The sequence below is a fragment of the Gymnogyps californianus genome, chromosome 5 (assembly GCF_018139145.2).
Source record: "Gymnogyps californianus isolate 813 chromosome 5, ASM1813914v2, whole genome shotgun sequence".
In the NCBI taxonomy this organism is placed as follows: domain Eukaryota; kingdom Metazoa; phylum Chordata; class Aves; order Accipitriformes; family Cathartidae; genus Gymnogyps; species Gymnogyps californianus.
Genome location: NC_059475.1, coordinates 52,970,679 through 53,259,036, shown reverse-complemented (window position 1 = coordinate 53,259,036; position 288,358 = coordinate 52,970,679). Strand labels below are relative to the sequence as shown.

General features: G+C 39.8%; 4 protein-coding genes across 6 annotated transcripts; 3 read left to right on the top strand and 1 right to left on the bottom strand.

Annotated features, from left to right (window-relative positions):
* Positions 1 to 8,802: 8,802 nt before the first annotated feature.
* On the top strand, positions 8,803 to 110,046 carry CCDC88C (coiled-coil domain containing 88C). The gene is made up of 30 exons (XM_050898460.1): positions 8,803 to 8,947; positions 9,075 to 9,175; positions 17,644 to 17,752; positions 49,473 to 49,542; positions 60,345 to 60,403; positions 62,044 to 62,127; positions 63,487 to 63,627; positions 64,377 to 64,561; positions 65,152 to 65,233; positions 65,689 to 65,847; positions 71,977 to 72,123; positions 73,576 to 73,720; positions 76,542 to 76,723; positions 80,234 to 80,371; positions 81,812 to 82,882; positions 85,249 to 85,376; positions 86,288 to 86,429; positions 87,026 to 87,214; positions 87,590 to 87,751; positions 88,882 to 89,159; positions 93,936 to 94,079; positions 95,596 to 95,782; positions 96,008 to 96,153; positions 97,580 to 97,669; positions 98,496 to 98,737; positions 102,682 to 102,864; positions 103,271 to 103,339; positions 104,135 to 104,203; positions 104,973 to 105,274; positions 107,720 to 110,046. Exons 1-30 carry the CDS (start codon positions 8,888 to 8,890, stop codon positions 108,731 to 108,733), a joined length of 6,078 nt encoding a protein of 2,025 aa, XP_050754417.1. The 5' UTR covers positions 8,803 to 8,887; the 3' UTR covers positions 108,734 to 110,046.
* Positions 110,047 to 145,662: 35,616 nt separating this feature from the next.
* GPR68 (G protein-coupled receptor 68) lies at positions 145,663 to 146,748 on the top strand. Its single transcript, XM_050898463.1, has one exon. The coding sequence runs from the start codon at positions 145,681 to 145,683 to the stop codon at positions 146,746 to 146,748; it is 1,068 nt and encodes a 355-aa protein (XP_050754420.1). The 5' UTR covers positions 145,663 to 145,680.
* A 4,229-nt stretch (positions 146,749 to 150,977) lies between these two features.
* DGLUCY (D-glutamate cyclase) lies at positions 150,978 to 199,689 on the bottom strand. Of its 2 annotated transcripts, none has more exons than XM_050898461.1 (13): positions 199,642 to 199,689; positions 177,719 to 177,830; positions 174,655 to 174,808; positions 173,761 to 173,959; positions 171,935 to 172,085; positions 170,267 to 170,389; positions 167,706 to 167,903; positions 165,365 to 165,625; positions 164,777 to 164,876; positions 162,842 to 162,990; positions 157,837 to 157,956; positions 156,023 to 156,174; positions 150,978 to 151,374 (listed from the first exon to the last, which is right to left on the bottom strand). In XM_050898461.1, the coding sequence occupies exons 2-13, from the start codon at positions 177,819 to 177,821 to the stop codon at positions 151,231 to 151,233; spliced, it is 1,854 nt and encodes a 617-aa protein (XP_050754418.1). In that variant the 5' UTR covers positions 177,822 to 177,830; positions 199,642 to 199,689; the 3' UTR covers positions 150,978 to 151,230. The 2 variants fall into 2 exon arrangements, with proteins under 2 accessions (XP_050754418.1, XP_050754419.1); XM_050898462.1 differs by lacking the exon at positions 150,978 to 151,374 and adding an exon at positions 151,446 to 151,952.
* Positions 199,690 to 200,599: 910 nt separating this feature from the next.
* Positions 200,600 to 287,137, top strand: RPS6KA5 (ribosomal protein S6 kinase A5). 2 transcript variants are annotated; one of them, XM_050896972.1, is made up of 17 exons: positions 200,600 to 200,845; positions 212,947 to 213,018; positions 225,284 to 225,502; positions 230,258 to 230,373; positions 231,181 to 231,288; positions 250,766 to 250,849; positions 255,166 to 255,269; positions 265,915 to 266,065; positions 267,458 to 267,619; positions 268,876 to 269,001; positions 269,731 to 269,864; positions 273,036 to 273,129; positions 275,420 to 275,590; positions 279,053 to 279,244; positions 279,852 to 280,011; positions 281,002 to 281,165; positions 282,102 to 287,137. In XM_050896972.1, the coding sequence occupies exons 1-17, from the start codon at positions 200,773 to 200,775 to the stop codon at positions 282,339 to 282,341; spliced, it is 2,370 nt and encodes a 789-aa protein (XP_050752929.1). In that variant the 5' UTR covers positions 200,600 to 200,772; the 3' UTR covers positions 282,342 to 287,137. The 2 variants fall into 2 exon arrangements, with proteins under 2 accessions (XP_050752929.1, XP_050752930.1); XM_050896973.1 differs by lacking the exons at positions 200,600 to 200,845; positions 212,947 to 213,018; positions 225,284 to 225,502; ... (2 more) ...; positions 250,766 to 250,849; positions 255,166 to 255,269 and adding an exon at positions 263,558 to 263,604.
* Positions 287,138 to 288,358: the final 1,221 nt, after the last annotated feature.

Genomic DNA, 288,358 nt, shown 5'->3' with positions numbered 1-288,358 from the left:
AAGCTAGACTCAAGCCTCTAGGATCTGAACTCCACACATTTAATATGTTTAATTTTCCTGATTGAATGGTATCTAATTCGTGTTAATTTTGTAGTAAGGAAGAGCTACATTTGCATGACATGTTTGCATGCAAATCTATCTTGACAACTCTTTAGCTGAGAGATATGTGACTGTGGCTACATCACGTGATGTGATACCTGAAGGAAATGGCTGTGGTAGTTGTGTAGTTTGTTTGGAGCTATGAGCTGTCTTTTGCAGCCTGTTGGTAATGTAAGGATGCTTGATTGTAACCCCAGGGAAAAACATGTGCCTACCTCATAAGCTGGCAGCCCTAGGTGCCGGATGAAGTGCCTGATGGCTTCACAGGGAACACACTTCAGCCACTCGTCCCTGAGCACAACTTGGGTCAGGTTTTACCCAAGTATCCTTATTTTTGACACCTAATAACTGTATTGCTCTTCTACCTTTTGAGACAGACTTAAAGAGGTCAAGATGGGAGGGAGACCACTTGCATGGCAGTAGCGGAAGGGAGAAGCAAGGTGCCAGTCTTTGGCTATCCAGCTGCAAGAGGTGAGTCATTTTGATACCTGCAGCCATATCTTCTTTTGATATCCAAGAATAGGACAGACCTTCTGTCGCTATCGAAGTTAGGAATAACCAGAGCATCAAGTTTGTATGCTAGCCCTGAGAACAGCAGGCTGGTTACAGCATCTCCATCAAAAGACAAATCACCTTTGTATCATCGGGCAATTATGCTAGCCCCTGTGCCATGTGCTGACAATTTTGTAATGGACTGTAAGATCTCTTGGTTCTTATCATAAACATCAGAACAGCAGCGGAAATTCTACAGAGATTTGTTGTGTGTTTATTTTGATTACATCATCCCTAATGAGATTACCAGAATTACTCCCATTTTCAGTGTGCCACAAGACTCAATGGATTCTTACAAATCTCATTCATCTTGCAACTTACCTTCACAGTGAAGCGATATTACTCAAACTCAGGATTGCTGTTAATTACATCATTTTAAGGAAAAATAAATTAAATACATGCCTAAATATATGGATCCTTGTAAAGGGATCAATTATTTCAGGAATGAAGGCTATCTACTTACAGTACTACAAGTGTAGTGACAAATTTCCATAGGCTGTGGAAAATGAACTCCTTTTTCTGTACGGAAAGGATCAGCAGGCTACTGGTGATGAAGAAAAACTAGCCAAAGAAAGCCGGGTGGTTGCCAGAGTGCTCTTGGGAAGCCTGTTGTAGAGCTCTGAAAACAGCCAGCTACAGACGGCTGTGATGGCTATTAAAATCCAGAATACCAAAAGACACCCAAGATAGGAGATGTCACATTCAGCGTAATATAACTGAGGGCATAAAACTGCTCACCAGAACAGCAAAGCATTCACTCCACAAGACCTGAATTTGTAGTTCACTGACATCTTTGGGCAGTCCTTGCAGTTACCTGCTCCAAATGTAAAAGCAAGCTTCAGCTTGCCTGTCCTTCTCCAGAGCCATACCTGGCAGTTAGAGAAACTTTGCAAGCTAGATGTGTGATGTCGATAGCTAAACCATTCACATCACCACCTAATCTATTTCTAGCCATTATCCAGATATTTGAAAGGTAGTCTACCATATCACAACATAGCCCACCTCGACTGGTTGGTCGATAGACCTTTCCCACTGAGCATCAAGGCTTCCTCCACTGCAGTAAGAATACGCTATGGCTCTTTTAGGGTGCTGCTAATATCAAAATGTGTCTGGCAGCCTGCAGTATCCTACCAGCCTTTGTAAAATATTAGCGAAGTATGGCTAGATGGCTGATGTAGATCAGATATGACAGTGTGTACAGTGTAGTGAATACAATCACTACAACATGTGTCTGATCATCTCTCTGTGCTTTTTGGACAGCCCAGGTACTACTACATCAAATAGTGAGAGAACTGAGTTATGCTGGTTGATAACCTGCCTACAGGTCTTGCATCAGAGTACGAGAACAGGCAGGATGTGTGTATAGCCAAGGAAGAAAATGGCTTTTGAACAGTAGCCTCACCAAAGTAGAGTCCTTGTATGCTCTACAGTGAGTTTACAGTCACTACAGCATCTGTGAAACACCAGTGTTATAATGCAAATAGCAATTCTCTCAAGCATCTGTAATTGAAAAATAATCTCACTTCTAAGAGAGTGAACCAAGCCCATGTGATCCGAAGTCAGTTTCTGTTCACATTGACCACCTCTAAATAAGATTAAACTTTTAAATAATTCAACTAGAATCAAAGCCACCTTCTTTGTTTCAGCACATGAAGTCAGTGCACATGATACATAAACCACTGATCACCAATTTTTACCATATTCTTGTAAAACAGCTATCTCTAACCCTTTCTTTGGGGTTATCACTGGACAACCTTAGTTTCGTGCCTTCTGTCACAACCCCTCAAAACTGAAGTCTTTAATTTCATTTAGTTCCTCAAATTCTTAAAATTCTTCCTGCATCTGTCTGACTCCTGCACACAGAAGTGAATTTGTAGGTGGTGGTCCCAGCCCTACGGTCATCTACCTCCCTGCTGAGGCTTTGTTAACTTCTCCTCCTTGGACTGTTTTCCTTGTACGTGAATTTACACTTTTCTTCAATGCTAGCCACCCTAAGTACTTTCCGGAGCCGCTTATAAAATCTTTGGTTGTGCTGGCCTGTTATTTTTACCTAGCCCCCAATGTCATCAATATGGATATTCATACACTCTTGTATAACTAAAACACCAAAACAGCAGTCTGAAGAATGAACAATTCCCTAAAGCGTTGGATCTTCAAAATCATGGTCTGTTTTTATAAGGACATTTGCTAATGATGAATGACAGGAATTGAATGATAATTTGGAAATATTTTCAAATCATCAGTATTAAATCTTTAACGTAATCAAAAGATGTTCCATTTGATACCTTTTAGTTCTTTCTATACTTCCCTTTTTCCCTTTAGAGTGGCCAGTAAGAGTCCCTAGTGTGGTCCTTTTGGTTCTTCTACTCATCTCGTGATTCGCAGTTAACGCTGCTGGTGTAGTTCTTTTACCTCCTGCCAAAGAGAGGGAAACTGAGGAACATAGATAGCAATCATCTGCCTCGGTTATGTTCTGTGCCTTGATGAGAACCCAAGCTTTTGGATAACGTCCCCAAGCCTTTAGAGAATCATTTTGGTCCTTGCCTCTTCAGTAATTACCTTCTCAACAGACCAGGCCCTATCGTGCCTTTAAAACCTACAAGACAGCTTCTCCTCTCTGCTGCTGCTTCAGATGACATCTTTCCTGATTTGCTGGACATGTAGTTCCCCCACTCCTGTACCTGAGCTCGCCACTTTAGATCACCATGACCACCCTTTGTTTCTAGCACCTCTTTAGCTTATGAGTCTAACTTAAATGAATTTATTCTCTTTTCTTTCAGGCTCATGAGCATTCCTCCACTGCTGTGGCACTCGTTGCTTCTCTGAAGGGTTCAAGTCAAGGAGGTTATGCCATCAGTCCTGTGTTTGCCTGGGATGCGAGTACTCCTCACTTGCTTTCAAGTTCGTGCAAAGAGCCATAAACCACTGCTGCCCCTTCATCTTCTCCCCATATCTTTTGCTCAGTATTAACTTTATTGTTTGCCTCGTGTATTTGACTCTGTATTTATTTTCTATGGACTCAGACATTTATGAGATATTCTGCCCAAATTCTCTCTCCTTGTATTTTAGATTCTGTATTATGGTGATTTCGTCAGGAGGCTATGCAGCTGGCTTAAATTTCAGCACGGAATGAACATCCCGCCCTGTATCAAAGGTTAATGCTACGTTTTCTGGGAGTTTCTCTCTGAATGTTTTCTTTCAGATACCAACCACAGAGACTCTGTAAATCACCAGCATCCCCCCCGCATTCAGATTGATCGAAGGCACATAAGCAAATACTTCTGGGTTTTTGTTTGTGTTTTGGTAGCACATATAGTTTTGTTTCTTTTTATTTTCATTCAAATTTCTCTAACACAGTTTCTTTACCACCTTTGTCCAAACAAAATCAACAATATTGAAAACAGCGTTTCAGAATCGGATATTGCGAGGAGCAAAGCTATCTTCTGGCCACCTTCTTTTTTTCCTGGCACCCATTATTTACAGCTCCAGAGTCTATTTAAAGTAAACTTGCTTCATAGCTGAGAAGTTGGTTGATGAACAGTAGAGTCATATTTACAAGAAAGCTGCTTAACGACAGTCCTGAGCAAAGGAGGAGAAAAAGCCCTTTCCTGATTACCATGAGTTTAACTCTTGTATTGTAACCTCGCAAATTCTGTTACTCCCATCCCTCAGCAACTTACACTTCAGACAGCAGATGAATGGTGGAGCTTTGTTGATGGTTGTAATCGTTGCTAGGGGACAGTGTGAGGGAGGTGAATCATGCCATTTACAGTCAGCCTAAAGGAACATTTGGAAATGCTTGAGCTTAGAAATTTCCTTCTGTGGTCTGTGTTGCTGTGAGTCGAGCGCTTTGTGGCTGTGAGGAGTGCTTTAGAAATACACACGATGATAACGGAGGCATTAAACATCCTGGTGTCTTTAGTTGCTTGTAGCTTTGTATGTGTTTTAAATTGTTGTTCTGGTGCTCCTTGCTTTTTTGATAATTGTGTTTTTAGTTAAAAGCTGACCATGTGCAAATGGTATGAAAAGAAAGTTGTTGCAAATAACATTAAAATTAAATACTACAAATATTCATCATTTCTTTACTGTAAGAAGCATCATTTCCAGATGCAATTGCATGTGCATGTCTGGATCTGAACTTTCATGGACATACTCACAGGCATTTATTTTATTTTGTCTGCTGTGGGAAGGCGGCAACTTCAGGTACCACCAGAAATGAGAACTTGACCTGTAGTAGGTAGGTGAGGTTTTACAAGGTACGTCTTTGGTGAAACACAAGGTGGGTAAATAAGAGTGCTCATACTATAAATGCTAAGTCAGTTTGGAGAGAACATAGAGGAAGCAGTACATGCCTAGCTGGGGCTGACAGGTATGACACAGAATTACCGAGGAGAAAAAACCCAACGTATACGCAGTTTGGGGGTCTAATAGCCAGGGTATGTTTTTTGCCCGAGGCAGGCACTGACCTCCTCGAGTCCTGCACTGTGTACCCAAGACTGAACTTTGCAGGACTCCAGGGCAAGCCTGGTCTTGTTCCTCTTCGCGTCAGCAGGGTTTTACCAACATGCAGTGCTCTTGTGTGGCCAGCCTGAAGTCTGTGGCTCAAGAGAGCAGTTAGACTCGGGGACTTTAGAAGACTCACGGTTCAGCATTTCTCAGTGTCTCCCACAGTCTTTCAGCTCTTCGCTCTTCAGCTGAGGGCTGTAGACCCTCGCAGCACTTCGATTCCCCCTTGTCATGCGTGTTGGAGGAGTTTAACAGTACTTTACGTACTACGTCAGTGGTACCGCTTTGCAAAACAAGAAAAATGTTATTTCCTACTGTTGTTTTGCTTTCAGCACTAGAGGTGAGAACGCAGCCGCCCCCGGAGCCGGAGCACCTCCCTCCCGCCCTCGGCCGCCGCTCCGACGCCCCGGCCCGGGCGGGACGCGCCGCCTGCGCCACCGGCCGTGACCGGCAGAGGGCGCCCGGCCCCCGCCACCGAGGCCGCCCCGGCCCCCCGCCACCGGAGGCCGCCCCGGCCCCGGCCCCGGCCCCAGCCCTGCTGCTGCAGCCGCATCTCCAGCACCCGCTATGCTACTGCTAGCGGCCAAATATTTTCTGTAACGCGCAGGACCCTTGAATAACGTGTAAGCATTTGGCACCTAATAGCATCCCCAGGAAGATTTCCTGGGTGAAAAGTTTGGCTTTTATAATTGTGCTCCATGATGCGCCCTCCCTTTCAATTATCGCACTGCTGGCAACACCTAGATCGGACCATGCAACTGTTGCTCCATTTCATGAGTCTGTAGAGGTGTACTCCTACAAACTCCTTGGAGTTGCCATCCAAGCTGTGAAAAGTAGGAAAGCATTCTTGCATTTGTATTCTGTCTTCTCTGAAGCGGACTATATATTCTTCAAGTATTAAGTTCTTTCTCTTTTGACTCCATTGATTAACACACCTGTCCTCTGTTGTAAGTACTGCAGTAACAGCTTTAAAATTTTATTTAATGAAATCTGTTCACAAAACAGGAGATCGTAAGGCTTCAAGAAGTTAAAGTATAGCAGTCCATCTCTCTGAAGTGTTGAGAAATTATTAACCATTCTTCTTTTTCTCTCCACGCCTGAGCAGGAGCTGTTACGCTCAAAAGCATACCTGTTTCTCCTTCCAACTACAACAGATGGTTTCCTTGCAAACCTTCCTTCTTTCCAGGTTCAGAAACGCTTGGGCTACGTGACGCGCACAATAAAGGGTTATTCTAACTATTTGTACCCTCCTGGTACACCCTCCCAAGAAACTTAGAGCAAAACAGCTGTACTGGCTTGTAAACAAGTGGCAGTTCACATGGGCCAGGTCCGGCTAGCAACCAGGAGTTATCCTTCCTTGGTCTACAGGTTTGAGGATCAAAAATAAATCGCATGCCTTTATACAGCATGTTCACCAGCTAATTTAGGATCATTCCCGTCTAAGCTGGGATCCATCCAAATGTAAATCCGGAGCCTGAGGCTTGGGCTACTCTTGATTTCGTTAATGAGAACCCAGATACTTCCCCCGCGCGAACGGAGGGCACGGCGAGGCCGGGCGCTGCAAGCCGGGGGGTACCTCCCCGCAGGGACGGGTACCTCCCCGCGGCCGGCCGGGCTCGCAGGGACGGGTGAGGGAGGGCGATGGAGCCGGGGTTAGCGCAGCGCGCTCTCACGTGGTGGCAAATTTCCCTTTCTGCTCTGTTGAAGTCTGTCACAAGCAAACACAAAGTCTGACCTCGCTAATGTATCGGTGACTGATGCTACCAAAAAGTGCAGGGTCCCCGATACGTACAGGGCTGCCTAAAATAAGGATCCTCGTGAAGCAAATCATTGAAACCGATCTTTAGTGGGACAAACAGGCCACTGCAATGAACACCAGTGTCTATCATTTAGTAATTGATTGCTTGCAAACTGCTCGGGTCCCTCAGGCAAAACAACAGATGTCCCTCCCTCAGCCGATACACAAACACACGTATATTATTTGTACGACCAAACAAGAAATGGGCAAAATGCATTAACAAGTGGCTGATGCAAAGACTGATAAATACCAGAGATAAAAGGCTACATCTGTGAAAAAACAGAGCAAACTATCAAACGTGAATCCTAGCAAAACCAAACCTCACTATGTAACACCATGCACGTAATGGTTCAACGTTATGACTAAATTATATTTCCTCAAAATCAGAGACTGGGATAAATAAAGCAGTAATCATCCAGATTACCTGGGATTTTTTTTTTTTCCCCCCTAACTAAAGATAGAATAAATTCTGCCCCCGCAGGAAAATAATTCACACCCTCGGTGGCAAAACTGTTCGGTGATAGCTGGGTGTGCTCTGGCAGCACTGCGGGCGGCGGGTTACTAACCGCGCACCCGTTGTGCTTAGAGCTGCACTAGCCCAGAACAAACGGCGTCCCTCTACAAAGAGCTTACACCATAAATCTTGGCACCATTAGCCCACAACAAAATCTGTAATGCTGTTGCGCATTTGGAAAGCAGCGGTGAGGAACGCCATTTGCACCTCGTTGCATTTTATTTCAAACGCGCACGCAACAGGTTGTGCCCCTCGTTTTTCTCAATTTTTTTCCTTTTTAGGTTTTTGTGCTGCAATAAGTGGTTTATGCGCACGTTTTGAAGCATCTCTAAAAAAGCTGTTCTTGCCTGCTGAAGTACTTTATGGGTAGTTTCATGCTTTTTGACGCAGAAACTTTAAAACTGCGCCTTAGCGTTCTGCACTGGCGTTGTTGCCCAGCAAAGGAGGGCACAGCGCCTTGCAGGTCCGAGCAACGGGTGCAGCCGGGAGCGCAGGTATAACCGCCCACGCCACGGTCCTGAAGCCGCCCAAGTCGCGGGCTAACCTCGCTGCGGGGTTCCGCATCACCTCGGTTCAAACAGAGGAACAAGGCGCAGCCGCGGGGGGGGAACGGGGCCGCCCGTGCCGCCTTGCCTCCCGCCTCCGCAGCGTCGCGCCCCGCCGGGGCCGGCCACAGAGGGGCCGACAGATGCCGCCGGAGCCCCTCTCGCAAGCTTTCGGCCGAGAGATCTCGCCGGCGGGAGCGGCCGCTCCCGGAAGGCACAACGGGCGGGCGAAGCCGGGACGGGGAGCGCGCGCGCCAGGGAAACCGCCGGCAGCTCGCCCCGGCTTCGCACCGCGTCCCGCCCCCGGCCTCCCAGGGGCGCCGCCCATTGGCCGGCGCCGACCCACTCCGCGCCTCTCATTCGCGGCGGGCCGTGCCCGTCACGGCGCTGCCGCGGCCCGGGTCTAATTGCCGGGGCAAGGGCGCGCCCCGCCACAGGTAGCGCCGCGGCGGCGGCCAGAGCGGGGCAGCGGGGCTGCGCCGCCTCTCGGAGCTGCCCGGAGCCGCCCCGCCGGAGCTTCGCGCCTCTGCTCCCGGCCTCGGGGGAGTTCGCCGCGGGCGGCTGTCCCCCTTCGCCCCCCTCTCCCTGCGCGGCTCGCTCCAGCCCGGGCAGCCCCTCCTGCGGCTGCGGGGTGAGGTCGGCGGGGGAAGACCGGCCTGTTGCCGCCGGGAGGAGGGACCGCAGTGGCGGCGAGCTGCCCCGTGTCTCCCCCCGGCGCGGGGGCGGGGGAACGATGAGCCGCGCATTGTTTCCCCTGTAGGCAGCGCCCGGCGGGCAGCGGGGCGGCGGGCCATGGGCTCCACGCCTTTGTCTCCCGAGTGAGGCGGCCCCGCTCCCGCAGCCTCTCGCCGCCGCCAGCCGGGCCCCGGCGACATGGACGTGACCGTCTCCGAGCTCCTGGAGCTCTTCCTGCAGAGCCCCTTGGTGACCTGGGTGAGCAGAGCGGGGCGGCGGGGAGTGGGGAGGCTGCCGGCGGGGCGGCCCCGGCCCAGCGGGGGCGCGGGGGGCTGCCGGGCCCTCCCGCCATCCCCGCCAACTGCGCTGTCCTTTCTCCCGGCAGGTGAAAACCTTCGGGGCCCTGGGGAGCGGGGACGAGGACAACCTCGGCGTCTACATGGACCTGGTGGATGGCGTCGTCCTGAACAAAATTATGCTGCAAATGTGAGTGGGCTCCCGAGGGAGAGAGGGAGCGCGCAGAGCGCGGCAGGCGTGCCCGGTCGCGGCGAGCACGCCGCGGCTCCTTGCCCGCGGGTGGCATCGGGGCTGCTGAGGGAGAGGTCGCGTCTTCAGATGCAGCGTGTCGCTCTGTAATGAGGCAGCGTGTGTACGGCTTCGATCGGAAAGCTTTCGCAGCGGACAGGTTGGAAGGACTGGGTGTAGGGCGAAAGCACCGGTTTTGCATTTTTTCCTTTTGGTTGCTCTTTGAAATTAACAAAAACAAAGGGAAAAAAAAACCCCAACAGACTAATGCAGTTTTGTAAAATCTGCTTTAACGTTTTTCTAGGGTTTTTTGTTTTTTTCCAAACAGTTACTTTTTCTTAGTTGTTCATATATGCTTTAGGGGAAGGTATGTGGCAGTACAAATAAGGAAATGAAAGTACTTTATCGTATGACGCTTTACTGGGAAGATTTCATCTGAAGTGTGTCTACTCTTGTGTAAACTTCGATATTAAATACATAGAAAAAAATCCTCAACTTCAGTGATAGCTCTTTCGGGCAGCACTGTAAGGATGTGTCTTGAGGAAACATAAATAGGTTAAAAGAGCAAACACTGAAAATACTGTAACAGCGAAGTGAATTGTTGCTAGAACTTGTACATTTTTTAACCACATCCTTTCCTGTTGCTGGCCTGCTGCATGCAGATCCTGACTATTTTCTATCATCTCTGTATTTGCTTTCAAATATTCTGAAACGCGTCTGATAAAGAGTTTGTAGGGAGAAGTATTTGACTTTCAGGGGAGGAGACTTTGGAAATCACTGAGTTTTGGTACTGCACTCTTATAAGTGAATGAAATCAATTGAAGCTCGAACAGTGATTTGCAATGTTAGGCCAAGTCCAAGCACTTAAATGAAGAATTCATGTTAGAATCTTTAAGTGAAATTCTTGAAAAGTAACTTAAAAAAAAAAGTCTGACAACCCATGCCCCACCCACTCAAGTTGGCAAGTTTTGTTACCTTCTGGTACCTGGTTGCTCCATCTGAAAAGGTAATCAAACTTTCTTCTGGTTTGATGTTACTAAGAGTGGAAATTGTGAACTGGAACTTAGATAGTGAAGATCCGTGATTTGGAACAGAATCCAGATCAGTTAGCCTGTTTGGGGATAACAAACTAGGGGTGTAAAATGTTAGCTGGGATGGAAACCTGATGTAAAGAGAAGATGCAATTTCCAGCGTTTCTCAAGGAGTAATTACACTTTAAAAAGAGAACTTTCTGCAAATTAGAACCTTGAGTATGAGCGTTCAGATCCAGACTTGTAGTTTTCCAAGATGTGGGAAATTGGATTTTGATTTACGACCCCTGTGTGTGGCATGGAGATGACCAACCAAACTGTCAAGGAACAGCAGCAGTTGAGTCTGCTGCAGATTTAGCTAACTGAACTATCGCTGTTACCTAATATGTGAAAGAATCTTACTATTTCAAAACAAGAAAAATTAACTTAATACTTAGTCACTCTTGAATTTTGTTATTAAATAGCCTGAAGTTATGTGGCTTTTGAATGACCGTGGCATTTTTATGAGTGATGTATTTTAGAAGTGCTTTATCGGGTGGTGTATGCAAACCTAAATATTTTGTAGTTGGATGTTGAAATAAGTCTAAGGAGACATAAAATTGTTGAAGTCTGTGGAGGAACTTAATAGTGCTCTGGGGACAAGGAGCGAACGATAAGATCTCATTGAAATAAGGAAGATAAGCATATAGGCTGACTGAGTGCAGTGACACTAGTTGGCATTTTGTCGGATATCATGCGTTCGTGAGAAATGCCCTGGCATGTTTACTTGCCTTAAGCAGTCAGGAAAATAAGTTTGTTTTTTCCAAAAAACATCTCTGCCAGCAGTGTTGCAGAAAGTGTAAGTGGGGGAAGCACAAGCAGTGTGGAATAGGAAACTGTCCCATTATACACAATCAGGGCTTTTTTTCCCCTTTTTAGGCAGCTTTGGCAGTGCTTCTAGTGGTATCTAAGGAGCTTGAAACGAAGAGCTTTCTACTGAGAGCCCAAGACTGTTTAACTTAGGAAGGCTGTGGTTGTATTTATGTATCCCAACCCAGCAAGGTGCTCATTGTGACCTTCACTTTTTCCTGACTTAACCTTTAGAAATGGCAATGCAATTACTGCTTGCCTGTAAATCAGGAAAGCCTTACAAGGCATGTTTCTTCCCCACAAAGCTTTCAGAACAGAAAAATAAATGTGTTTTTTTAAAATGCTTGCTCAGTTTTTCAAGTCCTTGTCCCTGAAGATGACTTTCAGTGCTTGGCTTGAGATTTCTTCCTGCTGAAATTGTATTAATGAGGGCCTTTGATACATCTGCTAGAATTTGATACGCCGTGCCGTGATAGTGTGGATTGCCTGAAAGTACAGATGCATGCATGTACGCACATGCAGAGAGCAGGGGGTAGCAGAGTGAGAGAGCTGGGCTCCTGATGTGTATAGCTGCCTCCTCACTCGTGTTATTTCACTTTTAGTTTTTTAGGTTAAATATCCTGCTTGCCTGCTTACTGGAACACAAATAACACAGGCACATGATCTTGCATCTAGACGCCAGGTGTGATGCAGTACTTCACTGCAGATCAACAGGTTTCTTTCGGTGAAGATTTCAAAAGCCAAATTTTTGGGAATTTTATTATTAAAAATAAAATATTTTTGTCCTACAGCTAAGCAGATTTTAAGTTTAATCTATGGCCAAAAAGACAGGTGGATCTGTGAAGAAATCCAGATATACCTGTTGAGTGGAAATTGCTGAGTGAAAGTAAGGCTTTAGCTGTTTGAGGCGTGAGTGGGCTGTACGAGTTCAGTCAGCCTATAGTTTCTGTTGTAATAGGTTGGATTTTGCCCAGATGCTGTCTGGCAACTTAGAGTGGGTGAAGAAGATCCCAGCTGCTTGATGTTGTGGTGTCAACGTTTTTTAGGTGGTGGGTTCATATCAGCAAGGCAGCTGTGTCACCAGAGAGACACATGACATCTATCGCTTTTCCTGCCTGCCAGGTCCCTGCTGGCTGCGCGACAGGAGGTGAAAATAGGGCTGTGCCTTCGCTCCATCCTCTTCAGAAATGAACTGCCCCCAGGAATGCTAGCCCTGAATAAAATGTAGTTTGCTCAGGCACAACAAATGTTGCCACGGAGGAAGGGAACCTGGCCTGGGCTTAGGCAGATTCTGGCCACAATGTGGTTGGTAGGTAACCAGCTGTTGGGCTTTGCTTGTGATCCCTTTGCTTACTGGTGATCCCTAACAAAGCAAGACCCTGTTTAAAAGAGAGTTGGGGATTGCTTAGTTCTCAGTAGTGGTGCCTAGCTGCTTAACGAGTTAAATCTAATAGGAAGAGACAGACAGCAGCATTTGCTTTCCCCACTTACATTTTAAAACAAGACAAATGTTTTTTCAAGTCATTTTGCTGTAAATGAGTGGTTTCCTTTTCCTGTCCAAGTGTATATCCCAACCTGATCATGCATGAAGGACACGTTGATTTTTGCAGACTTGCAGTACTGGCTGAATACTCTGCATACAAAAATGTTTGTTAATCTTCAAAGTGGAACTGCCATGTCCTGAGCTTCTGTATTTCTGGTGGATTTATGTGTATCAGGTTAATGAGCTTCTCTGCGGACAAATTTTAAAGAACTTTTTTCAGATGGTTGTGTGTCACTTCCTGCTATGAAACTAGCATGTGGCGACACTGCATAGACTGCCTTCAGTGTTACAGTTGCAGCTCTGGCATAAGACCTACAAGCATAAGCAAATATTTGCCCTGTTTAACTTATAGAAAGTTTTATTTGGGAAATGGTATGGGGGTTTACACATGCAGGCATATAAGCATGTAAGTGTTTTCATATTGACTTGTTCTAACTCTTCTAATTGATAGTAGACTCTGCTTTTCTGTTGAAACGTTTAGCAAACAGGAATATGTATTAGCAATACAGCTGATAAAACTGCTTGTATTAAAACCGCATAATAAAAATGCACAATAATAGGTTTTTCCATTTCAATTGCAGCTGTCATGGTTTGTGGTACTGTCAATCTGTCTTCTTTAATTTAGATCATGTGACAGGAACAGCCATGTTGTGAGTGCCCACTTCTTGTGGTTTGTAGCAAATGGCATGAATACCGGAAGGTTAAAGATATGCATCCGTTTAATTTAAAATCTCATTTAGCGGTGCATTTTTCTGCCATTTTCCAGGCAATTTAGAAACCCTGCCAGCTTTAGTGGTGTCATCCCACTTGATGATAGAGGAAGAATTTGGATGATAGGAGAGTTAGACTGGTCCAAGAGTGGTGTATTTTCAGTTAGCGAGTTACCTGCAGAGTGAAGTGCCACGGGATGCTGGTCACGCTGGCCGCAGCCGGTTCCTTCTGGCATCTCATAACCCTTGGGCCTGGCTTGTGGGCTTCTCCCTAACTCATCAAAATTACTTGTCTGAAATTGCTTGAATGGGATTGTCATTTTGAATTTTAAAAATGAAATTTTTTTTTTGTTACTTCTATTAATTGGTGGCTTAAGGGATTGGATCTTCAAGCACTTGTGCTGCTGGCCCCACACCTGCTGAACTCGTCACTTGGCCTCTGTCTCCTGACCCTTCCTTTCCTCTGTGCTCCTGTAAAAGTCAGGAAGGTGTACAAACCAGATGACTTCTTTAAAATGTTTGGGTATATAGTAAGGTTTGAGACTTCCCTTCTGTTTATTTGACTTGGGTGATTTTTACTGGTTTGCGAAGTACCTCCCGTAGTCACACCTCAGTCATGCTGCCTCAGTCTTATTTAGATGACGACTTTGATCTTGAGGAGTAGGTGGTTTTTAAAAAAAGGGAATTGTAGTTTTCATTATATTTGTGTGTAAGGGAAAGACCAAACATCAAAGGACTAAAGAATCTCATTGAGGTTGTGTTCAGGGATTTTTCAGATACATTCAGGCAGGAATTTGTTTGGGTTACCTGGTTAGTGCTGCGAAAAATCTCTTTTTAATTTTCAATATGATCCTTGGAAAGAGTTTCTTTCTATGAAATTCTTCATAAACAAGTTTCACCAACCAAACAGGTGCTATAATGTGCAGAGTGTGGTACCAACAGCTCTGTTTTCTTCAGGGTAGAAACGTCTTTGAACACAGAATTTGCCTCTTAGAGTATAATTTCACTCAGGTGCTTTTTTCCTTGAGGATCCTGCTTCCCCTTCCTGCTTTTCCCTGCTGTAGATCAGGCTGTTCGGATTGTAGTGTTTTGAGTACCTTGATCTCTCTAGGTTTTTAGCCTTTTTCTTTCACTTCTCTTGAGATGGGTAAGCGCATGTGGCTGTGGGTTTTCTGGCAGCTCGCTCCTTCCCTCAGCGCAGGTAACCTCAGGGTGCTCAGTCCTGGGGTGTCCCCCCGTTCCCCTGCGGCAAGGCTGCCTCTGGGCTGCTCTCTGCTCCTCTTTGGGGAGGAGGCAGCAGGTGGGTCTGGGTCTGCTCCTGCAGCAGGAGGCCCGTTTGCTGCCTCTCCTGGCTCCTCGGTCTCACCCCTTCCACATCCCCTGAGATGTCTCAGGAGCCGGGTGAGTGACGTGAAGGAGGCAGCAGCAGCAGGAGGGATCCAGCTGACCTCGCATAACATGACACAGTTATTCTAGGCAGGAGGTCTGACGCAGAAAATGTTTGAAAAAATGCAACAAATATAGTCTTTCTGAATAAATACATGCCTCGAACTTTGGATTCTTATAAGTGTTCATCTCCGTGCTTATTAGGTCAAAAGATGTTTTGCCAACTGGATAAAACTGAGCTTACCTGGTAAATGAAAAAGAGTAAATCTGTCTTTTTTTTTTTTTTTGGGAACCTCCCGCTGTCTCCAAGAGCAACTTTCTGCGGCTCCTCCAAGTTCTCGGCTGTGGAGCTAGGACAGCTGTAGTCAGTAGTCCAGCTTATCTGATCCAGGATTAAGAAAAAAATATGGTAACAAATGAAGAAGAAATGGGATATTGTTTGTTGAGAAGGAATTTAGTTTTCCCTGTGGAGACAATAAGCCCTGTGGTAGTTCAAAGTGTAGGCTGGGCTGGCCTTTCACAGAGGGTCTTCTCTGAAGTGAGCTGAGGTGCTGGATGAAGTTGGTTATACAACGTATTCAGAAATCCAAACGGTCATTTTTTTCAAGCTACATTCTGTTTTCAGAAAAGCTTTTAACTTCTTTGTCCGTGAGGAGGAGGAGGCAGGACTGCCAGAGTGACACTGCGTGCTGTGGCTTGGCTCCAGGTTAAGAGAACCCTGAGGTCAGTGGCATTAAGGGCTCTTGGGGCAACCAATTACCCTTAATGAAGATGATAGGATAAAAGCTCCAGAATTGCTTCTGAGGGCCCAGTCCTGCCAATGCATATGTTCTTGAAACAGATGACTAGCTCCACTGTGCCAAAAGATGAGCAGGTCTTGTCTTGGAAGGAGGAGTTGTTCTGTGTCTTATGTGCTTTTCAAAACCTCATCCAGGTCCTGCAGTTACACTGCCTACAGCTGTTGAAGAAATTGCATCTCCTTTGCTGTGGCCGGTGGGTGCATTTTGTGGATTTTTGCCCCATTTTGTGCAGTTTTGGGAAGGGTTGTGGAGTATTGCTCCTCTATACAGTCAAAGCTTTCTCTTCCTGACCATAGACCTGGGTCGCTGCCAGACAGTGGCATGGCAGCGTGCTGCCTACATGAGCTTTTCACGTGGAAATGAGGACTGTAGGCTGACACTTCTGTTTGGCCAGCTTCTCTTTACTGTACGTTTCTTCCCTTTTAGCTTCCTGGTTTGTTGTCGTGACCTTGGCTAAAAAGGCTAAGCATCCAGCTTCCTTCAGGATCCAGCATCTGCTCAGAGAGTACTGAAGGCAAGGTGCTCTCTGAGTTCAAGCCCAGGTGCTATTTATGCTTCTCCAATGTGCTGTGTTGCTGAAGACCCATACCGTCAAACTGTGTATGGATATGGCTTCTGCACTCCTGTATCTGAGCATCAGTAAAATGGAATACTTACAGTTTTTACTTTAAAAGCTTGTTACAGTTGCCTCTCTTTGTTCTCTTTTTTTTTCATAATTTGTTAGAGTGCCAATCAGTATACAAAATCCTTTGCTGCTGTAAAGGCTGTGTAGGGTCTTGCTAGTTTATGCCAGTGGCAGTTTTGGTCATCTGTACTTCAGTTCGCTTGAACTGACGTACATAAATACTGTGTCTGATGTTATGTGCTGCCAAGGCAGTTTTCTCTCATCTCTGGAGTATCTGTGTATTCTGTCATATTTATACACGTACCACTGCTTTCACTAAAAAGGTGCTTTGGGATGGTTGTGCACTTAAAAAAAATAATAAAAGAAAGGAAAAGCTCTTTGACATACTTACGTAAACTTTGGCAGATATATTTTAAAAATAAATATTGGATCAGTTCCTCTTTTATTTCCTTGTCAATGCCTGAGTTCAATATTTGGCCCTGGAAGAGCTGTGAATGGCTTAATTAACAGCCAAAGCAGAGCTCTGGGAGGCAGGTGTTTGGATTGTGTAGGAGTTTGCTGATAAGAGTCTTTATTAGAGGGAAAACACAAGGCTTTGATCTATGCTACTGGCAGATAAAGGTTTTCAGGTTCCTTTTTTTGCAACACGTTAGGGCGTACACAGAGAATCTGAAAGTGCACATTCATATTAAATTATTTGCAGCTTTTTCCTGTGTGGTGTTTTTTTTTTAATTTTAGAACTAAAATTGCTTCGGGTACAATTTTGATTTGCTTCCTTTAAAATCAAACAAAAACTTTAGGCTTCTTTCTCTAAAATCTTTCCATCAACTTTTTTCCTGTCTTGCTTATATTTCTACCTATGTTTATATTTTGTTCATATCTTGAAGCCCAGTAGAATTAGAACCCAGTAGAGCTGTCTTTCGTGACACAGTGGGTATATAAGAGAGATCTGGTTAGATGACATGGATATAATAAAAGTGCAGTGCTCCTTTTTCCCTTCACTTCAATATATAATGCATCTGGGTTTTGCAGTTTGCGCAGTGATCACTGATGAAGTGTTAACACCCTCCTCTTGTCATAAAACTCCAAAGCTAAGGAAGGCATGGTAGTCTTTCCTAGGCTTCCCTTTATTTGAATAAGATAAACCCCTTATTATCAGAGACTGCTTTGATCTAGTGTGCACAAACTAAATATGCTCTTTTCTTCGGGGGAAATAAAAATGAGGGAAGCTGCCCTGAATTGCTGTGTGGGTTAACCTAAAGTAGGTTACTTTGTGGCACGCAGGAAGATTTCCAACTTATACATAGGTGCTAAGGTAATGAGCTTATTCTATCATGAATTAATGTATATGTATCCTGTATAATTATGTCAGCACACTTAATGGATAAATTTTTAAGGGCTTTCCTAATAGTGCATTATTGAGATGCTAAGTCTTAGCACCGAGTAAACTAGTAATACTTTATTTTCTTTTTCCTCTTTTGATAGAGATCCTCGACCAACCAACCAACGTGTCAACAAGCATGTAAATAATGACACCTATCTTCGGGTTCAAAACCTGACCATCTTAGTCAGAAACATTAAGACTTACTATCAGGTGAGATTTCTGCTGTCTGCTCATTGATCTGTGGTGATTGCTATTTTTCAGCTAGTGCAGGGGCTGGTGGCTCAAAAAGAAGCTTGCTACAGGAAATGGAGAGGAAATTGTGTTTGTGTAAAAGTACTTTCAGCCATGCTTTCCTTATGAAACAACAATACGGCTACCTTCTCTACCCCTCATGGCTAGAGGCTGCTTCCCTGCCCCCCTCTTTTTTTAAAGAAGAAATAGTGCTCAAAGGCTGTGATAGTACTTGCAGATACATGTAGTAAAAAGGCTCTTTTGTGGTGGGGTTGTGGGGTGTGTATGTGAAGGGGTTTGCTGAAACTGGAATAAAGTTCTTGGGTATAAAACTTGTTTAAGTAACCTTCTCTTAAAGGGGCTTCCAGCAAATAAATCGTTATGAAGAAATGTCTTTAATGCTAGAATATAAACCTCAAATTGATATACTATTAATTAGGAAAAATAAATTTGTGCTTATCTTGAAGGTAGACTTCTTATGCTGTGTACCTGTTCTTAGGTGTTAAAGCACTTGTTTGTTCTGAACTTCTCTAAGAGACTGAAGTGCAGGAATGACTGCAAATTCTCATAAATAGTACACTTCTTGGGCGACATCCTTGAACTGACAGTCAGTGTTCCTCTGCTGTAATAGTGCTCCCCTAAAACCAGGGTGGTGACAGCTGAGCACTTTTGCAGACTTAGATACATATTGGATGCTGCTGGAAAGCCATAGGAGTGAATTCAGTTACTCTAAATAGAATTTCTGTATACACACTGTTGTGTATATTTAGACTTCTTAGTGAGAGGGGTAACTGTTCTACTGTTTCCTTTTACACATCTTTTGCCAGATTTGAATTCTGTGCAGTATAAACCAGGCTTAAACCACTGAGGGCTGTTAAAATGCTCCTGCATATGTGTCTCAATCATATAATGGACAAAACAGCTAAACTGTAGGGGTTGATGTCAGTGTGCTCATCCTGGACACTTCATCTTTTCTGTACATACAGAAGAGACCGTGTATTAGCTTTGTCTTCAAAATACAGAAGAGATATAATGCTTAACTACAGTAGTGCCTTTTGATGCTGTTCTCCTCCAGAGCTTGCCTACTGCTATTCCATGTTGTTGCCACTACTCTGCTTCTGGACTTGCTTAGGGAAGCCTAAAAGAGAGAGGGACTTGTGAAAAAGTCAGATGGGGTGGATGACTCATCTGTGCAAGTTCCAGTGGCCTGCTAGAAAAATGAACTGTGTAACTTGGGTTTGAGATGATGTAGGAGAGTATCATGTATTTCTGAAGACAGCTGACCTGTGTCTTGATTGTTGAGAACTGGAGATGCTGATGCGATGTGATGTCATTCCTGAGACTTGTGATTTCTAAGGGGAAATTCCATTTGGTCATAACTAGAGGCTGAAGGGGGTTTTTTTGGTATCTCTGTTACCCACTGAACAGTGTAAATGTATATGGAGTCTACAAGCAAAAAGGACCATGTTTAAGGACAGGACTAGTCTTTCTCACTCTCTCCTCACCCCCACAAGATTTACAGTCTGAGAGTCTGGTCCTTCAGGTGTTGAAATGCTAAAGCTTTTTATTCATGTGAGTTCTTTGTCTTGGAGCTGATAATCTGACCTCTTTTAAGAGTACCTGAAGAGAGATGAGAGTCAAGAAAAAAGTGATTCAGAATCATGTGGTATGTTGCTTGGTGTCTTGTTGACCTAGCTGTTGAGCTGTGTAATCATAATCCAATAAAGCTAGCAACAACTAAAATAGGTTCAGATGCAGAGTTTTCAATGGGAAACAGTAGTTGAAGCTTGCAGTAGCAGGCATAACAGTGATGTTCATGTTGTAGTCCAGAAATTAAGTGCTATGAATCTTGCTGCCTAAAGACAATATATACTGTGTGTAAACATAGCAGTTGTGAGAGCTGATCATTCTTTGCATTTGGTCCTGAAAATGTGTAATTACAGCAAAGCTTAAAATAAAATCACAAATTTTGTGAGGATAACGTTATATAAGAAACTTATTTGTCCTTGTCACAATCACATCTTCAGGGCAAATCCAAGGTCTCGACGCTAATCTGAGATTCCCTTTCATGTGGTGGTGTGCAGCCTTCAACTCTCCATAGTCTGGGAGCAGTTAAGGCCATCTATGCTGTAACTGAGCTCTGTGCGTGATTGATGCCAAGTATAACATCACGTCTGTACTGTCTCTGTTAGATATTTGGGGGGTTTCTTGTGTTTTAGGATCTGATATAAGTAGCTTTTACTAGTTTTTTCAACATGCAACCAAATGGATGCTTTGGAGTATATTAAATATTGTTAAGCCTCTTCTCTCCTGAATGCTAGATTTTTTTAAATAGGTTCAAGTTGTGGGCGTTGTTTGATGAAGTGGTATATTAATACATTAGCTTAAGTTAAAATGAGGGTAGTGTCTTACTGACTGAAAACATGCAATCAAATTTGGTTGCAGACTGGAAGTATGTGTGGGAAGTTCCTGACAAACAATAGGAACATGAATTTGCTGCTTCCTCAAGAGAAACAAAAGCTCTAAAAATACAGTGTTGGCCTTGACATTTTACATTCCCTTTCACTTAATGGACCCAAGTCAAGTTTATGGCTTAGTTACTGAATTTGGTAGACCAGGTCTCCTAGAATGAGGAAGATGACACCTCATGCTTTATTGAAAGACATTGATAGGTATGAAAGAATACTTGCCGCTCTCTGCACTGCGCAGGAAGCGATCAAGATGTGAATTCATGGTACTGTAAACTGTATCTGAGGAAGGTGACCCAAGTGGCTACTAAAACTAACTCTGATATTCAGAAGCTAGTTGACATTTCAGATCATATAATTGTCTAGTATATCTGTATCTAGTATCTAGGTTTCTCATATATTTGTATAGCTAATCTCTTTGTTAAAGCAAAATTCTCATTAATACAGATAATATTACTTCGAAAAAGAAGGACAGGTCTAATCCAGAGGCGTGAATCCAGGTATTCTCCACAGTGTTGGGGCTTTCCTGATCTCTTAGGCTGAGGGACTATGCTGGGAATGACTATGAACAAACCACGTTTTTGGTGGAATTTGGCTTTGATTTGAGCCACAAAGATCAGTTCCTGTCTGTGCTTCAGCAGGCATAACTTGGGAGGGTTAAATGCAAGGGAGAAGCCTTTTTCCAGTTCAAATAACATCTCATTTTTGGAAGTTTGCTAACTGAACTTGTTCATTAACAACTTTCTGAAGAGTTGTCTTCTCACAACTTTCAGCTGCATAAAACTGGATTGCTGATGGCTGCTAGGAAGAACATTGTGTCAAGACTCTTCAAATGGAGGGCTTGTGTTTTGTTTTTTTTTTTTTTTTTAATTGGGTATGTAATATTTGTTACTGGTGGTAACAGGCAACATCTCTGCAGTTCCCAATCTCTGAGCAGTTGCACCTTTGCAAGTCTGTTACTGGCTTGAGAGGCCCCTCTTTTGAAACCAGGCAAATGACTCATTTTGCTGGGGAATGTCATGAGCATTCAAGAGAATCTGTCATTAATTGCATTTAATAACTGTTACAGCACTGGTTCACTGGAGAAACGTCTGGTCATAAAACTTGTGGAATTGGTGCCATATCTTGGAAAAGGGCTGAGCACAGCAGAATGTGTTCATTGCTCATAGTGTGAGTTTTATGTGTCTTTTCTTGCTCTGACTGAATTCAGACACTTGGCTGTCTTTAAACTGGAATTCAAAATGGTTTTGTAGAGAATAGTTTAGTATAGAGAATTACAGGTTACTGTCTGTAACTGCAGTGAGGATGTTGATTCAAGGGGTCAATAGAGAACTGAGTGTATTGGAGAAGAGATGCTCATTCACTTTTCACTGGTGCAGGTGTTGTGCATCCTGGTCAAAGGGTGAAGTCTTTACCCCATACTACAGCTAACCAGTGTATATGGAACAGATTGACCTCCAGCTGTCATCTGCTGCCTTGTGTTGATAACGTAGCTGGGAATGTTGGTCTTTAAGCCAACACTGGCTAGCCCAGTGCAACACAGATGAAATTATCTTGCTATTCCTGAGCTCTGCCTTCACTTTGAAATGCTTCTGTTGTGAGCTCTACTAAGGCTTATCTACTGGTCCAATTAAATTGGCTTGAATATAGTTGAGGTGTGAGTACTGCAAGACTGAATGATGTTTGGCTTCACTGAAGTAAGGACTCTTGACCCTTGCTGGCAGTGAGTTGTTATGGCCTTAATTCCCTGGGGCCTTGTCCTTCTTTTCCAAATGGTGATTAATCCCAGCTGTGGCAACTATCTTCACAGTGGTGTGGCACAGTGTCCCTGTTTCTGGCAGAGTTTGTTGGCAATGTTTAAAAAAGGACAACAAAAAAAAGGAACAAAAAACCCCTTAAGCTGCAACAACCTGTGCAAGAGCTATTATTGTTGCTGGTTCTGTCACTTCTGATGATGGAAGAAGAAAGCTAGAAAATCTGAGGGGTGTTGGCCTATCCCTTTGCTGTTCTGTAGGGAATATTTAAATCCTGTAGGTGCTGGTACTTGAAGTGTCCATGTAAGTGCAGCTGCCCTGATGTCTGCAACACTTGGAGAACATGCTCAGACCTGTAGAGTTTTGGAAGAGGCCTAAGGCAGGCTGGCACAGGAAGCTTGAAGTGGCTTTGCTGTCCTTCCTCTGCTCATGTGTCAACCCTTGGGTTTAGGGTTTTTCTAAGGAACTAAAAATGACTTTGATACCAGTTTATAAAGAACTAAATTTATGAAAGGATCTGTTTTGATGTCGGCTAGTTTACTAACCTTCGAAAATGCCAGTAATCACTCCAACAGTATATACTGCACTCTCAAGCAAAAATTCCTACCACTTACATGAAAAACTTGAGGTTGATAGAAAGAAGAAGAAAAAAGGTTGTGATCATCCCTTGGCTAGTCCCTGCATGGTTATTATGGCCCCATCTGGAGTATGTGAATGAGAAATGCTGTTGGAAGAAATGCTGCGATGTGGTCATGGCTGGTTTTTTGTTGCCTGTATTTCCTGCAGTTGTGGCAACTAAATACCTAGCAGATTGCTTCATGTTTCTAAATAGGTTGGAAGTATCTCTTCATTTAAGAACAAGTTGTACTGAGAGACGGTTCTGAAACCAGTTGTGACTGTGACTCGTGCAGCTTCAATAAGAAACTCATAACCCATAGCATTTACATTAAAGTGGGGGTGTGGGGGAGCAAAGATGAAACCATTCACTGAATTTTTAGAGACTTTATATCACCACAAATCCTACCCTCTCTCCCCACCCAAACTCACTTAGTTGGGCTCAGAGATAATGGTGAGCAAGAATGCCTTGCTTCTAAGGCATGTTTCTTCAGACCTGTGTCCTTCTTTTACTAGCTGCTCTATATTTGTGTAAAACAAGTACAGGCAGCAGGGTTTTTATCAGGCACATTAAAGGGAGTTAGCTGCCTGTGAGTTTGGCTGTTGCTGTGAGTGGTTTGGTGCTGGGGCTGCAGTAGTGCTGTGTTTTTAACCTCTGGAAAAGAGAGACTGTTTTGTCTTCAAGCTGGGGCAAAAGCTGGTTCTCCCGGTGGGTCAGCGAAGGTGTTGCAATACCAGTAGCTTCCAGATCAATAAACAACTCCTGCTTCTGTAGTTGAAGCATTGAGTCAGGTTTAGAGCTCTTGACTGGACTGCAAAAAGGAATTCAAACTTGGAGCTCCAGATTTGGGCACAAGTTATGAACTGGCAACTGTACTCAAGCTATAAATAAAGTTCTGGAAGTAGCAATGTCCTCTTCTGTGAGTTGAAGTCTTTCCCTACTAGGTAGGCTAATTCTAGTGGGCTAGTAATTCAGTCCTTAGCAAAGTAAACACCAAAATGCTAGAAATGCACGTACATATGCACACCCTAAAGTCAAAAAGCATTCCTCTGTTCTGAGGGAGAGGGTTCATACCCACAATGACCTACTGAATTAGGTGATAAAATACACTTTTTTTGCTAGCCTTGTCCATTTGGTGTGTTAAACTACAATACGCCGGGGTGACTGCTTTCCTTTAATTCCTGTTCCCTAGAAATCTTAATTTAGCAACTTTGTTTAAGGGGGACCTTCCCCTTTTTGAGCTTTAAATTCCAAGATTATTAACTGAGAATGTCAGCTTTCTTGAGCAAAATACCAGAAGCTTCAACAGATAAGCTCTTTCTGATTCAAATACTTTGCTGCTCTCATGCTCTCTGAGAGTATGTTCTATCTGTTTTCTGTACAGTTGAGCAGGCTGTATGCATGCAGTCTCCTGAATTGTTTCTGCATTGGGAATTGTGGTGTTGCACCTACCAAAAGGTAGGTTACAGGTTCTCATGGCCTTATGTTGCAGCTGCATGTAGAAACAAGTGAGCAGCTGCTGAAGCTCTCTGTATCTTAGTTTTTTTTCACAAGTGTACAATAAATAAGTTAGTATGACAAATAAGTTGGTTCTAAGGTACTATTGCAGAGATGCTGTGTGTTTCAGTAAGGCAGTGGGCTAGGACTGAGGAGATATTGCCACTCTGCCACAGGCACGACCTAGAGTAGGACCTTATTAGCTCTGTATTTGTTTCCACTCCTATTCTTCATTTGACTTCTCTAGTTTGAACTTGCTACAGGCACAGACTGTCTATATGTATTTATGCAGTGCTTAGCTTAACGAGGTGTCGTGGTTTAACCCCAGCCAGCAACTAAGCATCACAGCCGCTCACTCACTCCCACCCCAGTGGGATGGGGGAGAGAATCAGAAGAGTAAAAGTGAGAAAACTCATGGGTTGAGATAAAGACAGTTTAATAGGAAAAGCAAAAGCCACACACACAAGCAAAGCAAAACAAGGAATTCATTCACCACTTCCCATCGGCAGGCAGGTGTTCAGCCATCTCCAGGAAAGCAGGGCTCCGTCACCCGTAACGGTTACTTGGGAAGACAAATGCCATCACTCCGAACAGCCCACCTCCTCCTCCTTCTTCTTCCCCTAGCTTTATATGCTGAGCATGACATCATGTGGTATGGAATATCCCTTTGGTCATTGGGGTCAGCTGTCCCGGCTGTGTCCCCTCCCAACTTCTTGTGCACCCCCAGCCTGCTCGTTGGTGGGGTGGGGTGAGAAGCAGAAAAGGTCTTGACTCTGTGTAAGCACTGCTCAGCAATAATTAAAACATCTCTGTATTATCAACACTGTTTCCAGCACAAATCCAAAACGTAGCCCCGTACTAGCTACTATGAAGAAAATTAAGTCAACCCCAGCCAAAACCGGGGCACAAGGCCGTCTTGGTTCTGCAGTGACAAAAATGTTTTGAGTTAGGTTTTCTGTCCTGCAGTAGCATAATCATAAGACATGAAGGTTGCATGCAAGACTGGTATTGCGAAGACGTTCAGTTACTGCGGGGGTGGCTACAGGGCAAGGGAATGACTGACCTTGGAACAGACATTCTGGGAAATGCTGAACTGGTGACATTAGTCTCTGATTTAGTCCTTCACCTGAAAGTAGTGGTACCACTCTGCTGCAAGAGGGACGAACGTAAGAACAATCACAAAGATAAGGGTCTTTTTGTGTAGGTCCTGTTATCAAGAATTTCAGTGAGAAAGAGGTGGAGACAGGTGACTCATCACTACAGCCAGACTGTCTGATGCTTTTTTAGTGAGAACTGTCTTGCTCGTTTCCAGAAGAACTAGACAAAGCAAACATTTCTGCCCCAGAGTTGAAATAAGTTTCTGCAGAGGTCAGTTTGAAAAGTATTCCCAAGTTGGTGAGAGCTACCGTTTTAGGTGGCTAGTAGCATGCTGTCGAACACCTGATTGAGATTACTGGCTGTGATTCTAGGATGCATTTCAGCTGATATATTGAATTATGTCTGGAAGTTTAATGGAGGACTGAGCTTAAAGAGACATTTTTTTTTTTCCCCTGAGGCTCCACATGCATTTTAATACAGAATGAAATGGTGACCTCAAACAGATGGAAGAGAATAGGTTGGCTTTTAAACTACTTTATTGCCTGTAATTTCCTGGAGCTAGAATATGGGAAAGGGCAGAATAGGCTGGCATGTGTCTGTGTAGTCTTGTCTTTGTTTTGCTTAATAAGCTAGAGGGGTGTGAATTCATTGTGCAGACAAATGAAGAAACCGAGCCAAGAAAAGAGAGGAGCAGTGTCCTAAAATATGGAGACAAACGGAGGTGACCTGTGAAAATTTTACAGTATGGAATAGCTGTTTGGTTCCCATGCAGCAGTATTTACTTAACCTCTGACATGTTAATTGAAAACAATTCTTGGGATGTCTGAATTACAGAATGCCTCCACTGTGTCCTTTATATGGCTTAAAAAAAGGGTAATGTGAGAGTGTGTGTGGCTTTTCTTGATGGAAGCCAAGGCCTAACGTTAATCTTCTAGACTATTGCTGTGATTACCAGTGCTAAAGCCACAGGGTATTTCAGTCCTCTACTACACATACATTTTTGGATCTTAGGTTTAAGACGTAAGTCACTGTTCAGGCAGTCTCACCAGACAGCTGTGTTCAGTCCTGCTGCCTAGATTTCAGGCAAATGTCCTGTCTTTGTCAGCTGGAATTTTGCAAAGGGAGGAACTAAGTGTCATAGAGCCTACCAATTTTGAGTAAGCTAGAAAATAGCCTGCATGCCACTTGTAGCTGAAAATAGCTTTGAGATTTATTTTTGCTAAAAGATAACAACAAATGAAAGTTCAAGATTGCTTTATTGCTTGTGTTTCTGTAATGAATTCCATGTAATTTAGTCTTTTTCATTAAGAAGTGTTTAAAGAGACAAGAAGATGAATTCCGAAAATGTATGAAGTATGATTGCAAAACAAACCCCGTAATTACCTGCCAGTTCCCAAAGCAAATAATTTCTGCTTTTTAATGGCAGGTAGCAAATGAAAGTGATTTGTGTTCTTACTTTATTTGCATGTTCTGTCTGTGAAAGTGGTGTTTAACCCGGTGTGGCTTTTACTGAGGATATTGTCACATGCGGTATTGCGGCACACTGGATTCAGTCCACAGTCTTGCTCTTGCACAACTCTGACTCTGGATTAAGGTTTGGTGTCAAGGCTTGTTCCTGTCAGTTCCAGTGACACCGTGACCCTGTGGTGCGGAGTGAGCAAAGGTGTCTCTTTGTGGCTCTGACTCAGCTGGCCTAGGCTTTCTGCTCCAACAGCATTTTAATTAGCTTTTGTTATAAAGGTCTGTAACAAACTCTCACCTTTTTGTACACTGCTTTTTTTTAATGACTTATTAGACCTGTAAGCATTCTTCCACAGTGTGTTTTCATCTGAGACAGATATTTGAGATGACTTTTAAAGCAGTGCTTATCTGTTGTTTTGAAGGAGTAATTATCAATTTCAGAAATGTGTGAGAGATCTTGGATAGACCATTGTATCCAAATGCACAGTTGTATTTACTTCTGAAAACAAAATGTGGTTTGTACTGTAAAGGTCTGCTCGAGCTTATGTTGACCTCCAGTACTTCTGGCAAATGTGAATGCTCTTGGGCCAAGAAACAGATGTGAAGGTTGTAGAGTCACCTACTCTGGTTAAGAATGATGGGATTTACCCTTCCAAGTGGGTCTGTGGACCTGAGGAAGCAACAGACCTGGGGACAGGAGGAAGTTTTAGTGTGGTGGTTTCTTTGCTGAAGAAAAACCACAGGAAAGGGTGTATTTCTTACTTTACATGGTGTATGGACTTTACGCCAGCACAAATTAGGGAAGGCACCTGCTCATGAACACACAGAAATTGAAATGCTGCCACTTGCTGATGCATGCATATATCTCCCATTTGCAAATATGTTGGTTTTTAAAAGGAAGGATTTTTAAAAAAGCAACCTCTAAAGAGCAAATAAAGCAGCAAATTAATGTGTGTGTACACTGTACTTTAAGCAGAATGACTTTTTTTATAGCTGTTTAGATGGGCTGTTTGAATATAAGCTGTGTGTGAGCTGGTGCCTCTCCTGTTTCCCATTATGATTAAGAGATGGAGCTGAAGGGGAGTTAAGTGTTTAAATTCTGCTGGGTCCTCATATGGCCAGTAAAAGTGCCTAAATAAAAATCTGCTCAGCAGACTGAAATGGGCCCTGTGGAGCTGTCACTGTCAGTTCTCTTTCATAATTAGTGTTATTAAAAGTCTCTAGATGTTTATTTAATTTGGTTTTTAGACTTAGAATGACATCGTTAGTGCCTGTTAGGTGATCAAGATAACAGTGATAGACATCTGCTCCTTTGGGGGGTGGTAGGAAAGACTTGTGGTCTTTGCACAAAGGAAAAATACTGTATGAATTCCATTTAAATATATTCCTGTCCTGTGTAAACGATTATTTAGTGGGTTATTAATATTTTAAAACTACAATAGGTGGTGGTGTTTGTTCCTCTAGAAAAAGTGACCTTTATTTACCTAATGTTAAAAAACTGATTTCAAAAACATCTAAGTTGTTTGCTGTAAGGATGAGAAGCAAAAGAAGAAAGATATGTTCCTTGTGGCACTAAAGAGTTGGTTGTTTTGTTTTTTGGGTTTTGTTGGTTTTTTTGGGTTTTTGTTTTTTTAAATGGTGATCCCTTCTGTAACATATCTACTGGAAAGGTATTTGTAAGGGAGTGCAGCATAAAATTTGTGTTGCAGAAAGACCTGTTTGGTGCTCAGTGTGTGTTAAAAGAAAAGGGGAGGGTGGTACTGAGGTTAATGCCTGGTTTATTTTGGAGCAGCTGTGTTAGAGTAAAGCTAAGTGGCTGGAGTCCCATGGGAGGCATAAGCATTTACTGCTAGAAACTGGAAGGAGGTTAATTTCTTTTTAAGTTTTGATATTAAATGCAGAATTACTATGTACGTTAAAAGGCTCATGTGTCAGGATGCAAGTTCCAAAGAAACAGAATCAGTCCTGAGTAGTAGTTACCTTAAAAGTAAAGCATGCTTCACTTTTTTTTTTTTTTAAAAAAACAAATCCATCTAATTTGACTAGTTACCTGTTTGAGTTACTTGGAGTCGCTCAAGACTGTGTAGTTACTTCAAAGCAGAACTACAATTTAACTACAAGGAGTTGCCTTTTAATGTGATAAATGTCTTAAGGTCACTTCTTCGATTTTGATCTTTCAAAAAGTGGGAAAAAACCCCCAACAACCAAACCAAAAAGACCCACCCTGTGTGTTCTGTGTTTTCCTGAATATGAAAAAGCTGAGTGTCAGTATTGAAGGCATTGTCTTTGTTTTCAAGGTTTGTGGCAAATGCTTATCCAAACAGCATGTGGATACATCTTTACAGTTTTACATGGAGAAGGAATGAGTCTGTGGTAGAGGACCACAAAAGCTGCCATTATTAGAAGCCTTGCTTACACTTCAGTGCTCTGGCGCTTTAATCTAGCTCCCAGCTTCCAGTCATGCAGAAGAAACTAAACCAGAGTGCTCTGTTTTAATTCTCAAACTTGGTTGAGCTGTCCCACGTTTCTTCCAGTATGCATTTCCTTTGTAGCCTGAGCCAAAATCTTGATTGGAAGGGTAGTTTTGATCTCCCTTTTTCACTTAGCCCTTTCTCTTTATAAATTGCTGGGTCCAAATTCTGTGCAACTGAGAGATTCAAATTTCAAATAATTTGTTATTGCTTGAAGACTTGTCTCCTTAAGACGCAGCTGCAGTTTGGCCTCTTGTTTCTTAAAGCATCTCAGTTAACTTGCAATTGCACTTTCTTTGTATGGTATAGGACCTGATTTTAAGTGGCACTGACTTTCTTGGACTGGCTTGATATAACTTGAGATGCCAAGCATCTTGCATGGCGGGGTCTTTAAGCAGTTTTACTTTGATACCCTTGAATACTGTGAAACCAGAGCTGTCTGCCAGATCATGGTTTGTTTTGGCCCTTCTCCTTGACAGCATATTGCAGCCTTTACCAATGCCAAGGTATTTATCACACTTTATCAGTACTTAGATTTTGCAGTGTTTATGGCAACTGCTTGAATATCTGCAGAAGGACCCATCCTGATTTGCTTTCCTAGTCTTGAGCTTAGCAGGCCACCTAGTTTTGGAGGCTTACTTTTGAAGTCTTTGAGTGCTCTGTCAAACCTGCTGGTAAGAGAGATGCACTCAGATGAGAGCGCTGAGTTGGCGTGACAGAGTAAAAAGCAGTTGTTTTTATAACAATCTGAACTGAACTGCTCTGCTCTTCCAGCACACAGACTTTGCAGTCAGGCCTGTACTCTGTCACTGGTTTATAAAGGACAGATCATTTGATGTTTCTTTTCAGTTTGCTTATAAACAAGTAGAAATACACTTTGTGTATTAACCAGTGACTTAACCTCTTGAGACTCTAAAGGGATAATCTTAAGTATCAAATACACTAAAAACCCCCAAACAAACAAAAAAACCCCCAACAAAACAAAAAACAACCCACTTTGATCTTACCGATACAAGTCTCTTCCATCAGGTTGCATTAATCTTAGTTCCTCAAAGTCTTTTGTAAGCCAAGGAGGTTAATAGTGAAGAGTAATTTATTTTCAGTTGGCTAAATGCTGCAGAATGGTGCTTAAAACACAAACAAGTTCCTGATTTTTTTTGTTCTTTCTGTAACAGGTAGCATACAATTCCCAACTTAAAACTTTAGTATACACTGGAGTCTTCGCTGCTTCCACCAACCGTATTTAATATGCAAAGGAGGTGACAAGCAGATGCATTCAGCACAAGTGTTTTAAATAAGCTTTTTTATGGCAGTTTTTAATGTACCTGTGCAGTGTCACGAAACCAGAGGCTATAGCTTGCTGGTTGCGTGTATGATACTTTTGCATAGGTGAATCTGAGATTCTAAAGCAGCTGTCTGACCAGCGTGCCAAAGAAGGTTATCAGGTTAGCCGTAGATTTAAGTTGTTATAGTCTTTTTTTTGAGTATATAGTGTTGCACTTCTCTCAGTTTGTGTTTTTTGTATTTGTTTAACTGGTAGAGAGGAGCTGCCAAAAGATACATCTGTGTAAGCAGAGAAAAGACTGGGAAATACTCATTCCTTGTGTTTTTCATCCCAAAACAAAGCCATATTAAAAAAAAAAACCCAAACCAAACAAAAAACCCCAGCCCCCTGTATCAAAAATTTGCATCAGACTACTTTTTTGAACCGTAGGTTTCATTGTGTTTGGTTTTTTTTGTTTTGTTTTTGTGTGGTTGGTTGGTTGGGGATTTTTTTGTTGTTAAGTAAGAGTAAATGTACAGTGTGGGTATATGCTGTGACCTTACAGTTGCTTCCCTGTCTGTCTTCTCTGTCTGCTGGTGCCAGTGATGGGGAGTGGTTGACTACAACAGTATTCTTCTGCTGAGGTGTGTACAACCATTGTTTTTTCTTTGCTGGGATGATAAGGAATGGTTCCCACCTAATACGGTACCAACAAACTGTGAAATGCTTATCTGAACAGCATGTGGATACATCTTTACAGTTTTACATGGAGAAGGAATGTGTACAGGTCTGGAGATACCTGGAACTCCTTTCTCACCATGGAGATTTGTTGTACTGTCAAGTTAGTCTGAGAGTCATAATGAAGTGCACTTGAGGGTAAAGGAGGAGAGGTGAAACTGCAAAAAATACTGCTCAATATTTCATACTGGTCAGTTCAGATGTAAGATGTTTCTGAAGTGTTTAATGCAACAGTTTGAAATTTTAAACATCAGTTTGATTCTACAGTAACAAAAAAATGAATAAATAGTATGGATTTTTTAACTCTTTTTTCATGCACTGTGATAATTTTGTTTTAACTGTTGTCTTATTCCACTTTCAACTAGGACTGGGATTTTTTTTTTTTAAATCCTTCTTCCCTTTCCTACCTTCCCAGCCACCAGGTGAAATGTTTAACTTGGCCTGAAATGTTTTGTTTGGGGCACTTGTAAGAAAAGCAGAAGAAAAGAGCTAGTTTTACAAAACGAGAAAAAGCGATATCAAAGCACATCTGTGTGTCTTATATGAAATAGGTTAAGAATATGAAATAAATTAAATGGAACAGTTGTCAGAGGAAAAGACTGCGAATGCCCTGACCCCAGAATACCTGCACTCTAGATGATGATAGATTTACTTGGGAGAAGGGGAAAATCTGTGATATGATCTCATTTGCTGGGTTCACGGCAGTTATTGCACCAACAACTTTGAAATTTCTGCTTTATTGCCAGGTAGATTTGTTGATATTGACAGTGACTTTGACTTACCTAAAGCATGAATCCATATGAACTGAAACGTACAGCTTCCCAGATTTCCAAAACTTGCAGCATAAGCCTTCTGTCAGATGGGTGCTGGGTTCTAAGAACTGGTTCTCTCTATCTGTCAGATATGTGGTGGGCATAAAGCGTTTCCAAGTCAGTTCACGCTGTGTAAGGCATATGACGTAAGGCAACAGAGAATCCACCTTCAGGAGTGGTGACCCCCTCATCAGATACAGTAAACTCAGTTTGAACGTGTTCTCTTGTGAATGCTTACACCCATACTGCCTCAAGAGACCAGAGCTTTGCAGAGGGGTGCTTGCTGTCTTTTCTGGTGTCTTACTGTTTTGCAATACAAAAGGAAGCTCCCATTGAATAGACTTTCCTCTTGCACTTAATGGCTTGAATTTCTACAGTTAATAGGGCCGTCCACAGTGACAGAAGCTATTTTTTTCCCCAGGTATGGCATTGGGAACTGCAGTCACGGTCAGCTGCTTCAACAAGGCAGCTCCTCCCCACATAAACTCTGAGGCTTATTATGCTAGTGTATCTTAGTATGTACCATCAGTATCTAGCTGGCTAGCATAAGACATGTCATTTAATTACTCTGTAGATGCAAAGAAGCATTCAAATGCCATGCTGGAATTACAGTGCAGTGCTTTTTACTGGGTGCTCTGAAAAGTCTACTAGAAGGGTATTCTCAGCTCCTCTTGCTAGTCTTAAACTAGGAAAGGATGTGAAAGATTTTTGTACTCTGTGATGCAAATCTCAAGCCCTCAGGGAAGTTGTGTGTTTGTAAAAAGGCAGAATTTGGCTCTTACCATTAACTGAGATCTGCTTACTGCACTTAACCATTGTGAGGACGGGGAGAGAGGGAGGGTTTTGTGTCAGTTTAAGCACTCCCAGTTTCTTTAGTCATCATCCGCTCCGGACCCTTTTGAGTTCCACATCTTTGGCACACACTGCTGCTGTATCAAAGAGAAATTATGAATGGAGTGAACTGGTTTCCTGGCACTTGGGAAGCCATCGCAGTTTGTGCTTAACAGAATAACCAGGCTGACTAATGTAATACAATATTAAATATGCAGCAGCCTAAAATAATTTCTGTTGGCATGAACAAGCCTTTTTTTGTTTATTTTTTTAGCATATCGTCTAAACAATTATTAAACAGAAAAATAACATTTTTAAAAATTATTGTCCTTCTAAGGAACCAACTAGGAGAGGGTAGAGTTTGACTACTACCTCTCACCTTTTTTAATAAGTCATTAATTTTCCTTTGATATTCAGAGCAAGTCTGTTCCAGTTCCGAAGACATATGCTGTATGCCCTCGAGGGGAAAAGCAGTTAAGAATTACAAGGAGTATTATGCTTTGTAGAAATAAGCAACCTGCTGAAGTAATAGCCTGCTATATGCTCCTAAGTCTCTCTGTATGAATCAGGGCTTTAAAGTGGTGACTGATATACGAGGAATATGTCATCTTTGAGGTTAACAAGACAGCTGCACTTGAGAGGGGAGGAATACATTTATTTTCATGTTCTGTAACACTAACCTTCATGCAAGAAGATTCAGGCTTGAGTAACTGCTTAAACTATTGCTGCAATCCTTGAGGTAATATGGCTCTTCTGCTGAGACAGAGCAGGGTACAGATTTAGCTGAATATACTTTATTACGCTGTAGCTCTAATAGCGCAAAGTCTCATTTCCTGAGTGTATTAACTGCGTGAGATTTCTTTCTGAGACTTCTTCCATTGCAGAAACAGTCCCTTTAAACCAGTCTTGCTTTCTGAATATCTTAGATAACTGCTCTCAATAATTTCTCTAGCTTGCTCTCAGTTGGATAAGTAACCCTGGTGAAATGGTTCTTACGATGTTTTAATACCCTGTGGTATAGGAGCACCTCCTGCTATGAAGTAGTGTCTCATTCTTGGCCACTGGATTTCATGCAGACTGGTTTGGGAAGAGCTTGGGAACACAGTAATTCACTTTGAAGAACTGCTGTGGATCTGTGTTTCATGCCCGTCTGGACCCAGGAATTCAAACACTGTCTTCTGCATTAACCACTAGACTGCCCTCTTCCTCAGTTAATTGTATACATGTGAAGAACAGCACATTTGATGAGGCAGAGGCATTGAAAACACACATCAAAGTATATGTTTTAACATTTAATTACAAATTTACCTAGTGAAAAAAGTTAATGTTAATTAAAGAATCTGTGAGTATTAAGAGTTTGGAATTTAAAGTTCATGTTTGGCTGCTAAATCTTGGGGGGGGGGGGGAAATTCCATGAGATGTCCAAAGAGAAAGTATAGAGCTTACACATCTAGCTCTGTTTACACATCTAGCTCTGTATAACTGAGATATTTTTAATCCATAATGAGGAATGGTGTGTTTACAAAGCAGTGGAAACCACTTTGCATTGTGTGCATTCATAAAGAGGTGTTCATTAAAAATGCATTTTTAGTCACCACCTGTTATTTGTTTAATATGATGGGTGCTTTACTGCAGTGTTGTATTATTTTTGTCATCCTTCTTTTCCAAAGTGCATTATTCATCACTTTGAACCATATGGGCAGAAATATATTCTGAGCATCTGACTTCTGTACTGGCCATTCCCTGAGGAAAAACTCTAATGTCCATGTTTATGACCAACCAGCGAAGCCTTTCGTGTCATCTTTTCATGAAGATTTCTTGCCTTCTGCATACCAAAGATGCAATTAGGAGATTCACAGCTGTGATGCTACAACAAGACAAGGGGGCTGCACTTGATTAGGCAGTAAAGGCCTCTTTGCTCAAATTCATAAATATAAAGAACTTTGGGAACAGGGAGAGAGCTTTCTGCAGGTCCCATGTCCTCCACAAACCCTGCTTTTTTCCCATGGCTTGCACCTGACAGTATGCATGTGCTGAGGTGTGTGTGGAGTGAGGTTTATGCTGACCTGGCTGCTGCCTAGTATGGTGGTCCTTGCTCTTCCCTTGCTGGGAGAGATACCCAAGGGTCTCCCCTGTCAGAATTTCACAGAAACTTGTAAAAGTTTGATTCCTCTGGCCCCCTCTCATAAAAATCAGGATGAAAAAATGCCTGTTGGGTTGCTTTCATTCCCTTTCCTTGACTGTTCCAAATCTTCTCCAATGTGCAAGTGAGACTGCGAATAAAGAGTCTGATTAAATGTGCCGCAGCACTGCATTTCAGCACTCTGGCTTTTTTGACTGTGCATATCTCCTCTACTTTGGAAATACGATGTTTGTATTATGCTGTCTCTCATTTCTCTTTCATGCTAGTAGCATGTCCAGAAACACTTGCATGAGTTGTACACACTGAGCATAGTATGTGTATAGCATACTACAATGTATTTTCACTTTAACGGGGGGCAAGGGAATGAATAGATGGCAAAGTGTCCTTTTCTTTCAGTATGGTGTGAAATCTTTTATTTAACACGACCAGTGGGCAGGTTTCATTCTCATTCTTCTGCCCGGTGCACATATCAAAAACCTGCCATACAACCTGGTGTAATCAGCAGTCTGCTCACAAGGGCCCTGAGTTTGAAACAGCAGGAGTTTCGCAGCGTGGAGCTGAATAGTGTTGGCAGAGCTGTTGGAAGACGTTTGCTTAGTTCCTGCCCACATTGTGCTGAGCTGATTTCAAAGGGGCTGTTGCCTCTAGCTTGTGAGAATGACTTTCAGTCAAAATTCACAAGGAATCATGTATCTACTGATCTGAAACGCAGCAAATGCTCTTTTTATTTTCAGTTTCGATTGTGCGTGTTTCTGTATTGCTGCTTAGAAAGTGGCATCAGTGACTGCAGACTAGCTCGGGGGAAATTCTGTTTTTTACTACTGTTTGTTAATGTGCAGTAGTAAATTTTGGAGACCTAGCAGATCTTCTGCATATTTACACTGTGATTAGAAATTGCTTAGCTTGGAGATTCAAACTTAAATGCCTAATTTTAGCACTCTATATTTACCATATGTCTTAATGTTGTGGAGATACAAACGTTGGCTTATGCTGAGATTTAGAGGAATGGTAAATTCAGGTGGTGCTACTGAGGTGCCAGAGCATTTAGACTTGCATTTAGGTACTCTGTTATATCTGCTGGATTTTCTCTGACTATTTCCTCCAGAGAGTAAGCATCTGTTTCTCTCTTTAAAAGTAGTGGGAGCTGCATGTTTTCTGAGCACTGAGAAGTAAGACTATTAGTTCAGATGCCCAGCTTCAAAATGCAAACTATTACTGTAGGTTTGAAGCACAAATTGTTTTATTGCAGCATTTCTTTTGGTGAGTGAGTGTGCCGATTCCCATAGAGCTCCAGTTTCTGATCAGCCATTCATCACTCAACCAATTCATGATACTCTCAGCAAAAAACAGGTTTGTCGAAGTAACTCAATGCCTCCACCAATGTTTAAACAATGATGCAGAGCCATTTTAATAACTTATGTGAAAAGCTGCGTGTAAACCAGAACAAAAGAGTCCTTACTCCAGCACTTATCATCGTCAACATTTCAGAGTTTGCAGTGGACCTAGCATTGCTCCTTTTCCTGTTGTACAGCTGGATCTCCTTGCCAAGGTTTTGTGCTTCACTGAGGTGAAGGGTGTAAACACTCGGTCTGCTGATAAAATGTTGCTTGTGGTACCTTTCTCTGATTGTAGTGCCCCTTAAAATTTTGTCTGAGGCTGCTTCTAGGACTCAGACTTTTTCCAGACCACCAAGGAGGTTCAGCATGCTTTGAATGCTGTTAGGCTTAGATCTGCTGCTCAGTAGTTGCAACAATAATATAAACTTCTGGGTAACCTGTATCTCTTAAAATTCTAATAATCTATTTTTACAGAGCAACGTGGCCCAAATGTGCTAGACCAGAGGAGGTGTTGCTGCTCTCTGCAGCCTGAGGCTTGAATCGCTCTTGCCTGGAGCAATCTTTCTGGGGATTTACCCTCCCCTCCCCTGCTTTCAGCTAGCTGAGAGATCAGCCCATCACGGTTGCACTGCTGTTGTTTGGTTGTCTGGTTGATAGGGAGTGCAAGTCACTCGATATGTCATATTAAGTTTCCCTCGATTATGTTGCTTAAATAGTAAACCTGAGCTCTGCAGATGTAGGTAAGGGATAGGATCCACATGTGAGGCAGCTCGGAAATTGCTTGGAAACATACATGCCTGCCACCTTCATGCACCATTAAAGGACACTGAAGATTAAGAGGTATAATTGAAAAATGACACTAGTAATACAAAAGGTTTTTTGGTAGTGTGCATAGTTCTGCTTTTTCTGCCTGTAGCCAGAGCAGCTCCTTGTGTTTGCGGGCTCTTGCTGGTTTTGAAACTTTTGTGACCATTTTTAGGGTTTTCCTCAGTAAATAGAAGGTCTTGAAAGTTGCTTTTTCTTTCAGTTATAGGTGAGGCTTTTGTATGAGCACATGATAGATGAGATTCGCTTTCAGGAAAACATTAAACATCACAGCTTAAGAGGAAGTTGTATTTTGTTGACATAGAAAACCCAGTGGTCAGGAGCCCTAAAATTGGCATAGCAGGAGTATTAGAAGTTAATCTTTCCTGAATGTTAATAATAACATAGTGACACAGTTTACCTCTGTTTCTGTGACAGATGGCATAAAGAAAGGATCTTCTAGGATGCAACTGCACCCTTCACATTTTTTGTTATGATATCATGGGTATTCCCAGGGTGTTGTATGCGTTAAGTGTGCCACGAGTACTGATGAAGAAAAGTATAAAATGGGGAGAGAAAGTCTTTAAAAATGCACATCAATTATTTAACTGGGTTTTCTACATCAGAAGCTTGCTGTTGCTGCTTAACTCTGCCTAAGCTGTCTGTTAGGGCTGTCGTGAAAGAGAACTCTTAAATTGAGGTCTGCTGTATGAGTCTGGTGGGGGAGCAAGAAGGGTAAAGCTTTGCTGAGTTAATTAATGTTAACAGTTATGAGTTATCTGCAAGATTCACAGTAGATTACAGAGATTGTATTAAGCAGAGTTAATCAGTCGTTTCAGATACTTAAAGGAGCACTGTTAAGAACTGGCAAGACTGAAAATTCTTCTTGAGAGAGTGTTTGCATGTGCAAGTATGCATATGCGTGTGAATGCGTAGCCTGGATTACCATTGATAAGTAAATTTTGCCTAGCAGCTACCACACAGGGACATTGGCTATTTCCTGTTCTGTGTATAGGTGAAATTGTGGCAGCTGTTGGAAGTGACTTTTTCCTTTATCTTTTTTTTTTTTTTGCCATAACTCTTTCTTCTTGAATATGAAATATTTCCCCTGCTGTGCAGTTGCAATAGTAAGGAGATCTTTGTTATCCTGTGATATTGACTGCTACTTGAATTGTGGACTCATTGTGACTTGGTGGGGTTTCACCGTTAATTTTTAATGGTTTTCTCTTGCATGTGTGTGAAATAGAACGTGGAAGGTGACTGGGTTTTGTAAGGGTGTAGAGGATGAATGCATTATAAGGGAGGATTTAATGATTGCAGATTTAAAATCTTAATGTACCACAGCACCTTGTGTTGTGGTTTTCCATACTTGTTCAAAATGTTTGAGTTTCCACTTTCCTTTTTTTTTCTTTTAAAGGAAGTGTTGGAGCAACTCATTTTTTGTGTCATTTCTCAGACTCAAAATAACTTGAATAACTGAATTTTCCTGACCCTGAAAGACTAACCTTAAATTTTATTAAGTACACAGTGTCACACGTTTTCTTTATCACGTTTGCAGACTTTTCAGTGTTGTGTGTTTAAGAAGCCAGCTTGTTGCTGTGTGGGGTGGGGTAAAAATCCTAATGCTCTCGCTGCTGAGCCCTGGGACTCTAAATGCTTGAACATGGGACAGTCTTATGTATAGCAAATCTAATGGTGTTTCCAGAAGGATTTTGCTTCTCCCAGGTTTGAGCAGGTACGGTAATTCCAGAGTAGTAGTGGGGAGATGTACTGGAAACATATATATACACATAACTCTGTGTGTGTGTGCATATATATGTATATAGATACACATGTGTATGTCTGTTTCTTCTAGAGCATAGTATTTCTGTTACTATGTGATGCCCAAAAGGCAGGGGCAACGAGTGAACTTGGCTGAGATGGGGATGGCACAGGATGGGACCTGAGCCCCAGTGTCCTGGGGCTGAAGATGTACTGGGGCTGCCCCAGGTACCCTCTTGGACCCACTTGCCTTGAGTGGCTGCTGAGGGCTAAGCGTCGTGAAGCACCATCCCTTTTTGTCATAGTAGCTCCAGGCTGGCAGTTTACAAAGGGATCAGATACCGGTGAAAGGTCTCCTTGGGGTGGTACTGAGGAGGAGGCTCCTCTGTCACCTCGGTGGCAACAAGTTGGGAAAACCAGGCAAGCTGTTCCTGGCAGCCTGACCTGGTAATTGCCTGTGGGTTACACCTGACGGCTTTGCCGAGGTGCGAATTATTGGCAGTAAACTCTGTGAATAGCCAAGTGTCAACTGCAAATGACTGTGTCTGCTCCCTGGAGGTAACTGTTCCCTCCCCCAAGGGGGACGCAGTAACTCTGCAGATAGAAAGGTTGTACTATTGAAAACAAAAGAGCAGAGAAAATCCAGAAAGGGAACGATGAGAGGTCCAGAGGCTATTTTGAGGCATGGCCCCCATTTCCTCTCCCTGCCCTCTCCCATCTTATTCACTATTAGTTTTTACCGCTGCTAGTTTCTGTGGTCTCTTTTTTCTTTTTATTTTCTATTATAACTGCAGCACAATGCTAATGGTAAAACTGGTGATTGACACAGTAAATGCTGGGAGTGTTTTCTTTCACAAAGGTGCTTGGATTACTTTGGGAAAGCCACATGAAATTTCTTGCAGCTTCTCCACCTGTACAGCACAGGAAGCATTGACAGCCTTCGAAATCCCTTGCATGTTACCTGTCTGAGGCAGTCTACTGGCTATAAAGAGAAACACCGTTGTGCATTTGTGCGTGGAAGAACCACCTGATCTGACTTGAAGCTTCTCCCTTTACCCACCTTAAGAAAAAAATTGCAGATTGTTGCTACAGTGGCAAATCTCCTGGCTAGGGACTGTCTTGGGTGTTTGTTGAACTTGTTGATATTGGGTAAATTAGATGATACTGATAATGCAGTGATACGTTGAGGTAATGATGTGGGATATAAATTCTGCTTCAAAATAATTGGAAAGCTCATAACATTAACCTGCAATGATACCTCTTAAAGTTTTCTAGGAGTAGTTGACAGGGGCATGCCTGAACTGTGAGGACTCTCTCTCTGCATTACTGGTATTTGAGTTTTTAGTGCCCCTGGTAACTGGTTGGTGACAGGAGTTTGCCTGCAAGAGAGAGCTCTCAGTGACGAGAAGGTCAGGCTGTTGCAGGAGATGAATGAGAAAGTAGCTAATGTAATCAGATGAGTAGCATGTATGAGCTCCTTTGTTTTTGTTTTAACCTACAGACATTATCAATAAAACCTTTCCCTCCCTGTGCTTCCCCAGCCACCTCATTTGTCCCATAGCATCTTACTGTCTGGTCAGGCATCCTTGTAGGGTGGGATAGCTTGTCCCTGTACCCTCTGTCTTCCCTTCAGACCAGCTGAAAGCTTCCCTCTTCTGTAAATCCAATATGGATTTTTGCACGGTTGTCTGCAAATGCCACAAGGACCTCTCTTGCCCATGCTGCTGTCCTCTGTTGAAGTTAGATAATAAACCGATGGCATAGTGACTGTTTGCATGCTTTCTGAAACATTAAGTTGTTGTTCACTACTAGGTTGCCCGTAAGCTGCCCAAGCACAAGAAGGTTTAAGCGTGTTGGAAACTCGTAGTTAAAAATCTTTAAACAAGCTTTTGGAAATTAATCAGTTTACATTAAACTCAATTGATTTTTTTTTTTTTCCCCCTTCACATTTATATACATGTTAGGGGGGTGGGGGAGAGAGCAGGATGAGTGCTAATAGACCAGTTGCTCAGTTCTCTCTTTGGTATTTCTCAAGCACTGTCACAACCCTTTTCTTCATTGGGAGAAAAAATTGTCTTGGTATTACCATTTTTCCCAAGTTACAGACTGAGAGATTTTAATGCATTTCAAAGCGAGCAATGTTAACCAATAACCGACATGTTTTATCCCATAAAATCCCTGTTGGTCATCGCTGCCTGAATGCTGTCCATGTATTTACTGTTCCTCAGTTTCTAGAGGTCATTTTCTGCACTTCTGCATTTTCCTGGGTGTGCAAAGATAGTTCAAATTGTCTGTGATCAGATCAGTACCATCCATTCAAGTTTCTCAAAATGTTTACCGATGTCATGTGAATTAGATCTTGTTTATTCAGGGAATATTATCCTGGAAAGACCAAGCATGTCTATGCTTGTTTCTAGGCATTTAACTACCTTGTATTTGAGCAACTCCAAGGATGTTTGGATGTAGCAAAGGTGAGGCGTGGCACCTTTTGCTAGCAACGAGAAATACTTTTCTCTGTGAGCTGACCCCATGGCAGTCAAGAGGGCTACTGAGACAGTAGGATGTTACTCAGCATTAATAAGAGTGGCAGGGTAAAGCAGCTTGTTTCTTTTGGGGACTGAGGGGTAGATTGAAAATTACTAGTGAGTTCCTGCTTCAAACAGGAAGTAAGAGTATCAGATTAGTAACAGCCAACCTGGATGTTTGTTTTACTTCTATTGCCCTTAGTCACTGATGAAATTTGACTCATACATTCACATTAAACTTGATCGCATCTGTTTAGGCCTTCTGTTTGCTACTAAAATATTGTTCATAACAAGGAATTCATTAGAAATCCTGAAAGTATCCTATTCTTTTGTGTGTGCTTTATATTTTTTTTTCTAGTTTCACAGATTTATTTTGTTATTTAGACTTTGATGGCTTTGATTTGACACTTCAATATTGATACTAGAGAACCTCAAAATGGTTCTTGTCACACATGCCTCTGTGCCCTTCTGGGATTAACAGTTTGTTTTACAGAGTGTTCCCCAAGATGCATCATTCTCTTTCAAACAACATTTATACTAATAAATGACTTGATGATACTGGCAAAAGTGCAAAATGTGTGTACGTTTATACTATGTAGCTTCTGCTCATTATTAATCTTTAGAAAAGCAGTATTGCTATGATGTGTAACCGGTGTTCCTTCATCTTCCCGTCTCTAACTCCTTTGTAGTCCTGTACTTTTGGTTGTTGCTTTTTCAGGCATTGCATTATGATTGTCACTCCAGTGGCTGGCTGCTTCTTTGGAGTTCTTGGCGCTTTTTCAGAGCCTAGGACTCATATTGCAGTGTTGAAGTTGCGATGCAGATCTCTAGCTCTGAACCACTAAATAAGCCCCACAACTCACCATATGCTTGCCTTGGGTTAATTATTTTTGCACTTCTTCATGGCAGTATAGAAATTGTATTAACGAATTCAATGTATTTTATGTGACCTACTATCATGTACCCAGTTAGGTGTTTACTGTGTCTGTTCCATATAAACATATAAAAAACCAGGTTTTAGAAATACTTGTAATAAGAGAAATGGTAGAAAACACACCTTACACATAATCTTCCTAGAAATGCTTTTATTGGATTGGTGTTTGTTTCTTGATGGCAAGCTGTATTTTAATATTGTAAATTTTTTCACTCCAGTGAACAAGGGCAGTGGAGTAGAGTTTATCTCGGAGCTCTGCATGGCTAATGTACTTTGGTACCAAGCTTTGGTGTTAAAAGCTGAAATATACTTGCTCAGTTTTAGAGTTTGATGTGAAAACTTCTGGCTTTATTATCCCAGCAAAATATGCTCAAACTGTGCATGGGAAAACTGTCTTCCTTATAAAACAAGTGAGTGTGCTTGGTGCTGAGTTTCAGAGAATTCAAAAGTGCTTCAAGTCTGTTCTGATGGCCTGTGGTGTTTTTTTAATGTGTGTTAGGCTAAATTATTATGGTCCTTAGAGACCACCATAGATTAGCTGGAAGCGTGTTGAACAGATGGATTGCATTTTAGCTGGTTATACTTGTAATGTCAAGTGACAGGCCTTTAACACAGCACGTTTCGTATTCCCTGTTACTGCATAAACCACCCCAAGACAAATCTAAGGTGAAATAAAATAGAAGTCGAGAGTGATTTGTCTGGATACTGTTATAAACATGTGAAATCACTTGCACATGATTAGAAGAGAGAAGTTGAGGATGTATCAGTAGGCTTTTTATTTTCAGCAAAGTAGGTAAATTAGTCAAAGGTGCTGCTGGCAATAAACTCTAATGCAAATAAGAAAACCTGAGCCATAACAATGAATTGGGTGCATGATTGTGCCTGGGTCCTTTCTAGGGTTTTTTTTATATGATACTCTATTATGTGCCATCCAAATTGCATATGTGTGTGGTTTTTTTTTTTTCAATAAAGCCTGATCTTATATGGTATACCTTTACATTGAGTATATTTCTGTCATTTGGTGGGTTATCTGCACCCTGCACAGGCTGAGCGTGGCTAAGACTAGGTATGATTCCTTCACATCCCCTCCCAGTGAGATTCCAGGCTATGATTGTCAGAATTGATTATTTTCAGCAGATGAGGCAACAGTTATTTTAGTGGCTTTTGGGTTTCCACTTGAAGGGTCTTTAGAAGCATGCTTTGTAATTTCCTGGTTTTCAGAAAAAAAAAAAAATCCCTTTAAAGACAGCTAATCCTCTAGTCCATCACGTAACAAATACAATTGTTGCAGAGATGAGCAAAGTTTTTAATCAAATTTTGTCATGTATATAATGTGTTGGCAGGGAAACAGTGAGTACTGAGTCACACGCATAGTGTCATCAGGCGTGCTTGCATGGTAAGATGTACATGGAAAACATCTCAATAAAATATCTGTTTGTGTTTCACTTCCTTGTCATTCCCCTGCAACAACTTGTTTCATCTTGTCTCATCTTTTGTGGGACCCTGCTGTACAGTTTACAGAATCTTGCTATAAATTATTTCCCTGACACCATTAATAACTCCTCAGATAATTACAGCGAAATAAAAAAAAAACTTTAAAAAAATAGTTTATCTATATTGGAAGACAAATTTTTTTCTTTTAAAACATAACCTCCTTGTTGTAGGCTGCAGAATAACTTATTTTCATTATTATATTAGAACAAAACTGGAAACGTTGAAAAACCATATTTAAAAAACAACCCATGTGTCTCAATTTGCTGTTTAAAATATGTTTTAATGTTGAAACTTGTTCGTTAGCCTGAGCGTTCACTCTTCCTTAGAGTTCTGATTCCAGAAAAACTTGAGTTCAGTTGTCACTTGGACTTGGAGTGCACTTTCCCTGGGAAACGCAGCTCCCAGCCTGTCTTTGTAGTAGCACCCAAAGGGATGTTAAGATGTGTAGGGGCAAAGCTGCCACCCCATCCTACTGCTGGGAGGCTCTGAGCTGGTGCAGATGGCCACTGACTCCTGCTGAGACTTTATCTGAGCATGTAGTGTCTCCTTCAACAAATGTTTCCCACTCCAAGGATGTTTGTGGGATCAGATTGATACTGAGGTTACCGGACAAAGATGTTGGCTGTGCCGCACAGATAGGACTCTGCTGAACTTTCCTGCTCGGTTGGCCCGAGTTGTAGCTGAAATGGAAGCCAGATTCCCTGACTAGGTAGTCTTTGCTCTTGCTGGTATAAAAAAAGCTGGTGATGATTTTTCCTCATGGGTATTTTAAGTAGGAAAGCACCATTTGGCTCCCAGTCAGCTGGGCAATTAGCATTTTATAGCCAAGCAATATACTTAAATGGAATTGCTTGGCTTGAGCATTGAATTACAATGGCTGGTAGACTGCCGCTCTTCTTACATAATTTATTTAGTACTCGCTTCTTGTTTAGGATTCAGGCAGAGGTTAATTTAATTCTGCATGAGAAGCTAGTGGTTACTCTACATTAATGCTGTGCTGTACTGCAGTGCAGGGGAAAGTTTTTGTGTAAAGCTTATGTGCCTGGTCTCTCAGCCATGGAAAGGACAATTTTACCTACTCCTTTCCTAGCAATGCATTCTTTGCAAGAGCCATTGGTGTGCTTACATTGGCACTTAAAAATGCAGCCAAGAATAATACCTTAAGACCATTTTATTCCATGCTGTTGCATGTGTATTTTTAAGAAGCAAATGTGCATTGAAGTGTAGTATGGGCCAAGGAGACTTTGTTCCTACAAAATTACAAGGGGCCCACTTACCCTGTTCCAGGTAAATAAAACGTTAATATGTGACCATGGTGACTTGAGAGTGAGAGCTGCCACTGCATCTCTTCTGATGAGCTGAGGCAGAGAGGAAACATCCGGTGTGTGTGATCTTGGAAGGATAAAAAGAGTAGGTAAAATGTGCCTCAGCACTCCAGAAACAAATTAGAAACTTTTAGACGGAGGGAATGCATATGTTTGTTCATGCTGTTAATAAGCCTAAGCGCTTAACTCAGTGCTTAGAATTTTATCCTGAATCTCGTACGTGTCTTGATTTTTCCTAAAGCCCTGACTGCTACAATCAATGTGGGGGAATGTTGGCTTTTTTTTTTTAAGCTCCTTTCTTAGCAAAGTGATTGCAAAGAGCTTGCAAATGTGAAGCAAGGGCTTAGACGCCAGAAGGCTGCTAATGAAAAAGCAGCATTTATTTATTTATGTTTAACCTCATGATTTCTAGGTAACTTAATGTTTTTGAATCCTTGGGGTACCAGTCCTGGAATGCCTAGCTGCTTTCAGCAAAACTTACCTGTGGCTTAGGCAGTATTCTTCTTGTTGCTCAGATCTGCCAGTTGTCTCCACCTGCTTCATACCCCACATCTCTGTGGGCAAGCACAGCAGAGGGAGCGATCAAGGACTGAACACCCAGTTTGACCTTCACTTAGAAAGCCCTCCCTATCAATACGGGGTCACGTAACTCTGCATGCAGAAACCTTCGTGAGCTTTATCTACTGAGTTTGGGGGTCTGGCTCAAGCAGTGTAAGACTTGTCTGCCTATCTTTGTATTTTGCGATAGTGGTGTTGACCTGCTAACTAGAAGCATCCATTCTTGCAACTGTCACTGCTGTCAAAAGAGCTGAGATTTTGGACAAATCTCTTCAAGCTTAAAATATCCTTATCTTTGGCAGAGGAGCATTTCAGGCACCTACAGATGCTGTACTAAGGCCTGACAGGGATTTGTTTTGAATTGGATTCCTTAAATAACACTTCTGATACCAACATTATTTTTTCATGGAAATCTCATTAGCAACAATTTAAAAAAAAAAAAAGGCAAATAGTAGTCTGAGGGAGGTGATTCCTGACTTGCAGTAGCTGGCCTCTGAGTTGGTTAATGGTCTAGGTGTAAAGCTGGCAGCTCAGGCCCTGATTGTTCTAATAATCAGGGAAATTGTTACCATATGTTGTTGATGTAACCTTTACTGTTTTAACCAAGCTTTAGTTGTGCTGTAAAAATGATTAAAAGGTTTCTCACAGGAGGAATTAGATTTTTTTGTTTGTACAGTTGTTCTCTGGAGTACTGTGGGTTTTTGTGGGCTATGTAAAGTGTTTGAAAAGCCTGCTTTGCTCACCAGCAGCTCCTGCCTGGGCGTGCTGCCCCTAGCCATGCCGGTTGCCTGAGGCAGAAGGACACATACATGTCATCTCTTCCTCTGCTGCGGTGTCTCGCAGCTTTGTTTGATTTCAAGCATAACAGCATCCTTTTATATAATACAATAACTTGCTGCCCTTGTGGGGAAACGTTACTTTTTATCTACCATTTCTTTTGTTGGCTGTGCTTCAGTGGCGTGTCCAGGTTAACCCAATGTCCAGTGTAGCTGTACCCTGGGAGACGGTCGGGTCCGTGGAGCCCTTTGGTCCTTGGTGCCGGTACACAGGCTGTAACAGCACAGCGCCCTGCCTGAAGCCCAAGTTTGACTGTGCGGGGTCTTTGGGGTGGGATGGTAAGATGTGAGGGGAACAGAGAGGCCAGACTGAGGCACAGCATTTTATTTGTCAACCTGTGTTATTGCTGCTTCAGATAAGGAAGACAAGAAAATATTGGTAAGTGGACAGAAGTTTGCTGTTAGGGGAGGGGACTTTGTATTTCCAGATGTGGAATTTTAAGCAGTGGATCTGAGACATGGTCACATTATCCCAGCTACTGGGTCAGTCACTGGGTGTCAGCTGAGCCTTACTAACTTTCTGTGGTTTTAGCCTGGGCAAAATCTGAGCTAAATTGATCAGTGTCAGTGTAAGAGCTTTCAGTTAACACATTTTATCTCACACTTGTAACTGTGTGGGTGAATGGTTCATTGGTACATCTCTGTTAACAGAGGATAGTTTATTAAACTGAAGTAACTTTGTTTCTTTGACTCACTTCCCTCATCTTGAAAAAGGAGGGCAATGACATTGACCTTCCTTTATAAAGTGTTGAGATCTACTGGTGAGCTGCACTGCGTAACAGCTAGATATTATCATCACAAGCACTAATCTGAAGGTGAAGGCGTTTAGAACAATAAAGATAATTACCTGTTTAAATAATTTATTTTAAAAATAAACAGGTCAGAGTATCACCTCAAGCAACAATTGGAATCTTTCAATCTGAATTAAGAAATCACTCTTCACAGACTTGGGGCCGTTTCTGCTTGAATTCGGTGACTGTCAGATTCTTGCCAGAAAATACTAAGTTCAAACACCTATGAGGGCGTTCAGTCATGGTTATGTTGGATGGTATACTCAAATAATTTTACAGAAGGAGCTCATGGGAATGTTAACAGCATAAAGGTTAGCTGTAATGTCTTTTGTGTCTGCCAGTTAAATAGCTAGCGATCTGATGATTACACAAAGACGACGCAAATTCCTTATGCATTCCTGCCTCAGAGCCGCTCCACACGCTGGGTGACTGGAAGCACAAGTCTTTCTCTTTTTTGCCATGGAAATTGCTGGTTAAAGCTCAATACTTCGGTATATGCAAATTCTGATTTTTTGTTTAAAGCCTCAGTGGCATGCTGTATTGTCATAGCAGGTATTGCCGTCCAGCCATGTGCTGTTAAATCCAATAGGTTTTGCACCTGTTTTGGTAACAGGTGCAAACAAACTTTAACGTGTCTCAAATGCATGAACTATAAAATGCATTTGGCTAATGACTCAGCGAATGCTTGGTCTGCATTAGCCAAACTTCACATTGCATAAAGGTCTGTAGAGGCTTCTTTCTTAACAGCACCAAAAACCCCATCAGCTGTGACACTGAGATATTTCTATTTTATCCAAGAGAGAGACTGCTGAGGAGTATGTTTTGGATCAGAGGAAAAAAAAAATGAAATGTGTTATGTCCAAAACATTTTTTTAGAATATCCACTCTGATTACTTATCAAATGCTGCAGGCTCACTGAAATATTTCCTCTTTCAATCAGGCTTAATTTTCCTCCTATGGTAACTTTGAAAGCAGAGAAATAACAATGGCATAACTTGGAGGGGAAGCGTTCGGGTGAATGGGTGATTGTTTCAGGAAATATGTTTTTGTGCTCGGCTGCAGTGCTTTTTCCCCTGGCTCTGAATGCTCTGCAAGTATCAATGCATGTGCCCTCCTAGTGGCTAGGAAATGGAGACAAGCGGGGAAAAGGCACCTGCCAAACATTTGGTAGATTTGTATGTGCGAACCTTTGTTTCCTGAATCCCAGCACAGTGTTTTAATCACACAGCCATTCTCCTCCCAGGCTTTTTATGTGAAATACTTGCCTGCTAAATATTTTATTCAGATCATCACAAGTGAGTGCTGGTAACTGCAGGTTGAAGCTAACAACTGTACTCCTGTGCTCTGTATGTTACTGGGGTGCATGGCTGATCGTATTATTATGCAGAGTCCCCTTTGCAATGTATTTATTTGTCCACCTTTAAGCATTTTGCCTGCCCCAGGGCTTGTAGCTTTTCCATTCCCTTAAGCCCATTCTGTCATTTCAGAGTAGCTTCAGGCAGCTGACATTTAGATGTTGAACCTGACCAAGCAATGCGCTTACCTTCCCTCGTCTCCCCCAAAATAAAATGACCTTTAAATGAGATTCATGACATACTTAAATCTGTTTTTCTCCCCATTAAAAACAATGCAAACAAATCTAGAACTTTACATCCAGTTTCTCTGAGCAGTGCCAGATGCCTGTTCAGTAGCTTTCCCCCACACCCGCTTCCCCAGCCCATCATTAAAATCTCAGACCCATGAAATAATTTAACCAATTATTTGAATTACTCAAACTTCACAGAATGGCTTAGGTACCTTTGATGAACCAGCTGCATTTATACGCCCTGAAACATGACAGCAGCTGTATGTTGAACATCAAATGAATACAGGTCATGCCTGGGGTAAAGGCATGACTGATTGGTGTGCCTGGCATGGCTGTGCATTTATCCTGATTAGTGCCATGGGACCTTTTAAGTTCTATATTAGCCATTGTTAAAAGAGGCGATTAGTGTATGTTAGCTGTACAACCTGATGCTATCTTCAAATAGTGGTTTCTCTCTCAAGTGGGGCTTCCTCTTGTGACCTCTGACCTGCCAGTATGTTAAAAGCTTTGTAATCGATGGAGCTCTGTATTCTTTGTGGGGTGATTGATTGGGATTCCTTCATGCTGAACTTTGCCTGTTGTTCTCTTTTGTTTAGGAGGTCCTCCAGCAGCTGATTGTAATGAATTTACCAAATGTTTTAATGATTGGCAAAGATCCTCTTTCTGGTGAGTAGTTTGTTGGGTTCTTCACCCCCTCCTCTGAAATGCTAAATAAAATTTATATTTGTTTTATTTTCGTAAATTAGAATAGAATCATAGAATCGTTTAGGTTGGAAAAGACCTTTAAGATCATCAAGTCCAACCTTTAACCTAGCACTGCCAAGTCCACCACTAAACCATGTCCCTAAGTGTCACATCTACACATCCTCCAGGGATCGTGACTCAACCACTTCCCTGGGCAGCCTGTTCCAGTGCTTGACAACCCTTTCAGTGAAGAAATTTTTCCTAATATCCAATCTAAACCTCCCATGGTGCAACTTGAGGCCATTTCCTCTTGTCCTATTGCTTATTACTTGGGAAAAGAGACCAACACCCACCTGGCTACAGCCTCCTTTCAGGTGGTTGTAGAGAGTGATAAGGTCTCCCCTCAGCCTCCTTTTCTTCAGGCTGACCAATCCCAGTTCCCTCAGCTGCTCCTCATAGGACTTGTTCTCTAGACCCTTCACCAGCTTCATTGCCCTTCTTTGGACATGCTCCAGCACCTCAATGTCTTTCTTGTAGTGAGGGGCCCAAACCTGAACACAGTATTCGAGGTGCGGCCTCACCAGTGCCAAGTACGGGGGAACGATCACTCCCCTAGTCCTGCTGGCCACACTCTTTCTGATACAAGCCAGGATGCTCTTGGCCTCTTGGCCACCTGGGCACACTGCTGGCTCATATTCAGCCGGCTGTCGGCCAACACCCCCAGGTCCTTTTCCGCCAGGCAGCTTTCCAGCCACTCGTCCCCAAGCCTGTAGCATTGCGTGGGGTTGTTGTGACCCAAGTGCAGGACCCGGCCCTTAACCTTGTTGAACCTCATACCATTGGCCTCAGCCCATCGATCCAGCCTGCCCAGATCCCTCTGTAGAGCCCTCCTACCCTCAAGCAGATCAACACTCTTGCCCAGCTTGGTGTCATCTGCAAACTTACTGAGGGTGCACTCGATCCCCTGGTCCAGATCATTGATAAAGATACTAAACAGAACTGGCCCCAATCCTGAGCCCTGGGGAACACCACTTGTGACTGGCCGCCAACTAGATTTAACTGCATTCACCACCACTCTTTGGCCCTGGCCATCCAGCCAGTTTTTTACCCACCAAAGAGTACACCTGTCTAAGCCATGAGCAGCCAGTTTCTCCAGGAGAATGCTGTGGGAAACGGTGTCCAAGGCTTTACTAAAGTCTAGGTAGGCAACATCCACAGCCTTTCCCTCATCCACTAAGCGGGTCGCCTTGTCATAGAAGGAGGTCAGGTGAGTCAAGCAGGACCTGCCTTTCATAAACCCATGCTGACTGGGCCTGATCACCTGGTTGTCCTGTATGTGTGATGGCAGTCAAGATGATCTGCTCTATAACCTTTCCCGGCACCAAGGTCAGGCTGACAGGCCTGTAGTTCCCTGGATCCTCCTTCCAGCCCTTCTTGTAGATGGGCATCACATTTGCTAACCTCCAGTCAACTGGGACCTCCCCGGTTAGCCAGGGCTGCTGATAAATGATGGGAAGTGGCTTGGTGAGCACTTCCGCCAGCTCCCTCAGCACCCTTGGGTAGATCCCATCCGGCCCCAGAGACTTGTGTATGTCTAAGTGGTGTAGCAGGTCGCTAACCATTTCCCCTTGGTTTATGGGGGCTTCATTCTGCTCCCCTTCCCTGTCTTCCAGCTCAGGGGGCTGGGTACCCAGAGAACAATTGGTCTTACTATTAAAGACTGAGGCAAAGAAGGCATTAAGTACCTCAGCCTTTTCCTCACCTTTTGTCACTATGTTTCCTGCTGCATCCAATAAAAGATGGAGATTCTCCTTAGCCCTCCTTTTGTTGCTAATGTATTTATAGAAGCATTTTTAATTGTCTCCTACAGCAGTAGCCAGATAAATTTCTAGTTGGGCTTCAGCCCTTCTAATTTTCTCCCTGCATAACCTCACGACATCCTTGTAGTCCTCCTGAGTTGCCTGCCCCTTCTTCCAAAGGTCATAAACTTTCCTTTTTTTTTTTTTTTTTTTTTTTTGAGTTCCAGCCAAAGCTCTCTGTTCAGCCAGGCCAGTCTTTTTCCCCACCGGCTCATCTTTTGGCACATGGGGACGGCCTGCTCCTGCGCCTTTAAGATTTCCTTCTTGAAGAATGTCCAGCCTCCCTGGACTCCTTTGCTCTTCAGGACTGCCTCCCAAGGGACTCTGTCAACCAGTCTCTTAAACAGGCCAACTTACAAACACGCTTTTAAACAATCTGTACATATTTGTAGCCAAACTACAAATATTTGAGTACCTCTGAGTCTCACAGTTTAATGTATCTAATATGTAACACTATATTTACATGCCTGTGCATACAAATATATCTGATACATGTGTGTTTGCACATCATAGACATGTGAGTGAGTTAGTTCTTGCCAAAGCCAGAGCAGCAACTGTTTGCTTGAAAGTCATTTCACTTCACTCCTTGCTGCAAGTGACCCAGGATACAGTCTGCCATAGGAAAATGCTTGTCCTCCAGGTTTTCTGTCCTGTGTGCCTGTATACTCAGTTCGGTTGTGGCAATATGTACACACCAGAAGAGTTTTGCAGAATTGCCCTAAAGTGTGAAGGAACTGTTGCAAATAAAGTGTGGGAAGAAAAATATGTGAGGATGGAGAGAAAAATACATACATGACAAATTGGAAAAAGTGAGGAAGGGAATGGACAAGGAGAAAAACATCTGTCTGGCCATGTTGTCTAGGCAAGGATATCTGTCACATGAGGTATCACATCAAAAGTGACCTGGAAGCCAATGAGCTCGTATCCAGAGTCTAGTGTCTTTGGTGAGACAAAATGAAAGCTGTTTAGCCTGAAAATGAAGTTGACTTCTCCTTAGAACCACATTTCTGAAATGAAAGGTTTTGTTGCTGTGGTTTTTACTTCTTTTTGCATGTCCGTTCTATCTCTGCCTTAGCCCCATGCTGGTGCCAAGGGCAATGCATTTGTTTTTACCAAAGAAGGAAAACTGAATGAGCCCTGTCTACAGTGATGGGGAATGACACTGTAATCACCATCTCCAGAACAAACAAATGGCAGAAACCTTGGCAGAAGATTTTATTTTGCTGCTCTTAGCAGCAGTAGTGTGTGTATGTACAAAAAAGGGTTTATATCAGAAAAGAGTATTAATTTACAGATATTGGATCACTGAAACTCATAGTCCTGGCACTTCTGCAGTAAAGTCAAGCTGAGAGTAAAGCATCCACTTCTTCAGCAAGCAGATTAAAGTCTGCAATGCCAGTTTTAATTCTCCTGTACAGGCTACTGTTATGGGTAAAGAAGAAAATAGAAACCAAGAGCTGTTGCTTTTCTCTGTCATATGGGCAGTGGGCAGAGCCTGGGCTGCTAGCGTCAAGAATGCTACTGAATAGAGATGTCTGGGCCAAGAAGGCAGTGTCTCTGCTGGCTAAGTGTCAGTGGAAAAGGCTGACTAGTTTCTTGTCATGGCCTTTCCTGAGTGACAGCTGGCAGGAGACTCATAATGCAGTAACCACAGTGTTGGTTCCTGGGGAAGCTGCACACTTGAAAGCTGTCCTTTATTTAGCTATAATTTCCTATCATTGACCTGCTGGTTTTTGTCAGCACGTTAGATCTTTCTTTCTTTGAAGAAAGTACCTGATGTGTTTGTTTTAAGAAAGTTGCTGGTCATCCATGTGTTCCCATCTTCCAGCTCCTTTAATTACAACCAGAAATTTTGCTTCAGTTACTGACATCTTTTAAAATGTGGTGGTTTGTTTTTGTTTGTTTGGGTTTTTTAATGTGGTCTTTTAAATTTTATTTTATCCGTTGCTGACTTATCATTGGCATTATTCAGAAAGTGGGAAGAGAGGATAAAGAATGCAAAAATGTAACTTCTGGATATCTAAAATTGATGGGGTAAATGTGTACAAAAAATAGGAAGTTCTTGTTTAGCCATATTGTATAATGGTTTTGAGAACCAGTCCCCGCTTAGACACTACAGAGGAAGGTGCTGAACAAAAAGACTTGGGATGGTACTTGTTCCAAAGAATGTATTCAAGGAGGAGAGTGTCTGAGGGATAGGATTTCAAGAGGAGCTCATCTTAATCTTACCCTTAGGTAGATGATCACTGGTAAGATGTGCTGAAGAAATGGTTAGAGAAGTGGAGAAATAGAACTTCCTTCAGGAAGAGGAACCTGGCTGAGGGCTGACGGGAAGCTTGGAAAGAGGTAACAGGGAGGAGAAGGCTGAGTAGAAGTTAGTAAAACCCATACAAAAGCTGAATGAAGGAATAGGCTGTGGTGAGCAGCGTGAGTCAGCAATGACCAGGTGACTGTCAGGTTGATGTCTTTGTTACTGAGTGTCTTGCAGAGAGGAGTGAGAGGAAGGCAGGGGCACTTGGGAGGGGAAAAACAAGTGAAATGAGAGGTTCTCTCTGTCAGTGAGAGAGCTAAAGGAGAGCTGCAGATTGAATAGAGATGTGAGGACAAAGCAGTCATCAGCATGGGAAGCAGTGCTTCTAGCACGAATACAGAGAAGCCCCAGGGAAAGCTGACAGAGAAGCGAGGAGGCTGGGGATGACAGCAATATGGCGAGAAGAGATGATGGAGATGGTTATTTGAGGGAAGTGCTTAAAAGTGGCAAGAATGGTGGAGGAGAACCCTCTTTCTCGGTGTCAATGATCCAGTCCAGGACAGAGACTGAGAGGGAAGGAGGAGAGTCCTGGAGGGAGCATCTGCAGAGACAGTGCTGGGCGATGCGGGGAGCACTAGGAGCTGGAGACCGAGGTGCAGGCGGTCTGCAGGGCTGGGGTGGATCTGAGAGGCAGTGATGAAATCCCAGTTTTGCCTTTCCCATCCTGTGGGTAAGTTATCTAAATGAAAGGTCCCTCTTGACCAGAGGAAGAAAAATTGATCCCACGATCACATTCCTGGAACAAATAGTGTTGCTTTGTACTGTTTGAGCTGGGAAGGCTCCTAATGACTGCATTAACTCCATAGGTCCAAGACCAGAGAGCTGTTAGATCATTCAATATGATTCACTGTATAACAATTTCAGTGACTTATTCCTTGTAACAAGCCCACAATATGTTTTGCTATGCGTGTTTTTCAGAGCTGTCTGTTCACCAGTGCTATCTGCAAATTTTACTTTTTCCTTCTAAAACACAGCCAAAAGTGGTGCTACATGTATTAAATTATAAACTGAACAGCTCTAAAGCCGAGAATGCTGTTCTTGCTGTTTAGCTCCCATTTGGCACTCAACAGTTGGGACTATTGAGGGCTTCTGCAGCTCTGCTTTGAACATGAGACTATTGGAAAAACAGAGCTGCCACCACTAAAAATGCAGTAGTAGTTGAGCTTTTGCATAGGAGAAGGCACATGTCTGCTGGGTTTAGGAGCTTTACTTGCTTTCACATCCTCTAAATTGTTTTGTTCCAGGCCATGGCAATTTTGCCTACTTCATTTCATTTGGCCATGGGCATAAAAGTTACAAACATATTTGTATGAAGATGAAGGCTTTGAGAGTTTTCTAGAATATACGGAGCTGAAAAGAAGCTTGAAAGTTTAATTAAAGGATTTAGAAAATTTTCCCAGGAATCTGACTTGCAGAACGATGCAGCTGACATTACAGGATTATTCTCTTCACTGCACTGTACAGTAGACAGCTACTACCATTAAATTTCCTCTCTGTTTTTGTCTTCCTCTATGTTTTTTTTTTTCTTGCTGAACAGCTTTTTCAATTCATTACCGCACCACAAATCCCACTGTGCTCAATATGAGTATCATCAGTATATTTATCATCTATACACATCACTGTAATCACCTTTTATAATTACCTCTGGTTTTAGCATGCCTTATGAATGGCCACTCATTCATGTGCCCACACAAGGAATATCAGTTTACAGCACTGGTCCTGAACCTCCATTTAGAGGCGTTGTTTAATTTCTTAGTTTCTAGACATGCTTAGTTTAATACAGCTAGTGAGTGTACTTGGAAACTGATGGCAATTAATCCTTTGAAACAGTCATAGTTAATTGGGGGCGGATTTTAACTTTTTTCAGACCAAGAATGGAAATGAGGTTTTATTTGCCTGAAGTAGGCTCATTTCTGTCTCTTCAAAAAATTTTGCTATTTAGATCCCCTTTTCAAATTACACATTAAGTTTGTGAATGAGAGCGCCCAAAGTCCCTGCTAACAAGTGTCTATAGAAACTGTTTTTCATTAAAATAATCAAAGATGTCTACTCTCACTGGGGTATTTTTTCATGTCTGGTTTCCTTCCTCATTTTGTTTCACAATCCTCCAGAGGCACAAAAGTTCATAAAATATAAAGTTAATAACAAAACACTGCCTCAATAGTATAAATTTAGTATTCAGGCATTTCTTACTCAGGATGTTGCTACAGTTGGGAAAAAAGGCACTTGTGTGTTTCACCCCTTCCCACCTTCTCCACACATCCACCGGCCACCATGTGTAGCACTACACATGCTGGTGCTCCCTCTCCTCTGCTGGAGGAACGTCAGAATAGAAATGTGCAGAAAGAAGCGGCACAAGCTCGAGATTTCAATGCTTGGGCTCTCTCGTTCCTGTTTTCTCTGACATCTTTCCTACCCCCCTCATTTTTTTTCGTCGTCTGTATTCTCTCTGTACCTTGATCCTCATTTTTTTGTTGTTGTGTCTCCTAATCCCTCTGCCCGCCTTCTCGCTGAGTCCTGCCATCTGTTTCCTACCCTCCGTCCCCTGTGAGAGCAGAGGGGTCTCCTGGCTGTGGCACAGGGAGGCTCCCAGGATGCGCAGGTGGTGCTTGGGCTTTCCCTCCCTTTATTTTCCAGAACACCGTCTGGCCCTCTCTCACGGTTGGGAGCAGATGGTCTTTCTGCAAATCCCCCAGGTGGCTGGCTCCCTTGCAGGCACAAACATGTGGTCTGAGAGCAGCTGCCCTGGAATTTTCAAAAAGGTGTAAAAGAAAAGAGGATTTTTTTTTAATTAGTACCTTTCTGTTTAAGTGCTAGTTTGAATCCTGTCCATTCGTTTCAGCTTGTGGGTACCTGTCTGCCAGGAGCTGCCCCAGACCTAAGTGTTTGCATCCTAGGTCGTAGGACGACACTGTCTTGGTAAGGTCAGCTAATGAGGCTGGGTGGACTCAGCAGACTTTCTTCCCAGCCATCTAGGGAAGGACTTGTGTCATCGCAATGAGCCAGCATAGGGAAGCCTGCACATTCCTGCTTATGCAGTTGCACGAGGAACTTTACCACCTTATTAGATAAGCACAAATCAAGCCTTTTGAAAAACACCGCAGAATCATTTACTGTTCAGGAGGCATGACTGAACTGGGGGTAAAGATCGCTTGCTTTTGTTCAACATACATTACAGGATAAATGCACTGTCCTGAGTACAGAACTTAGCTGCTGTGCTGTGTAATAATCCTAGATGTGCTTCTGATTCACTTAGTAACCTTGGGCACTTCACTTAAGTGTGTGGTATCTCAGCTCTCCTGTGGGTGAGATGAAAGGGGGGAGGGGTAGTTAATCCCTTTCTGGCTCATTCTGAGGTTTAATTGAAAACTCTCTCTAAAGCACTTTAAGATTGGTAGAGAGGTTTTTTCATACTCATACCCTATTTCTTCTAAATACCTCCTGTAAATAAAGTTCTTCTACGAGGCTTTAAAATGTTACTCAAACCTAGCCTGAGTATGAGTGACCTCACCTTAATGCCAACAAACTGTCTCCGCCCCATGGGAAACAACATCTGAATGAAAGCTCAGGGAACTGAACTGTTTAAGTCACACACGATCTTCTGAAACACTTGTGTGGCTGGCAGAGTAGATCTGTTAAGTAGACCTTTCAACCTTAAAAGTGTTTCTAGTGGGTAGTACAATGTCATTTTCATTACATGCGCATAGCATGTCTGCAAGCACAAAATAATTTATTAAAAAAGAAATCTTAGAAAAATCCTGACAGCTGTGTTTTCTGTGAAAGCTGTCAGTGGGGAGAGCAGGCTGCCAAATGTTATCTTTAAAACGGTAGCAAACTAATAATCTCATGATTACCTTGAGTCTTTTAATTTCTCACTCCTTTCTATAAACTCTGGCTTGGCCTTCCCTGCCAAAGGGGCTTGCCACGACTGCCTCTGCTTCTCTTCCTGATGGGAGGGCCCGAGTGGGGACGAGGTCTCGGAGTGGTATTTCCAGGCAAGGTCAGTCCCTGGTGGGAGAACAGGGTTGACCTTGCTAAGTTACTCTGCAGTAATAGCTGAAGGTGTTTCACCTCACAGGGTCATGCAGCATCACCGATGCCCATCTGTTATCTCATGGAGAGAATAGCAAAGCCTGCTACCTTTGGTGCAGAGAGGTGGAGTGTGGTTTGAATGGCTTAAGTAGCTTGCATGTCTTTAGGATGGTATAGATGCTTTCACTGTTGGAAAGGAACCCTCATGTTTTCTGAAATGAGTCATTTCAAGCCACTAGGCTCACCCTGAGGATAGCTGTGATGCCATGGCACACGGATTGGAATTTATGGTCAACAGATGGAGGTGCTCAGAGCACACAAGGGTTAGAGCACTTGTCTGGTGTGATCTGGAGCAAGCAGCCTGGTGGCTACTCCTTCAAGTCTCTCATGAAGAAGATGTTCTGCCCTGAGTAAGTTTGGGAGAATGAGAGACATACTCGAGTCACTTGCTCTCCATAACTTAGCAACTTGCTCTCGTGTCGCACAGGCATGCTCTGCATTTAATCTCTGGTCTGGATCTGCTCTGAAGCTGATGCAGAATGAAACCCAATGCTGAAACTCTAATGAGAACTCAGTTTCATGAAAAAATGTCTTCTGACCAAACTAAGTATCTCCTTGGTCTAGTAGTGCCCTCAAAGGAACTGTTCATGAAGTAATGGATCTTTTTTTGTTGTTGCTGAGGTCTTTTTTTGTGACACTGTCTACATTTAAGGTTGTGTTATTCAGAATGATACAAAACAATCAGACTTTTGCAGACTGAAACGTTATTTGTATATTAAATTGTAATTTTTCAGAAAAGAGCAAGCCCTGTATGCTGCTAGGTATGGGGAGAAGAATAAGAATGATCGTACGTCTTTCAAAAACAGTTTTTAAATATTCTGCAGGGAAATAAACAGTATTGTATTTACACGGTGAAGCGTGAACTAGCACGTTTTAAATACGTCTGTCTCTGCAGAAGAGAAGAATTCCTGCTTGCAAAATCTTAATGGTTAATAATGTGGGACTTGGATATTGAGAATTCTAGTCTTGATTTGTACAGTATACTGATAATTTCTGTAGGGCATTCTTGAAACATTTTAAAGATCAACATTCCTAAAAGTTGCTGAAAAATTGTTTAACAAGTAAGGTACATTTAAAGACTGGTTTAGGATATTTGTGTGCCCTAAAATCAGGAAATCAGAAAACAAGTTATTTGCGAAGCTGCCTGCACGTGGCCACGCTGGCTTGCAAGGTTCTGAGAATGGGAGTAACCCCCTTGGTAATTTAGGTCAGTGTGCCTTTGTGCATCTGGGGGGCTGTGGCAGCTTAATTGATGAGTCAGTTTAACTCCAGTTCCCGCCCCGCCATGGGTCCTGCACATGCCTCTAACTTTCTGCCAGTGCAGCCTTACAAGGGTATGGTGTTGGTGGAGGAACACAGTTGCACTCAAATTATTATCTGTCTATTTAGTGATAGGAGCAATTGAACTCAAGTAAAGCAGGGTATAAAATGAAAGCGTTTATCCTACAGTTATACAGTCTGTGTCAGGAAGCATGCAAATGTATAGGGATGAGAGAAAACTATACGTGGCCTGTTTCTGTCTCCTTCTCTTCCCTCGGTGTGGATGAGGACAGGCTTTTCCTGAACCTAACTCCATAATGATTTTTTATTTCCTCGTTGAAGCTCCTTGCCTTCCATCTCCATTTGTCTAACTTTGATATACGTAATTTTCTTTACCACCCAACAATCCCTGCATTAATTTTGTTGAAACAAGATCGGGAGTTGGCTAAAAGCCACACCAGTTCCCCTGGCGCGGCTTTCTCTCTCCTAACCTTAGGAGGCGGCCGGCAGGGCTGTTGGTCGCAGCAGGATTCCCTGCAGTAACAACCTGCATGTGCCTCCTCCCCGCCACGGCTCCCCGAGCATATGGTTAGCTGCATATTCTCCCTTCTACATCACTCATTTTTTATCCCTCTTAGCACATGGGGTTTGCGCTTCAAAGTGCGAACAGGCTTTGATGCAGAACAGAGGCAGAATTTATTTGCTAAAACATCTCTTGGAGAGAATTTATGTGCACAGAATGGCATTCAGCTTGGGGAAGTCTGAGTGGCAACTATTTTAGAGACAGAGAATTTAGGATAAGTTCTTTCTTTGAGAGTAACCCTCCTTCGCTTCTGTCCCAGGGTGGTTTGGTTTGGTTTGGTTTGGTTTTGGTGGGGTTTTTTGGAGCAGGGGAAGAGGTGGTGGTGGTTTAGTGGGCTTTTTTGCACCCTTGTTAATTACAAAACAAGGGACAAGCATTGGGCATATGCGTTGAACTATTTAAAGGATTCCCCCCCCCCCCCCGCATTGATCAGAAGAGCCTCAGAAAATGTAGGTGAGGTAGCACATCGAGGGGAAAAAAGTCTTGCTGGATTTGGGACTTTAAACTAATCCATAAGAACTGTATTGTTACATGGAAAGTATGGTAACATTATAATGGACACATTGTTCAGGCACTTATTCAAAGGTCTTACTTCTCTTTTCAGGCAGATATTTTGAAGACGATCACTTGCAAGTACTTAATTTGTACATATGTATTGATTCCCTTTTTTCCTCTCTAGGTAAAAGTATGGATGAAATTAAGAAGCTGCTGTTGTTGGTTCTGGGATGTGCTGTGCAGGTGAACATTCATTAAAAACTTGAAAAATAAGATTTCTTTGAATCTGTTATTTTTTTCTGGACTGAGAAAATCCACATAAAGATCAGTGCTGTATGAACAAATCTCTAGCTCAAGACAGCTTGTGAGCTGAAATTGTGAGAATACACAATAGGTGAATGAAAGAAATGCAGGGGAAAGGAAGCACGCTTTGTGATAGCAGTAGCCCCAGTTTGTTGCCAGTGCTTAATCAGCCACAGGTTATGTATTCTTGCAACTAAGTAGTCCACTTTGATAACAAAGAGGGAAGAGATAAGCTTTGGACGGTGTTCTTGATATCAAGATTGTTGTTGGTTTATTTTCTTACTCTTTTAAAATACAGAGTGGAACAGTACATATTAATGCCAAACAAACAGATAAGCTAACGGTCTAAACATTTGTTTAATGAATCCTGATTTTATTTGCATAATCTTTTGATTGAATATTATGTGTAGAAAATCCAAAATGAATAGATACTTTGTATATTCATGTGGGGATTTTTATGTGGCATTTGTTAAAATAAATAGAAAGGCAATGTATATGGGAAACTCCCCAGAAATGCATGACAGTTCCCAGATAAAGAAATCAGTGTTCTGCCCACCAAACCTCTGTGGCGGTAAACAATAGATGCTTTGCAGGCTAGCCTTTGCTTATAATTGACCTTGTTTGTAGATCTGTCTAGTGTTTTTGTCATGCCTTAGGACACTTACCCTGCTCAGCTATGTCAAGTCAATTATGTCAGGGTAAAGCTGTCTACATATGGCTGCTCTGAACTATCTCAGTGTTGCATTGCAGCACAAAGAATAAAAGTCTGATTTGGCAAGCTGCTGTGCATCCTCAGTCCCCATTTACAGGTCTGAGGTTCTTCCCAGTGAAAGGAATGGCTGAGACGCAGAACCAGGCCCCAAAAGGACACTGTAAATTAGTTTAAAAAAACCTTTTAAGTAATGCTTAACTTCTCCACGATGCACAGTTGTTACAAGAAGGCAATAATGTTTAGTGTACAATCACAGATATACAGATAGCAGATGTCTGCCTCTTTTAAAGTCTTAAGTAAAAGATTTACTAAAATCTGTTTGCCTGAAATGTCACTCATTTTTATCCAGAATGTTTCCCAACCCCATTTTTTATCTAAAGCACATGTTGATTTAGTCCAACAAGCAACATTATGCATTGATGTGAATAGTATCTAAAGTGATGCATCTGTTTTCATTGCCAAAACCAAGCAAAATGCAAACAGCAAAGCAGACAGGTTAAATGATGCAATGTAAATGTAGGTTTATGTTTGTGCAGCCCCATTAATGAAGCTGTGATGATTTCATTGGCTGTTGCCCCACCTCTTGATCTCGTTGCATGTTGAACTTGTTTTTAAAGAGCAAAACCGGCCATTTAACTTAGCCTTAATTGTACTGACTGTAAAAAGTTTAAATAATTTAATGCATAATTCGGTTCAAGCTCCATATGGAGCAATGAAGTGTTATACCTTCTAGTGTGACAAAGTGTAGATCTTGAACATTTTGTCATTATCAATGTAGGGATTTTTTGGTTTTTTTATTTAAATGAAAAATGGTGGAGTAAGTTTTAGGATATGTAGCACTGTTTCAGGGTGTGTTTTCTTTTAACAGTGTGAAAGAAAAGAAGAGTTTATTGAAAGAATAAAACAACTGGATATTGAAACCCAAGCTGCTATTGTATCACACATTCAGGAGGTGGGACACTCAGCATTGTCTATTTTGACTTTTTATCTGTCCCTTCCTTGACTTAACAGGGGTTTTTTTGCTATGAAATATTAATGCTTGGAATTTCATAATGGATTAATGAACTTCACCAAAAAGAAGATTGAATATGTTACTGCAATCAAATTGTGAGATGAAAATGATAGGCTCTGGGAACATTACTTGGCTCAGTGGTCTTTTAAAGAGATGCAGTGGTAAATGCCTTGCTTGCCAGTTACAGGCTATGTAGAAGGAATTGTTGTAAGGATACATGTGTAATATTTCCGAAAAGCATGTATGGCTTAGGAGCTGCAGTGTCCCTTGCAGCAATGGTCTAGCCACTTAGTCCCTAAGTCCTGTGGTAGGTGAGACACAGGCTCCCCAGTGGCTTGCTTCAGACAGTGGCCTCCGAGCTCAGATGGTCTTGAAAAGTGTACTCTGCAGCTGACATTGGACGTCTACTCTGTTTTTAAAGAGAAGTTTGATCCAATTACGAGTATTCTTGGACTTCTAAAGTTTCTGTAGAAGGAAGGAATACAGGTGGGCGTTAGGATCCAGCTTGCTTTGGAGACCCAAAGGAGAGCCCTGTGGAAACGGCCCCTGCTGAGTGTGTCTCGCTGGGAGTGGGCACTGGCTGCGGCCGGGTGTCAGAGCGTGCAGGTGTATAAAGCCCGGTATGCTCAGATTTGAGGAAGAAATAGTGAAAGTCTAAGAAACTTTTTTCTTAACACTTAAAAAAATAGTTCTGCTTAAAAAAAAAATCGTGATGAACTAAGCATATGATTATGACAAAAGCAGGAACAGTCTTTAACTGAGCTTGAGAGACTTGCCTGACATTTCTGCTAAATGGTTCAGAGGAAATCAGTTTGGGTAAGATAGCAGTTGAAAGGTACACTGCTAGCAGCAAGCAGAGACATTTCTGCTAAAGGCAGCTCCTCCCAGCTGTATCAGCTGCAAATTGCAAATTCATTGAAAGCAGGGCGGCTTCTCAGTGAGACACCAACCTAACTGTTCAGTGTGGGATCAGTCCCTTCAAATCCCTGTGGTGACCACCTCAGTGCTTGCAGTAAGACAGCTGCATACTTCTAATATGCAAGCGCACGTGCTATTGATCATAATATATATCTGATCACTTTTCAAAATCAGCCTTAATTATAAAAAAATCTAAATACCAGAAATTGCTCGGTAGTGCTACAGTTAAGGTAGTTGTGTTTGTTATTTACAACCTGGTTTTGGTGAAATGTGATACGTTTTTTAAATGATCAGTAGAAGAACCTGGGGGATGCAGCATATACAGCAAACAAATTTACAAATCAACCAGTGAAAAGACATTTTTTTTGTTCCTGTTCCTAGGTGACTCACAACCAGGAGAATGTCTTTGATTTGCAGTGGCTGGAGCTCCCAGATATGGCCCCAGAAGAACTAGAGTCTCTCTCTAGGAATATGGTTTTCCACCTCAAGAGACTCATTGATGAGAGAGATGAATGCACAGAAGTACAATGACTTATCTCTCCCATATAGAGCTCATGTTGAAGCAGCAGATGCAGGCTCCATTCCTTCTCTTGTGTCTTGTTTGTGCACTGGGCTTCTATTTCTTCTGCACCTTTGTACTACACCTCTGAAAATCTGTAGAAAGATTTTGACTTTTACATTGATTCTTGTGTAAACACTAATGTGTGGTGAAATGATTGGTAAAGAGGAGTGGAGAGACGAAAATATTTAAAGTTGTGGCTTTGTCTTGAGATTTTTGTCTTTGCGTGTCTGCTCAGTCATTTGAGTGACTGCTTACCTGTCTCTCCATTGGTATCTACCATCATGGGTTCCATTGTCTTCTCTAGTTTTTTTCACTGTGAAGACGGCCCTGTCTGTTGCTCACTCATCAGTTCCTTTCCCTTCAGATCTCTGGAGGAGGCTTCTCCCCTTCTTTAACCTGTTAATTTTCTGTCATGCTTTTGACTGTGATTGTGTTAGTTAAAACTGTTAGTTGTTATAGGTTTTTGTGAATTCTCCAAGCAAAACAGACTGCTTATTTTGAGCATTGGAATGGGAATGTTTTAGTGGTCTGAGCATAGTGGAGATTCCTTTTCTCCTCTGTGTAACCTTCCCTCCTGGCTGTCGCTTGAATTCTGTATAATGCCAGGCTAATAATTTTCTACATTTATAAATAATTTTTAGATACTTGAAAAACAATATATGATTATACTGTTTATCTCTTGACACTACATACTTCTCTATATTTCCAGGTCATTGTAGATCTCACTCAAGAGAGAGATTATCTGCAGTCTCAGCAACCACCAAGTCCTCTGAAAGCACCAAGTCCAGATTCTTCACCAAACCCAGCCAACCCTCTTTCTAATGAAGACAAGCAGCACCTTGCTGTTGAGCTGGCAGACACAAAGGCTAAATTGAGAAGAATCCGGCAGGAGCTGTGAGTCACCAGTGATTTGTCCTTCTAAAGAGGCTGGTATATTAAGTCTTGTGCATCCTGGAAGTGCAGGTGCCTGTCGGCTTCATTATACTGGCCTCCGTGGGAGCTCTCAGAATCATGTCTTTCAAATTTTTTATTCATAGCAGTAGGAAGCTAGTATGAGTGTTCCATCTTTCTTCTTTCTTAACTGGTCTTTAAACACAGAGCGATGGCTACTTCCATGTCTCTTTTTGTGTCTCATCTCTCTCTTCCCTTCTTCAAAATGCCAACTGCTAGCTGCATTTTTCAATTATTAGTGGGAAGTCCAGAGGCCAGTGAAGCTAGCTATGACAGCAGTAGCACCAATGAGATTTAAACAGAGGTACTTAGTATAAAAATAGAGTTGCAAACTCAGATCCGTGATATGTGTATGATATCATGAGAAAAAACCTCTTGGTTTTATGAAGCTGTCGTGACAAAGAGGCTCTATGTTCGGAATATGCTAGGAGATTTCTGTCTTCCTTTCCAGATTCACAGCAGTGTCCATATAATCAATATTGTTTCAGGAAAAAGAAATAATTTCTTACTAAAATTTTTCTAATCCTTTTCAGGGAAGAGAAGTCTGAGCAGCTTGTAGATTCTAAACATGAAGTTGAGCAGCTTACCCTAGAGCTGCAAAAATTAAAACAAGAGGTAAGATGGGCTCATTTTACTGTGACAGTCTTCCCTGTTTAAAAAAGCCTCTTTCAGTGTGAGGCTAAAAATACTACTATGCCTATTTTTTAAAGAAGAAATCAAGTTACTCCAGCAAACTGTTTGATGATTATGGCTATGGCATACCAATGCTACGCTTTCCACTTAACTGGTGAGAGCAGTCTCATCTGTTCAGCTTGCAAATAGCCTAGTAATGCCTGAAGCTTATGCAGCGTCAGGCATTAGAAATGTCAGAGTCCCAACAGGCTGAAGAACCTCTGTGTCTTGTAGAGAATTTACTGGCTAGTAGGAGAATTCACTTACTCCTGAACCAGGGGAATGCTATTTGCCTACGCTTAAAATAAGTAAGTAAATAAATAAAAATAAAGTTTAAAGAACATGGTTTAAAGTATTAACTAAGATTTTTCTCCCTGCTTATTTCTCACTTCTCACAGAATATCCACCTGGCCTCAGATGCTCGCTCTGCTCGAGCATACAGAGATGAGCTCGACTCTCTGAGAGAGAGGGCAAACCGTGTAGAGAGACTTGAGATGGAACTTGTTCGGTGCAAAGAGAAACTTCACGATGTGGATTTTTACAAAGCTCGCATGGAGGCAAGTGAAAATTGGGAGAAAGATTTGCTGCGTAATCCTTGATGTTTGGCTTTTGTTGCATTACCAGTTCATGTATCATTTGTCATTGATCTGACTGTAGCAAAACATCAGAGCAAGTGGAAATTTCATAGTTATTGACTTAGCAACATTAAAACTTCTTTCAGTGGCAAGAAGGACTTGGTGCACACAAAAAATAAATACCCATTAGTTTTAATAAACTCTGCTTAGTTCAGCATTATGTGGCTAAACAGGACAGACCTTTTCTGGGTGCTTCTTCTAGAGAATCCAGACCTTTAGTCTAGCCTTGAAAATTTACTCTTAGGTAAAATGCTTCTGTTCCAGAGTTGTTCCTTTGACCAACGTTTTAAATGTCATGTATAAATTAGCTAAATGAATGACTGGGTGTTTTTCCTTATGGGTTTGTAGCAGATGCAACTGTTGTTAAAATGGCTGGGCATTTTTAAGCATGACCTCAGATGACAAATTCTAGCCACCCCTTTTTGCAACTGTTGCTTGTAGTAGAAAAGAGAGAAAATTTGGATCCTCCCTAGTGCCCTGAGTAGGGTATGTCAACGAGAAATGTATAGCTTTGTTCCAGTAGTACTGCCAGCTTAGTTACCTGCAACTATGCCCATCCTGGAATTACTAGTTAACTTTAGGTTGGAAAGGACCTTGGAGATCATCTAGACAAACTCATTGCTCACAACATGGCTGACCTTAAATTTAGGTCAGACTGCTCTTATTTTCTGTCCTTTCAGTTCTTCGAGCCATTCTCACCTAAACTCTCAGTAATCCACATAAGTAACACTTCAGCCGAAGTCAAATAAATATCCAGACTTGCTGAACGTATGGAGGTTGAGTAATTGACAACCTCACAATAATTAGATAAAATCCCAGGTCTGAGGTAGAAGAGTGATGTTGAAACTCACATTTGCCAGGCCTCTGGCTGAGAACACAGACCTTATTTCTGCTCTATAAACTCTACTTTGTAGGTGATTTTTTTTCCCCTCTCTAACCTAAGGGGCCAGCTAGCTGCTGCTTCTTATGAATAGGTTCACTAAAATGGATGGTTATTAAATGTAGTAATAGACTACAAAAGCCTGTCTTCCCTCTCAGTAATTCCCAGTTTACATTAGGAAGCGTGAAGCTCTGGCTCTGGTTTCCTCCCTCAAGCTGGCAAATCAGTCGTGCATTAACCTGGCACACTACCTATCAGTGTGGCATCCTGGCATTTCCCTTTTGGCTGTGCACTGAAGTTGCTTAGCTTCTACCTGCTGCTCAGATAATTTAGCTGGAGCTAGGAGAGGAGTTTTTGGTCTTGCCTTCATCTGAGATCAAGGGAGTAGCTATTTCTGTTCTTCAGTTATCAGCCTCCTTGCTTGTCCTAGAGCCAGCAGTTCGCTGCTCTGCTGTCTGCATGTTAATCTTGCTTAATATATCATTCAGTAAAGGGACCTCCACTTCAGTTTCAAATTTGTTCCAACTTTCCTTACTCCCTCTTACACCCTGTCAGTTTTTGGTGAAAGTATTGAACGTCAGAGATGAGTGCTGGCTCTCCAAGGATACCTCCCTGAAATACAGTAGTGGGACAAAGAAGATTTCCTATCGATATGGCACTTTTCTAATTCCAGGCCACAGTGTGGCCTCTAGCAAAAGTTGTCGCTGCTCTAGGGGCTGAGCTCTTCTAATATGCAGCAGCATTGCACAGCTGTCTGCAGGCTGCTCTGTGGTCTAGAATAGCCAGAGAGTTAAACATTCTCACCACTCCCTCTTCCATCATTGATCAAGTGTTGGCACAGCCATGGACTGCCAGTGTTGAGTAGTGGCAGCATCAGGCAAACTCCACTGGTTTCATGCTGATACATTCAGAGGATTCCACGGGGCACTATTCTGTCTTTTTTATGGTCACGGAGTAACACAGAAGCTGTGCATAGTAGCCAGTATCCAACTTTCCATGGTCCCTTGGCTTTCTCTTATCTGTCTCAGGTCCTCCGCCCCTCCAAGAGAAGAGGTAGTGGCTGGAGTCAGTTCAGTGTCTGCTCAGATTCCTCCCACTTCCTCGAAAACTGTTTGGCTTACAATTCCAAGTTGTAAGATATGTGCAGGGATGTAACATGGTAGAGATTTTTACCACTAGACAATACAGTGCTGATTCATCTCATGGCATTTACTGGTTGCGGCTGGCTTCCTAAGCTCTAAGTCTTAAAAGCTGAACAAATCTTACAGAGGCACAGCAATGAAAATGTAGGTGCATGAAGTACAGCGTAAGCCACTTTTCTATGGTAATGTGATACCTTAAGGCTCATAGGGTCTTGACAGGGTTGTTAATAAGCAGTGCCAAATTGGTAAGTGAGAAGAAAAAGTGGGTTTACCTTTGTGCATCAATGCAGAAAGCTATTAAATGAGCGCTTAAAAATCTTTTCCTTCTTGTAGTTCACATACACATTTGGTAGTTTGAGCAAAAAATATGGAATGTGTTCTGTGTATCATACCGTGACAAGCTTTAGGAATTGCGAGCAAGCTTACAAGTCGTTTCTGAAAGCACATAATACAAATCAGCAGTGGCAGCAGGAAGAGATTTAAGGAGCTATTGCAGGAGGAGTGCCAAAAGAGCAAGTCTTTCTCTATGTGAATGTAACACATTTAGGCATGTGTGGTGTTTTCCTTCTCTGTATGTCTTGACAAAGTTGTTCAGAAATGACATTTTAATTTGACCATCGTTCAAGGAACATGGAGATGAATATACTCTGGAGACCTTCCTGCTGGGGTGGCTTAATGGGGTCGTAACTGTGAATGTGGAGAAGCAGGCTTAATGCAAAGCTTCCTCCAAGGAGGTGCTTCTCTCCAATGTAAAGCTTTCCTCTGGCATTCCTCTCCAGTGAACCTTGTGCTGCTCCAGGATATCAGATTATTTTCTGAGGCCAGGAAGTCTGCCTTGCCCATTTTTCCTCCTTCTCACTGCAATCACGTTTCCATACAGGATGACAGGAGAAATTTCTGTGAATATTAAAAAAAGCAAAAGCATCTCTTCTATGTTTTCATATAGCTGTCCAAGGCAATGTTTCATTGTCACAAGATGTTAACTGTGTCATGGCTCAGTAGGGGCAGCTTCTGAACTGCCAGAAGGGAGGGGTTTGAACTCTGTTTAATAACTAGGTCTGGATGCGTGTGCAAATTCTCTAGTTTAAGATTTAAACAATCTGATTGCTACTTTAGTTTCTGAAAATGTTTTCCAGTAGCAACACACCCTGATTGTGCAACCACATATGAGTACACAATGCACATTCTTAAAGCTATTTCAAGGCACAGTGATGCAGGATCAAACCACAATATGTAATTTATTTTAGAAATTACAAAAGCAGAATTATATATGTTGGATATTAAACCATCACAATTTAAGTGATATAAAACAAAGGGCTTTTTTAATCCCTTGCCTAGTAAATTCAGTGTATTTAAAAAAAAATAAATCCATAACCAACTATTTTTGCTGTTGATTTAAAAATAAACTCATTGTTACAAAATAATGTTGGTGGGTTTGTTCATTAAAGAAAAAATAAACCTTCCAGTGGAAGCACCACCACCCCATGACCGCCACCTGCCGATTGTCTAACAAGTGCAATTTGTAGCCAGACACATTTTTAGGTCAACTCTGTTATCCCAGCAACTTCTGGGAGATGTTAGTGCTGACATGTTTTAGTTAGGACAGTTTTACCTTCCAGGCCTTGAGATGTAACTCTGCAAAGCTCCCATGGAGTAATTATTTAAATTATATGAACTTTTCAATATTAAGACAACCTCAGATCATGGGTACACCAGTGAGCAATGTTGACCTCGCCATAGCAGGCATTTCCACCAGGTTATTAATATAATATTTCGTCAGAACTGCTTTGAACTGACATGTCCGCCCCTCCTGGGCGCTCGATGGAAAGTCCTTCAGTCTTCCATATATTGCAGCTCCCGGTGATGTGTGGTTTGTACCAGAGCCTGGATATGTGTTTGTACTTGGCACGTAGCTTGACTCTTCATGAGACACTGAAATAACTAGTTCCTGCTTGGTAGGCAGTTTTGGGGATCGTTCTGAGGCCATGTTTTTGAGGCCAGACACCACCTTACTTCTTAGGGCTGTGGTCCAGATTGAGTGTGATGATCTAGCAAACTCAACTCTTGTCATGTTGCTGTTTCGTTACAGGTATTCTGGCAGCTTACATGACACCCAGCACATTTTGTGTTGTGTACTTCCTCTGGTCTGTCATCTGTTTAGTGTCAGCCTTTTTAGTTTGCCCACCCTGAAGTGACCCTGTTAGATCAGACTTGGCCCAAAATGCTGGTTCTATAAAATTAATGTTTCAGTATTATTATTATTTTAGTTACTTGCATACTCAGACATTTTAATTGCGGTGGTTGAACCACTTCACAAGCGCTAACATACTTGTCCTTTTAATGCTACTGTAGTAGGGAAATTTTTCCTCTCATATTTTGCAAGTTGGTAGCTGACCCACTGAGGGATCAAGGGCAATATGGTACTGCATAAGGTAGACTTTCCATATTATGCCATCTGCAGTCAAGATGCAGCAAACAACTAAGATTACTTGCTATATAAGGCTATTAAATCATCGTCCCCTGTAGTATCGGAAGGCAAGGGGAGTGGCTGTCATCAGACACTCTTAACTTGTGTTTTACAGCTGTCGTCTTATTTTCTTTTTTTTTTCTTTTTCTTTTTTCATTTTGTTTTTTAAATAACTGAGCCACATAAGGCTTCTTAAGGCTGATTCTCCCCCCAAAAATGAGAAGGTAGTTGCTGATTAAGCAGTGAAAGTGATTTGCTCATGCCTGGTGATCTTTCAGGAATCTGCTTGGTTTGGATGTTTGTGGTCTGAGAGAGCAGACATGAACAGTGATGTCAGCAGAGACTTCACGTTTTGAAGACAGTTGTCCAGGAATAAATTTGTCAAGCCATAAGCATTTCATCCTGCCTGTCTGCACATTTTCTGTTTTTGCATATTTCATTGGAGCAGGGGAAGGGATGGGGAAAGGATGGAGGAATGCAAAGAAAGACAAAAGGAAATTTCTTTAGAGAATCAAATAATCTGCTTCTTGCCTCATTGTAACTCTTCTGGGCAAAAATCCTTCCTGTATCCGTTTAATCTTTTAAATGCTGTTATGTTCCTGCTATAGAAGATTCTGTCACTTATTCAAGACTTATCTGAGGATCAACAAGAGTAAAAGCTAGCAGTGAGGTATTATAACTTGAAATAAGACATAATTTAATAAATGTGTTTAAAAAATGACCAAGAATACACGGCCAGATTTTATGCTTTGGACATTTCATGTCTCTGGAGATAAGATACTTGAATGCTTCGTTTGTTGCTTTGCAAGGAACATTCGGAGTGCAGTATAATTAACTTTTTTCTAATGCTGTTGCTACAGCAGAATAGGAAGTTACACTTTTACTCAGTAAAAACAGATCCAAAAGCTGTAATGGATAAGCAACATGGCTTGTGCAGTTAATGCTCATGTGTTTATTGGGGATGGGGGTGGGGTGTGTGTTAAGTGATAAGTATAAAACAACTTCTTATGTTTAAGTCAATTAAAGTTGTGTTCATGAGAGAGAGGGAAACTTTATTAAACAGACATTTACATGTAAGTGTACTGAAACAGGGATATGGACATAGTATATATTGATGGATAGTGCTCCCCAATGTGTTTTGAATACACTATAACATCCCTTGAAAGTAAATAATCTATTTGGACACTGGGGACTACAGTGAGTTGGCTAAGGAAATGGTATTATAACAGTGGAATTGGAATTGAACAGTTGCTCTTCTGTGTCTTGAGTCTCTTTGGTGCACCTGTTGATCTAGCCTCATATAAAGCAAAAGGAACTCCATTAAACTCCTAAAATTCAGGAAAAAACAATAAGAAATGTTAGATTTACTTGCATTAATGACTCTCAGATAATTAAACATAGTATCATCTCCCATTAGAATATCAGGTAAAAACTTTTTTGTGGAACAGAGAAACATGTCAAATTTCTTTCTTGTGTTTTGCAATGTCAGTTTATGAAAGTTACCTGATCTTTGAAAAGTCAGTTTATGTAAAGAGATTAACATTGTTACTTTTTCTCCCTAGGAGTTAAGAGAGGACAACATCATATTAATTGAAACAAAGGCCATGCTAGAAGAACAGCTAACAATGGCAAGAGCTCGTGGTGATAAACTGCATGAATTAGAGAAGGAAAATTTGCAGTTGAAATCCAAACTTCATGATGTAGAGCTGGTATGCCCTCTCTTTTTCATTATGCTAATTTTTTGAACTTCTGTTTTTACGCTAGGTCACAGATTCATGTCACAGAAGCCACTGGAGACAGGCAAATAAATCAACAGTACTTTTAAAGAGGTCTTTAGTTTGAACTTTGTGTACATTAATTCTTGAAATATTATAATGTTAATAGTGTAAATATTGCCAATGCTGCTTTGTGTGAGACTGATGAATTTAATTTTATGCAAGAAGGTATATCACAATTTTAAAATACAGATTGCTTTCATACATACTGATAACGGAGATGTTAAAATCTGTCAGTTAAGTAGAAACCTTTTAGATACTGGAAGTGAAATCTACTGTAGTAAATGATCTTTCTTGTTGGAAACAAAACCACCAGCCATTACAGTGACTTTAAGAATCCATTACTGCTGTAAAAGACACAAAATTCCAACATTTATTTCTGTGTAAATCAGAGACATGGCTTATTGCTTCATAGACAAGGAAACGTCGGAAGTGGCAGATTATTGTCTACAAACAAAAAGTAACGTGGATTTTATAATCCCACTAGAAATAACGTATACTCTTTCATCTCTTGTATTTTACTTAACAGTCCTCCTCTTATCCCACTGCGTTTTGAATTCTTGTGGGCTTAACTGTATAAGGTTTTAATTGCATAGGGTTTCCAACAGGGTCTGTTGGAAACAAAGATGTTGAGGGTGATGTGTGGAGTTATGTTTAATGACTGATTCAGGGCATTATAAGGGTCATATCATGCTCCAGCTCTTCCAAAGTGGCTGTTGATTTTGAATGATGCTTTTCTGGGTGACTTGATGAATTTTTGGGTAATGCTTTCTGAAAATTTGGGACCCTCTGAGGTACCACTTCAGCTCCCACAAATGCAAGCGGCCAAAATAGTCACAAGAAGCAACAATAGATTCATTCTCCAGATCTGTTTTCTGGATATTTTAAAACCCAAATTATGAGGCAGATGTTACTTGCCGATCCATATGACTGGATCCAAATTTGACGTGATGAGTTGAAGAAGCTCAGCAGAATTCAAGGTTATATCTGCAGAGTCTCCAATATGTCAGTGCATGATGCTACATGTTTCTGAAGAGCTTAGCTCTGGAGACAGCTTGAATCCAGCCTGCCTTACTAGCCCTGGCTTGTACTGGCCCTGTCATCACCCAGTATGTTCTCACTCCAGTCACCCTCCTTCCAAGTGTATCATGGACCTGAGCTGACTCTAAACAGGGCCAGCTGGGTGTCTCTGCACTGCATTCTGTGGCACATATGGTAGCCCACAGCAAACATTTAGTGCTGTACATGTATTTCAATATAAAAGCACACAGAGTTTAAGGAGATTCTTCTACCCTCAACATGTGTTGTGCTTATAGCAGTTCAACTGACAGAACAATCTTACGGATAAGCTGAATACGTATTTTCATTCATGCGTGTCTTGCACAGGACCGGGACACGGACAAGAAGAGAATTGAAGAGCTGCTGGAGGAGAACATGGTCTTGGAGATTGCACAGAAACAGAGCATGAATGAGTCTGCACACCTAGGCTGGGAACTAGAACAACTGTCTAAAAGCACAGATCTTGCAGATAGTGAGTACCAGCTGGGGTAGCTGTTGTGTTTGTGGTCTCTTTCAGAGTAGACAGGTAGGTTGATTGAAACAGGAACAGAAGTTGGGTCCAAGCTTGGAGAACTTCCCTCATTCCTCCACTTGACTTTGAACTTAGTTTTTTGGAACTTCTAAAATGTATTCATTCTAGTTTCTTTCACTTTCTTTTGAAAGCATTAAAATGTTTTCCTTTTATTCTGTTTGTCACTGAGAGAGTGACTTTTAAGTAAAATGATAAAAATTAAAAAAAAAAGAAAGCTTTGTAAATGACACAGCAGAAATGTCACACCGAACACTGGATATTTCTAACTGAATGGCTGGGAGGAGTCTGTGATCTTTAGTATTCTTTAGGACAATTAGTACAGACAATTAGCTGGTCTTTAAGTTCCAGGAAGTAGTGTATGCTGAAGTCATTTATTTTTACTGGATACTGAAAAATGTGTACTGTTAAAATAACTGGCTGGGCGTTTTTTTTTTTTTTTGAATGGTTGATTTGGTTTCCGTAACTATCACAAACATAACTAATGCTTCCTTCACTAGTCAGATTTTAGCACTGGTTTCTGTGTCTAACATTCATTCTGTCTATAGTACCAACCTAAATAACAATGCTAAATGGAACTTGGGAAACATAAGCTATTTCGTGCAGTTCAATGTGCAGCTTTTATTGATTACTCGCCTGATTCTGCTAAGACTTGCATGTTTGACTTTGTGTACCAGGAACAGTTTAACTTGAAGACAAAGGAATAAATTAGAGTAAGCAGATGTTCAGTTTTCAGTAAAGCTGTCTAGAAGAATAGCTTTATTTTGTAAAATAACTGAATGTGTGCCTGACACCAATTCTGAAATCTACTTGCTGTCTAGGATCTGAGTTCTCTTCACTAAGATTAACAGCTAATTAATTGCTACTTTTAATTAATAATCTTGCAAAGCAGGTTTACCTTAGCCTGAGAAGTGAATGGCACTCTATTCCTCCTTATGTATAATCAAAGATATTGCTTATTATATTAGTCAGTGGGGGAAAAAACACAGTTGTCTCAAAACTGGCAAATTTTGATGATGAGTATTTCAGGAAAATGTAAAACTATCTAATTTTCTGGCTTATTTCAAATAGCAAGTTTTGGCCCCTTCCTGATCTGGTTTCACTAGTGATGTAATAGAAGGAAGGATGCTAGTTTTATTTTGTTATCTCTTATTTATTCATTTCTGTGAAACATAACTTTGAAAATTTGCTCAACAGAGTAGTTTAAAAAAAAAAAAAAAAGAAAAAAGATGAGATTCCTTCACTGCACTGTTGCTTAGCATTTCAGCACTGGAGCTCCAGAACCTCTCTGATTAACCAAAGAAAAAAAGTAAGAGGAACTGAGAACATCAGTAATCTTTTGTACTCAGTATGAAAAAAAATTAGTGAAGGAAGCCAGATTTAAAAAAGACCTAAGAACATTAAACTTGAAACTTTAAATTATTTCACAGAAGTGCTGTCCTACTTTTACAGTAATTCTCTTTAAGAAGTTCCATTTCAATGCATGTTGCTGTTCTGAATGCAGCTTGTTTGTACAAGTGAGAGTCAGTCTGCAAAGCTCTTTTGAAAAACCTCCTGTTTCTGGATTTCAAGTTGAGTCTGCAAGTGTGGCAGATAGCAGAAGATTTTACCTGCTAGTTTGGAATATTTTATTCAAAATCATTTAAAAAATAAGCATGGGAAAAAGTCATTTAGATGGGCTTTGCTTCAGGACAGAACTCAACTGGAGTATTCAGTTAATGTTTACTATTTGAGTCTTCATTTGACCAAAACTCTCCAGGTGATGCTCCATAAAAGAGACAAATGGGATTTTACCATTCTCAGAAACTTGCCAGTTCAAAGTATTCAGTGTGCTTTATTATTTAGCAGGAGTGAATAATTTTCTGAGACTTAAAGACAAAGTCAATTTCTTATGAAATGTGGTTTTGAGGTGAAGGGTAGCAGTTATTCCATGTGAAACAGAGGGTTGCTCTTACAATTATTCAGGTGCTGAGCAGAGAAATGAACAGAACAATGAGGCTTTGGTGCTGGGAGTTAAGGCTGAGAGGTAGTGAGACTTTTGATCTAGAAGCATATAGAGTAAAATAACATCTCTGTTGTAAAACTTGCAGAAATTTTGTTAGTTCTGAGATTTCAACTTCAGACACTTCTCTGTGATCAACGTTCTGATGGATGTCCTGTGCCTGGGTACCTGGTAGTAAAATATCCTCCCTGTTTCAGCATGTTCTTGATGAAGTAGCTGTGAAGATAAGCATTGGAACTCACTTCTGCAAGAATTTTTTCTGTGACTAAATATGATCGAATACTTAAGTTTTCACTAGCTTTTGGAAGTACACCCTCTTGCTGTTTTAGCAAACAGTTTGCAGTGGTTTACTTTCTGCCTCAATTTATTTCCTCTGATGGAAGTACAAGAGAGTATCAAAGTATATTTTGCTTCATACTTTTATTTTTTCTTTATTTCTCTGATGGAAGTACAAGAGAGTATCAAAGTATATTTTGCTACTAACATTAAACACGCTACTAACATGGCTAAAGCAACTTCAAGAAGGGTTAGGAAAGTAAGTAACTTTTAAGATGGTTATCTGTTACTTCCCTATTTATTAAAGGTCTTAATTGTTATCTGTGAAAATGGGTTCTATTTTTAACAAAGTGTTTACTTAGCAGTCAAGCTGAAATGATAAGGATCTGACTGCAGTTATCTTCATACAAGTGACTCTTAAGGACCTGGGAAGAGAGATGTTTGTGAATTGGTTAGTGCCACCTTCTGATTCTCATGTTTCAACAGCCAGAAAGTCCTTTGTGTTTGAGTTGAATGAATGTGCTTCGAGTCGCATACTGAAGCTAGAGAAGGATAATCAGAGCTTGCAGAACACAATCCAAGAGCTGAGAGATGCCTCCTTGACCTCCAGAGAGAGCAGCCTAAAGTTTGTGGAACTGGAAAAGGAAAATCAACAGCTTAGCAAAAAGGTAATTTACTCACAGGAGCAAACAGAGCTCTTCCGTTTTTAAACGCAGTGCACACAGGGCTGTACGGCATTCCTGAATGATGAGGGATTACAGGGAATTCACCCATGTTCCCAGAAGACTGGGCAAGTTTTTGGGCCCATCTATTTAATTGCATTCTAACATTGGTGTATTCTGTTGCCTTCTACTTCACTGCCTACTTACGTGCATCATTGTAAGCAAAAGCGACTGTTCGTGTTTCCTAAAAGCTGTCTTTCAGTGCGTGTTTGCCCCTGCCAGATTGTACTGTTGATTGTGTCCCTTTTTGTCATCTTATGGCAATCACTACTAGGCAAGGAAGCCATGGCCACATTGAACTCTTTTGTTTGTTTGAAAGTTTTAATACTGTTTCCATGTAAGTCAAATAAATCACACAGGTGAATTCAGGTTAGTATATTTTTAAATAAGTCTTTTTTGCTGTCCGTAGTCCTGGATCAGCTTTCTCTTTGGCTATTTGAAGTTCTCTAGTGTCTCCCTCTCTGCAAAGATCTGGGTTCTTTTAATCATTGTAACAAACATGCAGGTCATCACTTTTTAATTTTATTTTTGTATACATGTGTGTTACACTCTATTATTAACTCTGATTACATTTAGCTCAAATGCCAGCTCAGTGCTTGTCCTTGTGAAACACAGTACTCAGTTCACCTCCAACCACAAGCTTTATTTTTGTCTGGCTAGTAACTTGCATCCTGACCTCTGATTAATTGAGCCAAATGCTGGTGGGGAAAGAGGATGCTTGCTAGTCTGAGTATAAAGAATTTCCATGTCAGTTTTTTCCACATTCTTACCTTTGCTAAATTATCCAGAATATAAGGCTCATTCCTCCTTTTCCCATTACTGCTGTAACCTGTGTGTATGTGAGACGTTGATACAAAAATTTCAGTCCTCTCTGGCCTGCCTATGGGCTAACTGAATGTTTTAAAGGACAAGGGGAGGAAGAATCTGGACATGAAATGCTGGTCATGGATTACCAGATTGTAACTAGCAGAGTGCCGGTTTCTCTGCCAAGGAGAACAGGTATCCATCACTGGATCATTCCATCTTCTGCAGAGATTCTTTTGCTAAGTTGAGAGACCAGTTCTGCTTCTTGGCTTTCTTCTGTGAACAAGGAAAACTGCAAAAATTCAGTTCACTGTACTCCTCCTTCCACACTCCCATTTATGATCTGTTGTGTATGAGTAATTCACTCCAGCTCTAATTTACATGCTTAAAATTTGAGATCAAGGCCTATAAAGCACTCAGCAGATACCTGTGGTATACAGCAATTTAAGTAACTTGAACAACTGTGGTCAACCTTTGGCTTTGCCCCAGGCAGATTCCTGTGGGCACCTCTTATTATGGCACTGTATTGGTGCCAACAGTTGTGACTCCAGAATTAGTCTGATGTTTTTGATGATGATTAATGCATTGACATGGTGGGGTCACATACAGGTCTGGTAGTTAAATAAGGCAAAACCCAGTAGTGGGGAATGCCTGTGCGGTGAAAGGGGGGTACCGTATGTATGTATCAGACTAATGAGGAAAAAATTGCGTGAACTCTTCACCAGAGAGACACAGAATATGATGGGAGCTGTTGACTGAATACCACAGGCCAGTCAAGTTGTTGATGGACTTCACCTCCCATTCAGGGAGATTTGGGAAAAAAAGGTAGTGGACAGTATTCTATAATCTGTGCGAGACATACAGTTTTCTCTCGCTGTACAGAGACCTGATATATGATATGTAAAATAATCTTGATTTGACATGTTTGAATTTGTTTTTTTTTAATCTTCTCTTTCTCTAACATGTTTTTGTATTTCTCTCACACGTGTATGCCCTTAATTAGAGGGTATGCCTGTCCACAGGGGGGTGTGCTAGGGGAAAGGGGGATAATAGGGGAAGTCTCTGATTCATTGCAGAACGGTTACTGCAGTAGGCCAAGGAGAGGGCAACAGTTCTTAAGGACTGGTAAAGACAAGCACGTATAAAGTCACAGGACAAGAGACAGAGAAGTGTTTTTTGCAAATGCTGTGCGCCTTTGTAAGTTTTTTTGTAACTTTCCTGACATACCCATAGTAAAATCTTGCCTCCGTAAAGTTGTTTAACTGGAGTCAGATTTCATTCACTGTCTGAGACTTTCAAAAACTGTTGTTTGAATATGCTTGGCTATCTACTGATCTGGTGCTTGGAAGGATCATGTAGCCAGAACAGGATTATTCAGGTAGTACAAGAGGAGATGATATGAAAGAAAAGTCACGTATATCTTTTTTTCCTTTCTTGCAAGGTTTTCAGAGGAGCTAATAATAGAAAACCCTCCTTTCAGGCACAGTGAAGTAGTAGCAGTCCAAGTCCCTATCTGTTTTCTCTGCATTCCTGAGTTCTTGGACTGAAGCAAGCTGTAAACAGTAGTTTCCTACTTGCCTCCAGTTTTCTGGGAGGTGCTAATGAAGACCAGCTATTGCTGAGTTACTGAGTTTGTTCCAGCTTTCTCTGAACAGCTCCTTTGAGACCAATGAACCTTAACATGGTTACATTTCTAACTGTTAAGCCCTTCTTATCTCCAATCTGGGCAGCCCCTGCTTGTTTAAACACTTCCTGTAATGAGGCACATGTTGACATAGGCGGAGCCCAGCCTCCAGCTATTTCCCACTTGTAAGAATTATTGTTAATACCTTTTTCATTGACATTTTCACTGTTGGCAAAGTTCATAATACCAACACAAAAAAATGAGCTGATACTTGTGCAGAGCTGTAGGTGCTCACAGTACTTCACAAGCATAAAAAGGATAACTTCCTGACGTGGGGAGCCTAGCTCTCTGAACCTCTTGCTTCTAAAGACTGAAGAGCTACTGCTTTTCAGTGCTTAGTGCATTATGAGTACAACTTTCAAAAGGAGGGAGTAAGAAGACATTGTTCATTGTAGGACTGGGACTGTATTCACAAATCTTTCAAAGCCAGTATTGTCACCTGCTGGGGAAAACAGAGGGCTAACAGGGCACAGGGAGAGGGAAGGTAAACTTGGAAACTCAGTGCTTTTTCCTCTGTTCCTGTTTTTTTTTTTTTTTTTTTTTTTTTTTTTTAATTCTGTTGCTCACTGAGTTGTCTTAATAACTTTCTCTGCATTCACTGGTAGATTAAGGCCATTAGTGATGGAGACACTAGGAGGAGGCAAGTCCCTCAGAAAGGTGAGCACCAGAAACTTAATCACTGACGACAGGAGCACAACAGGGCATTCAGGCAGGCAGGTAAAGCATTTCTTACTGCTGGGCCTTCTGTGCTCTGATCTTAATAGGCGTGAAGGAGATTCTTGGCACTGCGAGAAAAACAAAACAGTCCATTTCCTCCTCTGAGACTGGCAAGCTGCAGAAGGGAAGGATTACATCTTTCAGCCATAGTCCCCATCTCATTCCTCTCTGGTCTTCAAAATAGCTTGAAGTGCAAACAGTCATTGTGTCAAGCTGTGGCTGATGTATTTTAGTGTGTTCTCTCCACACAGATTGAGAAGTTGCAAAATCAAATTGAGAAGGAGAAGCAAAGTAATCAAGATCTGGAGACCTTGAGTGAGGAGCTGATAAAAGATAAAGAACAGCTACAAGTCGTCATGGAGACTCTAAAAGCTGACAAAGACAGACAGGTGCAAACTTTACATATGTAATATAAAAGCATATGCTCAGTAGTGGTAATTTAGTGATGCCATTTAGAGCATCTGGTTCTCTCAGGGAGATAGGGCAATTTGAGAGCTATTAAGTGCAGGTTGAACTTGTTCAAATGTAGGTAAAAGGCTTCTTCAAGCAAAAAAGCCCAGCGTGTTTTGCTAGCTACTGCTCCTGTTACCATAGGGGGATCTTCAGGCTGTTGTAAGGACAGGCCTTCCCTCTTTGGGGAAAAAAGCTCTGGATCTTACTAAATGGGATACCAACTGGTTTTCGGATGTGCAATAAAACCCCATTTTATTGCAGAGTGCCAGCTGTATGTCCTAATTGGTTTGGTTGGGGTTTTTTTAGCCACCCAACCTTTTTTGCTCTATTTTAAAAAGATGCTGAGAAAGCATTTATGTCTTCTGGATTGATACTTTAAATGCCCTTCGGCTTTTACTGCTGTGCTGCAGTTCATATGCAGTGCCTTGAGACTATCCTATTACAGGTTCGTGCAAGGTATCATCTGTATTTATTTGACTAGTGAAGAAAATACAGACACAGATCATTGGAGACTGGTCTGTATATTTTCAACCTGTATTAAAATTTACTCCAAGTTTTGTGGGGTGAAGATTAAATAACAAAATGTCTTACTTGTGTAGTGCTTTTCATCTTGAAGGATCCTTACCCAGACTTCTACCTGGGAAACTGCACTTTACCACCAAAGTCCTACATTTCAGTTAGAACACATACAGACTCTGTGGTAAGAATTAATGAATGCTTCACAGGTAGGGCAGGAAGTAAAACCAGAAGTATCCTCAATTGTCAGAAAATGGCAGATTACGATTTTTTCAGGTCTAAGTCCTTTTTGATTTCTGTGGATGTTGTCTAGATAAGAATCAAATGCAAATTGCAGTCTAAATCACAATTGCTTCAGCTGAAATTTGACCAGTGGGGTAAGTGTACTGTTCTTACAGAAAGTGTGTCCTTAATGAGATCTGTAACTGCTATAAATTTTCAAACGTTTTGGGGTTTCTGACACCTTATGAGAGCTAATTTGTGTCTTCAGATCCCAAAGATTAATGTAAACCTAGACAGAAAGATACCCTTTATTAGGAATGATTCCTAACAAAGCATCTTCTCCAAGGTGTTCTCTGAAGGTCCCCTGGCTACTTTCTCCCTCTGCCTCGACCTTCTTAGCTGGTAGCAGGAATATAGCACTATTTTTAATTTGTTAGAATCACAGTTTACCAGAGGTAACAATTTTTTTCGTTAGTTTGGGTTGTTGGTTTTAGTCAGGGAAAACTGTTGAGAAATTTGTCTTGCATTAAATGGACGTGGTTTTGTTAACAATCATCTGTCTGCTTCAGGACTAATTTATACTGCATTTTGTAAGGTAGATGAGTAACATTTGCATGACTTTTTTACTGTTTATGTAGATAAAGGACCTTAAACAAGAAAATGATCACCTTAATCAAGTGGTCTTATCCCTGAGACAAAGATCTCAAGTGAGCAGCGAGGCAAGAGTAAAAGATATTGAAAAAGAGAACAAGATCCTTCACGAAACAGTTACAGAGACTAGTAGCAAACTGAGCAAGCTGGAATTTGAGAAGAAACAATTGCAAAAGGATTTTGACCAGGTTAAAGAAAAAGTGGAAAGAGTAGAAGAAATGGAAAAAGAGCTCCATCGGCTGGAGAGGGAGAATGAACAGCTCACAAAGAAGGCAGCAGCAATGAAAATAGTGACAGAAAAAGTGGAAGTTCTTGAGCAGGAGAATGGGGATCTGGAAGTGGAAAACAGGAAGCTAAGAAAATCCCTGGACACATTGCAGAATATTTCCATCCGGCTTGGGGACCTAGAAAGGGACAACAAGCAATTGGATGAAGAAAATCTGGAGCTTAGGAGAGTGGTGGAGACCATGAGATTTACCAGCACAAAAATGGCACAAATAGAAGCAGAAAATAAAGATTTGGAGAGGGAGAAAGAGGACTTAAGAAAGAATGTGGAAATGTTAAAAGCAATGAGCAAGAAATCAGAGAGGCTGGAGCTAAGCTATCAGAGTGTCAACTCTGAAAACCAGAGACTTCAGCAAATCGTGGAGAACAGCAGCAAAAAGATCCAGGAGTTAGAAAAAGAAGTACAGGGAATGGAGAGTGAAAATCAGGTCCTCCAGAGAAACCTTGAGGAGCTTAAGATTTCTGCCAAACAGCTAGAGAGGTTAGAAAAGGAGAACAAAGCCCTAGAACAAGAAATGTCTCAGCTTGAGAAAGACAAAAAAATGCTAGAGAAAGAAACAAAACGGCTTTGGCAGCAAGTGGAGCTGAAAGATGCTATTTTGGATGATAGTACAGTAAAGCTGGCAGTTGCAGAGAAAGAAAACAAGACACTAGAAAAGGAAATTGCTCGATTCAGAGATTCATCTAATAAGCTGAAAGAATTTGAAAAGGACAATAAAGATCTCATAAAGCAAGTTACAATTGATAAAAGAACACTAGCTACATTGAGAGAGGTAAGCAAAATAATAGTACTGGTTTCAATACGATGCTGTTTTTTATTTCAGCTCTGTGAAGTACCAGAGGGAGACATCTGTCCCATGACTATTTAGTACATGAACTAGGAGATCTTCACAGCCTTAACAGCCATCACTGGATAGTGTTGCCTTGGAAAGTGGAACCTACCAAAAACTGCAATGTAGCACTTTGTGTCCACAAACACAATGTCTCCAAATGACATCTTTTTTCATGCAGAATAGGGTTTTGACACAGCTCCCACATGGTAGCTGTAAACCAAAGACTTTGATACTTTCTCAAACCCTATGACCGCAAAATTGTTTGCTAACATGAGAGCTCCAACAGGGGAGATTGACTCTTAAGCCAAGAAATTAGAGCACTTGTTGGGGACACATTAACATCCCTGTTCTAAAACAGACTTAGCTAAGACAAGAACCATTCCATATGACCAATAACGGCTGCACCAAATTTTTGCTCTACAACTACCTACAGCGTTTTTCCCCAAAAGCTTCCCTGCAGAGTGAGAGCATGCTAAGCAGCTCTGTTAAGCAGCAGCTATCTCTTCTAGCACCCCTCTCCACTGCGGAATGCAGTAATCGCACTTTTCACAGTAGTGATCTTTTAAAAATACACAATTAGCATTAGGACATTGGCAACTAATGATGTGTGTGCCAGAACCTGACACTCTTATAAGTGGCCAATGAGCAGATTCAGGTTATTGCAACTTGCTCTCATGCCTGTCCCAGCTGCTGTTGTCCTGCCAGACACAGGATTTCCTGTGAAAGAGCATTCAAAGGAAAACGGTCAATGCTGCGGTAGTTCAGTGAAATAAATAAGTTTAGCAAGACTAATGCAGTAAGCAATTACTTACTTGAAGATTTATTTTAGTTTTTGAAGCATTAGTGTAATTTTGAGGAGGAAAAAAAGTTTATCAGAAACATTCGAAACAGTCCCAAGTTGTGTTTCTATCCAACTTTCCTTAAAAATAAACAAAATAATAGCATTTCTGAGAAGGCTCCTTTTTAATCTTTCCCTTCTCAGACTTCTGCAAATTTCCAGTGGTGCAGACCCATACAGAAGCGTATCTTCTTTTCCTTAGTTACTTTCTATAGATTCTACAGAAGGAGTTCATGGATGTTGAAGGGACCTGTTTACAGACCACGGACTGGCACTGACCCTAACCTTACCTTTTTTCCCCTTGCCATGTGAATGAATATGTAGCTAAATTTGTGATATCAGAGGACTATTGAGTACCTACAGTTTATGTTTAACAAAGTATTTTTTTGAAATTTTATTCTTGCATCTGTTTGATATCCAGGATAATTTTTTTTCTTACTTGAAGTGCTTCAGTAACTTTGTTGTTCTTTCTTCATGCCTTGTTTAAGAAAACTTTTGAGCAAAAACATGAGCAATGTAGTTCTCTATGGTACATTTGCATTTCAGAGAATTTTGAATGGTAGGAATCTTTGAACTTGGCTATGCACCAAAAATGATTTGTCCTTTTTAAACGTGCAAGCTGGTATTATGTCTTCTCAGGCCATTTCCACACAGACCACTTTACTAGGCATAACAGCAAAGCATTGTCCCGATATATCTTCTGGTACAACTCCATCAAATCTCCTCCTATGACTTCCTTGTCTGGTTCTGCTTAAGTTTCTTCCAAAGAAAGCTAAATGAAACCAGAACGGGCCAGTAGATACCGGAATAAGTGGTATCTTAAGCTCTGGTACCAAGTGGTACCAAGCTCTCTAGTCTCCAGAGCTGTCCCGTCTCTTACACAACAATGCAATTATGCTTTTTTAATTTTGCCAGTAATTTACCATATATCAGAAGAGTCAATAGTGAAAATGCACTGTTACCAAGTCCCTTGGTAATAACATCTTAACCATATTACCTCAGGAAACTTTCATACTGAAGTCCTATCACTCCTCTGTGTGTGTACCAGTGTTGGCTGGGCTTTTCAGCAGGGCTTTTTGTCCTAGCTGAGAGGTGGGAACTCCCTCTGCTGGTGTCCCCTGACCTGCACACATCCCTTCTGTGGCACAAGGGCAGGATGTCTCCTGGCCTGCACACATTCCCTCTTTTGGCAGGTGGGCAGGATGCCAGTGTTGGCAGAAGTAATTCAATACAGTGAGCAAGACAAAGGCCAAAAGAAGCATTCTTCAGATTTATTCCAAGTAAACTATAAATAAAAGCAATCAGTTTAATTTTACGCTCAGCTGTCACTGGTGAAGAATTTTAGCTGACCTTCTTGGAACTAGGTTTTTATCCAATGACTTTTTCAGTACTTTTAAAAAAAATCTATAGTGCTGGATAATTATCACCACCCTTTGCACAGCAACTAATCACGTTAGTGCTGTTACAGGATTTGGTCCTGGAGAAGCTGAAGAGTCAACAGTTGTCTAGTGAGCTGGACAAACTGAGCCAGGAACTGGAGAAGATAGGATTGAACAAAGAGCTGCTGCTACAGGATGACAACGGCAATGACGACACGTGAGGAAACTGAGCTCTCTTAGTCATTCTTTTGACTCTGCAGGCTTTTCCTCAGCCTAACTCAAGCCCTTTGCCTTTCTTTTTGCTTCTCATCTGTCTCACTCCAATTACCCTTACCAATTCTGGACTTAAAGCATATTTTTCTGCATCAGGCTTGGCAGTATACTGCAAGTTTTGCAAAACTTTTTCTTGGATGGAAGGAAGAAATGCCATTTTCTCTCTCCATGCTAGCCAGTGTTACTACAGTCCCCCTCTACTCCCCAGTAGAGTAGCTGGGTTGCTATTTCAGTCTGTATTCCTCCTCGTATTCTCTTTGCAAGTAAGAATAGTGTCTATTAAACAGTGTCTGTTATTACTCCATGTAATTGGTGATCCAGCCACCTGTTAATGTAAACGTAGATGTTGCCTAAGAAATTCCTGATTGCAAGGAATTCCTTTGCAAGTCCTATAGTAATGAACAAAGAAACCCTAACAACCCATGTGTATATAGGCCTCTTGGTAAGACCTTATTAGAGAAACATACCCATCTCACAGGAGTGTTTAGAATCTACTGCGGATTTTTCTCCTTGTCAACAATGTACAAAAGAGCCATGAGAAGAAATTTCTGTAATGTAATTAGGGGAAAAAGAGAAAAAGTTATTTTCTTTTAAGTTATGTAGCTCTTAGATAGTTCTGTAGAACCATGCTGGCATTACCTCTATTAAAATAGATTGGATTTTCCAAAAGCTGGTTCCCCAGCTATAATATATCAGTAGCAATCTGCGGCAGTAAAGGAAATAATTTTCCTGAAGAAGCAAACAAATATAATGTAACACGGTGAGATTTGGAATGGGTTAAGGTGAAGTCTCCTATATAGATGGTGGCTCATATCCTAGTGGCAGACATTGGAAAACTACTCTCATATCTTTCAGAAAATACAAGATTCTGGAGAGCAAAACTGAATCGGCACTAAAAACAACACTAGCTGTGAAAGAGGAAAAGATTGCAATGCTGGAAGCTCAAGTGAAAGACTCTCTGAACTTGAACCAGCAGTTACAGAATGATCTAAATATGGTAAGAGGTTAATTGAATTTTAATTGTTCACGATGTGGTTCTGCACATTCACATGCATTTATTTATTTATTTATTTATTTTTAATCAGCAAGGACAAGTTATCTCTACTTCCCCCCACTCCCCAATACATGCACTTCCCAAAAACCTTTTTCTGCTTTCTCTTGTCCGTTTCTATATAATGGCACCAATTTCAGAAAAATTGTTGGGCTGGGGGCATGGCAGGAGGTTTTTTTACATAACCGCTATTTGCAGATCTCTGTTTTCCCATGTTTTTTTCATTGCCACGGTCTTGTTCTTCTGCCTTGTTTAATGAAAGCATAGGCTGAAGAAGACTGCAGTTGAAACATGTCACCTAAGAACAGCCTGTTTGTTAGGTGACAGTGAGCTTGAGTCAAAGGGTACCTGACTGGAGGCCAAGAGACATGGATTCCTCCACCTGTCTGTGTCTCAGCTTCCCCATCTGTGAAGCGAGGGTAATGGTTGTTGAATCCCTTAAAGCCCTACAGTGTAAGAGAGGAACTGCATATCCCATCATTATTAATATAAAATCCCACTGTTAAATCAGTGTTGAAGGTTGTTGCTTGTTGGCTTTGCAGGTAAGGAAGGACTTTGATGCACTTAAGCAGACTCAACGGGATGGGCAGTATGCTCAGAAGTCACTGAGGTATTCTGCAGAGAAACTCATTCCCAACCACCAAATGAATGAGAAATTGGAAACGGGGCACCGAGAAGCTACTATGGAGCTGCTGAAACTGAAGGACAGGGCAATTGAACTGGAAAGGAATGTAAGCCTTCTCCTATTTCCTGTTATCCCTCAGACTTCCCTTGCGATCATGAGTGGGTTGCTGGGAACTGGATTTTTGAGCTTATAGGAATCTGGTGGGTTTTCTGGAGCACAGAAGTCTACCAAATTCCTCAGGTATCTCTTAGGACTGTATGGGACTTTAATGCTATATATGTCTTGTGTAACATCATTGCAGGGATTAATCCTGTGTATAACATCTGTCCTACCTTCATTTAATGCTGGGAAGAGTTTGCTTTTGCACATTTGTTGCAGAATGATCATCACTAGTTGGTTCTCATCTTTCATAGGACTCCAAATGATCAGGACAGCTGTTTCATTTCTTCCTGTCACACCTTCAATGCCATCTCTCTTTCAGAATGCAGCCCTGCATACTGAGAAGCAGCTGCTTAAAGAACAGCTGAAGCATTTGGAAACACAGAACGTCTCCTTCAACAATCAGATCCTGACACTACAGAAGCAAAATGTCTTCCTTCAGGAGCACAACACTGCCCTGCAGACGCAGATGGCCAAACTCCAGGTCAGGACAACCTTGCACCTCTGTGCGAGGAGACTGGATTTGATTACAGTAGTGTGGAGAAGATGACAGCTAGTAAGAAAATGTTTGTATTGGTAGGCCAACGTAGTGATGTAAAGATGAGGCCTATAAGGTGGAGCTTAGTTTGAGGTCTGAATTTCTCCAAGCTAGGAGGGAGATTGGCTCTGTAGTTAATGCCTGGTAGCTGTCTTCATTAAGAAGGTAGTTAGAGAGAAATTTTTAAAATCAATACAGCAAAATCTGGATGTGTTGTTCCACAAGCTGCACTTCTGGAATAAAAGATCTTTGTTCTTTTTTTCTGTTAATGCTATGCCTGTGAAAGAGCTTGGAAGAAATGGGAAGAGGACACTAGTCAGCTCCCAAGAGGCATTGTAACAATGAGTTCCAATCACAATTTTCATACTTTCAGACAAAATGTCAAAGTTGCCAGTGGAAAACAGATACTCTTAAACATTAATTTTGAAAAAATAAACTTAGCTTGAGAAAGAGAACAGTTTTAAAGGACAACATTGGATTAGCTCTAATTTTTTTAATGTGAATTTCTCTTTTCAAGCTTTTCCTCTTGCATGTTCACAGATTTTTTTTTTTGTTCTCTTTAATTATTTCTCGCCTGTAATTGAAGTATATAAGCAACATGTACAATCAATGCACTACCCATCTACCGAAATCAGACTTGTTAGGAGTGCTGCCCCAACACATAGCGGTGCAGTTAATTTTGTTGAGTTTGGGTGAACTTAAGTTTTCATTACTTGTACACAAACGTGGGGTAACTTTTGGCTTTGTACATGATTGTCAGAGATGCAGTTGAGTTGCAAGTATTCCAGCTCATCTTGGTCTTCACGCTCAAGAGGTTCTGCTAGTAAAACAGTGTTTTTTCAGTTTGGAGGTTAACCTGCTACTTTTCGGACTGCTGATAGCATGGTTTTATATGGTGCATACTACCAGCAATAATACCAAAATGATGCCAAATTGTCCATAGATGTCTTAAGTCTACAAAGCAATGGATGCATTCTTGATTAACTCTATTCAGATACAAGCTGCTACTACATGTTTGTTGTATGTACCAGTAGGTGTAAATAAGTAATGCTTGCTTTTTATTTGAGAAACTTTAGGTAGAAAATTCAACCCTCAGCTCCCAGAGTGCTTCACTGATGGCCCAGAATGCTTTACTCCAAAATCAGCAGACAGCCAAGGAGAATGAGAATGAAAATCTAGTGAAACAGAAGGAGCAGCTGAAAGCTGAGTATGAGTCGTTGCTTCAGGACCATGAACACCTTGCTTCACTGCATGAACGGCAGTCTACAGAATATGAAATGCTAATAAACCAGCACAGCTGCCTGAAAACATTACACAAAAACCTGGATCTGGAGCACAAAGGTCTGAGTGAGAGGTACGCTCACTGGTCAGGGGTGTAGTGTAGCCAGGGTGTGCCCATGTTGCAATTATAGCCTTAAATGTTGGTCTCCAATTACAAATGGAAACTACTAAGTTGTTCCCCTGGAAAACTGTCTTCTCATTCTTGCTATCATTAGGAGATTAGCTGAAAATATTTCCAAAGCTGTAGGTTTTAGACCTCTAAAGGTGGCAGACCACAGATGACTCTGGTGATATTTAGCAACATGAGCTTGAGTCTTGGGGATGCTTTGTCAGAAGTAGCTTAAATGCCTTTACTACATTTAAGGATCTGTGCTATAATAATATGCGACCTTAAAAAGATTCTCCCAGTTCTACTGTGTGGGGCATCTTTTCTACTCATACAGTAAGGTCTGCAAGTCACCTAGATAATTACCTAGTGTGAGTAGTATGTATCTTGAGAAATTTAAATTATTGAAGATTGTGCGTGGCATCAACCTCATGACAAAGGAGGCTCTCTGAAGGAAGCCATATTGAGCTAGCTATGAGATAGTGATGTATTATTTATTTTCTTCTAGTTCTCACAGTCTAAGGCTTTTGCTTCTGGCCCTTCAATTGAATTGTGAAATCAGAGTAATCTGTTTATTGTTTAATCTCTAGTCACTGTCATTTTCTGACAATTGTGTGTGGATCAAACAATATATATAATGTACTACTACATAATGCCGCTCTGCCGACCCCTCAAAACTTTTCTTATACAATTCAGTGATTTTCCTCAAAATATCTGTATTTAGGTTCAATTTCTGTGCAAGAGCATGAGTTGGGTTCAGAGCAACTCAATGGTGAGCTTTGAGGGTGGATTAAAAACGGGTGCTAGACTTTTCTTTCCTAAAGGCTAAGGAGCTGGCAATACAATGTGCGGTAGATTTTGATAAAGTACAGAAATAAGCCTATTGTGTCCACCAGGGCTGTGTGACAGGACAGCTGCTTGGCTGTCAACTAAATGAGCTGTAAGTGATTACACAGACACTGTTCCTGCTTACCAAGTCTCGCTCAGACTGATTAATGGTTCTCATTGATTCAGGCTTTGCTTGAGATTATCACACTGTGGTGTGTTGGGGCAGTTTTCTGGGTTCTTTCTTTTCTTGATGAGTACCAATTATTAAACAGTTCTAGCCTAAGGAAAAAGTGGTTTTCTAAAAATACATTATCTCTAGTGATAAGTGCTCAGATCACCACTGTAAACATTAACAATTTGGACTGTCTGTTACAGAGATGTGACTGCCAGTGAGAGAGGGGAGCAGATGGTGGCGTTTTCTATACTCAAAGCAGGTTGATTTTGGCAGTTTTAAGAGTGCAGTGTCCTCCTCAGCAGATCAGTCTCAAAAGATGCTTAGCAAGGTGATTTGTCCAAGGACAGCCTGTGTCTCTATTTGGCTGTCAGAAAAAAGAGACAAGCCACTTTTTTTGTGTGTGTGTTTTGTTTTCCTTCCATCATGTGCTATGTGCAGTTCAGCTGGCTGAGGGAGCAGAGGGGAGAAAATCAGAAAAACAGCTGTAAGAAAACCATTTTCTTCTGCCACTCTGAGGCATTTAACTGCTAAGATGAAATATCTCACTTTCAACTTCAGCTAGAATGCACCACCTGCTAAATTTTCCCAGAGCAGCTCAGAGCAGCCAAGAAGTTTGCTTGTGCAGTGTCTAAGAGATGAGTTTTCCTTGTCCCAACTCCAAGGTAATTGATTTTTCTCAGTTGGTGAGAGCACTGTAATCATAGTTCCATTGCTTAAGACAGGATTGCACTCCTGCACAAACCTATGACTGCAGCTCATCTAGAAAAATCCACAGCAACTTTAGTTAGCTTGTGGACTCATAACACCGTGTACAGCCAAGGTCCCCAAGGTTTGTGTAGTTCACTCTGATGCATTCTAACCACAGAATATTTTCTGCACCTGAGCAAACTTCATTAAACCTCCCTCGGCTCTATCTGCACAGTATTAGCACTGCAGTGGGAATTTAATAATGGGTTGTGTGTAACTGCAGTGAAATGGCCTGTCATAGCTCAGCAAACCACAGACATGTGGGTTTGACTTAGCTAGAAAAGGAGACTATGTTAGGATCATTTGCCATTAATAGCAGTTTCTTGAGTTTGCAGTGTTTGGTTGACTGTCTCAGTGAACACAGAAAGGCTGGGCTCTTTTGCTGCATTTTTTAAATTGCTTTACATATTGCACATTACTAAGAGGAGGTAATAACTTACTAGCTACAATTGATTAGCACATCCTTCAGCATTTCTTTGTGGCTTACTCTGGAGAAGTCTAATCCTGCAGAGACACTGGAAAAACTCATCTCACTGGAAAAACAGAATCCGTGCTGTAGAGGATTACATATTGCAGGGACTTGTATTATTATGTTACCAATGCTGGCTGGTAATTATTTTTCTGGGTTCCTTTTGCTACATGCTTTTCATCATAGCTGAGCATTTTTAAAGTTCTCTCAGTCGCAAATACCTACCCACAGTATTTCTCCTAACAAAGCAGCAGATAGAGTGAAAGCCAAAAGGAGTAAAGAGGAATATGATTGTTCAATCCCAGGAACGGATTGCGTCAGAGCCAAAACGGATTTTATTTGCATGTATAAGAAAATCTTTTTAAAACCCCTCTGTCCAAGTGCCTGATGCTTAAAGAAGTGGAGTGAACATGAGTGTTGAATAGCGTACAGGATGGGTAACCTTGCCCCCCATGGTAGAGCTTGTCAGGTTGCACAAATCCTGCTCAAATGGTAGACTCCACGTGGAATCTGGACTACAAGAAAATTTTGCCTAGGGATTTCATTAGGGCTCCAGAAATGCAGAATCACTTGCATTTTTGCAGACAGTCTCTTCTTTCTTACCTTTCACCTAATATCTAGGGGAGCAGCTGTAGTCTGCCTGAGGGGTTCTTATGCTCAAAGGCAGCATGTGGAGCTGGGCCAAGCTGGTAAAGCTGGACCAGTATACTGCTTCCCTCTAAGCAGCACTCTTGAGAAAATAGAGGCCTTGGATAAAAATGAATGGAGTAGCCCTATAATACAGAAATGGCAAAAGAATTCATGTCACAGTTTCTGCAGAGGCAGCCATGGTAATCTCTGCCAAGGGACTGACTGTAGAGCTTGTCTTCTCAGACTCTGGATTCACATGCAGTCTGTCTTAAATCCTTCTTGGAGCTGGATGTGAAACCTTCCTCTGCTTTCAGGTTCTTCCATTTGTTGTATGGACATTGAATTTGAAATGTCCTGGAGCTGAATGGAGGAAGAAAACAAGTAAATAAGGTTAATTAAACTCCACTGCTGTTACTGGGGATGAATAGCAAAAAGCAGCTTTTGTCTGGGAGACAGGTACTTTTCTGTGTGGCCCTTCAATGGACTGGAATTTGGGACAGGCTGTAATTTGACCCTGGGATGAAGGGAGTACTAGCCTGAAAGAAAAACAAGTTGGCAGGAGTCAGTGTATTTGGTGCTGTCTGCTGCTTTTGTTTTTGTTTTGAAGTTTTTGTGACTGCAGAGTAACTGTGCTCTGCATTCATCTCCGCTGGGATGAGAGTCGCAGATAGATGATGCTTGCTCTCTCTAGCTTTTCCAAGCAACACTGCCTCTTCCACCTAGTTGCTGTTTTAAAATTGCTTAGAAGGATGTTTCTCCATGACTGGCACAGGTGTATCTGCCCAGGGATATTTCGGGGCAATATCCTTTTATCACAGTCACAGAAAAATGTGCTGATGACTTTTGACATTCACTACACCCGTTTCCTCAGTGGCTTCTGCTGGTGCGTGTGTATGGGCACAGATCCTGACAGAGGCCACCAGAGGAAAAAAAATCTTCTGAGAACAGCTTGCTGTTTTGTGAAGTGGTCTCAAGCCACCTCGTTCTTTGCAGTGTTTTCCGAATGCAGGCGGTGTAGCAGCTCAAGGAGGCTGAGCCTGCCTAATCAATGCCTGTGCCAAGTATTAGGGGAGTTGTTCCACACCTCTGTTATTTTAGCATTCCAGAGATTAAAATTAAAGACATAGTTGATGGCATCTGCCCTCTGTCTCTGCCTGTCTCCCTGCCCTGAATGATTTATGCACAAGTTGTGTAACCCAAGTAACAGTGGAGGCCTGGATGTGAACACCGGTGTTGCTCTTGGGTTTCTCACTAGTGAACAAGTAGAGCCACTCAAGCAGGTAGGTCAGCCTCTGCTTAAAGGTGTTTTGCTGTCAACTCACTGATACTAGCCTCATCATCTGTCTGGAATATGCAGGAGATTATTACCTATGCAGGATGCTATTACTTATGCATATAACCTAATGCATTAGGTTGTTACCTAATAAACTGTTGCTCATTCCACTGCTTTCTTGTTGCTTTTTGTCTGCTGCTTTCTGCTTTTTAGTCAGGTTTTTGAAACCTGCTGCTGACAATTATTTGTGAATGGGATTCCAGTTTAATGGTGCAGTTTCCACTCACCCTGGACACTCGCGTGCTTTTTACCAAATGGTCAGAATCTGGAAATGAAATAAGGTTCTGGCAACTGCATTCCAGTTTGCTTAAAAAAAATGCATTTTTTTTTTTTTCTTCTAAAAGCCTCCCTGGTGACTTATAGACTAAGCTGAATTTCCATGCATAGTGTGGAATTCTTCAGCCTTGGTAGATGCTTAACCACACAAATGTGTATGAAACTAAGCAGGCAGGAAAAAAAAATCCTTTCTGGTCTTTGTGGTGTTACCTATTAAATATCTTAAAATAGAGGAAGAAAAATGTTTAAATGAAAGCTGAGAGTATGCTACTCCTCTTTTTGCAGATACAACAGTTTAATGAAACACAAGGCAGAACTGGAAGAGTTGGAAATAGTTTTAAAAACTGAAAGAGAGGTTCTGCAACAAGAGAGGAGATCAAATGCAATAACCACTGGGGAAAATCAGAAGCTGAGGGAGGAACTGGACAGGTATGGTTCCCTTGCTAAATTCTTATATATAGCATTAAAAAGTCAATTATGCAAAACACACAGTTGTTTTGCTGTGTTAACTGTAGCTCCAGAATATCTTCATTAAAGTGTCTGTTAATTTTTCTCAATTTCTGTCTTGTTAATATGATCATTTTGTTTAACTCATTTAAGATTATCAGCTTCCTGGACACTCAACAACTAGTGTTATTCAGTGCTTCAAACATGGTCTGATCCTGGGACTTTTGCTCATTCAAAATAAGCCTCCACGTGTGGTTCTGAAATGAGTTGTTTCCAAGCACTTGTCTTTAAGTAGAATTACAAATATCCAAACCCCCCCAATAATATCTAGAGTTGTGTGAAATGGTTCCTACCCAGTTTTTTTCCCTTAAGAACTGTATTATGTATTTTACACAATATGATTTTATTCTAGGAGTTACCATTGCTGTTTATTTTCTGCTGCCCAGAGAAAGCTGCCATTCTGTTAATACTCGAAAGAGACTTGATTCTTGTTACTAAAAGTGGGCTTAGTGATTCATACGATCACTGGGTAACTGTTAACTCACGTCAAAAGCCCTTTTGTGAGCTAGCATCCGAACTTTATATAATGCAGCAGTAAAACGTACCCTCCCCCCCAACCTGTATCCCTACTGGGGCGCTCTCTGTTATAACCAGTTCAGTGCCACTGTTCATACTACAAAGGTGTTTTGAGAAATAGTTTGGTACAAATAAGGGGCCACGGTCATATCAAGTTAAAGCAATGTCAGACTGAATCATATTTAAAAATCACATGTTAAGTTCAGTCACGAAAGTTTCATATGCTGTCCCAATTGTAATGTACTTTAGAACACTGCAGAGCTCAGCTCTGCTAAGGAGATTTCCTCAAGTTTGCTGTTTTCAACTCAGTTTCTCTAGGGACAAAGGAAGATGTTGCAAAATGTTGATTGCAGTGTGAGCAGAGAGCCAGGCTTAGCTGATCTGTCAGCAGATACAGAACTTAATCTTTTTCATTTATCTATTTATTTAATTTTATGCCTTCATGATTTGTAGACATTTTTAGATATACCGAAAGCTATAAAAGAATGCCACAGTGTCATCTTACAACATTACAGCGTTTCACAGTTCAGGACACTAATGCTTATATTTCGTGCATCAGGAAAAAAATTCTGTGAGTGTTCTTTATTTGTGCCAAATAGAGGTGCCATTATATCCAAATGCTCGTAAATACATTGTGCCTCAGAAATCTGTGGTGTGTTTCTTACATGTTGAGGAAATAGCAGTTTTATGTTTCATCTATTTTCCTTTCAGTTCTTTTGTAGATTTGAAATATTTTATAATGCTATTACTACTTTCTTAATAGAATTTTATTATATGCTTAGAATAAAAATGTCTTTAGGAGTTGGTCTTTGGAACTTAATGTTTGATTTGGTGACAGCTGCACACTGATGGTGTGGTCTTTCAATGTGAGGTAATTTCTATGAAGTGTCCGTCATAAGCCTGCTGCCTTCTTCGTGTTTAGGGTGAATTTCTTGCACGACCAACTAAAGGCAGAATATGAAGGGCTGCATTCACACACTAAAGAGCTGAAAACTTCCTTGAACAACTCTCAGCTGGAGCTGAATCGTTGGCAGGCTCGCTACGATGAGCTGAAAGAACAGCACCAGTCCATGGATATCTCCCTGACCAAGCTGGATAACCACTGTGAGGTAGGTGTACTGCTGGATTCCTGTTAGAGAGCTAACATTCATTGTGTGAAGTTTTTGGCACACTGTATATAAAAGGTCAAGCTATGTGGCCGTAACAACACCCCCATATGCTGTGAAGTTTATCGATTCGTATCCTAGGTTGCTATGCTATTGTGTTAGCTTGATTATGGTGCGCTTCCAGGGAGGCCAGATGCAGAGGAGAGATTAATCTATCTTGTTTACTAGCTGCTGTCCCGTCTAAAGGGAAATCTGGAAGAAGAAAACCATCATCTCCTGAGTCAGATTCAGATGCTGAGCCAGCAGAATCAGATGTTACTGGAGCAGAACATGGAGAACAAGGAGCAGTATCATGAAGAACAGAAACAGTACATGTAAGAAACTAGAGATTTGAACTGTGAAACCTAACAAAGTCATCTAGACAAACATAGAATACAAATCATCTATCAGGAGTAGAAGGACAGGCAGGGGAATGATAGGTCTGCTTGATATCTGGCTAGAAAAGAGGGTGTTTAGGAGGAGATATATGTAATGGGGAGAAGCTACAAAATTTCTTCGCATTGCCTTACCACAAAGGGATGTTCAGTAGACACCTGGACAAGCACAGCTCTTTTCAAATAATATAGATGAACCCATGTGGAAAACTGAGTTATAAAAGATGGCATGCTAAACCCAGTGGTACTTCTCAAAGGTTTCTGAAGAGCTTGGGAAACAGCTGAGTTGCAACAAAAATTTAGTCTTATGAGAGTCATTTTATATTTAGATTCCTGAAGAACAGCAGATATTCATACTCCTCTAGTTTTTGTCATTTGCATTATAAGAAATACTTCCTTTGATGTTGTTTGTAAGGATACAGGTGTCAGCATACATAGCTGCATCCCCCATGCACAGTGACATGCTTAAGTGAGATACCATGTTTAAACATATTGTACATTTACAAAGAATCGTGTTCTCACTGCAGTGAATTTCTCTTATAGGTATGAAAGAAGGAAAAAAAAGTGTTCTTAATCCCAAGAATTTTAGTCTAAGCACCTCAGGATGATGTGGGAGTTACTGACCGAGTTTTATTTCAGTCCTGGATTATAGGGTTGAAATGTTAGAAATTGTTTGCTGAAGTTGGCTGAATACAGTTCAAATGTACTCTTAAGCATATTTATCCAGGTGTCTGACAGTTCTGTGATGAAGGTACATTAGACCTATCACTTGAATGAAAAAAGATTTGCTAACATCCACTGTGCAGGTTAATAAAATAAAGAGTAAAAAAATAGTAAGATTATGTGGCACTGCTGAAAGTGCTTTGACACTGCTCGCAGAGACCAAAGTAGTCTTAAAAAGATCAAACATTGTTTATTTCTCTAGTTACAACAGAGTAAGCAGAACAGGAATAAAATACCCAGTTATCACGTAGACAAGAAGTTCAAACTATGTAAGGATCTTAACCCTTGAGTAATTGTCAGTGATCTGTGAATAAGACTGAACAATAAGAAAACGAATTTTCAAAAAACAAAATAAGATTAATCTTAACACCTACAAAACAAACTCTGCCTGAGTTATTAGTGAGTAATCTAGCGCCAATCTACTGTTCTTTCACCTTTCATGCTTATTGCACAAAAATCACCCATCAGCAAGTTTGGTAGGCATTTGCATTTGCCCCCTCTAAACAGACAGTAGGATTCTGAAGGTTATGCGATAGGATGATATTTCAGTCTCTTTCCTCTCTTGGTGGCTTTTTGGTCTTCAATTTTTTTATTATGCTTAATTCGATACAGATGGTTCAGAATGTGCTTTTCTCCCTCACAGTGATAAATTGAATGCCTTAAGGAGACACAAGGAAAAACTTGAAGAGAAAATAATGGATCAGTACAAGTTTTATGATCCTACTCCAAAAAAGTAAGTCCCATATGGGTTCAGTTCTGCTATTGTTGTACCGATCTGTGAGGGTGAGAAAGGACTCTCCATAACTAGTGATAACAGACATTTCATCTGAACTAAGAACTCCACTTCATCTCCACTTCTCTCTTCTCTTCACTCGGCAAGCCATTCCCTGAAGCAGCAGGTTGTGTTAATATAGAGCACAGTACCTCACGTGGGGCCCTCTGTTTTAATACTGGAATCTGAAACAGTATTAATTGGAAAAGAGCCACTTTGCCCTGATGAATATCATCTTGTCCCTAGCAAGGGGGAGGGACCCCCAATATGGTGACTAAGCAGCAGTAGGAGCTTCCAGAGCTGCTCTTTCAAAGGGGATAAGCAGTCCTTTGGAGAGAAAGGACTTTAAACAATTATATTAAGAACAACAAAAAACAGCCAAGCTAATTCCACCACACATAGTTCTGACTGATAGCTTTAGCAATGAGCGGGATGCATCTTTAAAGCCGTTTTCATTTCTTTCCTTCTCAGTCTGTTCCTGTAGTAGAGGTTTTCACACTGTTAAAATGTCTTACGTGGGTCCATATGCGTAGTTTAGATTTCTAGCAGAGGGAACGGTTGTCTTTGTCACATTTCTCATGGTGAAGAAATATTTCTGTAAAATAATGTTGACTTTGGGAGAGAAGTGGATCTCAAGCTCTGTGAAACTCATGCTGCATCTTTCCAACTAATTAATGACAGTAAACAAATAATATAGGATGGCTTCATGGCTTTAGCACAGCTGTAAACTTCTTCGGGGAGTATTTCTTGTAGCATTTTATGAATCCCATTCACAAAACTTTATCAGGAAAAACCACTGGATTGGAGCCAGAGCCTTAGTCAAACTAATCAAGCCAAAGAAGGAGACTACAAGGGAGCGGTTGAAACCAGCAGCAGAAAGCCCTCCATGGCATTCTGAATCCTCAGAGATGGTAAACTCTCCATCTGCCCCCCAAAAACTGAAACATCAACAAGAGACTCAGGATAATAACTCTCAAGGGTCAAACTCTATGGAAGACAGAGAGAACCCTGGAGGTTCTTCAAACAAAGGTAAGAAATGCCCAGCCTAAATTTATGAGCTGAACATTATTTTTTGAAAAGATTTTAAAAAGATTTAAAAAATATTTAATATATAGCATATGTTAATACTCCATCACATTATGTTTTATATCTCTTTTTTTAATAAACTGAAAATTTTAGTAAGCAAAAAACCCCTAAACTAAAAAGCTGAGTAAACTAGAAGGTGGGGGGTTTGTGGTTTGGTTTGGTTTTAGTTTGGTTTATTCCTTTTATCTACTTCTTCTCCTTTCAGCTTTTCAGTATATAGTTTCTTGGTTTACCTGAATGTATTGAATGTTACTGAATAAGTTGGTGGAAATACTTCATTTACTGGGGTTTTGCAACAAAGCAGTTTAAAGTTGGACCATATAATATTATGGTTCATTAGCAACTATTCTTCAAATGGGCAATAGCTGATCTTACAGCCACTGCCAGGAGATGGCGCACATGCAAAAGAAATAACAGAAAATGCTAATTTATTGTAATCTAATTATGTTGGAGGATGATACCGTGTTTTGACTTTGAATCAAACTAAGAATTTCTTAATGTAAAATGATGAAATGATTTTTTTGAATACTCTAAGGCGAACGTAAGGAAGATGGAATGATTGCTTTTTCTGTTTAGTTAGTTCATACAGTAAATCAGGTGTTCCTAATTACAGGAAATTTAAAAGAAAGCTCCTCAAAATAGTCTGTGATCTTTATTAAATTTAATATATATCCCAAACTTTGCTTATTCTATTGAGATCACTTCTGTCAGGTTCTATAAGTAGATAGTTGTCCTCCAGGAATACTTTTCAAGGAGTTTTGAAATTAATCCTTAAATAATAATTCCTGTATTCCCACTGGGGAGTGTGGGAAACAGAAGGGGAGCAGCTGAGGAGGGTAGAACTGTTGTTATAAACTACTGCAAGTGTCTGTCTGGCTGAAGTTTTTGTTTTCATGGGGTTTTATCTTTCCCTTTTCTCCATTCTAATTCTTCGAGGTAGTTGATTCACTTAAAATAAAAATGCATGTGTCAGATCATCCATGTGATTCCAGGAAATGTTAAGTGTTTAACATGCATCCAAAGTTCATCCTGGGAATTTGGGCTTGGTTTTCCACAGAACAAGGCCATCATGGAGTGCCAGAGATAACAGAAAGTCTCTGGGGCTTTGTTCTTTTTGATGTTATATGAAACATGCTTATGTTGAGATGATGAGCTTCAGTATTAAAGCCTAGAAGACATCTAAGAAATTTGAGTATATTATCACCAAGTAACATGCACACCTATTTGGATTTACTTTATTAAGTAAAAACATTTTGGGTGATCTAACAGTAATTTCTTAATGGACTTGCTTGTATTTTATGTATATGCGTTAATCTATGCATTAACCTGAGTCAGATTAATTAAGATTAACTATGCGTTAATCAGTCCTCCAAATATGTGTGTTAGTCTTTGTTTAGCCTTTTTCATTTTTACTGGTTGTGTAGTCTTTAATCTGGTTTAAGACACTTTAAGTTTTATTTACAAGGGTTTTTTTTTACTTTTTTTTCTTCTTCTTTTTGGGATACCTGGGTGATAACAATTTAGCTGCGCGGCGCAAAAAGATTGCCTTTTCGAGAAGCAAAATCAAGGATAAAGAAAAGTCTCCTAAGTCTCCATCGAATCATCAGTCTCTCTCTAATCGGCTCCGGTTCTGGTCTTCTTCTGACATCCCGTCCTCTCCTAATGAACCTCTTTCTTTCCCGGAATTGGGAGATTTCTAACACCTTCTCTTTAGCATTTATCTTTATTTCTGACAAAAATTTTAAACAAAACAAAAAAGTCCCACGTGTCTTAAAAGAACACACACCTTGATAGAAACACGCAGCATGTCTTTACAATACTCTAAATACAAGCACAGATTAGTGAACATGGACTTAAGTTTTCCTGTAGAAGATGAATCACTATTGCACACTGTGGATCATTTCTTCAATGCAGCACATTTTTAGGGGACCTCATGGCATACAGTTTGCGTATGTATATTGGCTGTGGTGCATGTTTTAAGTAAGTGAAGTTGCTATGTGCTTCGATATTTTCTTGCAATCACATACTTGCATCGTGTCCAGTTAAAGTGTTGATCTGATTGCTGTTGCTACGCTTTCTACAATGTCGTAGTCCTGCTAAAATACAAATCTAATATATAAGCAGTCTCAAATCCTGGAGATTTTTCCAATATTCTGTGCCACTAAATGCTAAAAATGGCAGGTTTTTTAACGTCTTTGTCTACTTTTAAATAGTCTAGCTTTGACTATAGAGTGGAAGCTACTGGGAAAATCATTCTCCTCAAAATGTCTTGATGTTTGCATTCAAACATGCTGTTTAGCAAGGTTTTACACTTCCAGCTCTGAAAATTCATCTTGAATTGAGCTAAAGTTTTGGTTTCTGCTGCTTCAGTTTTGACAGATTTTTGTGGAAGAAGAAAATGGATTTGTTCTCTTAAGACTGGGAATAACCTTCATCATGGATCCATTGCCTAGAATTCTTATTGCCTAATAGTCACGACCTGGTGGCTTCTGAAATGAATGTGTGGGTCCAGTCCCCACTCTGTGTTAGAGAAACCTCTGCAGCACGGGCAGTGTGCTACAGGGAGCTCAGCAGAGAGGCCAAAAGATCTCATCTCCGTTCTCACTCTGAGAGTTGGCCCTCTGTGGCACAACCAGGGACACTGGCACAGCAGCCTGTTGCTGCCCGTTTTGGGATTTGTAGAGAATGTTTGTCTCCAGGGCAATTAATAATTCTGGCATCTATGGAAGGTGCTAAGTGCATCTACAAAGTCAATTAGAAATACAGATTTGCATGCCAAGCTTTAGCCAGTAATTGCCCCTACAGGCGTGCCATAAACTTCAATTCTGAGAGAAAGTGCCAGCCCTGTGCTATGGAGCCCACGCAGACTGTGGGAGAAAACATTGTTTCTGAAGTCAGCTTCCAGGAGTCATCTAAGATGACAGTAACTTGGTCCATTTCTCTCGTACAACTTTGCTGCTGCTCTGTGCTTTGAACTAACTGCCTGTCCATTGTCTCTGCAAGTTGTTTATTTTGACCACTACACTCTGCTGTGTTTTCAGCATGTAGTTACTATTAGTTAAGTGAGTACTCCATAGAAATATATAGAAAACTAGAATCTTGCATCTCATGAAGGGTGTTTCACATAGTAAATTCTTTAAATTTTGTTCTATTTTATGTGTGCCTTAAAGCGTTATGTTCACATTACAAGAAATGAATTAACCTACCTCATCACTAGGAAAGATATCTTCAGCTTTCTGAATCTAAATAATATTCTGTCAGGTAGTTTTTGTTGTTCTCATGCTAAGATCCTAGGAATTCCTCTTAAAAATCATTGCACCAGAGCATTGTAAGAACAGTAGAGTTTTAACCTTGTAGAGTCTGAGCTCTTACCCCACAGCAAAGGTCTAAACCTGAAAGCAATTAGCTTAGTGTGCAGATCATGCTAGACAATTTCCAAATCAGCATTATTTCTCTTTGATTAAGAGCGTGACTACTGTCACTCTTTCCTTATTCTATTTTATTACTGATGCAAGTGCTTATAAAATGTACCTGCAAGGAATAATGTTATGGGAATTTCACACCTCACTTATCTTTTCTGCATTCATGTCTTTGCTCCTTTTCTTCCTCCTTTCACAGTAATTGTTGCATGTATAATATCAACCCTCCCACTGGCACTAAGCAGCCCTTGTCACTCCCACACTTTACAGAGAGCACACATGATTGAAAAACTGGTGGCAGAAATTTCCTGTCCAATACTGAACTGTTTATGGAAAAGCTTGCCAAACTAGCGCCTCTGTTGTGCAGTTTCTTTGTGCCTGCTTGTCATGTTTGTATGGGCAGATAAATACAAATCTCCTAATGCTATTTTTCATTGACTCGTATTTATTTACCTCTCTCCCCCTCAGTGCTAATGGACCTAAAGCAAAAGAGGAATTCCCATCACGGAGGCAGCAATGATAATGTTGAAATCTCATCAGACTCTGCAACAAAACACTGCTGTGTGGAACTGGGTCCCAGGACTTACTCAACCTCAGCTATTCATCTGCACGCTTCCACCCCCATCTCCAGGCTCCAGAGCAGACCAAAAGGTGTGCGGTGCATTTGATATACCAGCTGTTAGTACAAGTCAGGCTACTTCGTAGTTCCTGCTTGGGTGAAACATAGCTTCTACTGGCATTCAAGTACAAAAACAGAGCACTAGTATTTTCACTCCTACTTTATCTGCTTAATGGTTTAATTGATCAGATACAGGGCTTCCTCATTCTCGTAATGTAGTCAACTTGACAGATCACATTTGGATGTCAGTTCCCCCTGTGGTTCCCTGCCCAGTGGTTCACAGCGGTGGTTAGAAGATGGCTGCTCTTCCAATGTGGGCTCTATAAAAGCCTCTTGATCGCCTCAGTCTTCTACGCTGCTAGAATGCATTGGAGACTGACCTGAAGGCTTAACCTTCCTGTGTTTAATATTGCCTTGTAAGTTTTGTGTTCTTTTCAGGCTATAATTCAGAAGATAATCTATGTGAACAGTCCCCTGAAGTAGAGTTTGCAAGCACCAGACAGCACGGTAAGCTTGTAGAATATGTGAATGCTCTAAACCTCTACATTAAGACTTGTTTCATTGCATCCACGTGAACTGTCCTGGAGCATTTTAGTTAAATTAACGTGATAGACTGAGATGTAGTAACGCAACACCATTTTGGGAATGTGGGTCTAAGTACTTCTGTTTTTCTGTTGAGAAGCTTTTAATGGACATTTTCGCAAAATAAATTCTCGAAAACAATGCTGACATTGAGACGTGTTGCCTTGCCCCAGCAACAGACCCTTTAATGCATGTCCCACAGATTTGTTGCTGATTTTTCTGGACAATGTTCAATTCCTTCCTTAAGGGAGTGAATCAGCAATACAAAAAATTCGCTGTGGGGGGTGTGGATGCACGGCGGGAACACTGGTGCAGCAGCAGCACTGCCTGCTTAGAGATTTGTGGAAGACTTAATTTGCAGGCTAGTTACCAGCTCCTTCCAAAGAAACAAACTGAGAAAGAGACAGCAACTTATTGTTGAACTTCTTCAGTATTTACATTACTTTGTTTAGATTTGCGGTAGAAGCAAAATGCAGAACATATTTCTTTGTGCAAAAAGTAAGTGAGAAAAGATGAATGCTGAACAACTTGACTTGAAAAATGAAAATGGTTTCTACTCTGTCCAGACTTTGGCATCCTGTGTATATTACATTGTTAAAAGTTTTCGAAGTGAGTTAGTTGCACAGGTCCTATTTTCAGAAGGCAGACTGTAGCTAAGTCTTTTAGAGAATCAGAGGAACTTAAGATCTGTTTGTTCAGTGCTTTTTTTGTGTTTTTCAGTGTCCAGGCCAAACAGTTTAGAGAGCAGTAGGAACGCTTCCAGCAGTAGTTCACCTCTCAATTTGAAAGGTAAAGCTTTTACAGCTGAGTTCTGACAAACAGGAAGTGAAATTCCATGAAACTGTGTGCAAAATACCATTTTCCTTCCAATTAAATTTGAAGACTGTTGTTTTGAAATTGTAATGATTGTGCAATGTGGACATGGCTGTCTTGGGAATCAAAACTGCTGGCAAGAAGTATTTTTCTAAGATTGATTCTGGCAAGGGGTGGCTTTTAAGGCAGGCAGTCTAGTTTTGCTTCAGTCTGACTGGCATCATATCGTGGGAAGTATCAGGCCACTCTTAGACTCCTTTTACAACAACAGGTCTCTGCTGTTCTTACTCTGTACACAGCTTGTGTATGGAATCAGTGTGCTCTGGAGATTTGCTTTTGCTGAAATTGTGCATCCTTGAAGGATGCCAGGCACTGTGGAAAAATCCACTTTCTGCTTTCCCACTGCCAGGTTCTGGCTCTAAGATCACACGCAGCCAAGACGGGGAGATCTTCTAGTGGCAGAGAGGTGGTAAAGAGACCCCCTTACCGTCTGTGTTATTGCTATTCTTTGGACAAGTAGTTGTGCTTGTTTAACACAGGGGCTCAAAGTATGTACTTAGATGTTTACTAGTCCTGATTTTTCAAAGTTCTGACTGCCTTGTGTTCTGTGGGAGAAGAAAGCAAGGTCAAAAATGCCACCTATTCTGTGTGGAAGTGGCCCTGGATGATAAAGTTCCTACCTCAGTGGGAAATCTACTGAAATGAGGGAAGAAGTGTCTTTAATGATATTTATGCTTCTCCTCAGGTTCCTTAGATCATATCCATGGTAGAACTGAGAGTCTCAGCAGTGAAGATATGGTGCCAAGCAGAGAGGCACCAGCCTTGCTCCGAGACACCTATCCCTTTCACTCCGCTTCTGCCGTCTTAAGCCCTAGCAGCAGGCATGAGTCCTCCTCCCAGAGGAACGGTTTGATCTCTTATGATATAACTCAGAAGAGTACTCCATCCCAGTCTTACGCAGGCAGGCAACGGTCTGCCTCACCTGGCAGTGAGATGGTAACTTTGGAAGAGTTCTTGGAAGAGAGCAACAGGCTGTCCCCACCAAGTGTAAGTAGAGCTAGATAGTCCGTCTCAGATGTCAAAAAACTGTTCAAAGCTGATTCAGGGGAATGAGGGCATAGGGAAACAAGGAAAGATGAGAAGTTCTTTCTTCATACATGTGGAACTTGCAGACAGCTGTCGAACCTTGCAAAATGAATGAAACAGTTCCAACAACTAAGGCAAGATTAACTTCCACACAGCACTCTGCTAATTTATGTTGGTGTATTGGCTATGGGAAGTCAGGCAGATAATTCACTGCAAGTACTATGTATTGGACTGCTAGGGCTTTTTAATATCAAATACTTGTGGTCAAGGTTTCATATTATATCATCAGTTCTCAGCTCCAGGTATTATTATTTGTGAACTGATAAGTTTTCTGTGTAATTTTCAGCTGCTAAATCTGTAATTAGAAATGAAACCTAACAGTAGTTTTCAATTGAAGTGCAAAATAGCAGTTGTTAAAACTATCTCCTAATCTGAAAATACCGTCAGTGCATTTGAGAGAGAATATTTTTCTGGCCGAAGGAAGTTGTCAATGCTTTCGCCATGCTGCGTGTTTGTGTGCTGACTGGCACTGTTCTGTTGGTTCAATGACTGCAAGAATATGCCGCACGCTGAAGTGCTTTGTCAGAAATGTTTGTTTTCTAGATGGCATTTGTCTTTTACTGCTCAGACATGCTGTACAGTAGCGAGGTGGTGCAGTATTGAGCATGTTAATATCTTAAGAACAATTCACTGATAGTGTAAGTGAACAGATGTTTCTGTTTCATGAATGCCTTGGTAACAGTATTGAAATCAACAGAGCTGTACCATTTTATGGCATCAGTAAATTCTGGTCCTTGAATTTTCAGAGCAATATTTAAACATACCTCCTATTCCCTCATTATCCTAAATGCAATTCTTAGCTTTTAGAGATGTTTAAAATTTGGTTTTCTTTTTTTTGTCTGTAACTACCTGACCATGTCTCCATTTTCATTCTTTCTGTCATCCTTGTTCCTTTTCAGCGTCGGCGCAGTGTAAATGAGAGTGAAATGATTTCATTGCACCAATTTCTGTTAGAAGCCGATGCACTGTATCCCTCTTGCTACTCCTTATGTCCTTCCCTCCGCACGAATCTTCGCAGTCACTCGAATCTGTCCTCAGTCATTCATGTCCCGGCAGCGTGAGGCACAGAACAGGCAGGGGAAATAGGAGATCTACTTCACTGTATATCCCCAGGGTACCCGTTGTTCTTGCTATGAAGGCAACAGCTCCCAACTTACCACAGCTTTTGCTAGCATATTAATACCTACAGAAGCATACTGTAACTCTTAGCTGTTACTTTAAAGGCTGCCAGATCACTTGCATTAATTGCTCATAAAGTATTTCCAGTGCTTGTTCATAAACATGCGTGGTTTTGGAGGACTAGTCATTCCGTAATGTTAATGTGCATAACAGAAGTTTAAAGTGAAGTTAAAAATAACCCTAACGCTTTAACATTTAGTTGAGCATAGAAATCTTCCTGCTGCACTATTACCATTGATGGTGTTCACTTCTAGCAAATGAGTTTTGTGACTGGAAGAAACGTTTGGAATGCTAGTGAAATGAATATATTAAGCTTTAACATACTCCCTAGAGAAGAGTAAAGAAATAAATTCCATGAGCTTGTTTCAGCACGTTTTTTGTGAAGACAGCATGTCCCTTAACTACTCTGAGCATGCCTCGTACTAATAGTCCAATGGCAGCTGATCAAATATCACCATTTGTGGATTGCATGGACCATCCCCATGAAATATTCATTGTATATTTTCTTTTACTGCCAGATTCATTGTCTGACTTGAAATTTGTGAGTTAATTGTGGGCAAGCAATAATTTCTCCATTTTTGTAATGATTTTTTGTACATTTCATTATATTGTACATGCAGCTTTTAACGTGTATAGTGTATTGACTGGGAGAGGTGAGGGGAATCAATGGAGAAGCAATGCAACTTTCTTGTAATGCTAGCACATCTCCCCAAGGTATTTTCTCCTGTTACATCCCTGAAGTTACAGGAGAGTGTTATCCAGATGAACTGTATTCTGGAAGGTGGCAGACCATCATTGATATCTGCTGATACCAATGGCTGCCATTAATATGATATTGATGTTACAGTGACAGTGGCTGATGTGAAAGGAAGCAAAACAGCTGCTGCCCAGGTTGCAAGTGAGATGAAATTTTTTAAATTTAAAACAATTAATCTGGCAAACAAGGTTGTCATGATCTAATTATGATGAGCATGTTACTTCTTGATTTGGATTTATACCCATTGTAAACATTTATATCTTCTGTTCCCCACTTTAAGTATAAAATCTATGGTTGTATTTGGGTTGAAATAAGTGGGAAGGAAGATTATCTGAACACAAAGCTCTGCATGATTCTTTAAACAAAAAGTGTTGTCATTAATGTGGCGTGTGCATATTTTCTCACACCAGGACACCTCCAGTAACAGAGATGACTTGCTCAGCGATTATTTTAGGAAAGCAAATGAGCCATCAGCTACTGGGAACCTGCTGGTTCAGCCATCCAGAAAGGAGGCTGTTAAGACGCCCACTAGTCTTGTTGCTCCAACTGTAAAGATGACCATCGCCAATGAAGAAGGAAGAATGGCTAAGCCTGGAAATTATATGAAGCCAAACCTCAGACAAGTTGAAACTGAGCCTCTGGCAAACTCTCAGGGGTCTCTTAAGCTTCCTCACACACCACAGCACCAGCCTGCCAGTGGGATGCGGCAGATGGCACAGCCTCAGCAGCCTGGAACCGTGAGCAGGAGGAGTACGTCACTGAGCAGGGCATTTAGCTTAGCCTCTGCAGACCTCCTCAGAGCCACCGGCCCAGAGACATACAGGCAGGAGAGCCCTCAGAAGTCAGCAGCAGACCTGCGTGGGGGCAAGGATGCTGTCAGTCAGACCACTAGAGCTTCTGTGCCAACGAGCTCCCAGGCAACCTTAAGAGAGAGGCCACAGTCTGCAAAGGTGGCAGGTTCCTTGCAAGGTGCTGATTCCCGCTGTCGGCAGCTTGACACAAGGCGCCTTTCCCTGGCCCCACCGAAGGATGAGAGGCCACTGTCCTTCCATCAGTTCTCTGCCTCACCCACTGCGTCCACCAGCAATCTGAACGTGCAGCAACAGGAGCGTGTGAACCCTGGGCAACACTACTCACCTGCATCACACGCTCCCTCTAAAATCAAACCCAAACCAGCCCCTCGTACTGGGGAGGTGGCCACAGTCGCCCCTGCCAGAGCCGTTTCCAGCAGCACTGAGGGAAATATTTCCCTAGGGCAAGGCCAGGGTGATGCCCTACTTACCAAGTGCCAGGGTAAGCTGCCAGAAGGCAGCACTGAGGCTATGGAGGAGCCCATGAGAGGAAGCAGCTCCAACAGCACTCCTGGGTCTCCAGACCCCCAGGGGGACCAGCAGACAGTTTGGTATGAGTATGGGTGTGTGTAACCCACGAATGCAGCTAGCAGCATGTGTGTTTGGCATTGCTGACGTCTGGGTGGCATTTGGGTAGACACTGTGCCAGGTCTTAAAAGGCATCACCTGCATGCTGCTCTGAGTGTTCTCCGGGTACTGTTATCTGGTTGGACAAATTATGATTAAGAGAAACGAGGAGCAAAACCCCAGCCCTTCTTTTGATGCTGTTGTGCCTAAAACAAAGTGGAAGCCTGACCTAATCTCACAGCAGGCTTGGCACTTGATTCTCACAGGTTGCTGAGCATTCCCCACTCCAGGAGGTGCTTAGCAGGGTCCTCTGTCATTGCTGCACTGTGCACCCCTTTTACCTGCATTAAAGAAGAGTTTCACAGGTCGTATGTGTGCTGAACCCAGCCCCGACATTGATAAATAACTTAACCGTACTGAAAAGGTCATGTAAAAGCCAAACTTCTCCCCCAAAGACAGACCCAGACACTTGGCTTAAGTAGCTTAAAGAGAAAGCCGAAGAGCAAAAGTGTGTGGCTTTAGCCATGGATCTGTTAAAATCGATTGTTCTTGCCACAGCCACATTTTATAGAGGTAACGTGTAGACTTCAAGGGTCACATCTTAACCTTCCCCACTGGGACTGTGTAAACACAGAGAGGCCAGTGTAATTACCCCACTGCCTTCACTATAGCTGCAGCTCAGTGGATCCTTGACTCTGCAAGCCAAGTGGTGCTGCCTTTTGAAACTTGTATTTGTATTCTTTTATACAAACACTGGAACTAATGCAGCCTTTCAGGGTAGATGCCATTTCAGCTGCAAAGGTGGCATCTCATGTACAAAAGTGTCTTGTAAGTATGTATATAAGAAGCTCAAGTATTGTATAGGAATGCTGTGTAAATTGTATTACTACATCCTTGTGTGCGTGACAGCCTACATCGAAGTGATATGTGGGATTTTGTCTCTTAGAAATCCTTGTTTATGTCTCCAAGAACTTTGCTCAGTATAGAAAGCAAAATAATTTTGTATACATGTGGAAGAAATATACTTTTAAAAATCTATTTATGTGCAAAGAAGTTCCTTGTATGTTTCTGTCCAGAGTGTCATCAGCTGCTTATGTATATATGATCAAATGCGTATCTTTAATTCTATTTCATGTTTGTAAAGCTGTTTTTCTTGCAATAGACTAAATCCTTAAAAAAAATACTTGTTTTGCTGGTTCTGATCTAATCTAGTAAAAGCTAAAACTGATTCAGCTAAGGATGTTTTTGTTATCTAGTGTGTAGTAATCCCATTCTGGAAACTACAAAATTGTTTATAATAAAGATTAAAATAAAACAGATGAATGTTGTACTACTTTTTTTTTCCTTGGGGAAAAAAAACCCCACAATTCATGGTGCTGGATGGAGATCCGTCTCCAATAGCATTGTGTAAGCCTCAGTATTGATTTGCATCTCTATGTGGCAGAGTTGTGTTTGTTTTTATAATGTTGCCACAGAAGGCATATCAGAAATCTTTCCGTTTGATTGTAACCTTCTTACTGAAGACTTCAGGAGGATTGATCACGCAAATTAAGTGACTTCCAGGTCACTGTAGAATCAGACCACTAGATTTTTATGCTTCTCTGACCACTTCAGACAGTGCCAAGCATGCTGTCAATTTTGACCAAGCTTGCATCTTGTAGAATCTGTTTCATGCTTAGCTCTCAGGATGCCTTACAAAAGTGAGAAATTATTCATCTTTGAACATAAGAGAATGGCAAAATGAACTTTCTGCCTTCTCTGCTGTTTTAATTGCAAACCATAGTTTTGCAACAATTTTAAAATTATGTGCTATACAGCAATTTTAGAACATAGTGTTTTTGGTAAACTGAAATTCTTCTTCCAGAAATTCCCTCTCAACATTCATTCTTGGCCATATCACCAAAGGTAAAAGACTGGTGTTTCTCCCTTGTTTCAGCTGCTTTTTGGAAGCATGTGCTCGCTTGCCCTGCAGGCTGGACTGCTGAGGAATTGATTTGTGAGTTGTCAGTTACTGTAGATCTGCTTTTGCTATAAATACCTGCCCAGTCACTTACACCTTAGTTGTCATTTTCTGAGTTATTTACAATTATTTACTTTGTCAGTTCTAGTGAGTTTGAATAAAAATTTACTTAATGCTTACATAGTACCTTTCAAGTATGGGATAATTTTAAATACATTATAAAATGGAACAACTGTTGAAGCACATGATGCTGTGGCGCTTGGGCCCTCCTGAGAACGTTAAAGAAAATTTTGGTATAGGTGCCTGTCCTGCCACGGCAGGTGCAGTTATTTTGCAGTCTGCTCAATTCATTAATTGCTTTCAACTCTTCTTTGATAGACATGGTGGCTCCCAGGTCGGTGTGCTCCCGCCGTGTGCTGGACCATCAGGTAAAGAAATGGCGTGGGTGGGAGAACAAGGCCTGCCTGCAGCTAAGGTGTTGCTACTTTTTGCCTTTGGGGGATTCCCAGAGCAGTCATTGGTAGGATAAATGGGTGTTTCGGTGTGTCAAAGCTAACATGGGTGGGAAGTCAATTGTGTTTAGAGAGACAGACAGTAATTAGCAAATCCTCCTGCCTTTGTGCTGGTGAAGCTGGGCAGGTAGAGCTGCCGTGAGGCACTGGCTTGTGTGAGGTGGCAAGAGCTGCCGGGAGAGGTTTTCCTGTGAGGGAAAAGTGGAGGGGGCAGAGCTGCCAGACCATTTCAGGCTTCTCGATTCCTTCCAAGAAGAAAGGGGGAACTGCGATGAAATGGCGGCTGTTTCGATTTGCACAACTTTGAAGGCTACTGAGACCCACCATGCAGGGCCGTGCGTGGGCAGGCAGCCAGGCCCGGCCATTGGGAGTGCCGGCAGCAAGCTGGCGATCTGCCGGCTGCAGCCGTGCACCAGTACGTGTTGAGCACCAGGGAAAAGGGATCTCTCTCTGTAGGAGCCTTAGGCTTCAGCACACTGGCTTTTCCCAGCTCTGCATGGCAAAGGGCTGTAGGATGCTGATGTTTCCTCACATGGGGGGAAGGCCATACTCTCTGAAGATTGCTCATTATGTGAGCTAAATAGTGCTGTGAATGGTTCTGGACGTAATGCTTCAAGTAACATTCAATAATGGAGTGTCTCAGTTTGTATACGTGGCTCACTAATTCTCTAGATCATGTTTTCTATTAAAGGACAGATTTTTGAAGGGGATCCCATCCCAAGGAGGTCTCTGAGAAAGCCAAGGGGCTGTGCCTTTGGCAACACGCACTCCCTGCAGTGTGCTCAAGCTCTGAAGTCAGTGGAGCTGTTTGACACAAGGAAACAAATTTTGCTTAAAATTGCACACACTGCATGATGATGGTATTTGCTTGAATTAAAAGAAATGGCTGCTGTGGAAGTTGCTTCTATGGAGTTGCATGCTCTGCAGTGACAGAGTATCTCCTTACCAAGAAATCTGAAGCCCAGGTCCTTTACAGAGATACCGTGTCATGGAAGCCTTTTTCCTATTAAGTATTCAGCTGTTCCTCGAACTTGGGAGCTGATTGTGAAGTGAACAGACCTTTCCTGATTTCAGTTAATTGAGTTCAGAACATAAAATCTCCAGAAGAAGAATTAAAAAGTAGAATTTACTTTTTTCTGTAATAAGGGAAGTTCCAAGTGCATTGTAAAAATGGCTAGTAGTTAGCTTAGAAAAATAATGCATCAAGGAACACCATGTGGTTGGAAATTATTTCTGATCATCCAGATATTTTGGGGGCATATTAGAAGTTCAGCCAAAGGTAAATGACTTCAACACAGATCATGGAAGAAATGCTCCAGAACTCTTTAGTTCATGTGAAATGACTACAGCCTGGATGTTAAATGGATGTAACAAGATCAACACTTTTTTTTTTTTTTTTTTTTTTTGTTTAAACATGAACCCAGCTGTGGTGAAAGCATTTGAATTGTGGTTTTGCATTTTTAGATGAAAGGGGGGGGGGAAATTCAGTTGTGGTAAGCTTCACCAAAAAATTTTATTCTAACAATTGCTTCTCTGCCCGTCAGAGTCATAGAATGTCAGATCCTGGCAGCACTGGAGATGTTCAAGGCAAGGTGGAAAACTTGGGAATGTTTTTACAAATCGCCAGTTTGTAGAACCAAGGCCAGGTATTGCCAAACCAGGCAGAATTAACCTGACCTAACAGTGCAGAGTGAAGTAGTTCAGTTACTAAAAATAACAAATGAAGTTATCGTTATGAAGGGTTGCTAGACTGGAGAAATAGACTGGGCCGTGAAGGTCTATCTTGAAAGCTGGTACTAGAGGCTGCCGTAAGAACTAAAAGAAAATGGCATCAGCTGGAAAGTGGTGAAAAAAATTATGATTTAAGAGAGTACTGGCAGGATTTTAAGGTGACTGGGAGAAGCTATGGCAAGTTTTGCAAAACTAAATGGTGTTTCTCCAGTCACAGGGATTTATTCAAAAGTATGAAGAGAAAGTGGACAACAGAGAGCTGCTGTTTAAAAGATTCTCGAACGGGAAAGTCCTTAAAAGGCTAACTTGGGTCCTGAAGACAGTGAAATGTGAGTTGATGAAGTGTGACACAAAGTTGAGGTTAGTTCAGATTTGGAGGATTGTGCAGAATCCCATTAAAGAGTAACATGGATGAGTGGGCACCCCAGTGGCAGACTAGCTGTGCTTACCCCTACTGAAGCCATGGAAGGGACAGTTTATTGGCTGTTGGGATTTTTTGGGGGGTAGTGGTGGGGGAGCGAAATTGGTTTTTACTGGCAACAGAACAATGAAAATGCGGTTATTCCACAGAACCTAAAACACATCCAAAACAAAACACAGAATGCTATGGAAACTAATGTCAGCTCTCTATCATTCCCAGATGCTGTTCTGATCAGCTCTAATTAAAATACTTGCATGTTTTTAACCAAAGATTATCATAACTGCGGATTATGTAGCTCTGATGGTGAGGCTATGCCAAAGTACATAATGTGTGTTGCATACCAGAATGAGGAAGAGCAATAGATCTAAGCATTGGCATTAGGCTGTGAAAAGCATGTATGGCACGAAGGGAAAACAGAAGGAGCCCAGCTCCCTCTTCAGTGAGTGACACCTTATGGTGTGATCTGAAAGTCACGCTGAAGGAGAGAGTGCTTAGGAAGGGAAAAATGAAGCTATTGGTGAGACTCATTGCACCAGACTTATGGAATCAAATAGATTAATGTAATATCATAGTGTTTTAATGCTTTTGATTTATTGTCTGAGATAATTTATGGGAGAGCTAAACAACCTCTGCTTTAAGCAAACATCATCAGGTAAAATATAAGAGGCTCCCCCTCTCCAGCATCAGGTGCTGGCTGCCTTCGGATTCAGGATGGAGCTGGGCTACCACACTAGGAACAGTGGACTCCTCCTCCATGTGAAAATCCCTGAAATTTGCAAGTGAAAGATCACCTCACTCGCTTTTTCAGTAGTTGGCATGCTCTGGAATTGTGAGACACATTAATAGCAAGTAAAGCACAGTTGCTGAGGAAGAACACGAGAGTTTGAGAAGAATATTCCAGCTGGAGAAGCACAACTCTCCAGTGGACTGCTGAGGCATCTCTAGAGACTTGCATTGGAGGGAAGAGGGAGTTTTCTGCAAGAAGTAAGTGGGAAAGTATGTATGTGAAGGACCAAAGTGAGCATTTTGTAGTGCTTCTAATCTGATTATTTTACCATTCGGCAGGGTATTTTGAAGGTTATGGGATGTGGAAGTCTATGTTCCCTTACTGCTTTAAATATCTCTGACCAAAATTATCCCATTCTTGTTAAACCCATGGAAAATGCTTCCCTGCACCTTTGCAAGAGATTTTTTTTCTCTAGTTGTCCAAAACTTGGGATTTGCATGTGTATGCACTGTGAGCCCATAAAATACCTAATCCACAGACGTGTGTGTTTCAGAGCCGCTGGTTATCTGGGAATGTTCAGCTGCAGCATCTCAGCCTTCTACAGAGATGGAAAACTCCCAATCAGTTTGAGAGTGCTCCTGTAGGACCCTTTTGGCTATTTGTGAATGAAAGTTGAAGAAATACTGAGAATCAGGGAAATGTCTGCGAAGGGAAAATCTTGAGAACTTTTTTTAGAACTGCAATCCTCTGAACAAGGATTGCTTACTCAGCAGTGCAAAAGCCTGTCAGAGTTCAAGGAGCATCTGGATGACCCTCTTAGTCATATGGTTTAGTGTTAGGTAGTCCTGCGAGGAGCAGGGAGTTGGACTCGATGATTCCAACCCAAGATACTCTATGATTCTGTGAAAAGGCAAATGGAGAAAACAGGCAGGCACAAGCTGTGTGGGATACACCTTGTATCGATTTAGTTGGGATTTAACTAAAATTAAGCTAAGGTTGGTAACTTTCAACTTCCTCAGTCTCTTGAGCTTGCTCACAGCTTTTTTGGTCCATAAGTAAATGAGACAAAGGGATAGAATGCTTGAGAGCGCTGTATTAACAGCGTTGTCTAAGCAGAAGGACTGTACAACTTGTGTGCTCCGTTTCCATTAGGCTTCCCAGCTATCTGGGAAAGTTGTTCCTCCTCCAGTAGACTAGTTTTAGATCAGTTGGGGCACAAAAGGTTTAAATCAGCATCCGATGAGGGCACCAGTATGTACACTCCAGAATGCAGCTTTGGTACCTTCACTGACACAAGAATCTCTCTGCTGTTGCTACTTTCTCTTACTTATGTTTCCACATAGTAGTATCATGCTCCTGGATAGCTGAGGCTTAAAGGAGGTGGGCAATGTATGTTTGATGGTAATAGTATATTTTTAATGTTTTGGTATGCCCTTAAAACCACTTTTTCCAAGAACAACCACATGCTGTGTTAGCAGAAAACTCTTTGCACGAAATGTGCAAACAAAGGAGCCTTCTTGCTATGTCCTGTCCTACAGCTCAGATAGTGCAACCAGCTACCACAGTCTGGCCAAGCCCACTTTATCTCCAGCAACTTCCTTTATGAACTTCCTTCATGACTACTTCTCTTCAGCACTAGAAACCTTTCTGTTCTTCAACCCAGAGTGTTATCTTTAACTATTTCCTACCCTTGAGTTCACTTTTTGTACCCTATTTCCTTCCACATCTGGTTCCAGCTTTCTCTACTCTTTCCATGCCTGCTTTCATTGCTAAAGGTTTTAGTCATCGATCAGCCAGCTCTCACATTTTTGCCATTTTTTCTTGCTGTTGTCATGTCTTTGTACCTCTGCACCCTTGCCAAACTCTCTGTTACGCAGTCACATTCTCAAGTCTTGAGGTCCGTTTGTAGTCCTGATCTCAGTATCTGTTCTCAGTGCTTTCTGATGCTTCCTTAGCTCTTCATCCACTGTTGTCTCAAACATTCCCCACACTCCTTTGCCTCATCCTTGCCCATCCTGCTCGAACATTTTGCCCAAATACACCGGTGCCATCAGTTCAAGGGGCCTTTCCTCCCTCACATCCCTCCATAGTGATACTGTGGTCGCTGTCTTCTCATTTTGTCTCTTCCCCACCCCACATCTTCCTTTAGCTCATTTTATTGCTCCATTTTGCTCTGTGTTTGTGACAAGTGATGGCCAAGCCTTGAGGCAGGAAATACACTGCACGCTACAAACCACTGCGGGTATTTGTGGTGCAGAAGATGCACGTTCGCATGTTTAGAGCCAGTCTTGTTTTCAAATTTCAAAATCTACTTATTAGTTATTGAGATGTCTTTCAAACATTTATTAATGACAATAAATACAGAATTCTACTCTGTAGCAGGATTTTAATGCAAGATCTTATAACAATTTCTAAGCTTGTTTGTTATATGTTTTAGGACAAGCAGATATTTTTGATGGTTAAAGTTCTGTGAGAATTTGTTAGCCCTTAAAAATACTAATAGGATGATAGATGCATTTAAGAAGGTCTGTATCACTTTTTGCATATTGAGGCAGTATTGTTTCTATTTAGTCTTAAGTATTTTTAACAATATGAGTTTCCACATCATTTTCATTGTTTTAGAATTTCCTTCCTTGCTTATTTTGGCTTCTTTAATTGAAAAAAACTTGAATGCCTGAAGCCCAGTCCTATTACTCACATGCAGCTCCCGTGAACTCAGATCCTTTTCCTTGTTTATTTAACCAGCCGTATCAATGGTAACAGAATCACATTTGGCAGATCCTGAATTCCCTTCAGTCTCCCACCCTGTCCTATATGAACATGTGCTTGTTTTCTTCTTACGTGATCAGGCAAATGAACGAAAAAAGACACTAACAAGACTTTATTGGATCAAATTTGACCCACATAAAGTTTGGTAACTAAAATCAAAAGAAATGTTCCCTTCATGTGTTAAACTCTAACAGGTTATACCTGTTTAACAGTGTTTATTGGGAAAAGGAGAGTACACTTACAAGCAAATCTAAAACTGGCAGTGAGAAGAAAAGCAAAAAGTGAACTAACTCAGTAACCCCAGTCTATTGTTTTTCGCATGATGTCTTTGAAGCAATGTTTTACAGGAACTGCCAGTATCTGGAGAACTATGTACATTCATACTTTGACCAACCATCTACTGCAGTTACTGAAGACCAGGGATTTTTTTGCCCTTGAAGTATTGGTTCAAGGGCATTTAGGCCCCATCTTCCCTACTGCATCGGGGCACTGGTGTATGGGCCACCTTAGGACCACAGTTCTTCTCAAACTAAAATTCCCAGATCCATGCTAATAGGGGGAAGAGCCGCAGCACAAGAGTTCAAGTCCACATGGCTATCCGTCTGGAAGAACTCCTCTTACCTGTGACCAGCCTTCTTTTTCATATCTGAATGGAAGTTCACGCATGCATTCATAGTGGGTCCAGCTGGTTAGTCCCAACACATCCACAATCATCCATGGGTCCTTCACACAACCAGTAGTTGCAAGGCCACACATCAAAGCCAGTGTCTCTTTAGTGGCATAATAGCTGGGGAAAGGATGAACTCAGTCTGTTGTTCTGCAGATAGCAAGATCAGAGACATTCTAACCTGGACTCTGGAGTAGCTGTGATGACTACAAATGATTTCACTGCCCCTGCCTCCTAGATTTTGACAAAACTTTTTATTCATTCTGATAGTCTTTGCATAGAAATTCCTGCATTCTCATCTTTCTTTTTGTCTGTGTCTTTGCATTGTTCAGTATTGTGAATAGAAAGAGGCAGAGCTCCTGGACAGCTGTGTAATATTCATATCACCTCACTCTTCACTCTGTAAGAGTGAGGCCTGTGTCCCTTTATCGGCAAAGGGGAGAACCAGGTACCTGCAGCTGTACCACAGGGGCTCACTCTAGGACAAGCCAGCTCACACTCTACAGGTCCTTAATCCTCTGCAGACGGCGACTGCTAATCCACATATAGACACCGTACAGTATTAGTAGGGCCCCAAGTTCAGCCACATGAAGCCCATTTCTAGTGTGCAAAATTAAGTCTCTGTGTTGGATGTTTGCAGTCTAGGTGCAAACGATGGTTAAATTACACTTTCAGTGTAAATCAAACATGTTCCCTGCCTCAGGAAGAAACTAGAGAGGTATATGCTATCTGGCAAAAAAAAAACCTGTGGGGATGGCTTGCTGTCCACATCTAGTTTACTGAGTCTTTGCTGCCCTTCCAGGTTCCTATCTCTGCTGAGGCAGGCAGAAGTAGGAAATTATGAGCACTTCTGAATTTACATTTTGAAGGAGCTTGGGAAACACCAGCATGGTGAGGACAGAGAGAGAATTTCCTGCTGGTTACAAGGTGTGGACACATTCCTGTGACGAGCTGAGATGGTCTCAGCCTGTGTTACCATGCTGAGCTTTAATTTGTGGCAGAAGATCCCCAGTTTTTCTGAGTTCCCATAGGTGTTGCCAGTCTTTTTTCCACCTTCCAGAAAGTAGCTGCTGAAGGTGCCATTTGAGAGCCAGTTTGGTAATCTCTGAGCCAGGAGAGAGTTTCTACCTGCTGAAGGACGCTCTCACAAGGAGGATCCCTGGAAAGGGATAAGGCAAGTTGAATTACGAAAGCATCAGTACTCCAAGTTAAATTACCTGGCCCCAGATTGCATTTCTAGCCCTGTAGAGCCCGGCTGATACCTGGCCAGAGTTGTGCTAGCCAATGTGAGATAGAGCTGAGGCACTAACCCACCAAGTCAGCTGAAAGGTGCTGCTCACTGGCAGTGGAGGCTGCCAAAGGGGTCCTCTGCATGTCCTGACTCCATCTCTTCCTCTGTGGGGCATGACGGTGAAAGGAATAAAAGTCCGGTCAACAGACTACTAGCAGAAATGAAAGTCTTTAAAATAGTTAAGGATTGGTACGTCTTCAGAGATTCACCATTTGAAGGATGGAAGCTCCCAAATAGCCAGCGTCACACGCGAGAGACCTCAGGAGGATAATCGAGGTGCTGCTTGCGGGTGACCCCAGCCACAGGCCTTGCATATTGTCATGTTATCAGCAGTACTTCTTCAGGCCAGTGCTCTTCATCGGTGCTGGCTTTGTCAAAGCTCTCTCATGCTGCTGGCAGAGCACTGACGCACACGGTGCTCTACTTAGCAAGCACTTTGGCTCTTCTCCTTTCTTTTGTTTCTTGGGGATACGAGCTTGGTGCTTTTCTGTTGGCTTGGAAGACAGAGCTGAGCTGTAGGTCTTGTGCTGAGTCTGGGGGAATGGGAACCCTGCAGGCTCCAAAGGGAAGCTGGGAAATCCCATGAAGTCAGACACTGAGAGGGAGCAGAGCGGGTCTAACCTGACAGCTGCCAGCACAGCAGCAAGGGCAGAGACCTGAAGTTTATTCTGGAGGTAGAAGGGTGGCCTGGGTGATTGAGCTTATTTGTGAGATGTGTGTTAGGCAATGGCATTTTCCACTGGGAACTCTTGAAGCCAAGCTCACCACTTGGGGCACATTCTGGGCATAAATTCTAGGACATTGGTCCATGCATCTTCCCAAAGTACCTAGAGTGCAGATCTGAGGACTGCGTGTGTGCCCTGCAGAGTGAAAACTGAGACCTGTGAAAAGGTTAAAAATAACACATGATGCAGTGCAGGCTGGGACAAGAACAGAAACAAGAGAAAACAGGAGGAGAAGAGACACATAAAGCAACATGCCTGGGCTGCAGTGAAATCTGCAGCAGTGTTTCCTCTTGCACTGGCAGCTGAAACAAGCGAAGCCTTGTGTTGCATAGCCACCCCTCAGTGCAGTGTAAGAGCTGGACCTGCACGGGCTCTAGAAATGGTATCAGGACGGAAGGAAGAGCAGTAGCAAGTCCTTGTTTCTCAGCTACACAAAATGGGAATGTGCATGGTGATTATCAATGCAAGAGAAAGAGAGAAGTTATTTATTTTCCTCCTATCCTCACAAAAATGGGTGCTTGATAGGATTTAAATCAAACTTCATAGGAAAGTTGACCCTTATAGGCAAAGCACAGATCAGGTAATTGGAATTAAACAGAGCCAACACTGCCAGAAGGGGCCTCTGCTGGAATACGCTTAGAGAGGGATGCTGATGACTGGAAATGAGACAACATGAGTAAGCAGAGGTCTGGAAAACATGGTCTGTGAAGACTGAAAAAATGGGGTTGTTTACTTGACAAAAGAAAAGTCTAAAAGGGGCAGCATGATTAATTCTCAGACATTTAAAAGAGTAACATTGAGAAAGGTAGCAATAGACTGTTTTTCATGTCCTTTCACAGAAGGACAAGAAAAAAAATTAGTTGGAAACATGGAAGATTAAGATTTTTGTATTAGTGCAAGCTTTTTAAGAATGAGCTTAGCCAGAGGATGGAGACATTACCAGAGGAGAGGCAGAATCTTCCTCAATGGCAGTTCAGGAGAGGAAGCTAAAGCTCTGGAGGAGGTAGTCTAGCTTTCCTTATTGGGCCTCGGAGTAAGGAGATGGTTCAGATGACCTCCTTCCTGCTGCATTTCTGTGGCACCTGTGACTTTTATAGCACCAGTTTAGCTCCATTCTTTTTGAAGCTTGCTGCTTCTGGTTCTGACACATGCAAGCCAGGAGCAATTAAATTCAGTGGAGTTACTTAATCATCACACACATTAAAATGATTTGACCAAAGCGAGCGAAAAGCAAGAATTGCCACTTGCACCGAATAATAGCTATTTGTCAGCTTTAATAGCTGATGTATAATTCGTGGAGATAAAAGACTACAAAAACTGTAATTTCTTTTCATTTTTAGAGTTTTAAATACAGCCCAACATGCAGTTGCTGAGTGTGTGTGATGGAGGCTGTGGTCTGCAACAGACACTGTTCTGCCCTCTTGGAACTGACAAGGCCAGGTGACCCAAGCCACCAAATTGCTTTATTTTAGGGACCTGCTTTACAGCATCTGCATGCTGAGACAAGCAGAATAGAATGGCTGGATGAAAGAAAAGCAAACCAGGATTTTTCTAGAGTTTATTTTGCTCTGTAATTTTTTGAAAGGGGGGTTCGTGGAAATGACTTTTTCTGCTCCACTTGCAAGGCCTGGTTTACCAGCTGCGCTGCCTTTTTAGCACACTAAAAAATTTGTCAGAGATAGACATATATTGTGTCTGATGACCAAGGCTCTGGCTCTGCTTTCTGGATATTCTGGTCACCTGTATCTAACATCTGCCTAACACATCTTTGAGCATGTTCGCAGTTCAGCATGACAGAGAATTGCAGCCAAGGTGGGAACTAGGAAAGAGATACTGCCCACAATGTTACTTCCACTGGTGTCTCTGCTTTCCCTGGTACCCAAAGGGGTAATCACTGTCTGCGGGTCTTCTCAGGACTTGTTCCCCATCTGCAGCCTGGACCCTGCAGGAGGTGGAAATGCTTTCCCTGCAGCCACCAATGAGTCCTGGATACCAAAGTGATCTCTGTCCCTGGCAGGCTCTTGGGGAAGGTAAGTAGTCCAATATAATGCCCTGTTGCTCCTTATTGAGGAGTAGCGCACATATTACTAAGGAAGTAACTGAACTTCATTTTCTTAATATCATCTTTTATAAATTCTTTAAATCTAATAAAAGCGCTGCGGTATCCAAGGGTACATAACTGTGGATTAAAATGCACTGGAACAAAGGTTTTACTTTGCTTCCTGAAAGATCCCAGTCTGTGTGATTTTCTTAATATATGTATTCTTATATATGTATATAAAAACTTAATAAATAATAAATACTAAATGAGTACTAAAAAAAAAAAAAAAACCCAAAACAGAGGAGGGAACATTCCAGGTAGCCCTGATAAATTGGATACCAACCCTTCATATTCTTTAATATTGCACAGGGTGTTCAGCCTCTGGCTGTGCTCCCAGGAGCCTGTGCCTTGCCTGTTCAGTCAGGTATGCTGTCTGCATCTCTGCCATCGTCCAAGCAGCACGGTGAGCCTGCAAAGGACCATTCTGTGCTTTTTGCAGCCTTTTCTGTCCATGTTCAAGAATTTCCTATTTTTTCTGCTGCATCCCTCCTCAGAAACTCAGAGAGGTCCCTTAACCCCGCAGATAATTTTAGATCTCTGATCTGCCAGAGGCCCTGGCAGAGGAAGGGCTCTACCATCTGGTAGCCTGTCATACCTGAAGAGCCCTTTGCCTGTGTTTGGAATGAGGAGTTATTTTTGATGCCAGTTCTGATGTTAGCCATGGGTACTCCTGGCGTATTTCCAAGTTTTGTAAATGTCATTGTATCCTCTGCCTGTTTTTTTTTTTTTTTTTTTTTTCTATTTTGTTTCTGTGCTTATGTCACTCTGCTTTCCACCAGGTTGGAAATGGAGAATATGTCTCGGAGTACCCCGCACAAGACTCCTATTTCCAGACTTGCTGTCTCTGCCACCCTTGGAGCACTGTTGCCCCATTACAGTGGGCAGATGGGAACTCTCGTTAGGCACTGTACTGAGCGTGCAGTGTCACTGGCGTCCCTACAGCAGCACAGTAGAGCGCTACATCAGGTGAGTTATGTACCAGTTCAGAGCCTGAACTGGTAACAGCTTTTGTTTCCAGCTTCAGCGGTGTAATTCGTATCTATCTGTTTTTTAAGAGTAGTGCATTTCAGTTTGAATGACAGACACTTTAATACATATCCCATGGTGCAGCTTTCAATCCTGCAGGAATAAGAGTAGTGGCGTGAGTTAGCAGGAGGTCAGCTTTTACATCTGCTACAGTCTTCCTGAATGACCTTGGACGAGCCCTTTGATCTGTTTATGCCTCAGTCTGTCTTGCTGTGTACACGAGAGAGGAAGGAAAACCGCCGTCGCAGCCCTTGCTCTTGCACAGTCAGAGAAGATGCTCCCTTGTGCAGAGATAAGCTTCTGCTGTGTTTGGACATAATGAAGGTCTGATCTCGGCAAGCTCTAGAAACAACTTACTGTCAATAATACTAGTAACAACACTAATGCTCTGTATACTCAGTAATATGCCTGCATGAGGCAACATCTGTGTGTGTTTAGATAAGCTGTAAGCAGCAGTATTTGGGCTTCGCACCAGCTGCTGTGATCACAGTGCAGTTATCTGCTGGTTCGTGTCTGTGACGGTAGGTACGGGTGTGAACACCGCTCTGCGTGCGTTGCAATCTCCATATTTAGTGTCTGCTTTTGGCACTCTCATCTCTTTCATTTATGAATGAGTGAGGCGGGGAGGAGAGGGCTGGGCTGGGCTGACTCCTTCGCAGTTGAACCATAAAGAGCACAGGAGCTGAAACACAATCTCCTCCTCCTCCTTCCCTGTGCTGTTTCACCGGCAGCCTTGCTCACAGCTGGGGGGAGGACAGCCTCACCAGCAGCCTGAGCAGGAGCTGGGAGAAGGGAAGTTTTGTGCTCTTCACGCTGCAGGGAAAACCTCTTTGCGTAAACTCTGCTCACAGGTGAGTTTCATTTTTATCTATGCATTCTTAAAAGCAAGTTAATTTTCCATCAGTGACCCAGGTTATACAAGGTTATGACCCCTGGAAAGGCAGCAGGACAGTTTTTTGGTTAGGTTGTTAAAGCAAAACAATGAGGCAGTCCAAGGACTCAACCAAAGCAAAATGTCCAAAAAAATTCACAACTTCAAAATTAATTTCCTTGGCAAGTTCCCAGTAGTGGGAACTTTGAATAAAAGTTCTTCCAAAAAAACTTTCTTGAGTTCCACTTAGGCACAAGGAGAGCTGAATGTTGAAGTTGCATTGATGAAAGGGAATTGTTAAGATAAACTGAGAAACTGTTTCATGTTTGCAGCGGGGAACAAGAGTAATAAGCAGTAGATAAATTCCAGTAGTCATTTTCAGAGAACTTAGTAGGGCTGTATAAGTTGACTAGATATAAGCTATTTTGAATGACTAATAAGCAATTTAAATACTTCATTTTCCCTGAGAATACAAGCCAAAAATTACTGCTAAACCATGTACCTTGGGGCATGGGTGCTCTGTGTACACCTATATAGATTTGTCTTTGTATCTCAAAAGTATGTCTTTACTATATTTTCCAAACAGTAAGCACTTTTCTTGCTGCTGTTCAGAACCTGACTTGGGAAACTTGAAATGTGAAGGTTTGTTTAGTGAAATGAAATCCATTCAGTCAGAAATGAATCTATGCTTTTTTTTTTTTTTAATAAGATTAAAAACCTTTGTTCATTATTGTAGGTTGCCTGTGTTACGAGTACATTTTTCTGATTCTTGACAGTCTTTGTAAAGAAACAAGAGAAGTAAATCACTGAGTGATCAGCTTCATGTCTGCATGAGGAGGGGAGCTGAGAAATAGAGAATTTAGAAGAATATAACAGCCTTGTCCTGTCCTTCTCTGTTCAGAACACATGCAGATATTTATTAATAAAAATTTAAGGAAACTTAAACAGTAAGGGAAGGAAAAATGGCTGCACGTAGGCTCATGAGACGTGACACTGTCATTGTGAGCATTACGGGACTTTCTGAGCAGTCTGTTAATCAGCTCCCTCTGTGACTTTTTCCACGTTAGCACCCTGTGTTCACAGTGGCTCCAGAAGAGTACGGTGTCTGACCACTTCTTCTTTCAAGTTTGCTTTAACCAAGGAGCCAGCAAAAGTGAGTCAATCCCGTGTATTTAACACCCACTCTTCCATTCCTTTTCTGAGGAAACAAAATTTTTTACTGTCCTTACCTCCATCCTTCCTGCCTCCCCATCTTATTGCTAGTATGTTGTTGTTCCCTCATATCATGCCACTTCTACACATGCAATTGTAAGGTCTTTCTGTTACATGAGGGAAGAGGCAGAAGGTAGCTGTTTGCAGCTTATTTTACGCTCAGCACTATACAGCTGTAATTTAGATGATAACAGAAGGTACATCCCCAAAGTTTTAGGAGTCTTTCCAGGGTCTGGGGAGTACACAGTGAGAAAATGTTGAGTTTATAGGATCAGACCAGTATGTTGTTCTGTGATAGCGGGGCACAGCCGGGGGGGTGACAATGTCTACATCACAGTGTTGTGATTTGAGTATCACAGTTTCAAATGGAGAAGGATGTGGCAGTTCCAGTATCTCATTAAAAAACCTCATCTCACTTGACATCTGCAGGGAGATGTATTTATCTCACTTTGTGGCTGGCAGACAAAAATTGCCTCCCTTTGTTCTGGGACCTGAGGATTGTAAGCAATCCTACACAGTGGGAAAAGAGAGAAGGGAGATGCGGGGAAAGGGGAGAGAAGGGAAGAAAACGAGTCCCAGCCGAACTAGGTGTACATAGGTGTCATCATACTAGATGTCATCGAATAGGGTGAGCCTGGGAGATGGCTGGTGCCTGAGGCTGGACAGACTGGAAACTTCTTACCTGTGGCTGAACATGGTTGCACAGGGCCAGGTGTACAAAGGTGCGGGCATTAATGTAAGTTTTCCTCCCCTAACCAGCCCTGTGGATGCTGTCACTCAGATTAACCAGCTGATGCTGTAACTGCAAGTTTTCTTGACATCCCGTTGAACAGCACACAGAGAAGAAAATTTTTTCCCTGCCAGTTTTTCTATACCTGACCTGAGATTGCATTCGTGTTGCCCTGGGGCTTCACTCCCGCTGACTATTCTTGTGTCAGTGTGGTGATAACCAAAGAAAAAGTTATTTCGGACTCACGAGGACTTTTACACAACTTGCTAATTATTTTTAAGTGAAGAACTGTGGAAAGAGAACTCCAGACGTGGTAGCCTTGTGGGACTCATTACCTTATAATTAGCTGAATGTCTCCTCTAAGAGGTTTGTTTTTCCTATAAAGCTTATTCTGAGTGGCTTTTAATGCTTGTTATGAATTATTCTGCCAGCTGAAGCATTTGCAGAGCTGCTGTCCCTGACAGCTGATGGCAATTGGTTTTGAAAAGATACAGAATAGCTTTAATGTTTAGAAGAAACTGGCCAATAATTTTAAGTAAAGGTATTAGTAATCAGCAGCAGCTAAGAACAACATTGCAATTCATTCTCTGAGGGATTCATCCACTGTAATTCCTTTTTCTCCACTAGAAACCATGCTCTGAACTCTGTTAATCTACCAGGTAGCAAAAGGAGAACTTTTTAGGCACGTCAGCTGGAAGCTGTAGCTAATCTGTCTGAAAAAGAAAAAAAGACTAAATAATAGGTTTAAAACACTGTTAGAGGGAGATTGAGAAACGGGCTCACCTGAAAGTATACTCTGTTCCTCTCCATGGAGCCCTCTTGCCAGAAATTGTTTCTGTGGCAACAAATTTGTTTCCAGCTGGGTTGTCTTGGAGTTTGATCTGGGGTTGCTTAGGCTCAGATCTGTCACCATGCCAGAGGCGAATAGAAATGCAAAACTGATCTGGTCTACAGGTAATGAAGAAGGCACTCTGCTGCTGTTACTGTCGCTCCACGAGAGATGTCCTCCTGACATTCTCCACTCAAAAATTGCTCCGGACAGCTATTGCTGCTAGGATGAGCCTAGTCTCTCATTTCTGAACATCGTTGCTTTATTCCACAAGCTTTCAAGCTTACTTTCTCTCACATTGTTTGCTATGGGTCGACAGTAAAGCCACGTAGCTTTGAAGAGCGGTTAGATAGCTAACAGAGGAAGGGGAGATCAAAAATGAATGCATTACAAAAGCAAATGCAATCAAACTATCCAATTTAAGTCACTTTAATGACACCTGAATAAAATGGTAAAATGGGCAACGTCAGTAGGGAAAAATGGAAGTATTATTACAGAGAACTCTTGGTTTGGCTTTCTTATAACTCAATATTTTAGTAACAATTAGAATTTGATCATTTTATATCTGGAAACATTTTGTCTTCCATCTGCCAAAGGAAGAAGGAGAATTTTTACTCTGTGATGGATAATGATTTCGTGTCTACGCACATATCTAATTAGAGGATGTATCTGTTTTATGCTCCACTTTTAAGAAGTGATCAGACATAGCTTTCAAAATAGCAATTGTCTTTTAATCTCACAAGAGGCTTAAACTCAAATCCCTTAACTTATCATATCAGGACATTATTATTTGGAATTTGAACTTGTGTCCAAATTTCAGAGACGGTATTACACCTCCACCCCAGAGTGGACCTGGATTTCTGAACAGCTCTCAAGTTTGGAATCCCACATCTCCTGTGCCAGCTTTTCTGTCTCCCGCCAAGAGCTTGTCAGAACTCCCCTGTAATGAGTGTTTGATTCTCTCCCTTTTCTCTAGTCAGATGTGTGTTGGGAAGCATGAATGGTTTACAGTAAGGTTGTTGCTTTTGCTGTGAGTTGCTTCTCTGATGCCATTAAAGAAAGTTTTTTTGCATTTCTGTGAGGTCATGGTTCTTCAACTATTTTTTTCAATTTTTTTGTTGAACCTCCTTTATCCAGATTAATACCTTTATTATGGGCAGGTTGTTCCTCCCAATTTTCTTTAAATGAAACTAGAGAAGTGTCGGTCAGTTTTCAAGCATATGGATGGCTGAGTTTGTGCCTCCAGGCAGGATGCTGGGATTTGTCTCCCAGGAGAGAGGTGGCAAACCTGACGGGGCTCTGACACAGGGGAAGCGGGCAGTCACTGTTCGTGCGGATGCTAGTGTCATCCAAAGGGTGGGATGGAGAGGTGCTGGAAAGAACACGTAGGCTCTTAGGCAGGACGCTGAAGTACAGGAATTCAGCAGCACTGTGCTGAGGAAGGCTTCTTGCACCATATGCAAGGCCAGACAGAGGTATAGAGGCAGTTTTAAGGTACGACTAAGAAAATGGAGGAGGGAAGATGAATTCATATACATCGGGAAATGAGGGCACTTGGGAGTAAGGGAAGGCCAGACTTTGTTTGAATCTTAATGAAAGCAAGACACTAGCACCTAAAATCATGTGAGTACTAAAAGAATTTTTTAAAATTAAAATTAAGGGAATTGAGGAAATGAAAATTCAGGAAATGAAAAGGTAAGCAAGCCTGCAGATACAGATGCCAGCACTTTGTTTAGAATGATTTATCCATTGGGGACTAGGTTGTTGGAGTCCTATATCCTCAAGTAAGAAAAAAAAGAAAGGACCGAAGTTTTCAATAGTCATCTAGGGAGCAAGAGCAACAACGAGGGAAAGAGCACAGAAGAAAACCTTCTGCAAGGCGCACTGCTTCTACATAATTGTGAGAATTCTGAGAAGTAACGTTGGAGAACACGCCTTACATGCGAATATTGACTTAGATCTACAGGAAACTTGGTTAAGCTCCAAAAGGGAAACTGCAAAAAAGAAGGAAGCTTAATTAAAGGCAGCAAAAAGGGATAGCTTACAAGAGTTAAATCTCTACAGGCTAGATGGGGACTATTTGAAGACATGCACAAATGCATGTGCACAAACCTCCCCCCCACCCCCAATGCTGGATCCAAGGAAGAAATACAGAAATACAGAACAGGAGCCAAAAAAGACTCAAGTGAGTCTGAAAGAAAATGAGCACAGCTAAACAGCAGTGCGTGGAAGGGCGGATGGTGTGCTAGACTAGAAATAATTGGATCTAGAACAGAAACATGTTTGAAATGCACAGTGAGGATCAGTGTAAGCCAGAAACACAAACATAGTACAAAGGCGCAAAAGAACTATTCCAGTTTTAAATGGTGACAGTGCACACAACGTTAGGTGCTTCAGTTGAACAGGCTCCTATCCTATGATGAATTTAATCTCTGATTAAAATAAATCCAAACAGAAGAAAAAGAATGAAGTCAAATAAAAATGAAGGGAGGAAGGGAAAAATCTCCAAATATTGCAAACAGCTTTTCACTTTACCATGTCTTAAAACTTTTGCTGTACAAAATGAATCATATACTGAATCATATATGCAGAAAATAGCATTTAAAAGAGAGATGACTTTATTGAATGTATCATTATTTGCTGATGCGTGGAATAATGAAAATGTTAACATTCTCCTTGAACAGGAGATGTGATCAATCTCTTTAGACATGGCAGAGTTTCAACCACATTTCAGTTAGACCTAGGAAGCAAAAGTTTTCTCTCAGCCCTTGCTATTTGTCAAACATTATTAGTCAAACATTGATTATTGATGTCCCAAGCTACTGTTTGTCAGCAGCACTGCAAAATCAGTTCTATCCACTGAACTATCAGTAAAGGAGGAGAAAAAATAGTACAGATGGATGTTTGGTTGCTTTCCAAAGTACTTTTGGTTAATGAGATAGTTCTGTTTGGAGGGTATGATGTGCTGATACTTGGGTGTAATTATACCTTATAATGCAGTGCCATTATAAAAGATCCAAGCAGAAATATAATTTGGTCTCCAACTTGTTAGTTTTTGAACAAAAGTCTTCCCTTGTAACCAGCATGTGATGCTGGGGAGGCTTGACAGAAGGGACTGCCTTGCATGTTGTCAGCACCCCCTCCCCTTTCTGTGAGAGCATATGGGTACAGAGAGCAAGTTGCTCTCAATATACACATCGGCTATGTCTGTATAGTGCCATAAGCATCTGGGCAAAGGTACAGGCTAACAGCTGACTCACTTTGCTCAGCCTTGGTGCATGCATGCTGACTGGTACGGGATGCTGGCAGTATGCTATGGCCCACGTGCTGTAAATGGGTGGCCCATGCTCAGGCTGCTGAGAAATCTGCGGGGGGACTCCCACAGGGCCACGGCTCCCTTTGGGCAGTCGCTCTGGGAAGCAGGGACTGTATGGCAGTGCTGAGGGTAGAGGGGCACGCTGGCAAGCCAAGGAAGGCAAAAATCATTGAAATGCAGTACAGATACAACCTAAAGTCACTGATTTCTATGCAAGACATCTGGCGTTGCCTGATGGAGCACAGTGCTGGTGTCAGAGCAGGCTGCAGCATCAAAAGAGGCAGTAATACAGAGTTTGGGAAAATGAATCAGAAGAGTGATTTTCCCCAAGGCTGTAGATGGTAAAATGAACCAGAACGTATTTAGTTCAGAAGGGTGAAATTCCTATTTCTCAATCCCAGGCTACAACACAGTTGTTCCAGTCCTTGTTCCTTACTGGTAATATTGCATGTTGATCATGGCTTGTGTGGCTTCTAATCAGTAAGACCTGTGTAATCTTGGCTTTTCTTGCACTGTCATTTTAAATGAGGATCAGCGCACAGATTTGGGATTATAAGCAGTTCTGTTGTCTATGATCATTACTTATTTGCCTGCTGCTTGTGCAATAGAGACAGGACAGTGCTTTGGCTTCTGTGTCAAGGAGGGTTGTGGGGCAGAGGGAGGTTGACTTGGCTGAGGTTTTCATTGAGGGGAAAGGAAGATTTGGAGTTGTTCTCTGACAAATACAGCGATTTAAGATTTCTGCAGAAAATCATGTGAAATGTTTTCCTCCATCCACTGTCCTGTACTCAAGCAAGTCATCCACGAATGTGGATGTCCCCTGTGGGTAGGAGCTAGTCACCATAGCTCAGTGGTGAAATACTTGGAGAGTCATGTTGTCCACCTGGCTGATCTTTAAGAGCAGGAAGGAGGGGGCAGATGAGGGTCATTTTTAAAAGCTTTGAGGCAGCTACGGCATGACTAATTCCCGTTATGTGATTCACCTCCCTGATACCACTTGGACTGCTTGCCTGAAATTACACATTGTATGAACTTCTTATTACCATAAATAGGGATTTTCCAAAGTGTTGTTTCTTTTCAGCACTTCCTTGTGCTCAGCCAGTTGTTCAGACCTTGTATTTGGTAAAAAGGCCCTAATCCTAGATAAAGAATAAGAAGTAGTCTGAGATATTGGACTAACAGTGCTTATTATTCTATCTGCCTTCCTTACCTTTCATGTCAAGTTGTCCTTCTTACGTGCAGGCCTCATCTAAGAAGTTCAAAGTCATAAAAACCTGAAATGAAATGGTACAGCAGCAGAACAAGGATTTTTTGTATTAGTTTTTGTGCACGTGAAGTCATATAGATTTCACTTCAATATAGCTTTCATTTCTAGGAAAAAACTTTCCAAATGAAAAACATTTCATAAAAAACCATTGGAAAATGATGATTTATTTCAAAACAAAATTCCTTTGTGAAAATTATTTTACTTCGTGTCAGATTTATACAATTTGTTTCCATGCTATTGCACGTCACTAAGACAGATGAGTTGTGTCATGTCACCTGGCAAACCACAGTGGAGAACAGAATGAGAAGGTCCTGAGAGCATCTATCCCAGTGCTCCATTTGCCTCTGTTAGTGGAAAGTTTTTCATGGTGTTTAACCCAGCCTCTCTCATCTTTGCAACAGTCTTTAACATGTTTGAAGGTTGTTGTTGCTGTGTTTGCCCTCAATCTTGTCGTCTTTAGACTAAACAAGCCCGGCTCCCTCAGTCTTCAGCTTTGCTAGACATCTGACCTTTCCCCTACACTTCTGCTGACCACAGCCAGTGGATCCCAGAGCATCCATGCACCTCTGTAGAGCCTTACAGAGGTGCACAGGACAGAGGGGTAGTACCTACAGCCTGCTGAGACATCCCAATGTGATATGTGTGTGTGGGGGTGTTCTATAAAAGTGTGTTGTTCGCTTCAGTTCAGTATGTGACCCCTGGAACCCCCACATGCTTCCCAGTGTTCTACTGTAAAATAGAACATGCTTTATTACTGACTTCTCGTATCATATGGAAATACGTAATATGTCGTATACACCAGTTTGCACATCAGGTAAGAATGAAGCTGGATACTCGGTGCTCTAATTAAAATGACAAATGTGAGCCTAGGATGATAACCTCCTGGGTTATTCAGGGCATTTTTTTCTGAAATATCGACATTTTCCAGGAATGTAAATTTTGTGTTTCAACGAGTCCTCCCTGTGACCTCTCCCAGTGTAGCCTACAGGGTAATGTGTTATTACGAGTTACTGGTGTGTGGCACCTTAGCTCTCTTATGGCCATTCAGAAGTGCTCAGCTGCTTGCTTTCTAGGTGGCTTCCTGCTTAATTGAGAGTTTGTTTGTTTGTTTGACTTACGAAGTGGGTTGAATATAGAACATTTAGGTTTGTGATCCATACTGATTCAGCTATTCCTTACAGAGCTTCATGATCTGTGGGCCAGGGCACTTGTAAGATTAAACTACATTACCATGTCATTACTGATGGGAAATGAGCATTGGAGCTAGATTTAGAGATCATGAAATTATTTGAATTAATTATGTGGCTAATATATGTGGGCTATCTTCATTGGCTTCTAGCTGCATTGCATTCATCAGCCCACACTGCTTATGTTACGCTACACAGGTCAAATTTCTCAGTTTATGGTGATGTCCAATCTAGTGCTTTCAACAAGCATCGCATTCCCTATGAGAAAAAAAAAGATTCATGATTCAAGTATTTTAACGTGAACCTGCTACTCAAATCCACATGATCAATTCTTAATGACAAATTTACAAGTTGAGGGTATGAAACCCTCAACTACCCCACCACTGTGGGCCAGATGGCATCTGAAGTTTTAGCGATGAAATATTTATTGTACCTAGCTTACTTCAGACTTCGGAGAAATTTGGTAAGCAGAAATGAAGAAGCTGGGACAAATTCCCAGGATATCAAAGTTCAAGCAAATGGAGTGATTTACCCAATGCTGTGAATAATTGCATGTCTGTGTTAGGGAAAATTGGACATCGGTGACTAATTAGTCTTTTGTTTATGTGGGTTCTGAAAAAATGTTGCTGGCTTCCTTCTTTGACAATAGGTTTATAAATGGAATCATACAATAATGACGAAAGTAAAGTGATTTGTAATTTACAGAATAGTTTTATGGTTTCCTCCCACTGAAACAGATACACAGAGTAATAATTATTGTACACAGAGGTTCATGTTAGAAGGGTCCACTTGCAAGTTAACAAACACTGAATGGGTTGTGTATAGACCTAAATTAACTTTAGAAGGGAATTCAGTTTAAGGAAGAATTGAGTTTTTGCCTTTTTTTTGCAATTTACATAAGATGGTTTCAGAGGTTTAAAAAGATACAGTCCTTTTTTTACTGTATGCCTCCGGTAAGACTCTCTTGCAAAGAGAAGGACATACAGAGTTTGTTCTTCTAATGCAAAAAAGCAGACAGAAAAAAAAAGGAAAGTAAGTATAGCAGAGAGTTAGCCTTTCTGCTTTACAAACAGCAAAACCAGCAGAAGACATAAACAAAACTCCTTGCAGCCGACTGCTCTTCACACAGAGGTTTGGCAAAAGCAATATTTCTGTGCGCTTCCTGTTGTAGTGACTTATAATTTATACTCTTAGGCACCATGTATCTGTCTTTAAAGTGGTATATGTTTAATTCCAGATTCACTGAGAATGGTTTAGAAACTGATCCAATTAAAAAAATACATGGTATGGTCAGTAGAGAAATTAATCCTATGCCCTGAAAAGATACATTGATGGCGTGTATAAAATGAGTGGCACTAACAGAAGGTGAGCATCCCAGTCAAGCACACTAGGGTCAGGAATTAGAAATCTTAAGGTCTCTAAGTGCAACTTCGTTTTTCGCCCACTTGCATATTTAAACCAGGCTACGATCTTTAATGAATAGAATTGTTATTTGTACTGGACTCTTGTCTCAATATGAGCCATGTCAACTCTGTCTGAGCTCAACAAAACCAGTGCCCTGCTGAGACACTTGAGCCAAATCTGAGCACCTTTCCTGTAGAAACAAAATGCAGTAGACTGGCATTACCTTGGACTTCTTCCAGGCCTGACAGCACCCTTTTTCTTTGATCTGCCAGGCCAAGTATCACATTGCTGCAGCTTTGCTGTTTCTGATCCCTGAGCTAACAGTCTGTGCTAGCTTGAGTGTATCTCCGTGGCTTTGCATTGTGCCCCTATGAGTCGCTGTGCAATATGTTGCCTTATCCCAAGTGATGAACAAGGATAAAATACCTTGTTCACTAGAATTGTTTCCACCTCTAATAAATGTGCCTATCATCCATTTGTTTGTTTTATCTACGGCAATCATTGGTAGCACACCTGAGTGCTTCACAAACACTATCAATTTACCTTCAGGAAACTCCTGTCTGTAAGGGAATATAATTTTGAATTTGTGAAATCAGAGAGATGAGGATTATATCATTTCATTGCCCAAAATATTTGGACTTTTCCTAATTTGCCTGTGTATTTCTTAGAGTGCAAATGTTCCAGAGACTTCACCAGTGGTGAGTAGAGAGGACACCTGATCTCGTGTCCTTTAAGTACTGGATCCTCGTGTAATTCTTTTCTTCTCAGCAGTAACAGAGTGAACCTAAGTGCATGGTTATCCATCCTGCTGCATAGCCAGATATTCCCCATTGCATACTGACAATCTGATTTTTTTTTTCTTTCCAAGCACAGTAATTTTACATTTGCCCTCAATTGATTTTGGTTTTTTTTTCAGACCAAGATCGTCTTAAATCCTGTTTGTGTTATATACTCCTTCCCAAGTCAGTATCATTTGCTGATTGAATAAGTATATTTTCTATCGCATTCTGAATGGGATAGAAATTATGAAATTATGAATAGATGAAAATACCGACTAGCATCCTGAAAAAGGCAGATTATCGCACACTCAGCTCAGTCCATCATTCCAGATTAAGTGAACTACAGGTGGCTGCTTTTTGAGTGTGGTCGTGTAACACATCCAGTAGTACATAATGCCTTTATGATTTCTCAGGTGTCAATGAGAATGTACATTGGGATGTGTCAGAAGTCTTCATAAAATCAAGACGTATTACACTTGTTGCTTCCTGTCTAGCTCTTCAGCCACATACCTTATTGAAGACAGAAATGAGATTGGTCTGACACTACTGTTGCTTGTTGAATCGTGTCTCTCTTATTGCAGCAGCATCTCTAAAGCAGCCTTCCAAGCTGTTTGGCTGCAGCGCTGCTAACCTTGCTGCCTCTGTGTCTTCCCCCGCCGTTCCTTCCCTGGCTTTCACAAGCCCTGAAATGCAGCTGCTGACGCTGTTCCCTCTCAAGTCCTGCCTTCCCCCTGTGCATCAATAGCCCTGGTGTGTGGGGGCTCTGGGTGAGAAAGGAATTGTTTGGGTATCATGGGAGCTAAAAGCTGTTGAGAAGGAGGCTGTCATGTCTGGTATCAGGCTGAAGAGGCTATGAGGACAGGGATGGCACTGAGCTGTAGCAGGTATTTTCTGGGAGCTGGAGTACTGACATGACTGGGATATTTGGGTGTGATGCTGTGTGGGGCAAGACTGACCATTGGCAGGGAGGGGAGGCAACAGGTTCACGGACTAATCAGTGGAGATGAGATCAGCTTCCACTACTGTCCTTTATCCCTTCCAACTCTCCTTTGCTTTTTGCTCACTGGAGCGGCAACAGGATCTGCAGCCTGGTAAGGCTGCACGTTGCAGGGAAAACAGTGCCCATCCATGCCGGCGCCGGTCCTCCGACAGAAAGCAGGTAGGACTGAGGCCGAAGCTTCTCACGTCTTTCCGAGACAGGGTGTAAAGTAAGTGCAGCTGCCAACCCCTGCCCAACTTCATCTTCTCCTGAAGTATGGCAGGGCTCACTTGGGGTGAGTCTCCCCAGCTGTGGGTCACTTCTGTAAATGCACAGATATGTGTATTGATTGTCTGATGACTTGTTCTGGTTGAAGTTAGGCTGACTGGTGTATAATTCTCCAACTACTTGTGTATAATTCTGGTGTATAATTCTCCAACTCATCACTGGCTGAGGTGATCAGCTCCAGTGCAGGTGCGTTCCGCAGCTGAGCAGGGGATCGTGGCATACAGGAGAGGTTTCCTGAGCTGGGGAAACCCCAGGGGAGGGCAGAGACCCGCCAGGAGCCGGCAGCTGTTGTGAGGGAGAGCGGCTGACAAGGCATGGTCGGGGCCAGGAGCAGCGGGGGCCACCCCCCACTCCCACAAAGGGCAGCCCACGGGAGCGTTGAGACCAGGACGGGCAAACGGGGCGTGGCACGTCAGCCGGGGCGTGGCAGTTCGCGCGGGAGGGCGCGCAGGGAGGGCACCTCTTCAAAGGAGGGACATTCCGCTGGCTGAGTGGAGAGGCTCGAAGTCCGCATAACCCGGCAACCAGGTACTGTTCTGCGGCCATCCGCACAGGCCAAGGGCACTCATCCTACCTGACCCTCGAGGCAGAATGGTGGGCACTCGTCTGAGAGCAAAGGCTGCAGCTCCAGCTGGGGGGTCTGCACCATCTACCCCAGCGATGGTGGCCGATGCCTCCACCCAGACGGAGCTGCTGAAGGGAGAAGCTGCAGTGCAGACCTCAGGCTGCAGGAAGTGCCTAGACCTTTCTCCTGGGGCAGGGGCAGGCGGCAGACCTGCCTGCAAAAGGTGTGCCCAGGCGGAGGGCCTCCTGCAGCTGGTGGCTGAGCTGCAGGAGGCGGTGAGAAGGCTGTGTAACATCAAGGAGGCTGAGAAGGAGTTCGATAGCTGGTTCCAAGCACAGTCTGCAGTGGACCCGCAGCCCACAGCCAAACAGCCAAAGACTTCCCCACCGGCACACACAGAAGGGAGGGGGGCCAATAATGCAGAAGAATGGAAGCTTGCAACGGCAAGGACCTGCAGGAGGAAAAGACTTCCCCCAAAGCCTGAGGTGCCCTTGCAGAACCGCTTCACCACTCTGCAGACTGAAGAGGAAAGACCTGTCACATCAGGAGAGATGCTGGAGCTAAGGCAGCCCAGTCTGCTCCCTGTATAACAACTAGCGCAACTAAGAGAAGGCGATGGGTGACAGTAGTTGGCGACTCTCTTCTGAGAGGTATGGAGGCACTCATTTGCCGACCTGATACACTCTCTAGAGAGGTGTGCTCTTGCCAAGGGCTCATATCAGGGATGTCACCGAAAGACTACCAAGCCTCGTACAGTCCACCAACTATTGTCCACTGCTGTTGTTTCATGTGGGCACCAGTGATACAGCCAGGAGCAGTCTGAGGAGTATCAAGAAGGATTACAGAGCCCTGGGAGTGGTGGTAAGGGAGACTGGAGCGCAGGTAGTTTTTTCATCAATCCTCCCGGTCAAAGGGAAGGGGTTTGAAAGGGCCAGTCGAATCTGGCGAATCAACAAATGGTGACGGGACTGGTGCCACAGCCAGGGGTTCAGCTACTTAGACCATGGGACTTGCTTTGAGAAACCTGGTCTACTGGAGGCTGATGGGGTCCATCTGTCCGAGAAGGGGAAGAGCATCTTCAGCCATAGGCTTGCCAAGCTGGTGAAGAGGGCTTTAAACTAAAGTTGCTGGGGGAGGGGAACCTCAGTCCATCCCGCTCTTACCAGTTTGATGCCAGTGCCAGCAATAGATGCCCAGAGCCTGGAGAGGGATCACAGGTCAGCAGGAGAGCACCTGAAGAGCAGCACAAAGGAATTCCAGCGACTCCAGCCAGTAAGTCAGCTTCATCGGGGGCCCAACTTAAATGCCTCTATGCAAACGCACGTAGCATGGGGAATAAACAAGAGGAGTTAGAGATGTGTGCATGCCTGCAGGGCTGTGATCTTACTGGCATCACAGAGACGTGGTGGGATGGCTCCTATGACTGTTGGAATGGAAGGATACAGGCTCTTTAGGAAGGACAGGCAGGGGAGACGAGGAGGGAGTGTCGCCCTCTGTGTCAGTGACCAGGTGGGGTGCATGGAGCTGCACCTGGGGAAGGATGAGGAGCCAACTGGAGAGCTCATGGGTCAGGATTAAAGGGAGGGCAGGGACAGGTGACATTATAGTGGGGGTCTGCTACAGGCCACGTGCCCAGGAAGACCGAGCGGATGAGGCCCTGTATAGACAGATAGGAGCAGCCTCACGTTCACAAGCCCTTGTCCTCACAGGGGTCTTCAACCACCCCGATATCTGTCGGAGGGACAACGCAGCAGGGCATAAGCAATCCAGGAGGTTCCTGGAATGCGCTGATGACAACTTCCTTCTCCAAGTGACAGAGGAGCCAACGAGGAGAGGTGCTATGCTGGACCTTGTTCTCACCAACAAGAAGAGGCTGGTGGGGAATGTGAAGCTCAAGGGCAGCCTTGGCTGCAGTGACCATGAAATGGTGGAGTTCAAGGTCCTTAGGGCAGGGAGGAGGGCGCACAGCAAGCTCACTACCCTGGACTTCAGGAGAGCAGACTTTGGCCTCTTCAGGGATCTGCTTGGTAGAGTACCGTGGGATAAAGCCCTGGAGTGGCCCAAGAAAGCTGGTGAATATTCAAGGATCACCTCCTCCAAGCTCAGGAGCGATGCATCCCAACAAAGAGGAAGTCAGGCAAAAACACCAGGAGGCCTGCATGGATGAACAAGGAGCTCCTGCACAAACGCAAGCACAAAAAGGAAGCCTACAGAGGGTGGAAGCAAGGACAGGTAGCCTGGGAGGAATACAGAGAAATTGTCCGAGCAGCCAGGGGTCAGGTTAGGAAAGCTAAAGCCCTGATAGAATTAAATATGGCAAGTCAGGCAACAAGAAAAGCTTCTATAGGTACATCGGTGATGAAAGAAAGACTAGGAAAAATGTGGGCCCTCTCTGGCAGGAAACGGGAGACCTGGTTACCCGGGATATGGGGAAGGCTGAGGTACTCAACGACTTTTTTGCTTGGTCTTCACCGGCAAGAGCTCCAGCCACACCGCCCAAGTTGCAGAGGCAAAGGCAGGGACTGGGAGAATGAAGAACCACCCACCGTAGGAGAAGATCAGGTTCGAGACCATCTAAGGAACCTGAAGGTGCACAAGTCCATGGGACTGGATGAGATGCATCCGTGGGTCCTGAGGGAACTGGCGATGAAGTGGCTAAGCCACTATCCCTCATATTTGAGAAGCCGTGGCAGTCTGGGGAAGTTCCCAGTGACTGGAAAAGGGGAAATATAACCTCCATTTCTAAAAAGGGAAAAAAGGAAGACCCGGGGAACTACAGGCCAGTCAGTCTCACCTCTGTGCCCGGCAAGATCATGGAGCGGATCCTCCTGGAAACTATGCTAAGGAACATGGAAAACAAGGAGGTGATTGGTGACAGCCAACATGGCTTCACTAAGGGCAAATCGTGCCTGACAAATTTGGTGGCCTTCTATGACGAGGTTACAGCGTTGGTGGATAAGGGAAGAGCAACGGGTGTCATCTACCTGGACTTGTGCAAAGCATTGGACACCGTCCCCCACAACATCCTTGTCTCTAAATTGGAGAGACATGGATTTGACAGATGGACCACTTGGTGGATAAGGAATTGGCTGGATGGTCGCACTCAAAGAGTTGCGGTCAACGGCTCCATGTCCAAGTGGAGACCGGTGACGAGTGGCGTTCCTCAGGGGTCGGTATTGGGACCGGCGCTGTTTAGCATCTTTGTCAGCGACATGGACAGTGGGATTGAGTGCAGCCTCAGCAAGTTTGCTGACGACACCCAGCTGCGTGGTGCAGTCGACATGCTGGAGGGAAGGGATGCCATCCAGAGGGACCTTGACAGGCTCCAGAGGCGGGCCCGTGCAAACCTCTTGAAGTTCAACAAGGCCAAGTGCAAGGTCCTGCACATGGGTCGGGGCAATCCCAAGCACAAATACAGGCTGGGCGGAGAATGCATTGAGAGCAGAGAGAGGACTTGGGGGTGTTGGTTGACGAGAAGCTCAACATGAGCTGGCAATGTGTGCTCGCAGCCCAGGAAGCCAACGGTATCCTGGGCTGCATCAAAAGAAGCGTGACCAGCAGGTTGAGGGAGATGATTCTCCCCCTCTACTCCGCTCTCGTGAGACCCCACCTGGAGTACTGTGTTCAGCTCTGGGACCCCCAACATAAGGAGGACACGGACCTGTTGGAGCGAGTCCAGAGGAGGGCCACGAAGCTGATCAGAGGGCCGGAGCACCTCTCCTATGAAGACAGGCTGAGAGAGTTGGGGTTGTTCAGCCTGGAGAAGAGAAGGCTCCAGGGAGACCTTAGAGCAGCCTTCCAGTACCTAAAGGGGGCCTACAAGAAAGGTGGAGAGGGACTTTTTACAAGGGCATGTAGTGATAGGACAAGGGGTTGATGGCTTTCAACTGAAAGAGGGTAGCTTTAGATTAGATGTAAGGAAGAAGTTCTTGACTGTGAGGGTGGTGAGGCACTGGAGCAGGTTGCCCAGAGAGGTTGTGGATGCCCCATCCCTGGAAGTGTTCAAGGCCAGGTTGGATGGGGCTTTGAGCAACCTGATCTAGTGAAAGATGTCCCTGTCCATGGGAGATGAGTTGGAACTAGATGATCTTTAAGATCCCTTCCAACTCAAACCATTCTATGATTCTATGAACTACTCTTTTCACAAGATAGGTGTTATGCCTGTTTTACCCAAATCCAGCATAATTTCTGAACATCATCAGCAATAGTTCACAAATTGCTTTAGCTAATTCCCTCGGAGTGCACGTAGACTTTCAAAATATCCGTTAACCTTTGCTTATCTATTTTTTTCTATGCCCCCACCCTACTGTTAAAAACAGTTTTGTTAGATGCTGGATCACAATTTTGGTTCTAAAGATTGAAATAAAAAATAACAGCAAATATTTCAGCTATGTTTAGATCTATAATTTGTGCTTGTGCCTCATATGTACTTGTCTTTCTTTACCCTTCCTTTTCTTGTGTGTTAATAGAAACATCCTTTATTGCCTTTTATGGCTCTTTCTACTTGTGACCCTTTTAGAATCATAGAATCATAGAATGGTTTGGGTTGGAAAGGACCTTTAAAGGTCATCTGGTCCAAACCCCCTGCAATGAGCAGGGACATCTTCAACTAGCTCAGGTTGCTCAGAGCCCCGTCCAACCTGATCTTGAATATTTCCAGGGATGGGGCATCTACCACCTCTTTGGGCAACCTGTGCCAGTGTTTCACCACCCTCATTGTAAAAAATGTCTTCCTTGTATCTAGTCTGAATCTGCCCTCTTTTAGTTTAAACCCATTACCCCTGTCCGATCACAACAGGCCCTACTAAAAAGTCTGTCCCCATCTTTCTTATAAGCCCTCTTTAAGTACTGAAAGGCCGCAATAAGGTCTCACCGGAGCCTTCTCTTCTCCAGGCTGAACAACCCCAACTCTCTCAGCCTTTCTTCATAGGAGAGGTGTTCCAGACCTCTGACCATTTTTGTGGCCCTCCTCTGGACCTGCTCCAACAGATCCTTCTTCTAAATCATAGTTCTTCTGATTGAATCCAAACATCATTGTGCCATTTCCTCATACTCAGTCACGCACCCTGATTTCCACTTTCTTCTACTTCTTTTTTTTTTTTTAAACTTGCTCTAAGGATGTTAGCCAATTTCTACCCATTTTATATTGTTTGACAGGTCCCTAGTCTATGCTGCTGGTCATTGCTTCCCAGCCTCTTTACCTGATCTTATTCTTCCAGGCTTTGTGAACCAGGATCAAACCAAGCTGACAAACCCTCAAGTGTTGGGAGAAGCTTAGTGTGTGAATTTAAGGGCTGGTGTTTGTGTGGGTATTGATCTGAACCAAATCCTAAACTGAAACAACCTCAGGTTTCTGGTTCCAAGATATGCAGCACAGTCCAAGTCCTGCTATGACAGCCAAGTGAATCAGGCTGTCCGTGTTGTACGACAGGTGCAGGGACAGATTAAACAGCGAGAGCTACTGTCACATAAAGGCACACGACCACGTTATGCTCCCTGTTCACGGAAATGAGTGCTTTGCAGATGAGACAAGCTGTGTGCACAACTTTTGCAAATGCCTACAAGGAAGTCCTTTGGCATAGTCCCATTTGCCTCTGCTAAAAATATATAGGTCTAATTGCAGACAGATTTCTTACAAGGAAAATTGTAGCAATGTTCATTGAAACTGAAAAAACCAGCCAGGCTCCATACTAGTACTCGGTCCGAGCTGAAGAGGCTGTTATTGTAAGTGACTCTGAGCTATTTCCTGCGCTGACGCCAGCAGACAGCACTTAACACATGAGCCGCTCCATGGTTCATGGTGCAGGGAGGAGTCCTGGTTTTGTCACCAGTTAAGGCACAAAGGAGATTGGAAAGAAAAGAACCTGTTGTTGAACTGTCCAGTGAGTAATGAAAGTTGGTTTATTTCAACCAAGAAAAAGTGAAGCTCTTTGGAGCCCAGGGATCCTTGGCTTTATTTTTCATCCAGGAACAAGAGAATTGTTTAGAGCTCATGTAGGTGGCGAGTCTTCTAATTTGTTTCCAAGACTTGGGCTTAGATGGGTACCATCTAAAAGATGTGGGCGTATGTGAGAGAGCAATATTGCCTGGAAATATCTGCAGACTCATGAGACTGAAAGTGTTACATAAACTATGCTCTAAAAAATCACACAGCTGCACTATTTCCATATTAAAGCTGTCTAAAAGGAATGCTTGTGTGTTCCCGTTCGTAACTGCTTTCAGCTTTATGATTATCTGCACCCCAGATGTTCTTCATACCGCAACTTTTTAAATTTTTCTCCTCCTCCTATCCAGACGAGGTCAGTAAGTAATGGGAGAGCTATACATCTTTTCTCTCCCATACCCTGCATCACCTTTCCTTCAGTTTCCACTTTTCCAGACAGCTTGTAAGGTATTGCATATCATGTTCTTGATAACAGGGTGGGCTCTTCTGCACCCACCTGTTTAACACTGCCATTGCAGTACTTCGCTTTTTCAACAATACTGGTATCATACAGTTTCACTCCCTGGCCGGTGCAGAGCTGTGTTTAGTATACTTGGTGTTGAGGGAGAAGTGAGCTGCCTTTATATTTCCCATTTGGCTGCTGAGGCTGTCCCTAGCCAGGCTCCGGGGGTCAGAGGGCACAAAGGCGTCCCAGAGCCCACGCGCTGAGGAGGCTGAAAGGAGGGAAGGATTTCCTGGCTCACTGCTGCCGCTCACCAAAAGAGCAATATAAAACAGCTATTGCACAAGCAAGAGTCTGGACCTTTGTTTTTCATCCCCATCTCTGAAATCAGGGAGGGTTTGTCAGCATAAGGCAAAGAGATTCGTAACAGCCAGCCTTCTCTTCCTGCCCCCTGAAGCAGCCCGCTCCAGCACTTCCTCCGGGAGCAGGAAATGTTGTAATCATAAGTGTATATTATATTAGCATAATGTCATATCAATAAGACTTTCGCTGTCTCCTTCACATTCTGCGTTCTGGCAAGACTTTTAAGCTAAACAGAAATGATTTTTACAATAGTGTTCTCCGTGACATAAACGTAATTTAATAAAAACATTTTGAGTTCTTAGAGGAAAAGAAACATTTTCAAAAAACAGTACAACTGTAGAGTGCATCTGCTTTTTCTCATCCTGTGATCCATATTGACTCACTGGGTAACACAGAACAAAACTCAGTGCTGTTGAACTATACTAGACATATAAAGACAGTTCAGACTTTTCAAAATTGTCGACAGCTTTTGTATTACTATTTGCCCTCATCAACAGGAGCTGGACACTGACTGGACACTTTTAGTTGGTAGATTAGATGATAGATCCCAGATTTTTAGGCATTTTAGACTATAACTAGGTGTGCCAATCATCCTGTGCAGGCAAACTCTTACATGTAGAAGTCACCAAGTTATTATACAGAAATGAAATGGTATCAAATACAAACTCAAATACAATTGTACTTGGCCTGGAGCTCTGGATTGGAAAAGGTGGGGTAAGTAGGTTATCAAACCTGCCTCGGCAAAGATTCTGTGCGCTGTCCTTGTGGGCATGGAGCCAGGTCTCCTGTAGACAGAAGAGCTGCGTGATGGTTATGAAGCCACTGAGAAACTGGATAGTGTTACAGGAGAGCTAATGGCCCCTAAGTAACGGTCCTTTGGGAAACTCGTACGTAACTGTAGTGATTAATTTTTGCTGTACACGTTTGCGCTACTAATATTATCATCATTATTCCATGGGAAGGTTATGGCAATCTCTTGGAGCAAACTTCAAACTGAACCATAGGTATCTGTGACTTGGTCCCTTAAGCAGCATTTCTCCTGCTGTGCTTGATTTATCCGTTATAACTATTGTGCCACCCACAGTGGCGGGGGTGAGTCTCTTAACCCCCAAAGGAGCTGCGTGAGAGTGAGAGGAGGAGAGCAGAGTTTGCGCTGTGCTAGACTTGACCAGTCTTTCACACAAGTTGCATTGGACAATAAAGTTAAGGGTTTTGAGAGAGATGAGCTTGTGTTGGCCTGTTGTTTCATAACAGAAGGTATCTGAGATCCCCAAGAATACTTCCACCAAAACCAGGGCTGATGTTCTGTCTGTTGGTAAGGAAAAGAGGAAAAGCAAAGGAATGACAAACACATTCTAATTCTTAAATATTTACACGTGTCCTTAAGTTTGCTCTGATTTCTGTGGGACTGTGCTACACTGGTTGAAGCTAAACACTGAAAGTCTTTGCAGGTTTGGTCACTTATTTCAGCCAGGCAATTCTTTTCTGGCCTAAAGGAAGTGATTTTCTTTTCAATTTCTACGGGAGTAAAGCCCACCACTATTTAAAAAAACAATTATTAAAAAAAATTATTTGACAGTAACATCCTCAAATGCTGCAGCTGATAGTAATTCTACTGTAGTGTGGTTATGTTTTCATAAGGATTGCTTTGGAAAAAATTATATGTTCCGAGACAGGACAGAAGATGATGACAAAAATACAAATTAGGATAGTAAACAGGAAAAAGCAACAAGGCCTTATCTTTGTCCCTGGATAGTGCTGTCTCCTTTTGAATCCATATTAACTGAAGCTGTAGGAAGAGTACACAAATTGTTAACCTTACAAAAGTATACACTACAACCGTGCATTTTCTGGGAAGAGATTGAAAGAAATACAGTCTTGCTGTTCTGCATCATCAGGTAAAACATACATCCCCTTCAGACTGGGCACAGTTTGCCCCACTGTTTTCCAGTCCTGAGCATTTGTGCCAACGTGAATATATCACATGAGGTGATAAAATGCTGAATGTGATACTTCATTTAGTCTAGGGTTTAATCACTGCGAGCTGGCTCAAGGCTGAATGCTTGTCCTAGTTGAACTGAGTGCTAACCCGTTGTTAGCAGTGATTTTTATAAGTGTCTTAAATAGTAACAGTATAGTATAGAAATGGTTTGTATGGGTATGTGCTTGGATTATAGAAGAGTCTTCAGGTGAAAACAGTTATATTCATATTCAATGAAGATGAAAAGGAAAATTACAAATGTATAAGTAGTAACAGTAAATGAGTGGTTTTGAGAGTCGATGGCAAATAAGGAATCTGCAATAGCATATCCTATAGTTCTGAGACCATAGGGATACATTGTACCAGATTTTTACAGTGCCCTTCTGACAGAGAAGGACATTTTTTCCATCATGGACAAATCAGATTACTGCTTTTGTGCCTCATCTGCAAAACAGAGATGATATTTCTTCACCTTTTAGATGCTTGCAAAGCTAAAGTGACAAACGTTTGTAATTTGCTTTGGGATTCTTGGACACAAAATTTTCTGGTACTTTTCTGGTAAGTACTGGGACTTACTCATATGAATCATGATTTCCCAGACAGGCTTTATCTTCTGTCAAAGACTATAAGAAATTTAGGGCTAGGAAAAGGCAGCTTACTGAAAACCATACTATATATTTGACAATCGTATCCCTTCTGAAGATTTTCATGTGTTTTACCTTCAGGCTATTAACATCCTGCAGCAAGTCATCACTTCAGCCTAAAGGTTTGTGGAAGAAATAAGCGATGCATGAAACTGGATGAAATTAAATTTTACTTCTATTCATTTGGGACCCTGATGAGTGATACACGGGGAGAGGTAGAAGATGGTGAATTTCACAGAGAATACAACTGAGAAGTGCACTATTAATCATGATATCCACCAGACATTATCTCCTGTGGTGTACATATTTGTATTTATATTAGGCTTGCCAGCTAACTGCCTGTCACTGTACTATGGGTATTTACAGATCAAGGCTAAAAATGAATTGGGTATCTACCTTTGCAATTTGACTGTAGCAGACCTGCTCTACATATTTTCTTTGCCTTTTTGGCTTCAGTATGTTTTACAGCATGACAATTGGACCTACAATGAGCTGCTCTGCAAAATCTGTGGCATCCTCTTGTATGAGAATATCTATATCAGTGTGGGCTTCCTCTGCTGCATCTCCATTGACCGCTATCTCGCAGTAGTGCACCCTTTTCGGTTTCAACGGTTTCGGACAATGAAGGCTGCTGCGATTGTGAGCATCGTAATCTGGACCAAAGAAATAACGACATGCTGCTTTGTCTTCGTGCACGGGGAGATCAGTATGGATGCCGAGAGCCACCTGGTGTGCTTTGAGCATTACCCCATCAAAGAATGGGAGCACAATGTCAATTACTACCGCTTCTCTGCTGGCTTCCTTTTCCCCTTCTTTCTGCTGGCCTTCTCTTACTGTGGGATTTTACGAGTTGTCCACAAGAGTCACGGCACTCAGAAGAAGAAGAAAATCCAAATTAAACGACTGGTTTCAAGCACTGTTTTCATTTTTTTAGTTTGCTTTGGACCGTACCACATCCTACTTGTGGTTCGCAGCTTGTTGGAGAACAACTGCTCATTTGCCGAGAAAATATTTAATATTTACCATGTTTCTCTCCTGTTGACTACTTTTAACTGTGTTGCTGACCCAGTACTGTACTGTTTTTCCAGTGAAAGCACTTACCAGAACTTTGTCAAGATGCGAGACTCTTGTTTAACATGTTTAGGGTGTCTGAGGACTGAGACGAAGGAATCCTATCCGCTGAATGCTCCAGAAACTCCCAACAGGCCACAGCAACCAGGGTTATTACAAATATCACATGATGGTACTGGAATGAAGGACTCCTCCACAACTAACATGGGCAGCCTATAGCATTCATCAAAAAAGGACACTAATCTAAAATCTGCAGCTATGGCCGTGTTCGTCTATCCATCGGATTTATCTGTGTATTAGAACAGAGTTACCTCCCAAAGGCTTATTAGCAATGTAGTGCAGTGAGGTCCTTTCTGGAGGTGCTTGGACCTTGGCAATAGCGAGGAAAGCACACGCTAAGTCAGTTCAGTTACAATCACGTATCTTGTCATTGTGGTACCCCTCAAAACCTGCTGTCTTGATGACTGCATTGACTGGAATAGGCTAGTACTCATGGTGTGTGGTTCTGCTGAATTCGTCTTTAACTGCTTTCTGTTTGCCCCTGTAGCATCCAGAGAAAATAATTGTCTACAAGCTGTTATCATCTGTTGAAAAGATTGGAGACAGGACAAATTAAATGTCCCTATATGTACTTTTAAAAAGAAAAAAGAAAAAAATTGCATTTTTGCAACATTTCTGTTACTTTCTGAAATAAATTCTCCTTCAGCCAGTTTCAAGGCCTGCAGAGACCATGCCAGAACCAGCCTCCTAAAACAACTAATCCAATAATGATGTGAGGTGTTCTGGGAGAACACGCACAAGGAACTTGGCATCTGCTGAGACCTTCAGTCTGTTGATTGACTGTTGAATCTCAGACTGTTGAACCTCATCACAAGGCTCCTATTGACTTCCAGAGGTATGAGAACTCTTGGCTCCGAAGGGGATAAATAATTTGGTCTGTTGACTTGGAAAAGAACAGGAGGTTGTAGTACATGAGGTGCTTTGAACCCATGTGCTTCTCTGAGTCACTGTATTCAAAGACAAATTTAGTTACATCTACATTCTACTACACCTTGCTAAGGTTTTGACTGTGTCCTTCGCAATTTGTGTGTCTTGTGCAGCATAGACCATTGCCATGCAGGCAATTTGCAATTGCAAAAACAATGCATTTGTCAGGGAAACTGTTAAATGGATTCTGTTTAAACTCTGTTTTCTCCCACAGATACTATAGCTTAGGGTTTGGTCATTATTCAGTAAATACAATATCAGAAATACTATGTATGAATGATCTATGTTTCCTGGTTTAGACAGAAACATAATACAGGAATAAGCAGAGATAATGGCAGTTAAAGATGTGGGAGCTGCGATCTATAGCATTGTTTCTACCACCATCTTCTCTCTAGGTTTTTTTTTCTTTATTATACTGATGAAACCTGTATGATTCTTCTTTGTGATCTGCTCATTGTACCTTCATGTATCTGTAACTGTTACACTCTGAATATTGCCTTGTCCTTTCGCTTCTCTGGTTTCGAACCTTTCTTGAAACACCTCTCTCTCTGCAACCTGGAGCTGATAACTTCCAGCACTATCATCAGTTTTGTTTCTTTTTTTTTTAAATGTCAAATGATTCTCTAGACAGACGGTCTACTCCTGATATCTGAAGTATGGCATTGTAACACAGCCTTGCTTGTCATCAGTTTCTAAAAGGAATATATTCTAATAGTTTTCTGGAAACCACCTTGAGACTGCAATATTAGAAATAATTAGGAGATGTGTGTAATAAAGAATGTTTTTTTTATTTTCTTCATATATTGGTTCACTCTGTGTTTGAAATAACTATCTTAAGGCTTTGATCCACAGTTTCTATTTGTGAGACTACAGATCCTCTCCTCCCTCCTCTCGCAGAAAGAATTCATGTCCCCACTCCCAGGAGTGGATTAGGTTTGCTTAGGTTAACATTTGGTTTGTTTAATTATTTTAAATTTCTTCATACTTAGACCACTCACTAGGCTGGATTAATTACCTTACGTATGCATTTTTTTCTTCTGACTATTAGTGCTGTTTAGCTTTACTTTCTCCTAGTTTCTCCTCTAATCTCCTCTCTGTATCAACAGGGTCGTAAGGCAGGGACTCCTGACTGCCATAATGCCGTGCTTGTATGTTTTTTAGCACCGAGCCAGCTACTTGGACTCCCATGACCTGGCAGGCTGTAAGACACACACGTAGTTTATTCTAGGATGAAATATTTGTTATCTTGTTTATGCTTTACTTCTTTACAGTTACCCATGTTGTTTAAATTAGACAGCTGGAATGAAGAACATGCCATATTACATTGAATTATCATCTGAGAGATTAAGGCTTATTTGAGTTGGTACTTTGATGTGGTCAGCTTTTGGTCAGCTGCTGCAGTTTAAAACCAGATGGAAACTTGTGCAATGGAGTCTAGCATTCTGCTACAGTTCTCAATATTTAACCTGCTAACCTGCAAGAGAAAGGGAGGATTTTTTTCTTTTTTTTTTTTTCCTGAAGTCAGTATTTTATCAATTCTTTCTATATTGTAACTGCTAGGCTTAGGCTGCAGAACTGTAACCAATATAGGAGGAAGATAACTCTCACTCAGAGCTTTTCTTTCCATCTCAGCCACAACATAGTCAATCAAGGGTCCTGCTATGGTTGCTAGAGATATGCTACACTTTGCTATTGGATTAAATACAGCGCTTGGACTGCACATGAGAAGGGATTTTAAAACCACACATTAGAGAAAAAGACAAATTATTACATTTTATATTTCTTAATGAAATCTAACTATTAAAACCTGTATTTTGGGTAAAAAAGAGCAAAAGCTTACTAAATGGAGGTTTTTTGACAAAAGTTAGTGTTTGGAAAGAATAATATACATTGCACCTGTTAGTGTAATATGTCAGTAAGCTACTGAGCACGTAGCACACAGAGAAGGAAAGCAGCTGCCTCTTTTCCCAAACAGACATTTTTAAATGATGCCAATTTCATTTTGTGGGTTCTGTGCAGCAGTGAACATATGCCATCCTGTGGGGTTACTGGCTTTGGCAAAAAGCTCAAGCGTTCATATGAAATATTTTACTTAATAGTTACAGTTTGGGGACTTCTAAAGGAGCTATTTTCTAATTGTGAAACTTCAAAGATAGTTTCACTGCAACATCCTTCAAGAAGGCTTTAAATAAAATGAATCTAAAAAAATGACTGATCTATAAAATAAACATTGGGAGCTTTGGTGAATCTGAATGTCTAGCAGCAAGTCTGGCATGAAGATTTCTTTTTCTCACATGTGTTCAACTGTTTTGAGTCTTTAAAGGCTGTGTATCCTCAAGGACTTCAGAAGATTAATGTTCAAAGTATGCTGGTGTTTGTAGTATGAACTGATTTTTCTCATTCTCAAAAAGTTATGTGTTTGTCTTACATAAGAGAAGGAAAATAAAACTCACCTGCTGGAAAGAAAAGTAAAGACAAGGTGTTGCTGGCTGCTGGAAGTCCACTGTCCTTTGGAAAAAGCAGTGGCTAAACACAACTGCCATTCTCATCCTGTTAGAGCACAATGGTTTGATGCTTGCCTTTTGTACCATTATAATCATTTTATGACAGCTAAAGCATTAGTGCCTGAGAGACGCAGTATCAAATATACCCTGTCCTCCTGCTGTGAGGGCTGACAACTAGCAGAACTTCAGCCCTGACACTCATCTGGAGTTAAAGTAAAATCACAGCTTTAAATGACAAAAGTCAGGCACAATTCATAACCATTTGTCATGTACTGGTTCGGCGTTAGTAGGCCTTTGAGATATAATTTAATTTTGCTTCACTTAGTCTTGTCAGGAGCTGAATTTCTATAACTGGAATTCATTTAAATGTTCATTTACATAATTTAATTTCATACTGAATGCAAATGTTTTTTAATTTCTAATCATGCTTTAATTTCTAAGCATTAATTTTTAATCACTATTTATGTATTCAATTCATTTATTCTTAACAACAGGATACCCTGAAATGTCTACAATCTTTCTGTACTACCTAGGAAGGGACAAAATATATAAAAGGCAAACTACTAATATGAAGGAGGGAAATGGTATAGCCTACCCTTTACACAGAAGGTCTGCAACGCTGCCCTTATTTTCATGAGCTCAGTTAAAGCTCTCTCCTTATCTCCTCACACTTGCACAAACTATCCACCACCATAAGAAGACAGTGTTAGAGCGGCTACAGGAAGTGTGCAAGGGAGCTGTATTTAACAACTTTCACTACTGTAACACTCACTGGGTTGTTTTGTTGTGAACCTCCCCTCTCCACTGCAGCTGTCTTCCCCACCACAAGGTATTTTTAAATCCAAGCTGCTACAAGAGTCACTTCCTGTTGCAGTTATGAGGTTAGTAAAACAGGAACAGCAATGCAATAGTATTTCATTTTCATGACAAGCTTTCGTTGTAAAAGCCAGATCACCTCTTAGTACATGATATCATTTAATATCCATTATCCATCATAAAATTACAGAAAAGAAAGGTAGACCAAATCATCATGACGATAACCCCTTCTCACTTCACAGAGATGTTGTAAGGGTAACAATGAAAGGTTGTGCGCGGCCAAGACACCAGAGATGAAAAGTCATCTTTTTCTGATCTTTTATACCTTGTGAGAGCCTAGGGAATAAGGAAATAACATGGGAGCAACTCTTGATACAGAAATCATTAGGGGCAGTCACTGCTGCGCTTCTTGCAGCAGCTTTTCAATCATAAGCGAATGGGTGTCGTAGAAGGGCAGGCCGTCCACTTCCATTTCTAGACTGGCAGTTTTTCCACTGCGGACCCCGTGCTGCACAAGTGTTTTCAGAAGCTTTTCTTCCTTAAAAAACAAAGAAATAGAATATAATTAAAATCCTGAATCAGACAAGAGCATTCATCAAGATCTTTATTTTAATTCTAGGGGAGACTGACCACATCCTCCATATTTATTTTGACAGCAATTTGCTAACAACACCTTTTTTTCCTTGTCCCAAAGAATATGTGTAGTATCTGGAATGTAGGGAGTGTCAAAAGGCTTATATTCTTGACTGCTATTTAATTACTGAATGATATTATTGTTTTCCACACTCCCTCAAACAGCACATTAGTGTCAATTCAGAAACATGAATCCTTTTTTGCCTGGTTTCAAGTTCCTATATTGCACAAATCAGAATCAGAAGAACCTCCACCCAAAGTATCGCAAAAAACTACCTGTAGTTTCCCCAGCATAGCAGCTGGCTGCAGATGCATTTTTAAAGAAAAAGAACAGAAGGGAAAGAGGATACATCAGGAAAAAAGTTACAGAGAGTACCTGAATGGGCTGCACAATTACTTTCCTTTCCTGCATCTTCTGTGATCTCTGCGTGCTTTTTGCTCTCTGTCCTCTTTTTTCTAACGATTTTATGAGAATTCTGGTTGCTTAGGAAAGGGATGGGGAAAAAAGAAAACCCTGAAACTGTGCTTCCTTGGGAATCTCTGAAATAGCATATACTTTGTTTAGAACTGCAACCCAATTTCACATTTATAACAGTTATTTTCTTGCTTAACAGTAATGTAAGCAGATAACAAAGCATGTTCCAAGTTGAGCTGTTAAAGTACACAGAGGGAACAAAATCCTTGGTTGTGAGCTACAGGCCAGTCAGCATCGTGAGATGAAAAGATGGGATAAAATCAGCTCTGAAAAAACACTAGTTCTATGAACAGTGAAATTAGAAGACCTGGTTTCAAGTATGTCTAGCATAAGCTGCTTTGCTTTTCATTTGACGTGAAATGTACACAGTAAAACTTTCTACTGTCTTAGCATTTACTACAAAGATAATTTATTTCTCTAATTCTGTTAATAAAAATCTAAGAAAAATAAAAAGCTTAGTCACGTCGTAGCTTCCCCCTGCCCCAACCCCGTGGTAATTTACCTAAGACCTTGAAATAGTCATATGCCTATCTTTTCTTCCCTTTCTTTGCTAGGAATGCCTTTTCTGGTCTTTGGTCTACTGTTCTGTTTCCATTTGTGTGAGACGCTGCTTTAATGGAAATTGCTACTGAAACAGCCCTACCAGTGTCCTCGACAAATGGTTCTCTAGGTTTAAATACTTCTTGTTTGATATTCCTATACAATAACCTCTAGCAAAGTCCTTTATCTCCTAGACACAAATTAATGACGAAAAAATTATACAGTTAAAATGTCTAATTTTCTCTTATTAAATGTTAGGGTTTTTTTCTAGGAAGACTTCTAAACCATAAAGAATACAACAGCATTAGATCTGAATTTAGACACAATATGGTTGTATTTTACATAATACAGTACGTGGCCAAAACATAAACATTTCTGAAAGAATTAAAGCATATCTTGCATGGTCAATTAGCAGAGAATTTAGTATAATTTGGTAACCTGCCTTCCGAATGCACTTTATAAAGATTTGCCTTGTATTTCCTGCAGCTCTTAGCTGCAACAAAGTTAAATGAGGCACTGGGTTTCTATTAAAGAAAAAACATGCATAGTTACATGGTGTCAGTCTTGACATCATGTAACAATACAGCAATGATACAGCTATTTAAGGAAATTATCTGGACACATTGTAGCATAAAAAGTGCTCCTTTGCAATTTATAAAATTATAAATATACATCAGCTTCTATCCTATGAATGATCATATGTATCAATGCAAATATAAGCACCTGATCTTTCTGCATGAGCGAGGTTTTTCTTAGCACTGAGTATCTATATGCTAAGTGGCAAATTAGAACTCTTGTGTCACAGAAGAGACACCTGAATTGGATACACAAAATGTCATTTCTAATTTGAATTGTTTCTCCTACATATTTACATGTTAGAGCTCTCTGATCTGCTTACATGGGGAAAAAAGGCTCTCTTGCTTAATACTATATAACTATGCCTGATAAACTGTATTCTATCATCAAATGCTATTGTTTCCATTTGTAAGGAACATACACAATGTACAGTACACTTCCTTAGCTGTAAAGTACTGCAATTTGCTCACAGTTCTCTCTGTAGTAAATAATTATGTTGGGAGTGGGGTAACCAGAAAAATAATCAAATTAGTAGAAAAAGAACTTGTTAATTTGCACTTTATTCAGGAAAAAAACCTCCCTTATGAACGACAAAGCTAATAAAGAATACTAAAACAAATGTCACATCTTTATATATTGCTCATTTATAAAGTAATTCATATTCTTATAGGTCATAATTTCAAAATAAATACTGTACAGTTCATTTCTTACCATTAATAAAGAGTTCAGTAAAAGAACAACTGCCTGATACACTAACCTGGTTGTGAGATGCAAGGAAATGCAGAGTTGACTGTAGGATGCTTAGCATTAGCTACGTTTGGGTTTGTATGAATTAATATATTTCCCTACAGTCACTCAGTATAAATGTACTACAAACATCTGAAAAATCAAACCAAAATGTATTAACCAACATAATTAGGATTCAACTCCACAACTGAAAGTTAAGTAAAGGTTGTTTAGATCAAATTGTTTCTTGCTCTTCAAGTTCTCAACAAGGAACAAATGCGTTGCAGTATCTCTTATTAAAATATATGTAAAGACTTATCCATGCACTTAGAACAACCTCAGCATTCTGTTCAGTGGGAATGGAGAGCTTCACAGTTCTGGGGTTTGTTGCAGTGCAATCCTGACACTGCTTCAACACAAGGCTGCAGAGAAATAACCTTTTTGTTTCAGGGGAAGTCTTCATTTGGTAATTATGATCTATGGTTTTCATGAAAGGAATGCCATTTTTGGAAGAAAAATAAAACACATTATAAGAAAGCTGTTTGGTGCTTAGGCACTCCTTCAAATGTCTTCTTTCCAATTACAAGCAGACAAATATAAACACCGAGGTGGGTACGTGTGGCAGTGCTCTTTCTCTTACTAGGGTAATTATTATAGCATTAAAAGAAGCTGGATTGGGCAGAAAACAGCCATATAAACATAAATGGTCTGAATTTTTTTTATACTAATGGAGTATGTGAACACTAATGTGTTCAATCTTCTGCACTGTTTACTGTTGTGTGATTTATAATTAAAGATATCATATTCTCATCAGACATTATGTAATTTTCTCTTCTCCACAAAACTGTTTCCATTAATTTTATCTCAATAGATTTTAGTATTGCACTTTCAATAGCCCATTATCAGATCATTATCAATATTCCCAGCTGTATAGCTTAGTAAAACAAAAACAAGAAGGATTTCCTGTACACAATATCACATTTAATTACAGTATCTCATTACTAGGAATTTTGATCATAGTAGTTTTTAGGATATATTAATTTAAAGGGCAAAAACAGTAGACATAACTGGAAAAAAAACATTGAAAAGTAAAAAGTAATTAATCTATTTTTGGAAAAGATTGCACTGAAAGGTGCCATATGCTTTGTTAAGTCAAAGGATAAGTGGCTATATGGCTATGCTAAACATTGGGATCAGCTTCAGTTTTATGACCTTTAGATGAAAAGCAAAATAGCAAGAATTAAAAAAAAAGTAAGACCTACTCTAAAATACTTAAGAGGTGCTTTGTTGGAATTTCACGCAGAACGTACTGTCATCTCAGGAGAAATACTCCACTGTTGCAGGCAATATCTATGGTAGACGGATTACATTTTGCTTAGCATTCTTGGAAGTCGCAAACTTACCGGTTTTGTCCAAGTCTCTATAGAGGTACTCTGCCAATAAAACTGAAGTTTGAAGTTCCTAAGTCATTACAAATATGGTGGAACAAACCTTACTTGATCGTTGAGGTTTTTTGGTTTTTTTTTTTAAATATTGCCAAGTTAAAAATAAAGCCATGTGCTTAGCAGGATGAGCACAGATCACAGTCATTTCTCACCCCTCTCAGTTATTTTACTTTTTCTCAATCTGAAACCTTTGCATTCCCAGAATATCACACTGTTCAGAGCTGTTTTAGTCAAAACACATTTAAAAATATTCATCTGCAAGTCTTTCTCCAACTTTAATTTAGAAACATTCATAACTAATTATAGAAAGGTTCTAACATAACTAGAAAAGTAGAAAGATCAGAAGTAAGGTGCAAAGATCAGAAGTATGGAGTGGCTTCTGTATTAGAACTGTGACTTTTGATTTTGGAAGAGAGACATCTAAAGAAGGCTATAACAAATTTATAAAATCATGAACAATGCTAAGGAAGTGAACAGGGAATTTTAATCACTGTATCGCAATACAAGGATTTCTTGCACTGCCCATAAAATTGTAGCATTGTCTTGTGCTTGAAGTCGCAGCACACGAATACATTTATTTTTGAGGATTTTGATGCTCAATCTGTCTTGAATCCTTTGTGGAATATTCTAAGTACAGTGTGGCTGCTCGTTCACCAGGGATTCCCAGAAGTCACCAAAAGACCATGTGAAAGTAAGCTATTGAACTGGGCTAGGCAGGATTTAGCGGCTGGCAGCCAATTCCATCTACATGTCACAAGCAAGTCACAACTCCTCGGCCCTACAGAAATTACCTTGGTAACCGATGGAAGTGCCGATAGCCAGACCGTCTTCTTCAGCAGGTGTGGAAACCCAACAGCTTTCCTCAGGTAGCGGTCATGTGTTTCACAAGTGCTGAGAATATACAGAGCGCAAGCAATGGCATAGCCTCCCCAGTTAGAGACTCCTGCAAAAGAGTATCACCATGAAACCAAACTGTAAAAAAATAAACAATGGTTCTTGAAAAGATACCTCATCTGCATAAGACATTAGGCACGTACAACTGAGTCTCACGTAGCGATGGTGAAATGGAATGGGGATATGAATTAAATATTGACATGAATTTAGAACATTTATTTCAGAACCACACAATTGCTTAACATATTAAAATGTTTTCCGTAGTATTTCAGACTGAATTTCTGCAAGTTTCCATCTAGCTTAGTTTGTGGTTTGCCTTTCCAACAAAGCACAAATTCAAATGGGCATGGTCTATAATACAATTCCACCTGGCTTAATGTGAAGTCCATGAACTGTGAGGAGCTGTGTTACAGCCCGGTGTCTTTTGCTTTTAACCACACAGAGGTAGGAGATTTTGATAAAGTGTCCTAAACCAGGCAAATTTTCACTGGTGTCAGATTTTATAACAGAATGCTGTACCATTGCAGAGAATCCGTTTTTGGTCACAAATGATGACTGATTAAAGAGTTCAGCTATTTTACAAAATATGAAGCCATGCTGAAACTAATTGTCTGTGTCTTGATGATGTGTCCTTGGTGTACGTATCATACACAAAAAGACATTCTAACGTAGTTAATATCCATAAATTTTCTGTACGCTGTTATCAAATCACTCCGCACAGTCTTGTTTGACAGCTTCTTTGTCAAGACTGTATTGGAGATCGCTAGCTTTGAAACTTGCTGTGAGAAGTTCTCTCTGCTGCCTGATACCTTTTCCAGAGATGCAGAATAGCAAAACTTTCAAAAAGTGTGGAAGTTGCTTTAGTGCATGCAGTTTTCCACACTTAAAGATGTCCAAACCTCCGCCTCACTTCCCTTTGCAGGGTCTGGGTGTGACAGTTGCTTTCAAAGTAAAAATCATCAGAATTGCCAAAACAGCCACCATAGATACTATATACATATAGCCATAAGAAGTAGATGTAATTATCACCACAGTCTCATTTCTCCCCAAAAATTGCTGTTTTAGTGTCAAGAGTGTTAGATATCTGGGTTAGAAACCTAGAAACCTGAGCCTAAGTACAACATGGATCATTCCATTCCTAAATTGGTCCTTGCTGAATATGTCTCTTTCACTGCGAATTTTATTTCATGCTGGTTAAGATGTTAGGGTAGAAGAGAACTCTAACCATAGCATTCAACTTTTGTTGTACATTAAGAATGTACATCTGTCCTCGAGTGGCCATTGAAAGGACTTATCATCTCTTCATCTAAGAGCAATACGACTGATGACCCTGACAGGGTCACACCCACAGAAGCTCATCAATTATACTGAAAATTCATATGTGCATAGACATTTTAATTCCCACACAGGTCACTTCTGCAGTCTTCCTTGTCACTTTATTTAAGGTGTGATTTTTCAAGAATATTCAGGATTTGCCCAACTATTTCCAAGTCAATGCACTTTCTTCACGGAACATCCTCAACTCTGAGACATTCCTGCTGGAGCTGTAGTTATTTAACTATTCAGAAAATGGACATAATACAGAGACAGATGTGTTTGCTTGGTCATACAAAGAAAGGGCCAATACAAATCAGTTGGAAAGACAGATGTTTTCTTGTCAAGTCTATTCTCAAACATCAACAACTCTCCCACCCCCAAAAAAATCCCTTACCAGCTACAATAGTAAAATCAGCTTCAACGTCACAAGCTATAACATCTCCATTTTTTATGTGCTTCTTTACAGCATCTTTTACTTTGCCCATTCCTAATTCATTTCCTCCATCTCCAACACCTTTATGAAAAGAGAGAAAGACCAAATGAGTATGAATCCAGCATATAACTAACAATCCCTTTAGAAAGCATCCAGTGTCTTCCCCAGAGTCTCTGTGACAGTTCAGAGCTCCATATGAAATGACTAATCCTTTTTAATCAAAAGTGTCTAAAAACAGAAGACTGTGAATGAAATAGCTGAAAGCATCACCTATCACATGCTAACCTGTAAGTATATATATGCGATGTATGGTGCACGCAAAAGAAATCAAAATTATCAAGTGTTCATGAACTGCAGACAGAATTAAGATAGTAAACTTTGCTTATGGAAGGCTTTAAACGAGTGTTCTATATAATGCATTATCATAAGTACATTAGCACAAATAAAGAAAGAAGATGGAAAATGAATCCAAAATAAACCTGAGAAATTAGCCTACGATTCTATAATAAAGCAAGCATAGAAAACTTTGGCTTGTTACAAGCTTTAATTAAAAAAAAGAGATTAAAAATAGCAATTATTGCAGAAAGATAAGCAAAAATATATGTCAGGACTTTGGCAGAAGTAGGACTTACTGCACTGGCAATCTGTTTTACACAGATCACTATCATTGTGCCACAGTGTACAAAGAGCCCAACCCTGTGTACTATTACTGTTTTCATTTTTTCTAGTAACTTATGAAAAAACTAGCTAGGTTTTTTTTAAGTGTTCTTACCTTCAGGGTGTGGGGCCTTGATTTTTGTTGGTCAAGGAGAAACACTACGTATTTGCCTCAGTGATTTCAGTAAAATCAATGGGACCTATGTAATTTCAGGAAAATTCTGGCCAACCCTATGTTTGGGACATATAATTGTTAGATGACATTCAGAGATCCGGAGATGAGGATAACACAGAAACTAGCAGCTTACGTGAAAGCTGGATAGTACCTCTAGTCTCTCACCAATGTATTAAAAAAGCGCAAAAAAAATCCATCTATTTAAATGGAAATTAACATTTTTCTTTCACCCATTAGTCTAAATAGCATCTTCTCAAGTTTGAAGATTTTATAGAAAAATCCTAGTTAATGTCTGTGAAACAGAAGAGTGAAGAGCTCCAAGTCCTCACTTGGACTTGAATTTGTATTGTATTTGAATTTGAAATGTGACTGTGCTCTAATGCATAGCATGTGTTACAGGAGAGAAATTACAGTATTTATAGTTTACACTTCAAGCCGTGAAAATTGATAAATTTAACACTTTTAGTAACTGCATAAATATCTCACATAAGTCTGTAGGAAATTTCTTCAAGTGAAATTGAAAGTTATTTCTCAGCAGCAATTTTTTATTTAACTCCTTAAGTCTATACAGCCAAGGGGAGCGTAACTGAGTGACACATACTTACATAAAAAGATTTGCCATGGAACGGCTAATCTTTTCTCTTATCTGCTTTAATAATCTGTTCACAGTTATTGCAGTGTTGGCATTTAATGATGCTTTCTAAAATCTGTTTGTTGGTAGTACTTTTCAAATACATAATGACATAATCATGGTGCCTCTATCATGATATATAAATATGGTAGTTACTACTGTTTTGTAAGAATCCACACAATGTTTTGATGTTTCTTATATTCAAAATCCAAAATTTTGCTCTTAATATTCTTTAAAAAGGCTAAAATGAATTCTTGTCCTTTGAAGATCATCAACAGTTTCTTTAACTGAAAGATACTAATCCGTTGCTCAGGGTTTTTTTGTATCATCAGCCTTGCTTTGCTTTTTCTTGTCTTTGTGGAAGTCCTGTCACCAGGATGGTTATGCAGTTAGTAGATCTGCTGTGGATGGATCCCATTAGCATTACTCTGGGAGGAAAAGAACACCACACTGAAAATTTTCCTGTACCATCTGTTTCCTTCTTCCTCTACACATTGGCAGAGGTCTACACTTTACTGTTGATTTCCAGAGTGAGATTCACCTGACAAAACGCAGCCATCTACACATGAGCTAGTCAGCTAGACTTCTTTTAAAGTCAGCAGAGAGAAACAGACCCTTCAAACATTGAGTTCATCACACCCCAAGGCAGACATCTCAAATACAGATGTCTGAAAATAGACAAGATGAATCCTCTTCTTCTAAAGGCCCGAGTGCTTTCCAGGCAGAGGAAAAATAGTTCTGTTGGATCTTCCACACAAGTTTTCACTGACTACATATTGGCTTCTGAAACTACATTCATGAAAAATGCAGGAAACGTCAGTCTTCTGTGCTAAAAATCATTTGTATGAAAGGCAAACAAGTGTGACCACATTTTTTCATGCAGTATTTTGGAAAGCTTTTCATTAGCTCCTAAGTAAATAGCATATAGCTATGTCAATTGTATGACAGCTGAAAAAAAATAGCATGTGGTTTTGGTAACATCTCTTAATCTTTTATTTCAATCTTTTGTGGAAAATGCGTCCTTCCAACCTCAGTCTTTCATGTCTTCTTATTTTGTATATTCCTGAAGGTTGCTGCTTACTCCATGACTTTTTCTGATAGCAGTACCCATACAATTGTAGGCATTGTTCATGATTTGTCTGTGGTCAGACTCCTAGATCAGATTTTTTTAAAACACAGATCTTGTTTTAAATGCACAACTTGACAGTAATTAATCAGCATGTAACAAATGTTCTAATATTTCCCCTCTTCACCTAGTCACACAGTACTTCTTGCCACTGAGCACACTATATAAAGACGTCTGTAAAGCTGAAGACTTGGTCTTTCTAGTATCCTTTTCTAGTCTATAAAGGTATCGGAGTATTCCGCCTTAATGGGTGCTGTACAATATTTGCATTTTATTTTGGAACTAGACATATGCCTCCAAATTCCTACTGACCATGAAGAAAGTCAGATAACCCCACCAGAAAAAATTATCATAATCAGTAGCAATACATTATCATCGGTAATGAGAGACAAGATGCAAAGGCCACAGCCCAGATTCGTGCCTTGTTAAGCTAGGCTTTGCAGAAATACATTGAAAAAGCCAACACTCATCCCAAGAAATTGTAATCAAATTAAAAAACAGACACAAAAAGTTAGTGTGATAAGCAAAATAAGAAATGTTAACTAGGTAACAGACAATGTAAGAAAAAATTGCATTGTTTTTCTATAGATACTCAATTAGTTTTCCAGCATACAACATCCATGTACTCAAATTCCATGGGAGATCAGAGCAGATACCTTCATTGTTTTTTGAAGCCTATGGCTTGTTAAATCATTTTGTATGCAGACATCTCTTCAGAGAAAATTCACAGCAATGGGACACAGTGAATCTGGATAACTGCTTCTTTTCTTCTTATTCACAAGCTCGTGGCATTTTTAATTAATGACATTTCATAGTATATTTGAATATTCAGAGAACGTTTAAAACAAACTAAATTCTGCTGAACAGATTCAAATTCCCACTGTGCAGAATGCTCCAAGCTCCGCCAAATCAATAATATACTTTGAGCTGCTCCGGGAGATATTTTAAGAGATTAGGGTATTTTTATTAAAGGAATCAGGATATGATGTTACCTAAGTAGCTGGAGAGACCAAGTCCTTGTATCAACAGTCTAAAATCAGGGACAAAATAATTGAAATTAACTGCAGCAGATAAAGCTCTGAGGCACTTTGCTAAACATCTTTATGAAAGAGCTTTTTCTATCCCTATTCAGTCAATCTTTGGCTTCTCTGCTGAGATTGCCAACAGAGTGCCATCTAGAGTGCTTCTTTTTGAATGTTGAAGTTACTCCTTAGGAATAGGACAAAAATTTGAATTAAATCTAAGTAAAATGTATTACAAGTTTTAAGATAATACAAAAAATACCAGTGAACTCTTCTGCTATACAGCTTTTAAATGATTCCAATACAGTGACATCAGACTACACGTTATGTCTGCAGGAGCTCTCTAAATTCTGTGGAAACATTTGAAAAACATCACTACTGAGAAGTCAAAGTTCCAGTGCTTTTGGTAATACTTAGGGGTGAGTCCACAGCACTACAAGAAAAAAAAAAGTCAGATCAGCAGACATGTTCTGATGTGACTGAAATCAGCCTGGCATGGACACTTATTTCTAATTTTGTTTCTAATACTTATATAGAATGTATATCTCCTAACTCTGTTTTGGGCCATACAGTGTAGCACAAAGCATTTGATTGTACAAGGACGTTGTACAACACTTTATATATATCTAGGAATCCTTAATCTATGGCATATTCTTTCAAAACCAGATACCAGTCAGTTTTCAGGAAAAAAAGGACTATCGACAAAACAGAGGAGCACCATGTTGACAACAGCACTCTTATTAGACGTATTAGTCAATGCTAATGTAGTTTTGGCAGGAAGCACAATGTACTTCTTTAAAGATTATTATTGTATATGTATATTTTGTTAGAGAAGGCACTACTGTAACAGATGCAAATATGCAATCCCTGCTCAAGAGAATGTACTGCTAAAAGGCAATATAAACTAAGATTCTATCCAGACTGCTGTTTTAACACAGGTATAACAATCATAAAAATAACTATAATATTTTAATATGTAATGTTTCCATTCAGTAGTCATTTGCTTTCTATGCTGCCTTTCACACATAAAATACAGAATAAAGTCAGTGTCAAAAACTACACTTCAAGAAGCGTATGTATGCACACTGATGTATAGATAATACTCACATCTGGGCTTGCTTTTTTGTCCTTAAATAACTTTGAAATCAACTCCTTCATTTTTTTTGGTTGTGAGAACCCTTCAATAGAAACCTCTAATTTTTCTCCAGCAACGGTCTCTAAACTCAACCACGACAAACAGCTGTAGCCTGCAAGCAGTTATTCAGCACCTGCCTCCTGCTCCCCTTCACTTCCAGTAAGAGTTCCTGTTTTGCGCTTCTCTTGCTTCTGAGAATATAACACAAACTCACACGTACCTGTTGTTGTGACTCCTGGAATGGTTTGTGCAGCTAAAAATAGCTCATCTATAGGATCCACGAGATGTTTAATGTTAACTTTCCTGGCATTGTAATAATTGCCATCAGCAGCCATCCCAGCACGCTCTATTGCTATCAGGTGATCAAATCTGGTTAGAGACAAGTGAAGAAACAGAGGAGAGGAGTCAAAGCTGTGATTCTCACTTAACAAAAAGTCTTCTGTTGGCTGCTTCTCCTGTTGTGCTTGGTTCTACTTTTTGATCATTTGGGATTCAAGGTAAAACTTGGATACTGTTTTGTTAATTCTGAATGTACTTCTCTACAGTTTCTTTTCAAAGGTTAGTCTAGTTTCTTTATAGCTTTAGTGCAACTCCCTCAAACCACATTTGCCACCAAGAAATGGAGAAGTTCCTGAAATCCTCCTAACCAGCAATCCTTTGGGTCAGCCATCTGGCCTTGCTCTGTTTCATGTCAAAATACATAATATCTTGTAAGACATCAGTCTGTTTTCAAAGAAAACAAAAAAGTGGCAAATTAATGATCATCTAAATCCTTGTTAGTGTAAATATAGTCTCCGCTTAAAGTACACTGCTTGGCAAATGTTCATTTGTTTCTAGTTAGGGAGTTTTTTGGTTTGGGTCTTTAGATTTGGGGGATTTTTCTTTAAGTCTATGGCTATTTTGCTAGTTATGAAAGTAGACAGATGTACTGCAGATGTCCTACGTTTTAAGCAGAATTTTAGTACTCGGATCTGCCACTGTATGTTAGAATTAAGTTATTTTGCTTCTGTTTCTCCGATTTTACTGTCAAGAGGTTACTAATTCTGCTGAATTACTTAATGTTCTTGTGGGGGGGTATCTACGGTGACTCTAGAGACCATAAGCAGGTTAGTTGTCTACTTTAAAGAAACACTTACTTTAGCTTTTTGGGACTGTGGGATCAATTGAAATAGAAACTGGCTGTAATTATATTATGCATAGCTATAAAACATGTTTTTACAACAATACATAAAACATGAAGACAGTATCATGCATACTATTATAGCATACACTAACCTGTGGAAAGAAATGGGAATTGAGTAAGTTGATGAAGCAAATACCAGGGTGAAAGATCTTTTTGTTAAAGAGAACAAACTGAAGGCAACTACATTAAAACGCTTTACAAGGAAAGATCAATGAAAATGAGCAATGTATGCCTACTTAAAGGAAATGTAAGTTGCCTGTTAAGTAATGAAATGTGCGTACAGCTACTCAGCAAATTTTCCAGTGCATTAACCCTAATCACACGCTTTGTATGCATTTGAATTTTTGTGCAATATTGTATACTCAACAATGCATATGCAAACAGCTCAAATCAATATTGAGAAGTGCATGCATACATCTATAATTTTGGCTTTGGCTGCCTAAAGACAATAGGATGATCACTTTCACACTATTAAACACACATGACATTTTATTAAATCAGATCAGATTCCCCAGTTGTCAGACTCGAGCCAAAGCTCTAGAAAGTGAACACGCTCCACTATTCTTTTCCCAGCTCTTTCACTGAATCCAACATAATATTTCCTGTTTCTGATTTTCTCACTGGTTTAAAAACTGGCAAAATTATATATTGTGTGTGTATGTATATATATCTATATGTATGGAATAACAGCTGAAAAGCTTTTAGAAATTTTTCAAAGGAAAAAAGCTATTGATATATGAAGTATAATTTTCTTTTTTTGTACTCCAGAAATGCATAGTTGCAGAATAACATGGAATTCTGTACTCTATGTGTGATCCAATACCAATGTTTGGCTTCAAAGTTTGTTCTGTTCATTCCAAGTCTTAAGGATTTACTTGTAACCATTATGCCTTCTTAGATCACGGTCATTATTTTTATTATAACTTTACACAGTAGAGGTGTGACCCATTCTCAAAAACTGAGTACACATACCTAGGTCTTCCAGGATTCCCATTCTCACACAAAAACATTAAAGCTGAATCAGCACTTTCCCTTTGATAACTCAATAGAGGGACAGGTCTCCTCAGGATTCCTACAGGAAAACAAAATACAATTCAGATATGGTGTACTTTTTTTTTTTTTTTTTTGATGTGTGTTTGAGTAACTTTAAAAAAAAAAAAAAAGGCAAGCAGAACAGTTAGAATAGTAAGCACCCAATGTCTTTACACAGTTCCTGATAAGCTCCCTGCATCCTTAATTCAAATTAAACTCATTTGGATGTTAGTGCTAGTAAATGGGACCTTGAGATAGAAAACAGGTCTACAAGAATAAGAACAGACATCCAGAATTCATCACAAACAGCTAATCCAGAATCAGAACACAGACATGTAAGCATTAACGTGATGCCAGCTAGGTTTAACAAAATGTCATCATAGCAACGCTGATCAGAGCTTAGAGGACAAACTCTGGTTCATTCTCTGGGAAAAAAAAAAAAATCCTGTATTAAGTGACAGTGAGATTAACTGAAGCAAACCTTGGCTCACACTGGCAAGCTAAAAACTGAAAAAACGTGTTTGTTACCTAGTTGAACAGCCTCTTCAATAATCTTTTTATTCAGATTCATGGCTCTCTGATCTGTTACTATGGCAACCTCTTTCTCCAAGGCCTGCAATATAGCTGCAATAGCGAGGGCTCCCGGGGGCCCGTCGTTCTCTTCTGGTGGCTCATAAGTGAAGTGGGTAGGAAATCCAGTTGTTATCAGCACCGACCGAGCATGGGAGATGGACAGGCAAGCCTTCAGCAGCTCGTCCTGGCGCTGTAGATGAATTATACCCCGGTCTCCTATAAAGTGTTTTTAAAGAGAGCAGTACACTTCAATATATCATTCTCCTTTTGAAGTTTCTGCGTGGGTGAACCTGCATACTTTAATGACATAAAATGGGTTAAAAAAAAAAGAGAGAAAGAAAAACCTCTGGTCAAGGCAGGAATTGGGGTCATTTCCTCAGGAAACCTAGGAAGGTGTAGGATATGAGTAATGAAGATAATGGGCTGTGCTTCCAGGTTAAGAATTTCGGCTAACTGGATTTTGAAATTAATATACCTAGCATTTCTAGGTATTAGTGTAAATAGCTTTTTCTTTTTCTGAGAGCTTACTGCATAATGTTTCCTTTGGCCCTCTGCTTTCCTCTGATCTGTGGTGACAGTCGTGCTAGACCATGTCTAGCTACTGAAGCTAGATTGCAACTCAAGCATCCCAGATCTTACAGAAGCTTTGATGCAGACTTCAGATGAGTAAGCTGGTCCTTTGTCTCTATTTAACCCTATCTGCTTAGGCAAGAGCTAATTCCCAAATAAATTCCACTTAATGAAATGATTAACCACAGAAGTGAGGTTTCAGAGACATTGTAAGTTACGAGGGGACTTTATAAACTCAATTAATACAGTGGTATCCAGGTGACTGTTAAAAGATCTTGTAACATTTCAGGTAGTAGAGAACCATGTTATCTGACCTTGAGAAATAGGTGAATATTAACAGATGTCTCTTCTCATGGGTCAGTCCCTAAAGAGGCAACACTGCGTTATCTGTGTATGTCTTTCATTGTTCAAACACTTCCTATCCCCTCTCCCTTCCCTGGCACTTGGAAACACAAGTTCACAGTGCAGTCCTTTCGATTTGCTAGCACTCCTGAAAACCACAAACACCAGCATGATGTGCTGATATTCAGGGGCTGGTAGTGAGAGGGAAGTCCTCACTATTGTTTTCTAGCCTCCTCACATCTTCATCTTTCTCACACGCCCCCCGGCCCTGCACTTTCCTCTTTTTGTCCTCAATTTCCCCTTTGCCATTTCTCCCTCTGTTCCTCTTAAATCACATACAGGCAATATACAGATAGTGGATACAGAAAAAAAGTTCTGAACAAAACTTAAGTAACAGAAGTGGGGAATATTAGTCTCTGAGAAATGGGGTATATTAACTGAGATAAAGTACTGTACTCTCCTTTAGCAATAAAATGAGCTAACTCTTAAGTTAGGTCCTGTATTTCTGCAGAGCATGGCATTGTGCCAAGCTGAACTCCAGAGAGTGGGAAAAGGAGAGGCATTGTGCGTAAAAATAAACAGACCCAAACATATGTACACAGCCCAAACCCAGAGCTGGGCGTAAGCTGTTTTCCACTACTGCCTACAGAGAATTTCAGAAAACTTACGGGAAACTGAGATCAGAATTTACAGCAGACAGAGGGGACTAATTCAGTGTGTATTTTAGGAATGGTTGTGCTATTCAGTTTGCCTTTATTTCCCTCTCATCTTCCTTGTGCACACATGCAGCCCTACCTCTCAACCTTCTGCGGTGATGAGGTCACTTTGGCCCATCACCTCAGTGATGAATATGTCAGCAGAGCGTGATGTAATTCCACCTATCAGAGAGGGATGTTTGAAAAGCACATGCAAGTACTGGAATTTTCTGGTAGGAGCACAGTAGTCATGAATATATGTAAAGAAACGTGCTATTTACTCAATGGTGAATACCCGTGTAGCTGTTACCAGCATGCTGAGGTGCCATGTACTTTACATACCAATTTCAGTTTTATTCAGTAACAGTTCTTAACTCCCTGTGGACTCTCCAGACTGCTGTAAACATCGACGCTTCTGTGTACTTTGAGAGTATACAGTCATCAAGATCAGATATTCCATTACCCATAAGCTTGAATGGTTTTGGCCAGACTCTGATATTAGGTACGGTAACAGAAAATGTAAGACCTAGCTATATTAACTCACTGTACTCCACAAAGAATTTTTAAAATCTTAAAATTGCCTTTAGATTCTTACTGTGTTCTTGAACTTTATGAATATCTAAAAAAGCAGGATAGGTCATATCTACCTCATAACAAACCCAGTAAAGGAAGAGAGTTTTTGTTTTTACCTGGATCTATTCCAATCAGGGTCTCCAGAGTCTTTATCTTTTGCGCTGCTTCTGCTGACACAATACTATAGTGCAGAGGATCTCGAGAAATGCAGTGGACTTGTGGGACTTCTCTTGAGGATCTGACTGTGACATTGTCATTCTTTAGGTCGGTAACGAACATGCAGCCAGGAGCATGAGTAAAAGCTAATGGAGCTCCTAAAATGGGTGAAAAAAGTTCAATTAAACACATTGTTATTGCAATACATTGAAATATCAGAACAACAAATTTGCAAAAAGCTATTTAATCTCACAATACAGAGTCCCTGCCTGATGACACTTACATCATAAAAACAGGTGATACTTTAAGTTACACTGCAGCAATTAATACACTTTGAGAAAGAAATGTATGCATATACATCTGAAAAATGTTTTCACTTTTAAAAAGCTCACATACGTAGTTGAGATCAGGTCTTTCTACAATATACTCTTTGGTATAAACTTGAGGCAACTTAGGAACTGAACACTGATACCCTCCAAGGAAGTCTGTCAGGAATTGGCAAGTCTGAAAATTGGGTTTGACATGCATGAAGAAACTAGTGAGTTGACATAAGAACAAGTTAATGCTTAAGTTTGCACAGTGTGTTGGTGATATTGCTTCTGTAAGAATAAATTAATTTTCTAGGTTCTGGAGTGCTGCTGGAAGTTATAGTGTCTCTCTTGTACCTTTGAATATCCTTAATAGTGATATGACAAAACTATGTCAACTACTGCCTGCTGGCTAGGAGTAGTCCTTCATCGGATTAAGAAAATGGGGACTAGCATCCCTGCGCAGTGTCTTGCTGACCTAGCTAGGAGACCTATAAACTGGCAAGGAATAATGACAAAAGGTGACCAGTAAGCCTTAGCAAAGGGAATCTGAGTAGCATCTAAAATGCTGGTGAACAATAAGCTTATTTAGACCTGACAGCATAGTAGCTCCCTACGCTGAAAATACTTGCTGTCTTTATACTAATTCCAGAAGTCTTCATCTAGATTATACTTTACTTGGCAAAATTGGTATGCTGTTGGATAAACCACAACTGGTATACTTAAACAAGCAAAACCTTACTTTGTTAGGATGGTGAAAAGGGAGGAGATATTTCTTTAACAAGTACGTATGTGCTTGGTCTGTGCTAAATCTGTTGGGAGTCTATGGCTAATAATTTAAAAGCAGCTGGGGAACATGGCGGTTGAGGTTTAATATACCCCACCAAACCATGTGAGTAGACATTTTTTGTGAGAAGCTAGCAGATTCATCTAAAGTATGGGTACTGGTAGTATGGCAGAATTTTAACTACCTAGCTAGGAAAGGAGCACAGCAAGATACAAACTGTCCAAAAAGTTCCTGGAATGCATTAATGACAACTGGTTTTAATACAGAAAATGGAGAAATAAACAAAAGTAAAAGTCAGTTCCAGGCAAAGGCAGGATAGACAGCTGCTTTGGGCAACAGATTGTAGAGAGGTCGGCAAATTTTTTCTCTCCTTTCCCCGCAGCAAGGATGCATGAAGATGATGATTAGAACTGCTGGAGAACACAGGAAAGAGCAGGATTTTCAGCTTGGATTTGGGACTGGAGAAAAGGGGTTGTATGTAAGAAAGAAAGAGAAGTCTCCGCTCCTAGTGCGGAACATATTTACACAGGTGTTGAGAGCAGTTTAGATAAACATCTGTAAGGAACCACAAGGATGTAGCAGATCCTGCAAGGAGAGAAGGATGAAGCAGATGACCTCCCAAGGCTCTCCCAATTATACTGCCTATGTTTATTGAGCTTCTTTTTCAGTAAGAACTAAAATATGAGATTTCATTCCACGCTAGTGATTTAGAGCAGTATATACTACTGTCACTATGGTTCAGTTGCATTTTCTTGCCCTTTGTGCTCATGCCTGTTATAAATGACCGGATAAAGTGCAGGACAGCTCTGTGCAGAGGACAAAGCTTCATTTATGTAAAGTATGTCACATTTACTTCGTTTTAGAACAAAACCTAAAAGCTCAAAATACTTCATGAGACAATTATGAACTCTTTTCCAGGTCAATCAATTTGCTAGCCCTTGACAACATTTTAGAAAGATTTCTGGCTGCTTTTTTTTTTTTTTTGCTTTTTTCCCTTTATTATTGTTTTACTGCAATGTAATACAAAATAATATTTTAAAAGGAGGAGGCTTAAAAATGAATGCCTTTAAACTTCTAGGTTTTAATAATGCTTAAAAAAGACGTTTTGATGCTGCCAAAGCTTTAGGTTTCTGCCTTTAAAATACTCAAACAAAAGTGATGAAATTTCAGTAAGAACTTCCTTTAAGGTAGACCTGTATTTCACAATGGAAAATAGTCCTGCCAAAGGCTTTTTTGTTGTTTGGTTGGGGTGTTTTTTAGCTTCACCCTAAAATCAAGCCTGCTAATCAGCAAACTCATTCAGTCCATGTTTAAAAAACAAACCCACAAACAAAAAAACCCCAAACAAACAAACAGGAAAAAAAAGGAGAGCAAGAAAAAGAGATTGAAGGATAATTTAAAAAGAGTCTCCAAACATAGTACATACTGCAGTTGATGACTGCTTCTACTCCTGTTACTCCACAGGCCCAAAACACTGGAATATCACCAGGGTGAAGGTGAACTGGATCTCCATAGTCTGGTTTGGAAAGATCTTGTATTCCCAGCAGACCTGGAATTGATCAAAAATGAAATCATCAGAGATTCCAATTAAGCAGTAATACTGCAAAGCTGGGGGGTGGACCCCAAACATCATTCAATGACACTAAGCTAGAATTGCAACAGTAGCAAGTCCCACCAAAGTGGCATAGGTGTATTTAGTTTGCCTTTGAGTGCATGTCCCCAGAACCTGAGCTGACTTGTCTTCCCTTTTTGTACTTGATGACATCAGTAAAAATGTATTCACTTTATTTCTGCAACAAAATACAAGCTAGTTGTATGCTGAGTTTCCAAGATGATATAAATCTTCTCTTTCAACAGAAGAATTATATTCATAACACTGGCAAACAAGAATAAATGACTGCAATGCAAAATGGGTTCTTTCTAGAACACATTTTCTACTGCTTTAGCTTCCTACATTCTTTAGCTAGAGAGACAAGCAACCGCTCTTTTACCTCTCTGGGTTAGATAACTACATCTCACTCTTACCCAGCTTTCACTAAATTGTCTTTTGCTTTATTCTAACACCTACTTGTAATATTCTGGGTCATTCTAAGCACTTGCTATCTTCCCTTGGTTTTAAATTCTTCAGGTGCTTTAATATACCACTGTCTTTTCTGGAATTAATTTAAATAATCTGTATATACAATAATTTACTCTTTTCTGTTAAAAATAAATAAATAGTGGGGACCCTCACTTGCCCAGTCATCTTGTTGCTGTACTCAAAGTAATGACTTATTACTAGTTCCTCAGATTTAAGTGCTCAGACCAAATCTATTAGAGGTGTACTGTTAACCAATGACATCTCCTTCCATGCTCTGCAATGTGATCCTCCTGTGTATGCAGCCCATGAGACTACTGATTGACGAATTTTTGTCAGCAGAGGGGAAATTTTTTTTTATTACAATCTATCTTCATCTTACAGGTGTTTGTTTGGTTTTGTTCTTTCCCAAACTGCCTCCTGTTTTATCATTGTTTTTTCAGTTTTCCCTTGCAAAGAATAGACCTATACTTGTTTGAGCTGGGTTTTTAAAAAAAATATATTCTTGTCATATTTCTATTTATTCTGTCTTAAGTGTTGTGCTCAATGTATCCTATTTCAGTATTTTTAAATATAATGCAGTATTTACTTTCACAGTCATCCACTAAGACACAAAATGCATCACACATACTTCTCCCCATGCTGTCAATCATTGCTACCCTGTCACTGGAATCCCTGACAGCAAGAAAGTATTCACATAAAAATGAAACTGCATACATTTTAGAAAAATGTGACTACACTTTTTTACCAAAACCACCCCTGCTGTATGACTTAATTTATCTACATCAGACAGCTATCTTTTATCGAAGAAATCTCTGTGTTCAGCTCATTCAAAACGTACTTTTTTCTTCCCCCCCCCCCCCCCCCCCCCCAATTCAGGTTTGTGACCATTAGAAAGGATTAAAACATAATAAATTTAGTGGTGCAGGTATTTCAGTCCTACCACTTCCCATGGTTCCCCCCTTCATTTTTATACACAGTAAAGGGCACGCAGAGTGAAAAATGAAAAGCACTGACCAGGGTCACCCATGTGAATTGGTGCTCCATGGGCTTCTTTTAATTCAGATGTTGCCAGCACAGCTGCTTCCAACTTGCTTTCAGGAATAGGTCTCATTGTTACTACTAAGTTGCAGCAAAAAGTAGAAATGCTGTAGCAAGGCACAGCTGTCTGGCAGTTTAAAAGAATCCAAGGTGTTAGCAGGAATATTGAATAATACTTCTAAAGTATTAGAAGAAATAAGTCTAAAACTTTGTCCTGTACTTGAGTTTAGGACGGCTGCATACTAACATTCTTTTTAAATCCTTTTAAAAAAAAAATTTCTTAGCATCCCATGATTTTTTTTTTTTTGTTTTTGTAAGATCCAGCAGTGCAGGAGTGAAACATTCCATCCTTGAGCTTCTTCATATAGATCACTAAAATTTTCAACATTATGCATTTCTTGCTTCGGTGCTTACAGTGTGGTGAGCTCAGTACATTCTGAATATTGTCAGAAAACAATCATGTGCTCCCTATACAGAAAGGGAAAAAGCTAACAAAAAGTATGATACAGCGACAAACCTACTTGGTCTGAATCTACCCTCTGTATTTGAATTCAGGGGAGCTACAGTGCTCTGTAACATGCAAGGGTCAGGAATTCCTGCTGCTGGCAGTACCCGCTTCTACAGAAGCAGCATGCCAGTTCCACACATACAAAATATTTTGTGCTTCTAGAAAGGTTCTATGGAATTCATCATCCTCACTGACTGGGATGCTGAAGCACCTTTTCTATTCAGAGAGAAAGCAGTCCGGCTTTTTAGAACAAAATGTCTGATATCTAAGTTGCATTTGAACATAAACAAGATATGTAGACAGCTTGAGCTGTATAGAAAATGTTCATTAACAATCTTTATAATACAAATCATACCTGTCACTGAAGAAACACACTGTACAGTTCTTCAGTATTGATGTGCTATAGACGATGACATTTTCCTAATTCTGAAATGTTATAAGCAGATACATAGTTGTATCTTTTTCTTTAAGCTTTGTAGAAGGACTCACATATGAGATACATTTGCGCCTTCATTTTGACCAGGAGTATAGCAAAAAGATTGTGAAACAATAACACTGAAAACAACAATAACCTTTGTCTAGTAGAACAGCATCCAAACTAAATGAAAAAGGCATGCAAATGTGTGCTTAAGTGTTCTTAATATTAAAGGGTCTACCTACTGGAGCCGGAATTATTCTAGGACTTCTGCTGACATTAAAATCTGCACTATAGACTTTCTGAGCACAGTTATAATTTTCAGTGCTATGGTAGATACCTCAAGTCTTTGGGAACATCTTCTGTCCCAGAGGTCTGGGTTCATAGCAAATACGCAGTTTAAAGCCTCTACTGTCACAGGAAAAATCCAAAACGTGGCTGTCATACGTGCAGAAGAAACTGCTACTGTCATGGCTCATAAAAGGAATATTCCTACTGCAAGCCGGAGCTGGTATGGAGAGCAGGACATGTATAAAGGCATGGTCAGAATAGTGCATGGGTCATCAGTTGAAACAGAAGGCAAACCAGAACAGAATCCAAATGAAATGGCTGCCACAGCACACCGGGAAAAACTTTGTCACCATAAATGAATAAAAATGCAGACTGACCTTGCAGGAAGTTGAGAAAAGCACTGAACTGAGGCTGGGCTTATTTTACCCTGTATTTTTATGCACTCAGCACTAGCACATGCCTAAAGTTACTACGCAGGTAGGGAAAAAAGTTGATTTTGAGCAATAGGTATATGCACATAATGTGAATATGGACACATACTCAAAGGCTAAGTTACGACAAAGGCTATGTGTGTGTGCATATGCTTACCTTATACATGCTTACATTACGTTTCTGCTCAACATTTCTTATGGGAATGCCAGCATTTTGGACTGCTTTTTCAAAAGAGAAGCTGCAGCCTAAATAAAAAGTCACCATGTCCTTAAGTTGTTCAGAATACTCCTTTAGGCTTTTCAGTGATCCAGTATAAGCTCCGTGCTCATACATTCTGTACTGTAGGCAGTCAGTTCTAGTGAAATAAGAAGTTATCACAGCTTTATCATATTTTTTGAAAACAAGGTGAATTGTTTGAATTGACATTAACCCACTACCAAACCACGAGATACAGCCTACTTTATCCATTTCTTTTCTTTCTAAGTAGCAATGAAATAAACACATGCAAAAACCCCAGAACGTCTTATTCTGCACAAAACCAAGCCAATAAACAGAACGTGTTAGAGTTTGGTATCTTTTAGGTTTTATAGGTGAATGTCTCTTATATGTGTCTTGTCTCAGGGCTTCAAAAATTACAGAGCTGTTTTGAGTCTTGCCTTTAGTGTTTACTACAGGAATACATCTTTCAAATTTCAGAGACTACAAATATCATGCAGTCACCATGCCTGCATTACTACTAAATAAGAGCAAGGTAAAACCCTATTACTTAATTCTGCTGGCTCAGAATGCAAAATATTTAGAAATTACACAAAATTTCACTTTTGCATTAGAGAAATACTTGTAATACTGACAATTATCATAACATGTTTCTCAAGAACAAGACGATCAGGCTGTCATACTCATGCATAGTTTTCATTCAAAGGTGTAACTCCAAGAAAAGAAACTTGTTCAAAATGTACAGCGATGTAGGCAGGCTGTTCCCTGAAACCCTCCTAATCACCACCAGCATTCACTGCAGAACTTTGAGAAGCAGAGTTGGTCTGTAGTTACCTGATATCAGAATCACTACTCAGAGGAGGACATTTCCAATCACCTGGTTTACTTCTGTATAGCAGCGGCAGGGGTCCATCATTTGCACGGCAAAACTTCTCAAAGTCATCAGCCAGGGACTTGTGCAAAATCATGACGTTGGCCTGTTTATAGCCTGAAATTGTGGAAGGTAGGAATGACTGGTTATTAATTCAGCTTTTTGTTTGTGAAACAATAACTTTTCTGTATAGATTTCTTTAGATGGTCTGCAAAAAATTACCTGAAGGAAATTTTTTATTCAGAACTCTGTAATTAAATTAAACAACTTTTCCAAATGTTTTTAAAATCATAGCTGGATGTACTCTCTATGTGAAGTTGTTCACAGCTAAAATAGCTGGCAGACATGGGTAGGTCTAGAATATGAAGACAGCATAATTACTTTAACAAACACTTTTATGAATTTATATATAATTTATTACCTAACCTGGGAAATTAGTATTCTATAGGAAAATGCTTTACTTTGCAAATGTCAGCACAGAGCCAAAGAAAGGCTATTGCATACGACGCTTTCACCATTTTTTTTCATTTAATACCAAGCTATAAATCATTGCCAGTCCAACAGTAAACTCCTGGTATCTTGACGTTATGTAGCCCATTCTTTAGAGTTCGTTGGCTATGGAATTTTACTGTGGGCTGCAATTTAACAGACATAATTACAGCTCAGGAATAAACTCTTGCCTGTCACACTGAATCTCAGTCATTTCTACTATTTCTTATTTAAAAACCTAAAATGAACAAGAACTGCAACAATTTCTTCACTTGGAATCGACTTTGATTTAAAAGGTTGTTTACTACCATGCAATAGCTTCTAAAGACATTAACATTTTTGCAATGAGTATCTATGAAGAAAGCTCACATTCATTTACTTAGCAAAAATTTATTTTCTAAACAGTAGTAGTTAATACCAATGCCATTTTAATTTTCCTGCATGTAAATACCAGCTGTTCAAATACAGAGGAAATTTGGAGTACAACTAGTCTATGGTGTATAAAACCACCAATTAACATCCCTAACTCCTGTATTGATACTGTCTTAAAGAGTTATTACTGTGTCTGATATCAGACAGGCAAGTAAGAGGCTGCATAGAAGCTCTCACTTTCTTAAATACTGCGGTAGTCTGTCATCCAAGAGGCAGTCATTTAATTGAAATCAATGATCTGCCTTAAAAGGCTGTAAAAAATCAGCCAAATCTTACTCTTGACCAAAGCCAACAAAGAAACCAAAAGATAAAATTCTATTCCTGATGGAAAAATGCAAAGCAAAGGCTGAGGTAAGCATGTATTTGCATACTGAATGTGCCCACAAACTGCTCTCTTGGGAGTACTCAGCACAAAAATTCATTTTATTACTAGCAAAAGTTACTAAATACAGAAACAGTTTCTTGCTAAAACCAGAAATACATTTTTGTTAAATAAACATACTAAATTTACCAGTGAATAAAATACTACAGTTACGCCTCAACTTCATTCCCTGCTGTCCATGTGAAATCCACAGGCACTTTCTACTTTGCTGGTGATATTCACGAATTCTTAGAATTATAGTTTTAGTCAGTGCATTCAACTCAGACAACACTGAAATTAAAATACTAGTCACAGCTGACAGACTGAATCTGCAGGTAACTTTCAGGTATTCTATAAACTCAGGAAGCTTCGTTAAAACTGACAACTTTATTGCTCCTCCTGCTAACTATCCTTACTTTCTTTACAGATGAAAAGGTATTTTTCCCTTCCCATATCTTCTTACATATATCCTTGCATTATGTATCCATCATTATGAATATATTCATGAGTAATGTTAGTGAAGCTGGACATGCTGATCAACCTATGCATTAATTCAACACACTGATGTCCCAATTCAGAGAAGTTTAGAAAGAGTTTTTAATTTCTTTGGTGAATGACAATGAGGGCAGTAAGAAATAATTATTTTACTTGTATATCACCCAACAACATAAGACAATTTTAAGGATTCTGAGAAATTCCAATTACCCTATGGTTTTTAGTCTTTGCATAATGGAGCTGTATGTTCATGGCTAGAAGTCTGAAGTTGTTTTGTATGTAAAGAATACTTTTTTCAAATGTTAAAACTAACACATTTAAAACTACTGCAGCAATACAGGCACTTAAAAATACAGTTGGGGCAAACTGCAGATTATTAACATTGTAACACGTTTTCCATCAGTATTTTTCAACTTATGTACTGATGGAAAAGAAAACCATAATTTCAAGACTCACTATGATTCTGTAAAACGATCCTTAACGTTCATATGTTATAGTAATGCTACTACACACAGCTTTGTTGATCAGCTACTTGCCACAGTATTTTTAGTTATGTTGTTACATTTTGAAGTTGATCAGAACAATGACACAGACTTCTCTGCTTCTGTAGAGGTCCAGCTATGAGAGGCAAGACAGAAATTAGTTTTCCAGAATGCATTCGGTTTTCTGAGTATAAAACTATTTTTTTCCCTCCCCTTATAATTCCCAGTCTTGCTGAGTCAGGAATTTCCAACTTCTGCAACAAATGAAGCAGAAAACCACTTCTGTAACTATACATCTCTAATTCTTCCCCAAAGTGTATCCGATGCGCTAAGTAAAGCAAGGTCTCCGTGAAGAACATAGTATGTCATCCTACAAATGTGATAATAACATATGTAAAAAAAGCCAGACTTGGTTAAAGATTTTTCAAATGTTTTCTACATCCATAATTTCTCAATGACATAAGTGGGAGCTGAGGGAGGCACTGCAAACATTGAAAACAAAGTCCATGTACTTTACACAGGTAGGATGATATATTTTCTCTGACATAGCTGTATGATTTAAGAACACAGTGTCAGGTGCTTACAATGTGATTTCAAAAACAACCAAATGACTTAAGAACGTAAGTCAACATTTTCTTCTGTTTTACTTCTGTGCTTTTGATATTCCTACATTCCTTCACAAACAAAAAAAAGAAAACACATAGCTAGGCATCTAAAATGGAGTCACTTTTGCACTAAGTACAACTTAGAGCTGTTAGGTTTACTTACCCTCCGCCATTCCAGAAGTATTACTAATACTGAGTCTGTTGCATCGAATTATTCTTCTTAGCACATGGGGAAGGAGAGATTTCAAGCCTCCTGTCAAAAACATCTCTTCAGCCTTAACAGAAAGATAATTATAAATTTAAACACAAAGCACATTTATTTTTTTGACATTTTAAATTCTGATTTGCTGGAGAACTTAGCTTAAGTTTCCGCCTCATGCTCCACCAAAGTTATTATCACTGGGAAATTCCAAGTTATAACCCAAAAGGTAGACCAAAGTCAAAAGGTTATTTCACTGACATTTTATGACTAAATGCAAACTGAATCTTTCAATTAACTAGCCAGAGACATGCACTTTAACATTTGGAATAAAATATAAAGTTTTGCTGGCCTGTAATGTAAGAAACAGATTTCTTTCCTCCCTGATAAATATTCATTTCCTAGAGTATTCACTTTTCCAAAATTCATTGTAACTTTAAAATTGCAAAAGCACAAATGGATTAGCCTACCAAGCTATAATCTGTAATATTACTTCTCTGTTCAAAATGGTTTTAGACAGTTAGCAATGCAACCCTGCAGTAAAGAGAGAACTATATTCAGAAAATGTCATTTTAATACATCCCACATGTATTATACTTTTCAAATATTAATTATGTAGAATTAATATTATGGCTATTCTTCCACTGGGAAAGCAGACATATAGATGTTTAAGTCACCTGTCATACAATCTGGAGTAGGAACTGAGATAAGTAGCCTAATAACAATCAATATCTGACTCTTTTTACATCTTTTGGAGATTTAAGATACCTTTTTTCTGCAATCTAGTCAAAGTTCACACGAAGTGTTTCCATCAACCTAAACTACCTAATAACTAAAAAGGGTTTATTACATCACTATTAGGAAAAAGTAAAAGATAGCTCAGGGTAAAATAATAACTTGGCTGCTTATGATTTTAACCTTGGTCACTTTTAAGTAAAGAAACTGAACTGTCCTCCAAGTAATCAAATTACCAACCTCCAAGTTTTTCTTTAATTCAGAAGAAGCCATTCTTGATGTCAGTCATAAGAAGAAATAAATATGATAGAAGCTGTGCTGCTTTTTTTTTTTTAAAAGATGCCAGTAAATTAATGTACAATGAGATGTTACAACCTTCTAGCAAAAGTTAACTTTTCTGTTAAAGGTCCACAGTTTTTGTACTATAACTATGATAGTACAAAGTTTCACTCTCACAGTGGAGTGGAATATAAGTGAAACACTTCATTGTGAAAACTTATATCTCTGAGCAACTCATTCCTTAATTAACTTGAAGTAAGAGCAGTGATGTGTTTTGACTGAAGTTATACTCTCATCATAGGTTGTCTGTCCAAACTGTTTCCCAAGGCTTGCAGAATTCTGAGAGGTTAAGTTTGGTGCTCTGAAATTTAGAGTAAGCTTTGTATATAGTCTTAATTCTGAAATCTGTGTATAACATTGTCAGCCAAAAGAAATCAGTCTGGATTTTTTTTTCTGAACTCTAACTTACTACTTTCTAACTCTTCCCATCTTTTCTGCTTTTACATTATCACTCTGTATGCTGCACAAAAAATAGTCTTAATTACAAAGTCATGAACAATTCCAAACACACACTTTAAAGATAACAAGAAACTGGATTTAAAAATGTAGCTGCGCTCTAATCCAGACCTACAGGTGTCAATTTAAGAGACATTATTCTTACTGTAAAGAGAATTTCTAACACCAGTTTGGAATTATTCATTCAAGAAGTTTCAAATTAAATACAGGGATCCTAATAAAAAATTCCAGATGTGATCATTAGATTCTTTGAGATTGTTTTTCTGAGCATCTTTGAAACCATCTAAATCATCTATAGGATTGATGGCCTTAAGAACTACTAACTTACTTGGATTTGAAAGACAGTCTGAAGTTCAGGAAACTAGTTTGGGACAAAAGCTGTCTTCAGCTAGGTATTTTATCACAAATGCCCTGTCTGACGTTGGGCAAGCCTGATTCTCCTCTCATAAAGTGTGTGCCCAGTAGCAGAAATGGAAGTACCTATGAGATTTTATCAGCAAACACTTAGGGTCCTAAAAGTTTTAGGTTCATATGACAGCAAGTGGCTAAGAAGCTACAGGACTGTGAATATCAGTAGCGCCGAAATGTTGGCTGTGAGTACCTTACAGAAACACTTGGGCTTGTAGTTCCTATTTGTGAACCTAGCCCCTAGCTGCAAAGCAACATATATTGTTGATGACTGGTTAGGAAGTGAATAGTTTGAACATTAACTTTGTATAAAAGCAGACTGATTCATCTCTTTCAGATGAGAGATAAAACTCACCTTATGACCATTTGCTATCACTAAAGTTCCTGTGGTGATTTTATAAAACTATAGGGAAAGTCCAATAGGATTAACATTTTGAGTTATAACTTTAGACCACTGTATTTGCTATACAATATCAGTAATAGATTATGCTGCTGTTTTTCTTTATTAGTTGCTAAACTTGGATAGACGATAAAAACTGTTAGATACTCATAGTAAAACCTAGCTTCTGCTATCTGACTTCCTCAGGAATGGCTAGTTTCTATGCAGTATGTTATTTCCCTATACTAGGGGGCATCGTCAGGTTTAGATTCCCCAACCATCTCTAGGACCTCCTGGAAAATCGTTGGAGCCATCGTGACCATGGCCCGTTTGGAACGACAAGGGAGAAGCACCAAGATAACTCAGGTCTTGCAGCATCTTTTCCACTTTGTCCCATCAGGGTGCCTAATGAAGTGTACAGACTGGCTCCATGGGGCCCTCAAGCAGCACTCTAACTAAATGGTCTCGTACAGTTGTTAATCAGTTATCAGGATCTGTCCCCTGGTAGAGGTTTTTCAACTCCTTTCATTTTGTTCTGAGATACTTACCGTTATCTGAAACTATCAGTTATCTCATGGGGGTATGTTGGATCATGATACAGATAAAGATGGAGTGCAGGATAAGTGTTAAAAAGCCCTTAAAAGAAGATGCTGACAGAGCTTATGAGAGGCTGTTGTGCCTGAGGGCATCCTATGTGGTGTCCCCTCACTAAGGGACCCTAAGATCTGGCCTTCCAGTCTGGGTTGCCTTTAACGGAATGAATCTCTAAAGCAGACTCGATATAGTCCTGGGTAACCAGCATTTGAAAATCAGGTCATTTACTGGCTGTGTAATGACAAACTTCATACTTAAAGCACCCAGTCTGAAAAAACCCTTGTTCGAAGTCATGTTGCTCACATCAGACTCCCTGACTTAAAATACCGACAACCAATATTGCAAAGCTTTATAGCACTGAAGTGTCAAGATCACTCTTAAAGAATTTTTTCTTAAACATTTGGTTCCACATTAGAAGCACAATAAACACTTTTCTTTTTAGAGGTTTACATGAAGATTCAACGTATTTCATGTGTACTTTGAGTTTTACATACTGAACTTAAATGAATAAATATTAAAATATATTGCTGTCTGACACATTAAGATGGCACTTAGCCGCTACTGATTTGTGGGCACTGCCATATCCTGAGCTGCACTTCCAGATCTTGACAAGGATGATGAAACTGCAAAGCTGGGAAGAGATGATAATGTACAAGAATGATCTATAAGAATGATGTAAGGAGCTGCGTAATCAGACAACAATGGCGGTATGGCATATGCCATATCAGTAGTTCAGAATAATGAATCAACTTGTCAGAAACAATATTGTATTGAAATGACATTATATTAAAAAAGATAAATATATTCAGGAAAAGAACTTTTCTTTGCATCAAAGTGGTCAGGAAGTACAGATATGTACCAGCTTTGGTAAAAGTTCTAAATGAATCTTGGGTCTGGTTTTAGTAAGTAACGTAAAATTGTTAGGTGACATCCTCATTTAGTATATATCCGTGTAGCATCACTCCAGTAGAGTTAAGCAGATACACGCTACCTGGTTAATTTGGCCCAGCTGATTTGCAAAATATCCCATTATCTAGACAACAACAATTTTCAGGAAGGCGAGATTTGGAGGGTGAATATTTTTTTATTCGGAAATTGTGATCAATTGTTGCCATGTGAAGTTCTAAGTCATTAATGATTTCTATATGCTGTTCTCAGCACACTAGTTGAGTCTGGATGACTGTGTGCAATGAGGTGCTGATCTTTGCTGAGTGATTGGAATGGGACTGGTTCTAAGCCTCATCTTTATAACTGATTGTAAAGAATATACTCTATTTCCCCTGAATCCCAGAATTCATGCTAGGAAAAAGGCATATTGAGAGGAACGTTACTTTATCCTGTTAGAAAACCCTGCTGCTCTCAAGAGGCTTACCCTTGCCTGTCATATCACTTAGAGATTCACTAGTTTCTGTCTTTAAGCCTTGTCTGGTAACAAAGTTAGTTACTGTATATCAAGGTAAGAGTTAAATATTCAACAGTAATGCTTGGAAAAAGTGACCAATACCATCCACCTTTGCCAAATAATCTGCAACCCAACATGAAGCAAGAAAAATGCAGTTCCAGACAAGATTTAATAAAGAGGTTGCCTTGTCGTTGGGATGACTTGTATGATGGACAGAGTAACCTCTTTGCACCACCTCATTGCTTGCATGTCCGGGGCTATTTCTTGTTTTCTCCCTCTTTCTTTTGTCTCCAGTGTGCCTCTGTCTCTGCCTTTTTCCTTCCTGAGCTCAGACCTCTATCTGAGGCTGGACTGACTTTCGTAGGGCTTGCTTCCTTGGTTTGTCTGACTGCATCCTCTGGCAATATGGGAGTTTGGATGCCTTCTCTCCTCTTACTAGCTCTTTTTAATTTATATACTTGCTGTATCTCAGTTGTACCTTAAACTCTCTCTCAATTTTCAACCTTAAATGAGCTTTTCCTATTCTCAGTCTGAGACAAAATAATCTAACTTCAGAAATCACAGAACACCATAAATGCACAAATGGTTTCCTAGACTTGTAAGATGCAGACTCCTCTGAACCTCAATATCTATACCTACCTGTAGAGAGAGATATATATCCCCTTTAATATTACAGATAAGCTTGGATTAAGCATAGTTTTTCTAATTATTTCCTCCTTAATTTTTGACAGCAGAAACACCAACTAGCCTTGCAAAATTATGTATTTTTACATTAAATTGTTGATTGATCTATAGTTTATAAAGCATTTTTACAATCTGCAGAGCATGATCTCTTCAGAGAAAAAGAAGGAAGTGCAGTAAGTGAAACATTTTGTATCAGCTTAGAGCTTTCAAAATGAAAAAGTGAACCTGTAAATTTCACAGATATTTAAATATGAGCATAGATTCTTTACAGGCCCACATTGTAAATTATTCATTACCCAAGAAAATGGAAAAATGTCATTTAAGTGTCAGAAAGATTACAGTTTGAGATGTAGCGGGTGTGTCCATACTGCTGTGCTAAACCACACCAGATAAAAATGAATCAAAAAATTATATAACACAAAAGGATTAAAACATCCTTGAGAAGTGTCAGTGTGACTGCTTTGCCTTTACACGTGTCAAGTAAATTCATGAAATAAAACTAAAAAAATATAGTATATCTGTGGTTTTAAAAATGGATCACCTGAGAATAAACAGCCTGTAAAAAGTACTGCTGATAAGAGTAACAAACAAGTTGGTTTGAAGACTGTGAAGTAGTTAATAGCAGTTTCTGATGTCACAGATTACAAGTCTGTTTCTCCAGTGGTACTGATACACTACTAAGAATATGGTTTAATGCAGCAACTTTTCAAAGTGTAGTCTAGCGACTTGCTTGCAAGGAGCCCAAAGACTCTTAAGAAATACAATCTTGCATTGTTTATACCACTTTTGTCCTATTTTCAGTTTAAAGTTTGATAATAAGAATGGGTGGTGGCATGTACAGGTTCATCGGCCAAAAAAGTCAAGGGTCACTACTTAACACTGCTGGGCAGGTTTTTTTAGGTATTGTCACGCAGATAGCTTACCCAAAGCTGCTGCTGCACTAACAGGAACAGCGGGGTAACTTGAAACATGAGCCAGCCCATGGGCTGCCTTTACTGATACATAATGGAAAGTAATCTAAACTAATTATAATCTAACAAACCCTTTGTGTACTATGCCTTGCCCTAGTATGAATATGGTTACAGAGGTTTGTTAATGTAAACATGGTTTAAAATGACCTGCTGCTTAATCATCAAGCTGATTTGAAATTCTGCCAAGAGACTTCCGTGAAAAGCACAAACTTCTCTGAAAATTTACTCCATTTGATTTTCCAAGCGGGTCTCTCAGTTACATTTGTGATGTTTGTTTTATTTGAAGAATCAATTAATGATCCTTTTTCTCCCCATCTGCTATGAATCATTTCAAAGCACAGAAGTGCTTTGTGTACCATTCCAAAGAGGAAGTGCTTTCTGTATTTTCAGACAGTGGCTCATCCACCGAATTAAGATTTAACTTTACATATGAAATACAGGGTATTTGCCTTTGAAGTTTATGCACCTTTAGATGAGGGCTGCAAATAGAAATTTAAATTAGTTTCCATTAGTGTTTTCTCTGCTGCTTAAAGCAACTAGCCTATACTCAAGATCCTGCAGATTCTGTCAGAATGAGAAACTGATAATAGAATCAATGTATCTTTGATGCAATCTTGTTTACTTGCAAAAAAAGACACACAATGTTTAGTTTCTCCCAGTATATTAAGAACAAATAACAGAAAGCAATTACCAGTTCCAAAGCAGTCATTTCAGACAGCACTGCATGTTAGTGTGACATGTCTTGCACTGGCTCCCTGAACTTCCACCGCTGCATTTGCAGTATGTTACACTCAGCTTCTGCTCTGGGACAAAATAAATTGTTTCTCACGTGGAGAAATATGGGCAGAGACTAGAGAATAGTTCACACAGGGGCCCTGCCCTTGCATGGGCACAATCTATGCAAGATCTCAGTTGTTTAGGCTTTTTTATCCTGCAAAGGATGAGGCCTCATGGCTTCATGCACTTTTCCAACCCCTTGGGTCATATCCTAATACCTGCATACCCTGCCCCATCATCTTACAAAAACACATGACCAACAAGCTTTAGAACAGCCACCTCATTTACGTGCACCTTTGGCAAGATACAGTACACACACAAGAGGAGACAAGGACCTTTATCGAGATTTAAAAACGCCACTTTCATGCATTTGACTTTGCTGACGGGACTGCACCAGCTGCAGTAAGAAGAAACAGCAAATGATCTACCAGAGGTTGTTTTCATGTAAGATGACAAGAAGTGCTTATTCAACTACAAGAAATTGAAAAAAACATGAGGGTGGTATTTAAATATAGTTTCCCAATCTACACTGAGCTACAGAAGATCTTTAGAATTGCTACACAATTCTTTGGGCTGGGTCCAGCCACCAGTTCTCTGTCTTGGATCCTTCTGGCACTGAGACAGCCCAAGGGTGCAAGAGGACCTTGCCTGCAGGCCACCAATGCCAGCCTCTCCCCTTCCCTCTGAAGCAGCACTGGCCAGCTAGCAGAGTACTGCACACTGGAGCCAAGGCGATGAGTATTGGCTGGATAAAAATTCCTAAAGTGAGGAAAATTTTTCTTCCCGGTCTTACTCATGCAGAATGAAAGTGGAAATCCATAGGACAAAGTACGGTGACTTGTACTGCTTTGTTTGCAAGGCAGCAGCCACAGGTGCTTATTTTGATAAGAAAGTATGTCACCGCCTAGGTTACACCCAGTCACGTCATGCATGGTCACAGGGCTGACAAGGTGCCCGTTCCTCCCAAGGAATTCCACCTGGAGGTAAGCAGATGAGTGATGTTCTGCTCCCTACACACCATAAAAATAGTACCATGCTCCCCCAAAAAGTGCCATGCTCCTGCTGTCAGGTCATTCAGGCTACCCCCAGGATTGTGCCATTTCTTTTGGGTTCACATGTCTGCTAGCAGGTGCTAAGTCACTGCATCCATTGCTCCTCACCAAGCAATTCTCCTCAGATACGGTCACTAAAGGAATGATTGCAGCCTATGTATTTACACAAAGATAGTGTCCTTGAAATGTGGGTGTCTCAGTAGGCTGTGTCTGGGGAACCTCCAGTGAATTGTACCTCTCCAAACACTACCAAGAACAAACATCTCTGCCTCCACAAATACCTGTGATGGAGAGATACTGACTTTCGTTGTTCCACTGCTTCCTTCAGCTCTTAGACCGAGAAGTACTGTGAACAGCTTAAAAGGACTGAGCATCATTTCCCTGATGGAACTCCTGGCTTAAGCAGTGCTATTTGGATAACCAGGTGAATCAGTGGCAGGCTCTGCAAGAATACCTCACTGCAGCTTCCAGGAGTAAGTGTAGATAAAGTGCTGTTAGCAACGGTGCTATGTGATGGCAAACGGTATGCACTTGGACTGCTATTTTATCTTGGAGCATCCACGCTGCCCACATATTAAATGTTAATCTGCATCAAGGATGCCTGGACAGCTTTGTTCTGCAGCATCCATTCCAATTGGAAAGGCTCCATGACGTTTCAGACAAGTTATGGCTGCATTACTATGTTTTCATTACTGCATACCTGACAACTATGGTACTGTGTGGCAACTATAGTTGTCATGATGATCTGGAAACCACCCTTGATGGTCTGTTTGGTGCAGCCAGGCACCCGCAGACACATTTGCACTCTACCTGCAAGAGCTCAGGGCCTGACTGACCAACACTGAGTAGAGCAGCATGATGAAAAGGAAAGGCGAGAGGCAGTAGTATCAATAATCAGACATATACTCTAAGGCTGACAATGACCACAATCCCTACAGAGAAGAGAGTGCTGCTTTATCCCTAGTGAAGATGCCAAAGCTCTAGAAACCACAGATGTTACATACTTATTTGGTAGACTGCATCACAGAGCACATAAATCATCAATGATGATGTTCACCATCCTTGAACTTGTGAACAAGAACTTGCAGAATTAGTGACTTACAATCCTGAACAGTCAAAGCCCCTTGTGGTGGGACCCAAATGAAGATCTGTACGTCATTCATAGCCCTTCTGCCCTTGCCTATACAGAGACAATATGAGGCTCTATGCCACATGAACCTTTGAGGACCTCAGCTTGGCAGTAACATGGGGGATGGAAGACCTGGATGATGTGGCAGTTCAACTAGGCAAATGAGAGTGTTGCTGCACTGACCTGATTGTCCAGTCATGTGTAGGAATCAGGAATGAACTAGTTTTATAGACCAATGGCAATCACACTGACCATGGGAAGAGAGGTTCTGCAAGTGGTGTGTTGGTGCTGCGGAGTACCAACAGTGTCTCCAGTTGCCTTCTCCATTTCTGAACTCGTAACAGTCATACAAGACCAGCATATGATGTAATCCCACAGGACAACTGTCCTCATCCACCGGAATAATCCTTGACAAAGCAGAGAATGAGCTACCCTATAGCCATAGGCTGCAATGGTGCCTACTGTCTAGAAGAAAGATGGGCTTGAATTGAAGCATTGTGTTCTGAAAAGGAAATCCCCAATTACCTTACACTTTTAAATTGAGGGAGAGGATACGGGCCCTTATCAAACTGTCCTGGACAGCCTGACGCCACAGCATGTGGATGGTTCTGATGCAGTCAGTCTATCATGGTATCCTCAGAGCGTCACCATTGGTGGCAGCAGCACCATGGCTGTGCAGCAAGTGCAAGGGAGAAGTTTAGGAGCTGTGCTAGGCTTGGGTCCTAACACAGGTCATGTGAAGACCTTCTCATACAAGTTTCTGGTTACAGACTAGATCAAGTATCGGATGACTAAATGCTGTCACTCTGTTAGCTATTCAGTGGCTTATACAATACACTACTGTGTTCAGTGCAGTTACAGCAGAGTGAATATCTCAAACTGCTGCCTTCATGTGCAGTTTCAGCAGAGAACTCAAGATGTTGAAAAAATACACAGTTCACCTTTCTAGCTCATAGAATTAATCGTGAACTTTTACTGCTTTTCCCTATGTTCTGTGGGTAAGTTACTTCTGTAGAGTAAGACCTGTAGGCCTATCACCCTCATACCTTTTATCACCATTAAAATACTTTTTTTTTAAAAAGCAGCTCGGTGTTAAAGAGATGACTCATAATGCTGCAGCATCAGTTAGCTGACTTGAAAGAGATGTTAATGTCATCATTTTGATTTTCATTACCAAATAATAAGAAGGTAAAGGATGAAAATGTGTTATGCATCTATCACCTCATTTTGTATTTTTAAAATACAAATAAGCTACAGAGGTTGGTGTATCTTGGTGTGCTCTACTTCCAAAATTCCATTTTAATACAGATTTGAGCCCATATTTTGTATAGAAGCAACACAGAACAAAATTTAATCTATTACTATTTTTTGTTTATTTATTTATTTAGGGTTTTGTTCCCAGATACGGTTGAGGTAATATGCACAAGACCTTGTCTCAGAGCTTACAGTTTAAGGACACAAACCTATAGTACTTCTATGAATATAAGTAACAGAGATAAGTAGATACGTAGTCCTGTTGAGTTCAAGGACAGATGAAGTGCTTAAACATTTGCTGTATTGTACTTCACCTGCTAAGTGTTTGCATACAAGCCATATACTATACACAGATCTGAGTAAAGAAAGATGTGACAGAAGAGAAAAGTTAGTTTAAAGTAAAGACAGAAAAAGATATAAGCAATACACATGCTTTTTATAAACACATGTGTACGGAACAAGCTAACACCCTTGATATAAAATAAGTTATAATTAGTATTGATGAACCATACAGTTCGGAAATAAGGTTTAGCTCTTTTTTTGTCTGCTTAGCAACTATTTTTCTGTTTTCTGGATACATGCCAGATAGCCAATTGCAATAATGTACCTTAAAATTCCATATTCCACCTATTTAGGAGGTGCTTTAAGATATTAAGTTTTGAACGACCATTTTTGCTCTTTGATTTTTTTCACATAACTTATTATATATCCTAAGTATGGCGAGTGTGCCAAGTTTTGTTTTATTTTGTTTTCAAATGGGAAAAGACTCTTGGCTTGTTTGAGCGTTAGGTTTTGATCTGGATGAATTTTCCTCCTTCTCTGAAATGGATTTTCACTTTCCATTACATCATAGTGCCTTAAGAGTTTCATGGTGTGGATTAATGCATAAATAAAGTCCAAATAATTAAAAATATTATTACAACAGTATTCTTCAGAAGATAGGATTAAAGCTACATCAAGCCCAGTATCCTGACTTTGATAGTGGCCAATAATGCACACCTAAGGAAGAGCAAACATTGACAAAACTTAGCTGGTATATGCTTCCAGCATTCCATGACCTGTGGTTCAGGAACTTCGGAGCTAAGGGTGATTTCTTTGTTTGTAGAGGTTAACGTAAAACTGATAGCCAAGTGGACTTTATCCCATATAAATGCAGTTTGCAGCATATCATATGGATTCCAGTAGCTACCTCCTAAATTAATTTACTTGCGGAACTGTCTAGATGCAACCACTAAGAATTTTGCATGGATTGTGTTGTTAGGATTCCAGTTCCAAAGCTAATATATTTAAAAGTAACTAAACTATCTTTATATTAGGATGCAATCTACAAACACAGACATTCCTTTAATCCTAATTCCATAAATATATCCTCTTGAGACAAGCATCTTAGAATAGTGTTCCAAATACAATTAATTAGCTATTACCAGCAATATCTTCTCCCAAAGAAGGGTCTGACTACACAGTATATGCAGTGAAAAAAGACAAGACAAATTAAAAGCACTCAGCAGTTTGCATTAATGGGCTCCAAGTCTAAATGTACAATTAAAATACAGCATTAACATTTGCAAAAACTGAACTGTGAAAATCTATGGGTTTTGTCTCCAAAAGATTAGTCAAATGTGTGGGGTTTTGATTGTGGGGGAAAGGGAGTCGTGAGTTTGGTTCAAACCTAGGCCTATTTAGCTAGCTTCTCTTTTAAAATAATTAGTATGAAGACACATTTTTGGGACCACCTAGAATTTTGAAAATGGAGTGGGTATTTAGGATCAGCATTTCTGCACAAAAAGATAAATCTACAAAATGGATAATTGCTCAGCTACTTGGAAATAAAAACAAACAAAAATCATATAGAGCAGGGTATATTGTATGATATATTGCTCTATCATACCTATCAGGGAGTATTTTTAATAATAAGCAAAGGTGGAAGAACATTATCATTTGAATATAGGCTGAAGGTGTTTCTCCTACAGAAAGAAGAGAGAGGATTTTAATCAGCTAAAAGGAAGATGAACAGGCATCAGTTACCAGAACCTGCTACGATTTCCAGTCAGACTGATGGAGCAGTAGAAGACTGCTATTAAAAAAAATAGTTACTACTGCTAAAACATTTGAAAAGATGATGGTAGCTAATGACTTTCAAACTCCATTCTCTACTGATAGATTTCCCTAATGGAAATCTATTCTCTATTCTCATAATACTTGTCTTTGTAAATTAACCAACTTTGACATAAAAAGTTTGGTATACAAGGCTAATTTTGAATCTATTAAGCACTTCAAACTGCAGATATATGAGATATACAATCATTGTGTCCATGGGAAAATTGTCAGAAATAATGCAAGTTCACTGGAGCGTGAAAATACAAGACTGGAAAGAAGCGAGACTTTCTTGCTTGACCTCGAAAATATAGTTTACCAGAAGGCATATAAAAGAATATGAAACCATGTATAAAAATTAGCTAATCTGTGCCCTCCTGATCAAACAATAAACATGCTTTTTTTTTCCCCATTTACTGGAAAGTTTAAAAACCAAGCATTCTTAGTAGATCCAGCTTCAGTTTGGAAAATATGACACAATATTTTCCACTCCTTTTGAAGAAGGAAACTATTGCAATCAGTACTTGGTTTCAAACTCTAGGCAAAAAAAAGTGTGTGAATGTATACATAATATATATGCATTCATTCCATGGTTGATCACACAATGCAAACTGTTCTCAATTAAAGAGAGTTATTTCAAGACTGCATAAATTTAACAGAATAAAAGACAGTCTAAAATGAATATCTTATAGTTCAAAGAATAGAATGATCTGTATGTGACTTTTCCATGGTTACTAAGTATACAAAAGAAAATATGCAAAACAAAGTGTATTAAGCAGGGATTGTTTAGGATATTATGTATGTATATTAAAACCAGCTGAGAATATTAACAGAAATGCATCTAACTTCAGTGACCTTGGGTTCATGAGCTCTGCAGAAGTCACACATCTCAAATGCCTTTCTGAAAAATAAACAGGAATAGAGAGGATACCATGCTCATAGATGGCCCATTTTGTTCCTGATAGACCTTTATTTTTGATGGACCTTTACAGTAATCATCAGCTTCAGTGAAGAAGTCCAAGTTCTCCCATTTTTCAGTTGTGCTCTAAGGGCTTTCATCATAGCACATTAATGAGAAATTTTGGGGGGCACCTTTTTGTTCTGGGTCTGTATATTGCTCAGCACAAAGGAGTGCCAAGCTATAGCAAGGGCTCTTCAGCATCACTGCAGTGTGATGTAATCTCTTACCTGCACTGAACACTTGTCCTGTGACTAAAACCATAAGCATGTGTTTTCAATCACACATCGAAACTTCTGCTAAAAATAACCTCAATACCACCTATAAAATAACATTTAGAATTAATTCATTAGATCTTTTTGTAATAAATCAGAATACATTTGTAGCTTCTTTGAAACAGTTTATGAATATTGTAGGTAACTTGACTGCTGGGATATTTACTGTATGAACATGTGGACTTAATAGGTAGATGCAAGACAAGCAAATAACCAGGAAAGACAAGAGATAAGCCTCTCCGAAGTAAATAGCTAAAGATTAGCAATGGACATTCTACGAACAGGGGATAGTAAGATTATTAATAAGATGGATAGGCAGACTTTCTTTAAATGTTTTATTGTTATTCTAGACAAAGCTCTATCAAGTTTTAATAAGACTATATGATTTCTATGTTTGTCACTTTTAAGAATCTCAACAGGAATAAAGTTTCCAAAACCAAACAGAACAACCAAATCAATAGAGCCAAAATAGATTGAATTGTAGCCCAAAGCTTCAATTATATAAGAGGATGCACTGTGCAGCTTCAACCCAGAGAGGTAAAAGCATTAAAAGGAAGAGATGAGTGATGTGCAGATGCGCAGCATCACCTGCAACTATGACAATAACATCCTTGACTCTGTAATTGAAGACGAATGCTGCTGCTACTGTAGCAGAGGCGGGGGGGGGGGGGGGGGGAAGGCTGCTCTCCTGGGGCATGTGGGTGGGGTGCGAAGGCATTTACTTCTGCGGAGAAAGAGAAGCACTGGGAAGATTAGGCAACTGTTGCCTTAGAGGAGGAATGATTACCTTTTCATGGGATATCTGATGTCAGAAAGGGTACATAGAAGGCTACAGAAAGCATGGTCCTGGTCTGGCTTGAAACACAAGATTAAATAAGGGATTAACACTCACTCTGCGTTTGTCAAAAGCAGGGAGAGACTCATGATTTTTGCAGAAATTCCCTTCATCTCCTCCCTATATATCCATCAAAGGATAGCAGTCCAGGACTGCAGTGGGTTCATGTCCAACCTCAAACAATTTATAATTCTGTTGCTTTGGTACTTGCTATCCAAAAGCAACTATTTTGTCTTATGTATAAACTAAACCAGTACCTCACGCTTGTCCACTGTCTTCAATCACATAGCTTTCTAAAGAAAAATATTGTCACACAGTGGAACAGTTTAACCAATTCATTACCTAAAGACTTAGGAAAATAATGGAAAGCATCTCACAACAATTCACTACCACCCAAAAACAAGTGCTTTGGTGGGAAGACACTGTAAGGCCACGTTGCAGACATATGTTACTCAGAGAATGAGCGATGAAGTTGAATTCATACCCTAACTTCTCTCCATATTACAAGTAATTCTAAGAACCTGTGGGGTTTGCCTCATTTGACTTCCCACTTTGAAGATGCATCTCACTAGAGCCATAGGAAGGCAACACTGAGTCCAATGGGAAGCAAATCACTTACTACAGAGTTTCTGTAATGACATGGTGGATTTGGTGTAATAAAATCTGGTTGAATAGGAATGTGTTCTTTTGAAGCTGGAGAGAGATGTGGTATTAGTGTAAATCTTCATTAAATCCCAGAAAATACTGGGGGTGAAGTAGCTCAGAGTTAATGGAGTTATTTACAATGTCAATAATCTGCACTGCTGTACTGTTCCCCATCAATATGTTAACAAGCAGTCACAACAGAAAAGTAACTTTGAATGTGACATGTTGTAAGGAGGAGGATGCCAAACCTCACTCTTAGCCAGACTTAATAAATGACAGCCAAAGGAAAATTGCTTAATGAGACTTTTTTTTTGCATAGAAGTCTAACACTTCAGAGAAAACGCAAATCCTGGGGAACTTACAAAAGGAGTGTAAAACGCTTTCTGACCAACTGGGATTTTTATATCCTCTTGACAGACTGTCACAGCAAACACTTCACATTAGAAGAGAAAAGAGGTGTATTGAAACTGAGGGTTTTAACATCTAAATAACCTAGGTTTCCCCTATAAGCCCTTTACCTAAGAAAAATGAAAGAAATGAGGCTGTGCATGGATTACTGAAAGCTCAAAGAACTGCTAGTGCCTGATGCATAACCTGTACCTACAGCAAATATTTTACTGGACATTTTGAGGTGGAGGGACTAGTGCTTCATATTCTGGGTTTGCCTATGAAATAGGAGCAGATCCAACAAAAGCATGGAGGAGATAAAAGGCAACAATTCTTCACTCTCTTTTTTAAGAAAATCATTATCGGTCATCAGATGAAACTAGCAAAAGGCAAAGTCAGAGCAAACAAATGGAGGTCTTTATTCATGGACTGCACAGTTAAACCTTAGAAGTTTCTTACCACAGTTTGTCGTGACTGGCTGCTATTGGCCAGTGCTGGAGACGGGATGCTGAGCTAGACATACCCTAGTTTGTCCTATATCTCAATAAATCAGCATGGAATGAACAATTTAAGAAAAACAGCAATCAATGATAGAATTGCTGAGCACCAGTTACCGGTTAGCTCTAGTCCCAAGTCATACAGTTTACAGTGCCAGTGTCAATTATGCAACTTCAGTTAAAAATCCCCATTTTTTTAGACGTATTGAAAATTTGTATTATTATAGATACTGGTTTTACTACCTGATTTTTCACAGTAGTATTTTATATCTGGTGTGTGTTCATGGAATCATGTTTATCTACTGTTTTTATAATCCCTTTTTTTTTTCATTCTTTAAAACTAAGGGTAATCTTTCAAATCTTTCGTCAAAACATTTTCCTGGTCCTTTTAAAGAAGTTTTTAGTTGTAATGCTGCTTATATTAAATCATATTGTACTATATAATATAACATTATATTACACTATGTTAAGAGGTGCCTTCCAGTCACCTGATACAGTACCTGAAACTAATGGGAGTTTTCATGTTTTTTCTGAGGAGCTCCAAGTTCCTTCCAAACGCCAGGAGATATACCACCTGAATCTGGAATATATTTCTCTTAATTTATCTGTTTCAGGATTTTCTCTTCTGTTATTTCAATTCATGGGAGCATCTTATCTTTTTAAATTTAAAAGAGTAGGTTCAAAATCAATAACCATACAACTTCTGTCAAGATAAAGGGAAAAAGAAAAAGGAATCTGCAATATTGTTCACTTCATTAAATCTCTTTTTTGCTCTATGGTAATTTAACAGATGCAATATCTTTAAAAACGTCAGTAGAAAAAAAGTTGTGGAAATGAACTTACTAGTTTTCATTTATGCTTTTCAAAAACTGCCTCTCCCCCTTCATTTTATGTGGTACTTCTTTTCACTTACCTCCTTTTTGGTAGGCTCTCTTTAAGAACTACAATGCATACCTTTAAGCTCTGCCATTTAATCACTTTTTTGCTCATGTTTTTGCTTCCTTCTTTGGGGGTGGAAAGCAGATGCATGGCTTCTGCAACTATCAGGACGTACTCATGGTCTCCATGCTGAGTTAAAAGTTTTAATTTCCTCATCTCTAGCTTTCAGATCATCTTGATTAGCTTCTCCTTTCTAAAGTCCCCTTCTCCAAAGTTTACAGTCAATTTTCAAAATAGTGAGAATTCACATGTGAGTCTTCTGAAAAGGATTTTGAGTTTAATTACACTGCAGTCAGTATTACTCAGAGGTTTAATGATACCGTTACGTAGAACAGCCCTCTGTGTTTCTTCCAACAAATCTGAAAATAATTTCAAATTATTGTGAGTTAGGATTAGGATCCAAAAGTCATTTCTTTGTATTAACTAGAAATTCCATCCCTACCTAGCTTAAGCATTTAAGCAGATCAGAAATTGAAATAAACCCCTATTTCTGTTTTAATAGATAGTGCTGCTTCCTTTCCCCCCTGGACAGTGTTCATTCATTTTCCTTTTCCTCATCAGAAACCGAGTAACGTAACAAATATTTTTATTGTTTCTCTTTTCAGCCATATAGATTTTTAACAATTAAACTTTTGAAAGTGTTGCCTGGAGTAGTAGTTGTAGCTGTACTGTAACTGAAGAAAAAATAAACAAATGAATTTTCAGTGAAGAAATGAATACTAACTGAAACAGGACTTAAGTTTAAGCAAAGATGTAACCCTAGAATCAGTAACACATCTTCACTTACATGCACTCTCTCAAGAAATGATCCATTTCCTGACAGAGTTGTACCACTTCCGTTAAGAGAATTATTAGGCTTGGATGCTTAGCATAACTTCTCCTTTCATGGTAAGACATTAAGTGGTTTTAGAGAGATAAAACTGTTGGCCAGAGCAGTTTCATACAAAAATACTTTAAACAGCAAATTTACCTACCCAATCTACTTTTCTGACAGTTACCAAGCACAAAATGTTCAATTGCAGATTTAAAAAAAAAATCACAGAGAATATATGTAAACTAGAAACTAGAACTAATACTGTACTAAAATCTCAGACAAAAGCTATTTCATGTCACAACTGTCTTTCACGGGGAGTCCTTCCCTAAATTCATTTCTTGGTTTCCAAAATTTGATCCTCTTTTTCCCTTGCTGTGCAAATGTTCTCCGTGGAGTGATTAAGGGGAACATTTTGTATCATCTGGCTTTCCAACATTTGTACTTTGAAAATAACACCTATTTCTGTAACAATTCAATGACCATAAGAAAGCACCAGACGCCTCCAACTTTAGCTCCATAGAAACTATGTTTTTCATATGCAGTTCCCCTTCAGAAAGAAAGTAAATCAAGTACCTCAAAACTGTAAAGCAGTGACACCCTGGAAGTATGCAGCTACAGCACTCATTTTCTTCTTTCTTTCTCTCTCATTTCCTCTCAGAAGTCTGTACACTGAGCATTTCAATTTCACCTCAGCCCTCAAACCAGCTTGGCACACCACCTCTTTTAGAACCAAAAAGGAAATGTTGTGACACTTTTTCTTAAATGAAGTTCAATAATATCTTTCCATGTGGGTATTTCCCACAACATTTTTTCCTCCCTCTCTTCACAATTAGGAATGGCAAGTAAATACACATATTTTTGAGCAGTTGTGTTGTGGGGTAGAGAAGGGACATCTATCTTTAGAACTCTGTTACTCCATGTTCCCAAACTTGCAGCACATGCTCAGCCCAAACATTGAACTGTTAGTTGACTGACCTGTCGGGTTACTCTTACGATACACATGAATATGAAAACGCTACTTAAAAAAAAATACATTTACACTATGGAGGGAGAGTTGCTCTGCATCACCCCATAGTTTTTAATCACTTTTACATCAAATATTTTTCCTTTTAACATTGGAGAGGTAATTTATTGAATGCATATGATACAAATAGTATTTTTTTGTTCAGTGTCATAGGACACACGAGTATTTAAAATGCGAATAACATTTTCAGTCAGTTAAACTGCACTCAGAGCTGCACTTCCAAAAGCACAGTTTACATAGCAAGGGTGGTTTTACTTCTCCAAACTATAAAGGAATCTCTTACAGCCTATTCTGTACTGTCTATAGCCCATCATTGTTTCTGTACTTTCACATGCCTGCTTTGGCTGCAGGCTAAAGCCGAATTTCCTCGCTCATCTGACTCTGTGACTGTCTGTGTTAGCGACTTAAATGGGACAAAGGCAGAATCTGAGTGCTGGCACATGCCTATCCATACTTCTGACTGCTGGCATGCTTTCGGGAATGGTTGGGCCCCTGACTAGTACTCTCCCAGGCAATGTCCTCGTACAAGTTGGGGGCTAGCATAGCTCAGTAACGGTTTGCAATCTGTGTAAATCCAGGAAAAGGCCACCCTGTTTTGAAGGAGAAAGAATTCAGCTGTGTGCATGCAAGCTATGCCATGCTATGTCATGCTACTTGCCCTGACACCTAAAGAACGAGTCCTAATCTGCTTTATTTTCTGATGCAGATGTAGCCTGTATGTTTCCACCTACCTGTAAATCCTATCCACCCTTAAGGCTGACAAAACTGTGTCCTTTTACAAACCACAAAGCCACGTGATACTGCTTCAAAGGCAAAGGTGATGGAGGTAATGAAACCAGCCCACTGTGCCTGGACCATTCCACTGAAGGTACGTCCACTCTTAAATCAAGCACATGACCAGGTTTAATCCTCCACTGCTCCCAAAAGTTCAGTTGAAATGAAAACTTGAGCATAGTCTTGTACTCATGGACTACTGACAGGAGGTTTAGGACTTCAGTGCAAGTACAGCTCTTTTGTCTGTCAAAAGGTGGGATTCTTTCCAAGCATTCAGTAGGGCTACTTTGCTGTTTCTGGATATGACACGAGAATCCCACTGCAAAAATATTTTAACACTGGAGAGATTGTTATGTAAAAAAATCTCAATTTTTTTAATGGAATGACCACGTTGCTCAGTTACTTTTTCCAAGGTGCAAGCAAATCAGCCAGTCCCTCAGTGATAACAATGAACTTTCAGTTCACGTAATAGTACTTTCCAAGCCCAGTCACAACTTCAACCTAAATATACAGGGTAATGACTGTGTCTTGCTATATGCATAGTCAGCAGCTACCTTGGGTTCGATGTTTTAGGGTTATCGCCTCATTCTTTAAAGCTGTTTTAGCTGAAATTTAAAAGGAGAAAAGAGATTTCAGCCTGAGGCAAACAAGCAGATAGAGTCTGTCAAGCTACGAACATCTGAAACCAAGACTATTAGCAACTACTGGATTCATTGCCAGCTCCACTCACACTGAGTGCTAGTAAGAAACAGAGTGGAGTCAGATTTCAGTTTCTCTATTCTGAGGCTGCCAGGGACAGTTAGTCCAAAGTGTAGGCTAGTAGAGCCACTGGATGAAATATAGTACTAGTCTCTTTAAAATGTAACATCTGGGACACAGAATAATCAAAGTGGTTTTTACTCCTTGTAAAGAAGAGGTAAAACTGACACTCCCCACTAGTTGTACAAAGGAGTCATTAGTTACAAAGATGCAAAAGTTTAATTTAACAGTGAGCTTTATCAGTTTATTTTGCATTTTCATTATTTTCCCTTGTGTAGTTTAATATTATGCTGATGTAACATTTACTGTCTCTGCAACAGAGGCTTCTAAAATCAAGTGACAAAAGTTAGTGAATCAATTATTTTTCAGTTTGAAAACATCTTCTGTGATCAGACTTTCTATATTTATAGTCTTGATATAATACTGTCGGAAAGGCAGTAACTGCATGGACATTTTCAGTGAAGCTGTGTGTGTACCATGTGCTACAGGGAGATACCTCAACAGAACACCTGCAGTGCTTTGTGGAAAACACCTTCAAAAGTTTTACCAGGAATACTATGAAACCCTTAAGACAGTATTTTTAATTTCTGGGAAGAAAACCAATCCCAAAAGCACCCTAAAAACGAGGTTTGGTATTTAAACAATTCTATAGTAGAAAGCTCTTATCAACTTAAAATAGTTCAACTCAATCTCTCTACAGGAAACTGTAGAAATGTGTGTATGTATGTATGTACATGCATTTTATATATATATGCGTACAAACACACACACACACAAATATATAACACTGGAATGTGAATAAAGGATTAACAGATGACATTTTATTTCATTGATGTTTGATGTACCAGAATGAGACTCTGCATGAACACAGGTGTTGTATGTGACATGGCATTGCAAATTAGCATCTTGGTATACAGTGTCAAAGGACAGGAAGCAACAGCATTCAAAAGCAACAAGTCAGAAATTACCGTAAATAAGAAATGGAGAGCAAAGTGATTTGTGTGATCTGTCTCAAGGAAATGTGGACTGCTTTAGACGTTATCAGAGTCTGTTATGTTTTGGAAGCAATGAGAGGCTTAAGTGAGATGAACAGGTCTAATATGATTCAAAACACATCTTCCTTAAAAACGAAATCAAAACCCGCTGTCAGGATAGTGTGTCCCACGCAGCTAACAGGACCAAATGAAGATGCCCCCAGCAGTGCAATGTGACCTGGGTACATGGATGTACCTACCCAGCGCCTTCTCCCACTCCCGCCTCACAACACACCAAGGCAGGCAACCCCCTAACAAGCACGTCCTGAGCCTGCATAACCAACCAAGCTCCTCTTTGCTTTGTGACCTTTCAGCGATCACAAAGGTGGTTTTATCTTCCAGTCAATTCAGCCTCTGCAGCCTCCCAAGACGACGGCTCCGCTCGCTGCCCTGCGGCCGGGCCGCGGACGCCGCCTGCTCCCACAGCCCGGGCCGTCGGGCCCCCCGGCCCCGGCTAAGGGCGAAGGCCGCGTCAGGCGCCACCCGGGGCGCCTCTCTCCCCGCAGCCCCCTCAGCGCAGCCCGGCGCCAGGCCTGCGCTCACCCGCCGCCCGGGGCCCCGCCACCCACGCCCACATTTTGTGGGGCCCTGGGGCCTGCGTGACCTGAGCGCCTACCGCGCGGCCGCGGCGCTGTCACCCGGCGCGGAGCGCTGGCCTGAAGGCGGACATACCGACGTGCCACACTGACGGCGGCAGCTCTCCAGCTGCCCCAGCCCAAGGAGGCGCCGGAGCCGAGCCGAGCCGTTCCGTGCCGCACGGACGGGCCGCCGCTGTGGGCCCGCACACACCGCCTGCGCCGTGCGGGGAGGCGGAGGCTCAGCGGGCGGTCAGGGCCCTGCGGGAACCCCCCCGCTCCCCGGCCGTCCCTCGGCGAGGGATGCCCCGCTCCCCCGTGCAGCTGCCGCCTCCCCCCGCGCGAGGCTGGAGCTCTGCTCGGCTCCTCCCGGCCGCCAGTGCGAGTGGGGAAGCCCACGGCTACTCCCCCCCCGCCAAATACGATGGAACCGGCCCGTAACCCGAGGGGAAGGCGCCACTGCCCCTCCCTCAGATGATTGCCAGCCCCAGTGGTCAATCAGCGCCTTCCTTTTTCTCTAGGCAACCCGGCGCCCGCCCTCAAGCGGGGAGGGGGGAGTGGGAGAGGCGGGCGGGAATGTTTACAAACAAGATTAGGGAGTAGCGGGATTGGGGGGAAATCGGGGGGGCGGAGCCAGCGATTGGCGCAGCCGCTGATCCAATGAGAGAACGCGCCGCTCGGCGGAAGGGCGGTGGGAGGCACGTAGAACGTTCTCTGCCCAACAGCCGCTGGGGTTCGCGGGCGCGCGCGCCCAATGAGCGCTCGGCGGGGGGAGGGAGGTGGGCGCGAGCGCCTGAGTAGGAGCCGCTCCTCACGGCGCCCCCTCCTCCCGTCTCGCTCAGCCTATCCCGGCTGGGCAGCGCTGGGTTCGGCTCCGCTCGGCTCCGCTGCGCTCCGCTCCCTGCTGCTGGGCGGGGAGGGCGGCCAGAGCAAGGGGGAGGGGAGCGGCAAGGACATGGGCTGGCTCTGAGGGCCGGGGGAGGGAAGCCGACGTGCGTGTGCCTCCCTGTATTTTAATAACTGTTTGTTGTTGGGTGGTGTGGGGTTTTTTTTCCGGTTTCCCCACGGCGGAGGGGAGCACAGCCGCCCCCAGCGCGCCTGCATGGCTCCTCTCCCCCGGAGCGCCCCTGGAAAATAAAATCCGCCTCAGGCCAGGTGACGTCCCCCCGCCTCCGCGCTCACACACACGGGGAGCGGCAGAGGCGGGGGAGCGCCCGCCTGCGAGAACATGGAGGGACCCTCGGGCCCGGCGGAGGAAGGGGAGCTGCCGCTCCTCACCGTCAAGCATGAACTGAGGAACGGTGAGAGGGGCGGGCCTGGGGGGCCGGGGCGGCGGGGGGAGGTCGTGGCGGGGGGGGGTGGGGTGTCGACGGGGGGGGGCGCTGAGGGGAACGCTCCTGCCTGAGGGGCGGGCGGCGGGAAGCGTGGGGGGTGGCGGAGGGGGCCCGGGCTGCCGGGACTTGGGGAAGAAGTGCTGAGGAAGGAGGTTCGACAGTTGATCGGGACCAGTAGGGAAATCTCGGTGAGGGGGAAAAAAAAAAAGAGGATGAGCTGAAAGACACGGGCAGGAGCGTGTAAGATGGGGGCGGGGGTCCCTTCTTTCTGAAAAAAGTATTTCAGTTGGACTTCTGCTGCGTGTCTGGCTCCCCTGTCCCACTTCCCCAGGGGTATTTGACGCTTTTGAAGGAGATAAGGGTTAGCCTTTTTTTTTTTTTTTTTTTTTAAATTGTGTGTTTGACTTTTATGGCTATGTCAGTAATGGGGGGGGGAGGGGGGCGGGGAGCTGTTTGTTACAGTCCTAAATGATGTTTTACGTGATAGCTTTTCTCTGACCTCGGTGAAATGCCGGAATTGTAGGAGGGAATGTGCTAACATGTAACCCCAGAGTTATCTGGCTTTTCACTCTATGGCTTTTCTTGTAGCTCAGTAGTTACTTGAAGACCCTCTGGAGAAGTAGTTCAACGCATGGAATATATATGACCTTTCAAGATATAGCAGAAATGCTCTGTCGTAGGTTATTGTGTTGGGGAAGATCTTTATATATTTTTAATAGGGGCTCTGTGCTTCTCAGTTTTTCAGGCAACTCGAATACTGCAGTAAATCTAGATTTTACTGTTAATTTAGGAGCGCATGTAAAACATAATCAGGATGTATATCCTCTGTATTTATTAACAGTGGAGGTGCTATTAACCCATGTCCTTCATTCCTTTTCTCTCATCTTCCTTTTTCTCCATGGTGAAGTAAAAGTAAGTATGTGATGCTGTTCATCGCAAAAAGTTTGAGAGAACCGCCCCCCGGGCTAATGTAGTTGACATTCTCTAATGAGCCGATGGGGAAGGCAAGTGGTGGTGATGGGTCTCTTCGGTTGCGTTCAGCCTTCTGTCCCCCTGTCACTCGGGTCTAGGGGCTTAGTGGAGGTGCCCCAGCGGAATGTAGCTATCACTGCAGCTTAAAAAAAAATAACGCTCTTCCTGATAGCTACGCAGAAACCAAAGGGACTGTAGTTTCCTTCTTTCAAGAAGACGCGAAAGAGCTGGTGGAAAACATACTTGTCTTGTTGGGTGTTGCTAGATTTCAGTGTGCAGGAGAAAAAGAGGTAAGGGGAAAGGAAGTGGAACGCATTTATTCTATGTATTTACCTAGTTATGTCTAGATTTCTTTTATAAAAGGTGGGACAGCACATATCCCTGTGGGAAGGTTATTTAAAGATAGTTTGGGGAATGAACACATTCATATAAACTAGACAAAGAGCTGTCTAATATAGCATAATAAGCAATTTTCATTTTGATCCTGATCTTAAAGCTTTATAGATTCAGGAAGTACCGATACTTGCTTTTAACTTAAAAATTCTGTACCTTGTTTGTGTCTTTTTAAGCTTCTGAAATTCAGCTTAATAGGAATCAGTTGCTTCTCCCCTCCTCATTCTCTTCTCCTTATAAAGTATTTAGAAAACTGCTTTCTGAAAAATGCTTTCTAGCAATGGCTTGTCTATTTCTGGAGCATTAGGGTGGAGGAGGGAGCTGCTCTGTCATGTACTCCTGGGAGACTCCTACTCCTGAAGGTGTCAATAGTGTCATCACTATACAAGACGTATCAAGATACTGTTTCAGAACTTGTCTCTACACAATGCACAGAGATATGATAATTTGAGGAGAAAAATTGCAATCAGCTTCTATTGATAGAGGAATATATAAATAATCTGTATGATACTTTGGATTTTTTTCTTAGTTTTTTGTACTGGATCTGGCTGTTTGGGTGCCTAGCTGCTGGTTAGGGTCAACCCACCACAGTTTTAAAGCGTGCAGCATGATTATTTACTTTTGCTTCATTTTGGGAAAGAGGGTGAGGGGATGTGCAAGAACTAGAATTGGAGCTAGAGGATCTTCGTTGTTCTTAAATACTGAGGTTGCATACCATGAATATCCTTTTAATGTGCGATTTGTTTAGATTCTAGTGTTCCCCTCCTCTCTGTGTTCTTTCTTTGATGTTGCTAGCTCTGTGACTAATTGAATGATTTAGAATTACATATCAAAAGTGGCTGTCAGTTGGCAGATGAAAAAGAGGTCAGTCTCCACAGTGCTTTGAAAGAATGTACTATTGTGGTAGAAATAGTGGCTTCTTTGAGAAGGGAGTGTCTCATTTTCATATTGTGGAAGTTGTTGTTTGAAACTCTCGATAACAAACTCAAAGTACAAAGAATTATATATTCAAATCAACTAAATGCAGGTGAACCTACAGTTATACCTTTTGCATTTGCAATTACTTGGGTCTTGGAATTGCTCTAAAAATATTAAACAAGTTAGAGACGGGCACTGATTACGGTCAAGTGAGTAAGTGAACATGCTATAAAACTTGAATTTAAGATGAAATGAGTATTTTCAAAAATGAAACAGATGATTGTTGTTACCTTCGAGCAAGTATTGTGGCATATGAAATTGCACAGTTAGAGCATATGCAGTGCTCTATTCTACACAGCACCCAGCTGATTGTTAACCCTATCATACCATGTTTTGACTTCTTTTAAACTTTGACTTTGAAATTACAGTGCTGGCTTTGATCTGTAGGGTCAACCTTAACTTTAGCTCTCTATCCCATATTCTTAGGGCCCTGAAACTCCTCTGTTGCGTGATCAAAAAGCAATAGCTGAAAAAACATCACTTCATAGGCATTTAGATTGTGTCTGTGATAGGGAAGGAACTGTGGTGCATAACACTTGAGTGCCTATGTGAGATGCCATGTGATTTGCTGTATTACAAATACTGGGCACCGCTCTGTGTGTATATATTTTATTTTAGTGATGCAAAGAATCAGAATGTCCCCCTGCTGCTGGGGAGACTGTAAGCATGCATGTGCTTCAATGATTGTTCCTTCAGTTGGTTATTTTGCAGATTAGACACAGCAGTGACTTTTAGGACACACTTCAGTTAATAATTATTTTCTCCTAATGTATTTAGCAACTTTTTTCTTTTTTTTTTTTTTTTTTTTCTGTCACACAAGTAATTTCGTCCTTGATAGAAACCTCACAATTCAGCCACTTCAGAATAGTCACCATCTTTCTTTTCTCACTTTGGGAAGGAAATGAGTTTTTGGGGAAAGTGGAACCATCTCCTCTTTTCAGGAAGTAGAAGAAATATGCCAAATCAAATGGTAGGAAGTGGTGACTGTCTCTGATTCTCACTGAAGCTCTCCAGTGAAAGTAATAAGAAAAAGAAATTTTCTGCATCATCTGTTTCTGGAATCTTGTAACGGAAAAGGTTTTATTTTTTGAAGGCTAACCTCGGACTTAGTACCACTTCTAATCTTTTTGGAGACCTAAGAAGTTACGTATTATTTACAGTGAAAAAAGAATATTGTTGCCTCTTCACACTTTCTGTTTCCTGGTAATGCCATGGAACTGAACAATGCCAAATATAAAGCCTATTAGAGAAAAATTTTTGTGTGATAGGGAGGGATATGGGCAGAGAGGGAAAGACGTGTGATGTAGGAAGGTAAGAAGGAAATAGAACTGTTAACAGTGAGATTTCCCCCCCACCTCCTGTTGGCTTCTGTTGTAGCTCTTGTTTTTGGGGAAAAAATTATGTGACTAGGTAGGAGGTTGCCCATCTTGCAGCATACGTGTGCACTCCCTGCTTTGCCCAGTGAGAGGCAGAGATTAGCAAAACTGGGATCTTGAAGGGAACTTGTGGGACATGCCATGAATGTATGGGCGATAGGCTGTATATATGTTGTTTGTTTTGCTTTAAGACATTGTTCTTTTCCTTTGGTGAGACCGTTTTGAAGAGGATACGGGGTTAATTTTAATGCTATCACAAACTTTGGGCTAAAGAACTTGCTTTGGTTTGCAAGTTGTCTGACTGTAACACGTGACATGTGAAAAGGCTCGTATAGCCCAGAAGTCAGTGTAGCAATGGGCTGCAGGGTTCCAGAGGCAGAAGAATTTGCAACTTCCACTTGAGTCGAATAGTCTAACTTATAATTCAGTATGAAACTATAAAAGGCTTCAGACCACAAATTCAGGGACTATTTGAAGGGTTTAATATTGCAGATTCTTAGTTATCCCTTCTTGAATGAGAACTTAAACTAGAATGGATTTATTTGTTAACTGTAAGGTTCATGCTACATCGTAAGGCATTGTGGCTTAAATGGCTAAAAAACACGATGAATCATGCATTAAATAGAGTATTCAACCTTTGCTGTGGAGCTACACCTGGCATCTCTACAGTATTCTATTTTTTATTTTTGAAAAGAAACTTTCTTATGAAAGTTTAAAGATACTTTTAAAGTCATATTTTCTGTAAGACATTTTTTTGTTTGACTCTGTGTACTAATTCTGTATATTGTTTAGAGATCAGGAGATATTAATAATTGAATATTTCAAAGCTTGTATTGCTTTTACTTCTACTTTTCTCCTTTGAGCACTAAAATATGTGTGTTCTCATATTGCTGTGGGAAGTATAAAGAGTGTTTTAAGAGAGTAAGTTTGAGTCATCCTTAATACAACTTAAATCTCTGGATTTTACTCTTTACAGAATCAATACTTTTAAATGTTTTGTAGTCTAGGAATTTATTGTTATTTATCTTCTGGTAATGTTGATTATGATAAGCTTTGATTATGAAGGAGGAGAGTGACTGTTGATTTTTTTTGTTTGTTTGTTTGTTTTTCCCAGGCTTTGGAATCTAACAAACCTGGCTAAAATGATCTGTAAAAGGGTCTGGTACCATTGCTCATTTTGCCCTCATTGCTTTAGAGATATTCTATAAAATGTCTAATATAAATGAGGACTAGTAGTCTCAGTCTTCGTTGTCAGCCTGTTGTTTAGCTTTGTTCCAGTGTATTCTAAATGTGATGGTTTAAAAGCTCATGCTGGATTCCACAAAAATTAGGAGACTGATATGCCACTTTAATGCACTTCAGGATTTTATTTGGGAGACAATTCAGAAAACACTTGCCGGAGTTGCTTAAACATATGAGAGAGCCTGAGTATCTGAGGGTGTGATTTGCAGCTATATTCTTCATGTAAATATTTTTGTTGGATCCCCTTCATTGCTTGGCATCATTTGATATCTTATGGTAAACATTCTTTCTTTCTCTCTCTCTCTTTTTTTTTTTTTAAAACTATTATACAATCCTAATGATGAGGTGCAAGCTCTGCTAAGATTTCTTTGCTTCTGACTCGTTCTGTAGATAGGCAGATGACCTGGTTTATGAAGGACTCGTGTTACATGCAGTCACTTTATTTGTTTTTGTGTTTTGTTTTGGGATCTATTGTGACTGTTTCCTCTTCCCATTTTTTTGTAGGTGTCTGTAAATATTTTATGCTGGCTTGGACAGATGTTGTTTTTACCCGAGAGACAATAATTCTGAAGATAATTCTTAAGTTTCCTAGTTAATGTCTGCATAAACTAATACGTAAATACCTTCCATCAGCCTTTAAATTGTCAGTTGCTCTTCCTTTGTTGATAAATTAATCTACATTCTGTTACTTTTAACACTGTGTTCAAAGTGTCTGTGATTGAATGAAGTGTATTTTTCTGAGGTGTTGTACTGATTTCTGATGATAGAGAAGACCAAAGTTGATTCATATCTTGTACTTAGATACAATTGCTTGTTTGAGAAGATGTGCACAGTCTTTAGATATCTGTTATTTTGATCTGACTGTTTCAACTCTGTTCAACATTAGATTATCTATAGCAACTTTATTCATTAGCATCTTGCCTAATTACATTTTGGGGTGTTTTGGCTATTATGTGATGTGTAGTGTTACTGCACATTAAGCTTCTAGCTAACCATGGAGGTGCTTCTAGGTTGAATCTTGGTGACCTCATAGTGATTCATCTCACAGTAATGACAAACTTCATAGCAAAATTGCCTCTGTAATAGCAAAAGGGCTACTGCTGATGAATGCAAATAGATCTTAACATGGAGCATTTTCCAGTTCGGACTATTGTGAGTCTGGATCATTAATCTCAGATGTCCGCACTTTTATATTTATTTCAGCTTCTGATGTGCAAATAATAACTTTGGGATAGTCTTCTGCAGCTTCAGTCTATTTTCATAATGGTAATGATAGTTTCCTGTCATGTTCTCCACAGCATTTCATGCTTCTGAATTTCCACATACTGTATTCCGCTTAGCTGGTACTTCAGAGGTCTTCGTCTTCTTTGGCTGTGTAAAGTTTTGGCTTCCAGGCCTTCTAGAATGGGATCAGCAGCTTTGTGAGATCTTGAATTTTTTTTCAGTTCAGATGGTCTCCTCTTTAAGCATCTAATATTATAGAGAATGAACAGTTGGCACCCCAGTTATCTTAGTTGAGATCCTAGAGTTCAGAGTAACATGAATTGCATTTTCTATTCTTTGATGTGAGTTCAGAACTGTGTGCATGTTTTATTTTTGCTCTAAATTCTTTTTTGGCCTAAGAAAAATGCAGGTAGTCCTTGAGAGGGTATGCTTTTTAAATTCCATTTTAAGTTTGTAAGATAGTTCCCTGTCCTGATTAAATGGTACTCTTGTTTGGTGACCTGAGAATTCCTAGTTGGTGATGGTCTGTCAGATTTCAAGGACAGTGGAATACTTTTCATTTCCCTTTACAAATAGTTCTCAGTTGCTGTAACCAGTTAAAATCGAAGTATAATTTTATATATAGCAGATAAACAGTATAACATCCTAGATGCGTTTGCTTCAGTGTCTAACAAGCAATAGTTGTGTGGTTTCTGTTACATGGTGGGTTTGTTGGTGGGTGGGTTTTTTTGGTGTCGTGCCCCCCCCCCCCCCCCCCCCCCCCCAAAGGAATGTGTTAGCTTGGATGTTTTCCTTGAAATTAAGCAACTCTTCACTCTGAGTAAGGGATAATCTCAAGTTTGTGTTGATATAACTTTGAAAACAGCATCTGTTCTTTGTTGCTGTGACTTAAACAAGTAGATCTGTTAGGTGAGTGGAGATGGGCCATTCTCTGAAGTAACAGGTTACAATCAAGTTGATCTTGGTACCAGGCATTGGACACCTAATAGTTTGAAATATTACATAATGTCTTCTGTCCTGTTTTCCTTCTTGCTTTCTCTATTCTGCTTTAAATTGTCTGAGGTTCATTGTTCTGCTCAATAAAACAGCAGAGGTGGTCTCACGTTGCAGAGAATAGCGACAAGTTGCAGCTTTCAGGCAGAGCTTGTCTTTGAAGGTTGCTTGATGTAGTTCAGTAGAGGAAGCTCTAGTTTCATGTGTCTGCTTTGAAACCTGTATGCAATGGAGTCCAGAAACAGAGGACACAGCACATTTTAACTTGAAAACAATCACTGTTGAAATATTATTTCTTAAGATCATAAAAGTGCAATTAAAAGCGAATAGTCATTACACAGTACCAGCTTGCACAGTTCTTGGTTCTTACTTGGCCGTCTCAAAGTTCAGGTATAGTGCAGGTGGCAGTCATGTCTCTTACGTCATCTGGAGATCCTCCATCAAGCAGAAATACTTTGTTCTGGTTCCCAGAGTTAAACAGGCTGTCCTATTTCCAGGGGGCTGAGAACAACAATACTGGTCTCCATGCATTGGTGTCCCTGCATGTGGAGGTTTGTCTTCACAGTGGGAGTATTTCTAGATATTTGCTTTCTTTTTGCCTTCAGAGGTGATAATTGCGACCAGTACCACTATTTCCTCTTTTTTTTTTTATGGATGCCATGATGTCTTGGCCCTTCCCTTTAATCTTTGTTCTGGGTTGATCTGTTGTATCTTGATGTTGCCCTCAGCTGCATACTCTCCTTCTTACCGTGTTGGTCCAATGCTGATTACTGTGGACTACAGTAGAAAATCGGTAAATGGAATTTTTCGTAATTGTGCACCTATGCAGTTAGCTTGTCTCCTAGAAAGTGCTGTCAGCTTACTGCTTTTTTTTTTTCATGATGTACCACCATCACTTATACTGCTGTGTCATGTGTAGCTTCAGATCATTTGTGGAGCAGCTCTTGTCCTGTTGACTTGTACTCTCTTCCTGTCTAAGCTTAGTTCCCTTGGTACTGTTAGCTGATGCGTCAACAGACTTGAAGAAAAAGGGCGTGGAGAAGTAAATTTTCTGTTTCCAAAACTGCTTTCCTTCGCTCAGTTCTTAAATTAAGAGCTTTCCCAAAGCTGCTGTTTCTGGATGGCATCTTCGCATACACTGAAATATTATGGTACTATTTGCTAGAAATACTGCTAGCTAGATGCTAGAGTGTACATCCTGTTGTACTCTTGACAGATATGTTGTCTTCGTGCAGGTTGCACAGGCAGTTTTTGGGTCAGGTTCTGATACCAATCACAGCATGGTGATGTCTGTCAGGTGGGAGAAGCCTTTCACTGTTCTGTCAGTGGTAGTAGTGGCCTTTTGTTGGAATCCTTTAAAGTCTCTCAAACTTGGAGCAGTTGTGTTGTACTTGTGGAAAGCGTTCCTTGTGAAGGGTCCTCCAGCAGTGGTCATTTGGGTTCCTGAGAGTGACTGGTGAATAGAATAACTGATCTTTGGGGATTTATGCTCCTGAAAGCAAGTTGAAGGAATTGTCGGTATGACGACTTTCGTTCTGGAGAAACTGCACCTTGTCTCAGCTAGAATGTTGAAAAGTGCTGCGCCTGGCTTCAGCAGATGAAGACAAAGAACTGCTCTAGCAGTGTCATTGGAAAGAATGTGGCATGGACAGAAGCTCTTCAGCTTGCTTTTCTTGGGGTATGACTTCAGAGATGGATTGAGTGCAGCAACTGAGGCTGTTGGAGCAAACCATTGCGAGCCGCGGCAATGTTGGGAGAAGCACTTTCTGGGTATTGTAAATCTTTTCTTGTAGCTTTGAAGATTTCTTTTTTTTAGGGATAATTCTACTTATTGCTTTATAGGGAGTAATTCTGAGAGTGAGTTTGTACGTTTCAAGTATCCTATCATACCTTTATGTGTTATGCAGCACCTTTTAGCTATCTCATCTTGTGGGATGGCTTTTTTCCTCAGTATAATGCAAAAAGAATGAGGTGGGACTTACTTTATAGTGATCATATGTTTATTTGTGATGTAGTTTCCCCTTTTATTATGAAAATAATATTACAATAACCTTCAAGACATTTAGGTTTTTTTAAGGGTAAGGCAATTAAACATCCTAAATGGAAGTAAAAATGGGATTAAGTGGATAGTGCAAAATTACGGCTCACATTGAAACAAGTATACAATGATTCAAACTAAATATCACTCAGCTTTTTACTGTGTAACCTTATGAAACTGGGAAAGGCTTTACTAATGTTATTGAATGTGGAATAAAAGTTAAATTGAGTTCATGGTACAGTTTAGATTAATGGATTGAGTTTAGGACTTGATCTCTTTTTAGGACTATAGCCAACACTACAAATCTTCAGTGTGTTACTGGAGATGCAGCATTTCTCTGTGTTCTACTCTCTCAGTCTTCCTATTCACTTCCAAGTATATGGCAAGATTAAATGACTGTTTTGCTTTCTAGAAGGGTGTTTAATTGAAAACCCTTCTGCTGACAGCTCTTAAAGGATGTGAGATGGTAAAACCTTTCTGGAGTGCTCCATAATGGAGAATTCAAATCAGTGGATTTCTCAGTGGAAAATTTCTTCCCACTCTGAGTTCAGCACTTAGCTAGTATCCAGAGAAGTTCGATGTCTTGAATTTCTTCAGTGACATCCCCTGCTTCATTAAAACTGTGGACACTCTAGCCCTGGTGTCTTTAGGATAGTCCCTGATTCCTGCTGTCCCTGGCAGGAAAGACACTATTTTGAAACTGTATACATTGAGTACCATTCTCAGTACTTGTTAAGAAGAGTAATATGTAATATTAAGTTGCTTCAAGACAGACTGCTTTCTGACTGTGACACGATGTGCTGTGATTATATAGACACTAACTCAGTCTAGATTTGCCTTACCTGCTATTACTCCTTTCTTGGCACATGAGTGCATCTTCCTTACTGCTGACTTCAGCAATGGCTGTGAGGTAGCACTAGCAATAGTATTTGTTCTATTTGCAGTGAAAATAGTACAGAAAGCTTCAGTTCTACTGATGTGGTGCATATTGCCTCATTGATTTGTTAATGATTCTGGTACTGTCTTGCCTAGTACACATTATTAAAATGGATCTGATAACAAAAGTAATATTTCGCTAATAATAATTTTACTGTGCTGTGTGGGGTTTTTTTTTGTTTGTTTGTTTGGTTTTTTTTACATGTAACATTAGGATAGCTTGTAGATTCCCTCAGATTTGCAAAAATCGTTGTCATGTGTACTTCTGTTTGTACAAGAAAAAAATCCTGAAAGTTCTTTTAGACTTTCTAATCTCCCGGTAATTTCAAGTGGTCCCTCTGCACTTATTCCAAGTTTGATTAATGCCTTAATCTTCATGAGATTTCATCAGTGCCTTGGATGACAGCACTAATGTTACCCTATCCCAACTAGATGCATTTTGTGTATGTGTACAGATTCGTAGGATTGTTGGAATAAGTCACAAATTTGCTTTTTCATTTTTTTAGTGTTAGGATTTTTTATACTTGTTCCTCCTTTGCAGAGATGTCTTTCTGGAGCTTTAAGTTTTCTATTTGTTTTGAGTTGCTGAGTTACTGCGGTTCTGTGAATGGAGATTAACTATACTTTTTGATAATTAATTCAGTTTCTTGATGAAGTTTCTTAGAAATATCAAACCAAATGAGAGTTTCTATTGAATGAAGTAAGTTAATTTCAGCATCTCCTATCAAAGAATTTTCCTCTTTTGGTTAAAAGATCTTTGTACTTGAAATCTGTGGTGCTGCTACTGAAAGCTTCTTGCACATCTTTCCTAAGCCTTTTTTTTTTTTTTTTTTTTTTTTTTTTTTTTTTTTTAGCTAACCTTTAGACATACAGTTTGGCTTGAAGTTGCTCTTTGAGAGGCATTCTTTTAGCAGCCATGCCAGCTTAATGCAGCTTCTGCTGCTTGATGCTGCATCCTTAATTGTGCTAGTAAAACTGCTTATGCAGCTGCTCATTAAAGTGGATCAGGGAACTGAACTTGGTTAAGAATAATCAAACTTAGTTACTTTTTTGCTTTACTGCTTTTAACCTGGATCATTTCAATGAGCAGCTTTGCTGAATGGCTTGCAGTCATATTGATGCAAATGGATGGATAATATTATGATAGGAATGAAAGACAGAAAAAATGGGAACTGCTTAAGGCTTTCTTTTAGCAGCTTATAAAAGAAAAAAAAACAACAAACCAACAACAAACCAACCCACCACAATTCTTTTTTTAAATAGGGCTCTTTACTTCCCTGCTTAGAAAAATGTGTTAGACAAAAAATACTCAGAGTGGTATAGATTTGTATAAACGTGGAACCTCCTTCTCCCAAACTCCCCAACAAATGAAACAACTTTGTAGCAGCCTAGGTTTTTCCAGACTTGTTGGTTATGTGGACTTGAGGTCTTTCCTACTTGATAGTAGTGGAAAGTCTTTATAGGTTTAGTAATCCTATGTTAAATGCATGAATAGTTATTGAAACTCTGCTTACGTCATCCCAAGCACTATATAATCCAAGAACATGAGAGTATTCAGGGTGCTAGGGCTAAGGGATGACCCGACTGCTGTCTATAACTATGCAATTAGAGATTACAGACAAAGTGGAACTAGACTCTTTTCAGAGGTGCCCAGTGATAGGATGAAAGATGGTGTATACAAGCTAGATGGGCTTCGGTTGTTATTCTGTGATTTTATACCTCCAGGAACACCGATGGCAGCAAGAGAATTGCTCTCCCTTGCTTTTGAAGTTAAAAGAATACAGTATGCAACTGGAATGTCCTTTTAGTGCTGCTTATTTCATTAATCTGCTAACTTGTTTTTACTGAAGCTGTAGTAATATGTCAGAATGATGTTTGTGTACTACATATCTGATGTGAATTTTTTTTTTCTTCAGCAAATTTGACAGGCCATGCAGAGAAGGTTGGCATTGAAAACTTTGAACTCCTGAAAGTTCTTGGAACAGGGGGTAAGATGCACCATTTTTCTAAGTTGACTGTTGGAAGCATTACTCTTAAGTATAGTTTTTTTTTCTAGCAGAGGTTTTGGTAATTGGAACATTTTTTAGGAAGATATATCACTTTTGTATTGCATAGCATAATTTTCTTCACTTTTTTTCTCACAAATACTGTGCAAAATTGGAGGTCATATGTTCTAGCTTACAGCACTTTTGAAGATGCACTTTTTCAGGAAAATGGAAAATAAATGGCTTGAGATTTGTGACAATACAGTTTGTGAAAAATCTGATCTAAGTTAAGGCATGATCTTGATAATTTCATTAAATTTTCAGGCTATGTTTTCATGAATTGCTGGAAGAAAACAGTAATGTTAGTACATTATTGAATAGGATTCTCCACTGTCTAACTATATGTTTTAGAGTTGGCATTGGCTCTACGAGTCTTTTTCTGTCCCATTCAAATCCCAGTAATTTTTAAGATGGAAAATATTCACTGTTGTATTGTGGATTTCAGCACGACGTTGGAGATTTGTAGGATGTTGTAGGATTGCTGACTGTAACCAACAAAAAAGCTTTGTTTCCCCTTTGTTAAAGGGACACACACAGAGGCCTGTACACAGACGGAAAGCAATGGCTTTTATTCTTCTTAGTGTGTTTATGCATTTTTTTGTCAGTATTAACATCAGATGCAGTGTTGAGTAGATTGCGATAATCATGAAGGTGGACTGTCATCAAGGTCTGTTCTAAGTTATGATATTAAATTTTGGGTGTTATCCGCCATTAACGGCTAGTGGTGAGGCTATAATTGCATAAGCTGCTACATCACTGAAAAGAGCAAAGGGTTTTGATTTTCACATTAGCTGTCATACAGATTCTTTCATAAATTCATTAAGCTGTTAAATCATCTGAGAGTGTATTTTTCTGTTTCTGAAGTAATTTTTTAAAATTTAACAGGCTTACAAATTCAACCATTGCTGTTAAATTTCAGTAGTTAGTGCTAGAGGCAAGGAAGCTTTAATACTCATAGGTAGATGTTGCGTATTCATAGGCAGAAGCAGCTATGCTGTTCTGAAGTGGTCAGTAATGGTCTGCGTGGGGTTGACAAAAATGAAATGACTTACAGTTACGCATTTATGTGAGGATGTCTTTCTCTCCTGCTGATGGAAACATTGGCTGGATTTTTAATTATACATGTGTGTATATGAAAACCAGTCCCATACCTGAATTTTTTCCTTTTTCCTTACCGCTGCCATTAGTCTGAGATCACCTTAATATTACAACTATTGCATTTGGAACACAAAGTAAGTTTTAGTGGTTTCGTAAGTGTCAGTCTTCAAGTTCAGACTAGTAGTAGCCTGACCTCCTTCTACTGTCTTTAGGCAGTACCTCTGAAATACACCTTTTGCTGCTGTTAAACTGTTGTCTGTCATTCATTGTTACCTTCCATGCCCTCTCTTCTTCATGAACAGATTAGCCAAAATCCTCTTGGCCTGGGATACTCTTAATCATAGCAGGTAGTCCTTAGGCTCGTAGTGTGAAGCTGTCCTATTCACCCAGGTTAACAGGGTAATTTTTATGAGTGACCCGTTTCAGAAAAGGCTACGTCAATGGGTTGACAGTGGGATTGACAGTGTGTATATGTGTGAAGGAAAAAAAAGCTCAGGAAGCATGCCTGTCTGTCTTCATCCTGCTCTAGTAGTCACGTTGCTCCAGAAACATCTTCTTGTCTTAGTAGGCTTCACGCTATTTCAAGAACTGACTAAAAGATTCTTGCAAACTTTAGGAATCCAAGGACACCTTAAGTATCCTGGAATGGCATTTGTACAAAGAGTAGTATTTTTTTTTTTTGTCAAGGAAATGCTAGTTGCACTTTTTTAATATGTAATTTCAATCATAGCCCAAAGTTCTTGCTTTGGAAATCTAGACAATCAGGGCAAGCAAGAAGATTTGTTCAGTCTTAATGTATCACAGCTAAGACTAGTGCACTAGGTGTCAGAGGTTTAAATGCAAATGACCAGATCAGAATGGAGCTAGTTCTGTTTGCTTTTGGGGAAGTGACCATCTATGAATTGTCAGTGTTTGCAGTAACATGGAATTGCTGAAAACAGGACTGGAATGGACTTGAAGAGGTCCTCTAATTGCTTGGCCCAAGACACAGTCAGTTATACCTGCATCGTCCCTGACAACAATTCATTCTTAAAAGCCTCCAGTAGTAGAGATTCTGCAACCTTCCTAGATGTTCTTGCTGAGGATGTTTAATTTCCTAGCTTGAGAAGCATTGTGGAGATTGCAATAAGCAAAAATCCCCTCTCATTCTTGTAAGAGGTTTCTGAAAGAACGTTATTTCACAATAGGATATACCTGTGTTAAGGCATTTCTTCTGTAAATATAATCCAACAGAATTTTGATGCAGCTCTGAACACCATCTTCACTTTCAGTGTATTTCCAATTGTTATGGTCAGAAGAGTTTGTGTCCTTTTCATTGACTCAACAGAGCAGAACAGAAACTGAAGCAAGATACTGGCCATTTGGCTAAGATGATCCTGAAATGTTCTACTGTGAAATAAATTTTTGTGAGTATTGGGCCTACTGTTACAGAACCACAGAGAACTTGTACAAATTGACTTTGGTGCTGTTAGTTTAACATACAAACCCCTTTGTAAAAACTTAGTTTTTAGGGAGTTCTAGAACTACCTTGTCAATAACAAGAATTATTGTGCAAGCACTGCATCTTAAGTATGGAAACCCAACTTAAATGCAGTAGACCTTGCAGTATCTGCTGCACGTGAAAAGTCTGGGGCCAGACATTCACTTATTTAGCTATCTTACTGACTGTTTTTCCTGTGCAATGTACCTTGCTTTTACCCACAACTTCCATAGCAGAGAGATTATTTTTCAAAAACTTCATAAGACTCTAACCACCTGTTTGCATGCAAACTTTGCTACAAGATCTTAAGTGTGTTGTGTCATGTGTTGTGGGGTCCTGTTTAGGCCTGCAACTTCTTGTTCTCATACTTGAATTGAGGTTCGAGGAGTGAGTATGACTACTCTGACTTCTCAGTTCTGTGTACCAGAATACATGTTTACTTGGAGGAATGAGAAGCAGCATAAAGAAAACTGTCTATAGTGACAATAACATAAGTCAGAAATATTTGGAATAGCAGGCTCTTATTGCAGACTTGTCTTAAATGATAATGTACAAGAGTAAGGCCTCATTTAGGACTTGTACTCTCTTGTACAAAACTACTCGCCTGCATTTCAGTTGTCATCCTTAGGCTTGCTCTCACAAAAAATGAGGAAAAAGTTCAGAAGATACTTGCACGCCTTCTGTATTGATAAGTAAGAGTCTGAATTATCTTGTTCTGTAGTTTTTATTCTATTAGAATAAGAAAGGAGGATATTTTCTTCAGTGTACATCTAACTAATTTTTATCTATATATAGCTGGCAATCTCATTATGGTGAAGCTACATGCTGTCCCTCTAAACAGTAACTGCCTGTTGGCTAGGTTGCAAGTTGCAGGTGCTTATTAGATGTCTTTTACCTTTCAGCCGGAAAAAAAAAAGTGGTAATTTCATTATTTCAGAAATTTGAAACATTTCAGGTATTTTCAAGTGGTGGTGGTGGGTGTTTTTGTTGGGTTTTTTCTTTCTTTTTTTTTTTTTTCCTTTGTTTTTAATCAGAGTCTATGGTGAAGGCAGGGTGATGCCTGGAATCTAGAGAGCTCTCCAAACAGCCATTGTATCTCCATTAGTGACTTGCCCCCAAATTATGGGCAGCATGATAAGAGAGAACTGTGTTTTTTTGGTTTTGGGTTTTTTTGACAATTTTGAGAACTTCTCTGTTCTTTTACACTAGTAAATCCTACCCAGTTGGAAATGAGGCTGGGAGTTGAGGTCATCTTAGACATACTGATTCACAGAGACTATAGCTTTTTTGGGAGCAATTTAAAGAAAAGTAAGGAAGATGGCATCTGATGGCTTCTGTTTACATGTTGCTGTGTATTTTTAGGCAAGAGCTATCTTTACTCTGGCAGTGAAAGCCTTATCCTGGTGTGAGCTTTTGGGTATTACTGATATTACTGTAATATAGCTAATGCTAAATGAAAGCTGTGATGGTGTTTTAAAATTCTTCACTGTGGAGTTATGCAGCATGCAAAGTGTTTTCAAACTATCTGATACTTAAATGATCTACAGTAATGCAAGGCAGAATATATTGAAACCTCACAGTCATATTAAGTGATGACTGTAGATGCTATTTTAACTAATTACAATATTTTAAATATAGTCTGCTATGAAGCAACTGGAATAGCTAAAGATGATACTCGAAATATGTTAAATTAAATGATACCTTGCTTAAGCATATGTAATTGTGGTAGTTTTGTATAGACTTGGTAGTTTTTTTCAGATAACAGCAGTGAAGGTTTATTTAAATCTTCATTTTTAAGTTTTATTTTTTTAAAAGACAAAAAAAGTAAGATTATTAGAAATAGTATCCTTGTGTACTGATGTTTCTCCTGTGGAAGTGATTTTTTTTGTGATAACATTTTCTTCATGCTGTGGCTTAGCATAATTTCATACTTACTATTTTCTTTAATTTGCATTTCTTTCTTGCATTCCTTTATGTCTGGTTTGTTCTTCTACACACTCTCTCAGTTGGAAGCATGCTTGTTATATTTTGCTTTTCGGTGTTAAAAGAGTATCATAGTATACACGTTCCGCTCTTGACCTGAGTCTCAGAGGAAAAGACAAGGAAGCAAAAATCTGAGTTAGTAGCCTTTTAATCTGAGTTGGATCCTTTTATGTTAAACTAAGGCACTATTAATAGAATAAACTTCCCCACTGAAGAAATCAGTAACACTTTACATCAGTAAAACAAAATACATGACAGTATGCCACTGTTAATAAAGCTATTAATAATGTCCTTGTTGCTCTGGGAGCAAATTATTGCTTGCTTGACTTCTCTGACTTGCCCGTGTTCTACTCGGTATATACTTTCTGAAATTCCAGTCTCTTTTTGTTTTTGTTTAAGTCCTTTTCTCCTGCTGTTACTCTATGGCCTTGCTAATTTGGAATTTTCAGATTTCCTGTCCACTGAATTCATGTTGCCAGCTGTCCCTCCTATCTAGTTAAAGCTTTTTTCCTGTGACATAGAAAACTAGTGTCTATTCTATAGAACAAAGTTACTTTACAGCAAAGTAATCTAATTGCTTCCCAAAGCCACAAAGGGAACAAGAAGAGAAGGTGGCTGTGTTGGTTTATGCACGCCCACTTGGCTTATTTGCTGCATTCTTTGTAAATGTGTTTTTAAAATAAAAAAAATTGTTAATGTAGAGTGCCTTCTGGGTCATACATTTTTCTACACATAGATTATTCCTTTTTTTCTACTCAGCTGTTGCTGCTTCTGATTTTAATAAATGCCACTTTCATTCAGTCTTTCAACTGTGCTTAAGAAGAGACAATACAAGTGGTTCCTGAGCATGTGCCCTAATAATCCAGTCTACTGCTTGAACTACAGTCCACTAGTGAAGACAAAAAATAATTAGAAACAAGAATATAACTGCCATATATAAAAGAGAATATTTTATGCATGATCTCTTGGAATTAAGTGGTTATATGGGAAGACTATTCTCCTTATATGTGGAAGATACTTAGAATCTGAAGGATATATTCATATGAAGAGAAGAAATTTAGTAGGATGAATGTTGGATTTAAATAATCAGCTCAAAAATCTTCTTATACAAGAAGGTATAATGAAGTTCCATCTAAGAGGTCAGAAAGTATTCTGAAAAAGTTAAGACTGTGAAATTAAGTTAGATCTTTCAAAGCATGTTGAAGAAAATATAAAATATTCTTCTTTCATAAAAGGAGCAGAAAGTAAGTAGTGGGGTTACTGTCCTCAGAGTGAGCCAAAATTAGGGAGTGTCTAAAAATAATTCCAAACTCCAATTAATATTTTACTTCAGTTTCTGCTGAGGACAGCTATGATGAATACTGAATGGAAGGTGGGATGGCTAATCAGAGACAGTTTGGAAATAGGAAATTGTCTTTCTGTAGGAAGAGCAGGCTAAAAAGAGGGGACTGTGTTCAATTCAGGAACCTGGACAAATTTGTTCCATTTATCCATCAGAGAATTCTGAAAGAATTTGGACACTAAATTGGAGATCAGTAGCAAAGATTCTTACTGGAACTAATGTCAGAGGTGGTTCAGTATAACTGGAGAGAATAGCAAATGCAATCCTACATTTAAGAAGGAAAGAAGGAAGTAAGATGATGATCCAGGCAGCTATTGGTTAGTTGTTCTGACTTCATCTGACTTCAGCAGTATGCAGTGCCTTCAAAGCAATTTTGAAGAAAATAATTTACCTTAATTTTTGTAATAATTAAAAATGAATGGCATGCTTATCCAGTGGTAGATTGTCTTACATGTGAGAGCCGACTTCTAAAAACTTACTTGCTTTAAAAAAAAAAAAAGGTAGGTGTTTATTGCCTGCCATACCTATTTACTGTAGTAACCTTTACTTTTTTAAAAAGCTAAGGTAAAAAAGCACAAAAGCAAAATGCTGATAGAAAGTACATTTTAAGATGCAACTTAACTTCTGTCACTTTCTGCCTTTCTTATTTATCATCTCTCACTCACTTGTTTAATGGGACAGGGAACTTGTTCTTGGGGAAATAATAATGTTGAAAAAAGTCCATTGAAGATTCTTGCCTATCTGATATTTAAGGAAGGATGACAGAGAATGCTTCATCTCTGACAATTTGGTCGTGGACAATAAAAATTGGAAATGCTTGTTCAGAATGCTGTTATTTGATCTTTGTTAAGGTTTTTTCTTGGCTGCTTTTTTTCCTGTTTTTAGCTGCTAGAGCTATATGCTTTTCTGACTCTGCCACATCCCAAATTTTAATTCATATAGACAGATACCTGCACAGTGAGAGTTCTGCCTCCAAATTCTTAGTAAGATTAAATCTAAAGATTATTTTCACAATAAAAAGTGCAGAGGAAAGAGGTCATTAGGCATATATCATGCAAGAATACAGTGAAATTTATTCAAATTATTAAATATTTTGTACCTCTGAGCCTTTTCCTATTGTTGCCTCATGATTATTCTTACACTGACAGTAAAAAAAGTAATTTAAGAAAGAGGTGTAGCTTATGTTAACACTTGAAAACATTGCTTTAAAACTGTGTGTACAAATGTCAAGTTTTGATGGATTTAGAAGTCCTCATAAACCATCCTGTGTGCTATAAACAATAAGAATTGCTTGCCTTTTTCTCTATAAGAATTAGCTGGCATGATGCAATGGCTTAATGTGCTTGTATTTATACAGAAAGAAAAAAGAAGCAAAGAATACTTTATATTTTTAATTCATTGTCTTTCAGCAAGTGTGTATAGAATATTCTAATGACTTGTTGAATTGTTACTTACAATGATGTGTATTACTATGAGTGTGTATTCATGAATATGCTGGTTTTGGCTGGGGTAGACTTAATTTTCTTCATAGTAGCTAGTATGGGGCTGTGTTTTGGATTTGTGCTGGAAACAGTGTTGATAATGCAGGAATGTTTTAATTATTGCTGAGCTGTGCTTACACAAAGTCAGGGCCTTTTCTGCTTCTCACCCCACCCCACCAGCGAGTAGGCTGGGGGTGCACAAGAAGTTGGGAGGGGACACAGCTGGGACAGCTGACCCCAACTGACCAAAGGGATATTCCATACCATACGGTGTCATGTTCAGCATATAAAGCTGGAGGACGAAGAAGGAAGGGGAGGACGTTCGGAGTGATGGCGTTTGTCTTCCCAAGTAACTGTTATGTGTGATGGAGCCCTGCTTTCCTGGAGATGGCTGAACACCTGCCTGCTGATGGGAAGTGGTGAATGAATTCCTTCTTTTGTTTTGCTTATGTGTGTGGCTTTTGCTTTCCCTATTAAACTCTCTTAACGCACAAGTTTCTCACTTTTACTGTTCTGATTCTCTCCCCTGTCCCACTGGGGAGGGCGTGAGTGAGTGGCTGTGTGGTGCTTAGTTGCTGGCTGGGGTTAAACCACGACAGTGGAAAAGGCAGTAGTGAAAGGAAAGTTTTAACCCCCAATTATATTTTTCTGCCTTACAAATTAAGTGGAAATTTGGTATAAATTGCTGGTATGAAATCTCTTCTTCATCTTACAGGCCCGATATCTGTATCAATCTGCAACTAATAATTGCTTTTTTCTTTAACTTTAAATTTTTCTTTTATTTCTCTTAATAAACTGCAAGGTCAGTCTAACATAGTTTGTGTATGTATATATAGTATGTATTATATAGTCTTTTAGTTCTTCCGTCATTTAAAATAAAATTAATTTTGGGGGTGAATATTTGGTGACTGTGTGTGTTTCTTTATGGGGTATGTATTGCTGGCTAAATATTTCTGCCTTGGAAGTAGTTGAGATGTGCATCAGATTTTATGAGAATGAACATTAAAATGTAGCTTTTTGAGAAATTAAAAAAGCTTTTCTGAAATAAGGTTATCAGGTAGGGGTATTCTTGCAATTAGCTTATGTGCCTTCTTGCTGCTGCTCAAATGAATTGCTTTTGCAGTGTTGTCTTTTAAGTAGACTTCTCGTGGTGATATCAGAGATTCTGGTGTTGAATATATCATGAGTCATTTGATTAAAATAGTGCTACTTAAGATTTATTCTCATCAAAACTGCTGATAATCCTCATCATTCTGTCAGTCCTTTTCAGATTTCTGAAGAAACAATTTGTACCATGGTAAAGCTCTATGTTGCAAATTCTTTTATAATAACACTAGTATAGTTTCTGGAGATTTCCCTACAGCTATTACACTTACCAGATAATTTTCTCCTATGGTGTATGTAAAGCTGTAGTAGGTGCTGTTAATATACTGCTAACATTTTGCCACTTAAGATGCATTATTGTATGTTTTTATAAAGTGTGATTAAAGATACAGGTAGCCAAGTGTTAAAATCTGGGGGGTTTTGTTTATTTTAATTTAGCTTAACTTAATGTTGTCCAGTGTTTCTGATAAAACTACTGTTTCCCCAAAACGTAAGGAAATGTCTGTTTAATGTTCTAGACTGGGCTTTTCAGAGAGGTACAGGGAAGTTCCATGTCAAGCTCCAGCTGAAAATTGGTGAAAACTAGGGCCGCTCCCTTAAGCAGTTGAGAAATGCAAGCTAAGGCCATTCTCCGCACTGTTTTTGTTGCGTGTTAGTAGAATGCAGAAGTGTTATCTACATTTTTTGAGAAGTAACTCCGTAAAAAAACCGTAAATACTACTTTTGGAAGCAGGTTTTTTTTAAACCAGTGTTCTCAATAGTAGGGGTCTGTTTTTCAGATGCTAAAAATAATTTAACATCCAATATTGGAAAAATAGGTGAATAACATTAAAATTGTGCATATGCATAACAGTATTACTGTAGTCACAATATTATGGTCTGTCCAACCTTGATTCAGACCACTTGTGTCTGTACATTGTGATAGGATTTATGGCCCATGCCTATTTTACTAAATAGTCTTTTTACATCTATGGTTATCCATTTCTTGATGACCAGCTGGTGACTATTGAGTCTGACTTAGATATACTTGAGATCTCATAACTACAATTAAAGTTGGGGAATGCAATATAATACTAAATATCTTGAAAAAGATTGTCCTGGGTATCTCACATTTGTCTCCCAAAATAGAAAGATATGTTTACACTAACCTATTCTGACTCTATTTGCAATTCTTGAGAGATGTGTTGTGAAAACTTACTTTATGAAAGCTCTTACTGAGGATAATGGGTACTGTAAAGAAGGCAAGCGCGATTCCTTAGGGTGTGATGAGTCAGGTAAAGAACTTCTTAAAAAGAATTGTTCATCATATGAGCAGTATCACTTTTGTATACTGAATGAAGCAGAACTTGGTTGTAGGAAAAAAACCATGTGTCATTTGATAATTTAAAACTCTATTGCCTGTCTGGAAAAAACAGGAAAAATCTGGAGTTACACGTAACTACTTACTGGGAGCAGTGTATGCTATAGCATTTTTAAAGACCAACTAAATTTGAGTGTCTTGCATCAGGACAGTATACCCTATCTAGTGTATTTACAGTTTTGAGATACTTGAGCATTCTCTTTGAGAAAGTAATGTGAAGATAGTTATAGAGGTTGGACAAAACAGCCAGCTGGTTCAGTTTTCTGTCTCTCACAATGGCTTAAGGAGACCCTACAAGAACATGGAGAGGCATACAATGATGGTTTCCTTGGTGAACTTGTAGCAGCCTGCAGTTCGGGGTCTGCCTGAGCCGGAGATTGTCTTCTGTGTTTAGCAACACTTGGTATACTTTCCTCTCCCTCAAGGATTTATATAATCTTTTTGAACTCCTCTACATTTTTGACATCTGCGTCATAATGTAGCAGTAGTTCCACAGCTTAACCGCGTACTTGTTTGTGTGTTTTGGGCAGTTCTTAATCCTGATACCTAATGATTTCATTTGTTACCTTAGTTTCTAGAAATACTGATTTTTGTTACCTTAGTTTCTAGAAATATTCTAGAAATATTTCTATTTCTAGAAATAATGAAAAATTGTTCTTTACTTACCTTCATACAATTCTTTATTTTTAACTCTCTAGCATCTTCTTCAGTACTCTGCTTTTTCAGGCTAAATAAAAAGTCTAAGTGTGTTTAGTTCCCTTCAGATTTACCCTTTTCTGTATTTTTTTAACGTTCTCCTATACTTGTTTCTGATGGGGGGAGGGGAACTGGGGACAGAAGAGAGGAGAGACTGAAATAGTGTGCATCACTCAAGATATGAGCACACAAAGACTTCATATCACAGCATAAGGGATTTCTGGTTTTGTGTTGAAGATCTGGGGGACGGTACATTTGTCTCATTTTTCCCCTTCAATACTTTTCTTGAAGCTCTAACATTCTATTTGCTTTTTGGATTACCACTGGTGTTTTCTCATAGGGTTGTCTGTGGTAACTCCAGGTATTTCCCCCCCCCCCCCCCAGTTATAACACTATGCACAACTAATTATTATCATACTTTATGTGGATTACTCATTTACCTATTTGGAATTTTATCTGCTGTTTTGTTTTTCAACTACTGTGGTACAGTTTTCAGCAGTCACCTTCAATTTCTGTTGCAGTGGATAATTTACTAAACCAAGAAAATCAGCTTCCTCACTGTTCATATATGACTGAATCAGGCAGGATGAATTCTTGTGGTGACTTCCTTTCACTGAAAAAGCTGAATATATATTTTTAACCTTTTGGTTTTTTGTCTGCTCATATAGTTCTTCATTCATAAGAGGACCTCCCTCTTTGCACCCGTGATTGTTTAGTGTTTTTAAGACCCTTTTGTAAGGGAACTTGTTAAGTACCTTGGAAATCTAAGTCAGTCAACCATATCATTGTTCCTCCTGATTCCTTTGAGCAATTATTAATAGAAATAATTATTACCATCTACAAAAGTAACACTCATTCTTTCACATAGTATCCTGTTTGTGTATCTACTAATTCTAACCTTTACTGTTTCTAGTAAGAAAGTATCAAATTTACTGTGTGTACGGTTCCCAGGAGCCCTTTTTATTAAAAACCAAGATGTCCATGTTTGCCACTTACTACTCCAGTATGGAGTGTATTTTTAACTAAATATGTAAACAGAACACCTAGATTCAATAATTTAAAACTCTGAAAAGACTACCTTTTGGTCCTGGTGACTATTTCTTTTACTGTTTGTGTTCAGAAAACTTTCTTTTTCAGATAATTCCTCTAGCTTATTCTCATTTAAGTCTGGTATGGGAGCCTCAGAAAGTTCCTGTGTACTAAATACCAATGGGAAGACTTCATTGCCTTTTCTATAGGTTTTTGGAACTTCGGTTCTATAAAGCCAGTAACGAAAGCATGTAAGTGGTGCAAATATGGGCAGACTATTTTGAGGACCAAAAAATAGCATCTCTCTTAGTCCAAACTCTTGCTAAATTCTAGGTATGGGAGTTGTAGGTTATTACAAAGGAAGAAATCATCAGCTTTTAAAATTGTTTTTAAATACTGAAACTCTGTTTGATTGTTTTTCCCACTCTTGCTGTGTTCAGTCACTAAGCTCCTTTGGTTGAAATGTTGCTCAGAAAAGGTCAGTCTGAAACAAAAAAAGCATTCTGGAAGATTTTAGCCTGAATCGTTGCTGTTTGCCTTAACAATGAGTAATTGAAAATAATGATATCAGCCAAACCTGTAGTATGAGTTGGTGACTCTTCCCCACCCCCACCCCCCCCCTTTTCTTTTTTAAGCCTATGGAAAAGTGTTCCTAGTAAGGAAAGTAAGCGGCCATGATGCTGGAAAGCTGTATGCCATGAAAGTACTGAAGAAAGCAACAATAGTTCAAAAAGCCAAAACAACTGAGCACACAAGGACAGAACGACAAGTGTTGGAGCACATTAGGCAATCACCGTTTTTGGTCACGTTACATTATGCCTTCCAGACAGATACAAAGCTTCATCTCATTTTAGGTGAGTAGTTTTCAGGATTCAAGTCTTATGTTAAAAAAAAATCTGCCCTTTTATCTCCTTAATGTTTTGTAGGTTTTTTTTAATGTGGTCTTAAGTACTGTGTGTTTGGAGATTGCATGAGAGACCATAGGAAGTAAAATACTGTTCATCTTCAACTGTGTCTGTGTGGTTTTCCTGTTTGAACTTCAGTGTGCTACTCTGACTTGGGGGGGAGGAGAATTATCAGTGACTTACATGCAACAAAAAATGTATATGGCCATAAGTACCTAAACCAGATAAATATTTTCTTGAGCTTACTTAGAAGATGAAGTTTTGATTTGCACTTTTTAAACCATTATTATATACTGCATTAGTTTTCTACAGATTTTCAGACAAACTGCTACCATGAATGAAAAAGTTCTTAATCTGTATGAATATGGGCATTAAAGTGATTCAGTTTATTTTCTCTGCATGCTGCCTTTGCGCATGTGGCACAGAGGTTATTGGTAAGGTGGGATGACCAAACATGGCTTTGTTACTAGGATTAGTTGGTAGGAAAGAAGAAAAAAGTAAGGAAATATTTAAGCAGCAGAAAAGCTTTCTAGTTCAAACATACTGCGCATTTCACTCTAAGAACACATTGTATATTGTCCTCAATTTGATCAGTGTTTTTGAAATGTTGTCATCTGTCTGAGAGGACAGGACTACATGTCACTATGCTGACCAGTTAGTATGCTGTTTTAGCACTGAAATGCTGCAAACTGAAAGATTGTATCAGGCAGGTCTTTTTTCTGAACAAGTTTGCTCATAATGTGGGTGATGCCAGTTAAAGATGATTGTGCTTTCATTTATTTCTGGTCAAATTCGTTACAACACTGGAATCTACAAGTTGTTGGTATGGTGTCCTGCTGTAAAATGCTGGTGAAAATACTTATATTGTGGATCAGTTTCTTGTTTTATGCATTGTGATACTTCATTTTGGTAAGTTCTACCAGTAACTTTCATAAATCTCCATTTATGAGAGATGCTTGATAATGAACTATCGTATAGCAAGCCTTATTAGAACATTCTTCATTCCACTTCTATCTTTGCCATTTTACTTTCCATTTTGATGTGAAGAACCACATCTATTTCTGTAGCATTTGCAAGGCTGGCAGAAGACTGATCAGGAACTTTCTTACGGTTTTCAACTCAGATATAACTTCCGTATGTGCGTGTGTCTCTATTCCCTACCACTATCCTTTTTCAGGATAGTAACGTTTTGGGGAAAGATGCTGAGATTAAGGAATCATATTCCTTTTGCTTTATTCCCCAATTTCATTGCCTTTGAAGAGTCCTGCCTTTCTCAGGAAGATGAAGGATTTTTCCTGATAATGAGGAACATTTACTTCAGGAGCTGGAAAAGAGTATTAAAATCAACTCTAAACCTTACTGCTTCAGGAAGCATTTGCTGCCAAAGCTTTTTGTTATGAAACCATTTGATCTTTGAGTATTGAGATACTTGCATGTTTCAATTTTTGAGTGTTAAGAGGCAATCCAAAATCACACATTTCTGTGCTGAAAGTAGAGCTTGTTCATAAGGCTTGGTACCCCTCTAAAATTGGAAATATTTCTACCTTTCAGATCAGCAGCAAATTTTGTGTTTGGTATATAAGATGTATTTGTAAGAAAATTACAAGCAATTTTTAAAGACTACTTAGAGTATTTTAAAAGAACTGGAAAATGAATGATCAAGTTAATGTTTGGATGCAGAATACATTTTTGTAGTGAATTATCTGAAGAAGTGAATGGTCGTTTAATTGAAATACAAGCTTTGCAATTCCTTTTAGCTCGTAACTTCCATTTATTGAACCTTTATTAACAGCCTGATTTAGAAATTAAATTAATAAAATTTTATTAATGTTATGTAAATGTACAGCACTGGCTGTCAATTCTTAGGAAGGTGTTCTATGCGCATACCATAGTTTTATATACTACAGTGAGATAATACAGGTATCTGAGGCGCTCAAGCCTAAATGGAGTATTCACTAGATTCCTTTTGAAAACGAGAGTTGAAAATTGTAATAAGGATTCTTACAAATTCCTTTGACTAGGACATTAAATAAATATGTAAAATATTGTCACAGGCTGGAAAATGCTAAAGAAACAAAGAAAAAGTTAGAAATACATCAATAGCTCTGATTCCTTGATATTAACCTTTAATAATTAAGGTTTCTTTTATTTTTTTGGTATTTAAGTTATTGATTAATAATTTGGTAAAAAAATTGAAAGATTGAATGAGACAAAATGTGAACATGTATTATAAATATTATAGTACCATTCTTTAAATCCAGATATTTTTGGCTAGAATGCAGTTTAGATCCCATTAGAAATATTAAAAAAAAACCGCAGCAAACCAAAACAAAAAACCCCTCACACTTGAGATGGATGTAGTTACCTAAAAATAATTACATAGCAATGGAGAAATTTAGGTGACAAGGATAATTAGAAGGCCAGAAAAACCTCTTATATGAAGGGAAAATTAAAAGCTTGACATTATATTCTCGTGAGAGTCAAAGAGGACGGAGCCCAGTAGTTCTGAAGAACATTACCTAGCAGATAGTACAGACTGGGCATATGCCCACCATAACACAATGTTAAGGTGATGTTTAAAGCAAGAAATTCAAAGCTGATGTATAATTAAAGGCTTTTTGTTTTGTTTTTTGCTTTCCCACAAAGTCAACATGAATCCATTCTCAGAATATCAGTTGGAGCCAGAGCTGTCCTTTTTTCCTTCTTTTTTAGCAGAAAATTGGAATAATTAGAGGGGTTTTAAAAAAAATCTCTTTTAATCACTTTTTGTAACAGCGAAAATCTCTTCTACCAAACATGGCCTAAAGCTACTTTACAATTCAACTGGGCTTCACACCCTCCCTGACAAAAAAAAAAAAACTGTTTGTTGCAAGTTGTTGTATGTCTCATTATGTAAATCTTTGTAAATGACTTCTTTGATTTAGTTTTGGAATTTATGTGTTTCAGAGGCTTCTGAATTTTTGGGGAAACCAGTCTCTGCCTATGTTTTTGTACCTAGCTGAACCTGGTGTATGAGCAACATGATTTCAGTTTCAAGAGGTTTTGAATTGGAGCCTCAGTGCAATATTTAATACAGTTCTTCGTGCCATCAGATTACATAGCCGTATGAATTTAGTCTGGATCAAGTGCAGACATGCAGCTGCATTTCTGCCAGATTTCCAGAATACAGGGTTTGGAGTTGATTCCAGTTTTTAGGTTGACTTTAAGCTATGATTGAAAGAACAAAGTATTGTATCCATGTGAGTACCAGTTACATACAAAGCTTGTCACACGAGGTTAACCTACTAATGCTTTAAAAAAAAAAAATTTTAAAAATCGGAACTGTCAGATAGAGTTTATATTCAAGTAATTGATACATTTCACACCCCCCCCCCCCCCCCCCCGCATTGTGTCAGTGGTGCATTTGATCTAGCACCAAGAACTGGAAGGCTGGTTGTTTCATTGGGCTGTGGTTAGTGTTATAACCTGAATAGAATTAGGCTTGTTCTGCCACTACTGTGGCAGATTTGGTTTATATCTATCACAGTCCTTAGAACAGTGCCTGGGAATTCAGTTCTTACCTTGTACTAAGTTAGCAGTTCTGATTCGAAATATTTTAAAAATTTGTTTCTGTTATCTTTGTTTTCTCCATGATTAGAATGATGAAGTTTTTTTGGAAGAAGGAAGCAATTGTAAAATGTGTGTTATTTATACTTTATTATAATTTTTTTCATGTGCTTACTGATCTAGATAATCTTCCTCACATCGTTTGATTCCACTAATATTACTTACCAAAAAGAGAACTGGAGAACTAAAAAGAAGAGAGAGATCAGAATGTCTATAATCTGTATATATACTTTCTCCTTCGAAGTATTAACTTACTTATAATAGGATTGGACCTTTTTCATGGATTTATGTATTATACCAATGAATCTATAGAAACCATGTTCAGGAAAATGTTGAGTGAGATGTTGTGGGGCATGTTCCCTGCTCTGTATATGTAGACCTCGAATACAATATGGGGGCTGTGGGGTTGCAAACTAATGGCTTTAATGTACACTGCTAGCATAAACAGCTCTACCTCTAAAATGTGTTTGTGTTGCAGTGGAGCTCTGTTGTAATAATTACTTTTTTTTCCCCCTCCCTGACTGTGGGAAAACCCTTGTGTCATAGCCTGCAAAGAATGAAAGTGTGGTTTCCATGAGGGAATGTATGTGGAAATAATCTCCTCCAGTAAGTTTTGCCATCAAAGTTCCCCTTGTGAAGGGTACAACTTGTAATTGCCCATAGTTGATTATTTCACCTAATACCTGTTTTCTGAATTGCCTTTCTTTATGTCAGTCTGCCTTGTTGCTCTTAAGTATTTCATAAGAGTGTACAAGTATTCTGTTTGTGGATATCATTTGTACTCCTTTCTTTTCATATTCCTAAGTAACTAAAAGACTGATTTTCCAAAAAAAATTCATCTTTATAATTTATGGATATTTGAGGCTTATTTTATGGTTTTGCTGCTTATTTAAAAGTTGGTCATGTTCTTCCATCAGTCCTCTAAGAAGGAAATTGAATATTGAACAACATGATGAAATATACTGAATTACAATAAAGTAAAAGCATCTGATCCCAGAACATCTTATTTAATAACTTGCAAAGTACCTACTAATATTCCAATAAGAAAATTAAGTTGTCAGAAATTGAAATTATAAGGTTCTTTGTTCTGCTTTTTAGACTATATAAATGGAGGAGAATTGTTTACTCACCTTTCACACAGAGAGAGATTCTCAGAAAATGAGGTGCAAATTTACATAGGGGAAATCGTTTTGGCACTTGAACATCTCCACAAGGTAAAGTAACTTTATCCTAGTGCTGATTTTGTGGAACTACAACTGTGTTCTTTTCACGTCATATAAAGTTAGTAAGGAGAACTTTTTTAGATTGTTTTAAATTCAAAGTAACTTTATCTAGCAATGGGATATTAGTTGTATAATTAGAAGTACTTCCCAACGAAGTGTCTGTTCACGTGCACCAGATTAAGGCTACAAGTTTTTGTCTGCAGCGTGAAGAGTGCTGTTATTGACAAATGATTGTTCATTTTTAGTAATCCTTATGAAATGGTGTATGTCAGTAAAACTAATTGGTAGTCAACATGAACAGTGTTTGGATTGCACTGTTGTTCAGTTGTCCTTGTTTTGATACAATTAAACAGCAGAGTTCTGAAACTTTGGTACAACTGTAGACATGAAAAATGTTACAGTTTTCAGAGGTAGTAAGTAGATTTGTAGACTATGACAAAGCATGCATGTATGGTCTAGAACATATTACAGAAGCATCCATTTTCATTTTTAATGAAAGCTGAACTGAGTTTTGCACTGAACAGCAAGTATTCAGTTACTTCCAGATTCAAAGGATGTAGTATGTCCATTAGATTTTAAGACATTAATGCACAGTGTAATTTCTGAAAATTTTTAAGTGACTCAAAGTTATGTCTTCAAAGGCATTTTAAAATTGTCCTTTTTGATGTGCAACTTTCAGGTGTCAGATTACCTTAATAATGGCAATTTTGCTAGGTTCGTATTTAAATGCATTCAAGAATGTTTCCTTGATGTGGTTACACTGATTTGGAAATACTTTTTCTTATATTCTGTTTGCAGTTGGGGATTATATATCGGGATATAAAACTTGAGAATATTCTCCTCGATTCTGATGGCCACGTGGTGCTGACAGACTTTGGTCTGAGTAAGGAGTTTCTTACTGATGAGGTGAGTATTTGAATCTCCAGTAAGTGTGGACAGAATCCAGCAAGATCACAAAGTCAGATTCTGTCTCATTGCAATCACAAACACATTTGAGAGGGGAGGAAAAACTGCCTTCTAGACTCTTACTTCATAGAACAAAATCTAGTAGTGGTTTTACTGGGTTTTGAGCTCTCAGTTCATTGGTCTTTGACCTGCCAGTTTTGTCAGACATTTTTGTCTGTTCTAGTTTTCCCTGAAATGCCTTCATGCTCCCTCCTGCTGCCCTTCACGTGAAAAAGGAGAGATTCACATAAGTTTTCAGATGCCTTTTTAAAAATGCTTGACTGTGCTCATACTTTGCAGTGACTAGGCAAATGGTATGCTATGACTCTTCTTTATGGTAATAATAATTAATGTATTATTATCTTGTCTCTTTCTCATGTGTCTGTGTCACTTTTGATAAGCTTAATTGCAAGCTTTTAGGACAAAAGCTTATCTCTTATTAAATATGTGCATAGTACCTAACATAGTGATCTCTGACTGTTGACATTAGTTGTTAATTATTTGTAAGACACAGTTTTATCTCCAAATATGCTTTTTAGATTTCAGAGAGTCAAAATTGCACAGGATTTTACTTCTGAGAGAATTTTAAAATGGCTATTTTTTGGCTTTCACTTTAGGTATCAGAGGTATTGAAATCTGGGACTGCAGATCTGAAAGTCTTTGTTAGAAGCAGCAGAGGGGTTTTCTAAAAATAGATAACTGGTAGTTTCCTCTAGAATATTTGCATTTCAAATGGAGTCTGGTAGGATTTGGGAGGTACCATTTTAAGAGATACGACATATTACTTTCTGAAGCAGAGAAATAGCACAGATAATGTCAGTATATTCCTTGTAAATCATAGCGTGAAACCAAGAGGAGGTTCAACTGGCATGACAAGGAATTAGCAGCAGATTGCCAGACCAGTGCAAGAGAGGAAGTACAGAGAGATGCAGTTTTCAGCAGGAAAGAATGATAGTAAAAGGTGTGGCTAGGGAGAGTAGGACCTGCTTAGAGATGAGAGAGAAACGGTGCTGGGCACAAGAGACAAAATACAGTACATAAAATGGTATTACTGCACCAATGGGAGAGAAAAGGAGCAGTCCTCCAGCCTTTGAGCCAAAGTTGAATGAAGCCAAAATCTTCCCTGTGATAAGAATGTCATGATGAGTCAGGACCTTCTTTAAGTCTCAAACCAGAAGGAAATATACTTATTTCTCATCTGTGCTCACCTTTGGGACATCATTTAGAAGCAGTGCGAGGAAAGGGGAGGACTTGGATAAGCATCAGAGATGCCTGTCTGCTTTTCCCCACACTGAATCGGATTCCTCTTTCTCCATTCATTAAATTAAGCAGTCTTGCTGCTTGGTCATTTAATGTTGGTTCCTCTGACTCTAATCCATTCTGTTTTCAGTGTATACCTCAGAAATCTCTTCATTTAACCACATTTTTTCCTCATTCTCCTTCACACTTTGTATTTGTCTTCCCTGTCAAAAAAGCTCAACATTTCTAGTGTTTCTTTTAAGGAAAAAAATAATTGCAATTGTATTGTTTGCTTTCAAAATCTAAGAAATTATCTGCACTTGACTACAATTTTCATGTATGCTATTGTAATTTAGCTACTGAGCCTGAACATGATTAGAATGACCTGTTTACGCGTAGAAATTGACATTTCATATTGTATTCTCTGTAGACAACTCGGCTACTACTAGAACACTTACAGTTCACATTACAAAAGATACTTTACTTATGCTTCTGAACCAGTGTACTTACAAGAGGTAAAATTTGCCTGTATAACTGCATAGCTTTATATCTGTTCTCATGCTCATTGGGTAGCACTTTTAAATAAAATTACACAACTGTATAAGTCAGATAAGAGTGTAGCATTTCCAATTTAATCAGAGCAGTATGCGTTCCTTTCTCCCCCTTTCTTCACACTTCTTGCCTGGCCCACCCTGCTTCTTGCAGGAACTTTGCCATTTAGAAAGTATACTTATGCAAGTGGAAATTATTCTAGTAACCCCCCTCTTTGGATTGTATTTTCTAAAACAAGATACATTGAGGTTATTAAGAATGTATAAAAATTATCAGCAATTACAAGCATGTACTATGTTGAGAATTCTTATCAGAGAATTCTTTACCATGTATTTAAGAATTTCAGATGGTTTTGTAGTTAGGGATACTTGCTAGGAAACATCATAGTTCAATGTTTTCATTATCCCTGCTTTAATCTGATGGCTGTTAAATATTTCCAGGTACCTGAGCAAGTATAGAATCTAACAGAAGTTGTTTTATAATAAAAAGTGTACTATTTCTTGACTATAATAACTGTAACAGATGATTGACTATTCAACAATGAAGAGATAGGAAGCTGCTTTTCCTAAGCGCTGTTTGAGTGAAAGGAGGCAAATGCATGTGACTTCTAGGAAAACAGAAACCTATTGATTTCTGCCATGCAGCTGCTGAAGCATGAGTGTGAAGAGTGCATTGTCAAGTATCCTCTTTGTTTTGCAATTATTATGTGAAAGTGCTTATAACATGCAAGAGTTACAAATCCAAGCTGAAAGCAGTGTGGTTTTAAGAGTTCTAAAGTGTTTTATACTACTCTTTCACTAAAAACTGAAATTTGTCTTGTACAAGTGAAATGGCAGTTTGGTTTTGCCTTTGTTTTATTTTTAAAATGAGGTCCATATGCTTGTATTTGCATGCAAAAAGAAGAAATAACCTGATTGGAATAAAGTAGTTGAATAAAAATGAATTTTCACATAGGATAGGTCAGCATCACAATGTATTTAGGTATGAAATGACTTCCGATATCCAAATTTTATTTAATATCTCATGAAGACCTACAGTTTGACTAGCCTAACCATAGAATGGGATTAGGTAATAGATTAAGAGATTGAAATGAATAGTACCTTTTTAGTATTAAGTTTTATGGCATTTGCATTCTTAACCCCATGATGAATTTTTAAGGCTACTCTTTCTGATTTTTAACACTCAACTGAATTGCAAAGAAAATCGGGGTAAAAAAAGACACTTTAGCCTTATGCTTTCATGCATCTCAGTTGAGTTCCTGTCTAACTGGGTTGTAGAATATGTTTGCATGTGACATTAAAGTGTTATCAGGGGTGTGGGGAATTGATAGGACTGACAGACTTTGTATTGAAACTTCTACAACACTGTTTTGTTCATTGCATAAGTGCAATCACTTCGGTGTTGCTATTTTTTTCAAGAGTCTTGCATTTCATTTACCTTTAAAAAAACCAAAACCCCCAAGTTGGTATTTTTTTTGCCATCTTATTTCTTGTGTAGTATCTTTATCTTCTGGATTTGTGGCTTAGGCATAATTTTATCTTTTTATCTCATTAATAGCTCTACTTGTATGCTGCAATTGTTTTGATTTGATTAATGTCAGTTTAACCTAGTCATCAGGTCTGGTCTTAATGGTTATTGTTAAAATGCTACTTAATTTTTTTTTTAGTCTTTTTTCCCCCTCGCATTTCTTTTAGTTCTGTGACTACGCTAAAAATTGTACTTCAGTATATATGGAGATCTTTAAGTCTTAGAAAAAATAATCTGAACACATTCATTGAATTATTGTAGTAGTAATCTATTCCATTGGACCATGCATAACAATTAACTTTTTTCTTGTTGACTAAATCCCATAAAGTACACTTTCTTCCAGAGTATAGTGAAATATTCAGTTCTTCTGCATTGGTACACGTCTTCTGCATTAGCTTAAGTTTGTTTTGAAGTTTTTGTGTTTGCTTAATGAAGTTTAAAAAAAATTACGTAGTAAATATTGAATCTTGTCAGTCTTCAAACAATATATCTGAGAGCATGCAAATGCCTTAGTAATAAATAATATAAAAGCAGATACTCTGTATGAGGGATGACTGAATTGTAATCTAAGTCAGTTGGATGGATATCTGTGTACTTCTGTCTGATGTGTAGAATGAATAGTTCAGATACATAATTGTTTTCCCATCTGAAAATCTCTTGATCAGAGTTGCAAATTTAGTTATAACTGTCAGATGCTTTTCACTGTTGAATTGTTGTTTGTTTTCATTTATTAGCTGGTTGAATGAACATTTTGTTCTGGAAAGAAAATTAATATGTACTTTTAAAAGATTTTGAAGGAAATTTCATTAAAGGCAAAATGATAAAAAGGTGGTTAGCCCACTACGGATTTTGGTAAATGAAGTAGGAAGAGATTTGTACACATTCTTAGAGCAGTTTAAAGGTAGTCCAGAACAGAGGGAGGTGACTACAAATTTACTCTTGTTCAGTGCTGTATGAACTGTCATCTCACTTGAGTGACCTGGTACATTAGCTGTGCATTTAACTTTAAAAGACCCTTTATAATTGTCCAATTAAAGTGATAATGTCTGATCATTGAAATTTGATAGTGCATCCTCTGAACATTGAGCATTCTCTTGTGAAGATGAGTTAGAATAATCCGTACTGCGGATAACTGTTACTATATCTGCTTGCATTTTAGTTAAACAGTTGTTCAGTGATGTAGACATAGCACAGTTGTAAGGAGTAGATTTACATTTCTGCAAAGAGGAAAAAGTAAGGAGGAGTAAACTGAATAGTGAAGTTAGTCCACAGAAGTTAACATTGGTTATAGACATGTCTGGACAACTAGTCATTATTTCCCTTATTTTGGAAAAAGAAATGAAACAATGGCAAAAACTTTTTCTTTTCATTGGTGTACTTCTGTTGGTTAAGTGTCCTGAAATTGAATATTGAGAACATACCAAACACTCTAAAGGCACATAACTGAACTGGACTTGTTAAATTGCAAAACCAGGTCATCGGTGATCACATGACTGTTCATGCCTTAGCCCAAGAGGTATCCCTTTTTCAACGCTTATCACAAAGATGATTGTGCTTTCCCAGGATGGAGCAGTAATGCAGAAGACTGGAGCACAAAATGCATTCTGTCCAGATTTTGATGCCAAAAATCTCAAAGTACCATTAAGAATTTTTGCAAGACAGATCATGATTTCTTATGGTGACTGCTCCAAGGATACTGTTTTCTTGCTGTAATATACCACTTAAAAATCACATTTTGGGGAGAAATACTGATCTGTGTTAAATAGCCCATTATCTTTTGTTGGATCTTAGAATAATACGTTGCTAGTCAACTTGGGAAAATTCTGTTTCTGTTTTCCAAGGGGGGGGGAAAGTAACTTTTTGAGGGCAAACGCTGCCATCCTCATTAATCTTTTTTTCTCATAGATTTTTCTACTTTTTGGATTACTGCAAATACCTAACTTCAATGAAACTTGGGCAACCAGGTGTGAAAAACTTACGTGACCAGAGATTCATGACCATATGAAAATGAATTTAGAACCAGATGGATTGCTTTTGAGCAAAATTGTTCGCTCTTACTCCTCTACCTTTTTACATCTGGTGCTTTCTGATACTATAAATGTTTATTTGGCATCTCCTATGCATTTTTTCTTTACATTCTCTTTTTTAACAATAAATTTTTGAAGGCTTGCAGTGGCAGCTAGTAGAATTCTTCTCAGAATCGGTACTCTTTTATACCCTATAATTTTGCCTCTATTTGAAGAAAGGATTTTTTCAGGTTTTGCTTTGTATACCATTCTTCTCTCTTTTCGTACTGTTACCTCTCTTTTCTCAAAAGACGATGCTTTAGAAAACAAGTCTTCCAAAAATGGGAATTTTGAGAAGAACCTAGTACAAAACGTTCATCCGGGATGACAGTGGTACATACTTGCATTCCTCCCACACAATAATGTGCTGTTTCTGAATTTTTTTTGCCTGCAGAACTGAGGCTTTGTTTTCTTATCTCTTAGTTATTTGCTTTACAAATCCATTATCAGGAACTGGTTTAAAGAATTCCTTGCAGAATTGCAGTTGCATTGCACTGTGAAGGCAAACATAGCTGTTGTATAAATCTGTGAAAAGGGTTTCTTGAACCTCCACTCAACATTAGATGAGGGCGTGGCCTTGCATTGAGTTATGTTTTGGGGCCACAGCTGTAGAGGTCACATGTTTCTTGGCTGGCATGCAGTACCAGGTTTAGCTGTTCTTGCTCTCCCTTTTAAGTGCCTGTTCTGCTGGCAGCTGCTGGCAGGCAAATCTCATTCTTGAAAAGTTCAGTAGCCTGATTCCATGTCTGTTTTGGAAGCAGAAGTCATTAATGTGTCTAGTTCTGGCATGAGGTATAGTAACCAACATGGTATTATGACTTAACTGGCTGCTTCAAGTAGAAACAGCCACCAGGATAGGATTTTTAATTAATTTCAAATGACCTTATAAATTTATTTTTTTATTAATTCTTCTTGAGATGACATTTCAAACTAGTGGACCTTTGATCTGCCATATTGCAACTGTTCTTGGTCTAGTCTAAACCTTTACTTTCGTACTATAGTCTTCGTTATGATTTTGTCGAATGCGGTAGAGCAGTCTAACTAGTATACCACTAAACATTTTTCCTGTCTTTGTTCTTCCTCCTCTGTCTCCTACAGAGAACGTAGTTTTGGTCCTTAATAGAAGTTACAGCTACAGAAACAACAGTCTACAGCTGAGAGACCTTTGGGGTGAAGCTGTACTCTTTCTGATATGGACAGCTTAATTACCCAGTGTTATGTCTGGGTATTATAACTAAAAAGGCTCCCAAAAGAGTTAAAATTTAAAACAAAAAAAAAGTGAGAAAAAAGAAGAAACCAGTCAGTCTGGCATGCACTTTGTTGGAATGGGATTTTTGTTTTTCATTTTAAATCTACATCATGTCTTTGAACCATGAGAGGGCTTTTCTGTCAATTTTCATATGCCTTCGTAAATTGAGACTATGATTATAGTTATTCTGGAAAATTAAATGATGGCGAAGAATGTTACAGATCTGATTTCTATGGAAACAGGTTTTTTCTTCGTGCATTTTTACTTTTGAGGTAAATATCAATAAAACACTTTCAGATAGGATGACCTCTAAGGTTCACTGAAGGTACGAGGCCTGTTTCTGCATGGATTTTAGGCTTTTCATTCTTTACTTGTGATGTTCCTGAAATGCAACATGCATTCAGCAGGTCAGCTTGTTAGTAGCACCTCTGCTATGTGGCCTCTACAGCATTGCAAGTAAATTTCCATTTATGACAGTATTCTTTTGATTTATCCTATGGTCCTGGTTTTCTCATCAAGCTTACCAAGGGAACTCTAATGGCTCAGTTAATCAATAGCTTATAGACAGTTTGCTGATAGCTGATGTATGAGATACTCTGTGTGATACTGCTGAACTCTTCAACTACTTCTTCAGTCTTATAATCTATTTGTAGAGGAACTGTGGTTCTTGACTAGTTTGTCAGGGAGCAGCAGGATGGGGAGTCTGCTCCCCACATTAGTGCAAGCTGGGAGCTAAGGGTGACAGCAAGGCAAGCATGAATCAGTATGCTCACTAACCAGTGGCGCAATCCCACAGTTGCCAAACAAGAAGATCAGAGCAAGTCTAGTGGCAGTAAGACAGGCTCAGACAACAGTCCAGTGGTTATCAGACAAGCTTATTGTGAGGAGGGAGGCTTGAGGTCAAGCCAGGATTTGAAGTTGGTGGATCAGGATCAGTGAGGTACACAGCCAAGTACAGGCATACCTGCAGCACAGCTGACACAAGGCTCAAGAATGGGAGCCTGAACTTCAGCTCCCAGCTGAAGGTTGAGGAGGCCCCTGACAAGGTTGCACACAAGTTACTTGGCTGCATTGTGTCAGCATTGGTCTTGAGCACAGATGCCTTAACCCCTAGGACTGGGGAAAGAGGTTGCAGAGCCTGTTGATAAGCTCAGGGCCCTGACATGGGTATCCTAGGAAAGTTTTCACTGTTTATGCTTGTAGCCACAACCTAAGTTATAGCTTTCAGAACTCTAATTACGTCCACTCACCACTGTACAAAATAGCAACAATAATGATACTGTCCCTTGTATTCTAGAAATTCTGCTGTATTTTTTTTATTTCTGATTGATGTTATTTGCTGCACTACTGATAGAGCCCAGAGAGGGTCTAATTAATGCAACCTGGAAGTTAACTTTGACTTTGAAGTTCTTTTAACAAAGGAAGAAAGACAACTTTGGACTTGAAACATTTGTTTAGAGGTATAAGCAGTTAAGGAAGGTAGTTTTACTCCAGCATAGTTCCTTGGGTTAGTCAAATGAAAAGCAACAGTGAGAATTCTCTAGCACAGTACAAGTACTGGCATCTGTTCATACCTGGAAATGATCTACCACTTTAGGCATTTGAGGAGATTAAGAAATGGACTATATGTTGCTGTTGGAAGGACAAGAAAATGATTTCATTTGATAACCTGTGAAACTGTTTAGGTGGGCCCATACCCCTAGTTAAGTCTGAGTCTTACTCTGGAATGCAGTAGCATAATATATCCTTTCTAGCCTTTACTGTCTGAGTTTGCTTATTTCTCAACTAATTACTTTTTTCTTCAACGACCTCATAAAGGTAGTAGAATGAATGATGCTTCTGTCAATTTGCAAATATGCATTGAATAAATTGATTAGAAGGGACGGTTTAGTGTGTATTGTTTAAAATGTTCTTCCTTGTTAACGAAGAAATTGGTAAAACCACAAAATAGAAGGGTCATTTGCCATACTATTGTGGCTGAAGCTATTCCTATTATATTGACACTGATAAATATGCACACTAAGAGATTGCAGGAACCTCACAAAAACACATTAGCATTATTCTTCAAGAGAATTCACTGCTTATTTAGCATGTTTCCAGTACTATTACTTCTTGCTGCCATTTCTAGTTCTCAGTTGGAGTCCGCTTTTCTGCCTTACCCTCTTAAGTGAGACCTTCTGTGGAAGTGTAACATGCAGGTTTCATTTGGGATGACTTGTTCATCACTGGGTGAAGTGTCACAGTCCTAGCCAGGTATCAGTTACAAGTATTTATGCGAAGAGTGTGGGGACTTTTGCACGTTCAATTTAAATTAGTGCTAGGAGCTGTTGAATACTCTACTGCAAAGTTAGATACTTGGTATCTTTTCCCAAGCAATTTTTTTACTAAAGCCTTTATGAGAGCGTACTAAGATGTTAGTTGCCATCACTGAACCTTCAAAATAGAATGATAGAGTCTATTGTATGTCTTTTGTTAGCAGAAGAAAAGTCTGCTCAAGACTCCTGTAGCTGATGCAAAAGAAAGAGCAGACTTCACCACAAAAAGTTAAGACCATGTGAGAAGAAACATATGAGAAATCATAGAAATTATTCTGTGGGTTTCCTGTTAAGAATTTGTATGAAGCACTACTTAAGAAATAGAATTTTTCTTAGGTACAGTTAGTATATTGATAATCATACCACAAAAGGAAACAGTCATTTGAGGAACTTTACAAGCAGTTCTGAATTTATCCAATATAACCTTGCAGTCTGTGACAGCATACAGCACAATTCACAGCAGTTTTTCTGCAGATACCAGAAATACCTGGCAAGGCCAAATCTTCTTGAAGAATCTGCTGTATTAAGTCCCCTTTCTCAGTTTTGTAAAGACTCATGAAGCATTCTGTATACCTAAAGATTTTTGTACATCAGGGAAATGTTTCCTGGCACAGTTGAAACTTGCTATGCTCTGATCTTATTGAATCATAGAATTGTAGAATATCCTGAGTTGGAAGGGACCCACAAGGATCATCGAGTCCAACTCGTGACTCTGCACAGAGTCACCTAAAAGTTAAACCATATATCTAAGACCATTTTCCAAACACTTTCTTGAACACTGACAGGCTTGGGGCCTATGACCGCTTCCCTGAGGAGCTTGTTCTAGTGCTTGACCACCCTCTCAGTGAAGAACTTTTTTCCTAATATCCGATCTGAACTTCTCCCCATGCAACTTTAAGCCATTCCCTTGCTTCCTATACCGGACACCAGAGAGAAGAGATCAGCACCTCCCTCTCCACTCCCCATCATGAGAACATTGTAGACAGCAGTAAGGTTACCCCTCCATCTCCTCTGCTCTTAGCTGAACAAACCTAGTATCCTCATATGCTCCTCAAAAGTCACACCCTCTAGTCCTTTCACCATCTTTGTTGCCCTCCTTTGGACACATTCTAATATTTTTATATAGTGGAGCCTAAAACAGCACACAATACTCAAGGTGAGGCTGCACCAATGATGTGTATAGTGGGACAATCTTTTTTTTTTTTTTTTTTTTTTTTTTTTTTTTTGACTTGTTAGCTGTAATGTGCTTAATGCACCCAGGATATGTTTGGTCCCTTTTTTCAACCCGGGCACACTGATTACTCATACTGAGCTTACCATCAACTGAAACCCCCAAAACCCCTTTCTGTAGGGCTGCACTCCAGCCTCTTGTCCCCCAGTTTCTACATTGATCTCATTGCAGGAGAGATGAACTGCCTCTGGTTTCCTTCATTAGAGATTGGTTGATGTAGCTAGGAAACATTAATGACTTCAAGGATGAAGGTTCTCTCTGTGCGTTTCTCCTCCTTGTAGTTTGTGGTATCCAGCAAGCAATCATCTCGGCTGAACTTCTTGAGAGCCAAAAGCACAGCATCCCTGCAGATCTTATTTACTCTAGAACATAAGTTGGAAATGCACCATCTTGTGCAAGAATTACAGTACTGTTGTGTCAAAGAAATTTTAACACGTGCCATTCACTTCTATTCCATGTGATCCCTTCCCCAGTTGAGTCTTATCCCTGTGCAAAGGCATCTTTTTTTGGCATCTTTATCTCCCAAGAAATTACCGCATGCTACGCACCTGGTAATATAAGAAGATTTACCCTCCATCAGAGAAGAAAACTTGGGTTGTAAATACTTATGAATAACAATCAAGATTACAGGTTTTCACGTGCTAGAATGTTTATTAACTAAACAGAATTCAGAGCAAGGTCTTTATTTTGATCATAATTTTACCAGTTCCAAAAGGTTGGTTTGAAAATTTAAATCTTCTGGAGACTGGCTTTCTTGTTGTCATATATATTACATGCAGACTGCTTCCAACTTATTGTAGGTGAGAGGCATTTTCATGGAAGAGTGGTGGGTTTTACTTGCAGCCCTGAGTATTTTATAGAAGTTGGAAGCATAGTAGTAGTTCACGTGATTTACATGGTGTACACATTCACATGAAGTATAACCTGTTAGGTGATTGCTTAAAGAGAAAACCCAAGATATGTGGAGTTTTAGCTAAACTATGATTTTCATCAGTTTGATTTTTCATCTGTATACCTGATCTGAAGGTTGGTATGGAGAATTTTACTACCCATGCAATAAGGAGGAATTGTCCTTGACTTTAAGTAGAAAGACCATATCTGTATTAGACTTAAAACCTTGTTTAAACTTGCTGTGCAATTTCAGAGTACCTCCAACAACAGTTAAGCATTCGTGTTGTCTTGCTAGGTCATAACACTTTGAAACGCTCATAATGATGAGGTCAGATTAAGTGAATGAAGCAATTTAATTTGCCAACTAACAAGTATGGACGAGCGTAGGAATCTCATAAGAACGTTGCTGAAATCTGTGGAAGAACCCAGCCAGAACATGTATAGTAATTCTATTATTTCTCCATAACAAAAAAGTGATAAGAACTAGTAAGTAATTCTTGTCTGGATTGGAGGATTTTTCAGTGGACTTGTGGAGAGTCAGTCCTGAGAGCAGCCCTGAATGTCTTCAGTGAGCTTCTGTCTTGGCTACCTGGTTCCCTTCTGTTTCATTGCACCCTCTTGCTCTGTGTCACTAGGTGCTACTCAGTCGCAGAGTTGTTGATGGCATGTATTTCATCCGTCAGCAGAGACTTGCAACTCTGACTCTCCAACTCTAGAGGTTGTCTTTGTGTTCCTTGGCCCAGCAGCACTTAGTGTTTCTAGGTTTTGATTTTGTTGTCATTTTTTAATATTGAATACACTAAAGGAGTAATTCTTAAGCTGTTTCGTTATGTTCCTAGAATATTGTATATGAATACAGAATGCAAGGAAAGTCCAAGCCAATTTAATACCTGAGAAGTGCCCTTTCCCTAATATTGTGTAGTTTCCATTTCTTGAAACTCTTACACTAGAAATTATGTACTCCAGGGTTTAACCAAGCCTTTTGACCGTATCCTACCATCGCTTCTATTAGCAAGGAATTCCTATTAGAGAACACATACACTATTAAAGAACATTTAGAGAAGAGTAGCTTTGGTTTTATTTATCTTTTTAAAAAGTTGCAAAATTCATTTAAGGAGTCAAGTTTCATGGTTTGAAGGCATATGATAGTATGGTTTCAGAGTGTGTCATATCTGATGTTCAGGGTAGTAGTCCAGTTCAGTTAAGAACAAAGTATTTGTCCATTAAATAGTTGGAGAACAGAAGCAGTCTGTTCTGTTTCAAAGGTGACCTTTCATGTAGTTGGAGAAGTGGGTCCTAATTGTGAATGCTGAAAAGAATCGCTTCAGTGAATACTTGGCTAATCCTCTGGCTAAAATATGTTTGCACAAAGACTGTTGTGAATAAAATAAGCTGTAGGATTGTAGGACCCAAGTGTCTGTTGGAGCAGTGGCACTGTTGTTTGAATGCAATTCATCAAGTTGAAGAAGTACTTCAAAGGCCATATATTTAAACGTTAAATAATATGTTGTCAAATGGCAGAATGACTGTCTTAAGACACTTGAGTGCTTTCCATATCTGCATTCACACTTCGGAGATAAAATCACAAATGCTCAAGCTCTGAAGCATTTTCCCAAAGCACTATTTGTATGGCAAATAGATGCTCTCCTTAGGCTTGGTGCACATGTATAGAACAGCGTACTTGGAATATGCCTCAGTATTCTGAGCCAGATACTCTAGATAGAGCATGTGGTTATTCTTTGCAGGTGTGTTTTTGTTTTGTTTTACCTATGTTAGTATTCTGTTAGCTAGCTTTATCTCAACTCACCTGTTCCAGCATTCACACCTCTGTAGTCTTCTTTCATGTTTTTGTTTGGGTGCTTTGCTTTGATATGTGTTTGTTTTGTTCCTGAGGCCTCTGAAACAAGATCTTGTGGGTTCTTAAGACTTCGTTTGATCTTTTTTTTGTTTTGTTTTGTTTTTGTTTTTGTTTTTGCTCCCATTTTTCCAATGGTCAAATGGCATGCTCCAGTTTGCTCAGTCTGTCTCTTGTACAAACAGCCAATTTGGCAACAGATGGGTGCATTTTGTGCTTAATGTTTGTATAGATTGTATGTTTCTCTTGATGTAACTTCTAGTTACCTGCAGAAGTCTAAACAGAAATCTTACTTTCTTTAGTACTCAGCAGCAACATACTGATGACACCATTGATTCAGGAGGTGAATCACATCGACACATCAGCCCTTGCCTGCTTGAGTCTTGAACCTTTCAGTGTGGGTCATCTTTTGCTCTGGGGCTGCTTTGGAGCTCCAAAAGCTGTTCTCTGTACTTTCCTTCAAGCTGACTTGGATGCCGTGTGTGCCATGCTGTGAGTAAGCATGGCAATCGCAAGATGCACTTTCCAATTATACAGATCTCTGTTTCCAGAGGGTGTGATTAACTTGATTTTTTTTTTTTTTTTGAGTCCCTGAACTAATGATTTTCTCTGCTTATTGAAGGAGTTATAATACCATGTAACAGTCCCTTGGGATCTTGTCCTCTGTTCTAAGACTTCTTTTTCTTTACGAATATTAGTTTGGCCTGGACATTCAGACAGTTGTCTACCTGTGTCCTCCTAGCTGAAGATATCTTCAGCCAAGTGTTAAAACACAGTTTGTTTCTGAGATGCAGATCTTTGGGTGCATGTGATAAAATAATGCAGGCCTTCACCCCCTAGGTGCTGGGAAGCACCCATCCTGAATCTGTCGTCTCTGTTTCTTTGCCCAGACCCCATGCCCTTTTGGATGTGTTAGGACATTGAATCAGACATTTTGAGTGCATCTGGGCTGTGTGAGTATTTTGTGGCACTGGAAACTAACACCATCCTTCCAGCACAGTAACTTCTTAAATCAGACGTAATGGAGTAGCCCTTTGTCCAAATAGTTGGCTGCCAAAAGGCAGTTTGGCCCAGTAGAGGTGAGACTTTTAGGAGCATGTTGTGCATGTGTGATTCCTTGGCTCTCCTGAAGTCTCATCTAATTCCTGTGGTTCACTTTGGAATTACGGTTCTTGTCCCACATAGCCTGTTATGACCTGTTGAACAGTTACGAGACTTAATAACTGTCTGAGCTACCATTGCATATGTTGCTGAACTGAATTTGCATTGCTGTGGCCTAGGATGTGTACTCTCAAGGACACATCCTTGTATTATAGTAGTGACTGTTTCTCTGTCAGTCAGGCTTTTCCTGTAGATGTGGTGAGTTTGATTAGTCTCTGTAGAGAAATAGAGTTTCTTCCTCCTGCTTTTTTTGCCACTGTTAAGGTGCTTTTTTTACTTGATGAGGGAACTCATTAGAGAACTCTGAAAGCATAAATCTTCTCTGTCTTTGAGGAGGAAAGTTTACACATATGCTTTCTACAATGTCAGGTAGTTTCAAGTGCCTGCCTAGCATTCCTTGGTTATAAAGCAGAGCCAAGTGATGATACCACAGGATCATCAAGAGCATGATGGTGCAAGACCTCCATCCTTCTGTCAGCACTTTTGATTGAATTCTGGAGCTAGGTTTTTTGATCTCTGGAAATGGTGTAATTGTGGTCAACCTGCCAAGGTCAGTGTACATAGGCTTAGCAAAGAAGACACTGCTATGAGGTTTTTTTCTTTGGTGGAGTGACTGTCTTCCAGGATGAATGCTAATCCACATTACACCTCTCCATCTTGGACAGTCAGAGGATTCTCATCCTCTGTCCTAAAGCTGCTCGATGGCTAGGTGCTATCAACATTTCCTGGTTGGAAGACAAATTATGCCCTTTCTTTTTTGATGAAGGAAAAGGAAAATGGGATGCTAAAATAGATAAACTGGAGAAAAGGCTGCAGGGATCATATAGACGTTGTATTGAAAGTGCCCTAGCAAGTTAAAGCAGTTACATTTCACTAGGCTGCTCAGACCAGTCAGAATGATTGCAAGGAATTCAGAAAGAGGGCAGTGCGCTATCATTTTTATATTGCCGTAAGTGGAGTGGGAAAAGTTAGAGGTCTACCCCATGTGTAGTACTAGAGTATTTATTAGAAACAGTCTGGTAATACATATAGGCACATTCACAGTGTCAGTGTGTAGCTCATCTCGAAGAGTAAGTGTTAAGGGAATATAACTTGTTTTTCTAATTTAACAGAGGGATGGTTTAAGGAAGTGAACTGCCTGGCTGTCCAGGTGAACCTATCTATGTTCACTGATGAAGATCTCTAACAGAATTCTCTTTGTATCAGTGGCTTCATGAAAAGTTGTTGCACTCTTAAGCAGCTAACCAGTTTGAAGTAGCCACTTGTACACCTTTACTAAAAACTATGTTATTGCATAAACATTGAGGAATGATGGTGAACTTGATAAAGAAAAAAACAGAAATCAAAACCAGCTGTTGTGTGCGAGAAGACTGGAGACTGTCTCCAGATTATCTGTAAACATGGAAGCACTGCTGATTGGCAACAAACATAATGACACTTGCAAAGACAAGGTCAATATTGTCATACTGAGTTATCAGAGATGGATTAGCCACACTTCTGTTTCCTTCCGTTAGTGTCTGATTGCTTGCTGTTCTGCAACTCAGAAGAGGGAACCCCAATGTTTAAGGCACGCATGCTGAGTGAGGGAAGAAGATAAGCATTCTGCGTTATGCAAAAAATTCTTAAGCTTGAGTATTTGCAAGATGTGCGTGTTCAGTGAGAATTCACCTGTAGGTAATCCAAGTTCAGTTGTTGTTTAATAACTTCCTTTCTTGCCTTACATCTCATAACATAAAAGTATTAATCATGTGGATTCTGGAATTTGGATTCATGTTATAAAGTTGAATGAAATGTAAATTGGGGGGGCAAAATACAAAATGGGGTTTGGTTGTGGTTTTTGAAATTTTTTGGGGGGCTGCATACTTGATTTGTGAGTGAAATGTGATTTCACAAATGAATACTGAAATACAACTTCCAGTGACTTCTTGTCACAGAATCACAGAATGGTTGAGGTTGGAAGGGACCTGTGGAGGTCATCTGGTCCAACCCCCCCTGCTCAAACATAGTCACCTGGAGCCAGTTGCCCACAACCATGTCCAGACAGCTTTTGAATATCTCCAAGGAGGAAGACTCCACCACCTCCCTGGGCAGCCTGTGCCAGTGCTCAGTCACCCTCACAGTAAAAAGTGTTTCCTGATGTTCAGAGGGAACCTCCTGTGTTTCAGTTTGTGCCCACTGCCTCTGGTCCTGTTACTGGGCACCACTGAAGAGAGCCTGGCTCCCTCTTCTTTGCACCCTCCCTTCAGGTATTTGTACACATTGATGAGACCTCCCCTGAGCCTTCCCTTCTCCAGGTGGAACAGTCCCAGCTCTCTCAGCCTTTCCTCACATACTTCAGTACCTTAATCATCTTTGCGGCCCTTTGCTGGACTCTCTCCAGTATGTCCATGTCTCTCTTGTACTGGGGAGACCAGAACAGCACAAAAAAGGAAACTGTTATTGGAGGTAACATTCTTTGAAAATGGTTTTAAATCCACATGTAATGCATAGTAGTAAAGACTATTAGGGACTTCCTATAAGAGGCATATTTAACAATGACAAATTTATGTAAGTGTTCCTAGTGAAACGTAATGCCATTAAAAACTGTGTTCTGTAAGTAACAGCTAGAGGTAGTTGGTGGGGCTTGTAATTTAATAAAACACAACATAAACGGAGGTGTCTAACAAAGAAGTATCCAGATTTTGTGACTTCAACTGTCTGAAGTCAGGACTTTATACAGCATCTTATGCAAGCAAATCTGTGTCAATTTGTAGTCCAGTCAGAATGCTTTGCTTTCAGACAGTTGGCTTTATTAATGTTCTGGCGAGTGCAGTAGTCCTCTGAGCTTTTTTTTTGTGTGGTTAAATAAGAAACTATAAATAGTTGGTATCAGAGTGTTTTTTTCTTAATTGTCACCCTGTAACAGTCATAAGCTGGTTCCAGCAGGGCTTCTGGAATATGATGCTAGTATATGTAATGGCAAATCAGTGTTGATTATGAAGAAAATACTCAGTGGGTCCATTTTTTTTTCCTACCTACTGCTGAGTTCCAATTTACTACTTAATTTCTTGCTAAGAACTCCACTTGTGATAATCATCTGCTTTCTTCTTCTTGGCTCTGTTCAGCCTTGAATTTCAGCAGTAGACCGCTTCTAAACTGAAAAGGAAGCAAGAGCTAAAGGATATGAGTACTTACCTATATGGGTTAGAAGTTGGGGTTTTTATAAACCTCATTACAAACATATCCCAGAGTGTTTTCAATTTATAAATGGCTGTTTGTGACTTACAGTATGAGTTTTTCATATTGAAATTTAATTATAAGAAATGATTTTAAATGATACAATAACAATTTTTTAAACCTCCAAAATTATTTTGGGGGTTTTAAACACTGAATTTTGCAAGGGACAAAAAACCACCTCAGACATTAATTTAAGAAAGAAATAAAACTAATTTTCAAATACTGTTTCAGAAATTCCATCTTTCATACTAAAAGCTAAAATGATTGTAAAAGGTAAAAAAGGTAAAAAGTAAATGTAATTGAAAATCGGAACCACCAATTATGTATAGTAAAGATTGTAATTGTTCCTCCAAAAAGCTACTACTAATAATTCTGCATGTTTTGAAATGTTTTTAGTGGGCCTTCTCACCAGCAAAAGGTACCTGAGATCATAAGGGTTCTGCTGTACCACTGTATACGTTCATATACAACTCCCCAGTCTGTTTCTTGTCACTGTAGTATCTTGTAGCCTAGCTTTATTACACAGCGTGAAGACGAAAAAGACATAATTTTGCGGATGATTTGCTGAATTTGCAGCTAACTAAATGATAATAGTTTTCATCCATTTCTTTTGATATATTGGCATTATAAATTGTTTTCATAAATCTCAGTTTGGCTGCATTATCTTTACTCTTTGGAGAGGTAGCAAGCGAAGAACAGTTTCGTTTTGTATTTTTCACTCCCTTTCCTTTTCCTTCTTCCCTTTCTTCCCCCCTCCCTCCCTCCCTCCCTCCCAGCTGAAGGAAAAATGAACAGAGGGATATATGAATAGCTTGAGATTGGCTGATGCCAGGATGGAGGGCTAGGAATTTCTGAATTTTTTTGTTTGTTTTTGCTTTTTATCACACTATTTTTCTTTTAGATAACAGGTACTGGAAAAGATAATCAAAGAGAAACGATAGTTGTGTCAAAAGAAAGTGGAATCCATGAAAAGTTTATTATTTTATGGTTTTGTCTCAGAAGTTAATATTTCAAGTTAATATTTGAACAAAATGAGGCCTATAACTATTTTGAACTCAGAATTTTACCCCAAAAAACCAGTCACAGTATATGTATTTTAATAAATACAGTTTAATAATATGCTGTTGGACTGTTTAATTTTTATGCCTCAGGGTAGCACTGAGCACTATTTCTACTTTTAGAAGATTCCTCTCATTAGTGTAGTACATTCTTTTATATAGCACCTGTTTTAAACTCCAAATCTGAATCTACAAATGTAAAACCTGACTTTTGAAATATTTGCTTTTTTGAACACTCTTCTTTAAAGGACCTATCAGGATCTCTCCCCAAAATGCTAGAAGCTTGAAGGATAAGGGAGGAACAATGTTGCATGGCCCAAACACATGTGCTTTCGTCATTAGCAAGGTACAGCATGACCTCATGTTGACCTCAAAGGTAAATCGCTAACAGGGAACAATTATACATGCCTGTGAAAGCAGCTTAGTTTTGAACATAATCAAGACAATAACTTCAGTGTGTAGAATAAAATTAAATTTACAGCTCTGTCTGTCTGCCTTTCTCTTTCTCTGTCTTGTCTCTCTCCAAGTCTCTTCTTGAGAGAATGTTGTGTTTTTTATATATGTGTGTGTTGCGAAATAAAATTACTTTTCTAGAGGTCATAATAAATTCCTAAATATGGGGAACCCAAAGGATCTTGTATCCAATTTAGTCAAATTATACATCTTACAATGAAATGCTCTTTTTATTGGAAAGGTTTCATTTGTTGTCTAGAGTACTGATATTGCAGCCTTCAGAATGTGTGTCTGTATTGCCTTGGGGAATCTTGTGTAGTTCTGAAATGTATAGAACATTTAGACTTATGGGAAAGCTTTTTAAATATCAATACGTTAATTTTTGTGTGCTTATCTTAGACTGCCACACAAACCTATGACATTTTATTTTTTCATAGAAGACTGTAAATATTCTGTAGCATTATGTGATACATCTCTACATATGATGGAATATGACTTAGCTAGCAGTTCTGAGCTATTTGGAGAAGAATTGCTGCCAGCATCTTGGAACTATTAGCCATATCTGTCCCATATGATTTGTATAATATAATTGTTTGACATGAATTTTATTTTCTTTTTTTGCTAGAATGAGAGAGCATATTCCTTCTGTGGAACAATAGAATACATGGCTCCAGATATTGTAAGAGGAGGAGATACAGGACATGATAAGGTATGTTCTATCTAAGTTTATTACTGAAAAGAAATTAATTCTTTAGGCAACACTGTTGTTCAGCTGGAGGGTTTTTTGTAAAATGTGATAGTGTCTTATTTAAAGGTGCCTTATTTCAGGTTGTCCTAAAATAGATTATTGCCTATATTTAAAAACTTATCAATACGATCTATTTTCAGTTTTTAATCTTAAGTAAAAGGCATATTTAAAAAGGTATTGAGGCTTATTAGTGTTCTATTCAAAATTCCTTCTAAACGTGCAGTGGGACAAAAAAACTTAGCTGACACTTACTTCCTTATAAATAAAAAACTATTTAGTTCAGAGTGGAAAAATGACTGTTTTGTGGCTAATTCTGATGTATTTTTTAAATTGTACATCAGGGAAATCTATTATCTCTCTTGAAGTATGGAGTGGGTTATTAATGTTATTAATGTTCTTAGATTGTAAAAATTAATTCTGTTTAGCTTGAGGCTCAAGTTTTAGTATGAATTAAAGTGTCAGTAACTGATGGGAAAGATCAAGACAACCATAATTCACAGATGATATTTGAAACCAAAAAAACCCTACTCCCCAAAAGAATTCTATAATATTCCTAGATAAATTATTCTGATTGCTTGCTATACTGAGAAGTTTTGGAGAATATTTAATCTCTGAGTTTTTATGCTGTAGATTGAGTTGACTTGTCTTTCTGTAGGGGATCACGGAATATAGTTGATCACAGTTCCTCTTATAACAGCCTTTTTAAGCACTGGAAAATGTTATGTCACCCTCCATCTCCTTTTTCTAGACTAACTGGACTCAGTCTGACTTTTGCCTGAGAAGGTTCATTCTTCTCCTTCTGTATGCATTCTGCTTCTGTTTTGGTCTGAGTTTGCCTGTATATTTCTTCAGGTAGGGAACGGAACACTGTAGTGGGCACAGTGTTTCAGCTAAGAGCTGGCAGTTTGAAGTACAGCAGAATGATCACCTCCCTGATTCTTCTATTAAACATAAAATAGAATGTGCTTTGTCTTTTCACTTAGTCATTGTCTCACACCTACTTTGTATTCCACTATAACCTCTGCATCTTTTTCTACCGTACTGCTTGCCTAGTCATTATTAAAAATGGAATTTTACAAACTTACGAATTGAAGCTCTTTCCTGCACTCTCTTTCTTAGTTTAGTCTTGCCAGTTTCAGAGCATCTCTCCAATGCATCAGTCACTTTGAATTGTGATTCTGTCTTCTCAAGTGCTTACAAATTCAATATTGTTGCTGATTTAAAGAGGAATCTCTGTTCTGTTGTCTTTGGTTCTATCTGATACTTTCATTAGATGTAGTGCAGAGCCATACAGTATTCTATAAGAAATGGCTTCACAGTTTGATCATAGAATCATAGAATGGTTTGGGTTGGAAGGGATCTTAAAGATCATCTAGTTCCAACCCCCCTGCCACAGACAGGGACACCTTCCACTAGACCAGGTTGCTCAAAGCCCCGTCCAACCTGGCCTTGAACGTGTCTAGGGATGGGGCATCCACAACCTCTCTGGGCAACCTGCTCCAGTGCCTCACCACCCTCACAGTCGAGAACTTCTTCCTTACATCTAATCTAAAGCTACCCTCTTTCAGTTGAAAGCCGTCACCCCTTGTCCTATCACTACATGCCCTTGTAAAAAGTCCCTCTCCACCTTTCTTGTAGGCCCCCTTTAGGTACTGAAAGGCTGCTCTAAGGTCTCCCTGGAGCCTTCTCTTCTCCAGGCTGAACAACCCCAACTCTCTCAGCCTGTCTTCATAGGAGGGGTGCTCCGGCCCTCTGATCAGCTTCGTGGCCCTCCTCTGGACTCGCTCCAACAGGTCCGTGTCCTCCTTATGTTGGGGGTCCCAGAGCTGAACACAGTACTCCAGGTGGAGTCTCACGAGAGCGGAGTAGAGGGGGAGAATCATCTCCCTCAACCTGCTGGTCACGCTTCTTTTGATGCAGCCCAGGATACCGTTGGCTTCCTGGGCTGCGAGCACACATTGCCAGCTCATGTTGAGCTTCTCGTCAACCAACACCCCCAAGTCCTTCTCCTCTGGGCTGCTCTCAATGCATTCTCCGCCCAGCCTGTATTTGTGCTTGGGATTGCCCCGACCCATGTGCAGGACCTTGCACTTGGCCTTGTTGAACTTCAAGAGGTTTGCACGGGCCCGCCTCTCGAGCCTGTCAAGGTCCCTCTGGATGGCATCCCTTCCCTCCAGCCTGTCGACTGCACCACGCAGCTGGGTGTCGTCAGCAAACTTGCTGAGGCTGCACTCAATCCCACTGTCCATGTCGCTGACAAAGATGCTAAACAGCGCCGGTCCCAATACCGACCCCTGAGGAACGCCACTCGTCACTGGTCTCCACTTGGACATGGAGCCGTTGACCGCAACTCTTTGAGTGCGACCATCCAGCCAATTCCTTATCCACCAAGTGGTCCATCTGTCAAATCCATGTCTCTCCAATTTAGAGACAAGGATGTTGTGGGGGACGGTGTCCAATGCTTTGCACAAGTCCAGGTAGATGACACCCGTTGCTCTTCCCTTATCCACCAACGCTGTAACCTCGTCATAGAAGGCCACCAAATTTGTCAGGCACGATTTGCCCTTAGTGAAGCCATGTTGGCTGTCACCAATCACCTCCTTGTTTTCCATGTTCCTTAGCATAGTTTCCAGGAGGATCCGCTCCATGATCTTGCCGGGCACAGAGGTGAGACTGACTGGCCTGTAGTTCCCCGGGTCTTCCTTTTTTCCCTTTTTAGAAATGGAGGTTATATTTCCCCTTTTCCAGTCACTGGGAACTTCCCCAGACTGCCACGGCTTCTCAAATATGAGGGATAGTGGCTTAGCCACTTCATCCGCCAGTTCCCTCAGGACCCACGGATGCATCTCATCCAGTCCCATGGACTTGTGCACCTTCAGGTTCCTTAGATGGTCTCGAACCTGATCTTCTCCTACGGTGGGTGGTTCTTCATTCTCCCAGTCCCTGCCTTTGCCTTCTGCATCTTGATACCAAATGTTAGCTGGTAAATAAGGGTGGTTTTGCAGTTATCTATGTGATGGTAATTGTTTACACCACACACACTTTGTCTCACCATTGGCAATGTTATGTGACACGGTGTTAGAAGGTTTTTAGTGTATTTTATACTTACTGCATATCTAGCAACTCAAAGATCTTATTTAAAAAAAGATGAAATGAGATTGCTTTAGTGTGCCATGCTCTCATTAATGTTTTTGATTTGTAATCTCTTCTAGATAGCTGTATTGTTTGTCTAAAAAACTTGCTCTAGTATTTCAGTATTTATTTTTTTTAAAGTTTGGCTTCTGATTCTGCAGATCCTCCTTTTCTTTTGGAAAAACACATGCCAAGAAAAAATTTCTCCTTTGGATTTTCTCTGATCATTGTGTATTTACAAAGATAATTACTAACAGTACAGAGACTTCTTCAGCTAGTTCTAGACACTCTTGGCTGGATATACGAAACATCAGATTTTGTGTATCTTGAAGCAAAAACCCCTAAAATATGAGGCCAAATTGTCATCATTTCACTAATTGTCTTCCTGTATTGTATTAATGTTGTCAACATAAGTAAAGCAGAACTTCAGTTTCATGGATTTGCAAATTTCATGGAAGTAAAACTGAGAAGTTCAAACACATGCAGTTAATTTAATTTTGTTGAAATAACTAAATTGCTTCCTTTATTATGCATTGTAGCATCTTTTCTTTTGAAAGAGAGAAATATTTTGTAAGTTATGAGGTATCAGAGATATGAATAATATGATTAGTATATGGAAGCCAAAGAGCACATGTGTTAACAGGGAATATAAGATAAAATTCCATAGCATTTTCAGGTGCCTTGATTACCTGTGACGTGTGCTCTTAAATTGTGCTTTTTGAAAGTTCTGTAGTTTCATTCTCAAGCTCCTAAAAGCTCAGGTTCCACTACTTCTTAGCAAGGCTTAGGTTCCTCCGTTATTTCGAGTACGTTTTAGAATTCTTATCACTTCACAATGATAAAAATAAAAATGAATTCTAGGGAAAAGAAAAAGGAACTTTAGTAGTCAGTGGAAAGAATTCAGCTTGAGAAATTAGTTGAGGAAGCTAAGTGGAGAGATTTTGAAATAAAATTACTTTATCATAGAAAATACTTCCAATCAGTACTGCAATTGTTTATGCTTTATTGTATCCAGGTTTGCCTTTGTATTGATAGGTGGGCTCTTCCTTTGCGAGTTGCTTTCTGGGTGTGTTGTGTTGTTCCTTCTTTTGTTAACAATTTTACTTCAATGTATCATAACATACATAATTATTGTTGCTCTATAGGCTGTTGATTGGTGGAGTGTTGGTGTTCTTATGTATGAATTATTAACTGGAGCATCACCATTTACAGTTGATGGAGAGAAGAATTCACAAGCAGAGATTTCTAGGTAAGATTCAAAACAGTAAAGTATACGTGCTTGCTCACAAAGTGATGCTTATGCCATAATACATGTTTTGTGAGAGTTTTAATCTAAAATTTAGGAAGAAAGTGCTACTGGGGTAACATTTTAGGTGCTCCAGTTCTGTTTAACAGAATGACATCTGGAAGCAGATAGGTTTTATTAACCTCAGCAGGTTATTGAAATAATAGAACTGACCTTTACAAAAGACCTGATCTGTTTAAACTACAGTGGAACCACAGCTTTGTAGATATTCAACCTTTTTGCATGTTTACTGTTGAAAAGGAAGTCAAATGAAATATGAAATTATACGTAAATAGAATTATCACATTCAAAATCTTGACACATAATGAAACATACATTTAGATAGAGAGACTTTTGTCAGCTCTTGCTAGATCCCTCCATCAGACTACAGGTTTAAAGTGTCAGGATGTACCCTACTCCTGCTGTTTTGTCATGGGTAATGTTTATTTTATTAGTGTATAACATGAAACAAAGAACATGATCTTTTCTAGCCATACTTGCATATCTGAGAAGAAAGGAATATGATACTTATGGAAATGAAATAACCTATACCATTCTTATATTTTACGTGTAAACTTTTCCTGACTATCAGCTTTGTTATGTTCAGTAATCTGTGCACTTTAAAGGTTTGTTTTCAATACCCATTTAAAAGCATTGGAGCATTTTGAAAAGACAAAGCAATAAGCTTGCCCAAAACACATTACTGAAATCTCCCCGAAAAATGAGCATTTCCTATTACTGGATTTCTCTGAGTGAGGAGTTAAGGGCTTAAATTATGCAAATTAGTAACCACTGTCAAGATCAGCTTGTAAGTCTAGTCCCCAAACTAAGAATAGTCTTGCTCCGATTGGAATGTGTTACCATGGTTCCAACCCTCACCTGAAGTCACTTGATATTTAAGGTTATGATAGGCAACAGAACATACATCAATTATTTAGATATTTTATTTTACCTCTGTTATAAATTCGGGCAATTTCTTGGAAGGTTGAGACCTGTTTATTAGTTTTTAGGTCTCTATCAGAACAGGAAACTTAGAGGGCCACTAGAAAAAATATGGGGGGCGGGGGAAGGGAACCCATTAACAAAACAAAATTCAGGACTTCACCCTCTTGGTTGTTATGATGGAGTTAAAACTTAAATTAACTTTGTCTGACCTGTTGAAGGTTAGAAATTTTGTTGGTTGCTTACTTATGCCATGTCTGAATTGGTAATTTTGACTCCCAAGATTCACTAAATGGAACTCTGAAGGAGTTACAAATTTTTTAGAGGGAACCTTGACCTGAATTTTACAGATACAGTTTTTTCCCAAAAACTGGGAAACTTTTTAGATATGTATTCTACAGGATTTGACTGCCTTTTGGTAGGTCCTTATGTGCTTTTTAATATCTTAATCTTTCTGATAATTCAAGATTAAATTCAAAGCTGAGAAACTGCGAGGTTGCTAACATCTATCCTTTGATGGCTAATAACCTAATTTCTGATCTAAATTTAGTTGTGACAAGTTTACTGTGTTGCTCAGTATGCTTTTGTTCTGGTTGGTGTTTATGCTACACATTTATAGACAGCAATCCTGTAGTCTTTCAGCTTTTATTTTTATAAATTTAGAAGGTAAATTCTTACAGTTTTCTTTAAAGATGTCCCCCAGTCTTCCTGTTTCCTGAAAAAGCCTTTTCTTAATTCAGCTTACGTTGTTCTTTCTTACATATGGACAATTTATTCCTGTTGATGTTTCAAGAGGATCTTGTTTAGGGGAACTAATAATTCACCACCTGAACAAAGATATTGTTTCGTTTTTTTTCTTGGACTCCTCTTGTTGATGCCAATGGTGGACTGATCTATCTAATTCTTTCTCCTTTTCTGTCACTTCTAACTGATAAGCCCCTAGTTTATAGCTGAAATCTCATTAGTCCTAACTATATGACTACATTTCAGACTTGACTTCATGTGTCTGTTACTGCGGTACTCGTAAGACCCATGGTTTCTGAATCTTTTCCATTGATAGCAATTTCTGTGCTGGATGACATCAGTTTTGTGCGTTTGCAGTTTATTATGTAATGAATGTTATGTTCCTTTTAAGAGTGTGGCTGAGCGTATGAGAACATTGCTGTTTTCTCTGTCCTGGCTGCTGCACTGAGTCATGTGGAACCTTCTGCGGAATGGTGGTTGCTGCGTGCCTTGGGGAGCAACAGGAGTGTGTTTGGGGCTTTCCCTGAGAGTAGGGTAAAGCAGGCGGAACAAATGTGAGATATCAGCAGGCTGTGGTGCTCCTGCAGCCCAGGCAGAGGGTGAGAAGAGTAGGGAGCAGAAGTACATCTCAGAGAAGATGGAAAGAAAACCTTTTTCTAAGGATTGAAGGTGACTGTGTAGGGTTTGCTGCAACTTGGGAAGCTGTTGAGCTACTCGATTGAGAGCATGCCTGAAAGAAATGATCCACCCTTCCCGACATGCTAACTTGTTAAATTTAGAAATTCTTGTTACCATATTCATGTCTTTTCAGAAATACTGTCCTTGTATTTATCTCTAGCGTGAGTACATTGAGCTCTTTCAAGAAATAACAGCTGAATTTTCAGTACCTGTCTTTATCCTAAGCCTGTCTGGCCTAGAAGCTATGATCTTTATTTCCTTTTTTCTTTGATAATTTTGTCACTGAGGATACACTCGCAATTTATACTTAATGTCCTTTTTTTTTTTTTTTGGTTGTTAATTCTTTTAATTATGTCTGCAGCCTTTTCTATAAAGTTTTCTGTTGAATTCGGATGCAGATTCTAGATAATTTTACACCTGTAATTAAATAGGTTCCAGATTCTCTCTGTGACTATCTTTGATCTTTCTAGTTTCATTTCCTCTCTAAACTGATGAAAAGCTAAATTGCAGATAACTTCATCAGATGTTCATAGTTGCCAGTGGTAATGAAATCACTAGCACTGGCATTGAGATATGAGTTGGTACAAACTTCTTTCTTGATAGCAAAGTTATTCCAAACAGAAATTGTATTCCCTAACCTAAATATGCTTTAATTTGCCAATTGCAGCAGACTTAGAGAGTTCAGTTTTCTCTTAGTCACAAGCCCTGATTTTTGTGAATTTAAGGAAAAAAAGTCGTCTTCTAAATGAATTCAGGTCCTTTTATTTTACCTAGATGAGAAGTAATCTTAGATATTTTTAGATAATTTTATTCCCTTGTGTGGCACAATGGCTATCTGCTGTTAAATTTGAGCGTGAAGTTTTGTTCTGAAATCTCTCTCTAATGGACAGTCCGTTTCTTCTGTCAGAAATAGTTACTGTGTGTTTTGTATCTTTTTTACTCTTTCTGATGAGAGATTGTGTTCAGTTCTTTTATCATAACCTTTTTGACAGCACTGTGGACTTCTCTTTCATGGCAAGTGCAACTTAAGTAAGTGCATACTTTAATTTCCCTTATGTCTCTGTCTCTCTGTCTCTGAAGACACTTTTTGTTCACGTGCTTGGTGTTATGGGTTATTAAACTTGATTTAAAAAATTTCACAGAACTATTCAAGTATCTCTCCTTTTCTAGTATGCCCTCTCCCCTTTCTTCTCCCTTCTTCCCAAATCTTCCTTTCATTTTTGAGAATTCTGGATTTTCATTACTCCAGAGCTATGGATGGGACCCATCCTGCAAAAGCACAGGCAAAAATCATATGTTTGATTACAAACCCAGTATTTTCAGTTTGCTAGTGAGTGATTTGTAGTGCTGACTTGAAAGACAGACAAATCCATTTTAGGGTGTTGACTTTTGAGGGTCTTGTCATACATATAGGGATTTAAAATGAGCATGAAGTTTTTGGAGTATTATTTTGCTGTTGTGCAGCAGCTTAGAAAATCTTATGAGCTTTGGGGTTATGAATAGATAGTTAATCTATCATTTTCCGGTTTTGTACATATGTACATCTATAAAATAATCTGTAGAAGCATATGATGCCATATTAGCATACTAATGCTAATAGCAACCTATGCTCTTTATTTGACATAGTTGGTTAGACTTTAAACTTCATGGAGGATGGCTGAAATTTGACCATCCATTAGATGCTATGAAGATATTTTGTGCACAATTCTGCAAGAAACCTTTTCTTGATAAAACTGTTGGGAAGATGCATAGCAGGTGTATACTGGGATTCCCGTGTTTATTCTCTGCCTGGGAAGACTCCAGTGACTGCTAGATCTTTTAAAGGATAGAGCAGTCAGTAAATCCAGCTTGTAATTTGCATGGTGTCTTCTGCAATTTTGTCCTAGAGCTTATAGCTGTCTGCCTAGAATATACAGCATTTATATGCTTAGATGGGAGTCCAAGAACTGATAGATGATAATGTAATGATGCTTTTCTAACAGATAGCAATGAGTTAGGAAATTTCTGCCACATGAAGAAAACCATTTGATGTTAGACTTAGTGTGAATCACGTCAGTGACTCTGCCTACAGATCAGTTCAACTGTTCAGTAAAGCAGATGGTTTTAAGAAAGTCATAAGTATTGCATCAAAGTCTCTGACTTGCGTAGAACCGGAGATGCACATATAGATCTGACTGCTCAAAGCAGAATCTGGCATTAGTAGTTCTGAGATGACAGGGCATTCATTGGAGTCGTTCTCAAACGTGAAGGTGAAAACTCTGCTTTGGAAGTTAGTCCTTCTGCCCTTTAACAGGGTTATAGCTTGGGATTGCTTTCTCTTATTCCCTGAAGATCAGGGTGGATATGTATCTTTTTGGTGATGCTTATAATACAGTTCTGAGGGCACTGATAATAGACTATAGTAACAGTTCTAGCATAAACCTAATGTTTCTGTTGGTCAGCTATGGTGATCCTTTCAGTTTTTCGTGACCTGATTGGGTCTTTTACCTGGTGGAAGCAAAAACAAGCTTCAGGTTCTGCACTTCTGATGTTTTATCATCATCTCTTCCACAGTCATGTTCAGGCATCTACTTTCAGGCTAATCACAGTGGAGGGTGAAAAGTGGCTTCCATCTCAGTATCACATATTTTATGTCTGTATCTTGACCAAAATTGTTGGGTTTTGTTTTTTTCTCTGTCTATAAAATCTTTTCTTCGGTTGGCACCTAGTGGTTACCACTTCCTAAACTTTTTCATCCTCCTTCCTTGCACAATTAGTTTTGTTTCTCACTGTTACTATTTTTAAAAAGTTATGTAGTTATGGTTTCCAATAATGAATAGGCATTAGTTTGTTCAATCACCCCATCTTCAGTTAGTTTTTCATAGCTTATGCTTTACTTCTCAAAATGATCACTCAGTGGTTATATTTAATAGTAATTTTTACAATATAGTTTATAGATTGGTCAGTCTAATGCCAAAAGATAAATTGGTCAAATTGGTCAATAAGTCCGATTGCCAAATTGGTCCTGTTGTCAATAGATGTTTTCATATTCTTTGACATAAATTGGATTTTCTCAGCTATGCAGTGCATCAGAATTTTGACTAGTTTAGCTGTTTACAGAGTTAATTAAAATGAAAAATTAAGAAAATATCTTTCAGCTTCTGGCTAACAGTGTATTTTCCCCTTTCATTGTATCTTAACCACTGGGAGCAATCTTGTTGGAAAACTCCCAATGACACTGCTTGTCTTTATAAGGCCTTTATTGAGCATTGCAAAGGCATTCCTGCTTAAGTCTTTAAGATTATCACCCTGGAATGAATGAGGTCAGAATCCTCTTCAAATTCTCTTTAGACTGACATCGTAGTATAAGCCTTTGGCACGTGGTTTTTGCATTTCCGGTTGGTTTTAAATACTATGCCTTCTGTATTAGGACGTTTTATTCACCCAGCAAACACATATCCCATTTCTACTGCTTTGGTAAAGAGCAGATAAGAAACCTGTGATCAGTCTATGTAATTTTTAAATTACGAGCTAGCATAGATCAGTGGTGGCAACTCTATGAATTTTTCATAACAAAATCAGCGAGTTCCTTGGCTGATTTGTCAGGCTCAGCAGCCTGCACCTGTTACACAGGAGTGGCTCTGAAGATACTGATAAAGAGGAAGACCATCTAGAGGTCAAGGTGTCATTTCCCTACTGTATCCTCCACTCATTGAAGATTAAGCATCTCCTTCTCCTCCTTATCATTCATTAGCATGTCCTTCGCATTACCATGTATGCTCTTAATCTGTGGTATTTATGGGAGAGACTCATCAGAGCTTAAGTTCCTGAAAAACAATACCAATGGGGTTAGCTCCTGGCTCTGCATAGTCTGCCATAGAGAAGGGTAAGATGGAAATGGTCCAGGACTTCAGAGTGATAACCTCCTTGACCTATGCAAGGAATGGTTTCTCTCAAAGTGTTCTTGGTACAGCCAGAGTGCTCTCATCAGCAGGGGTAATCTCAGCTCATCCCACCTCTGAAGGGTTGTACTAGGCTAGGAGAAGCAGAAAATACAGCAGAGTAGTCCTTCAGCAACTTTGACCACAGTTGCCACTTGGGATACGTCATTCTTCCTGCTTACTTCTGTCACTGTTATTGGACCACATAAACATGAAATGCACAAGAGGATGGAGGTGATTCAGAAAAGGAAAGGAAGGTTGATGCTAAAGGTCATAGCTTCTTTTCAGAAGCACAGACATCCCGGGAAGGACTTTGACATGCAGCTTCCTTCCTCTGAACACTTCATGGGGTACTGTTATAGCCTTGAGTGACTTACCCTTCAGTACAACACTTCATTAGTGTTGTACTAGTGAAGCCAGACACTCTTTACTTGATCCAAGCTACTTGATTAGTCTTCACCAATTTCTGTGCTCTCACATGTTGATCCCATATGGTCTTTCTTTTCTGGCCCCTTGCTTTGCATCCTATGTAATGTGTGTACAGCTTCACATACTTCAATTCCATGATAATTGTAAGTAGTTCCTAGAACTTCTAAAGAAATTAGCTTCATTCTTCACTGCTTCTGTAATGTGGTTCTGTGAACCAGTCCAGAGCATCATGAACATTTTACAGTGTCAGTCAACCTCAAAAGTATTTCTGAATGAATGCCACTGGCATGTATAAATGCAGTTTACATGGAGTCTGCTTGTACAGCATGGCAAAATGCTGCCTTCTCTGCAGTGGGCTCTAGGAGGGTCAACAGATGGAAGATATCCCTCAATATAATCATAATTTGCTTTTCACATAGCTAAATACCACTTCATTGTTAATTCTGCCTATAAAAAGAAATAATTTAAAACAGTAATCTTGGTAAAGGGAGGAATTACTGATGCTGTTGCCACAGAAGTTTTCCATTAGGTAAAATACTGTGTTATACCAAACTATTATTGGCAAAATATGTATGCTAATTGTTTTGACAGATATAATCTTCATAGGGGATTCCTTCCCCCCAGAATTGAAGGATTGGTTTCTACTCAAGGAGCAGAATGTCAAGTAATACAAAAAGTTACTTTATAAACCTGTCTCAGCCTCAGCTGGGACTCTCTTCTCAGTTACCACATCAATGGTACAACCGATTGCAGTTCTCAGGTTGGCCGAAGACATACAATATGTCACTGAGACTTACTAGTGTTGTTACTGCGGAAGTACTTCTTTTGGCTAAGAATTTTCTGGTAACTTTGCAGTGCAGGGTTCTATAAAAGACTTTCCACTGCTTATGTTTTTTTCACTCTCTTATGTGAATGTTTGTATTTGCATCAGAAGCCTGAGACATGGGCAAGAATCTTACTGCTAGCACTTATCAGCATCACTACTACAGAGACTGATCTTCTGAGGCTGTACAGAGAAATTATACTAATTTGTTCTCTTTGTTACCAATGTTACCAGTTGTCCCAATTTAGCATCTTTTTTCAGAGACATTTTCAAATTTTTATCTGACTTGGCCATCTGTAATCTCTGACATTTTTCAGACAGGAAAATGCTCTGGAATTTCTCTTTTGGATTCTAAGGACATCCCAGAGTCACAATCCCATTGCTTTAGAAATCAATTTAAAAAAATATTGACTTAGGGTTTTTTTCCCCCCTTCTGAGAACCCAAAGAGAACTTGTCTCTTTCCAGGATCTTTGTTATATACCTTTGTTTATATATATATAAAATGATATATGAGATGATTCTCTCATCAGAAAGGTTGATAAATACATTTCCTCGGACTCCTCTAACTGAAGTGATTTTCAAGCTAAGAAGACATTGTAGATTTTGTTGGCCCTCTTGTAAATCAAGTAATTTTGCTATCAAGATGTCCTGTCTTCTGTCTTACAACAGGAAGGTTTTCTTACTTCCTTACCTGCTTCCCCTTTCTGAAACTGGATGGTTTCTGAAGAGGCTGAATCTTTACTTCTCCACCAATCCTACAGTGTAAGAATCCTCTTGTTTAGTGATGTTTAAAATTGGTATTAACATCCCTAATTAAGAAATCATTTGGCAATATTGTGCTGTCTTCTCCTTTTCTGTAAAGTGAAGTGTGTCCAGCAGTTGAAGACAAGGCTTATGGTTGCTGTTACTTCTGCTAGCAGAGTGACTGTGATTTAGACTATTATTGGCAGATCATCCTTACATCATTTAAAGATACAATCCATCTTAAAACTCGGACTATATTTTCCTAAATCATTGCAGTGTTACTTAAACCAAGAAGTTAGCTTGCTTTGTCTTTTTGTTTGCTTGAAATTGGATACTATCTCAGTAGAAACAGCCCCTGGGATATGTGCATATTGAACTTGTTTTTGTCCTTCCACACTGGCAGGACAAGATTATTTAGGAAACAATCTGTTTGCATCTATTTTTGGAGTAATCCAAGAAATTACATATTTCAAGATAAAAAATTTCCCATGGGATAGCTGATTCTAAGGATATGTCATGCAGTAACTTTAAACAAAAATTAGAAATGACCTGCAGTGATCAACTTAAGCTCCATCAGAGACATATAACAATTGAGATTTTAGTGCTGCCACAACCTCATATAATTTCAGCCTCACAGTCTCTCATAGCTTCAAAATCTTTCAGTCTGTGTTTAGTGGAGGCACTCTAAGTCCTTCTTCTATGTATCGTGCTTCCTGAAGTCACCACAGTGAGAGTATGCATATAGATATATAGACACCAAGTTGAACATGAGCCAGCAATGTGCCCTTGTGGCAAAGCCAGCAAATGACATCTTGGGCTGCATTAGACAAAGCATCAGCAGGTTGAGGGGGGTGATCCTTCCTTTCTACTCAGCAATGGTGATGCCATACCTGGATTACTGGGTCCTGTTCTGGTCTCCCCAGTACAAGAGAGACATGGACATACTGGAGAGAGTCCAGCAAAGGGCCGCAAAGATGATTAAGGTACTGAAGTATGTGAGGAAAGGCTGAGAGAGCTGGGACTGTTCCACCTGGAGAAGGGAAGGCTCAGGGGAGGTCTCATCAATGTGTACAAATACCTGAAGGGAGGGTGCAAAGAAGAGGGAGCCAGGCTCTCTTCAGTGGTGCCCAGTAACAGGACCAGAGGCAGTGGGCACAAACTGAAACACAGGAGGTTCCCTCTGAACATCAGGAAACACTTTTTACTGTGAGGGTGACTGAGCACTGGCACAGGCTGCCCAGGGAGGTGGTGGAGTCTTCCTCCTTGGAGATATTCAAAAGCTGTCTGGACATGGTTGTGGGCAACTGGCTCCAGGTGACTATGTTTGAGCAGGGGGGGTTGGACCAGATGACCTCCACAGGTCCCTTCCAACCTCAACCATTCTGTGATTCTGTATGCTAAAGGGTTTTGTGTGTGTATCTTTTTAAACCTGTTGACGTGTCTTTGGTATGTGTTGTCTGTGCGTTCTCAATTTTCCTTCAGAGTCCTTAGCTGCAATATCTGCATTTGGAGTAACTGAAGGAGAACTTGCCTTCCTCTTTATATAAAACTGTGGGAGCTACGCATATAAAAGATGGGTATTGAAATGGGGTTCTACTTAGGCTTCCAAGATTTTGAACTTCCACTAGCTTTATTTGATGGCTCCTAGTTCTTGTATTGAAAGAGACAGTTAGGTCCCTATCCACTTCGTCATTTCGAGGGGATCACTATGCCCAGTTCCCTTAAGTCCCCTTTTCACTAAGCTGGATAGTCCTAGCCTTTTTTGTAGATCTTCGTATGAAACATTCTGTACTTCTGATTAATCTTGTTGCTTTTCTCTAAAACTTTTCCAGTTATAGTGCCTCCTTTTGAGAGTAGGGCATGAGCACTGCACACAGTATACAAGGTGCAGGCAAACCTCAAGTGGCCCAAGTGTGGGGGTTTTTTTCCCCTTTATTTTCTAATAATTTTTAACATTGGAATTGTTTTGGTTTTTTGACTGCTGTTAGGCATCAGGTTGATGTCTTTGTGGAGCTATCTGTTGTAGCTATGAGATTTCTTTTGAATAGTACTAGTAAGCTCAGTATATATGAAATGAGGATTGTTTTTCTTTTGTGGATTAAGTTGCATAATTTATCTCCTACGGATGTCACGTTTCATGTCCGCATTTCCTCAAACCTTTCTTTATTAAAAAAAAAAAGTTGATTTCACATTTGTCATACTCCTGTCTTTTGGGTACAGTAGAAGTTTAAGTGAAATGTTAAATGCTACCATTAGTATGGTAACTTTGGTTTAACACTCAACACGTTAAGTAATTACCAAATAATTGTTATTGTGTTTGTTTTACAGGAGAATATTAAAAAGTGAGCCACCTTATCCACAAGAAATGAGTGCACTGTCTAAGGATATAATTCAGCGTCTTTTGATGAAAGACCCCAAGAAGAGGCTAGGTTGTGGTCCCACTGATGCTGATGAAATCAAACAGCATCCCTTTTTCCAGGTAAAACAAACAAAACTCCCCAGATACCACTTACTTTACATTAGTGCCTTTGAAATCCAAGTCTAAACAAATTCTGTTGTTTCGTTAACAGAATAGATTAGAGACATGTTAATTGCATGAATAATTGCATTGACGTTAGTAAGAATATCCATGTGCTTATGTATATGGATTTTGTGCATACTACAAGAAGGGCATGGTAGATTTTTAATATATTCTGTCTGTTTCTAACAGTTACTTGAAGCAGCCAAAAGACACACTACTTAAACCAGAAGGTTTAATGGAAAACACTTAAATTATATGTTGTGTGTTGGTTTTTTTTAAAGAAAGTTTGTCACTAACATTATCAGTAAAACTTGAATATTGATAAAATTCACCATTAGAGATAAATGCCTCTTCTGTATTTTCCTTTGCCTAATTAGATCTTTAGTCTTGTTTAGTAGATTCTAATTCTGTTCAGATTTCAGTGTATTAACATTTCGTTTCAAACAATGACGAAGATTGGATTTGCATAAACATCTGTACTGTTCCATCCATTGTAGTTAAAATTGGTTGTGTGCTTTCTTTGAAAAAACTGAGTATGTATTTCCAGTGTTTCTGAAGTTAAATATATCTTTAATTAGTGTAGATTTTGGAGTATTTAAAGTTGGTAGTATAAATTAAACCTTTCAAATACATATTTTCAATGTAATTATCACAACATTCAGCATGGGCAATATCTCGACTTTTTAACTTCTTCTCATCCCTTCTGTATTTCCTTCCTCTTATAAGAGAGTCTGACAAAGTAGAGTTAAACTTCCTTTATTTACCGTTTGTTTTGGAAGATACATTTTTTTTCCTCATGCAACACTTTCTAATCTTGACCTCATTTCAGTTCCACTCCTTTACATTAATAGGGCCGTTTTCTCATAACTACTATATTTATGCTTCCTACTTCTAGCCATGCATTTAAATAAGAATCCAGAGACATTAAGCTCTCAGGGCTCTGGAAGCTGAGATTAGTAATTAAGCGTAGAAATCAGCAATAAAATTTGAAGATACTGCGTGAATGCACTATGGCTTAAAAAAATATAAATGTTGTTTCCTCTGAAATAGAGGAAGAAATTTAAGGGCTGTCACGCTAATTGTTTGGCTTATCTCCACTGTTAGATTTCTTTGTGTTGATTTTTTTTTTTTTTTTTTTTAAACTGGATTCTGTCTAGTTACAAATAAGTATGATTCTTCTTGCCTTTACCTAAGCAAATTAGTAGGGCATAATTTGAATGCTTTTCATCTGCCTGTGGAAAATAGCAAATGGAGTTAGGACTGTTTGTTTCTGGACAAGTCTCTCTTTCCAATATCTATTTCTGTTAAATTTTCATTTGATTCAAACTTATTTTCCTGGTTTTGGTTTAGAATATGAATTGGGATGATTTAGCTGCCAAAAAAGTATCAGCTCCATTTAAACCGGTAATCAGAGATGAGTTGGATGTCAGTAATTTTGCAGAAGAGTTTACAGAAATGGATCCAACATACTCTCCTGCAGCAACCCCTCAGACTTCAGAAAGAATATTTCAGGTATTTTAAGAATTCACATTAATTTTAAAAAAATCATTTATTGAACAATGCCATGTGTATAGCTAGCTTTTTTTTTTTTTTCCTGCTTTCTAAGTTACTGGGAATTAACTATGTAATTTCCAATCCCAGTTCCCAGGGCTGTTTGTTGAGCAATTGCAAAATGAGAAAGGTGGGAACAGTCCTACTGCAAACATAAAATTCCATGTCTCTCCATTCCCAGCTGAATGTCCTACCTGCTGGACTAAAGTCACTCTGTCCTTTGTTGATTCTTCATACCTTATGAGTCCTGTCATCTTGACTCCATCAGCCTGGGCTACCAGCTTCGACAACAGCAATGTAGTTTGCCCATGTCCACATTACACTCTAGTTGAGGTATTCCTTTGGGAAGTGGGAGCTAACTGCAGAGTTGAAAGTAGGTCTTCATGTCCTGTAGGAGTGCTCCAATTACTAGACTACTATATACAGATCAATAGCAAAGCTGTCCTTACCATCTCCTCCATGCTATTAAAAGAATGATCACTTCTTGAACTGCACAGTCTGGATGTCAAATGGGCAGAAACAGCTCATGTGCAGCCAACTTGGTACCAAAGCTGCAGAGGTGAACAGCAGTTCAGATTGCTTTCTCTCCTCCCCATCCTTGTGCTTTGTTGTTTATTGTCTGTTTTTGAGCAGCTTAATGCTTAGTGTACAGGAATATAGTATCATATTCTGGAAGTTGTTAGATTTGTAGTGACTGTAGCAAGTAATTTATGCATGTCGTAATACGATCTGATTCATCCTGCAGTGGTAGTCACAGCTGTTCTTGTTACGATACCCAGTCATTAATATGAAGCTTATTTTGTTTTGCCATTTAAAATGGTTTGATGCTTACATCACAACATAAAAACTCATGTTCATGCCTTAACTTAAAGGTGTTCTGGGAAGCTAGCTAGCTTGAAGTATGAGCCTTTATCCCTATTGCAAAATAATTGAAGCTGAGCCAGATTTTTAGCATTATTTACCAGAATTTTTGTATTATTACTGTTTTATCTATAACTGGGGAGAATCATATAACTAATTCCAGGAAGATACCTGTTCACATTGAACAGAGTAATATCCGCCCATCAATGAGCCAGTTATGGTTTCTGTATTATGTTATGAAAATTCTGATTTCTTTGAAAAATTCTTCTGAAACTTCTAATGTTTTTGTATGCAGTATGATAGTTTGTGTGCAGCAATTTCAAGCCATGCCCTTTTCTGATGTCTCAATTTCATAGGGATATTCTTTCGTTGCACCTTCTATTTTGTTTAAACGCAATGCAGCTACAGTAGATCCTCTTCAGTTTTATATGGGGGATGAGCGGCCTGGAACTACAACTATTGCCAGAAGTGCTATGATGAAGGTAATAATAATATCAAGAGCTGAATTAATTTGGTTAACTTGGAACTGCATATAACTTTCAAAGCAGCCATCACAAGCTAGGCTACAGATTACAAAATAGTCATTATTCATTTATCTGTTCTCTGTAATGGCTCCTCAGATGATCCAAGTGTATAATTTGCATGTGGTACTATTAAGAAGTGGTTGAAGTTTAATCTGAAAAATAAGATGATTGTCTAGTTTTCCAGAAGACTGAAGTATAGTACTAATAGTAATTTGACTCCTGATAGTTCTTACTCAGCCAACCATTGTAGATATTTTTGAAGCTACTTTAATTATATCAGAATTCCTTCTATGATGTATTTGCCCTAAAGTATGTATAGTTGTGTGAAGCCTTATAAGAACACATGCTATTGTGATGTCTTCAAACGAGCACATAGTTTTGTGGATAAATGTATGTACAGCCATCTTTGATCCTGTTTGTCTGAATATTTTTTATTTTAAGCTAGTAGTAGTAATGATTTATTTAGTGGTTATGTTTGTTTAATGTAACATAAGATTTACTCTTTGATTGTTAGAATAAAGTTTATGCATTTTATTAAATAGAAGTTAAGATTATATTTTATCAAAAAGAGAGATCTTTTACAATTTTAAATGTAGATGAAAAATTCTTTTGAAACTTTACTCTTTGTCTTTGACTGTGTATACTAAAAGTATTCTGCAGAACTAAATACAGACAGTTTCCTAACAGGACTCTCCATTTTATCATCATTATGAACTGGATCTGAAAGAGAAACCATTGGGAGAAGGAAGTTTTTCCATTTGTCGAAAGTGCTTACACAAGAAAACTAGCCAAGAGTATGCAGTAAAAATAATTAGCAAAAGGTATAAATATTCTATAAGACAATAAAAATATTTTCTTTGCTTACTGTCACCCATGGATTAGTATAATGTTCGCTACATTTTTGGAAGTGGAAAAATAACTTTAAAATAATTTCCTATTTGAAGAATCTACAGAAACTTACAGTAACCTTATGACCTTTAAAAGATTCTGAGAGTCTTTTGAAACAAAATGTTATTCTTGTTGGGGAGGACACAAGAAGAAACCTAAAGAGTACTTTTCTGGCTCCTAATTGTATTCTACCCTAATTTCCCCTAATTTTGCTCCTAACCAGAGTAAGGTAAAAGGCCCTCCTATCTTCAGACCTAAGTGAACTGAATGTAGGCTTATCCTAGCTCCCTTTCCTAAGCAGCCTGATTGATTGCTTAGGACATTGATTTTAAGAAGGATCTGTAGTGTGGGTTGCCTCATATCTAATTAATTGTGTGTGTGTGTGTGTGTGTGTGTGTGTAAAATGGAATTAGACTATGGAGTTGTAAGTTGCATCTTGTTTCCTGGGTGCTCTGAAGAGAACACCACAATGGAGGCAGCTGACTTGCTTTGTACATGGGGACCATCTGGTCTTCTACCACAATAGATACCTGTGGCAGTTTCTGCCCAGAGAAGAATAAAGATAAGGGATTCTTTGAGGGGTGGATGGATTTTTAGCTTCATTTTGCAGTGTTCATTAGTAAATATGTCCCTAGTGTGTTGTAGAATGCTGGCAGGAAAGAAAAGTGTAAATGTTCTGCTATGAGAATGATAGTTCACAATAATCTCTTCTCCAAGACATTTGGCTGTACCTCTGTTTTTCCATACTCTAGAAGTAACTGTCCACCAGACTTAAGTGTTTCATCACATGGTTTTTGGATAGGATAAGTTCAAGAATAAGACACCTAAATATAGGTGTCTGAGTCAGTTTTCCGAGGTCTGCTATGATTAATGGAGGCCTACTCAAAACTGTTAGTGGAGCCTACAGAGATTCGTATGACCAGGCACTAGCAGTGGGATTCAGTAACTTAGGCATCTACGTAGTGCCATTTTAGCATCTGTTGGTGTCCTCTCTGTTCTCCAGTTCCCATCAGTCTTGTGACTACTACCTTTATGTAGATGTCTTCATGGCTGATGTCTTCCAGGCTCTCCTGTGCTTAGGCCACTGAATCCTACTCTAGGTATGTATTTTATGGCGAACTAGTTCATCCTGTAAGATTCATTAACTAGAATTTCACTCATTATAATGAGACCTTAGACAAGTAGTATGCAGGAGACACCTACATTGGATATTTTAATCTGGAAATCTTTGCCTTGTGTCTACATTCAAAATTTTTTTCTGTGGTGCAAGATGAGCTGCAGATCAGTACTTGCATCTCATCTTAAGCTAATGGATTTTTTGTTTCTGGATAATAGTGAGCAAACTAGTATTGACTTTTCCCATAGAACTAAACTTTTAGGAATTATGTCCCTAAATTATGTTACTCACAGGTTCTTCTGCTCTTTCTCGTTCATCTTGGTGGACTAGGCTAAATGAAGGTAAGAAGTGGTCTGTATACAGAGGTTTTAGGATTGCAGGCTGTGAGCAGACTCACAGCATGTTTGTGTAGTATTTAGAGGTAGCAGTAAACCCACACTCTGAATGGCTGGATGCAAACCAGCCTCAAATAAGAAACTGTTAAACTGTAAATAATATTGCTCTGAGGACCACACTAGTAACTCTTGCTAAAAGTATAATAGGTTTCTAGTAACTTCTTTTCCTCAAACTCAGACAGTCTTTCACTCTTACCCATCAAAGGTGCCAAAAAAGTGAATCCTACAGCTAGGCAATGATACTTGAGGTGAAAGCTCAGATCAGGAGTTCCTCTGTGGTGTTGCTTTGTTAGTAGTGCTGGACCTGCCTCCGTTCAACAGTTTGAGGTTTATCTGTGTGTCTGAAGGCCAATTAAACAGTGGAGTCCTGTAAACTTGCTTGAGTTACTGTTTTAGAGCTTCCCATTCGTTTTTCATTATATTGTCTGTTTAAAATCTGAGATGGTAACTGTAGAGGAGAAATACTCAGAAAAGTCCACACACAAATTTCAGAGGTTTATGTTCATGATACTGAACCTTTTTCATCTGTTTCCTAGGTCCACCTTCTCCTGATAGCAGTTTAGGGGGGAAAGACTATCTGAGTCAGGTTTTTTAAATTCTTAAGGACCTGAAATCACTTTCAGTTTAAACAGCAACATCAGCAGAGGTTCAGGTGGAACAGCTTAGCTTACTTGTTGATTATATGAACTCTGCAGAAAAACAGAATTCTCTTGCACAAAATTCTCATCATGGTTCTGGTCCTAATTAGGAAAAAAAAATGCAATCAAAAATTAAGAACACATGTGGTGAGAGAGATTCTATCTGTGTTATCCATAAGGCCATTCTCTAAGTCAGTACAGAATTAGCCTTTCTTGGAGAGAGTTTTGGCAAAAAATTTTCAGGCATTATTTGCCCAAAATAAATCAACATATGTATTTAGTGCAAAACAAAATTTTCTGCTCTGTCCCCATTCACATAGTTTTTATAATGTTCACCGTGTGCACTTTTTTTGGCTATAGATTTCAGTACTTGAAAGAGTATTTGTGCGATGATTTTTGTTCTGGAGCTAGTCTCTTCTCTCTTCCATTTCAGACTTTTACAGTGGCCTGTTTAGGGGTTCATTTGTATAACACAGTTCATAAATAGATGATGTTACTCTTTTTTCTAGTAGGAGCTCATAGTTTCCATACAGCTTCGGAAGTATTTATCTCCTATAAGAATGGAAAGGGATTGGGCCAGTAATTTGAGTCTGCAAGATAAAGCTGAACTAACAAATATTTGTAGGAACAGAGGTGAAGTCAAATTGCCCTGGACTAAGGGAAAGGTTTGGTTTAGATAGAAACTATTCTATAATATCATTTCAGCTTTTGCTGTAGCAAGTTGCAGTTGCATCAAAATCATTGTTTGATTTGGGTGTGGTTTTTTAATGTCCTAACTTGCAGGGTTATGTGGAGAGTTTTGCTCAGCTTACTTTGAATATGCTTTTAATTGTGTTCAAGCGGTTGTAATATTAAAAAATCTGGATTGCCAGCAATTAAAAAAATAGGTGTAACACTTTGAATGTGCAGTTTGTTCAGTAAAATTGGTACAAAATGACTGCTCAATTTTTCCAGAATGGAAGCCAACACCCAGAGAGAAATAACAGCTCTGAAACTCTGCGAAGGACACCCAAATGTAGTGAAGTTACATGAAGTTTATCATGACCAGGTATTTTGAAGAAACTATAATCAGCACTCGCCAAACACATTGCCATGTGTTTTCCCAAGAACTTTTAGGAGTTAAGTGTACTGTTACTGTGGAGGCAACTTTTTTCCTAGGGCTTTTGTCTAGTCAGTATAAAAGATGAAGCAGAAGTTCTGCATTCAAGGGAACTTGCAGTTACTCTCGCAAATCAAAAAAGTATTTGGAAGAATTAGAGTCCTGGATTCTGTTTCTGGTTCTGTCCTTGGTCTACTTTGTTAATCATCATACAATATATTCATGGCCCAGTTTCCATATCTATGATACTGAGGTACTTAATCACCTTCCCTTGGGGGTGTCATGAATCTTAAAATAATATTTGTGAAATAATTTGGAAATCTTGCATATGAAGATTACATATCTAGCATTTTTTTCTTACATATTAGTAACTTAATGGAGATAACCAAGTAGCTTGCTAAATTACCAAATGTGGAAGTAGAGCCTCTATTTGAAAATATATTGAGATCAGTTTAGGGTTTATTTAGAGACCTTAGTTGTCTTTTTCCTTAGTGTCATGAAAGCTCCACAGCATGTAATAAGCCATAATTTGATCTAACTTGGAGATTGGCGCTGGTTTGAGCTAGAGGTTTGGACCAGATGTCCTGCAGAGGTCCCTTCCAACCTAAACTACTCTGTGATTCTAGTCTATGATTTTGTAATGGAACATGGACTCTCTTGCCTCCCCACGTATCCCAGTCCATCCCCATCATGCTGTTTATACAAGGACCAGCAGAGTGCTCATGTGGAGCACTTCTAAAATGAGCTGAGAGGATGAAAAATCTGTACTGTAATCTTTAATGATAAGGAAGCCCTTTTTTTGCATTTATGTACAGTATAAGTACATGTGTGTAGAACAGGACACTTTTTTCCACTTTCCTTTGAGTAAAATAACTATACTCAGGAATATCTAAAAAAAAAAATGTTCTTTAGATTGCTCTGCAACTAAATAGGCTACTCTCAACCAGCCAAACCATTGTATTTTTAGTTGCTCCTGGTAGCTCCCAGGTGTTATCTTCCAGATTACTCATGCACAATATTCTGAAGACCAGAACTGATCAAAATTTTCTAGTTTTGACACTTCTGCGGTTTGTCTTAAAAGAAGGTCCAATTTTTAACTTGCTCTGATATCAGTCTGATCAAATTCTACATCAGTAATCCAACCATAGAGTATTGGGTTGCAGTCTCTTTTGGTAAGCCACAAGAAGTTTTCTAGCAGAGAAAAGTCTCTTTATCCTTTCCGACTTTCCTGTCAGCTATTCCTAAGACAAAGAAAATTTGCAGGAGAGGATATCTTACAAGCACTACTAGCAATGTGACTAGTAGATACCTTGTTTATTCTAAGAAGTGTTACCGCTTTCTGTCTGGCTAGCTCTGCTTCTGTTCCTTGATATCTAAATACTGTGCACCTTCTATTCCTGACTATTTCTTTGAATTTCATTTTTTGACGTTTTCCCAGAACTTTTTTCTTTGCTTGCAAATATTACTTTTGTTACTGTCATTCAGGGGAAGGAAATGCTAGAAGCCATCACATGCCTACATCCATTGCCTTTTGAGAATGCTAACTTCACTTTCCTGTCCTGAGAAGCCTGCGGTTTGTTTAATGACAAGACATTTGAATTGCAGTTGATTATGTGCTAATGTTGCCTCGCTGCTTATCGATTGTCTTGAGAAGAACAACCATTTAAACAACCATTACTTTTTTAATTAAAAAGTACTCTTTAATGTTTGGGAAGATGTCTGTTGTGATTCTAATGATAGAGTAGCTTTGGCTACTAGTCTGTAGGGGGTGAAATCAGAAGAAATTCTACATAATCTTCGATTTCACAGTAAAGTTTCAGGGTGCTTTTAAAGGATTTGGTAAAATTAAATGGCTAACTCCTTATGCATATTAAGAGAAATGTATCCCTGCGTCGGAACAGGCTTAAACAGCAAAAGTCTAGCTTTATTTGTTAGCCTAAAGAAAGGCATTTTGTCTCCCTACAAATTTATCCATTTGCATGGTGGCATTGCGTTTTTGTAAATAAATATGGGTGGACATGGGGAAGACATCAACATTCTTCAGTCTCAGTGAGACTGATGGGAAAAATGTCATCTGAGATGCAATTTGGTGCTTCTTATTGGCCTTCTGAATTGCTACGAGCAGCAGTTTTATTTCTTCAAAATTTGAGAACCTGTCGGAATAGCACCTAGCTCCTGAATGAATACTGGTTTGTAATGTTAAATTTCTAACGTGCCATATTTTTATTTATTGTTTCAGCTTCACACGTTTCTAGTAATGGAATTGCTGAAGGGAGGAGAATTGCTTGAACGTATTCAGAAAAAGAAACATTTCAGTGAGACTGAAGCCAGTCATATTATGCGCAGACTTGTTTCAGCGGTGAGCCATATGCACGATGTAGGAGTAGTCCATAGAGATCTGAAACCTGAGGTATGGTGACTTGCTTATATGTGTTTACACATTAAGTTATTAAATATCTGGAATGTGATGTATTTCTGTTCCTCCAGCTTTTATTACAGATTTTTCTACTTCTATATTTTTAATAAAATGTTACCACTTTTACTTAGCAAATTCTGTAGATATTTTTCTGTTCATAGGTAAAAGTAACTGTTAGGAAACATTTTTAATTTTCTAAGCAATTTACACTCTAACTTGTTCAAAAACATTCTTTGCCTATTTGGAGACAGTTTTTACTAGTGTCAAGTATATATTTATTGTATGAAACAGTTCACAAGCTGTGCTTGGGTACTTTGCCTGTACATTTCCACCTTTTCTTTGATCTTAATTCCCTCGGTAGGGCTTCTTTTGCGGGTAGCTGCGACACCCTTATACTGTCTTCTGTCCCAGTTAAACACAAAATGAAACACAAACTAACGCAGCCAACTAATAAAGATGTGTGATTGGAGTTCACTGAGTTTAGTAGTTTCCCAAAAGAGACAATTATTTAATATATATTTTTCAATAATTACTTGTTCTGGTATTTTTATTGTGCAGCAACATCTTGCCTTCCAGACAGTTCAGTTTACTGTGGTAAGGTTGACCACTGGCTTTGTTCTGCTTCCTGGAGCCAATATTTGCTCCTTTGCCAACAATGGGCTTGGATAAGTGTTAGTTTTCTTTAGCCCAAGAATGGTGTAGATTGCTGTTAGTTCATCCAGTAAGGATGTTATATTGTATTGGTGATTATAGTCGTCATAATTCAGGAAATAACTACTTTTGCATCTGGAGTTTAAAATGATCCGCCATTCCTACCGACGTTTCATCCTTTTGTAATGTACCTTCTGGTATATTACAAACTTACTTCTTTTATAGTAATTGCCGTTCAACAGGTAAAGAAGTCTGCCAGGTGTTGGTATTAAACTGTTTTTGAAAATCAGTCCAAAATATATGTGTTTGAAAACATCTCTGTACTAGAGTCTCTGTACTAAATAAACAATTAAATAAAGAGAGGCTATTGTGAAATTCTGACGTGTCAGTTGAAAATGTGACTCTTGGAAAAAGTTTCTCTGCTGACATCATCAAGGCAAGAAAACAGCTTTTGAAACAAGTCATTATAAAAGGACAAAACCCAGAAATCCTTTCTCTCTTCCTATTCTTGTCATTTTAGTCTTATTACCGTCTTGAATATAAAGACCAGATTCTGTAAAGCAGAGCTTCAGCTGCATAGCAAATTAGGCAGTCTTCAATTCTACATCATGTTCAAGAACAGAAGTCTGGGAAGTCCAAGTAATGAAGGGTTAGCAAACAGCTTGCAGAATGCATTGCCTCCACAATGTTGGACTTAACCAGCCTGTCTCCTTCCTGCTTGTTGTTTTGAAAGTTACTATTTTAGGTTCAGACATGAACTTAGTATGGAATATGCAGGCTTCCCAATATAGATGTGGTTAGTGCACCTTTCTGTAAAAAGATATATAGGAAATTCTGTTGCTTTTCTAACAATTCCAGTCAGATTTGTTTGATGTTCAACTTTGGCATCTAATGTGATACTGATAAGTCTATTTTAAAAAATATGACTGGTTACATGTCACTAAGGATGAGGCTTTTTTTAATTGCATGGACTGGAAGACTCTTCTGTTTAAGCAATAGTAATTAGATCACATATAATGTTCTGCATAATAGAGGAAAAGTACTGGATAGAAAAATAGAGAATTCACAGAAATAAGGAGTTCGTGTAGCATATGTGACCATTTGGAGCCTCTCAGTAGAGGATTTGAGGACTGTTTCTGTGAAGTGATCATTAATCTGTAAACTGGGTTCTAAAAGTACTAGAAAAAACATACAAAGGCAGAGATAATGTTGTTTATATATCCTTAAAATATATAGCTTTAAGTGTGGATTATTTGTGAAACACGCTTTATTTACCTAATCAACAAAGTAGTCTGAACCCAACTTAGGACATTTGGAATGTACCTTTCTTTCTGTACATAACCAATTTCATTTTTGTCTTAAGAAAGGAGGTCTTTTTAAACCAATGTTACTGCAGTTCTTTATTTACTTGTTGGCTATATAACATCACCATAGAAAAAAGATGATTGTATTAATCACCTATCCTCATTGTATTAATATTTTTCCTGAAATTAGGCTTCCTTCAGATCCATTTTGCACAACATTGTAATATGGAAAACTGACTTTTCTGATTGTGCATTAAGCTATAACAGCAGTACAGAATGCAAAAATACTGTTTTGTAGCAGTTATTCTCTTTTATCCGTAACGAATTCTCTCAGGTTCTGCTTATTGATCTGCTTGCAGTATAGCAATCTTCCCCCCCCCCCCCCCAATGAGTTTGAAATTAATTACTTTGAGTCAGTCACCTTTTGTATTACAAAATTACATAGGGATATAGGATTTCTAATGTTGAGACTTTTTCTAGCATTGCATAGATTAAACAGCAATGGCAACAACAAAATTTTGCTCTCCTTTCTTCTCTCAGAAGTTCAAGGGGGGAGTAGAAATAATTTATAATTCATCTTGGCCTCAGCCAGTTCTCCTAAGACTTAGCTTCTCTCTTGTATTTTTCTTGACAAATATAAATACTCAGGAAAAAGAACAGATTGTCTTAAATCTTCTTCCAAACTGATAACAACTTGTCTGTCTTCAAGTCTGAGATGCCACATTCCAGTCTGTAAAGCTGGAATTCTCAGGGACTACTGTACCAAAGTTTCTTTACCTTGGTGTAAGGAGTAGGCCATTAGTTCGAGGTTGGACTGCTATGTGACCTTCAGTGCTTGAATGCTGTTGGTCCCAGGTCTCTTCCAGAAAGTGTATCTATACTGATTTTGAGATCTGTGCCAGACAGCAGTCGGTACAACTACTGAGCTATTGGTGCACTTTCTAGTCCACCGTCCTTCACTTTCAAATGATTTTTTTGCATTATTGTGCTCATGGCAATATGGCTTCGGTGTATTACCACTTGAGGACCAAAGACTATTCATTACAAGACAAGACATGCAACAAGAGTTCCACACACAAGAAAGCTGTTATTCACAACCTGCCAGAAGGAAGTGGAAGCTTAAGAAAATTTACTTTTGTTTGAGGAAGAAGGCAATTCTCCATTTATGTTGATGTCTTTGCTTTTTTTCTTGTCAGTGCTCCCCAAATTATTTTCCCCACTGTTCTCTGCTAAATACCCATTTTCATTAATAATCTCAGACAGGACTATCCTGACTTGCAGATATACAGGAGGCAGATAAACACATCACATTTTCTTACATCCCAGAGTACCGTTATTTCTACTTTACCATTTTTTTCCCAGTCTCTCCCAGTTCCCCTTTTCTCTAGGGAAGTTTTCTGTAGTAATAAATGTAGGAAATGTAGGGAAAAAAAAAAAACTATTAAGTATTCTAACCAATTTTCTACCCAATGCTGGTATTGATTCTGTCTTTGCTTTTCAGAATTTATTGTTTACAGATGAAACTGATAATTCAGAAATAAAAATAATTGATTTTGGCTTTGCTCGTTTAAAACCACCTGATAATCAGCCTCTTAAGACTCCATGTTTTACTCTTCATTACGCTGCCCCAGAGCTCTTGAATCACAATGGTTATGACGAATCTTGTGATCTGTGGAGTTTGGGAGTCATTTTGGTGAGTGATTGAGGTTTTTAATTGTAACTTTATTGTATGTATTTACTTTGTTAAAATGCAAGGGACTTGACACAATTTCAGACTTGAATTGGGTGGATGCTGAATTCAAGTGAGGTGAAAATACTGCTGCACAAATAATAGGTTCCAAAGACAGATGTTTTCCAGGGGTGGAGATTTCTTTTCCTAAGCAGTAAATTAAATTCAACATTTCTGGGAATGGAAAAAATACTTGATACAGTCTGTTTCTTAAAAAGAGATATTCTTGTTAGGAGATTTTACAGGCATCCATATAATCTTCCTACAGTTTCAATTCAGAGAAGGAATCAGCCTGCATTCTGATTTACAGAAAATTCATTTCAGTAGATATAAACTGGGTAGAAATACCATTGTGTTTTGTTTATAATTTCCTGAAACTTATGAATATTTTTTCTAACAAGGACTCCAGAGAAAGTCTTGCATATTTTAAATTTTCTATAGCCTTGAAGTTATGCTAGTCGAAGTTGTATTGTATAGTGCTGGTGATGCAAAGAACAGCACTCCATATTTAGTAATAGGGTTGTCAATAAATACACTGTGTTTGTTAATACTACTTTTGTTCTCATGACAGTATACAATGCTATCAGGACAGGTACCATTTCAGTCTCAAGACAAAAGCTTAACATGTACCAGTGCATTGGAAATTATGAAGAAAATAAAAAAGGGAGAATTTTCCTTTGAAGGAGAAGCTTGGAAAAATGTTTCTGAAGAGGCTAAAGAGTTAATTCAAGGTATGTATTCACAAATATTTCATGTACCTTGTATTTTTGTCTCAAAAGACAAAATCTAGAGAACTACAGAATATCTGGATGCTGTAATCAGCATCAGAGTGCCTAACCTGACAGAGTAGTATCCACAGCTTGAGCTATGTACTAACCCCTAATAGAAGTTATGGGTTAAGGTGGACAAATCAGAATGGCATTACAAATTGCTTGTATGCCTAGCAGAGAGCTTTCTAATGTAGTGAGATGCTGATAGAAGGTTAGTGGGGTTAGAAGCAACTGAAGAGCTTCAGAAAAAGTGAAGTCACTCTTTTAAAACATATTTAAAAGCAGAGTTTTTATGTTATTTTTACTTTTGTAAAAACACCAGGTTATGAAGTAAATGTTTTCAAAGCTGAGATTTTGCAGAAAATGAATTTATTATATCGTTGTTTCCTCGGGCTTTTTTTGAATGCGTGTACCAAGACTATATTTCTGAGCTGCTTCATTCACGGTTGCCATACTTTGATTCCCGTTAAGCTTTTGAGCATCTAATTATGTTTTCAGCATGAGATAGACACCAATCTTAATTCTACTAAGATGGAGTTCTGAATTTCTGTAGAAGCAGGCTTGTAAAGAATTTTTCTGCCAAAAACGTAGGCATCTCCAGATTCAGACTTCAGTGGATCATGCAGAGAATCTGAAGCTTACTCTCTTGAACTTCATCCTAGACAGGTTTTAAGTGAAATCATTTGGTAGTTCTGAGTTAGTGTGAAAAGAGATGTGAGTTATCAAACAGTTAAATGGCAATTTCTTGCATTTAATGATTCTTCTGGAGAGGATGATAATATAACATTGTGTGAGCCTTATCTAGGATAAATATTGTCATACCTAGGATAAATATTGTCATTACTTACTTATCAAAGCAATGCATCAGATTTTCTTAAAAAATAATTGCATTTTCTGTTAGAAGAAGATAAATAGCTTACAATTTAAGAGAATGTAATATATTTCTATTAGGACTTCTAACAGTGGATCCAAACAAAAGAATTAAAATGTCCAGCCTGAGATACAACGAATGGCTTCAGGATGGCAGCCAGCTGTCATCCAACCCTCTAATGACTCCTGATAACTTAGGCTCTTCAGGAGCTGCGGTGCATACATATGTCAAAGCCACTTTTCATGTAAGTTCTAAGAAATCTTATGTCATGTGCTAAATTTTGTAATGTGTTAATCTAGATTTTTGTATGTTTTCTCTTAATTAAAAATATGTATTTGCCCTTATAATTCAGTGATTGCTTACTGCTGCAATTTTTTCCTCAATACCTAATGTCTATGATTGAGTACAGTGAAAACACGAATGATGAGGCAAGAATAAATTTCTTCAAGACATTTATACTAATGGGGTTTTGGGGACTGAGAGACAGCTGGTCCTGAAATAGCTATTATAAATACTATGTTTCTTAGAGAAATCTATTAAAAGGTCTTCAAACTTTTATAAAAAAGTAACTTTCTATTTAACTTAAGCAACTGTTTGACTTTTTGCCCTTATGGAACTAGAACATATCTAGTTCATGTTTTTAATATCATGGATGCTTTAATGGACTTGCTTGTCTACCATTGTATATTTACTAAAAACGTTTGAACTGCAACTGTATTATACAAACATAGTGTTGATTCTCATGATTCCTTCTACAGAGAATAAACTGAAATTGAGCAGATTTATTGTGAAATACTTGTAGACGCTTATTACCAAGAAGAGAAAAAGAAAGGAGTTGTTACTTGGAGAGGTCCTGGTAATGCAACATAATTTGAGCTGAAAGAAAAACTGTAATTTAACTAAGTGTAGTTTCTGAAAATGTAGTCTTAAAATAGGTTTAAGGCTTAATAAAAAACACTTCTAAATTAAAAAGAACAAGGAGGGGAAGATGTATTGGCTCTTAAATACATGTAAAGGCTAGTAAAGTTACTGTTACAGCTACAATAAGAATTAGTAGGGATCTGTCAAGAGGTTATAGTTTATCTTATGACTTACTATAGTAACATTCAGAATAAGTTACAAGCCATAAAATGTCTTAAACCTCTTGAAAAGCTTAGAATTACCTTTTATTTTTAAACAGGCCTTTAACAAGTACAAAAGGGAAGGATTTTGTCTCCAGAATGTTGACAAGGCACCTCTTGCAAAGAGAAGGAAAATGAAAAAAACAAGTACAAGCACAGAGACACGTAGCAGCTCCAGTGAAAGTTCACATTCTTCTTCCTCTCATTCTCATGGTAAAACTACACCTACAAAGACACTGCAGCCAACAAACCCTACAGACAGCAATAACCCAGAAACCATCTTCCAGTTCTCTGACTGAAAAGCAGAGAATGTCCTGTCTTGAAGATTTAAGTGGTTATAAACTTGGTAGTACCTATATTGTCTTCTCCCACCCTTCCTCCCTGTGGCTTACAAGCTACAGGAATATGTCTGTCGCGTTAAAAATGTATCTCGATCACACCTTTTTAGCTTTGTATTTCAATACATTTCTTTTTAGCATTAAGTTTGGTATCACTGGATATGGTATAATACTATTATACAACCAACATTGTATTCTCTTAGGGCTGAATTAGTAGTGTGCAGTCAAGCTCAAGGTAAGGAGCTATGCTGCTCGTGGTACAGGTAGGAGGAAGACTGTTTCTCAGTGTCAGAATCTTCCTCCCAGTTTCTTCCCCACTGTTCAAAGAAAGGAAAGCTCTGTAACACGTATAGAACTCTTGGATATTCTGCTTTTACCCAGCTCTGTGAAGAATGTCATAGAATTTGATTCTTCATGCATGTAAGGAATCATTGGTACAATGCACCAAAGCAGTATAGTACTTTAAGGCCTTTTAAATTTGTGGTTACATTCTATCCCATTTATTTGAATTTTAAGAGCAGAATGAAGCATTATGGAACTCTTATGTTGTTTTAAAAAGTAACTCCATATATCTTGTTCTAAACAACTGGGAATATAAGTCTTAGGGGGTTTTTTATTTATTTAATTTTTTTTTTTTAAAAATCTAGGTAAAAGATGTCTGATAGGGCGAGGTGTCTAGTACTGTGATACAATAATTTTTATTTCTACTTTTTGAAGTTAATACTTTTAAAATGTTTTACAGATTCTAAAATGTAATGCTATAAGAGAAAGTGAAATTTCGTATTGAATGCTTTGGAAATGGTCACATGTTAAAATATTTCAAGAATTAAATATAATTTATATTTTCTTTTTATATTTACACAATAACTTTAAAATACTAAGATTTTTTTAAAGATGCAAAAACTCCAGTTTCAACATTTGTCATTATAGGGTCCATACAAAATGTATACGAAGTTATTTGAATTTTGCATTGTGCAAATATGGCAGTTTAATAGTGATTGTAAAATATTAGAGTATATGTTTTCTTTTTTGCACTTTATAACATCAGAAGGAGATGTTTTATAATAAAGTGCACTCAGATCTCTCTTCCTACAAGGTGCTGAGCACTGTTTTACTGGGTTGAATGACCTGAAGTCCACCATATTTGGTGGTTGTGGTCATTGTGAAGGAGAATTCTGTACTTTGCAGGAGTGAATCCCTGTATATTACCCACTGTTTTCATTCCTTACTTAAACTGCAAGGCTCTTTCTATCTTGCTTTTACATTGTATATAACAAATACTAGACCTGGGCACCTTGTGTAGTGTAGATGTTAACAACTTATGCACTGGGAATACTAAAGGGAAATTATATTGAACACTGTGCTTCACAACTTGTTCACTGTGGTGTTCTACAGTGAAGTCTTTCCTACTGTGATAGTATAGTATGTACATAACTGTTTGGAATCATAAATGTGACTTACAGAAACATCAGCATAAACTTTTAAATCAGTGTATTTTATAAATTTATGGAGAGCTCTTTTATTGCTCATATTCTCAATGACTAGGGGTAACTTAAGTGCAAAAGATGACTCCAGTTTTGCAAATGCTTACATGTGTAAGTTTCCACTGAAGTCAGAGAGACTCCTTGTGTAAAGTTAATCATATGCCTAAATTTGTGTGAGGGAAGACTAATTGACTAGGGGATTTTGTTAACAGCTTGCTCTATCTTAAAGTAACCTTAATCCAAACCCTATGCAAAAAAGGCTATAGGAATTGTTTATATCAGTGGTTTTATTTATAGAATTATATCAGATATCAGTATTGACAAATACAATACATCCATGTTTACAGGGATTGTGTGTATCAAAACAAGGCTTTGAAGCCCAACATGTTTGTTCTGTGTTTCTTTAATATTAATAATGGCATTCTGAGGTTTTGGAATTGCTCATGTGAAACAGTTTACTACTTTCTTGATGTGAATGTCAACAGTAATTGCAGCATTAATTTCAGGTTGATGTGAATATTGAGATTTGCACTGTTTATGTAGAAGTAGTATATTTAAAAATCAGTATATGTGCTAATAACACAACCAATTTTAAGTGGCCGATGTTAAAATATTGAAAAATAATTGTCAATGTAATATATTCAGGTTTGCTTTCTGAATGCTCTCTTTGGAAGTAATCTCAATAGTGAACATGGCTCATTTGTAAAAGAATACTTTCCCTCTCCCCAATAAACTTGCTGTAAATACAACAAACACTCCACCATTAATACTTGTTGTGCAGACAGTACAAGTGAATTGGGAGGTTGGAGAACAGGTTGCTTGTAAAGTTTGCACTTTGAGGAGTTCTTGGAATTTATTGTCTTCAGGGTGAGGACAACAAAAAGCAATTTTCGGTTTGATTTCATTTAAGTGTAAGAAACTTTTGGATACCAGGTGGATTTGGAATATTGTGACCCAGCTGAAATAACTTCTTAAGGTTAGGAACACAGTACAGTTGGTTCCCTGTTGGGAAGTTTAAACTGTTGCTTGACAAACTGATGAAACAAGAAGAAGAATGCTTGCACAGGATACTAAATGCTAGAGATAATTGCTGTATGGTCAGAGTTGTTTTCACACAGGTTTTGAGAGACTGTTGTGAGACTAAAATTATTAGAATACATCACTTGTATCAAAGACAACTTTTATAGGTGAATATTTCTGTGTTCTCTTTGTGCTCTAACAGTAGTTATTAAATAAAAATTTAGGAACAGGGTAATTCTTTTTGGCAGGGGTAAGTACATTTAGGTGTCACCTTGCATTTGCTTTGAACCAGTTACCTGGGGTAGGTGAAATGTTTATTCCCTCTGACTTTCTGCTGCCTCCAGGTAACAGAGCTCTTGAGGAGGTGTGTTTGACACTAAGCTGTCTGAATTTTTAGGTTAGCATCTTTACATAAACTGCTGATCTTCATTTACATTGGTAAAACTGAGTTGCAAACTAGGCATCTCAAGAGCAGGTTCACTTCTTGTTCAGGTATCCCTGCAGGAGACTAGTTACTCTTGGCAGAACAATGTTGTCTCAGCTTAATCTGTTGCCTAGCCTGGCACTCTAGGTCATATAAAGACCATGGGCCAAATTTGTCATACTCATACCACTATTTCAAATCTGAAGTGTACAAGCCAATCTTCATTAGTACTATAAATACTTTATATTGCCTTGGTAAAGAGGTGTTAGACTGTAAATTATGTTTATACTCAGATTAAGTTTCCTTCACAGTGCTGCTATGCATCAAACAACTTTTAATGTCTAGTAAGGATATCTCTCTACTGTCGGAAATGTAATGCAGTCAGCAATATTGTGGGCAAATTTGTTTGAAAAATCAATTTTCTTATCAGTAAAGATTTAAATAACTAGTGTGGTTATTAATATAATCTTTAAAGTACTCTATTCTGTAAAGCTATTTCTTTGTAATACTTTTAGAAACACAAATATTAGTAATTAAGAGGCAATTCTGCTAAAGGATTTAGAGGAGTACAAAGGAAGTAACATGACTTACTGTTCCTCTGGCGTAGTGAAATTTCTACACGTTTATATAAGGAAAAGCAGCTGAAATATTTATTGTTTCTTAATAGAAGGGTCAGTGCGTTTGGCATATGTATTGTTTACTGCTGAAAAAAACTTTAATAAAATGCTTTATTAAACAGTTTTGGGAGGGTAACACAAAAATACAGTATTGCATCTGAATGGATTGAGGCTTCAAGTTGACATTGCTGATGTACGTATTTTCTCAGCCCTTTTCCCTGGCTACTTTTCTGAACAAGATAACAATACCTGCACAGCCATGTTCCCTGGCACTCATCCAGGAACAGAATAATTCTTGGCAGAAAATATTCACGGAATGATGATGTATGTTTATTGGTTGTGATGAAGTGTTGCACAAGTGTCTTACATTTTTAATATATGCATGTATTATGTGCATGTATGTGGGTACATGCTGTATTGCACGTCTAGGCCTCAATTTAAAGTAATACGCCTTGTTTAAGAGAACCTGTACTTAAAAATGAGTTCTCGACTCACACAGATTCAGAGGACCAGACAAGGGGGCTACCACAGGAGAGGAAGAAGGTTATGGGAAGTCAGAGGTGAGAAGCTTCTGGGAAGATGTTTATAGGGGTAAATTTCTCCTCTTGCTATATCCATGTGTGTGTAATATTCACTGACACTGAATTGCAAGCTTTCTTGGCAGTTACCCTGCATAAACACATTTCCTAACTCTGCAGGTCTGTGAGTACGTGCATGTGTGTCTACACACACGTGTGTATCTTTATATGACATTTTGGTCTTCAGTTGGAATTTTTTGTTCTTTTTCAAGTATCATTCCAGGTGTTTTTACCAAGTTGGTGGTCTTCATTCTTTTCCCCCACATATGACAGTCTTTCTCAGCACTGATTTTTACATTGCAAAACATGACATTGCCTTCCTTCAGTCGAGATAGTTGACTGAATATTCTGGATTGAGAGAACAGGAAATAATGTGGCTGTTTGCTGTAAAGAGATAGAAGTGCTTTGATCTTTGTATACCTGTGAGAAACATTTCTCAGTTTGCTCCTTTGACCCACAGGGCACTGGATTCTATAAAAAACAAGAAATGCAGAGCTGTTGGCTAGCTCTTGCGTGCCATCCCGCATTTTTATATATCACTTGTTCAATAGATTCTGGATGTTCAGAACACCTATGTAGAAAAGAAAACTTATGATGATTCCTGTAGTCTGCACTAGTAAATAAAGTGATGCTTTCAATTACATAGACCAGCTGGAGCAGTCTTGTTTGTTGTGCCCGGAAGCAGCAAGAGCGGAGAAATGTAAGACACCTGCAATAATGTAAATTTGAAGAAAACACATGTATTTTGACAGCCTTTGTGTTCTGTGTGATAGAAAGAGAAGTCTGCAACTGCCTGGGAATCAATGGTAAGTGTTTAGGTAGATGAGATGGTATGGGCTGGTCTGACAGCTTACTGTCACCCACAGGGCCATTCCTGATCCTTTCTTCTGGCCACATGCTCTTGGTTCTGGTGTTTGTATCACCTCTCAGCCAGCAGAGGCAGGAGGAAATAAAAGCGTTCCATTAACTAAGTTAAAGGCATTTTGTTTAACACTGGATTAATAGATTTTGTAGTTAATCCAAAGTAAAAGTAGTAATGAAGCATTGCAAAACCTAGGATGCTATGATGCTAGGATTTTTGAAAACTAATACTTTATTCAGCGGTAGAAAGGAATCCATACGATTCACACACAAAATCACTTTTTAAAACTGGCAACCAATCTGGCTGTATTCACAAAATTCATCCAAAAGTCTGCTAACTTCCTTTGAAATGCCAACAATAAAGCAGAAAAAAACAGAACTCTTAATTGCTCAGGAACTGCTCAAAAACCTATCACAGATGAAACTGCAAGCTGATTGCAAACTTGCTGCATTTTTCTTAATACGAAGATTAATTTTACTTTGTCAACAAATCAAGCTTCAGATCTCAAAATTGGCATCTCATTTATGTTTATCTGATTTTCCTTGTTTTGTTTTGGTTTTGGGGTTTTTTTTAAGTATGTAGTTGTCTTAGTATGATAGTGACCAAAGGTTTATTTTCATAAGTAAGAGAAAATATAAGGATTTAGGCTAAGGCCTTGTGAATAACCAAAAGAAGTCTGCTGGGAAAGGTAATCACTCTCTTCAGCTAGTTTAGTTCAAAATATACATATATATTACTAATATTTGCTGATACAACTACATCTAACCAAGTACATTTTACATCAGTTATGGGTGTGACTCTGTGTGACACATTCAGCTATGCTAAAAAAGCTTTCAAGTATAAACTAGTCTTTGGAATTACAGCAAAGTGAGAAGGAAGTGAGGGAAGTTGTATGTAAAGACAGTGATGCAAAGAGGGGACAATGCTCAAGGTTTGTCTCGAAGTTACACTGACAGAGGTGACTAGGCAATAGTATCGTATTGTCTGTAGAAG

What these genes read in the sequence shown, in the direction of transcription:
- CCDC88C (XM_050898460.1), top strand. Translation starts at nt 8,888, where the DNA reads ATGGACGTGACCGTCTCCGAGCTCCTGGAGCTCTTCCTGCAGAGCCCC. An exon ending in AGAAGAATCCGGCAGGAGCT is followed by an intron (nt 64,562 to 65,151) that starts GTGAGTCACCAG and finishes AATCCTTTTCAG; the next exon opens with GGAAGAGAAGTCTGAGCAGC. An exon ending in CAATTGAACTGGAAAGGAAT is followed by an intron (nt 87,215 to 87,589) that starts GTAAGCCTTCTC and finishes TCTCTCTTTCAG; the next exon opens with AATGCAGCCCTGCATACTGA.
- GPR68 (XM_050898463.1), top strand. Translation starts at nt 145,681, where the DNA reads ATGGTGAATTTCACAGAGAATACAACTGAGAAGTGCACTATTAATCAT.
- DGLUCY (XM_050898461.1), bottom strand. Translation starts at nt 177,821, where the DNA reads ATGTTTTTGACAGGAGGCTTGAAATCTCTCCTTCCCCATGTGCTAAGA. An exon ending in AGTAGTGATTCTGATATCAG is followed by an intron (nt 173,960 to 174,654) that starts GTAACTACAGAC and finishes TTATTTCACTAG; the next exon opens with AACTGACTGCCTACAGTACA. An exon ending in TCCAGGAGTCACAACAACAG is followed by an intron (nt 157,957 to 162,841) that starts GTACGTGTGAGT and finishes CTTTTCATAAAG; the next exon opens with GTGTTGGAGATGGAGGAAAT.
- RPS6KA5 (XM_050896972.1), top strand. Translation starts at nt 200,773, where the DNA reads ATGGAGGGACCCTCGGGCCCGGCGGAGGAAGGGGAGCTGCCGCTCCTC. An exon ending in CCAGAAGTGCTATGATGAAG is followed by an intron (nt 269,002 to 269,730) that starts GTAATAATAATA and finishes GTTTCCTAACAG; the next exon opens with GACTCTCCATTTTATCATCA. An exon ending in ATGTCAAAGCCACTTTTCAT is followed by an intron (nt 281,166 to 282,101) that starts GTAAGTTCTAAG and finishes ATTTTTAAACAG; the next exon opens with GCCTTTAACAAGTACAAAAG.